Source organism: Oncorhynchus nerka, linkage group LG24, assembly GCF_034236695.1.
Source record: "Oncorhynchus nerka isolate Pitt River linkage group LG24, Oner_Uvic_2.0, whole genome shotgun sequence".
In the NCBI taxonomy this organism is placed as follows: domain Eukaryota; kingdom Metazoa; phylum Chordata; class Actinopteri; order Salmoniformes; family Salmonidae; genus Oncorhynchus; species Oncorhynchus nerka.
This window is the reverse complement of record NC_088419.1, coordinates 24,552,950-24,806,238: the sequence shown is the minus strand read 5'-3', so window position 1 is coordinate 24,806,238 and position 253,289 is coordinate 24,552,950. Positions and strand designations below refer to the sequence as shown.

At 43.0% G+C, this 253,289-nt stretch overlaps 3 protein-coding genes across 11 annotated transcripts; all 3 read left to right on the top strand.

The window, feature by feature from the left end:
* The first annotated feature begins 28,099 nt into the window (after window positions 1-28,099).
* Window positions 28,100-172,228, top strand: LOC115107713 (sodium/potassium-transporting ATPase subunit beta-1-interacting protein 2). Of its 2 annotated transcripts, XM_029631280.2 has the most exons (7): window positions 28,103-29,156; window positions 94,650-94,787; window positions 101,964-102,044; window positions 144,194-144,394; window positions 161,225-161,285; window positions 165,661-165,742; window positions 169,336-172,228. In XM_029631280.2, the coding sequence occupies exons 1-7, from the start codon at window positions 29,103-29,105 to the stop codon at window positions 169,343-169,345; spliced, it is 627 nt and encodes a 208-aa protein (XP_029487140.1). In that variant the 5' UTR covers window positions 28,103-29,102; the 3' UTR covers window positions 169,346-172,228. The 2 variants fall into 2 exon arrangements, with proteins under 2 accessions (XP_064864808.1, XP_029487140.1); XM_065008736.1 differs by lacking the exon at window positions 169,336-172,228 and having other exon boundaries at window positions 28,100-29,156; window positions 165,661-165,746.
* Window positions 172,229-181,065: 8,837 nt separating this feature from the next.
* Window positions 181,066-200,127, top strand: LOC115107712 (E3 ubiquitin-protein ligase RNF217-like). Of its 2 annotated transcripts, none has more exons than XM_029631275.2 (6): window positions 181,066-182,268; window positions 191,953-192,174; window positions 192,439-192,603; window positions 193,432-193,633; window positions 196,060-196,131; window positions 196,685-200,127. In XM_029631275.2, exons 1-6 carry the CDS (start codon window positions 181,330-181,332, stop codon window positions 196,759-196,761), a joined length of 1,677 nt encoding a protein of 558 aa, XP_029487135.1. In that variant the 5' UTR covers window positions 181,066-181,329; the 3' UTR covers window positions 196,762-200,127. The 2 variants fall into 2 exon arrangements, with proteins under 2 accessions (XP_029487135.1, XP_029487139.1); XM_029631279.2 differs by lacking the exon at window positions 181,066-182,268 and adding an exon at window positions 182,383-190,701.
* A 5,289-nt stretch (window positions 200,128-205,416) lies between these two features.
* Window positions 205,417-237,234, top strand: LOC115107711 (tumor protein D53 homolog). 7 transcript variants are annotated; one of them, XM_029631269.2, is made up of 9 exons: window positions 205,417-205,611; window positions 216,851-216,877; window positions 224,552-224,667; window positions 225,036-225,184; window positions 231,602-231,703; window positions 233,014-233,028; window positions 233,913-233,951; window positions 235,539-235,599; window positions 236,248-237,234. In XM_029631269.2, exons 1-9 carry the CDS (start codon window positions 205,593-205,595, stop codon window positions 236,374-236,376), a joined length of 657 nt encoding a protein of 218 aa, XP_029487129.1. In that variant the 5' UTR covers window positions 205,417-205,592; the 3' UTR covers window positions 236,377-237,234. The 7 variants fall into 7 exon arrangements, with proteins under 7 accessions (XP_029487129.1, XP_029487128.1, XP_029487131.1 ...); XM_029631268.2 differs by having other exon boundaries at window positions 236,245-237,234; XM_029631271.2 differs by lacking the exon at window positions 233,014-233,028 and having other exon boundaries at window positions 205,418-205,611.
* The last annotated feature ends 16,055 nt before the right edge of the window (window positions 237,235-253,289 follow it).

The window sequence follows — 253,289 nt, the reverse complement described above, 5'->3', positions numbered from 1 at the left end:
ATGTGTGTGTGATCTACACAGAGATCTGTCTTTTGATTCAAATGTGCAGACATTCAGACTAGAGACAAATAAAAAACAGAATTTTGTCTTAACATGTCGTTATTCCTCCATAACTAGTAACAGTCATTATATTGACAGCATTGCACAGTCAGCTACCACTGTTGAGATAAAACAGAGAGGCCTGCTGATGAAATCGTGTGCAATCAGGGGGAAAAAACCTCTCACCATGCAGAGTGACGCACTGTTGTACTGGGCACACACTGATGTTTCCGACCACTGCCTTTCTTACAGATCTACTATGACACCTTCAGGCACACTTCAGAAACACTTCAAAACCTCAAAAGTGTTTTGAGAACTTTCGAGAACTATAAATCATGTCCTGGCAGTGATAGACCCAAATGTGGGACCACTATAACCACCGCTCAATCAGTCTTACAGCATAATACTCTCAATGCAACTCTATCTCCATTGCTGCCTATGTCATACATTAGTTTTAAAAAAGCTGGGACTTCCACGAAATTGATGAAAGAAATGCAAACATTGCAAACATGTAATGACAGAAGTTAGGCTAAAACTAGAAAAGTATATTTCCTGAAGAAAATAGGGTGTGGATTTATGGTTTTGAAACAAGTTATAGTAGTGGTATTGACTGCAGTAGTAATGGTAGTGACTTGAAAAAGATTGTATTTATCAGTTGTTTAATTGGATAGAATACGGAAGGATAGCCTGAACATATGAAATTTGGTTTGGTGTCTCTAGCTTGAACAGTTCATTAGTTACTACTAGTGTGTTATTTTATGCTAATGTATGCACATTTCTACAGTTATAGTTTATACTTTATAAAGTAAAAAAATAAATCAAGTTAGGATAACCTGAACATTATAAAGTTGAACTTGTAGCCTAAATGGAAAACAATATTGATGGAAATATTGATTGATTGGAGTGATTGATCAATTGGTTGATTGATGAGATGGAATATCCTGAACATGAGAAAGTTGGTCTGGTGTCTCTAGCTTGAAAGGTTCATGAGTTACTTAAGCTTATAAGAAATCCCGCTATGTCCTCCGACGAACCATCAAACAGGCAAAGCGTCAATACAGGAATAAGATTGAATCGTACTACACCGGCTCAGACTCTCGTCGGATGTGGCAGGGCTTGCAAACTATTACAGACTACTACTACAGCTGTCCAGTGACACGAGCCTACCAGACGAGCTAAAGTACTTCTATGCTCACTTCGAGGCAAGTAACACTGAAACATGCATGAGAGCATCAGCTGTTCCGGACAGCTGTGTGATCACGCTCTCCGCAGCCGATGTGAGTAAGACCTTGAAACAGGTCAACATTCACAAGACCACAGGGCCAGACGGATTACCAGGACGTATACTCTCAGCATGCGCTGACCAAGTGGCAAGTGTCTTCACTGACATTTTCAACCTCTCCCTGAGTCTGTAATACCAACATGTTTCAAGCAGACCACCATAGTCCCTGTGCCCAAGAACGCTAAGGTAACCTGCCAAAATTACTACCGACCCGTAGCACTCACATCTGTAGCCATGAAGTGCTTTGAAAGGCTGGTCATGGCTCACATCAACACCATCATCCCAGAAACAGATCCACAGGTGATGCAATCTCTATTGCACTCCATACTGCCCTTTTCCAAAAGGACAAAAGGAATACCTATGTGAGAATGCTATTCATTGACTACAGCTCAGCGTTCATCACCATAGAAAAAAGATCATCACTAAGCTATGGACCCTGGGACTAACACCTCCCTCTGCAATTGGATCCTGGACTTCCTGACGGGCCGCCACCAGGTGGTAAGGGTCGGTAACAACACATGCGACACGCTGCTCCTCAACACGGGGGCCCCTCAGGGGTGCGTGCTCAGTCCACCCCCTGTACTCCCTGTTCACTCATGACTCTAGGGACAGGCACGACTCCAACACCATCATTAAGTATGCCTATGACACAACAGTGATAGGCCTGATCACCGATAACGATGAGACATCTTATAGGGAGGAGGTCAGAGACCTGGCCGTGTAGTGCCAGGACAACAACCTCTCCCTCAACGTGATCAAGACAAAGGAGATGACTGTGGACTACAAGAAAAGGAGGACCAACGGGGATGTAGTGAAGCAGGTTGAGAACTTCAAATTCCTTGGTGTCCACATCACCAAACTAAAATGGTCCAAGCCCACCAAGACAATCGTGAAGAGACCACAACAAAACCTATTCCCCCTCAGGATTGGCATGGGTCCTCAGATCCTCAAAAGGTTCTACAGCTGCACCATTGAGAGCATCCTGACCGGTTGCATCACTGCCTGGTACTACTCGGCCTCCGACTGCAAGGCACTACAGAGATGTAGTGTGTACGGCCCAGTACATCACTGGCGCCAAGCTACCTGCCATTCAGGACCTCTATACCAGGTGGTGTCAGATGAAGGCCCTAAAAATTGTCAAAGCCCCAGCCACCATAGTCTTAGACTGTTCTCTCTGCTACCATATGGCAAGCTGTACCGGAGCGCCAAGTCTAGGTCCAAGAGGCTTCTAAACAGCTTCCACGCCCAATCCATAAGACTCCTGAACATCTAATCAAATGGCTACCCAGACTATTTGCATTGCCCCCCCCCCCCCCCCATTACACTGCTGCTACTCTCTGTTATTATTTATGCATAGTCACTTTAATAACTCTACCTACATGTACATATTACCTCAATTACCTCAACTAACCGGTGCCCCCGCCCACTGAATCTGTACCAGTACCCCCTGTATATAGCCTCACTATTGTTATTTACTGCTGCTCTTGAATTATTTGTTACTTTTATTTCTTATTGGGTTTTTTTTGTATTTTATTTTAACTGCATTGATGGTTAAGGACTTGTAAGTAAGCACTTCACTGTAAGAATACACCTGTTGAATTCGGGCGCATTTGACAAATAACATTTGATTTGATTTGAGATAAGAACTGAGAATTATATTAGCAAACCCATCAATGACTAATGAGTTACATAGAGAAAATATGCTACCTGGACATTTGAGATCAACCAAATACAAGTAGCGAAAGGCATTGAAATGTGTTCCGATCTGGATGGTGCAATAAAGACACTTAATCATTTCCATGTCTTCTTTCAAGACACACAGAATTTACTCTGAGATGCTATCACTAAAGGGCAAAGCAAAGAGCTTGCCATCTTCACATAAGTTTGTAAAAGTTCTTCTGTTGAAAAATGTGTTATTACTAACCTGGCATTGTACGAAGCCCCAGCAATAAGATATTCATGAGTCCTCAATTGAAAGAAAACATGCTATGACAGATAGAGAGACACACTCTCTTCCACGGCTGTTTGAACTCTAAGCACTGTTTACTTCCACACTCATTGGTTTCTCTGAGTTTGTGCGGACGAAGCATAATGTCGGACACCCCTAACTGATCAAGGAATACAGCGTCTGCAGTTCTGCTGCTGATGTAGTCATTAAGACTTACTGGCAGCAGGCCTCAAGTGCATTAACTACTCATGCTAAATGACCATTATAGAGAAAGGGGTCAAGACTTGACGATCAAAAGTAACTGTTGATGTACAATTGACTCCACAATAACATGTCATGATTTTGTTGTGGATTAGCCTAGCAGACACAGTAACAATATTCCAAATGGGGTGGGCCACAGTTTTGCTGTGTCAAGCCAAATCATAAGTTTGTCCTGCCAGCTTTAAGTGGCCATCTGGATTCATGCTGCATCAAGTAACGACCGAGCTCAGCGCTACGGGGAAACATCTGAAAACACAAACTAGCTAACTGAGCTCTCAGACAACACTAAGGCTATATGGATCTAATAGTGTTGCACGGTATACTGAAACTTCTATACTTTCTCAATACTAGAACATGAAATACGTCTCATGGATCAAGTCTGTATTAGCGTAGCCGATGTCCCCCTTAATGCCACGTTCACGTGCAAGTCGGAATTAGGAAACTGACATTTCCGACATGCTAACTGGTTGTAGTTATACACGTTCAACGAAACATCAAGTCAGAAATTTCTGACTTTCCTAGTTCTGACTAGCATTTGAACGCATAAGCCTTGTTCACATTACTCATAAGCACTCAGTCACATGGCACCGGATGTCATGCATTTCGATGAGAACATCCATAGCAGAGTGGAATCGCAACGACCCCTTGTGGTTGAAGGCTCCATTGCGAGAAGGACTCTGCATACTTTGACATTTTCCAAACTTTGTGTCGTCTTCAGTACAGCCAGTGTCCGTCGAAGAACAGGAAGTTACTAAACCACAGAAGAAGATGAAACTTTATGGTTTTTGGTGATGGCTTTGTGGGATAGCTAGCTAACCCAAGAGTGTTCATCTGTGTCATTTACAGAGGGGCAAATGAAGCAGAACAAGCAAGGAGGTGGACAAAGCCAAGCACAAACTAGCAAGATCCTATTGGTGCATTGTAGCAGGTATTTGCAGATTTACGTTAGGGAACACAGCCTATTTGAAGTGTGAGTGTGCACAAACTCAATTCGACCTTGGATTCCTTCTAAACAACACAATTTTTTGCAACTTTGGCAAAGCGTCAAGTCTATAAAACTTAGTGGGAACAGAAAAAGACATTGACATCAGACGTTTCATCGATAAGAACATTTGCAGAATGTAGTTTCACGTAGTTCCATCCTCTCCCTCTACCCATGACTGGACTTCCTCTATTATCATATTTGGTGGTCAGAAAATGTTCTAAATGGATGTTTCAGTTTTATAGCCCCTGCTACACGTTCAGTAGTGGGCAACAGTCTAAAGTACTTAAGTTAAAATACTTTAAAGTACTACTTATGTCGTTTTTTTGGGTATCTGTACTTTACTTTACTTTACTATATATATTTTTGACAACTTTTACTTTTTCGTCACTACATTCCTAAAGAAAATAATGTACTTTTTACTTCATACATTTTCCCTGACACCCAAAAGTACATTTTGAATGCTTAGCTGGACAGGAAAATGGTCAAATTCAAGCACATATTGGCCAGTTCAAGTGCTAGTCCGAACTAGGAAACTGAAATTTCCAACTTACTAACTGTTTGTAGTCATACACGTGCAGCATTCAACGAAACAGCAATTTTCGTGTTTCTTAGTTTCCTAAACTACTTCTATGCAACTGTTCAGTAGAATAAAATAAATCCCAAATGGAAGGGAAACAGATGTTTGTCATCTGTAGCCCCATGAAATCAACCAAAACAAGCTCTATAACTTAATTAATGCATGCTCATATTTTTATTGAATATACATTCACCTGTATTGTGAATAGGCTTAGGCTACATCTTAATTTACCCAGTTTATCAATAGAAATGTACCATTCACATGAATGATTATCATTATGTTGATATATTTGATTAATTGATTATATGATTGTATAATTGATTCATTAATGCATACCTGGATCTCTGAAAAATATACATGTATAGATGTAAAAAAAAATGAAAGTAATGATATTGAACTCAAAAGATGCCCAACGGTTGAAAAGAGCAGTAGCTGAGTTTATCTGTCTGGATCAAGTGGCATTCTGTGACTTTGGCTAATAAGCCTTGTTTTTTTGCAGCGGTATCATTTTGGTATCGTTGATGAATTGAGTATTGTGATTGTATCAAGCATCGTGATACTAAACCTGGTATCGGTATCGAAGTCAAAATTCTGGTATCGTGACAGAGCTAGGATCTAATTATACATCACAAATGGATGTGCATCACACAACACTCTGCAAAGAAGACCAAGGGGGAGTAGGTTTGAAGAGCGAGTTGATTTGGTTTGAAGAGCAAGTTGATTTGATGGAGTTTGTCAGAATGTAAGCACTTTCAACCATCAGAATGAGAGGGTTATAGAATATGGGTTGATGCATTTTATGCTTTATGACCATTTTCCCTATCTCTTCCACCATAAAGGCTTTTGTGAAGACGATTCCTCAGGCTTGAGCTAAACACATGTTAAAGATATTATGTACGCTGCAGGGGGCTTTATCAAGTCATACTGAGAATCATTCAATTGATGTATGCCTGACAGACAGAACACTGTTTCTGAAGGTTTCAAGTAGAAAGCCATAGATAGACTAAGCTACAATCACATTCAAATAGATGTGTGATTATCTATTCTCTGGCTCGATGCTTTCTTGTTCTACAGGTGACACTTACCCGGAATAATTGTATCTCACTCTGCTTGTCTAACTAATGTTGTTACCTCGTTATGCAGGTCTCGTTCGCAGGAGTAATCCATAAAAGCCTGTCCTCCGAGCCAAGGGAATATCAATAGTGACTCAACTGGGATTTCAACGATAGCCCCCTCTGGTGCTGCTGCCTGCTACATCACAGCCACTCCATCACATTAAAGGCTACAATAAAACAGTCCCTGAGAAGGGATATAGCAGAAACTCATAATACAGTACATTTGGCAATAAAATCCCTTTTGAATCCAAGCCATAAAATCTGTAGCTAGATGTATTAATGCGTAATTACCGCTAGCTGACCGCTAGGGCTGTAGTAGAGCGGGTCGAGAGATTCAAGTTTCTTGGTGTCCACATCACCAATGAACTATCATGGTCTTAACACACCAAGACAGTCGTGAAGAGGGCATGACAACACCTTTTCCCGCTCAGGAGACTGAAAAAATTTGGCATGGGTTCCCAGATCCTCAAAAAGTTCTACAGCTGCACCATCGAGAGCATCCTGACCGGTTGCATCACCGCCTGGCAAGCGGTACCGGAGCGCCAAGTCTAGGTCGAAAAGGCTCTTTAACAGCTTCTACCCCCAAATCATAAGACTGCTGAACAATTAATCAAATGGCTATTGACTATTTACATTAACTCTCCCCCTCCCTCCCACACACTGCTGCTACTCACGGTTTATTATCTATGCATACTCACTTCACCCCTACCTACATGTACAAATTACCTTGACTAACCTGTACCCTGGGACATTGACTCGGCACCGGTACCCCCTGTATATAGCCTCGTTATTGTTATTTTATTGTGTTACTTTTTATTATTTTTAACTTCAGTTTTCTTCTTTTCTTAACTCTTCTTGAACTGCACTGTTGGTTAAGAGTTTGTAAGTCAACATTTCACGATAAGGTCTACACTTGTGTTCGGTGCATGTGACAAATCAAGTTTGATTTGATTTGATTTAGCACACCCTCTCCTTCTCCTCCTGAGACAGGTGACCCAGGGCGAGGCTCAATTACAGGGGCATCTCAGAGGACACCTGATTCTAACAACGTTACTTTACAGTAAGACTCCAACCATCTCCACATAATAGTACCTTAGTAGTGGCACCTGTGTTGAGAATGTACACTATCAATGAAGGACTTCTACATTACTGATTAGATGACATTGTGTTCTGGCGCCTGCCCCCTTTTATTTATGATCAAAGCCAGCAGTTCAAAGGAGCCATTCAAAGCGTGCCAGGATGTAAATGCTGCCGGTTTCCACCCGCCTTCCATTTCTTTGGCAGCTTTCAATGGGGAAGGAAGGCCTCACTCAGGGGAGAGAGATGCTACTGCTGCTCAAAACATCCAGTTCCATGAAATACCTTACAGTGTAAATGTAATGTATACAAGGTTGAGCTTCTTGAGATGTGCAGAAGTGAAAACTCCAACGCCTTACCAACATCTCCCTGATGTTCTGTCTGAAGTGGATGAGGCTGATGAATATGGATGAGACACAAGATGCATATAAAAGGTTTGTTTTCACCCCAAATTACATTTATCTTCTAGTGAGATATGAGAACAGCCTTGTCCTATACAAGCCAGTCAGTTTGGTTTTTACTCTGTGGTGCTGTTTCTCTATCTCCTCTCATCATCACCAGCTCGGACCTCATAACACTGATCTCATCTCACACTGCCCTCAATGTTGCTGCTGCAACAGCACACAGGTTGGCCATGTTGTTGGGCTGGATTCCTCAGCCGCCACATTCTGTCTGTGGGCTGCTTCCATTGGCCATCAGCCTGCATGTCCCAAGGGTTTATGGCTTCTGAAAGTGAACCAAACCCAGCTTTCCTGTAGCCAAACACCCGCTAGACTGCTACCATCCAGATTCTCACTGCGTGTGGGTGACAGTCTGTGACTGTCGAGAGTGGTAAAGTAAACAGTAGCACACATTCACACATGTAGACACGCACGCACGTGCGCGCGCTCATAGACAAACACATGGATGCCATTTTTAAATGCAGTCATTCTATGTAGGCCTAATTGGCTATTTAGGTCAATGACTTGGTCCAGGTAGGACACCATTTACTGTAAATGGCACTCCAATTCTATTCATGAGTGCAGCATATGCTTCAACTTCTTTTTGCAGCCAAGTCACCCGTGATACGAGTCAGTATTCAACGTCCATCCATGTTTGAGGACGTTGAGCGGTGACATGTAAACCAGCCACTTGGCGCAACAGTGAGCGCTGTTACCTTTAGTGAGCGCTGTTACCTTTAGATTAGTGATTGTATTATGGTACATTGCCCCAGTTTACATATTTTAAGTAATTTGATTTGTCCCATAGATTGTGGGCCAGTTGGTAGGCTCCAGAAAGTGTGGCCGTGGGCGAGGTCCTATAAATACCTGTGTTGAGGAAGTGATCACCGTTAGGACGCCTCTAATACTCAGCTGATACAGGGGAGAATAGAATCATGGAGAGGCCAGAGATAGCTAGACTTGTAAATTGAGCAAACAAACAGAAGTTGGGTTTTGGAGAAACGCCATCAGTGCGTGCTCTGCAAGCAATTCAGTGGATGAAGGTGTGGCAGCAAGGAAGAAGGAGAAGAACCGAGTGCAGTGGGAAGATGTGTGTTGAGGAAGGAAGAATGGCGCCAAGTACTTCAAAACATATTCTGCTGTCTCTGATGGCTCATAAATGTGGTGATAAATCTGGTGAAGACCTCCAAGTCCGAGTCTCGCCCGATGGTCAAGCAAAGGATGATTCGGGCCCAGTGGGGGAAACATTTCTGGAGAAAGTGGATCCCAGCTTTTTAGCTGATCCATATGTAGTCTCAGGCTGGGTAGAAAAGAAGTTGGTTACTGTTAAATCGGTAAAGATAGCTTGAAGGGTTTCTTCCATCCAGAGGGAGCAGGTGCTTTGCGTCATGTGACTAGGGACAAGACCTGTGACTTGCTTTGCTCTCCGGAGCAGGGCGCCTTTTACTGGGGTGTCATTACGTGTTGAGGTGGAGCAACTGATATGTAAGCTGAAATGCGAGTGTGGTGAAACTGAGAAGATATTGTCTGTCCTTTTGAGTTTTGAAGCAGAGTCTTTACCTGACAAAGCCATGTTAGGATCGGTCAGTTATCCACTGAGAATATCTGTGCCAAACCCACTAAGGAGTTGCAGATGCCAAGGTCATGCTGCAGAAGTGTGTACAATAGGAGGGCGATTACAAGATGTGAGAGGGCATGGGACAAAGGAATGTGTAGCATCGTTGGAAAAAACAGTGTGCCAATTGTTGGGGTGCCCATGTTGCTAGGGATTCGAAGTGTCCAGTGCGAGAGAGAAAGGTTGAGGTTGCCAGGGTCATAGTAGAACTGAAGGTGTAGTAATCTGAGGCAGTGAAGAGAGTAGAGGATGATGGGTCAAGGTAAGGCTAGTGGTCACCAACCGGTCGATCGCGACTGGTCTATCTCCAAGGCATTCCTAGTCGATCACAAAGCATTTCTGGAGAAAAAAAACAAAGACAAAGCCTTGCGTTCCAGATGTTGTTGTTTTTTTTCGCTGTGTTGGCGGTAGGTGCACTTGATTCAGCAGCCCTAGGGCCGGGAAGGCAAAGTATTCACATTTTTAACCATTTCATGTATCTGAATTAGAATTCCTCCTACCCAGCAGGCCAAGAGAGCAAATCAAGTGCACCTATAGGGTCTACCATTGGACAGTGACCACAATACAGAGTAATACGAAGTTGTGCTTCAGTAAGTTTGGCTTCTTAGCATTCATTGCCATGGTTATTAACTGTACCGCGGAAATGAAACATAAATCACAGAAGATATGTTGTAGTATGTGCAGTATAACAAGGTTAGAAGAAGAGTTACAAGGTGTTGAATGAAAGAGTCCCCTCCTCCCAGGCCGTCGGCTTAGTGTAGCATCGTTCAGGGTCAAAGTAGTGTAATGGGGTGGTGTTTTTTATTTTTATGAAATAGTGGTATATAGGTGTAGGGTTAGTGGGTGGTGCAATTATTACTTTTTGTATCACAAAATGTAAAGTGATTGACCACACACTACAGCACAGTAGGTGGCCATCCACTAATGTTACACCCATCGCTGTTGATCCATCCACTAATGTTACACCCATCGCTGTTGATCCATCCACTAATGTTACACCCATCGCTGTTGATCCATCCACTAATGTTACACCCATCGCTGTTGATCCATCCACATGTTACACCCACTGTTGATCCATCCACTAATGTTACACCCATCGCTGTTGATCCATCCACTAATGTTACACCCATCGCTGTTGATCCATCCACTAATGTTACACCCATCGCTGTTGATCCATCCACTAATGTTACACCCATCGCTGTTGATCCATCCACTAATGTTACACCCATCGCTGTTGATCCATCCACTAATGTTACACCCATCGCTGTTGATCCATCCACTAATGTTACACCAATCGCTGTTGATCCATCCACTAATGTTACACCCATCGCTGTTGATCCATCCACTAATGTTACACCCATCGCTGGGAAAAATCCACTTGAACAGCCCTCCAACTGGTAATTACCAGTCGGAAACTCATCTATCATCATGAGCTCCCACCTCAACCACATGGTGACCTCTGACGTCACCTACTAAAGAAATGATCTTGATGAAAGCATTGTCGGCAGTTAAATGCAACAACGAAGCATTATTTATAAAAAACAATCTATTAATATGGTTTTTGAACACTATAATGTGTTGCAAACATGAGAGCTGTACTTAAGTTTATGGATTAAGCAGCTTGTTGATCTTTAGCCAATCAGTGTTTCTCAATGTGTTCAAAGCAATTCATCATTTACAACTTCCCAAAGGGTAAATTCCCACCTCCCACTAGGTTATGAACACAGCATGGGCTCGTTGCTGATGCATACCAGATCTTACAGTGCCTGGATAGGTATTTTACTTATCAGCTAACCACATCATATAGAAATCTGGTGCCCGAAGTCACAGTCGATGACTTAGCACACAACTATTGGCTGATGCAAACAACGTCTCAGCAGAGGAACGTGACCTAGGTAAATCTGGTGAGCAAGTTCAGGGCTACAACGTCTGGGTGTCCCCGAGGAGAGGTTTGAAAACTACTGGCCTATTTCAGTAGGAATGCCTATTTAAGCCTAATCCTTCTAATTTTGGATCCTTTTAGTGTTTTTTATTTGTATGTTTTGTCTTTTTCCAAATTTTCCTAAATATTTTTACCAATCTCTTTGTAGGCTTATCACCTATCATTACTGTGTTATGGACCATGAGACTGATTACCTCAGAGTGGACGCGTTCGAGTGGAGCACTTTTGTCAAGACGTTTTCCACATTTTGTTGTGTTACAGCCTGAATTTAAAATGGATTAAATTGAGATTTTGTGAGCCTCCCGATTGGCGCAGCAGTCTAAGGCACTGCATCGCAGTGCTAAAGGTGTCACTACAGATCCGGGTATGATCCCTGACTGTGTCGCAGCTGGCTGCGACTGGGAGACCCATGAGGCAGCGCACAATTGGCCCAGCATCGTCCGGGTTAGGGGAGGGTCTGGCAGGCCGGGACGTCCTTGTCCCGTTGCGATTTAGCGACTCCTGTGGCGGGCCGGATGCATGCACGCTGACACGATCACCAGTTGGGTGGTGTTTCCTCTGACACATTGGTGCGGCTGACTTCCGGGCTAAGCGAGCACTGTGTCAAGAAGCAGTGTGGCTTGGCAGGGTCGTGTTTCGGGAGGACGCGTGGCTCTCGACCTTCGCCTCTACGGGAGTTGCAGCGATGGGACAAGACTGTAACAACCAATTGGATATGAAAAAGGGGTAAAAAGTAATACAAAAATATGATATTTTGGAGTACCCACAATACCCTGTAACGTCAAAGTGGAGTTATGGTTTTCAAAATGTGTACAAATTAATTAAAAATGTAAATCTGAAATGTCTTGAGAAAGCAAGTATTCAACCCCTTTGTTATGGCAAGCCTAAATAAGTAATAATATATTTAACAAGTCACATAATAAGTTGCATAGACTCACTCCGTGTGCAACAATAGTGTTTAACATGATTTTTGAATGACTACCTCATCTCTGTACCCCACACATACAATTGTCTGGTCCCTCAGTCAAGCAGTGAATTTCAAACATAGATTCAACCATAAAGACCAGGGAGGTATTCCAAATGTGGCAAAGAAATGAACTTTATGTCCTGAATACAAAGTGTTGTGTTTAAGGCAAATCCAACACAACTGATCCCTGAGTACCACTCTTCATATTTTTAAGCATGGTGGTGACTGCGTTATGCTTGTCATTGGCAAGGACTAGGGAGTTTTTTTAGGATATAAAGAAACAAAATACAGCTAAGCAGAGGCAAAATCCCAGTGGTGTAAAGTACTAAAGTAAAAATACTTTAAAGTTCTACTTAAGACGTTTTTTTGTCACGTCCTGACCATAGAGAGTCCTTATTTTCTATGGTAGAGTTGGTCAGGGCGTGGTTGGGGGGTTAGTCTAGTTTATTATTTCTATGTGGGATTCTAGGTTTGTTTTTCTGTTGGTGATTGTGTATGATTCCCAATTAGAGGCAGCTAGTAATCGTTGTCTCTAATTGGGGATCATATTTAAGTAGCTGTTTTTCCCACCTGTGTTTATGGGATATTGTTTTGAGTTAGTGCACTTAGCATTTCTGTTGTCACGGTTCGTTGTTAGTTTATTGTTTATTTTGTTTTTGTTTTTGTCTTTGCTTAGTTTCACTTTCTATTAAATAATGTGGAACTCAACATCCGCTGCCCCTTGGTCCGACAATTATTCTAGCGAGCGTAACATTTCTGTACTTTACTTAACTATTTATATTTTTTGCCAACTTTTACTTTAGAAAATAATGTACTTTTTACTACATTTTCCGTGACACCCAAAAGTACTAGTTACATTTTGACCGGAAAATGGTCCAATTCGCACACTTATCAAGAGAGCATCCCTTGTTATCTACTGCCTCTGATCTGGCGGATCACTAAACACAAATGCTTCATTTGTAAATTATGTCTGGGTGTTGGAGTGTGCCCCATTTTTTATGGGCCATCTGGTTTGCTTCATACAAGTCATTTTAAATGGTTTATAGTTTTACTTTTACTTTTGATTCTTCAGTACATTTGAGCAATTCCATTTAGTTTTGATACTTAAGTATATTTTAAACCAAATACTTTAAGACTTTTACTCAAGTAGTATTTTCACATTTACTTTCGTCATTTTCTATCTTTACTTGTATGACAAAGTATGACAATTAAGTACTTTTCCCACCACTTTTTCCTAGAAGAAAACCTGGTTCAGTCTGCTTTCCAACAGATACTGGGAGACACATTCACCTTCCAGCAGGACATTAACCTAAAACACAAGGCCAAATATACGTTGGAGTTGCTTACCAAGACAACATTGAATGTTCCTGAGTGACCTAGCTACAGTTTTGACATTAAATCGGCTTGAAAATGTATTGCAAGACTTGAAAATTGCTATCGAGCAATGATCAACAACCAACTTCACAGACATTGAAGATTTCTTTTAAAGAATAATGTGCAATATTGTGCAATCCAGGTGTGCAAAGGTCTTACAGCTGTAATCGCTGCCGAAGGTGATTCTAACATGGGGTGTGAATACTTATGTAAATTAGATATTTCTGTATTTCATTTTCAATACATTTGCAAACTTTTCTAAAAACATTTTTTCACTTTCTCATTATGGTGTATTGAGTGTAGATGGGTGAGAGAAAATAAATCTATTTAATCCATTTTGAATTCCGGCTGTAGCACAACAAAAAGTCAAGGGTCATGAATACTAAACGGCATGACCTTTGATCACATCATTTTTGTAAATTTCACGGAGTCGACATGTCGGACAATTTTTATCCCCATAATGCAACACACTTTGAAAGGTGACCGACGATGGTCAAGGTCTTGACAAAAGTGATTTGCTCGAACGCGCCCAATGTCACAACTTCCTCCGAACTTGTTCCCTCTCCTTGTTCGGGTGGTGTTCGGCAGGCCGACCATCTGTACTGGTGTGCGTCGGGTTATGTTACCCATTGATTTGTATTATTATATTATTATTATGTTTTCCGGGATTTAAAAAACAAAATGAACCGAGCCGTCGGAAACACAGTTATTTCTCTCCTGCGTCTGACTTATCTGCCGCCAGTAAACACCCTTACAGAATCACTGACCCAAACTATGGAGTCGGAAACGGTACCCCGGCCATAGGAGTGGAGGAGCGCGTCCAGGAGCATGCAGCAATACTACATCATCTTGGCACGACCATGGACCACGTTGCTCAGACAATGGGCCGCTGGGAGAGACAGGAAGTTCTTCCAGCGCCTCCAACAGCACAACCGGGTCACCCCTGAGCGCCCCTTTCCCGCCTGAACCCAGTGGGATTCGTCTCTCCTTGCCCCAGGAGTACGACGGGAGGGCTGCGAACTGCCGGGGGTTTCTGTTACAATTAGACCTCTACCTGGCCACCGTCCACCCGGCTCCATCGGGTCGTGAGAGGGTGTCCGCCATCGCCTCGTGCCTCACCGGGAAAGCCCTGGAGTGGGCCAACGCTGTGTGGAGAGAGGGAGATGCGGCGTTGGACCAGTTTGAGGAGTTCACCCGGAAACAGTCTTCAACCACCCGCCCGAGGGTAGAGTGGCGGATGAACGCCTCTACCATCTGAGGCAGGAGACGAGGAGCGCCCAGGAGTTTGCCCTGGAGTTTAGGACCCTGGCTGCCGGCGTGAGATGGAACAAAAGGGCCCTGATCGACCATTACCGCTGCATTCTGCGCGAGGACGTCCATCGGGAGCTGGCCTGCAGAGACACCACCCTCACGTTCGACCAGCTGGTGGACCTGTCCATCTGGCTGGACAACCTGCCGGCTACCCACGGACGTCTCCTCTCCGATATCCATGGAGCTGCGAGGGGCGGTGCACAGGGAGACCGGAGGGGGTTCCCGCTCGTGCACCATCTGTGGCCGCAGATGTCACACTGCCGGTCGGTGCCGGGTTGGTTCCTCTGGGAATCGAGGCAGCAGGCAGGGCGCTCTGGCGTCACCCCAGGTGAGCAGGCACCATTCTCACCCAGAGCCCTCTGTTGCACATATGTTTGTGTCTGTCATGTGTCCTGAGTTTTCCCCGCATTCCCAGAATAAGGCGCTCGTCGATTCAGGCGCGGCTGGGAATTTCATTGATAGAGCACTAACTCATAGTTTAGGGATCCCCATTGTTCGCATGGATGTGCCCTTCCCCGTTCATGCCTTAGATAGTCGACCATTAGGGTCAGGGTTGATTAGGGAGGTCACCGCTCCTTTGGGCATAGTGACTCAGGGGAGTCACATGGAGAAAATGTGTCTTTTCCTTATTGACTCTCCTGCATTTCCTGTTGTGCTGGGCCTACCCTGGTTAGCTTGTCATAATCCCACTGTTTCTTGGCCACAGAGGGCTCTCACGGGTTGGTCGCGAGAGTGCTCAGGTAGGTGTTTAGGGGTTTGGTAGAAAGACCAGACCAGGTCTCCACCGTGCGCATTCCCCCTGAATATGCCGATTTGTGATTTTCTGGATTTTTGTTTTAGATTCTGTCTCTCACAGTTGAAGTGTACCTATGATAAAACAATTACAGACCTCTACATGCTTTGTAAGTGGGAAAACCTGCAAAATCGGCAGTGTATCAAATACTTGTTCTCCCCACTGTATGTCTCCGAATCCCTGCATCAGCGGTACATTCGGTCCTCCACTTCACCAGCCTCCTCAAGTTTTTTTTGTGAAGAAAAGGGAGGGAGATCTGCGCCCGTGCATTGACTATCATGTCTGTATCAGATCACTGTGAGGTATAGTTACCCGCTACCGCTCATAGGTACAACGATAGAGTCGATGCACGGGCGCGCTTCTTCACCAAACTAGTTCTCAGGAGCGCTCACAACCTGGTGCGTATCCTAGAGGGAGACGAGGTGAAGACGGCTTTTAATACCACCTCGGGGCACTATGAGAACCTCGTCATGCCGTACGGGTTGATGAATGCGCCATCAGTCTTCCAAGCCTTTGTAGACAGATTTTCAGGGACCTGCACGGGCAGGGTGTAGTGCTGTATATTGATGACATTTTGATATACTCCACTACACGTGCCGAGCCCTGGTAGCTGAGTGCTTGGTCGCCTGTTGTAGCATGACCTGTACGTGAAGGATGCTTGTTCTTCCAACAGTCTGTCTCCTTCCTAGGGTATCGCCTTTCTACCTCAGGGGTGGAGATGGAGAGTGACCGCATTGCAGCCATGCGTAATTGGCCGACTCACACCACGGCAGCAGTTCTTAGGTTTTGCTAACTACTACCGGAAGTTTATCTGGGGTTTTGGTCAGGTAGCGGTTCCCATCACCTCACTGCTGAAGGGGGGCCGATATGCTTGCAGTGGACACCACCGAAGCTCCGCCCCTATGCCTTCTGCTCTATGAAGCTCAGCCCGGCGGAGCGAAACTATGATGTGGGGGACCGGGAGCTGTTAGCTGTCGTCAAGGCCTTGAAGGCGTGGAGACATTGGCTTGAGGGGGCTAGACACCCTTTTCTCATCTGGACTGACCCCCGCAATCTGGAGTACATCCGAGCAGCGAGGAGACTGAACTCTCGCCAGGCAAGATGGGCCATGTTTTTCACCCGTTTTGTGTTTACCCTTTCCTACAGACCAGGCTCCCAGAACGTTAAGGCAAACGCTTTGTCCCGGCTGTATGACACAGAGGAACGGCCCATGGATCACACTCCCATACTCCCCGCCTCCTGCCTGGTGGCACCGGTAGTGTGGGAGCTGGACGTGGACATTGAGCAGACATTACGTTCAGAGCCCGTTCCCCTCCAGTGTCCAGCTGGGCATCGTTACGTTCTGTCTGCTGTCCGCGACCGGCTGATCTATTGGGCCCACACGTCACCCTCCTCTGGTCATCCTGGGATAGGTCGGACGGTGCGCTGTCTTTGTGGGAAGTAGTGGTGGCCCACTTTGGCTAAGGGTTTATGTTTCCTCCTGCTCAGTGTGCGCCCAGTGTAAGGCTCCTAGGCACCTACTCAGAGGTAAGTTACAACCCTTACCCATTCCACAACGGCCGTGGTCGCACCAGTTGGTAGGTTTCCTGACCGATCATCCTCCCTCACAGGGTAAAACCACGATCCTGGTCGGTGTGGATCATTTTTCTAAGTCCTGTCGTCTCCTCCCTTTGCCCGGTCTCCCTACGGCCCTAGAGACTGTGGATGCCTTGTTTCCACACGTCTTCCGGCACTACGGGGTGCCTGAGGATTTAGTGTCTGATCGTTGTCCCCAGTTCACTTCGAGGGTCTGGAGGGCATTCATGGAATGTCTGGGGATCTCGGTCAGCCTGACCTCAGGTTTTCACCCCGAGAGTAACGGGCAGGTGGAGAGAGTTAACCAGGATATGGGTAGGTTTCTGCGGTACTATTGCCAGGAAGGGCCAGGGGAGTGGGCAGCGTTCGTGCCCTGGGCAGAGATGGTCCAGAACTCGCTCCGCCACTCCTCCACAAACCTCTCTCCCTTCCAGTGTGTATTGGGGTATCAGCCGGTTCTGGCTCCTTGGCATCAGAGTCGGACCGAGGCTCCTGCGGTGGATGACTGGTTCCGGCGCGCGGAGGAAACATGGGACACCGCCCATGTCCACCTTCAGCGAGCCGTGCTGCACCAGAAAGTTGGCGCAGACCGTCACCGCAGTGAGCCCCAGTGTTCGCACCGGAGGACCGGGTCTGGTTCTTGACCCGAAACCTGCCCCTCCGCCTGCCCTGTCAGAAGCTGGGTCCGCGGTTTGTGGGGCCATTTAAAGTCCTGAGGAGAGTGAACGAGGTTTGTTACAGGTTACAGCTTCCCCCCGATTACCGCATTAACCCCTCGTTCCATGTGTCTCTCCTCAGGCCGGTAGTGGCTGGCCCGCTTCAGGAGTCTGAGGTGCGGGAAGTTCCTCCACCCCCTCTGGACATTGAGCATACTCCGCTCCATGCTGGATTCGAGACGTCGGGCAAGGGGCCTTCAGTACCTCGTGGACTGGGAGGGGTATGGTCCAGAGGAGAGATGCTGGGTTCCGGTGGAGGACATGTTGGATCCTTATATGCTGCGAGATTTCCACCGTCTCCATCCAGATCGCCCTGCGCCTCACCCTCCGTGTCGTCCCCGAGGTAGGTGGCAACACGCTGCTGGAGCCACGGGTCAGGAGGAGGGGGTACTATCCTTGTTCGGGCGTTGTTCCGCGGTCGACGTCACCAACCCTCTGGCCATCGCTGATCCATTTTTCATTTTCCATTGGTTTTGTCTTGTCTTCCGTCACACCTGGTTCCAATACCATCAATTACATGCTGTGTATTTAACCCTCTGTTCCCCCTCATGTCCTTGTCGGTGATTGTTTATTGTAAGTGTATGTGTACGTCCGTACTGGTGTGCGTCGGGTTATGTTACACATTGATTTTTATTATTATGTTTTCCGGTGGGTTTTTGTGTAAATAAACTGCGCCATTGGAAACACAGTTATTTCTCTCCTGCATCTGACTTCTCTGCCGCCAGTTAACACCCTTACACCCAATGAGATAAGTGAACAATTATTGGAGCCAGTGTCTTAAGTATTTATTATTCCAACCTCATAAAAATGACAAACTGAAAGGTTGACATTTTCGTAAAAATGACTTTAGATTGTAGTATATTGTATATTGTATTGTTTATATTGTAGTGCTTTTGATTTGACGGCCTGCACATGACATCCCTTAAAAGTGTGTTTGGGGATTTCTATTGGGGAAGCAGTTTTTGTCTATCTTCATGTTGTAGGCCAACTGTCTTTGACTTTGCCGTTTCACGACCTCTGCATACCAGCGGTGATGTGGTGGCAGTAGGCTACAAGGTATCCTCATAACAGCAACGGTTCAAAGTGAAAGTGTGAAGAGAGATACGCTACATGGCCAAAAGTATGTGGACACCCGTTCAAATGAGTGAATTTGGCTATTTCAGCCAGACCCGTTGCTGACAGGTGTATAAAATTGAGCACACAGCCACCTTTCCAACAACTCAGTTTCACAAATGTCTGCCCTGCTAGAGCTGCCTGGTCAAGTGCTGTTGTGAAGTGGAAACATCTAGGAGCAACAATGGCTCAGCCGAAAAGTGGTAGGCCACAGAGTACTGAAGCACATAGAGCATAAAAATCATCTATCCTTGGTTGCAACACTCAATACCGAGTTCCAAACTGCCTCTGGAAGCAATGTCAGCACAAGAACTGTTCATCGGGACCTTCATGAAATGGATTTCAGCCCCTGTAATAGGGTTAGAGGCAGAGAATCCCAGTGGAGAGAGGGGAACCGGCCAGGCAGAGACAGCAAGGGCGGTTTGTTGCTCCAGTGCCTTTCCGTTCACCTTCACACTCCTGGGCCAGACTACACTCAATCATAGGACCATAGGAGAAAGCCCTGCCTCCAGCTGTTTGCTTAGAAATTCTAGGGACAATTGGGAGGCCTGCGTCTTGTGACCGTAGAGTACATGTAGGTATGTACGGCAGGACCAAATCGGAAAGATAGGTAAGAGAAAGCCCATGTAATGTTTGTAGGTTAGCAGTAAAACCTTGAAATCAGCCCTTGCCTTAACAGGAAGCCAGTGTAGGGAGGCTAGCACTGGAGTAATATGATCAAATTTTGGGGTTCTAGTCAGGATTCTAGCAGCCGTATTTAGCACTAACTGAAGTTTATTTAGTGCTTTATCTGGGTAGCCGGAAAGTAGAGCATTGCAGTAGTCTAACCTAGAAGTGACAAAAGCATGGATTAATTTTTCTGCATCATTTTTGGACAGAAAATGTCAAATTTTTGCAATGTTACATAGATGGAAAAAAGCTGTCCTTGAAACAGTCTTGATATGTTTGTCAAAAGAGAGATCAGGGTCCAGAGTAACGCCGAGGTCCTCCACGGCAGGTCTGGTTTGGTTTCCATGGCCGAGCAGCCGCACACAAGCCTCAAATCACCATGCGCAATGCCAAGCATCGACTGGAGTTCAAATCAAATCAAATCAAATTTTATTTGTCACATACACATGGTTAGCAGATGTTAATGCGAGTGTAGCGAAATGCTTGTGCTTCTAGTTCCGACAATGCAGTGATAACCAACAAGTAATCTAACTAACAATTCTAAAACTACTGTCTTATACACAGTGTAAGGGGATAAAGAATATGTACATAAGGATATATGAATGAGTGATGGTACAGAGCAGCATACAGTAGATGGTATCGAGTACAGTATATACATATGAGATGAGTATGTAGACAAAGTAAACAAAGTGGCATAGTTAAAGTGGCTAGTGATACATGTATTACATAAGGATGCAGTCGATGATGTAGAGTACAGTATATACGTATGCATATGAGATGAATAATGTAGGGTAAGTAACATTATATAAGGTAGCATTGTTTAAAGTGGCTAGTGATATATTTACATCATTTCCCATCAATTCCCATTATTAAAGTGGCTGGAGTTGGGTCAGTGTCAATGACAGTGTGTTGGCAGCAGCCACTCAATGTTAGTGGTGGCTGTTTAACAGTCTGATGGCCTTGAGATAGAAGCTGTTTTTCAGTCTCTCGGTCCCAGCTTTGATGCACCTGTACTGACCTCGCCTTCTGGATGATAGCGGGGTGAACAGGCAGTGGTTCGGGTGGTTGATGTCCTTGATGATCTTTATGGCCTTCCTGTAACATCGGGTGGTGTAGGTGTCCTGGAGGGCAGGTAGTTTGCCCCCGGTGATGCGTTGTGCAGACCTCACTACCCTCTGGAGAGCCTTACGGTTGAGGGCGGAGCAGTTGCCGTACCAGGCGGTGATACAGCCCGCCAGGATGCTCGATTGTGCATCTGTAGAAGTTTGTGAGTGCTTTTGGTGACAAGCCGAATTTCTTCAGCCTCCTGAGGTTGAAGAGGCGCTGCTGCACCTTCTTCACGACGCTGTCAGTGTGAGTGGACCAATTCAGTTTGTCTGTGATGTGTATGCCGAGGAACTTAAAACTTGCTACCCTCTCCACTACTGTTCCATCGATGTGGATAGGGAGGTGTTCCCTCTGCTGTTTCCTGAAGTCCACAATCATCTCCTTAGTTTTGTTGACGTTGAGTGTGAGGTTATTTTCCTGACACCACACTCCGAGGGCCCTCACCTCCTCCCTGTAGGCCGTCTCGTCGTTGTTGGTAATCAAGCCTACCACTGTTGTGTCGTCCGCAAACTTGATGATTGAGTTGGAGGCGTGCGTGGCCACGCAGTCGTGGGTGAACAGGGAGTACAGGAGAGGGCTCAGAACGCACCCTTGTGGGGCCCCCGTGTTGAGGATCAGCGGGGAGGAGATGTTGTTGCCTACCCTCACCACCTGGGGCGGCCCGTCAGGAAGTCCAGTACCCAGTTGCACAGGGCGGGGTCGAGACCCAGGGTCTCGAGCTTGATGACGAGCTTGAGGGTACTATGGTGTTGAATGCCGAGCTGTAGTCGATGAACAGCATTCACACATAGGTATTCCTCTTGTCCAGGTGGGTTAGGGCAGTGTGCAGTGTGGTTGAGATTGCATCGTCTGTGGACCTATTTGGGCGGTAAGCAAATTGGAGTGGGTCTAGGGTGTCAGGTAGGGTGGAGGTGATATGGTCCTTGACTAGTCTCTCAAAGCACTTCATGATGAAGGAAGTGAGTGCTACGGGGCGGTAGTCGTTTAGCTCAGTTACCTTAGCTTTCTTGGGAACAGGAACAATGGTGGCCCTCTTGAAGCATGTGGGAACAGCAGACTGGTATAGGGATTGATTGAATATGTCCGTAAACACACCGGCCAGCTGGTCTGCGCATGCTCTGAGGGCGCGGCTGGGGATGCCGTCTGGGCCTGCAGCCTTGCGAGGGTTAACACGTTTAAATGTCTTACTCACCTCGGCTGCAGTGAAGGAGAGACTGCATGTTTTCGTTGCAGGCCGTGTCAGTGGCACTGTATTGTCCTCAAAGCGGGCAAAAAAGTTATTTAGTCTGCCTGGGAGCAAGACATCCTGGTCCGTGACGGGGTGGGTTTCTTCTTGTAGTCCGTGATTGACTGTAGACCCTGCCACATGCCTCTTGTGTCTGAGCCGTTGAATTGAGATTCTACTTTGTCTCTGTACTGACGCTTAGCTTGTTTAATAGCCTTGCGGAGGGAATAGCTGCACTGTTTGTATTCGGTCATGTTGCCAGACACCTTGCCCTGATTAAAAGCAGTGGTTCGCGCTTTCAGTTTCACGCGAATGCTGCCATCAATCCACGGTTTCTGGTTAGGGAATGTTTTTATCGTTGCTATGGGAACGACATCTTCAACGCACGTTCTAATGAACTCGCACACCGAATCAGCGTATTTGTCAATATTTTTACCTGACGCAATACGAAACATGTCCCAGTCCACGTGATGGAAGCAGTCTTGGAGTGTGGAGTCAGCTTGGTCTGACCAGCGTTGGACAGACCTCAACGTGGGATCCTCTTGTTTAAGTTTCTGCCTGTAGGCAGGGATCAACAAAATGGAGTCGTGGTCAGCTTTTCCGAAAGGGGGGCGGGGCAGGGCCTTATATGCGTCGCGGAAGTTAGAGTAACAATGATCCAAGGTTTTACCACCCCTGGTTGCGCAATCGATATGCTGATAAAATTTAGGGAGTCTTGTTTTCGGATTAGCTTTGTTAAAATCCCCAGCTACAACGAATGCAGCCTCCGGATAAATGGTTTCCAGTTTGCAAAGAGTTAAATAAAGTTCGTTCAGAGCCATCGATGTGTCTGCTTGGGGGGGGATATATACGGCTGTGATTATAATCGAAGAGAATTCTCTTGGAAGATAATGCGGTCTACATTTGATTGTGAGGAATTCTAAATCAGGTGAACAGAAGGATTTGATATCCTGTATGTTTCCTTCATCACACCAGTTGTGTAAAGCTTGCCGACATTGGACTCTGGAGGATTGGAAATGCATTCTCTGGAGTGATGAATCACACTTCACCATCTGGCAGTTCAACTGGCAAATCTGGGCTTGTCTGATGCCAGGAGAACGCTACCTGCCCGAATGCGTAGTGCCAACTGTACAGTTTGGTGGAGGAGGAATAATGGTCTGGGGCTGTTTTTTATGGTTCGGGCTAGGCCCCTTAGTTACAGTGAAGGGAAATCTTAACGCTACAGCATACAATTACATTCTAGACGATTCTGAGCTTCCAACTTTGCGGAAACAGTTTGGGGAAGGCCTTTTCCTGTTTCAGCATGATAATGCCCCTGTGCACAAAGCGAGGTCCATACAGAAATAGTTTATTAAGATCAGTGTGGAAGAACTTGACTGGCCTTCACAGAGCCCAGACCTGAACTCCATAGAACACCTTTGTGATGAATTTGAACGCCAACTGCGAGCCAGGCTTAATCGCCCAACATCAGTTCCCGACCTTACTAATGCTCTTGTGGCTGAATGGAAGCAAGTCCCAGCAGCAATGTTCCAACTTCTAGTGGAAATCCTTACCAGAAGAGTGGAGGCTGTTGTTGCAGCAAAGGGGGGACCAACTCCATATTAATGCCCATGTTTTTGGAATGAGATGTTCGGCCATCATCCCTATGGAATGCTTTCAACATTTTGTTGAGTCCATGCCCTGATGAACTCAATTTTAGGAAGGTGTTCCTGATGTGAAGTATACAGTGTATATGCCCAAACCACAAGGGGGCACTGGGACACCCGATGCGGCCTGTCTCACGTGCTTCTTATTAAAACATGAATTATTGCCCCGCTCTACCGAAGGCATTGTTAGTGAATTTAATTGGTTCATTATGTGAGCTTCTATAATCAGCCCACAGAGTTGCTCCTAATAGACTCACAGGTAGGCACAGTATAGCATTATTATCCCACTGCTTGACAAATACCAATTCCATGCAAAATAGGTCACCCATATAGCCTCCACAGGAGTTTCCTAAATTGCCCAAGCCCCACGGTTATTATTAAATCTCTTAATCATTTAGTTTTTGGCTTGATGTGTATATAAAAATGGAATTGATCGATGGAAAGAAAATAAAATGTGGGTAGCCCACCACCCTATTCTGGGCTCATAAATTTGGTCCCAACCATTCTCTCTTTCAATCAATCAATCAATCAATCAATCAATCAATCAATCAATCAATCATGTGTATTTATTAAGCCCTTTTTACATCAGCAGATGTCACAAAGTGCTATACAGAAACCCAGCCTAAAACCCCAAACACGAAGCAATGCAGATGTAGAAAAAACTCCCTAGAAAGGCAGGAACCTAGGAAGAAACCTAGTGAGGAACCAGGCTCTGAGGGGTGGCAGGTCCTCTACTGGCTGTGCCAGGTGGAGATTAAAGGGCACATGGCCATTTAAGGCCAGATTGTTCTTCAAGATGTTCAAACGTTCATAGATGACCAGCAGGGATCAAATAATAATCACAGATGTTGTCAGCTCAGTACCTCAGGAGTAAATGTCAGTTGGCTTTTCATAGCTGAGCATTCAGAGGTCGAGACAGCAGGTGCAGTAGAGAGAGCGAGTCGACACAGTAGGTCCGGGACAAGGTAGCACGTCCGGTGAACAGGTCAGGGTTCCCTAGCCACAGGCAGAACAGTTGAAACTAGAGCAGCACGACCAGGTGGACTGGGGACAGCCAAGATGTTGGTATAATTTGGGTTAGTAATCCATGTTTGTTTTACGATAGCGTAATGTTTGCTGGAATATTTTCCCTAGAATATGGGCCCTTATGAAAAATAATAGGCTACTTCCCATAATCAGGTGAATGAAAGTTTTCCTTCAAGTCTACTCTTTCTTAATCATTTTGGCACTCTATCAAAAAGAGCCCAGTGGCAATCTGAAAGAGCCCAATGTTGAAATCATGAACATGTGTTTACATCATGGACATGTGTCATTACATTTTTGAGGCCAATCCTTGTTAATTTCTCATTCTTAAACGGTTTGCACTAGAATACCAAAGCAGAATGCAAATAATTAAGCGATATCTAATACAAACTGCTATTTAAAAATGGAGTGGCTGCAGATCCGACTTTTCTGGACTTTTTTTCCGACAGCGAAAAAAGTTCCCGAAGTGCATGTGCGAGATTCTCTACTTTACGCACAGTCTCTGCTGTTATACTCGTAGAGAACTGGCTACTCGAGCGAATGGTGCTCGTTTAATAAAGTTAGATTAAAGCTGAATCACATAACTGAACCAAATATAATAGCGTATTTTAACGTTACTGTAAGGCAAAACACTTTTCTGGATGATTGGTTACATGTTTTTCTCCTGGCGAGAGCTCGTGCCGCTAGGCAAATATGTGCTTTGACTGAAACAAACACAGGTAGGCTATACTCCAGTTTGTCTGCTATAAAATTCGCTCATTCTGCGTAATTCTTAACAACACAGTAGGCTACTTTGAAACAACACTGTATAGCTCAAAAATATATAAATGTATATCCACATGCAATTAATTGAGATCAAATGGTTGGAATACAGATGCTTCATGGACGTTTTCCCTGTAAAACTTTAAGAATTATAATTCACAATTGACCGTGAGAAATGTGAAGGGAGGGTGACCACAAAAGTTGTTGCGTAAAGTAAAAAAAAGGAAAGCAGAATGTGATTTGGATCTTCAGGTCTGGAGAGGAATCTAGGGGACAGGACAAGGGAAGAGACGTGGTGGATCCACAGCCTCGGCCATTAAAAAAACACAGGAGGAGATTATTCCACAGACCTCAAATAATCACAGTCATAAATAAAAACAGTGTAATAAATAGCATTTTTGCCCATGGTTTAAGATAGATTTTAATGCAATGGATTCAATGGGAAATTGACAATGTAGATTGGTTTAATTTACTGTTTAATTTTTAATTGTATGATACCTTCAGGGCTTTTAAGAGGTGTATCACTCTTTGCAAAGCACGAAACAGAGGACAAAACATACAATACACATACCATAAGCCCATAATGGGCTGTGTACCTTTTCGTGCTTCACATGAGGTTTGTGGGAGGAGCTATAGGAAGTGTCAAATACATCAAATGTATGGAAACCACGTTTGACTCTGTTCCATTGATCCAATTTCTATATCTCCTCCCACCAACCTCCACTGAGGTGATTTATTCTCTCTAAGACACTGAAATAATCAAATCAGTCATTTGACCAGGTGGAGCCTGAATTCCAGCAACACTGCAGCTCATTGTCTAGTAGCCACACATACACCCTGACATCATTCTGAGTGACAGCTGGGGCTGTGCCACTCTCTTTGAATCTCAAGTTCACTGAAGGTGAAAACTCAACGTTTAAAAGGAGATAGCTTTATCGCACCACTAAATTAAGTAAAAGTCCAAAAGTTCAATCAATGCTGTCTGAGCTTAGTGAGCCTTTACAGAGGTGGACATTCACATGCTTTATTGACAGTTAATGTAGCCATTAACAGCTCTGAGTACAGGCACAGGACTACTTCATTAGACTTGCCAAATAAGATACGATGATCCGTTACATAGAAAGGGCATTGAGGATAATGAGATGGTGCATGTTTATTATAAATTTGGATGTAACAGCTAGCTATCTTCAAAAAGGAAATATAGTGAATTACTCATCGCGTACATGTTAAGTCAGATATTATGGGCCGGTTTCTGGGTTATTGAATATCCACAAATAGAGTACACAAAAATGTTTTTTTATAAAACACTATGGGCTGACCAAATAGACTATAGATAAGACATGCCTAGCTCAGCTATCTCCATTGTTATTGCTTTGTATACCCTACACCACCTTCCTATATGTTTGCCTCAAATAGTTTATGACAACCATCCAGCGTAAAGGTTCAAGTATCAAAGCAATTCAGTGACAGATCCCAAGTGTTGCACCAACAGGCACCTGGCCATAAAAACGTTTCATAGTTCATCTAAGGAAACGATTCTGAGATTACAATGGAGGAGCTATGCCAAGAGTCTTCCATTTCTCTCTAAAAAAATAATTCCAAGGAGGATGCATGGATGCCACTAGTCATTACCCCCAGGATATCAGACAGTAAATACATGATACTGTCACTCAAGATTACCACAATAATTAAGCCATGTAATAAACACCACTGCTGTGTGTGTGTGTGTGTGTGTGTGTGTGTGTGTGTGTGTGTGTGTGTGTGTGTGTGAGTGAGTGTGAGATAGAGATAGAGAAGGATAACTGTCCTTGCCGATCAAAGATCAAACGGCGAAAATCAGGCAATTGTACAATGTACCCATTAGTGTATGTTATTTTCTTAGGCCACTTTGGAGTCATATGTGTTTGGCTCATGGGTTGATGGCCGCAGGAAGATGGGGGGGCGAGTATTTTTCTCCACAACTACATGTTTTATTTTATTTAACTAGGCAAGTCAGTTAAAAACAAATCTTATTTACAAGGACGCCTACCCAGGCCAAACCCTAACCCGGACAACGTGTCAATTATGCTCCGCCCTATGGGAGGACAACGTGCCAATTATGCTCCGCCCTATGGGAGTAATAAAGGCCTAATTCACAATTTCAGTTTATCACGGGGTGCTGCAACAACCTTAGCACCCCTACTTCCGGCGGCTATGGTTGGACTTGGAACAGCATGTGCATGTCTTTGGATGAAACTGTCCGCTAAAATGAATTAAATTAAAGGCCTGTTAGTATTGCCCTATTATTATTTGACTACATCAATAAGCTAACCTTTTTTAAAATCTTTCATTTAATTGAGGTGTTGTTTTGGATGACTCTCTGTCATCCTGATTTACAAGTGATAAATCAAAAGTATCATTAGTTCTATATCAAATCAACTCCCACTGGGTTGACACCCAGTGCGAATCGGAACGGAGGGCTAATCCAGTGTATTCAGTGATGGCCAGGTCCTCAGTTGCACTCTATATCTCATCTCCGGCTCAAAGGAACGTAGCCGCTTCCCTGCGGTGTATAACACTGCGTGTGGTTCATTCAATCTGGAGCGTCAGATGGTGGGGCTGGCGACCGCGCAAGGTGAACCGCGTTTCTCTTTTGTCCGTCTTTTTACTGCACTGTCTGTCTTACCGACAATATCTACAGTATATGACCGGGATTCTCTATGTGTAAGTGAACAATGTTACATGTCCAACAAGGGACAATCAGCCGTTATGAAATCCGGGCGAGTGAGGATGCACAGTGCTGCTGAGAAGGATACTAGGACTGTGTTCAGCACCACCGATTTTGGACATAACTGAAATTCTCATATTCGTAGCATGCCTCCTATGAGAAAGCTTTAAGTAGGGAAAATAACGGCGGACTGCTTTGAATTCTACATTGTCCATAGCATTTCTGTGTGAAAAGTAAAGGACGCGCGCTGTTTAGTTCAGTTACAGACTGGGACCCGAACAACCCGACCGTGGAGGGAGGAGCGATGAGAAGAACCCCATCGGCTTAAAGAACACTGGCTTGCTTTGTTTCTCAGCAAAGGACCCTTTCAGAAATAGCCTGACACAGTTCATTTCTTCAAGTGGCCACTGTGTTCAGGATAGGATACTATTCTGCCTAGTGCCCACTGGCACTTTATTCTGGACCATGTTTGATTGGAGTTTTTTTGTAGAGGCTTTAATTGTAGTTTATGGTTTATCCCTGGACTGCTCGAACGTATAATAACCAGATAGTAGGCCTAATTCTGCTAATTAAGAGCTGACCGACTTTCAGAATTTTGAACAGCTGGACCCGTATGACTAATTCAAAGTTCTCCACTATTTGTTGAGACATAATATATATTATCAAATTGTTTGGCCAATCATAATTGTCTTCATCTATTTGTGCCTGAAACGCACGCCGCTGTGCAGTGTGGTCGCGTCATTGGAACTGCCCGGGCGACCTGCGGAGAGATTCGGGGATTTGGGAGTTACAGCGACCCACGTGGAGCGGAGATCCAAAGTGGACAGTACACAATGGGTTGTTGCAGTGGCCGATGCACCCTGGCCTTTATCTGTGGCATTCAATTGGTGAGTTTATGACAATAATTATTACATGCGTAATGGTTTTCCTTATGGGGAGATGCGATGAGGGTGATATATAGCTACTTCCCTGTACAGTAGCCAACTGCGGACATGCACTCCTAAGTCAACTATTCCGCCCTAAATCAATAACTGTATGGTTAAGATGGCCTGTAACACCCTTGCCCAGTAGTACGACCGAATCCACAATTCAGAGAGCGGACCATTCCCTGGGGGAATATGATCATTTGGAGCAAAAGGGACGCTCTCACGCATCTGCTCCTCCCGGTGCTCACTGACTGCACGCATGAGAGGCTTCTTACCAGCTGTACCACATGGGACAGATGCCAGGGAAGCATGGTGATATGGCGGGGATGGGTTGTGTTTGTGAATGGTTCCGCCATACAGTCGGTGAGAAATGTCAAAATAAACCTAACTCCACAATTTACGATTTAGTTCATCAGCGACTAGTGTGGGCGGTGTGAGCTCCGACGTCACATAAAATGTAGTTTATGTCAAAAAAAATATTTAAAAAATATTGATTTCAGCACCCAAATAATAGCCCGCAATTACAAACTACAGTGTTCTTTGTAATTGCGGGCTATTCTTTGGGTGCTGAGATCAGTTGTTTTGTATTAAACAAAAACGTCGGAGCTCCAGTCTGCCCACAGTAGTCGCGGCTCAACCCCATCGTAAATCGTGGAGTCGGCTAAGAGCCATGTAGGATTATTGTGGAATTAGATGGATTGCAACCGATAATGCAATCATCAATGACTCAAATGTACTGGAAGTGATGCTAGTCAACATACTGTATTCTGGGTAACATTATCACATTCAGTGGCTGATGTCAGGTGAGGTGATGGACTATTATTGCAGGTGTTCGGGTCTTTTAGAGAGGCAAGTAGCCTTGTACATGCCTCTTGTTTCACCACTCATGAAGATGTCTCTCTAATCATAAAACATATTACCTTTAGCCTACAGTGACTCACTGTCACTTAACTGATAGTAGGTGGTGGTGACAATCTCAACACTATCCACCAGCTGGTATCTATGATAAATCACCCTAGGGTGATAGGTCACATGACATTACAAGTTTTGTTCAGCTTGCCCCTTAAGCATGTGCAGATGGCTATACATGTCTTATAACATGCCCCTGTTAGAGAGACTCAGCTGAGTCGTGGTGGGCAAGGCCACCCCCCTGGAGTCTTAATGACAGCTCACAGTTCTCCTGGCTAGAGACCTAGCTATGGGTCTGCTCTCCTCACATGGTTAGCAGATTGCTGCACTTTTACAGAAAATGATAAGCCACCTCCTTTCTAAGAGGGTTTTATTCCTCTCTTAGCACTTGAAAAGGAAATGTTTGCAAGTATATTTGGTTGTAGTGAAAATGTCTTCATTTGTGCTACTGTTAGTTTGTTTACTCAAACTTTTTCATATGTTCTGATGACAAATGTCGGTGCTCCACAGACACCGTGTACCTGTTCTGTACAGTGAGTGTTGTTTGATGTGGGAGATTTCAGCAGAGATCACAGGACAGCTGTGTCTGAAAGCCCACTCTGGATTTGTTCTGAAGCACTGATACCTTGGCCACCCTCACCCACAGATATTCCTATGATCAATAAGCTCTCATGCACACAGAGCTGGAGATGACCTTTCCCAATCCTCCTGACAGGCTGGATTTAGCCAAACACGTCTCTGGTCCTGTGTGGCCTACCTACTGCACGCCAGGGTTGCTCACTCCCAACACATCTGTGGTGTCTCAAAGCTGCAGTAGAAATGCATCCTTTTCCACTAGGCCACTTTTAGCAGCAGCAGCAGTTAGTGTTTTGTTAATGCTCTGAAGCAGCAGCTGTATTTTTGGTAACAGACTCCTCTAGTCGGTAGGAAAGTCCTGTTAGGCTTATCTAATCATCTGGGCTTTTCCCTTTAACTCGAGCTGACTGCTTGGCCTTGGCTGATGTCAGAACTTGTAGACTATTTCCAAACCATTTGATGTGTAGTCATATTATAGCATAGCAATTATGCACCAAAAATATAGGCCTCATTATTATTGCAATATATGCATGTGCCTTGATTAGACCATTTGAACTTAACAGTTTATCATGCTGGGTCTTTCAAGCATCGCCTCAGTATATTTGTAAACACAACACTTAAACAACCAAGAACTAATGCTCTCAAAACGACTTCAAAGGGACCATTTGTTGTCCAACCATATGATCCATGCTAAATAAGCATGAGGAAAAGCTTTTAAAATGGTTTAATAACCACAGTTACATTTTTCCTTTGGTTTGTGCTTCAATCCGTGCTTCAGAATGGATCTTAATATGGGAATAATTCACACAATACCGAACAAGGATTAAGAGGAGATTGTGCTGTTCAAGTGTATCTGATTAATTGACCAATTATGAAATGAAATGTTACACAATGTCAGGGTTTATTGACCTGTTTTTATCCTGCTTTTGAACCTCTCAGTTATTATTCAGTTTTCATGAATGACCTCATCACGTGCACGTTGAAATGCTGTGTAGTTTACAGTGTATTTCCTCTATCTCCAGACTATTTTTGTGATAGCTTAACCTACCAAGTAGGCTTCATACTACATACATTTATCATGGTTAATGTCACATTGCTAGTATGTTCTACTGAAAAAAGCTTCACACATTTACATTTGAATACATATGAGTTAATATGTGTTAAACTGTTAAATATGCTAGCTTCTCATTCGACCAAACTGTTGGTGTTTCTGTGGGAGCAGAGATAGCAGATCAATATGAATATGGTTCCTCAGTAGTGTAAATTAGTCAGGTTCCCCAACTCTTATTGTATCTTTGTTATCTGATAGTGAAAGTTAAACACTGCCATCGCTCATCAGCATCTGCTGGAAAGGAAAGGCATTAACCATGGGAGGTCAAGATTCTCTGTTACAGCTGGTTACGACCACCAACGAACTACAACTCATCGCCCTGTGTTGTTATGGGATAGTCTCATTGTTGTAGGATGTTTAAACAGCAGCCGGGTAAGGTGGCTGCTGGGAGGGACAGTAGATAGGAAGCTGTTGACCAGATGGTTGCAGCATTGGACCTTTAAAAGATAATTGGTCCTAAGTTCTTTGATTCCAGCTTTTTACATCAGTGAATGTTAACTGTGTGCGTCACCCCTAGACATGCCTGCAGGCTAAACAAAGACAGCTGGGTAGGCCGTGTGTGTGGCATGAATTAAACCCTATAAAGCAGTCAATACATTTCTAAGGAAAGCTGTTAACTGTCCAGAGCACTTACCCTGTACTATTCTTACATCTGAAATAGTTGGCATGAAAGCTGGGCTATGTTTGAAGATGTAATTTCCTGACTGATGTTGGCTACTGGCAGCTGGTCTCCGTGTGGTTGCTAGGTGTGGGAGGTCTGAACTTCTGCTCTTGATTGAGCTGTGGCCCTCTGAGGAGGGGATGGTGTACAGGAGGCCTACTCATTTACATGTCCTCCAATTACATTCATTCACTGTATGAAGTATTGTACGCTCTGTCTCCACAACACATTAGTGGTGTGGAGAAACATAAAGAGCTATTATAGCTTTCATATCAGTGCATCATTACTAGAGTATTTAGGTATTTTCTGCATTTCCATTAAGGTATTGTGTTCAAGTAAACTGACACTAAAGTCTAAGTCAAATTATGGGAGGGGCAGAATCTCCAATAGACTAATTAAGTCCAAGCAAAAAAGCCTTGAGGTACATAGCAATTACAGCGTTATTGACCAAGTTGGTATTGCATTCCTGAATGAGCTGTAGTTTGTTATTTATGGTCCGTTTGCTGTAGATCATTGAAGCAGGGCAGGTAAACCATTGGGAATATGTGTTTAGACTGATATTGTAAACTAATTGGTCGGGCGAATAGTAAATGGACATGCCTTTATAATTCATCTGGAATCGAGTCTGAAGAAATGTATCCACTTATTTTATGTAGTGAACTCATCATGTTGATGGTCTTTAAGGGTATCACGACTCTATTCACAACTCCAAGCCTACAGGGTGAGATATGAGATGTCACTTACCTCCACATCCTCTACAGTACCTACTCATTAACCATATTCTGTGCTTATCTAGCATAAGACGTTTCTGCTGATGCTCAATTTGACATTTTTGTTAGGATTGGTATGCCTACTTTCAGGTATATCCATGAAACGTTCATCCTGACAACGTGATCCAAAGCAAACATCTGGAGGGATCATAAAAGAGCATAGAGGAGATGCATCTACAAATTGGGCCCTAACAGTCTTGGTGGAGAATTTCATTGAATTTAGGAATCAGAATGCGAATTCACTCCAGAGATGGGGAAAATGAAGGATCAATCCCGGATTGTAGAATGACTGGTATAAATTGTCCAAATTCCTCACCCCAGGGCCCATATTTGTCTTCTGCTCTGCAGTCCCAGACCTGCCATCAGCACACTTATATGATATTATAGGTATTAATGAATATAGCACTACACTGGCTGCAAATGCATAATTGCATTTTGTCTCTGCTATGCTTACCCTGTAATCCATTTCATACATTCATTCTTGTCATGGAGTTAAGCCTAGCAAGTTTCAGTGTTAGGAAGTTTACTTCTCTGCATTTCTGTTTAATGTATTTCATGTTTTTAGGGATAGCATCTGTCTAAATCTATCCACTGGTGCAGTAGGCTGTTGGTTTCGTTTTTTACTGGCTGGTTTTTCTTCCAGTTGTAACATACTAAGCTGGATTTATGCATTTGGCTTCCAACACAACAAGGCTTTGAATTAGGCCCTGACAGCAACACTTTATTGATTCCGGGGAAAAAAGCAGGTTGTGCGACATCATTAGCCTAGAAAAAATCTGTCAACAGCTACAAAGTTGCCATCAGCTGGCTCGGAACATGACTTTAGGTTTTCAGCATTGACAGATGGGGCAGTAAGTTGGTGAGTAAATTCTCTCTCAATATTTACTGCCTGGCTTGCAAAACCCCCTGCGTTTATCCAAATGGAGAGCTAGGTTTTGCCTGGTTTGTTTTTTATTGTTTACCCCTTAAGAAAATGTGAAAATCCTCTTGTTCCAAGTGAACCAGTACAGTATGCTTGTTAGCAGATCAAAGGATAATTTATTTATATAGAAATATATGGGAGTAACTGCAGAGTGGTGCCATGTTTCATTAGGTTTTATTGGCTTATGAGTCTACTAAACTATATCCTGAGGCTATTTGTAGTACCACCACTAACCATATTATAATGTAATAACATCCCTTGATTAGATTCTAACATGGGTTATTACAATGAATGCATTATTTTCCGCCACGCAGTCCTATCAGATCCAGACACATCCCTTCAGCCTTTACACTGATTTTGCTGAGGGAACTAACACACTGCAAACCCATATGCTACTCTCTCAGCTACCTGTTCTAATTTGATTGACTCATCCATCCCTTCTGCACAAATGATAGAGACCACATAATGTTAGAGGAGCGGTGGCTTGCTTCTCAGCATTGTCTGCCAACCTCTGTAGTGACTGAGGCATTGCCAGTCGGTGGTCTATGCAGTCAGAAAGATGAAGGTAAATAGCGTTTGCAGGTTGAGAGATGAGAGGTACATGTCACAGAAAGCTGCCTGTCATGTAAAGAAAGTCCTTGATGTGGAGAAGAGCAAAATCCATCATCTCCTGTACTGCCATTGATATCTAAGAAGGCAGAAATATTTAATGACTCTTCAAAATGTTATAAATCCCTTAAATCTTAGCAAGACCCATAACTATGAGTGCTGTGAATATGTGTGTGTGTGGGGGGGGGGGGGGATCTCGTCACTCTAGAAAGTTTATGCCCAATTGCTTTTAACCCCTAATTTTACCTTAACCTGTCCTCTCATCCCTGTCTATCTTGCTGACAGGAGAGATGCCTTCAGTACATACAGTAGTACAAGGACAATGAGATGAACCTCAGTGCTGCTGTCTGTTTGTTAGGGTAATTCTCCATTGAGCTGAAGTATTTTTTTTAAATGACACTGTATCTTAGCAACAGCAAGTAACAGGCAATAAATGCAGGCAGCACAATGTGTCTAACTGCAGAAGTATTTAAATTGGACTCCCAACTTCTGACAGCTGGACAAGCTACTAAATATTCCAGCTTTGTCTGACAACAGCACTGTGAGTTAGGCGTTAACTTTTGATAACTAAATGCAGTCTGCCAACCAAAGTTGTTATTCTATCCTGCTCAATCTCTTTCCGGCCATTTGACTGTTGTCAGAACGCTGTGAAAATGCAATGAAAGCATGTGGCTCGGTAGAGTGGCTATGAGGCAGCGAGGCATGTGAGAGGTGGTTGTAGAGAGACGAGGGCAGGCCTGAGTGGCCACAGGTCTAAAGGCACATCAGAGGCCTTCTGCAGGGTAATTTTGGAGGACCTTGGGGGATAAACAGAGCTAGCCGCTGGATGGGGATGGGATGACTAGGCTAGTGGATGACTGATTAATGCCAGAGATAAGTAAACATGGCGCTGTGGATGGGCATGTTCACGGCTCTGAGGACAGCTCTCATTACATGGGGTTTGACCTCAGCGATGAGCCTTGAGTGTGGGGATGTAGGGCAGACACCATGTCTCTGTGAGGACCTGCCTGCCTGTTTATTAGAGGGATGGATTGATACGTAAACATTGTAGAAGTGATTGGTTCAGGGATGCTTAGGAACAATGACAACTGACTGTTCAAGAGATGAGGGGCCTGTGCCATGATGACATGTCAAAGAATGTGTTATATTTTAGCAATAAGGCACGGATGTGGTATATGGCCAATATACCACGGCTAAGGGCTATTCTTATGCACGCCGCTAAGCAGAGTGCCTGGCTACAGCCCTTAGACGTGGTATATTGGCCATATACCACAAACCCCTGAGGTGACTTATTGCTATTATAAACTGGTTATCAACGTAGTTAGAGCAGTAAAAATCAATTGTTTGTCATACCGTGGTATACGGTCTGATATACCAGGGCTGTCAACCATTCAGCATTCAGGGCTCGAACCACCCAGTTTATAATGATACTTTTATGATGTGAGGAATTTTTATTCTGACAGAAAGCTGTTATTTTGGGGAAAAAATGTATAGTTATTAGATCAATATATAAATGGACTGTTTCAAGCTCCAGTTGTTACCTACGAATCTTCTCCTAAAAGCAGTGTTCCCAAACTTTACAATCTAATAATAAACAGCCTGTTCTCCATTAAATATGAATACCGGTACCCATAGTGCCTCTGCATAACCTGTCTGCTGTGTTAAATCCCTGGGGATGTTCTCTCTGACTGCAGCGGTGAAACACTGAGTATGTAATCCCATTGAGACCAAAACAAAGATGCTTATATGAAACAAGACATGGCGGGGGAGATGAGGGAGAACCAAACCATGTAACTGTTCTTGTAGCCACTTCTGTGGTGTGTATGTGTATGCATGTGTGTGTTGCGTGTGTGTGTGTACCTTAGAATGAAAGGACTGCATGTGAGAGGGAATATTACTCAGCGGTCTTTGTCGGAGTGAAATCACAAGTATAACTCAAGGCATTGCATGCACGAACTTGGCTTGTGTGAGTTTTCACTTACTACCCAGATATTATAATGAGACAGGGTGATGACCTTCACAAACAACAGCCCCAGACAGCCCGGGGAGGTAGACTTGTTATCCCGCTCGCTCCTCTCACTAAGCTTATAGATAATGCCTGTCTGTCTGTGACAGTACCAAGCTAGATTGGTCTTGCTCTGTGTAGCTCTGTGGTTGTTGAAGACTGATGTATGACATCCAATCTCCTGCTGGAGGAAGCCAAAGGCCCTCTGTGTCTGTGCTGTGCCTCAGGAAATAAGCAGGTCTCTTTTGTCATGTGGCCCTCATAACATCTCCTTTGGAAATGCTGTCAAGGGGGGGGGGGGGGGGGGGGTTGGGTTGATTGATAGTTTGATTGATTGGCTGGTTGACTGATTGATTGATTGGTTGACTGATTGGTTGATTAATTGATTGGTTTTGCCAGTAAAAGAAAACACATACACACAGTACATATATTTTTAAACATGACAGGGATAACGTAAAAAAGGCAGAGACTTATTTCCATTGTGGTCCATAAATTCCATGGTGCAAAAACATTACAACATTAGGCTACACACATTACATAGAGATGTGAAGAGAAAAAACTGATGTGAAGAGAAAAAAATTCTACTGCTTGATCATTAGCCGGAGGTTTGTACTATACTGAAGTCTACCAGTTACAGTGGGGCAAAAAAGTATTTAGTCAGCCACCAATTGTGTGCAAGTTCTCCCACTTAAAAAGATGAGAGAGGCCTGTCATTTTCATCATAGGTACAATTCAACTATGACTATGACATGACTATGACAACTTCAACTATGACAGACAAAATGAGAAAAAACAAATCCAGAAAATCACATTGTAGGATTTTTAATGAATTTATTTGCAAATGATGGTGGAAAATAAGTATTTGGTCAATAACAAAAGTTTATCTCAATACTTTGTTATATACCCTTTGTTGGCAATGACAGAGGTCAAACGTTTTCTGTAAGTCTTCACAAGGTTTTCACACACTGTTGCTGCTATTTTGGCCCATTCCTCCATGCAGATCTCCTCTAGAGCAGTGATCTTTTGGGGCTGTTGCTGGGCAACACGGACTTTCAACTCCCTCCAAAGATTTTCTATGGGGTTGAGATCTGGAGACTGGCTAGGCCACTCCAGGACCTTGAAATGCTTATTACGAAGCCACTCCTTCGTTGCCTGGGCGGTGTGTTTTGGATCATTGTCATGGTTTTCACTCAAAATCTCATGATACATGGCCCCATTCATTCTTTCCTTTACACGGATCAGTCGTCCTGGTCCCTTTGCAGAAAAACAGCCCCAAAGTATGATGTTTCCACCCCCATGCTTCACAGTAGGTATGGTGTTCTTTGGATGCAACTCAGCATTCTTTGTCCTCCAAACAAGTTGAGTTTTTACCAAAAAGTTATATTTTGGTTTCATCTGACCATATGACATTCTCCCAATATTCTTCTGGATCATCCAAATGCTCTCTAGCAAACTTCAGACGGGCCTGGACATGTACTGGCTTAAGCAGGGGGACACGTCTGGCACTTCAGGGTTTGAGTCCCTGGCGGCGTAGTGTGTTACTGATGGTAGGCTTTGTTACTTTGGTCCCAGCTCTCTGCAGGTCATTCACTAGGTCCCCCCGTGTGGTTCTGGGATTTTTGCTCACCGTTCTTGTGATCACTTTGACCCCACGGGGGGAGATCTTGCGTGGAGCCCCAGATCGAGGGAGATTATCAGTGGTCTTGTATGTCTTCCATTTCCTAATAATTGCTCCCACAGTTGATTTCTTCAAACCAAGCTGCTTACCTATTGCAGATTCAGTCTTCCCAGCCTGGTGCAGGTCTACAATTTTGTTTCTGGTGTCTTTTGACAGCTCTTTGGTCTTGGCCATAGTAGAGTTTGGAGTGTGACGGTTTGAAGTTGTGAACAGGTGTCTTTTATACTGATAACAAGTTCAAACAGGTGCCATTAATACAGGTAACGAGTGGAGGACAGAGGAGCCTCTTAAAGAAGAAGTTACAGGTCTGTGAGAGCCAGAAATCTTGCTTGTTTGTAGGTGACCAAATACTTATTTTTCACCATAATTTGCAAATAAATTCATTAAAAATCTCTCATTTTGTCTGTCATAGTTGAAGTGTACCTATGATGAAAATTACAGGCCTCTCTCATCTTTTTAAGTGGGAGAACTTGCACAATTGGTGGCTGACTAAATACTTTTTTTGCCCCACTGTATGTGTGTTCCAGCACATAGGCTTCCTTCCTCTGCATAGTTTTAATGTTTGATGTGTTTTACTGAGCAACAAACATATTATATACTGTATGAATTGAGTTAACCATATTACATTACTCTGTTCCTAGTCCCTCTGTAATCCGATCCTATTGGTTTTCCTGCTGTTGTATTGCTTTAACACTGGGGCTAAACTACACACCACACAGAGTGTACCGTTTCAGCCAGCAACTATCTGGATGTACTCTCTTCATGCTCTGTAATGGAATCTGTAATCTGACTGAACCTAATCAGTTGGACTGCCGTACTTTAACAACGTGAGTGTACAAGTAAACACAGTCATACACAGTCAGACACGTCACTCTCAGAAATGCCCCACATAAAAACCGACAATGACAGTAGCAAACTATAGTTTGATTGATAGAAATGGTGAGAGGCAATATTCGTGAAGCCCGTTATGTCAGGTGTCCAATCCCCATACAATATTTTTTATGAATGATGGAAGCGGCAGTAATGAGTGGGCCGACTGGGCTCTCTCACACCTCTGCAAGGCACTTACGCTGATTGTCTGTGCGGCGCTGGTAACCCGATCATGGCTGCTCATAATGCTGTGCTGATGGTGGCGGTTGAAGGACAGATGAGGATATAATGCCACGCACATGGCTCCAGGTTGCCAGAGCTGTGAAAGCAATTCCAACGTGTGATCTGTCAATGAGCAGGGGCTCAGATGCAGGGCCAGGGTCTGGGATGGGGCCAGTTAGTCAGGGTCAGCGGAGGTCAGCCAGCTTGTCTGCCAGTCACCTGGGTAACACCCTGAGATGGCTTCACTGTAGCCCAGAGGTCCTAGTGCTGGCCAGGTCTGGACCCAATGTCTCCCATATTGATTTGTAGGCTGTTATATGAAAACCTAGTAAATGCCGCTCTGCTTTGAGATTACTAGATGGTCAGACGTTCTTTTTATAAAATCATGAGCTTACCTGCAAAGTGTCCCTTTCAATTGCAAATACTATTAGGTGCTTTCTTCAAGCGTTACAGTATGTGGATGAATTATTATATGGTTTGAGTGCAGGGCTGCTGTAAGGGCCTATATAAAGCCCTGGAATCCTGACTAAATCCTTTGATTCTGCCGAGTCTTTCAAAGGAATCAACAGGGTTCCATCATAGCAGATTTCAGTACCAGGGATTTGGCTATATTTCTGCCCAGAAGCCCACCAAAGCGCTGCAGAGCCAGGCCTAGCTATCGTCATGAGGTGATTTTTATGGAGGGGTTATGGGATTGGAGGACTGGTTACTCAGCGCTCACTCACTCTGATCGAATTGGTCGTTCCATATCATTTCAGCAAGCAATGGCACCCACCATTGTTCTGAAATTGTTTCTGTAGTTAGAAACAGATAAGATTAGCATTTTTGCAACAATATTTTGTTTAAGTACACTGAGTGTACAAAACATTAGGAACACCTGCTCTTCCCATGACATAGTAGACTGACCAGGTGAATCCAGGTGAAAGCTATGATCCTTATTGATGTCACTTGCTAAATCCACTTCAATCAGAGTAGATTAAGGTGGACGAGACAGGTTAAAGGATGATTTTTAAGACAATTGGGCTTAAATGCTTAAATCACTTAAATGTAAATGTAAAAACGTTTTAAAAAAGGAAGAAATTGTGTGTGTATGTGGGTAATGTCTCGTCATTGTGGTAATCAAGCCTACCACTGTAGTGTCGTTAGCAAACTTGGTGATTGAGTTGGAGCATGACCACACAGTCGTGGTTGAACAGGGTGTACAGGAGAGGGCTGAGAACGCACCCTTGTGGGGCCCCAGTGTTGAGGATCAGTGGGGTGGAGATGTTAATTCCTACCTTCGCCACCTGGGGGCCGCCCGTCAGAAAGTCCAGGACCCAGCTGCACAGGGCGGGGTCGAGACCCAGGGTCTCAAGCTTAATGATGAGTTTGGAGGGTACTATCGTGTTGAATGCTGAGCTGTAGTCATAGGTAGTCATAGGTATTTCTCTTGTCCAGATGGGCTAAGGCAGTGTCCAGATGGGCTAAGGCAGTGTGCAGTGTGATGGCAATTGCACCACGGTGGACCTATTGAGGCGGTAAGCAAATTTGAGTTGGTCTTGGGTATCAGGTAGGGTGGAGGTTATATGATCCTTGACTAGTCTCTCAAAGCACTTCATGATGACGGAAGTGAGTGCAATGGGGCGATAGTCATTTAGTTCAATTACCTTAGCTTTCTTGGGAACAGGAACAATGGTGGCCCTCTTGAAGCATGTGGGAACAGCAGACTGGGATAACGGTTGATTGAATATGTCCAGAAACACACCAGCCAGCTGGTCTGCACATGCTCTGAGGGCGCTGCTAGGGATGCCGTCTGGGCCGGCACATCTTGCAAGGGTTAACACGTTTAAATGTTTTACTCACGTTGGCCACGGAGAAGGAGAGCCCACAGTCTTTGGTATTGGGCCGTGTCGGTGGCACTGTATTATCCTCAAAGCGCACAAAGAAGTTGTTTTATTTTTTCTGGGAGCAAGACATTGATGTCCTCGATAGGGCTGGTTTTCTTTTTGTAATCCGTGATTGCCTGTAGACCCTGCCACACACATCTCGGGTTTGAGCCATTGAATTGCGACTCTACTTTGTCTCTATACTGATGCTTTGCTTGTTTGATTGCCTTGCGGAGGGAATAACTACACTGTTTGTATTTGGTCATGCTTCCAGTCGCCTTGCCATGATTAAATACGGAGGTTTACGCTTTCAGTTTTGCTCGAATGCTGCCATCAATCCACGAGTTCTGGTTCGGGAAGGTTTTAATAGTCACAGTGGGTACAACATCTCCAATGCACTTCCTAATAAACTCACTCACCGAGTCGGCGTATTCGTCAATGTTTTTGTCCGAGGCTACCCGGAACATTTCCCAATCTATGTGATCGAAGCAATCTTGAAGCAGGGAATACGGTTGGTCAGACCAGTGTTGTATAGACCTAAGCATGGGCACTTCCTGTTTTAGTTTCTGCCTATAGAAGGGGAGCAAGAAGATGGAGTCATGATCAGATTTGCTGAAGGGAGGGCGGGCGAGGGCCTTGTATGCATCGTGGAAGTTAGAGTAGCAGAGGTCCAGTGTTTTGCTCGAGTAGGTACTACAATCATTGTGCTGGTAGAATTTAGGTAGCCTTGTTCTCAAGTTAGCTTTGTTAAAATCCCCAGCTATAATAAATGCAGCCTCAGGATATATGGTTTACAGATTACAAGGAGTCCAGTGAAGTTCTTTCAGGGCCGACGAGGTATCTGCTTGGGGGGGGGATATACACGGCTGTGACTATAATCGAAGATAATTCTCTTGGGAGATACAAAAGGACTTGAGTTCCTGTATGTTACACCATGAGTTGTTAGTCATGTGGCATACACCCCCGCCCTTCTTCTTACCAGAGAGATGTTTGTTTCTGTCGGCATGACGCATGAAGAGACCCGGTGGCTGTACCGACTCTGATAACATATCTTGAGTGAACCATGTTTCCGTGAAACAGAGAATGCTCCGTCTGCCTCTCCTGCGATGACAACATTGTTTTGGGTCGGCCTCTGGGATTAGATCCCATGTCCAAAGGATCCACTTCGGGAAAGTCGTATTCCTGGTCGTAATGTTGGTAAATTGACGTTGCGCTTATATCCAACAGTTCTTCCCGGCTGTGTGTAATAACACTTGAGATTTTCTGGGCTAACAATGTAAGAAATAATACATAAAAACCGAATTACTGCATAGTTCCCTAAGGACTTAAAGCGAGGCCACCATCTCTGTGCGCTGAATATTATGTGAATCCTATAAATTATAATGAACAATTTGGGTGCAATCAATTAGCTTAATTTCTCAGAGATCAAATTATATTTCAAGAAAATAATATTGCAGGAATGCTAATCTTAACTATTTCAGAATAATCTGAGATGGTGGGTGTCGAAATCCTATTTGTTTTGCTTTTTGAGGTGGAACGATCCATATGCTAAATGCGCTTCGGGCCATTGCCAGGAGGCCTCCTTATCGCAAGGGAGAAAATGTGATTATATTTTAGAGCACAGGAAGGAAATCTTCCTCTGAATATATTAGTGGCATTAGATTGACTTTTTTTGCAAGCAAATTAAATGAATTTTAACTGAGCAACTGTCTTTGGGTTCCAACAGAGGTAAAAGTTACAAATGGATTGTTATTGTTTCGGAGGCGCAGTAATGCGAGGAACAGTGCCAAAACAATTAATAGCAGACTACTAGAGAGTTTTGAATACAAAACAGATGTATAAAGACTGTACCGTACTGTATCATTGGCAGTATTTTGGTTTTGTTCCAACCTCCTTTTTTGTTGTTTTATACTCCCATCAGACTTATATGTATTTGAACCAGTAAAAATAACACTTTCCACACCAACTCACTGCAGCCCCTTGGACCAGAGGCTGTGTTTTCTGCCACATCAGCTAGTGCGGTGTCCTGTGGGCAAAGTGGTAATGTGTTTAGTGTTCTTGTCATGCTCTTACTCAGACCCCCCTCCTGCTGCTGCCCCCTATGGGCTTTTTTTCCACCATGTGTGGCTGGGAGCCTCACCTCACTGTGGCTGTATATCAGCAACACAAATGCACCCGACAAACAAGTAACAGTTCCCTGTTTTCCAGATTGACTGCAGTCTTTTGTGATGGCAATTTTTTGTGGCTGTCAGAAAGGCAAGCCCATTTGTGAAGTGATTGGTGTCCATGATTCATAAATATAATTTCCTGGATGCCTTTGGGCTACTATTTGGTGTACTGTATTTGTGGTGGGCTGGTGACTCTGATTGCATTAGAAGTGAGCGATGCTCTCCGGTCGCCCGCATTGCATGGCTGTCTGGATCACTGTGGTGACCTTGGGTGAATAGGATCTGGCTGGGGAACTGGTCAGGAATTATGGATAGTCTTGATCACACACACACACACACACACACACACACACACACACACACACACACACACACACACACACACACACACACACACACACACATATAGTACACACAAATACTCACAGGCACGTGCATGCATGCTCATACACTCTCTCTCCCTCACTCACTCTCTCTTTCTATTTATCTCTCCATCTCTTTATTTCTCTATCCCCTTCTCCTTCTCCCCAGTGGAAAAGACCCACAGCAGGACTTTGAGAATCAAGCATTCTTTAAAGTGGCCATGGGCATGTCCCATGGTGCGGTCGTCGACCGAACACTTTAAGGGCCCTCCTGTTAACTGTTTTAAAGCAAATTTCCTGCAATTCTACTAGGGCTGACCCCATTTAGTCGACTGGTCAATTGTTTGGTTGAAATGCTGTTGGTCGATCGAGATTTCTTTAGTCGAGCAGCAGCCGTAAAAATATATACTATATATATAGTGCCTTTCGGAAATTATACAGACCGTTTGAATTTTTCCACGTTTTGTTACGTTACAGCCTTACTCTAAAAATGATTACATTGTTTTTCTCCCCTCATCAATCCACACACAATAAGCCCTAATGACAAAGCAAAAACAGGTTTTAAAATGTTTTGCTAATTTGTATTTATTTTTTTTAAAGACGGAAATATTACATTTACATAAGTATTCTGACCCTTTACTCAGTACTTTGTACTGAGTCTTCTTAGGTATGACACTACAAGCTTGGCACACTTATATTTGGGGAGTTTCCCCCATTCTTCTCTACAGATCCTCTCAAGCTCTGTCAGGTTGGATGGGGATCGTTTCTGCACAGCTATTTTCAGGTCTCTCCAGAGATGTTTGATCAGGTTCAAGTCCAGGCCCTGGCTGGGTCACTCAAGGACATTCAGAGACCTGTCCCGAAGCAACTCCTGCGTTATCTTGGCTGTGTGCTTAGGGTCGTTGTCATGATGGAAGGTGAACCTTCGCCCCAGTCTGCGGTCCTGAGCACTCTCGAGCAGGTTTTTATCAAGGATCTCTCTTTACTTTGCTCCGTTCATCTTTCCCTCGATCCTGACCAGTCTCGCAGTCTCTGCTGCTGAAAAACATCCCCACAGAATGTGGAAAAAGTCTAAAGGGGGTCTAAATACTTTCCGAAGGCACTGTATATCATGGTGTAAAAGACACCTGTCTGATTGGCTCCTGTCTGAGCGGACTGATCCATTGTGGAGGCCGTGGGTATGGTACAGTCCATCACATCTGACATGTGACTAAGACGTGCTACTGAAATTGTATATGGTTATGTTACATAAGAACAATGGTGCAACACTAATAAAAATTATATTATTATATAACAAATGCGCTTTGAGAGAGAGACAATGGGTGCTAGTCACAGTCACTCACTGTCATGTTTTTTAACACAGCGCAGCAAGTCTGAGCCCGGCCCGGCACAATCAAATCAATTGCTGGTCGGATTCCCTCTAGTCATTTGTGTGTCTTAATTATTTAATCAAACCGTGTGCTTAAAGCATCAGACAAGCTCAGTGAATATAGTTGATTTGATTAAAACACATAGGATGTGTCTATACAGTGCCTACGGAAAGTATTCAGAGCCCTTGACTTTTTCTACATTTTGTTAAGTTACAGCCTTATTCTAAAATGAATTAAATACAAAAAAATCCTTATCAATCTACACACAATACCCCATAATGACAAAGAAAAAACAGGTGTTTAGACATTTTTGCAAATGTATTAAAAAAACAAAACAACTGAAATACCTTATTTACGTAAGTATTCAGACTCTTTGTTATGCGACTCGGAATTGAGCTCAGGTGCATCCTGTTTTCATTGATCATCCTTGAGATGTTTCTACAACTTGATTGGAGTCCACCTGTGGCAAATCTAATTGATCAGGCATGATTTGGAAAGGCACACACCTGTCTATATAAGGTCCCACAATTGACAGTGCATGTCAGAGCAAAAACCAATCCATGAGGTCAAAGGAATTGTCCGTAGAGCTCCGAGACAGGATCGTGTCGAGGCACAGACCTGGGGAAGGATACAAAAAAATGTCTGCAGCATTGATGTTCCCCAAGAACACAGTGGCCTCCATCATTCTTAAAAGGAAGGCGTTTGGAACCACCAAGACTCTTCCTAGAGCTGGCCGCCTGGCCAAACTCAGCAATCGGGGGAGAAGGACCTTGAAACCAAGATTGAACTCTCTGGCCTGAATGCCAAGCGTCACTTCTGGAGCAAACCTGGCACCATCCCTACGGTGAAGCATGGTGGTGGCAGCATCATGCTTTGGGGATGTTTTTCGGAGTCAGTGACTGTGAGACTAGTCAGGATCGAGGGAAAGATGAACGGAGCAAAGTACAGATGAAAACCTGCTCCAGAGCGCTCAGGACCTCAGACTGGGGTTAAGGTTCACCTTCCAACAGGACAACAACCCTAAGCACACAGCCAATACAATGCAGGAGTGGCTTCAGGACAAGTCTCTGAATACTATATTTCACTTAATTGAATTGATGCTGGATGTAAAACATATTTGCCCATTATTATTTTAATTTTAAATTCTTCAAGCTCTGTCATGCTAATTGTTGATCAATGCCAGACAGGATTCTCAAGTCTTGCCATAGATTTTCATGCCAATTTAAGTAAAAACTGTAACTAGGACACTCAGGCCTAGTTGGTAAGCAACTCCAGATTTGGCCTTGTGTTTTAGGTTATTGTCCTGCTGAAAGTGTCTTTTTGAAAGCTGACTGGACCAGGTTTTCCACTAGGATTTTGCCTGTGCTTATAGCTCTATTCTGTTTCTTTTATCACAAAAAAATGATATAGTCCTTGACAATGACAAGCATACCCATAACATGATGCAACTACCACCATGCTTGAACATATAAAGAGTGATACTCAGTGATGTGTTGTGTTGGATTTGCCCCAAACATAACGCTTTTTATTCAAGTCAAAAAGGTAATTTCTTTGGCATATTTTTTACAGTTTTACAAAGATACAAAGGATGCATGTTTTGGAATAGTTTTTTTCTGTACAGGCTTCATTCTTTTCACTCTGTCATTTAGGTTAGTATTATGGAGTAATTACAATGTTGTTGATCCATCCTAAGTTTTCTCATTTCACAGCCATTAACTGCTTTAAAGTCACCATTGGCCTCATGGTGAAATCCCTGAGTGGTTTCCTTCCTCTCCGGCAACTGAGTTAGGAAGGACGCCTGTATCTTTGTAGTGACTGGGTGTATTGATACACCATCCAAAGTGTAGTTAATAACTTCACCATGCTCAAAGGGATATTCAGCATATGTTTATTTAAAACTTTTTTTTAAAAACATCTACCAATCGATACCGTTCTTTGCTAAGCATTGTAAAACCTCCCTGGTCTTTTTGGTTGAATCTGTGCATGAAACTCACTACTCGATTGAGGGACTTTACAGAAAGTTGTATGTCTGGGCTACAGAGATGGGGTAGTCATTCAAAAGTCATGTCAACCACTATTATTGAACACTGAATGGGTCCATTAAACATATTATGCGGTTTTCCAAGCACATTTTTACTCCTGAACTTATTTAGGCTCGCCATATCAAAGGGGTTGAATACTTGTTCAGATAGTTTATCTTTACATATTTTATTAATTAAGAAAATGTTATACTAAATTCCACTTTGACATTATGGGGCATGTGTGTAGATCAGTGACACAAAATCTCAATTTAATATAATTACATTCAGGCTATTACACAACAAAATGTGGAAAAAGTAAAGGGGTGTGAATACTTTCTGAAGGCCCTGTGTAAAACACACTTCACATGCATATTTATGATGAAGCACACCCAAGAAACTAGGGGGGATTTTATGTTAAGTCTCAGCAACATAATGTCATATGTGACACGCTCCGTAATCAGAGACAAACCTAGATATGATCAATGTCCTCACGTGGCATTGATCATTTTCATAGTCACAATCTGGAAATGTATATTGCAGGTCCCAAAGACATGTCCCAAAGACATGTCCCAAAGACAGGTCTCAAAGGCCTTCTGAATCTGGTGGGGACGCACCAGAACATGCTGTATGTCCATAATTGCCCTGGAGTACAACAGCTGTATCTGTTTAAAGGATGTGTAAGTCCTTCAGTGAACACAAGGGCACCAGGGTGGGAGGATGGCATGGGACAAAATGAATTACACTTGCTACATCTGAAGCATGGAGAGTTGGTGTTACAGCCCCTACACTTAGGATAGGTGTCCTCCTCCAGCAGGATGTGATGAGTCCTGCATAACCACCATGTTACATATCATTCACCTCTCATTTGTGTTAGGTGGCAGTAAATAAGATAGGGTTCTGTCAGATCATAAAAAAAATGTGTTCCTATGCTGTTTTTTTCTAAATGTAGTAGGTTAAAGACTCACTTTTTAATGGATGTTTTTCAGAAATCCATCTTTGAAATATGTCCATCCACTGTGCAGGAAATTGAACTATCCTCATCTGAGAGAGACACCAGTAATTAACTGGAGAGAAAAATGACTCAGAAAGCTGAGAATACAGGGTCAAGGTCTTCACACACAACAATTACAAAAAGTGCTATTACAGGGCTCATCCCAAGCCCAGTTATTACCTGCCTTGGGATTACAATCCCACAGTAGCCTGTGAGCACAGGAGAGGAGCTGCAGCTTTCAGCAGCATGACCTGACCACAGCTCTGATCTCCCTCCCTCAGCTCCCACAGGACGGATGAAGCTTAAGAATGGAGCGCTGGCCCCATTACACCTTCCCCTTCATGTGGATCTCCTGCCCCATCTAACTCCATCCAGATCCACATTCATCCTGGGTGCCTCGTAAGACAGAGTCTTTAAAAACCTGATGCACTGTGTGCTTATCGATCCGCTCCTTATGACTTCTCAGTGGGTAACAATGCCCTTTATGACTCTGACAGTGAGGCATGGGATAAATGTTTGGTGGGCTGGTTCGGGTCCAGGGTTTGTCGCAGCCGGCCACGCCCGGGAGACCCATTGGTCCAGCGTCGTCCGGGTTAGGGGAGGGTTTGGCCGGCCAGGATGTCCTTGTCCCATCGCGCTTGGTGGGCTGGGCTCATGCATGCCGACACTGTCACCAGGTGTACGGTGTTTCCTCCGACACATTGGTGCGGCTGACTTCCGGGTTAAGCGAGCATTGTGTCAAAAACCAGTGCGGCTTGGCTGTTTTGTGTTTCGGAAGATGTACGGCTCTCGACCTTCGCCTCTCCCGAGTCCGTACGGGAGTTGCAGTGATGGGACAAGACTGTAACTACCAATTGGATACCACGAAATTGGGGAGAAAAAGGGGTAAAAAAAATGTTGGTGGGTTTAATAAACCACATGCTAATACTAAGGCTATTAGCATGTTGAGAACACTTTTCCTCTATTCCTGTAGACTTGCAGCAGCTACAGTAGCATGGAGCTAGCACAGGGAACAATAATGCTAGCCGACACCACTCACCTCTCCTATTAAACAGCATGGCTGTTTAATGCGTGTGTGTGCATAGAAGGCCAGCATCCCGAAGTCGCCTCTTCACTGTTGACGTTGAGACTGATGTTTTGTGGGTACTATTTAATGAAGCTGCCAGTTGAGGACTTGTTAGGCGTCTGTTTCTCAAACTAGACAGTCTAATGTACTTGTACTCTTGCTCAGTTGTGCACCGGGGCCTCTCGATCCTCTTACTATTCTGGTTAGAGCCCGTTTGCGCTGTCCTGTGAAGGGAGTAGTACACAGCGTTGTATGAGATTTTCAGTTTCTTGGCAATTTATCTCATGGAATAGACTTCATTTCTCAGAACAAGTAGAGACTAACGATTTTAAGTAGAATGTTATTTGTTTCTGGCCATTTTGAGCCTGTAATCAAACCCACAAATGCTGATGCTCCAGATACTCAACTAATCTAAAGAAGGCCAGTTTTATTGCTTCTTTAATCAGGACAACAGTTTTCAGCTGTGCTAAGATAATTGCAAAAGGGTTTGCTAATGATCAATTAGCCTTTTACAATGATAAACTTGGATTAGCTAGCACAACGTGCCATTGGAACACAGGAGTGATGGTTGCAGATAATTGGCCTCTATAAGCATATGTAGATATTCTATAAAAAATCTGCCGTTTCCAGCTACAATAGTCATATACATTATTAACAATGTACACTACACTGTATTTCTGATCAATTTGATTTTATTTTAATGGACAAAAACAAGGGCATTTCTAAGTGACCACAAACTTTTGAATGGTAGTGTACCTCTTCAGTGTCATTCAATCAATTTCTTCATCCCTTGTTGCAACTCAAATGGACTTCTTCCCTTCTCTCACTTCCTTGGCTGCTCTCTCAGGGACCTGAAGGGGGTCTAGACCCTGCTTGTTTATATGTATGGGGCATGATCTGCTCTGTAACAATAAAAATGCATATGCATGACACATTGAATGACACATTGCAAAAATACTATGCATAGTATGCATAAAACTGACTAAATGTAATCATAATCTGTGTGGGTGTGGTGGCCACCAGCTCAACTTACCCAATGGCCAGATGTGAGAACCTTCCAGAAAGACAACCATCATGCTGTGCGGATGTGTTTTAGCGGCAGGGGCTGTGAGACTAGTTAGGATCGAGGGAAAGATGAACGGAGCAAAATACAGAGAGATCCTTGATGAAAACCTGCTCCAGAGCGCTCAGGATCTCAGACTGGGGCGAAGGTTCACCTTCAACAGGAAAGCGACCCTAAGCACACAGCCAAGACAACGCAGGAGTGTCTTCGGGACAAGTCTCTGAATGTCCTTGAGTGGCCCAACCAGAGCCTGGACTTGAACTCGATCGTACATCTCTGGAGAGACCTGAAAATAGCTGTGAAGCGACACTCCCCATCCAACCTGACAGAGCTTGAGAGTAGAATGGGGGAAACTCCTCAAATACAGGTGTGCGAAGCCATAGGTGCTTCAACAAAGTACTGAGTAAAGGGTCTGAATACTTATGTAAATGTGAAATTTAACTTTATTATTTTTAATACATTTGCTAAAATTTCAACAACAAAAAAACGTGCTTTGTCATTATGGGGTATTGTGTTTAGATTGATGAGGGAAGAAAAACAATTAAATCAATTTTAGAATAAGGCTGTAACGTAACAAAAAATACTTTCCAAATGCACTTGCCCAAACAGATATAATATTTGACTAAAACAAAATCATTTGAAACCTTGCTAACATTTGTATATGGTACGTGTCTCTCTATTTTGCATGGGAATACAATATTTCCAAACTTAAAATCACTAGGAGCTGTTTTTAGTCTTTTATGTCCAACAATATATACAATACCAGTCAAAGTGTAGACAAACCTACTCATTCAAGGATTTTTCTTTATTTTTACTATTTTCTACATTGTAGAATAATAGTGAAGACATCAAACTATGAAATAACACATATCGAATCTTGTAGTAGCCAAAAAGTGTTAAACAAATCCAAATATATTTTATATTTGAGATTCTTCAAAGTAGCCACCCTTTGCATTGAAGACAGTTTTGCACACTCTTGGCATTCTCTCAACCAGCTTCATGAGGTAGTCACCTGGAATGCATTTCAATTTCAAAGGTGTGCCTTGTTTTAAAAGTTAATCTGTGGAATTTCTTTCCTTCTTAATGCATTTGAGCCAATTTTTTATTTTATTTTCAATGACGGCCTAGGAACAGTGGGTTAACTGCCTGTTCAGGGGCAGAACGACAGATTTGTACCTTGTCAGCTCGGGGGTTTGAACTTGCAACACTCTAACCACTAGGCTACCCTGCCGCCAATCAGTTGTGTTGTGACATGGTAGGGGTTGTAAAAGACTACAGTAAGTCCATATTATGGAAAGAACAGCTCAAATAAGCAAAGAGAAACAGTCCATCATTACTTTAAGACATGAAGGTCAGTCAATACGGAAAATTTGAAGAACTTTGAAAGTTTCTTCAAGTACAGTCGCAAACACCATCAAGCACTATGATGAAACTGGCTCTCATGAGGACCGCCAAAGGAAAGGAAGACCCAGAGTTTCCTCTGTTGCAGAGGCACGGGTTGTGGAACCCTGCTGTATTTCATAAATAAGATGAATAGATGCCAACAGCCATATGTATCTATAGTCAGATGGTACTGTACATTCTTAATATATATTAAAATGCTAAGCTACATTGGGTTTTTGCTCTGGTTTTCTGTTCAGGTTAACCCATGTTTACAAGTCAACAGGGAGGAGTAATGATACTGTGTAAATGACCTAAGACCTGACTCCTATAGGACACTGATCATTGTAATACAGAGGAGGTTGAGCTGAGATGTGTGACGTTAGACTTGGACAGATATGCCCTATTATCTACCGAAAGGGCTGAAGAGGAACAAAACTGGTGAGAAATTAAATGGTTGTAATTTGACTTGATTTTAGTCTTTGAGTGGGTGTGTGGACCATGATTTTAGTCTTTGAGTATGTGGGTGTGTGTGGACCATTTGAATTCCTTAGTGATGTGGACACTGAGGAACTTGAAGCTTTTGACTGACTTGATTTCAGTCTTTAAATAGTAGGTTGGCTTTATTTCAGTCTGAATATGCAGATGATGTAATTCCAATGAGACACTAATTTATTAGCGTTGTATTCAGTGGCAGTGGAGCAGACACATTTCATGAAACAATGGCCATTGTGTAGAATGCATATTGCAGATGACACAAGAGCTGGAAAAAAAGATCTTGTCAGAATGATAAATGACTCTCAGGATTGTCATGTTTATTCTGGGTGAGTAAACCTGCAATACCTTCTCATTGTGCAATTTGACTTTTCTCTCTTGTATATAGCTTCAATGCACTGTAAATGAACTCGGCTATAATGATAACATACCTCAAGCAGAGCCCTTGATCTGTTTCAAGGTAATTTACTGCTCCAGTACAGAATTCCCCACATTGACCAAATGGATTGACCAATTAATCAGAAAGGCATATACTGTAGGTTGCCTTTGTTGATAGTGTGGGTAGACATGACTCCCTAGTATCCACCTGTGTTATTATCTTGACCCTTGACCTCTCAAAAGAACGGGCACAGTGCTGTAATTTTACATTAATCCATAGTCCATCTCAGGACCTCAAAGAGCCAGACTGTGATTGGAGGAATCCATTCCAGGATTCACAGTTGCTGGGGAGGTGAATCATCAAACCGCATGGTGCCTGGAAAACAACCTCTCTCTCAACGTCAGCAAGACAAAGGAGCTGATCATGGACTACAGGAAACGGAGGGGCGAGCATGCCCCCATCCACATCAATAGGGCTGTAGTGGAGCGGGTCAAGAGCTTCAAGTTCCTCGGTGTCCACATCACTAAGGAATTAACCATTAATACTCAGCACTCTATTGTCCCTCTAATCACTCAGACATCAGTGAAAAAGTAATCAAAAATCGAATCGAACACTTCATGAGAGCCCATGAGCTCATGTTGCGCAACATTTCTATAGGCTATGGAATTGCGTGAGAAAACAGAGTTTTTATGGCCTCTATTAAAAAGAGGAGGATCCCATCAGCTTTCTATAGGCTAGGCCTCTGTATTTATTTCTCAACTTTCCTAATATTAAGCACATTGCTTCTCTTTACAACAGGAGTATAGCCTACCTGGCTGGCATGAAAATTAACAACGGGAAAAGCGTCCTCCATTCGTTATTTAAGTGCATAGTGCCCCTGTTTTGAGACAGGTGTGTTATAATGGTCCATTCTAAATCAAAACAAATTTCACATATATTATTTAGTATATTTAAAGACAATATTAAATCAAGAATACTCTGATGGGTGATAATATTAGCCTATCACTTTGGAATGATATACTATCACTGGCGAATGATGCCCAGCTTGTGTGCAGTAAGGCAAGAAACAGCTAATTACTTTTTTCAAATCACAGTCACACCCTGATCTGTTTCACCTGTCTTTGTGATTGTCTCCTCCCCCCACCCTGGTGTCGACCATCTTCCCCATTATGCCCAGTGTATTTATACCGGTGTTCTCTGTTTGTCTGTTGCCAGTTTGTCTTGTTTGTCAAGTCAACCAGTGTTTTGTCTCAGCTCCTGCTTCTCCCCAGTCTCTCTTTTTCTCACCCTCCTGGTTTTGACCCTTGCCTGTCCCGTCTCTGAGCCAACCTGCCTGACCACTCTGCCTGCCCCTGACCCTGAGCCTGCCTGCCTTGACCTATCGTTTGCCTGCCCTGTTGCCGTAATAAACATTGTTACGCCGACACAGTCTGCATCTGGGTCTTACCAGATACGTGTAGCCTAGCTAATATGCCTATATGTTTTGATAAGGTTCGTATCACAACTAAAGAGGCCAAATAATTTCTTAAGCACATCAATCTGCTTTACAAACAGTGTAGAGCCTAACTGGCGTACATAGGTGGCGCGTGAGTTTCAAGTTTGGGGAAGATAATTTTCACACATAAAATGCAACTTTATAATAAAGCATTACATGCATAATCGCATTTGCAGTCACTTTTGAGAACAGTGTTTTCACGCTATTTATTGCATGAACTGCTGCGCTTATAATGTGAAGAAGTAGCCTAATAGTTTATCAACATTTCAAGCTAAACCTTCTGATCTGTTGCATCAGCTTCATTGCTTGAAAAAATGTGATGCTGGTGGTTTTATTAATTTGGGCTCTATTGCATCCCACAACTGTACTCCTAGTTTCTCGCACAGAAGGACAATTTGACCAATAGAATAGGTCAACTTTTGATTTTTGATTTGACTGTTTGTTAGGCCTACTCATGTTGGCTGAGAAAAAAGTAAATGCGCCTCAGAAAACGTGCACAGTTGCGCCCCCGATATGTCTGCTTTCACTTCTAGCCTGTGAGAAGGACCTGAGATGCCTGTGACGGGATCACGTGATGGCATTGTCTAACAAGAATTAAGATATCTGAGAGAGCCATGTGAGTGAGAGGTTCTTCGGAGCACGCAGCCGGGATACACAAAGGAAATGGCGCAGGGAAATTCGAGTCATTATCAAGTTGTGAATAAGAGACTGATGAAGTGTGTGCAGCCTGCGCAAAAAAAACAAAGCAGAGCTCATGCCTTTCATGTGACTTTTTTCAAATAATCATTAGAGTCGCATCATGCAGCCTTACAATGTATTAGGAATCCAAACATATAGCCCAACATTTGTATCACAACTAAAGTTGCATAAATATCTCTAAATTAAGCATCTAGGAGGACCTGCTCCTTTGTTAATCGCTCAACACAGAATAGCCACATGTGTGCACTCCCTCAAATCGTTTCGAGAAAATATCCTTTCTATTTTATTCAGCTATGTTCAATTGTATTCTTCATGCTATGAAATAATATAAAATAATGCCACAGATTTCCACAGCCCTAGCTGCTTCTGCCTATTATCTATCCTGTTGCCTTGTCACTTTACCGCAACTATATGTACATAGCTACCTCAATTACCTCGTACCCCTGCACATCGACTCAGTACTGGGACTCCCTGTATATAACCATGTTATTACCTCGTACCCCTGAACAAAGACTCAGTACTGGGACTCCCTGTATATAACCATGACCCTGAACAACGACTCAGTACTGGTACTCCCTGTATATAACCATGTTATTACCTCGTACCCCTGAACAACGACTCAGTACTGGGACTCCCTGTATATAACCATGTTATTACCTCGTACCCCTGAACAACGACTCAGTACTGGGACTCCCTGTATATAACCATGTTATAACCTCGTACCCCTGCACATCGAATCAGTACTGGTACTCCCTGTATATAACCATGTTATTACCTCGTACCCCTGAACAACGACTCAGTACTGGTACTCCCTGTATATAACCATGTTATTACCTCGTACCCCTGCACATCGAATCAGTACTGGTACTCCCTGTATATAACCATGTTATTACCTCGTACCCCTGCACATCGACTCAGTACTGGTACTCCCTGTATATAACCATGTTATTACCTCGTACCCCTGAACAACGACTCAGTACTGGGACTCCCTTTATATAACCATGTTATTACCTCGTACCCCTGAACAACGACTCAGTACTGGTACTCCCTGTATATATCCATGTTATTACCTCGTATCCCTGCACATCAACTCAGTACTGGTACTCCCTGTATATAACCATGTTATAACCTCGTACCCCTGCACATCGAATCAGTACTGGTACTCCCTGTATATAGCCATGTTATTACCTCATACCCCTGCACATCAACTCAGTACTGGTACACCTGGTATATAACCATGTTATTACCTCGTACCGCTGCACATCGACTCAGTACTGGTACTCCCTGTATATAACCATGTTATTACCTCGTACCCCTGCACATCAACTCAGTACTGGTACTCCCTGTATATAACCATGTTATTACCTCATACCCCTGCACATCAACTCAGTACTGATACTCCCTGTATATAACCATGTTATTACCTCGTACCCCTGCACATCAACTCACTACTGGTACTCCCTGTATATAACCATGTTATTACCTCGTACCCCTGCACATCGAATCAGTACTGGTACTCCCTGTATATAACCATGTCATTACCTTGTACCCCTGCACATCAACTCAGTACTGGTACACCTGGTATATAACCATGTTATTACCTCGTACCCCTGCACATCGACTCAGTACTGGTACTCCCTGTATATAACCATGTTATTACCTCGTACCCCTGCACATCGACTCAGTACTGGTACTCCCTGTATCTAACCATGTTATTACCTCATCGACTCAGTACTGGTACTCCCTGTATATAACCATGTTATTACCTCGTACCCCTGCACATCGACTCAGTACTGGTACTCCCTGTATATAACCATGTTATTACCTCGTACCCCTGCACATCAACTCAGTACTGGTATTCCCTGTATATAACCATGTTATTTCCTCGTACCCCTGCACATCGACTCAGTACTGGTACTCCCTGTATATAACCATGTTATAACCTCGTACCCCTGCACATCGAATCAGTACTGGTACTCCCTGTATATAGCCATGTTATTACCTCATACCCCTGCACATCAACTCAGTACTGGTACACCTGGTATATAACCATGTTATTACCTCGTACCCCTGCACATCGACTCAGTACTGGTACTCCCTGTATATAACCATGTTATTACCTCGTACCCCTGCACATCAACTCAGTACTGGTATTCCCTGTATATAACCATGTTACTAGCACTTCCGGGTTGGAGCGAGCGGTCGATCAGCACTGGTCCGCTGTATTACATTTCATTACATTTCATTATAGTACAACGGTTTGATTTGTCTAATCTTAGCAATTTCTTCTTAGGCTACACAGCCGTCTTTGTATCATAGATAATTGCGTAATTATCCTCATTTCGTCACCCTAACGCAGTACACTGCCCTGTATATAGCCAGCTAGCTAACTTCCACCGTTAGCTAGTCCACCGTCTGATTAGCAGCACAACTATTACACTCAACTGGTACTTGATTAGTGTAGTGTTAGCTAGCTACATAGTTGTCTTTGCTGTCTTCGTACCCAAGATAATTGTGTAGTTTAGAGTGTGTAGTTTTATGTCGTAACATAGGAGACCCTGCTAGCTAGCCAACAGCTAGCCAACCTACCAACAGAACTTCTGCACTCAACAATGGTATTTCCCTGGCTCCACATATAACCATTTATTACCTCATTTCACAGTACTGGTAGATATAACACATGTTTTCATTTCATTTCATTACAGTATTACCTCATTGTATCAAAGATAATTGTGTAGTCTAGAGCGATTTCCTAGGTTAGTTAGCCAGCTATTGTGTTATTAACAACGTAACGTAATCAAACACTGCTAGCTAGCCAGCTAGCCCCGTAATAGCAGCACAGTAGAAACTATTACACTCAACGGAACGACTTGATTAGTGTAGTGTCAACAACGCAGCCAATGCCAACTAGCCTACTTAGTCAACAACGCAGCCTCTGCCAGCTAGCCTACTTCAGCAGTACTGTATCATTTTAATCATTTTAGTCAATAAGATTCTTGCTACGTAACTTAACTCTCTGAACACTCGTGACGTGTAGTCCACTTGTCATTCCAATCTCCTTTGCATTAGCGTAGCCTCTGTGTAGCCTGTCAACTATGTGTCTGTCTATCCCTGTTATTCCTCCTCTGCACAGACCATACAAACGCTCCACACCGCGTGGGGACTCCCTGTGGTCCCATAACCACGTGGAGTTCCAGGTCTCCGGTAGCCTCTGAACTGCCGATCTGCGGCCAACAAGGCAGAGTTCATCTCCGCTGTATGTCTCCATCCAGTCCTCGACTTGGCACTGACGGAAACATGGATCACCACAGACAACACTGCTACTCCTACTGTTATCTTCTGGTCTGCCCACGTGTCATTCTCTTTCTCCCCTTCTCGCACCTCCTATCGAGAGCTTCTGGTCAGCGGGGTGGTGGCACCGGGATCCTCATCTCTCCCAAGTGGTCATTCCATTCTCCTCCTTACCCATCTGTCTATCGCCTCCTTTGAATTCCATGCTGTCACAGTTACCAGCCCTTTCAAGCTTAACATCCTTTCATTTATCGCCCTCCAGGTTCCCTCGGGAGAGTTCATCAATGAGCTTGATGCCTTGATAAGCTCCTTTCCTGAGGACGGCTCACCTCTCACAGTTCTGGGCGATTAACCTCCCCACGCCTACCTTTGACTCATTCCTCTCTGCCTCCTTCTTTCCACTCCTCTCCATTTTGACCTCACCCTCTCACCTTCCCCCTACTCACAAGGCAGGAAATACGGGACCTCATCTTTACTAGATGCTGTTCTTCCACTAACCTCGTTGCAACTCCCCTCCAAGTCTCTCACCACTACCTTGTATCCTTTTCCCTCTCGCCTCATCCAACACTTCCCACACTGCCCCTACTGATGGTATCGCCCGTCCCAACCTTCGTTCTCCCCGCTACTCTCTCCTCTTCCATCCTATCATCTCTTCCCTCTGCTCAAACCTTCTCCAACCTATCTCCTGATTCTGCCTCCTCAACCCTCCTCTCCTCCCTTTCTGCATCCTTTGACTCTCTATGTCCCCTATCCTCCAGGCCGGCTCGGTCCTCCTCCCGTTATGGCTCGACTCATTCGAGCTCACAGAACAGAGACCTCCCGCCTCCTGGCACATCGACTCAGCGAGGGCCCGGGCAATCTAACGGAAATGGAGGAAAATTCGCCTCCCATCGGACCTGACATCCTTTCACTCCCTCCTCTCTACATTTTCTCTTCTCTCTCTGCTGCTAAAGCCACTTTCTACCACTCTAAATTCCAAGCATCTGCCTCTAACCCTAGGAAGCTATTTGCAACCTTCTCCTCCCTCCTGAATCCTCCTCCCCCTCCCCCTCCTCCCACTCTCTGCAGATGACAGTCAACCATTTTGAAAAGAAGGTCGACGACATCCGATCCTCGTTTGCTAAGTCAAACGACACCGCTGGTTCTGCTCACACTGCCCTACCCTGTGCTCTGACCTCTTTCTCCCCTCACTCTCCAGATGAAACCGTCTTGTGACGGCCGGCCGCCCTACAACCTGCCCGCTGACCCTATCCCCTCCCTCTTCTCCAGACCATTTCCGGAGACCTCCTCCTTACCTCACTCGCTCATCAACTCATCCCTGACCGCTGGTACTCCCTTCCGTCTTCAAGAAGCGAGAGTTGCATCTGAAAAAAACCTACACTCGATCCCTCCGATGTCAACAACTACAGACCAGTATCCCTTCTTTCTTTTCTCTCCAAAACCTTGAATTCCTTGGCCAGCTCTCCCGCACATCTCTCTCAGAATGACCTTCTTGATCCAAATCAGTCAGGTTTCTGTATATAGACCATGCTCTGTACTCACTGAACTCCAACTCAGTACTCTCTCTCCTCTGCTCTCATCCTTATAGACCATCGGCTGCCTTCGATACTGTGAACCATCAGATCCTCCTCTCCACCCTCTCCTGGGCATATAACCACGTTATTGCGTCCTACCTGACAGGTCGCTCCTACCAGGTGGCTGAGAACTCCACACCACGTGCTCTCACCACTGGTGTCCCCAGGGCTCTGTTCTAGGTCTCCCTCGCTATACACCAAGTCATTGGCTCTGTCATAACCTCACACTGGTATTCCTATCATTGCTATGCAGACCATGTTATTAATCTTCTCCTTTCCCCTTCTGACATGACCAGTACTGGTACTCTGCATGTCTCAACATATGTGGATGACGGATCACCACCTCAAGCTGAACTCGGCAAGATGGGTACTCTTCCTCCCGGGAAGGACTGCCCCGTTCCATGATTCGCCATCACGGTTGACAACTCCATTGTGTCCTCCTCCCAGAGCGCTCAGTACTGGTGATCCTGTATACAAACCATGTTATTAACATCAATCGGTGGCCCAGTACTGGTAGGTTCATGTATACAACATCCCATGATTACACCCTGCCTCACACAGGAAGCGGCGAGGTCCTAATCCAGGCACCAGGTACTGGGACTCCTGTCTCTCCTGTATTACTAACCATGTTGGCTGGGCTCCCTGCCTGTGCCATTAAACCCTACAACTCATCCAGAACGCCTCAGTACTGGTGTTCAACCTTCCCAAGTTCTTATTACCCCCGCTCCTCCGCTCCCTCCACTGGCTTCCAGGTACTCGCATCCTGTATATAACCATGGTTATTGCCTCACGGAGCTGTGAGGGGAACGAATCAGTACCTCCAGGCTCTGATCAGGCCCTACACCCAAACAAGGGCACTGCGTTCATCCACCTCTGGCCATCGACTCCAGTACCACTGAGGGTACTCCCCTCAGCCCAGTCAAAACATGTTGGCCCCCAATTACCTCACGACGCCAGTACTGGTAATCACCACCTTCCGGAGAACCTGAAATTACCTCTTAAGGAATACCTAGGATAGGATAAAGTAATCCCTGGTCACCCCTCTCCCCTGAAAAGATTTAGATGCACTACTGTTCCACTGGAGGTCATAAGGTGAATGCACATTGACTCAGTACTGGATAAGAGCGTCCCTGCTAAATGACTTAAATGTAAATGTAAATGTTATTACCTCGTACCCTGCACATCGACTCAGTACTGGTACACCTGTATCTAACCATGTTATTACCTCATCAACTCAGTACTGGTAGTACCATATAACTGAGTTATTGCAGGGGTACAGTACTGGTATTCCCTGTATATAACCATGTTATTACCTCGTACCCCTGAACAACGACTCAGTACTGGTACTCCCTGTATATGACCATGTTATATCCTCGTACCCCTGAACAACAACTCAGTACTGGTACTCCCTGTATATAACCATGTTATTTATCGACTCAGTACTGGTACCCTGATATAACCACATCGAATCAGTACTGGTACTCCCTGTATATAGCCATGTTATTACCAGTACTGGTACTCCCTGCACATTCATCGACTCAGTACTGGTACTCCCTGTATATAACCATGTTATAACCTCGCACCCTGCACATCGACTCAGTACTGGTACTCCCTGTATATAACATGTTATTTACCTGCACATCGACTCAGTACTGGTACTCCCTGTATATAACCATGTTATTACCTCATACCCCTGCACATCGACTCAGTACTGGTACTCCCTGTATATAACCATGTTATTACCTCATCTGCACATCGAATCAGTACTGGTACTCCCTGTATATAACCATGTTATTACCTCACTGGTATTCCTCGACTCAGTACTGGACTCCAGTACTCCCTGTATATAACCATGTTATTACCACCCCTGAACAACGACTCAGTACTGGTACTCCTGTATATAACCATGTTATTACCTCGCACTCCCTGAACATCAACTCAGTACTGGTATTCCCTTTATATAACCATGTTATTACCTCGCACCCTGCACATCAACTCAGTACTGGTACTCCCTGTATATAACCATGTTATTACCTCGTACCCCTGCACATCAACTCAGTACTGGTATTCCCTTTATATAACCATGTTATTACCTCGTACCCCTGCACATCGACTCAGTACTGGTACTCCCTGTATCTAACCATGTTAATACCTCATCGACTCAGTATGGGTACTCCCTGTATATAACCATGTTATTACCTCGTACCCCTGCACATCGACTCAGTACTGGTACTCCCTGTATCTAACCATGTTATTACCTCATCGACTCAGTATGGGTACTCCCTGTATATAACCATGTTATTACCTCGTACCCCTGCACATCGACTCAGTACTGGTACTCCCTGGATATAACCATGTTATTACCTCATCGACTCAGTACTGGTACTCCCTGGATATAACCATGTTATTACCTCATCGATTCAGTACTGGTACTCCCTGTATATAACCATGTTATTAACTCGTATCCCTGCACATCCACTCAGTACTGGTACTCCCTGTATTTAACCATGTTATTACCTCATCGACTCAATACTGGTACTCCCTGTATATAACCATGTTATTAACTCGTATCCCTGCACATCCACTCAGTACTGGTACTCCCTGTATCTAACCATGTTATTACCTCATCGACTCAGTATTTTTATTTCATTTTTTATCCTTAACTCTGCATTGTTGAAAAAGGACCTGTAAGTAAGCATTTCACTGTTAGGCTACACCTGTTGTTTTACGAAACATCTGACAAATAACATTTGATTTGATATGAAGCAGGCGATGTTAATCTTCAGCCTTATCTCCTCCTGAACAAACTCCTTTCACCTTATGAGTTATTAGCAGGCTGTTCAATAATCGATGCACGTCCTCCTGGCTAACCAGCCTAAAATCTAGGTTCAGAGGAATTCAGCTGATTCCCCTCAGTCATCCATGACTGGTAATTAGGTTTTACAATTTGGAGGTATTCATTATTGAGCAGCACAGGCCATGATGAGAAGCATTTATTTTATAGATGCAGTCTGTCAGACTGTCAGAAATAAAAGTGGATATGAGGAAGTTATTGTGTAAGTCGAATGCATTACTAAAAGAACACAGAGACCCAACAGTGGCAGAATGCAGGTTGCATTTTAAACATATTCAATTGGGTGGTAGTATTTGTCATTTCACAAGCTAGAGAATACCTGTCTGAGTAAAAAAACGCTGCTCCTGGTTAATGTGACTATTGCAATATGCCTTTTGTCTGTGCCTATTTTTCTAGATAAGGGAAATGTACTTACTGTATATTACTGTGGTTTATTCAAATGATTTACAAGTGTTGCTTGAGGCTTGCCGTTCCTATATGGAGGTTATAAGATCCCTTTAGTTAATTGATTGGATAAACATGTTTTTTTCTTAGTGCTCTTGTATGACATAAAGAGTACAGAGATAGAGACCAACAGAATTTGTATAAGTCTCTGCATCTGTTTATGCTCTCGATGAAGACCTCCCTGTTGATCCTGACAGTACATCAGATCATACATCATATCATATTTGAACTTAGCGATGCGTCCAACACACTCCGTGTTATGGATTTCAAAACATATCCATCTCTGATGTCAATCTGTGTGGTACACAGCCTACAGAAAGAAAACATGCTGAACTGTGAACCTTGTGAACTGTGTAGGCCTGAGTCATCAGCTGACTGTCAACCCCCCATCCATCCACCCACCACCATCCTCCATCCTACCACAGTTCAAGCCCGATGGTGCCCAGATAGCTCACTGCTCCCTCAGCCACTGCCGCCAGTTGAGGCTGTCAGGTAAACAAGATGCACTGGAGCTCTGGAAATGAAAGTGTGAGAGGTGACGTGTGGCAGGGGGAATATTGGCTGAGAGAGAGAGAGAGAGAGAGAGAGAGAGAGAAACGTCTGTAAGGGAGGAGATTGAGACAGAAAGGGGGATGGAGGGACATGGAGGTCAGGCATGAGAGAAGGGGGGAATGCACCGGTGGCGGAAAGAGAGAGAAAGAGTGAGGGAGAGGGTTGGTGAGGGAGATAGAGTGACAGAGGGGAGGGGGGTGGAGACTGAGAGGCAGGATAAGCCCAGCACAGCTCGGGTGTTGACGGCACTTGACTGCTTGAGGGTGGCTGGAAATAAGACAAACTGTCCCTCGCTGTCAGGCCCTCAGCCCTGATTGATCTGTTATCTCTTCTTGCAATTTATTTCTCAGCGGGTCTCAGTAAGTGTGTGTGTGTGTGTGTATTCTTCTGAGTATGTGGGGGTCTGACTATCTGTGTTTATTTTTTGGGGCGGTGGGGTCCTTCTTTCCTTAAGTTGTATCTGAAGGCACTATGGTGAATCTCAGCTCCAGCTTGATATATCTGGTTTCATCTGTTACAGAGGAGGGAGACATGTTGGTAAAGATCCCCAATCCCTGTGAAAAATATCAGCCATGTCACAGAAATTATAAATGTCTAGGGCAATGTCTTCTCAACTCTCAAATCCCCCACACAATACACAACACTACATACAGATGGTAAGTGCCCCAAACAGGAGAGGAGTGTGGAATGACCTGACAACAACACCAAGTTTCATCGCTGTATTACAATTCCATACATCTCCCACACAAGAAAAGAAACCACTCCCCAAGGATCTCCAATGTTAGCACAGCTCAGTCTTCCATTAAAATAATCAAATGGGTTAATTGAATTCCTTATTATTTATTTATTTGTTTACATAGGGAGAAGATGGGGAAGTGGCTGATCGGGAGAGGGGTCTGAGTGATTCTGTCTAGCTCTGAAGTCAATGCTGAAGTTACTCTTTTTATGCCGGAGTAATATCTTAAGTAGTGTGAGACTGGATGTGGTCAAGCTTTCTCTCGGAGATAGATAAAGTGGCTCATAAATTTCATTAGTGGAAAAGCATATAGAGGGACTGTGCCAGATGTAATTTTAGCTTAGAGGGTCACATAAGCGCTACTGTCAGCTGTGCCTGGATTTATGCGTATAAACATGCTGGGAAAATCCATTTATTTTCTGAACCAAGTTTCTAGAAGTTTTCTTTATTGTTTCTGGAACTTATCTGTGGGTTATGACTGCCCATGCGTTGAAAACAAGAAAACAGATTTTAAGTTCTCTGAAAAGGTTATGGTAAATGACTAGCTTGATAACTAAACAGAAAGTTACTTGTTTTCCCTTTTTACTCCCTACCTATCTCCTTACAAAACTATTATTAGGCATCGGGCTGAGGAAATAGACGGGCACTGAGGTCACAAATCAACTCAAATGGAAAGCAATAGAAATAGTTTAAAAACATCATTCCATAAAGGAACAGAACACATGACTTTTATTAGCTGCCCTTAGTTTCATCATGGGCATTGTCACTCTGACAATCACCGGGAAATAACACTGATTAGGCAACACATGGAATGAACACCCAATTTCTACGTCAATTTCAGAAGTGATTCAGAGAATAGCTGGCAGATCTGTCAGGGTTAGTGGAGAAGATTGAAATTCATGGACTCAGTACCCTTAGGTCAGCTCTTATTGAGTTAGAAGGAAAAACAACAGGGGGATGGACTTTTTTCTCTCTAGCCTTTTTGTGGTTTTACAGTGATAGGTAGTTTGCATCATCACTCAGTGACCTCTCCTCCATTGTCTCATAATAATGATGGCTTGTTTAAACACAATCATGAACATAACAACTCTCCCCCTTCCACTGCTCAGATATTGGATTGTCTGAAGACAATTCTCTCACAGTAAGAACAGGTGAAACACACAGGAGGGAAGCACACGGTTGTTATAACCAAGTCTTTTGTGCCCACAAATGACCTTAGAGCAGAGAAACAATCAACATCACACGAGTGTCGCAAGACAAACTGGATGACCTTGGAATACAAATTACCTCTGCAACACTTCATTAGGCTGTGTTCTTCTCTCAGTCCTCTGCTCTGGGGTGGCTAGTCTGTCTCTCCGTGACACTGTTGTGGAGACAAGTGTCAACACCATAATTTAAGAAGCAAGTCAGAGTGCTGGCTTTTAGGCTGTAAAAGCCCCAATTAGTTGTAATTACAGAGAAGAAATCTGAGGAGCTGATGTTCTACTCAGGCTAAAACATATGTGGGTTCAACCATTTGGAAATGCAAGTATCAACACATGAGCAATCCAGTGCATAATGGAAATGCAGGTATTAAAACACAATCCTGAAGAGCAGGTGTGGGAGTTTTAAGGTGATTTAAAGAGCCACTGAACACGCCGTAAGGCACATGTGTTTTTCTGTTGCTCATTAGAAATACTATATTTCAGTCTTGGAGGTGTGTTTCCTGACCAATTCCTCGTTTGGTTAATGATGTTTGTCCCCAATGAGACACTAAGCATATGTCACTTCCTCAAAATCCCCCGAATGAATCTAAGATAACTCAAGAAATCTGTAATGAATTTTGAACGTTTTTGCAGAGTATGTTTTAGTTGCACAATTCTACATCTAACTAAGGTGTTTGGTGCAGTACTTCTCAAGTAAAAAAAATGTGTGACGTGTTTTCTTATGTAAATCAAGTCGGCGCTGCTGGGCACGTGTGTCTCACTGTCTATGCTAATAGTTAGAGAGCAACCACCACAGTTGTTCCCCCCATGTTAGTGGGCAAATGGACATCATCAAATCAAAACACAACCATAATTTACTCATTGTGGCGCATGTATAAACCAAACCTCATTTTGGACAAGACTGACTTTATGACCAAAATGATCCTGTTTACACTTTATTGTCAATAGAATTACTGTGTGTGACTTATGTACAGTGTAGATGCCACACAGGCCATTTTCAAAGGGATTCATTGCTTTTTAAAGGCAGTCACTTTAAATGATGTGTTATTAATTCCTCTTCAAACATTCGTTTTTTTATTGTAATAGAGCAGGAGGATCAATTTCTTTGATGTTTAAATTTTGTTAACGATTAAAATGACTTGTGATTGCTACAGCTCTTATAGCAGCCAGTTAGTCTCTCTCTCTCTCTCTCTCTCTCTCCCTCTCTCTCATTCTCTCCCTCTCTCTCATTCTCTCCCTCTCTCTCATTCTCTCTCTCATTCTCTCCCTCTCTCTCATTCTCTCCCTCTCTCTCATTCTCTCCCTCTCTCATTCTCTCCCTCGCTCTCATTCTCTCCCTCTCTCTCATTCTCTCTCTCTCTCATTCTCTCCCTCTCTCTCATTCTCTCTCTCTCATTCTCTCCCTCTCTCTCATTCTCTCCCTCTCTCATTCTCTCCCTCTCTCTCATTCTCTCTCTCTCTCTCTCTCTCTCTCATTCTCTCCCTCTCTCTCATTCTCTCCCTCTCTCTCATTCTCTCCCTCTCTCTCATTCTCTCTCTCTCTCTCATTCTCTCCCTCTCTCTCTCTTCTGCTTTCTTTCTGCCTCTCAAGCAGCATTACTAGGCTGCCAGAGCCTTTTAGAGGGAGAGCTATCTCTGCCACCTCACTCACCACAGATACAAATCAAACATGTGAAGTCAAAAAGTTCAAAACCATCCAGTGACCGCTTTCCCCCCACCGTCAGTTTTTATTAATGCTCCAGATGTAAATGGCGGATAGTTTCAGGTTGCCCCTCAGCCCCTGCTCCTGGAATACACAGCACCCGGGTATCAGCCATTTAATTCTGCTGTGATGCCATGGTTTCTAAAAGGGGGAGATAAGCCAAGAGCGGACAATTTCCTTCCCAGGATGTGAGAGCTTTATTGATGGAGTGGACTGGGCTAATGTTTTTAGCCTTCTGGGTGTCCATCTGCAAGCATTTTTCCAGTATTAACACCACTCTGTTTAAGTAGCTCCATTGGCTTCCTGGGGCAGAGTGAAGATAATACATGCTATTTATCATGAAGAAATTCAATTTCTGCCCCGCGATTGTCCTCATAAAAGAGTTTCCAATCCATATATCAACCATTTAGTTGTCTGTTTTCATGATCAGGAAATCATTTGTGTGCATTTAGTTTATTTATTGGGAGACGTTCCGCCAGTGGGTAGGGGTGAAAAACGGAAACCCATTAACTGACAAAGGAAAGGAAAGAAACCCAGTTAGAGCAGCAGGAGAAGAAGTTTGTCTTGTATTATCCCAGTATTAGCATTCCTTTGTGCTGTGCCTAGCATGGAAAGGGGCATCTGCTCCATGAATCACGTGCTTTAATAATAATCTCTTGATGCTTCATCATTTCAGCCTAAAACCAGACCGCTGTGATTGAACAAAGAAACAGCCAATTACAACAAATGAGACATTTGCTCAATCACGCTATCACTGGTAGCCTGCTGGTCTCTTATCATTCCCCCCCCCCACACCTCTGCAACCACATCAGGATTCACCGTCCTCACACTGCGTAATGATCACCTAATCATTTAAGAGCAATTTAGGAGTATAAGGTATTTTTCATTGCCTCCATGTCTCCGTACGTATTTCCCTGGTTTGTATTTGGCGCTTGTGTTTATAATGAGCAGCGTTAGCATTCCTGCTGAGAGGAGTGACCTCCAGCCCCCGTCACTTACTGTTGCATGATAAATGAGAGAGGAACCCCAAGATCAGACGGAGGTTCACAACATACCTCCCTCCCCCTACCCAATACTATAAGTAACATCCTGCATTTATTTATTTTGGGTGTGGCACTTGCAGACCCAGACTGGTCTAGTAGTGTACACTGAAACTGTGATTCCCCTGCCAACCAGAACTGGGACACACCCATATGTGTTGGGTAGAGTCTGATACTGGGGCTGCATATGTGTTGGGTAGAGTCTGATGCTGGGGCTGCATATGTGTTGGGTAGAGTCTGATGCTGGGGCTGCATATGTGTTGGGTAGAGTCTGATGCAGGGGCTGCATATGTGTTGGGTAGACTCCAGCTGGTGAGGTCTGGTCAAGGTCATCCATTTCAAGTCTGTTTCACGCATGTTTGACAGTAATTAATTGAGCTGGGTTCCATGTTAGTAGCACTACTTCCCCATGCAGTCTCCCTGGTGCTAGTTAATATAGATTTCCTCTGCAACGTCTGACTTTGACAAAGCCACAGATTTGTTAGAATGCCAACAATGTTTATAGTATCTGATAAAGAGTCGTGCCAAAACTAATTGAGCGATGCAGTTTGTCTTAGCTGCATTTTTTACTCCTTATAATAGAGTGAGTGACAGGAGAATTTTAATGGCTGATTTGATTCAGAGGTAATTTCCCCTGACAGATCTGGTGCTTGGCTACAGCAGAGAGGCGGTGAAGGTGCAGCGGAGCTATTTAACATATCCCTCTTCTTTGTCAGGCGGTGAAATCCCAAAATGAGAGAGTCAATCCTTTCCTTATTGCTTGTCTTCTATGGTAATCGTAATGTTGTCAAAGTAGAGCCATTATACGTTTTGAAGTTGTTTTCTGCACTGTCGAGTGTCAGTCTTACTGCTGATTGGTCTGGCACATTCACGGGTATTGGTATTCAGGTGTCTATCCGGATTATAAATGTGTGATGTCAGCGCAGAACTATTTTCTTTAGCTGCAGCAACACAACAAAAGTGGTTGCCACCACTCTTCCGCAGACAGCTAGGTGAGCTCCCCAAACTGTTTTCTTCTCCCTGTGGTTTACTGCCTGGCTACAGCCTGTGAATAGGAAAGCAGCAGCACAATTAGGAAGGTCACTTCACACAAAGTCATTAAAATCAATGTCACTCAAGGTAAACAAAGGTGAGGTTCACTGTTTACTTAGCTCATACATCTCTCCGTGCCATGCTAAGGACCGCTTACAATTTTTTGGTGCAGCTTGTCCAATGTATTTATAACGGGCCTTTTAATGTTGGCATCCTGCCTGTTGCAACAGAGAGTGTGTGTATGTCTTTGATGAGCCTATTCTGTTACCCTACCAGGCTCTGTCTAATCAGTGGGGAAACTAACAGGATTTTATTACAGACTTTTTGTACTTATTTTCGGCACATAGTCATCTCCCTGTCTCCAATCTCATTTGGTTTCTCATTCCCTCAGAAGTCTGATGTCTGGAGTCAAAGTAGCATTCTGAAGTGAGGCAGATACTGTAAGAGGCTACCAAATGTCCTTCCACTGCGAGCAGGATAGAGAAGAGCAATGTAGAGGAGGATAGAGGAAGGAGTGCGAGACAAAAAAGTTTTGATGCTCTTTCTTCCCACTCCATGGCAGTCAGGTATTTTGCTGTTGAGTTGAATGGAAAAAGGAATTTGGCAAAGCACCTTTCATCCTGTAGCGTATCACATGATACACACCTTCTCTGATCATGAGTAGAGTTTTTCTTGAGCATATTCCACTCGTGCTTCGTCATACTCATTTTCCACCTGCTTTGAGAAAACATCCAAATTAGTCATGGTGATCAATGTAAGCTCCCTCCATCGCACTCTTGCCGTACCCCCTCCAGTGACTTCATTACAAACATGACAGAGCTGGCTTCACCTGAAACCCACGACGCCTCGCACACCTGCAGGGCTACAGACTAAAATCTTCCATCGGTGGCACTGGTGTCACATACTTTTTTTCAGTTGTTGGCACCAGCACCACATTATTTTTGCGACATCATGTAATAGAAAGAAAATGTCATCATCTCATAATGTCATTCACAGTGCTTTATTAAAACACGTGTAATAGATTACTGAGATGGTATTCCAGAAATGTGTTGTTTCATCTAACATGTTTAATGGCACAGTGCAGTCAAAAACATGATATCCCTGTGTTTTATATACATGCAGTGGCCACCCTGTTCCCGTAAATTGTTCGCTCCTACAGACAGTGAGTCACGTGGCTGTGGCTTGCTATATAAAACAGGCAGACAGGCATTGAGGCATTCAGTTACTGTTTGATTGAACGTTAGAAGGGGCAGAACGAGTGACCTAAGCGACTTTGAGCGAGGGATAATAGTCGGTGCCACGGCACGGCAGTGTCTAGGGTTTAGCAAGAATGGTGTGACACACAAAAAACATCCAGTCAGCGGCAGTCCTGTGGGCAAAATGAGAGGTTTAAGGAGAATGAGAGGTTGAAGGAGAATGGCAATAATTGTGCAACCTAACAGGCAGGCCACAATCAGGCAAATAACGGTGCAGTACAACAGTGGTGTGCAGAACTGCATCTTGAAACGCACAACTTGTCGGTCCTTGTCACAGATGGGCTATTGCAGCAGACGACCACACTCATATCAGCTAAAAACAAGAAGTGGTTCCAGTGTGCACGCAATCATTAACACTGGACAATTGAGGAGTAGAGAAACATTGCCTTGGTCCGGTGAATTCCCAGTTCCTGTTATGTCAGGATTTGGCGTAAGCAGCATGAGTCCATGGCCCCATCCTGCCTCGTGTCAGCAGTACAGGCTGGTGGCAGTGGTGTAATGGTGTAGGGAATGTTTTCCTGGCACATGATAGGTCCCTTGAAACCAATTGAGCAACATGTCCATGCCCTGGAAAATTCAGGCTGTTCTGAAGGTGGCTAATTCACCACCTGAGTAAGTTGGATACTCAATACACAGTAGCTAAATATAATATCCACTGGTAGGAGCCATGTATTAACAGTGAATGTAAAAAAAACTTTGCAGTCATAGCCTACTACCCAACGAGGCCTCTGCTCTCAAAATGGCTAATGCACATTTTGCGTGCTCCGTATTTCAAAGCCATATAAAATATATTGGTAAACAGTTCACTATAGAGCTGAAAATTGACAGTTGAGAAATAAAAAGTTTATCTATAGAAGGCTAAGAACTTCCTCTCTACAACTGTGAAAACATGTATTACACAGGATAGCCGTGTTTTCCCGCAGTTGGATTTTGAAATGTTATACAATCAGGACACATTTTTTTCTCCTGGAGCGCAGTGAGAGTGGCTCATCACAGCAGCAGTCCCCAGCGAAACCGGCACAGCGTCATACACAGGGCAGACACTTTCATTACAGGAATCATGAGGATAAAAAGGCACTTTACAGTTTGACCAAATCATGTTTTTAAGCCTCCTAAAAATAGGATGTTTTGTGTGAGGTGACTATGTAGAGTTTGCAGCTTGCACCGATGCTACCAATATTTTTTTACTCGCACAGCCAACTAACACAGTCACAAAATGGACCAAATGGCCCAGGCTGCACCTGTCAACTCCATGATAGATAACTTTTACATGCACCATATATGAAGGAATTAAACCGCGATAAGATCAGGCGAAATGCCAGATTATTCTATATTTAAATTACAGGGTTTTTTGGGAAGTGGATTTTTTTTCTTCTGAATATTAAACAATTTGGTTGCAATTAGATGGGGAATGCAGGGAGTTATTTTTTATAGAAGAATGAGGATATATTGTGGGGAAGGCAAGGCACCTTGGTACCAAACAAAGTTTTTAAGCTGATTAGAGGGGATGGATAAGGGCTGAGACGTAAGGGACTAATGGCCTGTCCCTGGTGCTTCATTGGCCCTGATACCCACTCAGCCAAGGAAAATAGAACTACAAGTGGTGTGCTGCTGTTGTTATGACATCGTTCCAGAGAATGTCATGTTCATTTCTCTACCATAAGCCACATCCAACGTCATTTAGAAAATTTGGCAGTACGTCCAACCGGCCTCACAGCCGCAGACCACGTGTACCCACACCAGCCCAGGACCTCCACATCCGGCTTCTTCAGCTGCGGGATTGTCTGAGACCAGCTACCCAGACAGCTGATGAAACTGTGGGTTTGCACAACTGAAGAATTTCTTACAAACTGTCAGAAACCATCTCAGGAAAGCTCATATGCGTCCTCGTCATCCTCACCAGGGTCATGAACTGACTGTAGATGACAGCGTGTATGGTGTGTATGGCGTTGTGTGGGTGAGAGATTTGCTGATGTTAACATTGTGAACAGAGGACCCCATGATGGTGGTGGGATTATGGTATGGGAAGGCATAAACTACGGACAATGAACACATTTGGATTTTATCGATGCCAATTTGAATGCACAGAAATACCGTGATGAGATCCTGAGGCCCATTTTCGTGCCATTCACCTCATTTTTTTGCATGATAATGCACAGCCCCATGTCACAAGGATCTGTACACAATTCCTGGAAGCTGAAAATGGCCTGCATACTCCCAAGATATGTCACCCATTGAGCATGTATGGGATGCTCTGGACCGACGTGTACGACAGCGTGTTCCAGTTCCTGCCAATATCCAGCAACTCCACGGGCCACAATCAAAAGCAGCCTGATAAACTCTATGCGAAGGAGATGTGTCGCACTGCAAGAGGAAAATGGTGGTCACTCCAGATACTGACTGGTATCTGTTTACCAACAGATGAATATCTGTATTCCCAGTCATGTTAATCCATAGATTAGGGCCTAATGAATTTATTTAAATTCACTGATTTCCTTATATGAACTGTAACTCAGTAAAATCTTTGAAATTGTTGCATGTTGCATTTATATTTTTTGTTCAGTGTATATGTTCTCCAGTGCACTTTACATCCTTTGAAAATATCTAAATAAGGATTTAAGTGCTGTACAGCACGGAGCCTTTAGAGAAGCATCATTTCCTAGGTAGGCACTTACAGTACTATTATGACTCCAGTGCATGACTATTATATTAAGGATTACATAGTTCTCATGACTCTTAATGAGTATTGGACACTACATTGATATTTCACGCTCACAGAATCGCCACAGATAGTCTCCAATAAAGTATAGGTAGATGCAAGAGCTCAGTTCAAAACGGAGAAATAAGAGAAATATAATCAAATCAAAGTTTATTTGTCAGGTGCGCCAAATACAACAGCTGTAGACCTTACAGTGAAATGCTTACTTAGAGGCTCTAACCAATAGTGCAAAAAAGGTATTAGGTGAACAATAGGTAGGTAAAGAAATAAAACAACAGTAAAAAGACAGGCTATATACAGTAGCAAGGCCACAAAAGTAGCGTAGCTACATAAAGACACTGGTTAGTCAGGCTGATTGAGGTAGTATGTACATGTAGATATGGTTAAAGTGACTATGCATATATGATGTACAGAGAGTAGCAGTAGCATAAAAGAGGGAGTTGGCGGGTGATGGGTGGGACACAATGCAGATAGATAGCCCGGTTAGCTAATGTGCGGGAGCACTGGTTGGTCGGCCCAATTGAGGTAGTATGTACATGAATGTTAGTTAAAGTGACTGTGCATATATGATAAACAGAGAGTAGCAGCAGCGTAAAAAGAGGGGTTGGGGGGGGCACATAACGCAAATAGTCCGGGTAGCCATTTGATGACCTGTTCAGGAGTCTTATGGCTTGGGTGTAAAAACTGTTGAGAAGCCTTTTTGTCCTAGACTTGGCACTCCGGTACCGCTTGCCATGCGGTAGTAGAGAGAACAGTCTATGACTGGGGTGGTTGGGGCCCTTGACCATTTTTAGGGCCTTCGTCTGACACCGCCTGGTGTAGAACTAGTTTCACATGGGAGATAAAGTAAAACACTTGAACACATCAGTATATAATAATTTCAAACCAAATAATTGGGAAAACAACAACAACAAAACAAGCACTCGGAAATGATTAGCTGTGATTTGCTCTAGCCATTACCTCTGCAATACTTTCCTTCTTTTCCTTTACCCTGCCCTCGAGAGGCTAAAATTGGCTATATACAGATTTAGGATCTTAATTTGATCACTCTGTTGCAGGAGAACTTTCTAGCAATGCAAGACATTTAAAACGTGTAGTGTATTTGAGGTTTAAAAGGCTTCTGAAGTTTGTAATTTCCACATACATTTCAGACTTGATTTGTATCAACCCCTACAACAATAATTCACATTTCCTGTTGGTGCAGGATTATTTTCCTGCTGTAGCAAACTGGCTCAAATTAAGATCTTACATCTGTAGTTGCCGGGGCTTAGTGCTGTATCTGATCGATGACGTGGGCAGATAATTGATTGATGGATCGGGCAATCAGCTGCTCTCTGCTGTGGACTGCAGGACAACGCAGTCGATCAATTCTCCTCCTGGTAGACAGATATCATTAAGGCTCAGGAAGTTTCAATAACAGCCCCTGCTGACCTAGGAATGGCCAGTTAACTTTGCTAAAGTCAAGATATAAAGGCTCTGTTTTATGGGAGCTCAGGGCCAGAGTATTACATTTCACAGCTCTCAGGCCCATCCAACCAAGGTTTTTTTAAAAGGCACACAATTTCAAAGATTTTTATAATTAAAGATGATCGTAACTTTTCTCATCTTTTCTTGTCCCTCAATAATCCATTGTGAAGCAGAATTTGATCACTGGCTTTTAAAAGGTCACACAGAATCATCAGACAATTGCCGTAAATCCCTTTGATTGGCTGTGATGGAAGCTAAACTAACATAATATTCTCTCCTTTACAACAAAGGATGTTGGCTGAATAGATATCAGATAGGTGTTGACCTTTGTTTGTTGCTGTTATCGTCTGTAAATGCTGCTGCTGTCACTTGTAATGGCTTAGCTTCTCTCAGGGGTCTGTTCTCCAAAAACATACTGATCTTTGTAACATTGTCGTTTCTTTTTTATCCTGGACTGGACAACTTTTTAAATAAGAGAACCCTATGGGTCTGGTTAAAACATTTCCAGAGAAGTTCAATCAGACTTTTTCACCCACAATCCATGTCATTGGAAACATCTGTGTGTGTTACAACATGAAAAGGGTCAGAAGAAAGCTTGACTTTAGAATTGGAAGTATTTTAATTCCCACTGCTCTCGGAGTGACTGCCAACGATCTCTGTCATTTTTAAGAGACATGTGAGTGGCACAGCTCTCCTGAGCAATGGACAAATACGCTGCATCCAGTTGTCCTGATGCAATTCCATTAGAATTATTTGAAATAGACTTTCCCTCTCATCAGTAGAGAAACTGCCAGCTCCCTTTCCCAGAAGTGTGTGTCATGACTCATAGCTTTTAAACCTCTGTTTAGGAATGAGTGTCCGAGAGACGCAAACTCTTATGTAAATGTAAATTATAGCTAGCCACAGAGTTGCCCACTGTCTTTGGCCTAGGCCTCTAATGGCCTTGCTCTCCTTATGGCCGATCTGGGTTTGTCTCTTGGTAATGGCCATAGACAGCCAGGAGGTCTGGAACACTGATGCGTAGCCTTCCTCAGTAGGGCCTGTTGTTGCATGGTTGCCTGCACCACCACCACCATGGCTCTCCCTGACTCCCTCAGCCCTGACGGCTGTGTAGTAATTGGGAAGGGACTTTTACCCTCCCACTCGCCCCCCTTCTGCGATTGGAATGAATGGACGATGCCGGCCCGATCAACACATGTTCCTCTCCGGAGGGGGCCTGTCACCGGGGATTGTGACAGGTTGACCTGGGTAATACTGGCTCTGTTTAACATGTTTGGGTTGGAACGGAGGATTTACATAAGATGTAGCAAAGAACCCAATGAATATTCAAGCCTTTGTCCCCGGTGCACTCATCTCACTGACCCAAAATAAATTCATATAGAGTGCTCAGGCTCAGAAGAATTGCATCTCTTTGTATTGACATGGTTACTGGCATGCTGAAGAAGTGTGCTCTTAATGGACGAATCCCGCTGTCTGCCATCTGCCCGGTACAGTTGAAACCGGGATTCGTCCATTAAGAGCACACTTCTTCAGCGTGCCAGTAGCCATCGAAGGTGAGCATTTGCACACTGAAGTTAGTCATGACACCGAACTACAGTCAGGTCTAGACCCTGGTGTGGACAAAAAGCATGCAGATGAGCTGTCTGCCATCTGCCATCTGTCTGCCATCTGCCCGGTACAGTTGAAACCGGGATTCGTCCATTAAGAGCAAACTTCTTCAGCGTGCCAGTAGCCATCAAAAGTGAGCATTTACCCACTGAAGTTGGTCACAACACCGAACTACAGTCAGGTCTAGACCCTGGTGAGGACAACGGCTTATGGTAGAGAAGTTAAGATTAAATTCTCTGGCAACAGCTCTGTTGGATGTTCCTGTAGTCAACATGCCAATTGCATGCTCCCTCAAAACTAGAGACATCTGTGGCAGAAACTGCACATTTTATAATGGCCTTTTTTTGTCAGCAGCACAAGGTGCACCTGTGTAGAGATCATGCTGTTTAATCAGCTTCTTGATATGCCACTTCTGACAGGTGGATGGATTTTCTTGGCAAAGGAGAAATGCTCACTAACAGGGATGTATAAAGAAATGAGTGCGTATGTAACATATTTTATTTCAGCTCATGAAACAACCAAAACTTTACATGTTCGATTTATATTTTTGTTCAGTGAATATGTTTAAACTCTCCCACACATAACATCTACTTTACAATGAAGTGAAACAAATTCATACCGAACAGTGTCAGCACCTAAGGTTAGTGTCAGCACCTTGCCAGTAGCCACACAGCAGGTTGTTTATGAATTACATAACATTTCAGAGGGCTTGGTTGATGCTTGATTTACAAAAGCAATGAGAACAACAACAGACAGCATGCATGAGTTATTTCAGACTGATGGAATTCATTTGAATGCACCGGGCGTGTACAGTGTGGCTTTATTCCTAGGGCTTGGATCAGGTACACGTAGCCTCCCTCCTCCGAGCCTGTGGAAATTAAGAGCAGAACAAATAGGCTAGGTTGTGTGGAATGACTCAGTGCATTTATGCGAGACTTCATCAATGAATTTCATATCTCCAGCTGTTCTAGTCCACTGCACGTTAATCAACAAATCATTCTGGGTTTCCAGAGCTTAAAGAGAATGCCTTGTTGTTTTTTTGTCTTTTCTACACAGTCGCCTTTGAGGCTCCATAGCTTAATATAGGCCTGCTTTCATCCCTGCCCCCCATTGATTTGTATGGTTTTTTTGTGTGAGTCTTTATGCAGTTCAGCATATCTTTCTGTTGTACAGTACATTATATAGCCATGTGTCTCGCAATCACAATTTTAGCCATATTCATGACAGATTTTTGATTCATATAAAATGTAGCAAATTTGCAGCATACAGCCTTTTTTCACATTTCTCCTCTCCTCCGCTCCTGACTGCATGTGGTGCCATAGAAATATAATGAATAGAACAGGGATCCCCATTCAAGTCAATGATGGCATAATGGGTGGACTGGCAGCCATTGGGAGTGTACCCATAGGAGCAAAGCAGGAAGTAAAATTAGTGCTGTGAATTGTTGATTCAACTCAACAGAAAAAAAATACATTCCATTGCATGAGCCACATCAGTTAACTTAATTTGAATGGACATTCTAAATTACCATGGAAAATATTGCATCACAATACCCAGCAGCCATTGTGAGTGTACCCATGAGTTGACCAGACAAATTGCCAGTGTTAGAGGTTCCATGCCTGTTCTATTCATTCTATTTCTATGGGTGCTGCTGCTGCTGCATTGTGGAGGGTGTTGCCTAAGCAACTGAAGATTTGTTTGCTTGTTTCAGCGAGAAGCAACAAAGTTTCATCACAGTGTTAATACGAGCCCATGTTACGAACTCAACTACATGAATGCCCAATTGAAATGCTTTATTTAACCTTTATTTAACTAGGCAAGTCAGTTAAGAACAAATTCTTATTTACAATGACGGCCTACTAAAAGACAAAAAGGCGTCCTGCGGGGCTGGGATTTAAAATTCAAAATAAAATTAAAATTTAGGACAAAACACACATCACGACAAGAGAGACAGCACAACATTACATAAAGAGAGACCTAAGACAACAACATAGCATGGCAGCAACACATGAAAACACAGCATGGTAGCAACATAACATGACAACAACATGGTTGCAGCACAACATGGCAGCAGCACAACATGGTAGCAGCACAACATGGCAGCAGCACAAAACATGGTACAAACATTATTGGGCACAGACAACAGCACAAAGGGCAAGAAAGTAGAGACAACATATACATCACGTGAAGCAGCCACAACTGTAAGTAAGAGTGGCCATGATTGAGTCTTTGAATGAAGAGATTGAGATAAAACGGCCCGGTTTGAGTGTTTTTTGCACCTCGTTCCAGTCGCTAGCTGCAGCGAACTGAAAAGAGGAGCGAACCAGGGATGCGTGTGCTTTCGGGACCTTTAACAGAATGTGACTGGCAGAACAGGTGTTGTATGTGGAGGATGAGGGCTGCAGTAGGTATTTCAGATAGGGGGGAGTGAGGCCTAGGAGGGTTTTATAAATAAACGTCAACCAGTGGGTCTTGCGAAGGGTATGACAGTGATGACCAGTTTACAGAGGAGTATAGAGTGCATTGATGTGTCCTATAAGGAGCATTGGTGGCAAATCTGATGGCCGAATAGTGAAGAACATCTAGCCACTCGAGAGCACACTTACCTGCCGATCTATAAATGATGTCTCCGTAGTCTAGCATGGGTAGGATGGTCATCTGAATCAGGGTTAGTTTGGCAGCTGGGGTGAAAGAGGAGCGATTATGATAGAGGAAACCAAGTCTAGATTTAACGTTAGCCTGCAACTTTCATGTGTGCTGAGAGAAGGACAGTGTACCATCTAGCAATACTCCCAAGTACTTGTATGAGGTGACTACTTCATGCTCTAATCCCCCAGAGGTAGTAAGGTAGTTGTAGAGCGTTTAACACAAAATCCGGGGAGGGGCCAGCTGAGTATAAGACTGTGTCATCTGCATATAAATGGATGCTCCCAAGCTTCCTACTGCTTGAGCTACTGTATGTTGTTTATGTAAATTGAGAAGAGCGTGGGACCTAGGATCGAGCCTTTTGGGACTCCCTTGGTGACATGCAGTGGCTGAGAAAGCAGATGTTCTGACTTTATACACTGTACTCTTTGAGAGAGGTAGTTAGCAAACCAGGCCAAAGACCCCTCAGAGACACCAGTACTCCTTAGCTGGCCCACAAGAATGGAATGGTCTACCGTGTCAAAGTCAATAAAAATAGCAGCACAACATTGCTTAGAATCAAGGGCAATGGTGACATAATTTAGGACCTTTAAGGTTGCAGTGACACATCCATAACCTTAGAGGAAACCAGATTGCGTACCCGAGAGAATACTATATACGTCAAGAAAGCCAGTCAGTTGATTATTGACAAGTTTTTCCAACATTTTTGATGAACAAATATAAATTGGCCTATAACAGTTAGGATCAGATTGATATCCCCTTTTAAATAAAGGATGCACCATGGCTACCTTCCAGAAAAAGGGTCTAAACCATGTGACCCAGATGTTTTTTGGGGGTCAAGTCTAATAAGGAGCTCCTTTAGCATCTTGTACTCAGTGACTGCCTGCAGGGAGAAACTTTGTAGCGGGTCAGGGGAAAAAGAGGATAGGAGCATCGGGGATAGTCGCATTAGAAGGGGTGAGAGATGAGGAAATGTTGGACGGGTGAGGAGGCATGGCAGAGTCCAATAGGAATCCTGACTTAATGAAGTGGTGGTTAAAGTGCTCAGCCATGTGCTCCTTGTCAGTAACCACCACATCTTAGACATTAAGGGACATGGGCAGCTGTGAGGAGGAGGGTTTATTCTCCAGGTCTTTGACCATTTTACTGATATTCTTGGGGTTAGACCCACAGAGAGAGAACTGCTCCTTAAAGTAACTAACTTTGGCCTTCCGGATAGCCTGAGTGCACTTATTTCTAATTTGCCTGAACGAAAATTCAGGCTCATTAAAGTTTTTTAGCAAGCATCTATGACAAATCAGGACAGGTCGTTTCACAGAGCAGCCATTACGAACATAGGCTGTAAAACAGTGATCACTAAGGTCATTACAGAAACCCCAGACTGATACCTAATCAGGATTATTTGTAAGAATAACATCAAGGAGAGTAAACCTTTATTGGTGTTTGGAGTCATATCTTGTGGGATTGGTAATAATCTGAGAAAGATTTAGGGAGTCCCCTTGCTTTAAGACTTGATAAGGTGGTTTAAGCATGTCCCAGTTTAGGTCACTTAGCAGGACAAATTCAGACTTAGTGTAAGGGGCTAGGAGAGAGCTTTGAGCATTTAGGGTACAGGCCGGTGCTGATGGTGGCCAGTAACACCCAGCAACATTCAACAAAGAATTATTTGAAAGTTGAATGCGTAAAACCATTAAATCAAACTGTTTGGGGTTAGACTTGGTGGAGACAACTGGGCATTGAAGGTGTTCCTTGGTAAAGATTGCCACTCCACCACCTTTGGAAGATGTCTTTCCGAAAAAGGTTATAACCAGAAAGGTTCACATCAGTGTTAAAAAAAAACACACTTTCTTAACCACATCTCAGTAACGACCAACACCTCTGGATTGGAGCTGTGAACCCACATTTTCAATTGATAAATTTTAAGTAATAAGCTTCTAGTGTCAACGTGCAGAAAACCCAGGCTTTTACGAAATCAGAAATCAGTGAAGCAGATATCAGAGCACAAATCAGAATTGGGGCTAGCAACAGTATATGGGCCAGGGTGTACATGCACATTCCCAGATATAATCAGCAGCAATACAATCAGGGCACGGCAGAGGACAGGGAGAGCTCTGCAGTGTTGATTTATAACATTTGAATGTACATTAGATGGCAACAAGATCATATTGTACAGCAATTTCATCAGGTAACATGAATACAAAGCTGGCGAGGGGTGGTTAGAATAGGATGGGAGGCCAAGAGTCTGTGTAACCAATAGAGAGTCAGAGTCCAGAGTGTGGGAACAAACATAGTCTGTGCCACGGTTGGTTAAACAAGCAAGTTCATAGTCAACAAAGCATGTAAGAGTCATGAGGCAAATAGCATAAATACCCGACCATTTTCAGTCAGCTGTTCGTTACACAAATTCATTTTAAAAACCGTCTTCATTCATAACTGTCAGTTACACACTTATACAGTAAATGTTCCAGCCCTAGTAATGCAGTCATCAGAGCAGAAGTCCCCCAAAAGCTTTTAATGAGTTTGAGGATACCACGTTCCCCAACAAGCTCTCTAGCCAGATAAATCAATAAAAAACAGGCAATTAATACATCTAAAACCGAGATCACAGTTTAAGCTCATCCAATTACCGTAAAACCCCATTGATATCTTGTTGTGAGGAATATAACTTTAATGCTATTAAAACCGGACCATATTGTTCAGTTTTGCCATCCGGATTGTCATCCAACTAGCGAAACAAAAGTTCACAGCATGGCTGGGGCTGGGTGCTAACATTTAATTTAAATTTAATTTAATTTCACCTTTATTTAACCAGGTAGGCAAGTTGAGAACAAGTTCTCATTTACAATTGCGACCTGGCCAAGATAAAGCAAAGCAGTTCGACAGATACAACGACACAGAGTTACACATGGAGTAAAACAAACATACAGTCAATAATACAGTATAAACAAGTCTATATACAATGTGAGCAAATGAGGTGAGAAGGGAGGTAAAGGCAAAAAAGGCCATACAAACACAGAGCAAAGAACTGAGGAACACTAAGGGTTTAAATACATTCAAGGGAAATGAGGCACAGGTGCAACTAATAACTAGAACAAGGGAAAAACAAAAGGGTCAAAAAAGCACAATGGGGGCATCTAGTGACCGAAACCTGAACGATCCTGGTCAAATCCTGACACGGAGTTTGTCAGATTATTTTGCATTCCGAAGCTTAATTAATCATGAAGCATTTCATAGTAATTGCGGAGGAATTGGCGAATTTGTCGGCCACTTGTTGCTTACAACAGACTGTGTCTGTGGTAGTTCTTAATAGCCGCTTGCTGCATAGTGTCAAGTCACATTTTCCAGCCATGTTGGCAACACAGAGGTCTATTGCTGATTCAGAGCTCATAGGGCTGGTGGCCCTCAGGCAACACTGATACTTCACCAGGGCTCCTTGAAATGCAAACAAATATTGAAATTAATTATCCTCATTAGGCTAACACTTATCCATATCCTGATGAGTTTTATTCAAACTCTGTCCCCTTTCTCCTGAAGCTATCCTCACTCATGTCATTAATGCTCCCCCCATTGGTTCTTAAGAAGCCTAGTGTTGCAAACTAGGGCTAGTCATCAGTTCCTGGGGGCTCCTCAATGGCTGATATTATTAATAACCCACTGGGCACAGGCGTCAGTTCAATGTCTAGTTTTGATTTACAGTACCAGTCAATGGTTTGGACACACCTACTCATTCTTGTTTATTGTTACTATTTTCTACATTGTAGAATAATAGTGAAGACATCAAAACAATGAAATAACACATGTGGAATCATGTAGTAACCAAAAAGTGTTAAACAAATCAAAATATATTTTATATTTCAGATTCTTCAAAGTAGCCAACCTTTGCCTTGATACAGCTTTGCACACTCTTGGCATTCTCTCAACCATCAACCACTCATCAATAAGTGCATTGACGACGTCGTCCCCACAGTGACCGTACGTACGTACATATCCCAACCAGAAGCCATGGATTACAGGCAACATCCACACTGATCTAAAGGCTAGAGCTTTTCAAGGAGCAGGACACTAATCCTGACGCTTTATAAGAAATCTCACTACGACCTCCAACAAAACATCAAGCAGTCAAAACGTAAATACAGAACTAAAATCGAATCCTACCACACCAGCTCTGACTCTCGTCAGATGTGGCATGTCTTGCAAACTATCACGGATTACAAAGAGAAACCTCAAAGCCTCAAAAATGTGTACAGCCACACCACTGAGAGCACTTTGACTGGCTGCATCACCGCTTGGTACCTCAAGGCGCTGCAGAAGGTAAAATCAAGTCAAATCACATTTCATCACTGGGGCTGAGCTCCCTGCCATCCAGGACCTCTATACCAGACGGTGTCAGAAGAAGACCCGAAAAATTGTCAAAGACTCCAGCCACCCAAGTCATAGACTGTTCTTTCTGCTAACCACATGGCAAGCGGTACTAATGCAGCAAGTCTGAAACCAAGAAGACCCTGAATAGCTTCTACCCCCAAGCCATAAGACTGCTAAATAGTTTGTTAAATAGTTAACCAATAGCTACTCGGACTATCTGCATTGACCCTTTTGCCACTAACTATTTTGACTCATCACATACACTGCTTGCTACTGTTTATTATCTATCCTATTGCTTAGTCACTTTATCCCTACCTATATGTACATATCTACCTCAATTACCTCGTACCCCTGCACATCAACTCTGTGCTGGTAACCCATGTAAATAGCCAAGTTATTGTTACTTATTATGTATTTATTCCGTGTTTTATTATTTTTCTATTATCTTTAGCATTGTTGGAGAGGGCCTGTGAGTAAGCATTTCACTGTTAATCTACACCTGTTGTTTACGAAGCATGTGACAATTAAAGTTAGTTTTGATCACATTACATTTTTTGGTTGAAATTATGTGGAAACAATATTGATTGAACCAGCTGTTGCCCAGTGGGAAGGCTCGCAGGCAGGCACGGTTGGGAATAAAATACTCTTGCTGTGATTCTCTGGCCCTGCCAGGTGATTATGGACTCAAAGATCATCGCTACTCCAATCATTTCTATCAGGGACTCAAAGATTAGGGACTCAAGTGATTAGGGATTCTATTAGGGACTCAGGTGATTAGGGACTGAAAGATCATCGCTACTCCAATAATTGCACTTATTTCTAATTTGCCTGAACGAGAGTTCAGGCTCATTAAAGTTTTTTAGCAAGCATCTATGACAAATCAGGACAGGTCATTTCACAGAGCAGCCATTACAAACATAGGCTGTAAAACAGTGATCACTAACCTTACAGAAAACCCCAGACTGATACCTATCAGGATTATTTGTAAGAAAAACATCAAGGAGAGTAGCCTTTTGTGCGTGTTTGGAGTCATATCTTGTGGGATTGGTAATAATCTGGGAGCCCCCTTGCTTTAAGACTTGATCAGGTGGTTTAAGCATGTCCCAGTTTAGGTCACCTAGCAGGACACATTCAGACTTAGTGTAAGGGGCTAGGAGAGAGCTTAGGGCATTTAGGGTACAGGCCGGTGCTGATGGTGGCCGATAACACCCAAAATCATAAAGGGGAAAATATAGTACATTTATACCCAGAGAGCACAATAGAGCACCTGGCATGGGTTATAGAGGTCGTGTAGATATTTTCAGCTGAGAGAAAAACAGTAGTTTAACATTTTGTATGCAGCTTATGATACTCATTATGTTGGTTATTGTTTTTTATCATGGTTATGTCATATAACTGGTGGACTGGTGGAGGAGCCTTACCCTAGAAGTTGTTGATGTGATCTCCATAGGGGCTGCAACAGAAATTGTACTGAGAAAAAAGAGATCTCTCATTTGAAGGCAGAATTTGCCATAGCTTTGGATCTGTGTCATATTGCCCTTTGAATGAGTTAGCAGCCCACATATACACTTATCCCAGTTCTGAAAACAATGTGGTACAGTTTTTCCTGTTGTACATTAGCTGTGTTTGTTTCCTTACTGACAGACAGCACATTCAGTTTGAGATAGCTGTCATGTGTCGCATAAATGCTTATTTCAATCAGCGCAGAAAGCAGTTCGTGTTCATGAAACGGACATTACAGACATAGATTTGACAAGATGTTGATGGAGCTGATGCATTTTGAATGACTTTTATTTGTATAATGTTGCAGAATTAATTTATAATTTGACTCCATTTTGTTTAACTGCTCATTGGTTCAATCACAAGAACACTTTATGTCTGTAATTACATATTCACTGAATGTTCCAGTGTATTTCCAAAAGCACTGGTTTATATTCATAAAAATTCAATGAATCATTATCCATACAGGCTCAAGCAGTGAATGAGACACTTTTGGTACTCAGTTGAACATGTAGGCTAGTTTCACATCGCTGCATCTTTCGCTGTGGTTTGTCCATTCCCTCCTCCCCATCTCGTTGTGGCCTGTCATACACCCAAGGGCCTGCATTTGTCACTTTCATAGCCCCTGTAGGTATGTGTCTTTTATCATTGAAGACTCTACATGTAGCCTACATTCACAGAATCATCTTTAATAGGAACATACCTCACTATAGTACAATGACGGACTCATATACTGTTAGAATGTCCTCTGGGTTCATGGACCACATAGGCTATTGTGTGTCTTGCTCACCCGTTATAAATAGGACTATTGGTTTGGAGGAATACGTATTAATATAACAATATTATACCTTTAAATATGTGTTTGTAGATTTGCATCTTTAATCATCACTACCTGGTAACCCCACCCTGCTGTGCTTTGATGAAGGCATAATTATACATAGGCCAATTGAATGGTAAAGTCATTTTTAAGAACACATTAATTAAATCGTTGCTCTTCACCACTTGACATCCATTTGACTGACAGGTAAAGAGAGATAAAAAGGATGTTCAAAGCCTTTTGTTGGGTACATGAAACTATAACTGTACACATACTCTACCACCATCATCACATTCAATGTACTCACAAGGGTACAGTACATAAAACCACAGCAAAATAAATAAAAATGAAATCAACATGAGCATATTGATTGATTTTCAGATTTGTTCCTCTCAGATGAAGTCTCGTTGTTCCTCTAGTGGAACTGTGTTAGATTGGTAGATCTTGTCCTCAGGTGTAGCAGTGCAGAAAGTGACTACTGCTATGGCAGAACAAAGGTAGCTGTATTATTATGCGCTGAAGGCTTGTCATTGTATTTAGCAGAGAGGGAAGGTGTTCCCCAAGGAGCTCTACTGGATACACCATTATTGTCGGAATGCTTTCATCACACCAAATACGGTGCCTTTGGGAAGTATTAAGACCCCTTGACTTTTTCCACATTTTGTTACGTTATTCTTAGCCTTATTCTCAAAATGGATTAAATTAAACCTTGTCCTCAGAAATCTAAACACAATACCCGAAAAAGAGGTTTTTAGAAAAAACAGAAATACCTTGTTTACATAAGTATTCAGACCCTTTGCTATAAGACTCGATATTGAACTGAGGTGCATCCTGTTTCCATTGATCATCCTTGAGAGGATTCTACAATTTCATTGGAGTCCACCTGTGGTAAATTCAGTTCATTGGACATGATTTGGAAAGGCACACACCTGCCTATATAAGGTCCCACAGTTGACAGTGCATGTCAGAGCAAAAATCAAGCCATGAGGTCGAAGGAATTGTTCGTAGAGCTACGAGACAGGATTGTGTCGAGGCACAGATCTGGGGAAGGGTACCAAATCATTTCTGCAGCATTGCAGGTCCCCAAGAACACAGTGGCCTCCATCATTCTTAAATGGAAGAAGTTTGGAACCACCAAGATTCTTCCTAGAGCTGGCCGTCCGGTCAAACTGAGCAATCGGGGGAAAAGGGCTTTTTTCATGGAGGTGACCAAGAACCTGATGGTCACTCTGACAGAGCTCTAGAGTTCCTCTGTGGAGATGGGAGAACCTTCCAGAAGGATATCCAACTCTGCAGCACTCTACCAACCAGGCCTTTATGGTAGAGTGGCCAGACGGAAGTCACTCCTCAGTAAAAGGCACATGACAGCCTGCTATGAGTTTGCCAAAAGGCACCTAAAGGCTTTCAGACCATGAGAAACAACATTCTCTGGTCTGATGAAACCAAGATGGTACTCTGACAGAGCTTGACAGGATCTGCAGAGAAGAAAAGAAGGAACTCCCCAAATACAGTTGTGCCAAGCTTGTGTAGCGTCATACCCAAGAAGACTTGATGCTGTGTCACGTTCGTTATAAAGATGAGACCAAGGCGCAGCGTGAGTAGAGTTCCACATCTTTTTAATAAAACCGAAACTCAGCAAAACAAAACAAACAAACTAAACGTGAAGCTACAACAACTCTAGACATGCAAAGCCCTAAACATACAACACTAGAGTACCCACCCTAGTCACACCCCGACCTAACCAAAATATAATGATAACAGAGATATCTCAGGTCAGGGCGTGACAGAGGCTCTGGACTGCGGATCTTCGCCGGAGGCCCCGGATTGGGGACCGTTGCTGGAGGTTCCTGACTGTGGACCGTCGGTGGAGGTTCCGGACTGTGGACCGTCGTTGTGGTTCCGGACTGTGGACCGTCGTTGGAGGTTCCGGACTGTGGACCGTCGTTGGAGGTTCCGTACTGTGGACCGTCGTTGGAGGTTCTGGACTGTGGCCCGTCGTTGGAGGTTCCGGACTGTGGCCCGTCGTTGGAGGTTCCGGACTGTGAAACATCGCCGGAAGCTCTGGACTAGGAACTGTCTCCGGAAGCTCTGGACTGGGAACTGTCGCCAGAAGCACGCATCTCAGGGCGAGTGCGGGGAGCAGGCACAGGACGTACTGGACTGTGGAGGCGCACTGGAGATCTGGAGCGTAGAGCTGGCACAATGCGTCCTGACTGGATGCTCACATGAGCCCGGCAAGTGCGGGACGCACTGGGCTGTGCAGACGCACCGGAGACACAGTACGCAGAGCCGGCGCAGGATATCCTGGTCCAAGGAGGTGTACTGGAGACCAGGAGCGCTGAACCGGCACCATCCGACCTGGTTGGATGCCCATTCTAGCCCGGCGCACCGGCCTATGAATGCGAACTGGAGACAACGTGCGCATCACTGCATAACACGGTGTCTGATCAGTCACACGCTCCCCACGGTAAGCACGGGGAGTTGGCTCAGGTCTAACTCCTGACTCTGCCAATCTCCCCGTGTGCCGCCCCCAAAAAATGTTTTGGGAGCTGCCTCTCAGGCTTCCGTGCTAGCCGTGTCCCCTCATATCATCGCCGTTCCTCCTGTGCTATCTCCACCTGCTTCCATGGCAGGGTCTTGTCCCCTGACATTACCTCCTCCCAGGTCCAGGATGTCCTCCACTCATCTTTCTCCCGGGCCCAGGATGTCCACTCCTCTTGAACATGCTGCTTGGTCTTTTTATGGTGGGATCTTCTGTCACGTTCGTTATAAAGATGAGACCAAGGCACAGCGTGAGTAGAGTTCCACATATTTTTTATAAAACCGAAACTCAGAAAAACAAGATCCCACAACAGAAAGTGGGAAACAGGGCTGCCTAAATATGATCCCCAATCAGAGACAACGATAAACAGCTGTTTCTGATTGGGAACCATATCAGGCCAACATAGAAATACAAACCCCCTAGACCTACAACAACCCTAGACATACAAAACCCTAGACATACACTACAGTACCCACCCTAGTCACACCCGGACCTAACCAAAATATAAAGAAAACAGAGATATCTCAGGTCAGGGCGTGACATGCTGACTTAAGTAAATGTAATATTTCAGTATATATATTTTGTTACTCAAAAAAACAGTTTTTGCTTTGTCATTATGGGGTATTGTGTGTAGATTGATGAAAATAAAATACAAATTTATGAAAAAATATGTTAATAATCAATTTTAGAATAAGGTTGTAATGTAACAAAATATAGAAAAAAGGGAAGGTACATTCCAAAGGCACTCTAGATCCCTCTACCATCTCTGGGTGTATCATATTTAGTGATTCCACTTCCACAAAAGCTACTTCATTTATCTCATCCTTCCCTCTGTGGTAACGGACCATTCGATAATTACTGGGGGGGTCCAACTCGAGCTATCCTCAAAAATGTTATACACCCTTCACCAATGTTAGAAAAATGTATATGACCCTTGTTGCACTACCCTCCCCCTTCATTTAATTAACTCACAATAATGATTACGACCAGAGTATATCCCTTTTCACACCAACTCCAATGCCTTTTTCCCCCCAACATTGCCAAAAGATTTGCATAACGTCACAAACGCTGCTGCTGCAGTCATTCTCTTGCATTTGAGAAGGCAGTGGCAATGGCAATATGTTACTACTGAAAATATCACAAGATGATTCAATCATGACAGGAGTGTTTGCTTCAGTTTGCATCTCAGCCTAAGAGAAGAAATGCAAAACTGGCATCTGTTGTCATTCCAGCACATACACAACATGGCCAAAGGTACAGTGGGGCAAAAAAAGTATTTAGTCAGCCACCAATTGTGCAAGTTTTCCCACTTAAAAAGATGAGAGAGGCCTGTAATTTTCATCATAGGTGCACTTCAACTATGTGATTTTCTGGATTTTTTTCTCATTTTGTCTGTCATAGTTGAAGTGTACCTATGATGAAAATTACAGGCCTCTTTCATCTTTTTAAGTGGGAGAACTTGCACAATTGGTGGCTGACTAAATACTTTTTTGCCCCACTGTATATGCTGATCATCATGGCACTTGCCTTCATTTTTGTTATGCTTATGTCAGTTATATCATTCCTCAGTCCAGATAGGCTACTTTCGGAGACTTTCTGAATGGACAATCAAAGCTACCAGCGCATCTCAGACCCAAGAACATATTACATTTCTCCTTTCCTAAAAACGTATTAAAAACCTAGGCCTACCTTCTAATCCTGGCTGTAGGATATGAGAAAGTTGGCAACATTAGGATTATTCCTAAACAATGTAGCCTATCAAATTAATTGACTAGGAAAGACAAGGAAAGGAAAGGGAGAGAGAGAGACATCTATGTAGCCTAAATGTTTGTAAGCAGTTATTGACATGGTCAAACTCCGGACAATATTTTTTTGTCTGTCTCTTACATAGCACACAGGTGGTCACCTACATTTACTGTAGTAGCCTAGCCTAGGCTGGTGGTGATAAATTGCTACATTGCAGCATTGATGCATTATAAACGTAGCCTACGGGACAGACAGAGAGAAATTCATTAATTCATTCAAACAACGAACCTGCCCCTGGCAGTCCGCACGCGGCCTGTCAGTGGCAGAACACTTGTCCCAGAGGGCATTGGTTGAACCAGGGGTTTGGTAGGGAAGCGCATGCAAGCAGGACGGAATGAAAAATATAGGAGCACCTGCAAAACAGCGAATGTAAACTGTGCCCAATAAAATAACACACAACCCTCCCCAAAGCAAAAAAAAGTTACACCCTCTCCCATATCTTGGACCCTCCCCCCAAGCCTCCACCCATACATTTTTCATGACTCATGATTTTACAATTCATCCGTCATCTTACACATGCACATGATGTTGATGAATATTTCATGAAACTTGTGCATATATTATTAGTTGTTTTCTCTCTCTTTTTAAACATCTATACCGCAAAGTCGGGGAGAAAATTATTCAAAATGTGTGTTGCTGTTGTTTAATATTTTATCTGGTAAAACAAAAAAGTTTATTTGACTCATTTACATTGGCATAAAGGTTGTGCTTTATTATTTATCAGATTACATATATCGTTGGGATCATCTCATGAATATCTTGTGAAAGTGATGTTTCTGAGAAATCTAGTATATATTCATTTTGGATCATACATTTTGCATAAATGTTTTCTTTCCATCCAAGAGTATTTTGAGAGACAGTCTTACCCTCTGCAGATGTGAGAGATTTGTTTCAAACCTTTTTAAATGATCTAGCCTGAATATATTTTAAATATATTTGTTTTTCACGTTCACAGTGAATAAATTATGAAACCTCGCCAAGCATGGGATTGGTTTAATATACAGAAGGAAATAATTGATACAGTAGCCAACTGCCTGCAGGGACAGAAATGGACATACACAGAAATGAACATGTATGCTACAGTACAATTTTCCATATCACACTAAAATTATTATTAGAGCCTGTGATTCCTTCTTTCCTTGAAAGCTAAACAACATCCCTTATTATCTGCATAACAACATACCCAGTGTGCCATCCAGTCGATAAGCGTTGATGTGCTATTTGTTTAACAAATCAATTTCTACCTTGGTGTTTTTCTCTCCCCCAGGTTCTGTAGTCTAGCTTAACTGAATGTTTGGAGTACCATTAAAACACCTGAGCGTTTGCAGGTGGATTTGTAGTACTAGTGATGGAAAATGGTGAAGGCCTTATCTGTGATTTTGCATGAGAGGGAACCCACTAGTCCAGGATGCACAATACCTCCTGTTACCTCCCCACACTCTGGGGCTAATGTGCTCTGGTCAGAGCCACTGTGTGTCGTACAGCCTCCCGAGCATTGTCTGAATGTAGCATGAAGCTGCCTTCCTCTCTATTCATTCTGCCACCACTGATTGATTGGCTTTTGTCTCAGTGATTAGAGGCAACTCATGTCTCCTCCACACTTGGAGAAAAAAGAAAACCCCTAAGCTTTGGTGAAGCTCGGAGGATAAACTTCCATTTCAATCAGCAGTTGTAGAGAGCTGAAGTGTGCACTTCTTTTCCTGTAATCAGCCAGGATTCCTTATGTTCTACCTCAGTAATGAGGTTCTTTCCAACTCTTTTCAGGAGGGTAAAATGAAGGTGTTATGCAAAACAGCATGACCAAACAGATTGATCAACTAAATTCACTCTTGTGTATGAAAAACAGAACACCATGACAATATATAATGACAGATGTATGGAGTTTCATGGTTTACTAATTATTATTTTTTTCTTCAAATTTAGTGTAGGGCCTACCAATTGCCCTTGCAGATGTTTTTTGTCAGACAAAGGGTTATAGCCTACTGAGACATTCCTTCTCTTAGGATCTGGCATGTTATTTGGATCCCCTTTCATTTAGTCAATGTTATTTCCCTGGAGAATAAGGCCACTCTTCTGACCGACTCAATAATGGGTTCCCCCCAAATATATGTTTATAATTACTAATGTATGGATAATTACTCTGTGCACAGCTGCTTGGGAGAGCTGTTCCTATTTGTGTTGATGAAAGTGGGCTCAGGGGCCACATTAATGACTAGGGAGACCCTCTGATTCCAACAATAGCCCAAGGTTTGTCTCTCTGTGTCAGGCAGTGAGGAAAGCCCTGAAGCCTCTTTCTTCTCTCAACGTTGTACACGGCCTGTGATACCGAGGCAGACGAGTCTCTGGGTGTCTGGGAGTTCATCCAATAACATCAGGTACTCCCAAGTGTACTCTCAGGCAGCTTTGACATTTAGATATTATCAGGTAACTAATGCTAGGGGTTACAATTCACCAATGGCTGTTATTTGGGTTGAGCCTTATACATGTAAATGTGGTGTGGAAGCGCTGCATGTTTAATTGCAGCAATATAGCATGTTTCCTTGTTGTTTACCTTTCTAATCCAGGCGGCAGGCTGCTTTTGTGCTGCCATATGGGCTCCCATCAGGACTCTCTGGGCTCCCCGCTTTAGTAGCTAATATGGCGAGGTGCATGCAGCTTTTCATGAGTGCTTCTCCTTCTCCAATACCATGGAAATGCTGAGTGCTGCTAATTACCATCATACATTTTTCTTTGTGATTTTGCAGTTCAGCAGAAACAAGTTAACAACGCCTCTAAGAGGAGGACCTGACGGGTGTCATATTAGACAGAAAGGTGCTTTTTATAAGAGGTCTTTGCCGGGTGGTAGGGGGCGTAGAGGAGCTAGCGTTGATCCCTGACTCTGACTCCCTTTTGCTCTGACTATTCAGTATTTTCTGGAAAGAAACAGATGGAAAAACACCAGTTTTCCTTTCATTCCACTGACCCATGAAATGACAGAGGGTCACCATGGAGACTGGCCCAGATAAACAGACAAGATAGGTTTCAGGAACAGCTTAGCATAGATACAATTTACATACCCGTGGCGGAATAGCCTACATCAACTTAGGAAAAAAGACCGTCTAATGTACTAGATCATAATGAAAGCCACTAACTAGAAGCTAATTCACTTTCAATTAGGTTATATTTTCAAAATAACATTTTTTGAATTTCTCAGTTCCTGCTGGATGGATAACAGTTGTGCCGGCACTTTTACAATGGAGATCCTGTAAATGGAGAGAAATCTCATCCCCTGAGCAATAGCTCTCAAAACCAAGCATTAAAAGAGGGTCATTACGTGTCATACAATGAAACAAGGTAAGCTGAGCAATGAAATTGAAAAATGCCAAGCTCAGCCTCTGTATTTCGGAGGAAAGTTCTTTAAAAATACTATCATTAATCTGGGAAAAACTGAGTCATAGAGCTGTGAGTCATTGTGTCTGGAATGACAGTAGGACCCTGTCACATGGACCTAACTGTGCATTCTGATTCATGATATATGAGTTATACAGTATCAGATGTATAGCAGCTAGCTAGGCTGCCATAGACATACAGACAGACAGCATGGGACAGAATCAGCAGAGAGATCTGTGGATCGGCAGGTAGCATAGCTTATTCTTAATCAGAAGCCCAGTGTGAGGGATCTCAGCTGGTCAGCTCTGGACTGGACTGAGACATGGACAGACTGGATTTAATATAGAGAAACTTGATGTTTTGACGAGATGAAATTACATTCATAAAATGTTGCTTAGCGACATGGAGAGGAATGGAGCGCTCAAAGGAGAAGTTCATTTAGTTGTGGCATCTGTTGTGATCGTCAAAGCTCATCAACAGTCAATAGAAGGAACACGAGTGAAGAATTCCCATCACGAATATACATACTTCGAGTTCTCGAATTCAGGCGGCAGTTTGTTAAACTGAGATCTCACAAATATTTCAAGGCCATTTCCTATTCGTTCACATGGAATTTACAGGGAGGGAAATCCAATTATTCTGCCAGGCATTTTTTTCACTCCTCCAACTGTAATAAATGGAGTGCTCTGACATACCTTTATTAGTAAGGACAGTGCCTTTACAGTAAGGAGATTGTTAGTTGCAGATATGAAGTTGAGTTTAAAGCCTCCTGTAGTTGCAGTGCAAGTGGGGATTTGGGAATCATTAGCATCGGAGCTATGAAGTGATATCTGGCTCCGACACCGTTGGGACACACTGTGATCCCTCTCCTTACCGCAGCCGTTTGAAGTGCCATGGCTGGTAGTCATATCAACAACTGGTGTCACGTCCAATCAGACACTGAGATCCAAATGGTCGGTGCAAAGGGGTCTAGCCTTGCCAGCTTCAATTTCCCACAGAGGCCAAGATCGAGGGGGATGGGGACGTGACCCTGAGGATTTCTACACTTCCAGGGCAATTAGAGGCAGTTGTGTGATTGGGAAGAGGAGAGAGAGGAGGCTGAAGTCTCGGCCCCTTGGTGTGGTGTGCAAGCAGAATGCCCTGTCCTCCCTCCCTTTCAGCATAAACTTGGAGATACATCACTCTAACACATATCTCATGGCTCTGGTACTAATGTTAATTTATTTTTCTTGATTTTCCTTACAGATCAGCATATTGGAACGACAAATATTTGACTTCCTTGGGTACCAATGGGCTCCTATCCTCACAAACTTTGTGCACATCATCATAGTCATCTTGGGGCTCTTTGGGACTGTACAATTCAGACCAAGATACGTAACTGGGGTGAGTTATATCTTCTTTAATTTCCTATACATTAATATCTTTGGAAAGTGGAAAGTGCTTTTATGTAAAGTGGTGTTATGAAGCAAATAATATATCTCACCTATCACACATTTGATTTCAGTTGTGTATAATGCTGTTTTTCAAAGGCTTTCCTTAAACTGGGAGAACAGACTGACAAAAGATACTATCACCTGTTAATATTTAATGACTTGAATTGATATTTAAAGTGTCTATACTGAAAAGGAATATAAACTGAGTGTACAAAACACCTGCTCTTTCTGTGACATAGACTGACCAGGTGAATGCAGGTGAAAGCTATGGTGCCTTATTGATGTCACTTGTTAAATCCACTTCAATCAGTGTAGATGAAAGGGAGGAGACAGTTTAGAAAAGGATTTTTAACCCTTTACTGCGTGTACCCCCAGGGGTACGTGCAATGCCGTCGGGGGTACGCCAACTAAAAATGTGATTCCATTTTTTTTCAAACAACACAATGTGAAATACAGGTAGCTTAGTCAAATAATTAACATCTAATCACATTAACCGTTACTCTCTCGCGGGAATTCCACTAGCATGAAAACTAAATACAGCCACAGACTGTGTGTGGAAAATGATTTAAGACTGAGACTCTCTCCAATACAACCCAACATTGCAGAGTTATGTGCATCCTTTCAAGCACACCTTCTCATTAACCTGTGGTGAGTTATTCACAATTATTGATGAACAAATAAGGTTTTAAATGTAAGATTGTTAAATAAAGAGCAAAATGATTGATTATTATTATATTATTATTTGTGCCCTGGTCCTATAAGAGCTCTTTGTCACTTCCCACGAGCTGGGTTGTGACAAAAACTCACACTCATTCTGATGTTTAATAAATGTATCGTATAGTGTGTGTGTGTGTGGCAGGCTTACAATGATGGCACAAAACAACATTTGAGAGTGTGCTGATCCTGGTGCTATAGAGGGAGTACACAGCTGGAGGTTGAATGTTTGAAGGGGTACGGGACTATAAAAAGTTTGGGAACCACTGCTCTATGGGATCGGTGTCACTATACTGGGACGGTTGAGCTAACATGCGCCAATGTGATTAGCATGACGCTGTAAATAACAAGAACATTCCCAGGACATAGACATGTCTTATATGGGTAGAAAGCTTAAATTCGTGTTATTCTAACTGCACTATCCAATTTACTGTAGCTATTACAGCTATTCACAGATCTTCATTGTAAAGTGTTTAAACACTGTTTCCCATGCTTGTTCAATGAGCTATAAACAATTAATGAACATGCACCTGTGGAACGGTCATTAAGACACTAACAGCTTACAGCCGGTAGGAAATGAAGGTCACAGTTATGAAAACTTAGAACACTAAAGAGGCATTTCTACTGACTCTGAAAAAATCCAAAAGGAAGATGCCCAGTGTCCCTGCTCATCTGCGCGAACGTGCCTTAGGCATGCTGCAAGGAGGCATGAGGACTGCAGATGTGGCCAGGGCAATAAATTGCTATGTCCGTACTGTGAGATGCCTAAGACAGCGCTACAGGGAGACAGGATGGACAGCTGATCGTCCTCGCAGTGGCAGACCACGACTTGTAGGCCTGTTGTAAGACAGGTCCTCACCTGACATCACCGGCAACAATGTCGCCTATGGGCACAAACCCACCGTCGCTGGACCAGACAGGACTGGCAAAAAGTGCTCTTCACTGACGAGGTGCGGTTTTGTCTCACCAGGGGTGATGGTCGGATTTGCGTTTATCGGCGAAGGAATGAGTGTTACACCGAGGCCTGTACTTTGGAGCGGGATCAATTTGGAGGTGGAGGGTCCGCCATGGTCTGAAGCGGTGTGTCACAGCATCGTCTGACTTGTTGTCATTGCAGGCAATCTCAATGCTGTGCGTTACAGGGAAGACATCCTCCTCCCTCATGTGGTACCCTTTCTGCAGGCTCATCCTGACATGACCCTCCAGCATGACAATGCCACCAGCCATACTGCTCATTCTGTGCGTGATTTCCTGCAAGACAGAAATGTCAGTGGTCTGCCATGGCCATCGAAGAGTCCGTATCTCAATCCCATTGAGCACGTCTGGGACCTGTTGGATCGGAGGGTGAGGGCTAGGGCCATTCCCCTCCAGAAATGTCTGGGAACTTGCAGGTGCCTTTGGTGGAAGAGTGGGGTACATTTCACTGCAAGAACTGGCAAATCTGGTGCAGTCCATGAGGAGGAGATGCACTGCAGTACTTATTGCAGCTGGTGGCCACACCAGATACTGACTGTTACTTTTGATTTTGACCCCCCTTTGTTCAGGGAAACATTATTCCATTTCTGTTAGTCACACGTCTGTGGAACTTGTTCAGTTTATGTCTCAGTTGTTGAATCTTGTTATGTTCATACAAATGTTCATACAAATATGTACACAAATATTTACACACAGTTTGCTGAAAATAAACGCAGTTGACAGTGAGAAGACATTTCTTTTTTTGATGAGTTTATGTGTGCCATTCAGAGGGTGAATGGGCAAGACAAAATATTTAAGGGGTGTATTCTTAATGTTTGGTACACTCAGTGTATGGTCCTCTAACTGATAAGATGCCAAGGCTAAATCTATGTCCGACACAGAATGGGGATAAAGTGAACAGGAATAAATCTTAATTCAAGATTCTCCTACCAGAAATAAATCCCTTGTTATAAGTGACAGCCTTTCACTAAAACCACATATGCAGATTTAAAACCCAGGCATTTTGACTTGTCTGAGAGCTCAGGAGAGATATCGATGTTATGATGGACTTGGTCATCAAATCAGCCGTCAGAGAGAGCCCCTGTCATGCTGCAGAGATAAAGCTGATCACCTTTACACCCCTCCTCATCCCCTCCTATGCCTGTGAAGATAAATGGCTTACTGTCCAGCATTACTCTTGCTTATATCCGTTTTGGTAATGCTGTCAGAGCAGATACATTTTTATTCTCATTTAAAATTGTGCTTGCCAGTAGCTGGAGAGGGGCCAAATGAGGTTCCACTACACGCACCCATCTTCTGGATCTAATGTCCTGACAACGTGTCAGATTTAGAGATGGTAAAAACCTACTCCGTGGCGGCTCTCCCCCTCTCTCAATGGTCTGGTGAATTCAGCCAGAAACATATATTTTAGAGAGGTGAAGGGGAAAAGTGTACCCTAACACATTCATAACATGTCGATGACATTGCTAAAGTAGACAAATACACTGAACAAGAATATAAATGCAACATGAAATAATGTCTTAGATTTTACTGAGTTACAGTTCATATAAGGAAATCAGTGAATTGAAATGAATTCATTAGGCCCTAATCTATGGATTTCACACGAGTGGGAATACAGATATGCATCTGTTGGTCACAGATACCTTAGATATGGGCGTGAATAAGAAAACCAGTCAGTATTGTGTACAGATCCTTGCAGCACAGGGCCAGGCATTATCATGCTGAAACATGAGGCCAGGCATTATCATGCTGAAACATGAGGCCAGGCATTATCATGCTGAAACATGAGGCCAGGCATTATCATGCTGAAACATGAGGCCAGGCATTATCATGCTGAAACATGAGGCGATGGAGCGGCAATGGGGCCTCAGGATCTTGTCACGGTATCTCTGTCCATTCAAATTGCTATTTATAAAATGCAATTGTGTTTGTTGTCTGTAGTTTATGTCTTCCCATACCATAATCCCACCACCACCTTGGGGCATTCAGTTCACAACGTTGACATCAGCAAACCGCTCGCCTACACGACCACATACATGCTGTCTGCCATCTGTCCAGTACAGTTGAAACTGGGATTCATCCGTGAAGAGCACACTTCTTCAGTGTGCCAGTGGCCATCGAAGGTGAGCATTTGCCCACTGAAGTCAGTTACGACGCCAAACTGCAGTCAGGACAAGACCCTGGTGATGACGAGCATGCATATGAGCTTCCCTGAGACTGTTTCTGACAATTTGTGCAGAAATTATTTGGTTGTGCAAACCCACAGTTTCATCAGCTACCCGGGTGGCTGGTCTCGAACGATCCCGCAGGTGAAGAAGCCGGACGTGGAGGTCCTGGGCTGGCGTGGGTACACAAGGTCTGTGGTTGTGAGGCTGGTTGGACATACTGCCAAATTCTCTAAAATGATGTTGGAGGCGGCTTGTGGTAGAGAAATTAACATTCAATTCTCTGACACGATGTCATAACAACAGCAGCACACCACTTGAAGTTCCATTTTTCTTGGCTGAGTGGGTATCAGGGCCAATGAAGCACCAGGAACAGGCCATTTGTCCCATTAGTCCCTAACAGCTCTGGTGGAATTTCCTGCTGTCAGCATGACAATTACACGTTACCTCAGAACTTAAGACATCTGTGGCATTATGTTGTGTGATAAAACTGCACATTTTAGAGTGGCCTTTTATTGTCCTCAGTACAAGGTGCACCTATGTAATGATCATGCTGTTTATTCAGCTTCTTGATATGCCAGAAATGTAAGGGGAATGGATTATCTTGGCAAAGAATAAATGCTCACTAACAGGGATGTAAATACATTTGTGCACAACATTTGAGAGAAATAAGCGTTTTTTACGTATGGAACATTTCTGGGATGTTTTATTTCAGCTCATGAAACATGGGACAAACACTTTACATGTTGCGTTTATATTTTTGTTCGGTGTAGTTGGTAGGAAGAAACTTTTCCATCATTATCATGTTGTTAAATTTACTTAATACATATGGCAATGTTTTTATTAGTAAGCAAAGTTAATCAAAAATAGCTAGCAATGATAACTTTAGCTAGCTAAAATCTGTTGGTCTAGCTAGCTAACATTTTATTGCATCTACAGTCAATCTGGTTACATCAAAATGATGACAAACGGTATAAATGTATTGTATTTCCAAGCCACTGTAATACACTTTTGATGAAATTTTCATCAGTGCCAATTGAGCAGAATGCTGTTGGGCATCAGTCCTAAAGGAATGTTCAAAACAGAATGTTCATCTTTTCCTCAATCCTGACTATTCTCCCAGTCCCTGCCACTGAAAAACATCCCCACAGCATGATGCTGCCACCACCATGCTTCACCGTAGAGATGGTGCAAGGTTTCCTCCAGGCGTGACGCTTGGCATTCAGGTCAAAGAGTTCAATATTGGTTTCATCAGACCAGAGAATCTTGTTTCTCATGGTCTGAGAGTCTTTCGGTGTTTTTTGACAAGCTCCAAGCAGGCTGTCATGTGCTTTTTACTGAGGAGTGGCATCCGTCTGACCACTGATTGGTGGAGTGCTGCAGAGATGGTTGTCCTTCTGGAAGGTTCTCCCATCTCCACAGATGAACTCTGGAGCTCTGTCAGAGTGACCATCTGGTTCTTGTTCAGCTCTCTGACCAAGGCCCTTCTCACCCGTTTGCTCAGTTTGGCCGGGCGGCCAGCTCTAGGAAGAAACTGGTTGGTTCTAAACTTCAATTTGAGAATGATGGATGCCACTGTTATTGGGGTCCTTCAATGTTGCATGAATGTTTTGGTACCCTTCCCCAGATCTGTGCCTCGACACAATCCTCTCAGAGCTCTACGGACAATTCCTTCGACCTCCTGGCTTAGTTTTTGCTCTGACGTGCTCTGTCAACTGGGGGGCCTTAAATAGACAGGTGTATGCCTTTCCAAGTCATGTCCAATCAACTGAATTTACCACAGGTGTACTCAACCAAGTTGTAGAAACATCTGAAGGATCATCAATGGAAACAGGATTCACCTGAGCTCAATTTCGAGTCTCATAGCAAAGGGTCATTAGGTTTTTTAATGATCAATTAGCCTTTTAAAATGATTAACTTGGATTAGATAACACAACGTGCCATTGGAACACAGGAGTGATGGTGATAATGGCCTCTGTACACCTATGTAGATATTCCATAAAAAATCTGCTTTTTCCAGCTTAAATAGTCATTTACAACATTAACAATGTCTACACTGTATTTCTGTTATTTTAATGGACAAAAAAATTGCTTTTCTTTAAAAAACAAGGACATTTCTAAGTGACCCCAAACTTTTGAACGGTAGTGTATGTAAGTAAGATATTTGTTTTTAATTGTTTTATAAATTTGCCAAATATAACAAAAACAACTGGATTCTCATTATGGGGTATTGTGTGTAGATTCATTTAATCAATTTTAGAATAACACTGTAACGTAACAAAATGTGGAAAAAGTCAAAAGGTCTGAATACTTTTCGAATGCACTGTAAAACAGTATATTTGGCTGAGCTCCCTACATGTAATGCAATTTGATTTCCCATTTCCTATGCCCAGTATCGTATTCTGAATCACCTGTCTGCTTTAAAATGCAATCCGATGATTCAAAATATCCCTCTTGTCACGTGTGCTCCCTCTCCGGCCTCTAGGTCACCAGGCTGCTTGTTATGGCGCACACCTGTCCCCATCGTTACGCGCATAATGACACTCACCTGGACTTCATCACTTCATTGATTACCTGCCCTTTATATGTCACTCCCTTTGGTTCCGTCCCCATTGTTTCTGTTCCCGGGTCCTGTCTGTGCGTTGTTTGTGTTACGTCTTGGTTTCATTTATTTATTAAAACACTCACTCCCTGAACTTGCTTCCCGACTCTCAGCGCACATCGTTACTGCTCCAAAAAAGATCTATGTATGTCTTTAGATGCGCCATGTTTTAGATCAGGGTTGTCAAACTCATTTTGCCCTTGACCTTGTTGTGAGTACACATTTAGACCTTTTGACAGTACAGACATAAAAGTGGACCTTCTGTGCTATAACAACATTGTTGTGTTCTTCACTAACAATTTCATTTTGACACAAGCTGCTTCGGCAAAAGCTAATGGGGATCCGAATAAACCAATAAACACACACACATTAATACTCTGCTTCAATACCGAGAAGGCACTGAATGTTTAACTCTGGCATGTCTCAGATCTGTGTGAAGACATACCCGGAAGATAATTAATTACAAAGAAACACTATGATCTTGGCCCAGATACTAACGAGAATCCAAATATGCATTTGTTTTGGGGGTGTTATTCTGAACTTGACACCACTTGTGGTGTTCTAATACTGTGATACTGTTAGTTCAGTGGTGTGTGCTTCCTCTCCCCCCTCTCTCTCCCCCTCTCTCGATCCCCTCTCTATCTCGCTCCTCTCTCTCTCTCTCCCATAGTATGCAGTGTGGCTGGTGCTCTGGGTGACCTGGAATGTCTTCATCATCTGTTTCTACCTGGAAGTGGGGGACCTCTCCAAGGTAATGTGACCTGCTTAGAGCTGTACAGGACTGGTGAGCTGTTATTATTACCTGCCCGGGAACAGAGACCATGGATAAAATGTCTTTAATGGCCTTCTCATGCAATTTAATCACAGGTTACACATTACTTCCCTGGTTCTGAAAGAGATAGCTAGCTAAGCTAGCAATCTATCTAGCCGCCTCTCTGTTATTTTTCTTCAAAATTCTTTGGAACGAAAAGTGCACAGTTTGTACTTTTACAAGCATGAATACAAAAGGAGTAGTACTATACTGGAGCTGATGTGTCAATAAGCATTGTTGGTTCACTGTTGGTTCAAGGTAATACAGTAATACTGCAATATAGATGCAAATGTGTCGTCTCTCTCTCTCTCTCTCTCTCTCTCTCTCTCTCTCTCTCTCTCTCTCTCTCTCTCTCTCTCTCTCTCTCTTTCTCTACATGTCTCTCTCCCTCCCTCACCCAACTCCCGCTCTTTGCTCCCCATGCTCAATCTCTCTCATTTCAACTAGCAATTTATTCCATAATTTTTCATCTGCTCATGTATGTATGAGAAAATGAGAGAAGATATAATTAAAATGTCAAAATGTCCAATATTGTACCCAATTAAAAGGCAAACCAGCCGTGTAACTTGATTATCCAATTCATCAAGTGCTTTTATCTATTACGTTTTCATTTTCCAAATGAAACTGAAATGACTAATCCCTTTATTTTGATCACTGACTCTGAGCTCTTCTCATGATCCGATAATATTAAAGCTGTGGGGACGAGTCAAATAGACACACGAAGGTTATATTGCTGTAGCTTTTGGTCACAAACATGCCTGCATTACATGAAAATATTATATCTTGAATGATAACTATTATTAGTGTTATTGATCAAGCTTATTCACCGGCATGGTAGTTTTAGTTCAGTGGATCCACATAGAAAGGAAAGAGAACACGTATGGGTGTGTTGTGTTGTGCTTATCGGAGAGGAATGTCTGTTCATTTATTAGTCGATTGTGTTTCCGTGTTGCTTAGTCATTACTGTTTCATCTTATCTGGAATCAGATGGCAACAGATGGCGCTCTCACTTAAGTCTCACAGTCTTCACTCTCCACCAGCCTTTGCCAAAATGGCTTCCTTCCTCCTCAATTGCCTTTGGAGGATTTGGCAGTTTCACCTCAGAGATATCTTAGCACTTTTGAAAAGCATCAGGGGATGGCATCTGTTGCGTTACAGTTTTATTACAGTGCAGTCGATGTCATTAACTGCTGGCAAATCACATGGGTTTGAGGCTATATACACCTTGACAAACTCAATCCTGTTATTTCCGCAAAAATACGGTCTATGCATGGTATATTGCCTTTTAATCAGTGAGTTCTGAGTTTTTTGCCATCTAACTTGCCTGAAAGAAGAGCATCCTTCGAAGAGGATGTTCATTGTCTTGGCACTGAGAACATCTGTTGACCAAATACGAATGCAGTGATCCTCAGTTCAAGACAAGACAGAGGGTTTGTAGGTGGTACACAGTAGGATTTCTGAGGCTCGTGTGATTGGCTTGTTGTGGACTGGCAGGACTGGTGTCATCTTTTGAAGCTGGGCTTCCTCTGGGGCCTGCGGTCTGTCATTACTGCAGCGCCATCACAAACCAAGAGCCCGCTCCTCTGCCGACGCTGAGGCTCCTCAAGAGCTTATTCACTCAGGCCTGAGCTGCTGCTGCTCCCAGCTCAGCACATCTTTTCTCCCCTGCTCCAAGACTTCCTTCACAATTTACCAGAGTCAGTTCCCCAAGTATCCTTGTCACTTGTCTTCCCAGTGAGAAGAGAGGCACTGAGGCATCAACTCATCGCTCCTCCTCGTTTTGCCAGGCTGCTGAAAAAGGGCATCCGGTATTCGACAGTGCTGTAGAGCTGAGGTTCTGTTGTTCTGAGTGTGATTCCGCTGCATGTTCTGCACGGTGGGTCTGCTCAGGCACTTTAATTAGTAACAGTAAAGGGATAGTATGTTAGTTAGTGTGATTTATTTGGCTCACGTTGGTGTGGCTCATGATTTATTAATGTGGGTGTAATGTGTTTAACCAGGAGAGAATCCATCGGGCCCTGCCAAGGCAGCAATGCAATTAGATTTACATCACACACAGAAACAAATAAAGATAAACAAATGGGAAGAATCCCTACGTCTGTCCTTCATTAAATAGCGAGATCCTTCTTACAGGTCTCAATGAGTTCAATCCCTCTGCCGAGAGGGATGTGTCTAGGTGAAAGCCAATAGTCTACCAGGAGAGTGATTGACATTGAAATGGTGAATGACTTGAGAGAGAATAAACAGCTATAGTATTTTCAGTAGATCAGGTTTGGGCTTGTATAGAGAAAATGTCATCATGTTTCTTTGACATTAAAGAGAAATGGTGGCCCTCTGAGTTGCGGATGTCTCAAGCAGCAAACTGTGCACTCTTAACGAGAGCTCCCCTCGGGGTTGTGTTTGTGCTTTAATATGTGAATGGGTTAAAAGCTGCCAACTCTTTGGCCTGTTGTCCATTTCCATTGGCATGCCCAGAGAGATGCTGGGGATTGGATTTGGAGGCCATCAGCAGGGGACTGGTGGCACAGAAAGTGACAATGAAGAGCAGGGAAGAGTGGGTAGAGCAGGCGTAGAGAGCCATGGAGCTCCAGGCTGAGCTCAGGCACAGTAAATAAGACGTGTCCCAGCCATGGCAGCAGCCAGCCTTCTAGCTTCTAGGCAAATAGTCACAGGCTGGCAGAGAGGAGGAGGAGGAGAGAGCTGATGGAATAAGAGCTGCTCACAATCTTCCCTCCCAATCTGGGAAAGACGGAAACATCTGGCTCGTCTCCACACACTAACTTCCAGAAAAACAGCTCACCTCTCCTCACCCAGGAATCTCATCCAGACTGGAACAACCTGACATCTACATAAACAAGTAACTCCATCGGAATGGAGCTTTCTGACATTTTAGTATGGGATTAATGGAAAATATTGTGTGCCAACATTCTCCAACTCCACATTGATCCTGCCCTCTGTATTTGAGCCCTCTAGCTCTAGGCCTTAACAATTGCTGACTGCATTATGAAAGTACTAAGCAGTTGTTCAACGTTCAAATCAAAGCAATGGATTTAGCCTAGAGGAGAATATATGATAGCTTTGATGCAAATATCTTCTCAGTTCAATTGAATTAAAGATACCTGTTTTTGGGCGGTTTGTAAGAAGTTCCTATTTTGTTATGTCATAATGCTGATATATTTACATCCCTGTGAAATATTGATATGGTTGTAAGTGGCATGGCAGAGCCTCAATGAGTAAATCTTAACGTTGGCAGGTTATCTGTGCCCTTTTTCTTGGAGCAATTTTAAATGCATGTGGCAGGCCTTCCTGTCTGCATGCTCTTCATAGTCTTCATATACAGTGAAATGCTGGTATTCTGATAAAGTGTCAGGGCTGGGAGTGATAAAGTGATTTATAGTCAATTTCACTGTAGAGGAGGGAAAAGTCTGGGTCTGTCAGCACCACGAAGGCCCTCAGAATAGATGAGTTACAGTTCATGTGCTAGCTCAAAAAGACTATTATTTCCCATCACCGGCCATCACAGACTTAGCCATCTAGTTTAGGGACAGACAGGCTGGCCGGAGGAGTTTAACAGGGGAATCGGACACTAGAACTCCTGAACTCCTACATGAATCACGGACACTCCCATAGAGTAGCCTAAATCCCTTACTAACTTTGTGAACTTCCCACTAGACATAAGGGAAATATGTTGTCATAAAATAAATGATGCAAAAAAAATCACATTCTGATTCAACTCTGTATTACAGCTGAAGCAATGCAGGCCTAGCACCTGAAGTATGTTTGCTTTAATCATGGATAGGTAATTACTCATGTTATAGCCTTTGGCAGTGCACTAAACCTAAATTGCCTGAGTAGTAATATCCAGTTGTTCAAACTGATCCCATGGAGCAATCAGATCACTCTAGATTCCCTAACAGGCAGACCAGCACACACTAGTCTACTCTGACGTTGTTTACATTTTATAGTTACATGCGGTAGGTTTTTAAGAGCCATGTTTCTGCCTCATAGACCTCTGATATATATAATCAGAGTCTATTTCAAGATCCGAGCTCTGGGTTTTATAACCTTTTAGGGGTACATCTATATATCGGAGTTTGTATTATTTGAATCGATCTGGCCTGGGCTGAATAAGTCATTAAAAGTACCTGAAGCCTAACTTTTATTGAACTATTTATAGCCTGGGTGCCATGTTGGACCTCATGAGTTGTGATCCTGTCATGGTTCAATGTGCTGCTGTTAAGATTTGACGAGCTCAGTGTCATGTCATTTAACAACCTAATAGATTGAATATGTATTCTCCTTGGTGACTAAAGGCCAAACCAACGACATGGACTTCACTTGATTGAATTCAAATGAACTTGATCCACTCCTTGATTTCACTGATTCAACTTGGTGAAACATTTTGAAATATATTTGGACCCATCTATCATGTATGTACGAAAAGGCATAGCAAATGTGAAGATGGCGGAATGTATCAATTGTATTGACCATAACCAGATCAATGCATGAGAAGACAGACTGGGAACTAGCCATTAGGGTAATAACAGGCTAAAGGCAGAGTAAAACGCAAGGCATCCTCAAGAAGCCTCCCTGATGAATGCTGAAGTCTGCAGAGTGCTCTCAGTGACATTAAAGATGACAATAAAAGTTCCCTCTCCAGTGTGCTGTTCAGATTAGAATGACACTAATGCAGTGCACCAACCAAGTTGGTGCTTGGAGAGGCTTGTAGATGCTTCACCACTGTCTCCGCTCTATATGAATGCTTCATTCTCCACCCGCCTCGGTCAATAGTCAATTTACTGTACCAGAGCCATGTACATTTTACATTTGAGTCATTTAGCAGACACTCTTATCCAGAGCGACTTAGATCTATCTAAATATATGGCTCTGTACTGTACTATATATACATTTTAAAGTGTTTGTGGAAAATAAACAGCACTAACGTCCCATAAATCAACATTCACATTTCAATCATGTGACAAAAGTTAATACTTGAGCCTGTGTGGCAAAAGCTATGTGACATCAAACTGTCATTTTGTCAGTACATTGTTTTGTTATAATCCATTTACTTGAGTTAAATTTCCCTTTCAACAAGCCAGAAGTTTCTCCCATCAATCATCTCTCGGTAGGGGGCCTTGTGTGTTTGTCCCACTGCTCCATCTGTGAGGGAATGTGTCATCAGCAATGTCAGTCAGCGGAAACAAACAAACAGGCCCAAAATGCCAAACTACCTCTTTTGATGCCTACGGCTGTACAGCCAAATGATATTATTCCCATTCTGGCATGGATTCATATGACTGTAATAAACGCGCATATGATACATAGTCCAGCATAGCATATTGGGAACTATTGTCAGCTGCCTGTAAAAGGAAACCCATAGAATGAAGAACTATGTGCCAGTGTATAATGGATGCAGGGGCAATCAGAATCAGAATAATTTCTCCATTCACCTGAGAGAAGGAGCCGTTGTCTGGGAACGAGAGGGTAGAGAGATGAATGTGCTGATCAGAGCAGCGTGGTGCCATCAGGGGCGGGGTGATTTGTCCAAAGTGTCGTGATTGGCAGGGCTTGACCAGCATGTCAGGTGGGGAGAAATTAGTCATATCCAACAACATGACAGCACAGCCGGGTAGGAACCAGGAACCAAGAGATTGGCGTCTCAGTGGAGAGAATCCAGAGCAGAAAACATGCCTATGGGCTGAAGAACCACTGTAGCATCCCATAATACATCACTCCACTTACGGGTATGGGACCTCAGTGGATGGTAGGTAGTAGGGAAGCATATAAAGTAGGGCTGTTCTGTTGGTGATGTGGGAGAATACCTAAATGCGCCAAGAAAACCACAAAGACGGCTTATCATTGTCAATATGTTTGCAGTGTTCTAGTCTGATAAAGTGTTAAATATCAACCCAGCCTAAATCAGACTCTTCGTATTCGACCACACATTGAGTGACTGGGGTGAGTATCCAGTGGCAAGAACACTGCTAAAAGCAGTGATGGGGCTCTGAGACAATGGTGCTCTTAAATGTTACATGCTGGGAGAAAGCTGGCTCACCCCAGGTTCATCCTTCAACCGTCCTTTTTGTCTCTGGAAGAAAACGGGGAAAGGATACGCAGTAGCCTGCCACAAGAGAATTAGTGAGGTCAGGCACTGATGTTGGGCGATTAGGCTTGGCTCGCAGTCAGACTTCCAATTCATCTCAAAGGTGTTTGATCGCATTGAAGTCAGGGCTCTGTGAAGGCCAGTCAAGTTCTTCCACACCGATCTCGACAAACCATTTCCGTATGGACCTCGCTTTGTGCATGGGGTATTGTCATGCTGAAACAGGAAAGGGCCTTCCCCAAACTGTTGCCACAAAGTTGGAAGCACACAATCGTCTAGAATGTCATTGTATGCTGTAGCGTTAAGATTTCCCTTTACTGGAACTAAGAACTAGCCCGAACCATGAAAAATAGCCCCAGACCATTTACAGTTGGCACTATTCATTCGGGCAGGTAGCGTTCTCCTGGCATCCGCCAAACCCAGATTCATCAGTCGGACTGCCAGATGGTGAAGCTTGATTCATCACTCAAGAGAACACATTTTCACTTGTCCAGAGTCCAATAGCAGCGAGCTTTACACCACTCCAACCGACGCTTGGCATTGACCATGGTGATCTTAGGCTTGTGTGCCGCTGCTCGGCCATGGAAACCCATTTCATGAAGCTCCCGACAAACAGTTATTGTGCTGACGTTGCTTCCAGAGGCAGTTTGGAACTCGGTAGTGAGTGTTGTGATCGTGGACAGACGATTTGTACACGCTACGAGCTTCAGCACTCGGCGGTCCCATTCTGTGAGCTTGTGTGTCCTACCACTTTGCGGCTGAGCCATTGTTGCTCCTCGAAATGTTCCACTTCACAATAACAGCACTTACAGTTGACTGGGGCAGCTCTAGCAGCGCAGAAATTTGATGAACTGACTTGTTGGAAAGGTGGCATCCTATGACAGTGTTGCTTTGAAAGTCGCTGAGCTCTTCAGTAAAGCCATTTGACTAACAATGCTTGTCTATGGAGATTGCATTGCTGTGTGCGCGATTGTATACACCTGTCAGCAGCGGGTGTGGCTGAAATAGCCAAATCCTCTAATTTGAAGGGCACGTAATACTTTTGGCCACGTAATGTATGAGTTTAGTACTGCCTAAAGCTATAGCCAGTGTCAACAGCTATTTGGACAGTTTGTTGAGAAAATCAGACATCATAAACACGACTGCAGTCCAGAGACAGCCAGTGCAGCCATTTTTAATTCCTTCATATTGATATCTGTCTGATAGTTGTGACCTGAACACTGAAGGGACATTTAAAGCGTTCAAATATAATTAAAAGCAACTGATCTTTTGAGCTCATCAAGAGGAAAAATAAAAAGCCATGCGATGCAGTACAGGATGAATATAAAATAAATATACAACATATGTACTCCCCCCCCCCCCCAATTTCATGGTATCCAATTGTTAGTAGCTACTATCTTGTCTCATCGCTACAACTCCCGTACGGGCTCGGGAGAGACGAAGGTTGAAAGTCATGCGTCCTCCGATACACAACCCAACCAAGCCGAACTGCTTCTTAACACAGCGCGCATTCAACCCGGAAGCCAGCCACACCAATGTGTCGTAGGAAACACAGTGCACCTGGCATCCTTGGTTAGTGCGCACTGCGCCCGGCCCGCCACAGGAGTCGCTAGTGCGCGATGAGACAAGGATATCCCTACCGGCCAAGCCCTCCCTAACCCGGACAACGCTAGGCCAATTGTGCGTGGCCCCACGCTGCAGTACAGCGCCCTTAACCACTGCGCCACCCGGGAGGCCCAGGATGAATATAATTTAACACAAGCATTTAGAATTTAGAATCACAGCTCTTCATTTATGTTGACCCTTCTGTTGGAAGGTCAACAAGTACAGGAGAGTTCCCCCACCCTACTCTCTCTCTCCGTCACAGATTAGCAAAGACAGCCACTGGTACAAACACTTACACAGTCACGGTCCGCTACAACAGTCAACCTCATCAAACACTGTGAGGTTGGTCGTTTGTCACACCTCATCAGTACCTCATGTTGGTCATTATCTCCAAACTGTACTGGAGGTAATAGTGAGAGAATCTGTAGTATCCGTGCTACTGTAGCTAGCATTAAATCACAAATGTATGTCAAAGCCATAGTAATGCTAGCTTGTCACATATTGTATTGTACTGTACCTCAGGAGAACAGATTAGAGTGAATGTCCATTCTCTCAAACAGAAGGACTTGATTTATCAGTATGTGGATCCGAGTAATGGGGTGTCAGAAATAGAGCGAGATAAAGGACTGAAGCACCATTATGGCCTCCCTCTCTCTCTCTCTCTCTCTCTCTCTCTCTCTCTCTCTCTCTCTCTCTCTTTCTCTCGCTCTCTCTCGCTCTCTCTCTCTCAGCATCGTTACACAAAGAGCAATTAGTTCACTGCCTGTTCTCCTATAACATCATTCCAAAGGTCAACCTTTAATGCTAATTGCTCAGAAGAAAATGGCACTTTCTTTCTCACTCACATACCAAAGACACAATAAAACATAAAAATGACTTCAGTCAAAACAAAACCAGTTAGTTGTTTAGCTTAGCATTGGTACTGGTCTTTTTTGGTGTGCTATTTTTGAGCAATAGGGAATATATTGTTGTTATTATGTGAGCCTGTTTGACCATTGGAGCCCAAGAGAGAAGAGGGCGAGTCTGCACCTCAGCTTCTCAAATTCAATAATATATTGAACTATAAAAGCTGTGATCATCTGTATTGCACTGTATGCATAGCATTTCCTATGGTTCAGCTATATCATAATAATGAATAATATCATATTACGATTTCTAAGCTGCCTTGATTAGGATGCATCTATCACTCTCCCGGAATGAATGACATTTACCATGAATAAAAGGATCTGTCCTTTACATTTACATTTACATTTAAGTCATTTAGCAGACGCTCTTATCCAGAGCGACTTACAAATTGGTGCTTTCACCTTATGACATCCAGTGGAACAGCCACTTTACAATAGTGCATCTAGGTCTTTTAAGGGGGGAGGGGGAGAAGGATTACTTTATCCTATCCTAGGTATTCCTTAAAGAGGTGGGGTTTCAGGTGTCTCCGGAAGGTGGTGATTGACTCCGCTGTCCTGGCGTCGTGAGGGAGTTTGTTCCACCATTGGGGGGCCAGAGCAGCGAACAGTTTTGACTGGGCTGAGCGGGAACTGTACTTCCTCAGTGGTAGGGAGGCGAGCAGGCCAGAGGTGGATGAACGCAGTGCCCTTGTTTGGGTGTAGGGCCTGATCAGAGCCTGGAGGTAGTGAGGTGCCGTTCCCCTCACAGCTCCGTAGGCAAGCACCATGGTCTTGTAGCGGATGCGAGCTTCAACTGGAAGCCAGTGGAGAGAGCGGAGGAGCGGGGTGACGTGAGAGAACTTGGGAAGGTTGAACACCAGACGGGCTGCGGCGTTCTGGATGAGTTGTAGGGGTTTAATGGCACAGGCAGGGAGCCCAGCCAACAGCGAGTTGCAGTAATCCAGACGGGAGATGACAAGTGCCTGGATTAGGACCTGCGCCGCTTCCTGTGTGAGGCAGGGTCGTACTCTGCGGATGTTGTAGAGCATGAACCTACAGGAACGGGCCACCGCCTTGATGTTATTTGAGAACGACAGGGTGTTGTCCAGGATCACGCCAAGGTTCTTTAGTGGACACCACATTGTAGACACCCCCTGTTGCTACTGTTACAGAGAATGATCGCACGGGACTACACAAACACATTATCAAACCAAACGGAAACAAAATAAATGAAACCTCCTTCAGCTGTTAATCTTTCTCTCATAAATCTGCGGCAGCCCAGTTTCTGTCAGACAGTTCAGTTCTTAACACTGGGGGCCTACTGGAGAGAAGTGATGAGCAGAGCTACAGAGACCCATTTAAATGTGCTACTTATGCTGTTTTTAAAGATCCTTTCCAGCCTGAGAGAAATTTAACACATGAAATTGAATCTTTTGAAAAATTATTTGGGATATTCTCATTGAAGTGAGAATATGACATTATATCCCCATTTCTTCTTTGTGAGGGGAATGGATTGGTCAAAGAGACAGCAATTTTACAGGGTTGAAGAATGAGTCTTCATTTCCACCTTCCTATTTTACACTTGTCTGTTATGTATTTTACAGCGTTCTGGCTCTCCCCTCAACCGCTATGTCCTCCATCAGTCATCTCAGTCCCCAGGGCCCAGTTTTTCAAAAGTTATCTATCTGGATTTCACCTATCGGATAGGATTAAATACATATAAATAAATAATTAAATAATTGATTAATTAAAAAATTAATAGAACGGTTGAACCATTGATTTGAATGGGGACTCCTGTTCTATTCATTCTATTTTAGGGAGGCAGGTAGCCTAGTGGTTAGTGTTGGGCGAGTAAGTGGAAGGTCGCTGGTTTGAATACCTGAGCCGAAAAGGTAAAAAATCTGTCGATGTGACCTTGAGCAAAAGCACCTTAACCCTAATTTGCAGTGTATGTGACAATAAAACATCATTTTTTTATCCTATCAACTAGGCGATATTCAGATAGGTAACTTTTTAAAAAACTGCGCCCTGGTGGTGTGGGACAACACAGGAATAAATTGTTGTTAAATTCCCCTCATTCGCTGCACATAGACACAGGGATACGGTTTGCATCTATAGACAGTGTGCATGAATATTCCCAGTGCAAGGATATCATTCTTTCACACTGTTGTAGTTATGACGGTTGCCCCACCCATTGTTATGGTTGTGAGAATCCTAGTGACCAGTTAATAATCATGACTGTAAGCAGAGACTGTAAGCCAACATATTTGCAGCATGTTAATTTGATGTCTGTCTGATATTTTATTTTTGAATGATACTTACTCTCTGAAAGTAGGTCACTCAGAAATAGACATTGGTGTGTCTGGCTGGTTCCATCCACTGATCTCTGCGTTTCATTGTGACGTTAGTTGAAAAGTGGGTTTGTGAGAGATTCTGACACAGAGGAGGGGGGGTCCTGTAGGTTAGCACTGTCTGGTGTCATTTACATAAGATGTCTTAACCAGGCTGTGGTTATTGGTTATGGACTTATACATACTCTTAACCATGGTACTGTTGTACCACACACATACATTAGAATGTTATTTAGCTCTCTTCCCTTCTCAAATGTTATTTGTCACATGCGCCGAATACAACAGGTGTAGTAGACCTTACCGTGAAATACTTACTTACAAGAACCTTAACCATCAATGCAGTTTTAAGAAAATAGAATTAAGAAAATATTTACTAAATAAACAAAAGTAAAAAATAGAAAACAATGTTGGTGATGTGGACACCAAGGAACTTGAAACTCTCGACCCGCTCCACTACAGCCCTGTTGATGTGAATGGAGCGTGTTTGGCCCTCCTTTTCCTGTAGTCCACTATCATCTCCTTTGTCTTGCTCACATTGAGGGAGAGGTTGTTGTCTTGGCACCACACTGCCAGGTCGCTGATCTCCTCTCTATAGGATGTCTCATCGTTGCCGGTGATCAGACCTACCGTCAGAAAATTGAATGACGGTGTTGGAGTCCTGCTTGTCCACTCAGTCATGGGCAAACAGAGAGTACAGAAGGGGGCTAAGGACACACCCCTGAGCAACCCCCGTGTTGAGGATCAGTGTGGTAGATGTGTTGTTGCCTACTCTTACCATTAGGGGGCAGCACGTCAGGAAGTCCAGGATCCAGTTGCAGAGGGAGGTGTTTAGTCCCAGGGTCCTTAGCTTAGTGATGAGCTTTGTGGGTACTATGGTGTTGAACGCTGAGCTGTAGTCAATGAACAGCATTCTCACATAGGTGTTCCTTTTGTCCAGGTGGGAAAGGGCAGAGTGAATTGAGATTGCGTCATCTGTGGATCTGTTGGGGCGGTATGCGAAATGGTGTGGGTCTAGGGTTTCTGGGATGATGGTGGTGATGTGAGCCATGACCAGCCTTTCAAAGCACTTCATGCCTACCAACGTGAGTGCTATGGGGCGAGAGTCATTTAGGCAGGTTACCCTCGCTTTCCTGGGCACAGGGACTATGTTGGTCTGTTTAAAACATGGTCAGGGAGAGGTTGAAAATGTCAGTGAAGACATTTGACAGTTGACATCCGACGAGCATTAGAACCGGTGTAGTAGGATTCAACTTTAGTCCTGTATTGACGTTTTGCCTGTTCGATGGTTTGTCTGAGGGCATAGTGTTTTTCTTATAAGCGTCCAGATTAGTGTCCCACTCCTTGAATGCAGCAGCTCTAGCCCTTAGCTCAGTGGGATGTTTTCTGTAATCTATGGCTTCTGGTTGGGATATGTACGTGCGGTCACTGTGGGGACGACGTCATTGATGCACTTATTAATGAAGCCAGGTGGTATACTCCTCAATTTCATTGTATGAATCCAGTCTATGCTAGCAAAATATTAATATTCCAGTCTATGCTAGCAAAACAGTCCTGTAGTGTAGCATCCATGTCATCTGACCACTTGCGTATTGAGCGAGTCACTGATACAGCTTTAGTTTTTGCTTGTAAGCGGGAATCAGGAGGAAATAATTATGGTCAGATTTGCCAAGTGGAGGGCGAGGGAGATCTTTGCATGTGTCTGGGTGTGGAGTAAAGGGGGTCTAGAGTTTTTTCCCTCTGGTTGCACATGTGACATGCTGGTAGAAATGAGGTCAAACGGATTTAAGTTTGCCTGCATTAAAGTCGCTGGCCACTAGGAGTGCCACTTCTGGATGAGCATGTTCTTGTTTGCTTATGATCTCATACAGCTCGTTGAGTGTGGTCTTAGTGTCAGCGTCAGTTTGTGGTGGCAAATAGATGGCTACGAAAAATATAGATGAAAAATCTCTTGGTAGATAGTGTGGTCTACAGCTTATCATGAGGTACTCTAACTCAGGCGAGTAATACCTTGAGACTACTTATTAGACATCGCGCACCAGCTGTTATTGACAAATATACACACACCCCCACCCCCCGTCTTACCAGACATGGCTGTTCTGCATGGAAAATCCAGACAACTGTATATTTTTTGTGCGTCGTTCAGCCACGACTCAATGAAACATAAGATATTACAGTTTTTAATGTCCGATTGGTAGGTTAGTCTCATATGGAGCTAATCCAATTTATTCTCCAGTGATTGCACATTGTCAATATAACGGATGGTAGAGGCGGGTTACCCACTCGCCGCCGAATTCTCACAAGGCACCCTAATCTGCGCCCCCTGTATTTCCTTATTTTTTCATGCGAATGACGGGTTTTGGGCCTTGTCTGGGAGCAACATTATATTCCTCGCGTCAGACTCATTAAAGAAAACAATCTTTGTCCAGTTTGAGGTGATTAATAGCTGTTCTGATATCCAGAAGGTATGTTCGGTCATAAGAGACAGTAGCAGCAACATTATGTACAAAATAAGTTATAAACAATGCGAAAAAACACACAAAATATCACAATTGGTTAGGAGCCCATAAAATGGCAGCCATCCCCTCTGGAAACATTGCTTAATTCTGTGCTGCAACACAGATTCCAAGATATCATGTCATCACATTTTTTATAGCTAGCTGAGTCATTCAAACCATGAAATGCAATCTGATACATAATAAACAAAACATATTTTTCCTTTCACTTCTTACATATGTCAGATCTTAATTTAAGCTAGTTTTCTACAACAGGAAAATCACTTTGCAGCAACAGGAAATGTGAATTATTATATTATATTATAATTAATGGACATTTTTTTGTAGGTGTTGATACATTTTACAAACTTTAGAAGTGCAGCAGAGTTCTCTGTAAAAATAGTTATTTATTTGTTTTGGGTTGTGTAGCGCTCCCTTTTAATCATTGCCTGGGTTTTTATCTACAGTATGTGGATTAAATGAAATACTAAAGACTTAATGACATTGAGCTCAGTGCAGTGTGTCTCAGAACTTTCTCTGATTCCCTGCTCCTGGCATATGTTTATAATTATCTTACAATAGGGAACTCTAAACTTAAAGGATTCAACTTGTGTTGATGAAGGTCAAGGATGAGTGTTCTTTGGGTCTCCACGCACCTTCTGTCTTGTCAAGCTTAATCAGAGTGACGTCAGGGTGCTACTGGGGTCAGAAGCAGGGGCGGGGCGGGGGGGGGGGGTGATTGAGAGATTGCTTATTTCACTGGTCTATCAGAGGCTTTTGTCTGGGAGATGCTCTGTGTGAATACTAACTGTGTTATCCAGGGCTGCCTAAGGCCTGTCTGAGGACCATGCTCCTAGCTGCCTCCTGGCCCAGAACAGCATGGGTAGCATATTTCTGGAGGGGACCTGAGGAGGTGAGGTCATGGGGATGACAGCCATTAAGAATCAGTCATCTGGGTGCCTCCAGCTGAGCCAGGAGATCTAAACCCCTGACCTGCTCTCTCCTGTACATCTAATTGCAGCTAGGACAGAACCCAAAGGGTCTCAACCACTCTGATGAGTATGTAGAAACTGACTCAGGGTCAGTGAGAGATCACATGTCTGTTCCCAGCTACACATAGGGCACAGGGAAGACCATCTCTCATTTATTGTAACAAAGCTTTCATTCCTTATGGTGATCCTACTGTAATAATCAAACTCTGAGGTATTGTATGTATTTCTGAATGATACTGTATCATTCACATGTTTGCTGTTGTCAGTCTTTTTGGCTGTTTTTCCATAGTTACCGTAGAGAGACAGCCAACAATGAAATGGATGTGTCATTCATTAGCATAACACGCTCATTGTGTGTGAACAAGGTATGGCAGTGTGGCTCAGCTGTGGATCCTCTGCATTAAAACACAAGGATGGAAAGTAATCACACTGTAATTCCCAAGGAGGGAGTGGAATACAACCAGCCTTGGAAATGAAGCAGCTAATGATGAGAAACAGTAATTCCGGAGCAAACGGCGTATCATGTGGAAATGATCTGAGGCAACACAGCTCCCTGTTAGGCTTTTCAATACCCGCCATCCATCAAAAACGTATTACGTTTTTAAAAGAAGCGCAGCCACTGCGCTGAATAAGAAATAACATTCAATTGCATTTAATGGTTGATCAGGTTCATGAGGGAAGAGGTCCTGTCTGTGATAAGAACATTTACTGTCAGTCTGAGATTAACACTATCAGTGTATGGGCTTTAAGCTTCATATAAATCAGCTGTACCTTCTAGTTAGTTACTGCGATGGTTCTTAAATATAGACAGGGACTTCATGTCCTAAAATGACAGCTTGGTATGATCAAGCTCAAGTAGCAATGATGTGAGACTACTCTTTACTCTCTCCATAAACCCTACACCCTTGGAGATATGAGTAGTGTTGTTATTTTGATGCTCAGTAACAGGCCGTGTCTGGCTGATTATGGATGAGAATCAATCCGTCATTTGGAGAAGATCAGCTGCTAATGTCTTATTGACACTGAGTCACAGACACAGCAGCACAGTAGAGACTATTTGATTCACCGGGGGCCATTAACCTAGTTTGTTAGGTTAGTTAGATCATTTAGGCCAAAACAGTTGAGCAGTCCTCATTGATATTGTGGTGTATTCCAAGATGGCTGACCATAAAGTTGCTTGTGCAAGCTGTCCACATCTTTTTAAAACAAGAATTAATGAACAGTAGAACAGCTTAACATTTTTGTGAAAAGTAATGAAAATCCCTAATCCCTTTCTTGGAGTAAGGTGATTGTACGTCTTCTTTCTCAGAATCCATCCCCATGCACCAATCCTCCTCACTCTCTTCATTGCTTCAGGAATAAAGCTGGGTAGGCATCGCGGCACTACAGCAGACACACAGTGAGAATCCTAAAAAGCCTGTCAGTTTTTTGCCTATATAATAGGCCTGTGTGTTTTTATTCATACCAGGCTGTTGTGTGGTTTGTTTCAAGGCTCTAACGTTGCTTCTGAATGCCTTCACAAGCTAACAAAGACATATGAAGACAAAATCTGTTGTCAGTGTGATAGGTTTGTTCAGTTTCTCTCTCTACCTCGCTATTGTTTGACTACAATATATCTTCCCTTCCTTCCTCTCTCCTCCCTTCACTCATCCATTCCCCTCATTACGAGGAACAATTAACCTCCTGTGGGGTGTGATAGAACCCTGCTGCCTCCCTCTCGCCTCCTCTCCCTCCATCTCTCCTTTTCTCCACCACTCAGCGCTAGCTGGCTATGTAATTTTGGGGCTGTCCTATAGAGCTCTCTTATAGTCTCCTACATACAGTAATGGCCCTATAGCCCTAGTGCTGGGCATTATGAGAGATAGATCAGTCATGTATCTAATTTCTCCCTCCCCCTGCCTGCAGTGAAATGCCAATCAATACCATCACCTAAATGATTGATTAGCTTTGTGTCATAACAACAGACTTGGATATGTCAGTGGTGCTCCCCAGGGTTGGGTGCGTTGCGTTTTCCTTTTATTTTGTCTCATACGTGAAGATGTTGTTGTAAGTCTCACATAGAAAAAGCCAGATAATCATACACCCACAGCAGAGGCCATCTCATTCACAAACACATGATTATGGACCTTATGAAAATCAATAAGGCTGCTCCAGGCTTTCAGGAGACTTGTGGACAAATACGATTTGATCCTCCTAAATGGAATGTGGCATTATCTGTGTGTGCTATATGCCTGTTAAAGAGCTCTCTGTCCTCATACGTAATTATAACATGTTTCTCCCTGAGCAATTCTCATGATAGCATCTCCATATAGTATATAGAGGGGTCGAACCAGTTAGGAAGGAGATACGTAGATGGTGATTCCATTCCTTCATGACACAAGAGGATCTACAGCAAAGACCTCCGTTGCAATAGGTAGGTCACTGTTAGTCACTTGACTCACACATGCCCAAGATGCAACCATTCACATTTCATTGAATTGATTTTCCATATTTTCCCTGAATGAAAGGGTACAGTATTGAAACTGGCAGATGGAACAGGGAAATATACCCTACTCTTCTCTTTAGGTGGGTTTGAATGCCAGGCTTCTTCTCTTTGTCTGGAAGGAGTACACGCATGCACACACGTATGCATGCACGTGCGCACACACACACACGCACGCACACACACGCACATACACACACACACACACATCCTGGTATAATGACATCTCAAACACGCCTCAGTCTGCTAAGCTAGAGGATTCACAGGGATTTGGTATTCCAATGAAATGTAAATGACCCTGCTGTGAGGAGGAACTGCATGCTGCCTCAGATCACTCTCCATGATCAACTTCCTATTCACCTCCAAATGTGGCCAGTCGGCAGCCTTGGTCAGACCACATCCTGTCATTACTTTTTCTTTATATAACTGTCTTTTGTGTCACTTTAAAGAGAAAAAAACACCTTTAAGCATTATGGAATACAGGGGAGACACATGGGAAATTAAAGAGACACAGCAAAGCGAGACGCTCCACAACTTTCTGATGATGATACAGGTTCGGCAGACCCCTGTGCTGCTCATACACATCCAAAGATCTGGGATATTTGTAACCAGATGTTTACCTTCTTCTGAAATTCATGAAGCTATTAATTAAACTCACATGCTCTGATAAATAATGGTAAATTAACACTTGTCTTGACTTAGATTACAGGGCTCTTGGCGTGTGGACTGGATTTGCTCAATGGACCACATTAGAATTCACCCCGGTAACACACCACTGTTTGAGTGAGATAAATGGATATCAGCTCTATGCAGCTCACAAAAAGAACCTTGCTCATTCATAGAGTACAGGTCATGGTTACACTATTATATGTATATATTTTTTACAACAAACTAAATGGATAAATAAAAAATGCACTCCTGCTTGATATACCCCTGTCACTCTGTATGAGGTGCAAATGGCCCTTTCACACTCCCTTGCCAGGCTCCAGTGTGGGAGCCCATGTGAGCCCCAGAATCACCCCAACAGCACCCCACCATCCGGCACCCGCTTGCCCTTCCACAATACACTTACCCAACAGACATCCAATCCCCTCTCTCACATTTGATCTTGTTCATTCATTTGTGGCCTTGTAGGAAGGGAGGGATGTGGATGGATGGATGAATTTGGAGGTGTGGTGTGGGTGTTGGGCCTGGGGACTGTGCCTTTGGTGTCACGGTTGTTGAAGGAAGCGGACCAAGGTGCGGCGTGGTGAGCGTACATGTTCTTTAATTAAACCGAACAAAACAATACAATACATAAAGAAAGTCAACTTCCCACAAAGACAGGTGGGAAAAAGGGTACCTAAGTATGGTTCCCAATCAGAGACAACAATAGACAGCTGTCCCTGATTGAGAACCATACCCGGCCAAAACATAGAAAATCATAGAAACACAAAACATAGAATGCCCCCCCAACTCACGCCCCCCCCCCCCCCCCCAAAAGGTGCGGACTCCGGCCGCACAACCTAAACCTGTAGGGGAGGGTCTGGGTGGGCATCTATCCGCGGCGGCGGCTCAGGTGCGGGACACAGACCCCGCTCCACTGCTGGCTCACCCCACTTTGGGACTCTCGCCGCCAACCCCGGACTGGGGACCCTCGTTGCGGGCCCCGGACTGGGCACCCTCGTTGCGGGCCCCGGACTGGGCACCATCGCTGCGGGCCCCGGACTGGAGACCGTCTCTGGAGGCTCTGGACTGGAGACCGTCGCTGGAGGCTCCGGACTGAAGGACGTCGCTGGAGGCTCCGGACTGGAGACCGTAGTTGGAGGCTTTGTGCCATGACTACTCACTGGAGGCTTCGTGCCATGTATCATCACTGGAGGCTTCGTGCCATGGATCATCAATGGAGGCTTCTTGCCATGGATCATCACTGGAGGCTTCGTGCCATGGATCATCACTGGAGGCTTCGTGCCATGGATAATCACTGGAGACTTCGTGCCATGGATCATCACTGGAGGCTTTGTGCCATGGATCATCACTGGAGGCTTCATGCCATGGATCATCAGTAGAGGGAGGAGACGTATGGGCAGTCTGGTACGTGGAGCTGCCACAGGGCTCACCAGGCTGGGGAGACATACAGGAGGATTAGTTCTGGGCACAGGCACAGGACTCACCAGGCTGGAGAGACATACAGGAGGCCCTGTCCTTGGCAGAGGCTGGTACAGGATATCCTGGGCCGTAGAGACGTACTAGCGGCCAGATGCGCTGAGCCGGCACCCTCTGACCTGGCTGGATGCGTACCGGCGACACAGTACGTGTAACCGCAAAGCATGGTGCCTGAAGGGTCACATGCTCCTCAAAGCAATGCTCCACACTCCAACCCCTCCAAACTCTTTCGTCCCTCTCCACTGCCAACCACTCCTCGCTCAAACGGTCCAAGAATTCCTCCTCGGTCTCGGACTCAGCCCTCAGCACCGACGCCCACGTCATCTGCCCCCCCCCCCCCCCCCCCACCCTTTGGTGGTGGGAAGTTCTGTCACGGCTGTTGAAGGAAGTGGACCAAGGTGCAGCGTGGTGAACATACATTTTCTTTTATTATAAAAAATGATGCCAACAAAACAACAAACGAGAAAACAACCGTGAAGCTACATGCTATGTGCCATAAACAAAAGTCAACTTCCCACAAAGACAGGTTGCGAAAAGGGCTACCTACGTATGGTTCTCAATCAGAGACAACGATGTCCCTGATTGAGAACCCTACCCGGCCAAAACATAGAAATACAAATAATAGAACATAGAATACCCACCCCAAATCACACCCTGACCAAACCAAATAGAGACATAAAAAGGATATCTAAGGTCAGGACGTGACAAGTGGTTTCTATAAAAATATCACATTTTTATGTTAAGACCTGGCTAAGAATTACTCCTCTATGCCTCCTTTTGCATATCTTTACCCTTTTCACAGGGAACGTTCTACATGCCTTCAGAGTAAATCTATTTTCACTCCACCAATCTGCATCTCAACATTACTTTAAGTAATGTGGCTCCAAACACGCAGTGAGTGGAGCAGATGCCCCCAGACTCATTTCTCTATGAGTTTCATTTCCAACTTAATGAGCTGTGGACCAGGGGCGTCTGTACACACACACCAACACAAACGCACACACAAACGCACACACCGACACAAACACACACATACACACACACACACACAGATTCATCTCTAGAGCTGCCTCTGCTCTGGCCCTGGTTCCTTTCGCTCTGCTCCATTTGAAATGAACATATTCTGCATGCGTCATTTGTATTGCTTCCATATGCTTCATAGAGCTGTTGTTTCTGCATGTGTACTGTACTGTATGTGCATGGCATGTGTGATAGAGAGAAACGCTACAGCACAGTTTGTGCCACACGGTCTTTTTGAAAAATGAATAAAAGGTTGCTATTTTCTCTTAAGGTGGGGCTGTTTTTGCTTTGTGTGCACATCGTGTAACAGAGATGTGAGAGTTCAAATCAGGTTCATAGTCATTCATCAATTCATAATCTCTTTGGAAACACCGCTCATGAATTCCATGGATGGAATGGTCCAAACGGTGAATAGAGAAGCTTTTACCTCAATTGAAATAGGCAGCTTTTAATTTGACAAATTATCATGCATTATGATCAGAAAATCATTGCCAGCATTAGTCAAATTAAGTTTCCTTAATTAATTTACATAAAAACAGTTACAAACCACAGCACAGCATCCTACGCTACATGGTTGACTTGACAGTATACTGTGGACCTGTCACTGGGGAAGTATGAATACATGTTGCTATTGGTCTTCAATCATCTACATGCTGCTCATCTTTTCTTCAGGGATGAATGGTCCCCATTCAATGACATGTTCGTAGTGGCATTGTATGCTCAGTAGCATGATTGGCATTTCAATTATGTGAATGATGTCAATTTATATAAGCAACATTAATATTATTACATTTTCAGTCCTGGGGCATCTTACAGTGTGCTGTTTGTGCTCATGTATAATATATATGTCTGTCATAGATGAAGGTACAGATGTAGGATCTTAATTTGAGCTAATTATAATCCTGCAGCAACAGGAAATGCGAATTATTATGTGGATTATAATTAATGGGCATTTTTGTAGGGGTTGATACATTTTTCAAAAGGGAACATTTTGTCTGAAATTTCAAAGTGGAAAGGACAAACTTCAGAAGCCTTTTTAAAACCCAAATGCACTACAAGTTTTACATTTCCAAAATAAGATCCTACATCTGTATAGGCCTAATGGCTAAAGCAATGACAGTTTGTTCAGTTAGTGGCTATACGAGTAAGCGAGACGAGAGGGTCTGCATAATCAAAGGAATACAGTCGGCAACTATTTCTGATTTGTTTGCTAAAGCTACAAAAAACAACATTGATGTTATTATTATTTTATTTTTTATCACATTCACGCTTACACTAATAAAGCATAATACGCTAAGCAATTCTCCTCCTTCTCTTTGTAAGTCCCATTTAACAACTGCATGCAACTTCCCAATTATGAATGTATTTTTAGATATGGAAAGAGGTGTCTTGGGGTGCTGAAGGCAGTAGCACTGCTTGATTGAGAACATTAAAGAAGCAAATGGAGAACTGGTACAGCGTTAAAATATATATAAATAGATTATAGCTATATGGAACCTTGAGGATGTCATTATACTATCCAATGGAATAAGTGTGTTCTCAACCATTACATGTTGCCAACTAATATCCCATTAAGACAGTGTTGCGTAAAACCAACATTAATCTTTTGAATTGCTTTTATTTGGCTTAAACCTAATCAAGCTAATGAAGTATGCCCTCTAATCGACACTTGTGATTGTCCTGATTAGATGCCTATCTTCCATCATGATCATTTACATAATTTCCCCATCACCATCTCCCGCAGCAGAATTAGACTCAGAATCCTGCCTCAGTCTTCATTCAGTCTGTAGGTGGAGCTTTATGTGTCCCAAAAGGCACCCTATACCCTTTAATGTGCACTAGTTTTGTCCAGGGCCCATAGGGCTATGGATTTAGCCATTGACTGATTGTTGCAAATGTGAGCAGAGCCAACACCAGACAAATACTCTTGCAGACTACACTGAGATTAACACTGAGATATGGATTATTGGAAGTGCTAGTGGCAGAGTGTACTGTGTATTTCTTTAAAATGGCACAGTGTGACTGAAATACCCTCGTTATCCTATCATAATGTCCGGCATTGCTAGTGTGCGTTGTGCCTTTAGTCTTTTGTTCTATTTTTGGGCCAGCATTATGAGATAACAAAGCAGTTAGAAACAAGGTTACATTATCCCTGTGCTTCTGGTCCAATTTGAGCCCAGTCCCTTTGTGTTTGTGCTATTTTTGATAGGTTTGGTTTTCGAGAGGATATTTGGTGATAGCAGCCTCCATCATTGATACACTTCAAAGTCATTTGCAACATCACACACTCATCCCCTCTTTCTGTCATAAGATAGTTTGCATCATTGATACCCACACACCCATGGAGCTGGGAAGCAGGAATCAATAATACATAGCTGTATAATGTATTAGATATTAGGTAGATACGACTGAAGATGACGGTGTGTACAGTCACACTCTTCATTTGTGCCAGGTGAGATCACCAGTTCTGGTTGAGGCTTGGCTGATAATCTGACAATCGTGATAATGTTTCATCATTGACTCTTGTGGGTTTTCATACCCACCATCCCCAGAGCCTCCTTGCAAAATATATGTATTTTATAGTTGTCAATGTACAGCAGCATTAAACATAATCAGACCGCACATCATCATGGTACTTTTTGAGAGCCTTACTCAAATATTGCTTTGATTTGGTTTGTACACTATTAATTGTTTCAGAATCCATTAACATTTACAAAGGCTGGAGAGGAGAGGGTGCTTTCCTTAAGAAAATGCACACCCATGTGCGGTGGGTCTGAATTAATAAGATAGCTAAGCTAATGATTCATTTAGCTAAACTACAAAAAAATGTAAGTAACTGAAACTCTTAAGGATGAATGGCATAGTCTACTGTATCTTCAGACATCACAGAGGTGGGTGATGATGTACAGTTAGGAGATGAATTGTAACGAGAGACCAATCAGCCACAACATTATGGGGTTGAGCTGAAGAGAGAGGGAGTGGGGGAGAGGGGATAACTGCTAGGAAACACAGAGGACCTTTAGGATGAATATGCTCATATTCTAGTAAAAGGATAACGAAGCATCATTATAATGTTGACTTGTGCTTTGAATGGCGATAAGCTCATTATGAGCGCGTGAAAACATTAAAGTGTATGTTTCTCATGGTATCCCTCCACCCACCTATAAAGGATCATTAACTTTCTCTGTTCTTCCTTGCTTCCCCTCCACCCTATCCAGAAAGGCCATCATGTGTAATACCTAATTCTGACACCTAATACCTAATTCTGACACCTAATTCTGACACCAAACCCAGCATGTCGAACAGAACTGTGCATAACTGGAGTCACTCAGGTGAATTGTTCTACTAGTGGCTCTTCCATGCCAGACTGGAGGTTCAAAGTGGGTCTGTGTGTCCCTGATACACTCCTTCTCTCTGGACAGCCAGGCCCTAGGCCCCAAGCTGCCATCCATATGGGTGCCAGTTTCAGCCATGTGGAGTGTGGATGCTTCCCCCTGCCAAGGTGGGCCGTCACACACCAGTGAAACCAGGGCCCAGTTGAGTTGGAGGTCTGCCTTCGTCTAGCCGCCCAGGGGCCTAAATCAGGGAGATGGAATGGGCTTCCTCCTTTCCTCCATGCTCACCTGCACACCAACACCAGTGGAGCGGCAAAGCCTTCAGCACACTGCCGGATCCTCCCGGGACCAATAAAGGAAGGAGAAACGGACGTTTTTCACATGCCCCCCAGAGTTTGAAGTGATATCCACTTGACCCAGTTTCCACGTCTAAGTCTCCTGTCTAGGGAGGAAATCGACTAAGTTAAAAGCTGAAGGCTTCTCCTTGAATTGTATGAGGTTTTTTTTTTACAACTAAACCAGTTATCCCCTTCTCTAATGTGGATGGATAACATTTTCTCCCTCTCTCTTTTTGGATTGTGATTGTTATTTTTTTCTGCGTGGTCTGAGTGGATGGTCTAGAGGTCCTGCAAGTGGTGGTCAGATGTTTGGTGCCAGGCAGACGAGGAGCGGGGGACGAGGGGCCACTGACCCCTGACCCTCACACCCTGTTGGCCCCTGACTCTGGTCCTGGCAGCTGCTGTCACTGGGACAAGTGAAACAAGTGCCTCAAGTCCCCACTGGCTCTCTAGAAGAGATAACCCTTCTGTCTAACACTCCTTCCAGCAAAGCCAACTGTCTCTGTTTGTTGAAGAGGAGATAAAGGACATTGTCTTTCCAAAGGACACTAGGCGATAACATAGTACAGTACACTGCTTATTCTCTCAATTGTGACTGGCCCAGTTGAACACAGGCGAGACAGCACAACATCTTATTCAAAACAGAACGGAATGGGGGAGAAGAAGAAAAGCACTCCCATTGTCTCCCAGAGGTGTCCATGACCATTCATATAGAGCATTGGTTCCTGGTAAATGTATGTGAAATGGAACTGTGTCTCAGAAAATTAGCAGGCTGTTTTATCTCTGTTGGTTTTTCCTCTCCACACGCTGCTCATATCACAATGCTTTTCTCTTCCACCAGTGTAGCAACCATCTGCAGGTGTGAGGCAAATGGAGCATGTCTCCTTGAACAGGTTACTCCGCCACACACACATAGTCAATCAATAAAATTCAATCAAATGTATTTATAAAGCCCTTTTTACATCAGCCGATGTCACAAAGTGCTATACAGAAACCAAGTCTAAAACCCCAAACAGCAAGCAATGCATATGTAGAAGCACATAGTCCCAGTCCCAGTCCCAGCCTTGCCTCCTCCTCCTCCTCCTCCTCCTCCTCCTCCTCCTCCTCCTCCACCTCCTCCTCCTCCTCAGGCAGCCCTCAGGGGGGGTCCTGCAGCCAGCCAACAGAAAGGGTTACTGGACCCTGCAGAGAACCAGAGACTAATGACTAGAGACCTTTACAAAAGGTATTCCAGAGTTCATCCTATGCGAATGGTGTTATGACACTGGGAATCTGGCATTTTCAGGTCAATCTTCTAAAGGTCACTTATAAGATGGAGAAAAGGCATCTTATGATGATTGCCATGTGTCCTATTATGTTAAATGAACAGCCATCCGAAAGCAGGTTTTTTCCCTTGCTATGTGGATAGTGCAGATGGACGCTATGAATTATGCTGTGTAAGCAAAATGGAAGATTGAATTTATCCTTTTGTGTTGATATACTGTACATGTCAAGCTGAACATGATTTGCTTTGTGAAGCAAGCCTAAAGAATAAGCCCCAATAGTTTTTTCCCTCTCCTGTCGAGGGGAATTTGGTTGTCACAGGTATGCATACCGTGGCTTTTCAATGTTTTCCAATCTTCAGCTGTTAGACCAAAAACATTGGCTTTGGCACCTGTTGTTGGTTGGACACTGTTGTCATGCTCTGTCATCTGCTCTGTTACCTGCAATTCTCTCTGCAATCAGCGCTCTCAGGCAAGAAGGAGAACACTACCATTTGGCTTTCGATCGCTGCTTGACTTTGTGTATGACCTACTTTATTGCCAATACAGTGTTATAGCTTGCTGTTTGCACTTTTGGGACTATTCCATTGGTTCCAATTGTACCTGGCAAATTAAATTAAGCAGCTCAAGTGTTTTGACATTTACAGAAGTATGTATTTAACCCAGATCTGCTATTAACTAGAAGAGATAGGAACGGTTTTGCTAGCAGATCTTGTTGTGATGTTCATGTTCTAGGGTCGTTTAACCATAAAGAACTCAGTCTGTGGACCTGATTATACATGACAGGAGGCAGCAGGCCCAGACTGCGTCTGCCTACATCAGTAATGACAGCACCAGGGAAGCATTGCTTAAAGAAATACCCACCGGACTGCCCATTTAACCTGCAGCAGCAATACCATTTCTCTTTCTCTCTCTCTCTCTCTCTCTCTCTCTCTCTCTCTCTCTCTCTCTCTCTCTGCTGGTTTCTTCTGCTGTTTGTTTGATTGCGCTGCCTACTGTCTAAAATGAATTCGTTATTTGTCTCTGTGGAGTTTCTCCACTCATTTTAATGGTTCATCTGCTCCCCATATCCCCCTGAATGCCTGAATCACCAGTCCAAGGAGATGTGACTTTAGACTTCAAAGACAGTCTGTGGAGTAGCTAAGATTTTTATGAGGTGTTTTCCCCATTATTGTGTGCTGTGTCATCATTCCAGTTGACAAGTTATCTGTGAAAAATGATTATACTTCTATTTGTTCCCCTGTTTTTTATCTTCTATTTTTGTAACTATTAGTACAAATTGTGGGGCTGTCGTGCTGAAATGTCTCAGAGACCATAGCAGGGCCTCCCTCTCTCTCTTTTGGCCATATGGGTTGTTAGGGAGAAGTGATGCGTGAATCATTTGATAGAACTGAACAATCTAATTTGTGTGCACAGAAGGTGTTGTCTGCTACTCCTCCATGTGGTGGCTAGTCATATCTGAGACATGCACGCACGCGCCCCACACATGGTATAGCTCATCTGTGTCTAGCTCATCGGTGTCTCGTGTGTGATGACGGCAGTCTTTGATGTCATGGAGCAATCTGTCCCCCGCTTGCCACACCCTCCTCTGGGAGGACACAGATGCCATGCGTCACCAGGGTTACAGTAGCAGCAGAGGAGTATGAGAAACAGACTTTTAACTGAAGAATGACAGCCAGGTTCTTAAACCAGCTCACACCCTCTCCTCCTTCTGTACACTTATCCCCTCCTCATTCTGCACACTGATCCCCTCCTCATTCTGCACACTGATCCCCTCCTCCTTCTGTACACTGATCCTCTCCTACTTCTGCACATTGATCCTCTCCTCCTTCTGCACACTGATCCCCTCCTCCTTCTGTACACTGATCCTCTCCTCCTTCTGCACACTGATCCTCTCCTCCTTCTGCACACTGATCCCCTCCTCCTTCTGCACACTGATCCCCTCCTCCTTCTGCACACTGATCCCCTCCTCCTTCTGCACATTGATCCTCTCCTCCTTCTGCACACTGATCCCCTCCTCCTTCTGCACACTGATCCCCTCCTCCTTCTGTACACTGATCCTCTCCTCCTTCTGAACACTGATCCCCTCCTCCTTCTGTACACTGATCCTCTCCTCCTTCTGCACACTGATCCCCTCCTCCTTCTGCACACTGATCCCCTCCTCCTTCTGCACACTGATCCTCTCCTCCTTCTGCACACTGATCCTCTCCTCCTTCTGAACACTGATCCCCTCCTCCTTCTGCACACTGATCCTCTCCTCCTTCTGCACACTGATCCCCTCCTCCTTCTGCACACTGATCCCCTCCTCCTTCTGTACACTGATCCCCTCCTCCTTCTGCACACTGATCCTCTCCTCCTTCTGCACACTGATCCCCTCCTCCTTCTGCACACTGATCCCCTCCTCCTTCTGCACACTGATCCCCTCCTCCTTCTGCACACTGATTCTCTCCTCCTTCTGCACACTGATCCTCTCCTCCTTCTGCACACTGATCCTCTCCTCCTTCTGCACACTGATCCCCTCCTCCTTCTGCACACTGATCCCCTCCTCCTTCTGCACACTGATCCCCTCCTCCTTCTGCACACTGATCCCCTCCTCCTTCTGCACACTGATCCTCTCCTCCTTCTGCACACTGATCCTCTCCTCCTTTTGCACATTGATCCTCTCCTCCTTCTGCACACTGATTCTCTCCTCCTTCTGCACACTGATCCCCTCCTCCTTCTGCACATTGATCCTCTCCTCCTTCTGCACACTGATCCCCTCCTCCTTCTGCACACTGATCCCCTCCTCCTTCTGTACACTGATCCTCTCCTCCTTCTGAACACTGATCCCCTCCTCCTTCTGTACACTGATCCTCTCCTCCTTCTGCACACTGATCCCCTCCTCCTTCTGCACACTGATCCCCTCCTCCTTCTGCACACTGATCCTCTCCTCCTTCTGCACACTGATCCTCTCCTCCTTCTGAACACTGATCCCCTCCTCCTTCTGCACACTGATCCTCTCCTCCTTCTGTACACTGATCCCCTCCTCCTTCTGCACACTGATCCCCTCCTCCTTCTGTACACTGATCCCCTCCTCCTTCTGCACACTGATCCTCTCCTCCTTCTGCACACTGATCCCCTCCTCCTTCTGCACACTGATCCCCTCCTCCTTCTGCACACTGATCCCCTCCTCCTTCTGCACACTGATCCCCTCCTCCTTCTGCACACTGATCCCCTCCTCCTTCTGCACACTGATCCTCTCCTCCTTCTGCACACTGATCCTCTCCTCCTTCTGCACACTGATTCTCTCCTCCTTCTGAACACTGATCCCCTCCTCCTTCTGCATACTGATCCCTTCCTCCTTCTGTACACGGATCCCCTCCTCCTTCTGCACACTGATTCTCTCCTCCTTCTGAACACTGATCCCCTCCTCCTTCTGCATACTGATCCCTTCCTCCTTCTGTACACTGATCCCCTCCTTCTGTACACTGATCCCCTCCTTCTGTACACTGATCATCTCCTCTTTCTGCACACTTCCCCTGCTCATTGTCTCTCTTACTCATTTTGCTCTTCTCTCCTTTAATCCATCTCTCTCATACTCTATCACTCCTTATTGCTCTGATCTCATTCTTGTCAACCTCACTCTTTTCTTCTTTCTCTTTTTCTCCCATCACCCCCCCCCTCTCTCTCTCTCTTGCTCTCCATCTCTTCCTTTCTCTTTTTCTCCCGCCCCCTCTCTCTCTCTAACTGTAGTGTGTGAGTCACCTCAGTAAAGAGGCATGTAGATGAGAAGTTTTGGTGTATTTTTTCCTGTGAGTGGAAGTGGCTCGCTCCACTGCAGTTTGATTCGCAGCTGCCTATGATTTTCTCCTCTCCTCCATTGTTTGGATCCTGCGTTGACTTTGCTTATTATGGATATAAAGGGAGGGTTTGTGTCACACATAATGTGGCCCTGTCTCGCCAACATGTCATTCAGAAAGGGCATATGATTCATTGCCAAAGTAATTTCTTGTTAGAAGTTTGCATTCAACTTATTTCCTGAATGGGTTACCAATACATTGATTACAGGTCTTGTATAGCCATGGCCGCATGAACCAGCACTTTAATTCTCACTCCAATGTATACAAGAGTTTAACACACAACCCCAGTGTGATGAAATATCGTATCGTTGTGCTACATTTAGAAAATTGCTTTCATAAATCTCCCTCTGTGTTCAGCAAGGAAATCAAATTGTAGGGAAATTATCTGATTCAGACATTCCACACCCTTTCTGGTCCTCATATTGAAATATAGTACTTTATTGTGTAGACGTTGTGCCTGTGAAAATGGGTTGTAATTGGATTTTTTGAATAAAGGGACTCTTGTATAGTGTGGCAATAGATTTTATAATTTTGAGGCGTTCAGTTACAGCATTTTCTAAAATAATAGTATTATTTATATATCAGCACCGAGCTAAAGGCTAGAGCTGCCGCTTTCAAGGAGTGGGACACTATTCCTGACACTCATAAGAAATCCCAAACAGGCAAAGCGTCAATACAAGACTAAGATTGAATCTTACTATACCGGCTCTGATGCTTGTCTGATGTGGCAGGGCTTGCAAACTATTTTGGACTACGAAGGGAAACTCAGCCGCGAGCTGCCCAGTGACACAAGCCTACCAGATGAGCTAAATGCCTTTTATGATCACTTCAAGGTAAGCAACACTGAAGTATGCATGAGAGCCCCAGATGTTCCGGACGACTGTGTGATCATGCTCTCCGTAGTCGATGTGAACACACTGCCCTTTCCCACCTGGACAAAAGGAACACCTATGTGAGAATGCTGTTCATTGGCTACAGCTCAGCGTTCAACACCATAATGCCCACAAAGCTCATCACTAAGCTAATGACCCTGGGACTAAACATCTCCCTCTGCAACTGGATCGTGGACTTCCTGAAAGGCCACCCCAAGGTGGTAAGGGTAGGCAACAACACATCTGCCACATTGATCCTCAACACTGGGGCCCATCAGGGCTGTTTGCTTAGTCCCCTTCTGTACTCCCTGTTCACCCATGACTGCGTAGCCAAGCACGACTCCAACACCATCATAAAGTTTGCTGATGACACAACAGTGTTAGGCCTGATCACCGACAATGATGAGACGGCCTATAGGAAGGAGGTCAGAGACCTGGCAGAGTGGTGCCAGGATAACAACTTCTCCTTCAACCTGAGCAAGACAAAGGAGCTGATCGTGTACTACAGGAAAAGCAGGGCCGAACAGGCCTCTATTAACATCGACAGGGCTGTAGTGGGACGGGTCGAGAGTTTCAAGTTCAATGGTGTCCACATCACCAACGAATCATCATGGTCCAAACCCACCAAGACACTTGTGAAGAGAACACAACAACACATTTTCCCCCTCAGGAGACTGAAAATATTTGGCATGGGTCCCCAGATCCTCAAACAAAAAATTCTACACCTGCACCATCGACAGCATCCTGACCAGTTGCATCACCGCCTGGTATGGCAACTGCTTGATATCTGACCCAGTACATCACTGGGGCCAAGCTTTATGACATCCAGGACCTGGCGGTGTCAGAGGAAGGCCCAAATCATTCTCAAAGACTCCAGTCACCCAAGTCATAGACTGTTCTCTCTGCTATCGCATGGAAAGTGGAACCAGAATGTCAAGTCTAGGACCAAAAGGCTCTTTAACAGCTTCTACCCACAAGCCATAAGACTGCTGAACAATTAATCAAATGGCTATTGACTATTTACATTAACCCCCCCCACTGCTGCTATTCACTGTTTATTATCTATGCATAGCCACTTCACCCCTACCTACATGTACAAATGACCTTGACTAACCTGTACCCTGGGACATTGACTCAGAACTCAGTACCCTGTATATAGCCTCGTTATTGTTATGTAATCTCATCCGCATGCTCACACCCCATCCCTAGTGCCTGCATTATTGTTTGCCACTTAGCCTTAAATTGTTTTTCTCAGTCGCCCATGATGTTCAATATTTCAATAATACGTCATTCGATTTTTCCATTGTGTTAATGATGGCAGATTGATTGATTTACATGTTTTTAGTCACCGTTTTTTCAAGATGAGTGATGAGAAGGGAATCATCCAGCCCGGTTACAGCAACATTTGAATACACTATTCCTTTTGGTATTGAATTTTGAGAGTAATGATTGAAAATGTTCAACTGGAAATTATTGTAAAGAATTAAGAATCATTTGACTAAACTTACATGTGCTTTACATAAAGGGTTAAACCATGAACCATAGATCCGTGCGACGTATATTCTCACAGTCACTTCCTGAAGCATAGTGACAGTGGTTGAAAAGTCCAGGCTTTTTGAACAGGCTTTCAGATGGAAGTAAAAGCAGGCAGGCGAGCTCCAAACTGTCACAGAGAAAACCACGACATCAAGCTCAACCTGCTCAAAAGAATCACGAAGCAGCCTCGATGCCAGAGGATTCTGCCTGGGAATAGCAATGATTTCCCCACTCTGGATAACAAATGGAGGGAACACACCACCCTGATGCGTTATATACAGTACCAGTCAAAAGTTTGGACACACCTACTCATTCAAAGGTTTTCCTTTACTTTTACTATTTTCTACATTGTAGAATAATAGTGAAGACATCAAAACTATGAAATAACACATATGGAATCATGTAGTAACCAAAAAAGTGTTAATACAAATCAAAATATATTTTATATTTGAGATTCTTCAAAGTAGTCACCCTTTGCCTTGATGACAGCTTTGCACACTCTTGGCATTTCTCTTGGCAAATAGTAAAAATAAAGAAAAATAATTGAATGAGTAGGTGTGTCCAAACTTTTGACTGGTACCGTATAAAAAGTGAATTACCACTCTAATATCCAGGCCGGTGAGCGGATCAATAAGATGCCAGAGGAGCTAATAAACAGCTAGCTAGCGCCTGGGCTGGTCCAGAGGCCTCCTCTCCTCTCTCTGCCCTGCTATTCCTCCCTGTGTTATTTAATGTTCACGTGGTGTAGTCGGCCAACCCAGCCGAGCTGCAGTAGATAGCTTCATCTGGAAGAAGGAGCTGCTTGTCCTGACTTTTCTTCCCTCCGTTTTCATTCACATTGATGTCGTAGCTGTAGTAAGAAGGCATGCTAAATATTCAAATACTGTGTTTCCAATTTTCATTGATGTAAACAATCGGCCATCTGTTAATGGAGGCCATGTTTTGCCATTCGGCTTCCATACAAAGGAGGCATTTCACTCCAGCAGATAAATAGGATGGGATAAAGGCCTGATGATTAGCCATGGTTTCTTTGGAACAGTATGGCAGTGTCCGCCATTATTTTAATCGCACCAAATTAATTCAGTTATGCTAAATGAGCTAATTTCATGGTCCAGTGAACAGACAAAACTCCTCAACTGGCAGGAATTGTCTGTTGTGCAGCAGCTGGAAATGGAACACAATAGATCCCGTATAAGGTGGATGCTGTTTACAAGAAAGCTAATATTAAGCTCTGGCCAGTCCGAGCCATGCAGACATTAGAGTGGGTTCATTCAGTTTCAGTACCAGTTTCCCTTTCAGCCAGTGGTTTGTTAACCGCGGCTGGGCTGATGTCACCCTATACTGAAGTCCTACAGCCCAGCTCTGAGGTGACTCTGGCTCCGTCTCTGTCTCACTTAGCAACGGTTCAGACGCACAGTGCTACCGTTACACTCCATGGCACAATGAGCATAATTCTTAGGAACTCCAGGTGTCAGAAATGAACAACACCCATGGCTGTAGCTGTTACTTACAGTTGAAGTCGGAAGTTTACATACACCTTAGCCAAATACAATTGTTTTTCACAATTCCTAACATTTAATCCTAGTAAAACTTCTTAGGTCAGTTAAGATCACCACTTTATTTTATGAATTTGAAATGTCAGAATTATAGTAGAGAAAATTATTTATTTCAGCTTATACTTCTTTCATCACAATCCCAGTGGTTCAGAAGTTTACATACACTCAATTAGTATTTGGTAGCATTGCCTTTAAATAGTTTAACTTGGGTCAAATGTTTCGGGTATCCTTCCACACGCTTCCCACAATAAGTTGGGTGAACTTTGGCCCATTCCTCCTGACAGAGCTGGTGTAACTGAGTCAGGTTTATAGGCCTCCTTGCTCGCACACACTTTTTCAGTTTCAGTTCTGCCCACACATTTTCTATAGGCTTGAGTTCAGGGCTTTGTGATGGCCGCTCCAATACCTTGACTTTGTTGTCCTTAAGCCATTTTGCCACAACTTTGGAAGTATGCTTGGGGTCATTGTCCATTTGGAAGACCCATTTGCGACCAAGCTTTAACTTCCTTACTGATGTCTTGAGATGTTGCTTCAATATATCCACATAATTATCCTGCCTCATGATGCCATCTATTTTGTGAAGTGCACCAGTCCCTTCTACATCAAAGCACCCCCACAACATGATGCTGCCACCCTCGTGCTTCACGGTTGGGATGGTGTTCTTCGCCTTGCAAGCATCCCCTTTTTTCCTCCAAACATAACGATGGTCATTATGGCCAAACAGTTCTATTTTTGTTTCATCAGACCAGAGGAAATTTCTCCAAAAAGTACGATCTTTGTCCTCATGTGCAGTTGCAAACCGTAGTCTGGCTTTTTATGGCGGTTTGGAGCAGTGGCTTCTTCCTTGTTTTCAGGTTATGTCGATATTGGACTCGGTTTACTGTGGATATAGATACTTTTGTAACTGTTTCCTCCAGCATCTTCACAAGGTCCTTTGCTGTTGTTCTGGGATTGATTTGCACTTTTCGTACCAAAGCACGTTCATCTACAGGAGACAGAACACATCTCCATCCTGAGCTGTATGACGGCTGCGTGGTCCCATGGTGTTTATGCTTGCGTACTATTGTTAGTACAGATGAACATGGTACCTTCAGGTGTTTGGATATTGCTCCTAAGGATGAACCAGGCTTGTGGACGTCTACAATTTGTTTTCTGAGGTCTTGGCTGATTTCTTATGATTTTCCCATGATGTCAAGCAAAGAGGCACTGAGTTTGAAGGTAGGCCTTGAAATACATCCACAGGTACACCACCAATGTACTAAAATTATGTCAATTAGCCTATCAGAAGCTTCTAAAGCCATTACATAATTTTCTGGAATTTTCCAAGCTGTTTAAATGTTACTGTTTGTACACTTCTGACCCACTAGAATTGAGATACAGTGAATTATAAGTCAAATAATCTGTCTGTAAACAATTGTTGGAAAAATTACTTGTGTCATGCACAGAGTAGATGTCTTAACCGACTTGCCAAAACTATAGTTTGTTAACAAGAAATTTGTGGAGTGGTTGAAAAACAAGTTAAGTGTATGTAAACTTCCGACTTCAACTGTATATTCCTCTGTCCCTCGGACTGTGCACATCCACAGCCGCTCTTCTATGCCGCACTCTCTTTCATTAATCTGGGGTTGGAGGCAGGACTGCTTTGGAAAGAACCTTTTTTTGTGGCTTTTGTATCTACAATACAAAATCCATGTGTACATGTGTATAGAGTGCATGTGTTAGCATGTTGTATGTGTGTGTCTGTGCATGTGTGTGTCTCTTCACTGTCCCCACTGTTCCAAAGGTAACACTTTATCCATGATCTGTTTCACCTGTCCTTGTGCTTGTCTCCACCCCTCTCCAGGTGTCGCCCATCTTCCCCACTTATCCCTTTGGAATTTATACCTGTGTTTTCTGGCTGTCTGTGCCAGTTCTTCTTGTTTGTTCAAGTCAACAAGCGTTTTGCCTCAGCGCCTGCTTTTCCCCAGTATCTCTTTTTCTTGTCCTCCTGGTTTTGAACCTGTCCTGACTCTGAGCCTGCCTGCCGTCCTGTGACTTTGCCCCTACTCTGGATTACCGACATCTGCCTGACCTGGGCCTGCCTGCCGTACTGTACCTTGGCCCCACTGCTCTGGATTATCGACCCCTGCCTGACCTGGGCCTGCCTGCCATCCTGTACCTTGGCCCCACTGCTCTGGATTATCGACCCCTGCCTGCCATCCTGTACCTTGGCCCCACTGCTCTGGATTATCGACCCCTGCCTGACCTGGGCCTGCCTGCCATCCTGTACCTTGGCCCCACTGCTCTGGATTATCGACCCCTGCCTGCCATCCTGTACCTTGGCCCCACTGCTCTGGATTATCGACCCCTGCCTGACCTGGGCCTGCCTGCCATCCTGTACCTTGGCCCCACTGCTCTGGATTATCGACCCCTGCCTGACCTGGGCCTGCCTGCCATCCTGTACCTTGGCCCCACTGCTCTGGAATATCGACCCCTGCCTGACCTGGGCCTGCCTGCCATCCTGTACCTTGGCCCCACTGCTCTGGATTATCGACCCCTGCCTGCCTTGACCTGTCATTTGCCTGCCTCTGTTGTATTAAACATTGTTACTTCAACACGGTCTGCACTTGGGTCTTACCTGACACCTGAGAGTACAAACTGGCCATGTCTGACCCAGCAGACTTGGACCCGCTCCGCAACGCCATCTCCTCCCATGGGGGCCGTCATTGGTAGACACGAGGAGTTGCTTCGTGGTCTGACTGAAGGGTTCCCGGACATGGATGAATGTCACAACCTAGCATTGAATGCTTTGCGGGGGTTGCTCCGGTGTCTGGGAGAGTGGCTGCCCGGAAGTTACTCCAGCTTCCCTCAGCGTGACAGACGATGCGGTGGATTTCCGCACGCTAGCAGCGGAGGGTGTAACCTGAAATCATTTGCCACTTTTAGAACATTTTCAGTGCTAGAATCAGTTCTTTAAAATCAATTTTCAGCAGTTCTGAGTTAGTCCTCCTAATATCGTTTCACCACACATGACAACAGCGTCAGCTCCCGGCTGCTTTCATAGAACGTTCGGAAGCAGCCTTTTAATGTCCTGTACTCACGCTCCAGGATAGCACAAGGTTTTTGCCGTGAACCGCCAATGACGACAGCTGGTGCAATGGCTGAGAAGGTCCGGACATTCTTTTGCCTCTAGTAGTTTCGAAAACCCCTCGAGGACCGAAGGGCGGTGGGGCCCGATGGACCCGAGCCAGCTGTAGAATCCATTGTGGATGATGAAGGGGCCGGAGTCTCAGACAGCCTCACGGCCCGGTAAGGGGGGGAAGCTCTGAGGATCTGAACCCGAGGTAGAAGCCATCGGAGAGGGAGACAGATTTTCAAGGATCACTCTGCTTTCGTGGATGAGAGTTAGAAAGGGGACATATACAGTCTATGCATTATGCATTGTACTATACTTGGACAGGAGTTGAAAAGTGAAGTCTGAGTGAATGAGGGGAGATGTTGTACTGATGAGTAATACTCAGTGTGTTGAAGTTAATGTTTACTATGTGTAATACATCATTCCAAATTATCCTCAAATAATTCTTCTGAACCAACTCCTCACTACTCACTCATTCAAAACAAGTAGGCCTACACATTCTGGTGAATAGGTTTATCAATTTACACAGACATTCTCACCGATGTTGCAACGGATATCAAAGATTGACACACATGACAATACGGGGACTGTGTAGTACTATAGATAGTTGTTTGGTATAGATGGTTATTGCTGACCCCCTGATGTGTTTGTTCTGACACATCCCTCGACAGGCAATTAGAGACACCAGTCTTTAGACGGGGCCCCAGCTGCCCCTTTCCCCAGCCTCTCCCTGGCCTCTCTCTAGCCTCTGTACCAGTAATTGCTCGACACCACCTGGAATCCCAAACAAAACAAGAGTACAGTTTGGAAGTTGAGGACCGATGTCCAGCTCAACATATGTTATGGCTGAGACAGCCACATGTGGATGATGCCGCTATAATTAGTGTAGACAAATGATATGTCAAGTAATGTAACTGCGTATTTGTGTTGTCTCATTCATTGTGTGTTATGGGAGGTTATTAAAGGATAACTGGATTTCTTGGAATGATATGAGGTGCTTGACAGTGTGTGTAGCCCTGCTGTAAGTGTCTCTGTTGACACAGAACACTCTCCTATTCCATCCTCATTATCAGCTAAGCCTCAGTATTATTATAGTTCACACCGAAATAATGCATTTTTCCATGCTGCAATTAATGTAGCATAAAAGCAATTTGGCACATGCTTAGATTCTTTGTTTTAAATGTAGACTTTCTCTGAATATGAAAAAATGTAATCAATGGGAAACACAGGTATTCTATTGCTAAACAATACAGTTATTTCCCAATCTATTTCAGAGTATTCTGTTGGTTCTCCTTGTAACACAATCAGTCTATTCATTGTTATCAGCCATTGGTTCAGCATGTACTTCTCATCGGACTGCCGTAAATCACATTTTTTCACCTTGTTGGCTGATGATTGTTTTCCATCTTGATCCTTTCTCAAATAGCGTCAGATTGCTTTCTCTCAATGACAATCTCTATTTCTGATTACAGTGAGTCACTCCTAGGTTGTAATATTCCTACAGAGCGGGTACATAAATTCAATTCAAAGACACACACTTGTTTAGTGGTATTTAAAATGGTATGAATGTTTTTTTCCTACCACATACAGTACTTCATGCAGGCTTTGATAGGTATTCAGTTGTAAATCAGCATGTTGTGGGAGGAGAGAGAGGATGCGTATCCTTCCTGTTAGTGTTGTCAGAACAGTCTCAGAACAGTCCTCTAGAGTTTGGATTGATGTCTTAAAAGACAGAAAAGCTGATCTCTTGATCTCTTCCTGCGTTCTACAGGGAATTTTGACCCCTGCTACCATGAAAAGAATGAGAAATGTTCCCTAGTCCTTCTGTCTCTTTCATTTGCCTGACGACTCAAACTGAATTCCTCCCCTGTTTTATGTCTGCTACATACTTCAGTCTGAGACTGCATCATTGAAGTCCTTTGTGGTGACGTCAAAATATGGGTTTTGTACAAAACAAAATAATCAGCGATTGGAACCTCTCTAACAATTCATAGTGTCAAAGCTAATGACACATTTTCAAAACGGTGCTTAACCCACGTGTGTTCTGGCTCTGGCTCAGAGCTGGTTTCTGGGACCAATCAGAACGGTTACAATGTCTTTGTGTAAATGAAATCGTTAGGCAGGTACTCAGATCCAGACTCATTGGGGAGAAGAAACTAACATCCATGGGCGTGAAGTAGCGTTTGGCTGGAGGAAGGAGTTTGGGTAGCCAGGCAACTCGTTCATAGCTGTCTGTCGTACATAGCAGTGTGATTGGCCCCATTTTGTGTTCAGAAAGAAAATCCCCCAGTCCAGGGCTAGCTAAGCATGTTTATAGATCTTGAAAGTACTCCTGCAGGAATGTACTGGTGGTGTCTAAAATATATCAACAACATAACTGCCACTCTCATAGAAGTGTATCCATCCAATTTGTTTTGGCCTTTGTAGTGTCAGTGCTTTTGAAGCTCAATCAATGCCATATTTAAGCAGTTGTAGCCCATTTAAATTGATTGAATTGATTCTGGCTTTCTAAGGATTTTCTGGCTGATGAAACAACAATACAGCACAGAGCTCTACAAATGGAACCCACAGGGATAGAGACAGCAAAGTACATTTCAATGGTATCCATGCATCTTCTTTAATAATTGCCTTTGTTCCTAGAGATCTTAGATACTGCATATGACTGATTTTCAATTATTACACATTTTTGTGTTCTCTGTGGTGACTTCGTTTTTGTTGTACAGTACTTCATTTACTGCAGTGGGCTAAATCAGTGTCACACCGAGTGTTTCTCGGTAGTCTTAAACAATTCTGAAAGACGACAACAACTCCTGTCAAATGTTGATTGCATCAAGAAAAGACCAGACATCAACATCACCTTACTATTTAATAACAACTGGTCCACCCTCAATAACACCCACCTCTCATGCTGTCATTGTACTGGTTCCAAAATGATGCTGAGCCACACCAACAGTCAGTCAAAGGGTAATGGAAAAGTGTTTGTCTGCTAGTAAGGCAGGCATCCCTGTACTACTGCAGCTGTACACTCACCACTCCTTCTCTCCACAATTTGACTGGTGATGGATAGTGTTTGTCCACACGGCTGATGTTCATTACAGCAGATATATAGGCAGGGAGACAGAGAGGTAGACAGCAGCAACCTGGCCCTCCTCTCCGTCTCTCCACATCTAGCACTCTTTATTTTCCACTTGTCTGTCTTCATACGAGGAGGCATGAGAACACACCTGTCACACTGAGCTGGGTCTGTGCTAGGGGACAGGCACGGGTATGCTAGTCCAGCTAGTAGATTTAGGCCAACAGTACCTAATATTTCATATACCATTAGGCCATTGTGGTATAATGGTAGGTAAAGTTATGAGCAGTTGAAAGAGTTTGATACTTATTTACATTTTCTACCCCTTTTTTTCTCCACAATTTCCTGATATCCCATTGGTAGTCCAAAACAGTCTTTGTCCCATCGCTGCAACTTGGGTACGGACTCGGGAGAGGCGATGGTCAAGAGCCATGCGTACTCCAAAACACGACCCTGGCAAGCCGCACTGCTCGCTTAACCCGGAAGCCAGCCGCACCAATGTGTCAGAAGTCGGCCTGCATGCGCCTGGCCCACCACAGGGAGTCGCTAGAGTGCAATGGGACAAAGACATCCCGGCCGGCCAATCCCTCCCCTAACCCGGACGACGCTGGGCCAATTGTGTGCCGCATCATAGGTTTCCTGGTCGTGGCCGGCTGCGACACAGCCTGGGATCGAACCTGGGTCTGTAATGCGATGCAGTGCCTTAGAGCGCTGCGCCACCCTGGAGGCCGGAATAGTTTTAAAATAAAACTGATATCCACGATAGGCGCAACAGCATTTGTTATTGTTTATGTTTTGCACATCCTAATTGCACATCATCATCTGCACATCTATCACTCCAGTTTTAATGCTAAATTGTAATTATTTCGCCTTTATGGCCTATTTATTGCTTACCTCCCTACTCTTCTACATTTGCACACACTGTACATAGATGTTTCTATCGTGTTATTGACTGTACGTTTGTTTGTGTAACTCCGTGTTGTGGTTTTTGTCGCACTGCTTTGTTTTATCTTGGCCAGGTTTCAATTGTAAATGAGAACTTGTTCTCAACTGGCCTACCTGGTTAAATAAAGGTGAAATTAAAATAAAAAAAATACAAATGTTTTGAGGAAATGAGCATCCAGCATCATGATAAAAGAAATGTACAAGGGTGCAAGGATATCAGAGGGAAAAAACTGTGTTTGTTGTTTGAAGTAACATCTTGCTTGTTGTCATTTTGTAAACATACACGACAGTTTTACTGCTATGGATTCCAGCTTTAATTTCAGGCATTTCATGTATTTCTTTGTCCACTTTGTAGGTTTTAATGTAATTACAATCTGGAACATTTGAGAAGTCTGGCACTGAACCTGTGTTGGATGAGACCTTGTGTTTCTGATTGTATTGGGGAGCCTGCTCCATCAATATCCACTCCTCAATGAGACACACAAGCAGACAAAAATGATACTGTGGGTGTGTTGTTTGGCAAGGATCCAACAAAAAATCTCTGCCTGATGTGTATTTAATCGCAACACCCACGTCCTTTGTGGACAAACACGTGCACCATTTCTAGAGGCAGAGGAATGATAGATCTTGATATGCAATAATGCCACTGACCCCAATCCCCTGGATGATTCATTCTGAGAGCAGGAGAAAAGATAAGTGGGAGCTGGTTGATAAGTGTTGTTTAGAAGTAAGATTAGTGGTAGTTGGTTGATAAGTGTTGTTTGGATGAAAGAAAAGTGGGAGCTGGTTGATAAGTGTTGTTTGGAAGAAAGAAAAGTGGGAGCTGGTTGATAAGTGTTGTTTGGACGAAAGAAATGTGGGAGCTGGTTGATAAGTGTTGTTTGGAAGAAAGAACCGTGTGAGCTGGTTGATAAGTGTTGTTTCGATGAAAGAAAAGTGGGAGCTGGTTGATAAGTGTTGTTTGGAAGAAAGACAAGTGGGTGGTGTTACTTGGCTTTGTAAGTGAAAGGGAATGCTTGTCTCTGTACCAAATACCAAGGTTTTATGCTAGAATAACCAATGCACTGCGCAGCAGGCAATGGCAAATGTTGGGCTGGAAGGCACGCTTGTCTGATTTAAGCAGTGCTCAGAATTGTGAGTTGAAATGTGAAAATGCAGGTCTTTAGGGAGTCTATTGAGCAGAGGGTGATAATGCGCGAATCGAATATATTCAGTCATGCGTTCGTAGGCGTAAGAACCGGGTAGAGGTTTGGGAGCTAGAAGTACCATTTATGAGATGGATGGATTTTGTTTTATTCCCTCTTCATTTGTTATAGTTGGATTTAGGATGTGTTCATGCACACTTCTCTCTCAATACCCACTAGAATTATCCTCAGCTTGGATAGCTGGCGTTGACTCAAATGACCTGGGGTGTCATAAGTGCTTTTTGTACGCCAGCAGTTGGATTGCTAGCGCTGGGATTTGAGAATGGGATTTCTTCTGCCAGTTGATTGTAAAATAAATGGCATTCAAAAGCTAAATGTATGTTGGCTTAGTTTTACTCACGGTGTACTCTTGTTCTGCTCAGAATTAATAGCCTTCTGAGATGCCGGTAAAGAGGCAGAATAAATAATTGTGTTGCAAAATGTTAAGCAAAGCTTTTAACTTGACTCGTGATGAAATACTGCCAAAGTAGCAGTAGTACAAAGCTTTTCCCACTTCAGAATGAAAGATGATTCTTAAAAACTAATGTCAGAAATGAGCTCATTGTTGAAAGTAAAATACACATTGAATTAAATAAGAATCTCAATCTCCTCCAAACTATGCACCCTTTTTAAAGAGTAGGAAAAGTGTAGCATAGAGAAGTCACAGAGGGGAGGTTTTTCACCCTTTTAGCCATTGTTCCATACCAATAAACACATTTTATCTTAATTACAATATTGTGGAGTGCTGGGTGATTGACCTACGCAGTTAAATCACTTGAAGACAGATGTGTAATCTTGCATTAGCTTGGGTACATAATTGCACTGACTCCACCGCTGGCTGGTTAAAGCAATCGGGACTTAGCTAAACACCTACAATAGAACATCTACTGTAGCTTTCCTCAATACTTCTATCATTTCTACTCTATATAACATACCTCTCTCTATTGTTTCTGCCTGCAGGACAGTGACCTGATCATGACCTTCAACATGTCCATGCACCGATCCTGGTGGATGGAGAACGGTCCAGGCTGCAGGGTGACCCCGGTCACCCCTCCTCCGTCCTGGGCCCCGGAGGACCACCGCTACATCAGCATCGCAGGCTGTCTGCTGGAGTACCAGTATGTGGAGGTGGCCCACAGCTCCCTGCAGATCCTCCTGGCTGTAAGTATAGTAGGCCTCTGGCTGTTTGTGTCGGGCTGCTACCCACTACCCTCCCTCTCATCTCAGCTCATCTCAGCAAGGGAATGGGATGGACAGCGCTAGGCTTTGGGCATGTGGGACTCTTTTTGTTGAAGTCCTACATGCCCTGTACAGTGACCTTGTTTCACATGAAAAGGCTTTTATATTTGGGCTATGGTGAACCATGGCATTCGGCTCAGAAATGTTCATCTTGGTTTCAGTTTAGTGAGGCTGTCTACCTGTGTTATGATGGATGAAGGAGTTAGTCGTGTGCACGGTCATCAATGCTGAGACATGCCAATGTGATGTGAAACACAACCCTAATAAGGCAGTGCTTAGCGAGCAGGCAAGCAAGACCTGAGCTGCATTATTTTGTCTCGTATTAATAGCTGCCTACTACTTTAGTGACTAATGGTCTTGCGGCAATATTATAACGCAGAAAATAGTCAAGGGGAAAAATAACTCTTGGGCTTGGCGGCAGCTTTTAGTGGCTTGGCAGTGGGCCATCCCAGGGGGATAGCAAGGGAAACACAATTCCCTTATTGATGATTGGTTTTCCCTCCGTTCTCCTCCAGTGCGCGTGTGTGGTTGTGGGTGTGGGTGGGTGGGTGGGTGCATGTGTGTGTGTGTGTGTGTGTGTGTGTGTGTGTGTGTGTGTGTGTGTGTGTGTGTGTGTGTGTGTGTGTGTGTGTGTAGGGAAAACCGTCCCCAGTGTATCTTTATTTTTTTCTCTCTCTCCCGCCATTCGTAATTATAGTCCCCAGGCTCGCAGTGTGAGTGGGAAATTCCCACAATACACCAGTATATTTCATAATGACTTAATGTATGGCGTGTAATTAGGGGAATGTGTTAATGAAAAAGAGTGGGGTGTTGCTGCTGTGTAAATGATCACGGCAAGGTTCCCCATAGATAGATCCCAGGAGAAAATGTTCTCTCCCCCTGTGTGTTAAAGCCTGAGCGTTCTACCCAGCTAACCACCCGATACTTTATCTGCCTGGATTTAGAACTATTCTCAAACTCTATCAGCTCCCAACTGACATTGTGCAACCTACTTTGGATTGGATTTCAGGGCTACTTCTCTGGTTTATAAGTTAGATCTCAATATATTTTACTCTTCACATTGGAATCTTTTTCAGTCATGAACCTAACACTTGATAGGATGAAACAAGCATTTACAGATTTTCCTAACCACTGTTTTTAATGAAAAAACAATGACATTTTATGTTTAGATTGTTTTGGTTAAGAACAATCGGGAGAAGGTGGATAATCATATCCCTTTCGCCAGTCATATGCTTTGTCTACTGTAGTACAATTCCATTACAGTAACATCGAACAAGGTCTGTGCAATGAGTTAACAGTATATTCCACCACCTGTTCCTCCCATCTCTCTTGCGGTACAGTAGAATGGACACATAACACAATTCCAAACACCAGTGAGAAATATGCTTAGAACCTGTCAGATATTATGTAGAAAATGGTTGGAGTTATTGCAAGTTCAATAACGCTTAGTCTCCTAAACACAGGAGCTGTTCCACTGGCATGGTGTCAGGAGAATGTCGGGTGCCAGGATCAATATGACAATGACTGAGTTAAGTTCTCCCTGAAACACCTAAGGAGAAAGACGGGTGTCTGTGTCAGCAGAAACTTTTAGCCGAATGAGCGGAGCCCAATAATACTACAATGGTTTGATACTTCTTTCTGATATATCTTTTACTGCTTCCGACATCACTTTTGTCATTGCTTAACCATCATATTTCAAATACTAAAATGTGCTTGGAGAGAGACCAAATCCATTTAAAAAAAGTTTAATATTAAAACTAATGGCCAAAGTGTGTTATGCACTCTTATATAAACTAAAAGCTAGAGCTGAGAGCTCAGAGCACTAGTCTCTGCAGTGGAGTCATTTGGGAAGTGGTGTGTCATGCTTTGTCAGTATGACTGATAGCAATGAGCAAAAGTCTGCAGACTTGGCCACAGTGTCCAGCATCTACTATAAATAATGCAAATCATATACAAACATTAGCACAGCATTACACATACCGGTATTCCCATAATACCTATCCAATGTTGCCATAATGCATTTTTATTGTTGTTGTTTTTAAGTAGCATTTTATTAGCTTAGTGGAAAGCATTGGGACGAATTTAGAATCTATTTGCCAAATTACCCCCAATACTCTGGAAGCGGCTTTGTGTGGTGGCACTGGAAGTCTTAACGACAGTCTTCAAAATTGGGCTGAGAAAAATTCATAATAGGCATCCAAAACACACTGCTCCTATCTCAGACATTTGACATGGATGGAAGACTGTTTAATTGTGTCTGGCAGCATGAGGCAACAATGTCAATTTTCCTCTGATGGATAATGAATGGCTTTCTTTCCTCACATGAGAATTTTAGGGCTAGAAATGACTGGTTCATTATCTTTCCCCCAAACTGAATGAGTGGCTCTTTGATCTGATAACTGCAGAGACAAGCTTCCTGCCTCTCTTCTCCTGTTCTCCCCTTCTCTCCTTCCCCCTCTACCAGACAAGAACAAAATGGATCTGCAACTTTTGGTTGTCCCTCTTCTTTCATTGAAGTATAGTCATTTGACAGGGTACAAAGTACCCGAGTAATAATTTATTATCTCATATTTATTAATGAAAATAACCTGGTTTAATCTAATTCCGTAATATCTATGAAAATGGTCCACAATGAAAGGGCCTCCCTGTGTGAACCAAAATGATGAACTCATTCTTTTCGTCCTGCTCAGGTCTCATACAGAGATAATTACAAGTATTAGAGAGGAAGCATCACAGAGAGAGTGCTGTCATTTCCTTGTCATGAACGCACCCACCATTTTTTAACATAACGTTGTTCCCTAAGTCTCATTGTTTTTCTATTACTTTCTTTTTTAACATCAGAGCAACAGAGCAGCACCTTGTGCTAATGAGGTTTCCCTCAAAGCGGAGAATTGATGTAGGGGCCTAATCCGTTCATTTACAACCAGCCTAGACATTAGTGTGGCTGTACGCATCATTACGCCATGAGGAAGCCTCCGTCTCAAAGTAATTAAATAGAGTTGTGTCGTAATGAGAAGCCTGCAGTGGATGAGACTGAGAGAGGATTGGAATCAGTGGAGGATCTTTTTATGTTACTACTCCACTGTTCTCTCCTCTCCTACAGTCCTCCTTGTCTTTGTCGGATTGAAACTCTGAAGGACTCTGTTTTGCTATCAACATCAGACAGACAGGCTGGTAGCTACGGTAGATAATTAAGATGTTTATTGGCGCAGTGACCTTTCACCGGAGTAGTGTAAATAAAGCCAGCCCAAGCTGTTTACGGTGGGGTCACTGTGACACTGTCAACATGAGACTGTTGGGTTAGTTGGCCCTATGTTATATGTTATTTTCAGCTCTGGGGTTGTGAGATTCGGTGAAACTGTGGTGTCTCACCGCTCTTTCTCCACATCCCATCTACAATTACACTTTGTTCCCACCAGCCTAGAATGTTATTATCTATGGATCATGTGTTAATGTTCCCGAGGGAATCGGAGGAAAAAGTACAGAGAATCTCATATCAGTAAACATACTCTTGACTGTGTTCTTCAGCTCAGCAGTGGTCCACCATGCTCTGGGAGTGTAATCACACAGCACTGAGTGGGAGTTGAACCACTGATGATGGTTAACACTATGGATGTCCTCCGTCTCACCTTGGCCACCACACTGTGGCGAGGTCCGGCCATTTTGCTATGCACCATCGTCTGCTGCATGAACCTTTTACCGTGATGTAAGCATTGAGGAGAAGATAGCATCATGGTGGAAAAACAAAACTGTTACTGCACAGAAACCGTCACAGTTTACCAGAGAAATGTACAGTACAGTAATACTGTATGCCAACAAATGCAGAAAACTGTAGGTCTCTGAACAACCAACCGCTTTTTCACTAGCTTTGCTACTATGATAATTGTTTTGTCTATAAGAACGGCTGCTTGTCAATCATTATCTGCAGTCAGATGAGGAGTGCAGGAAGTCGTTGCTGTGTTGCCAGGCAGATTTCTCTGTTCTTCCTTCACACTGGGAGGGAGAGAGAGAGAAGCAGAGCGGCAAGGCAGTACACAGAGCCACAGAGAAGGGCTCCAGCAAACGCCACCACACTACTGGGGTCTAGGAGAGAGCCTGAGAGAGAGGGGGGAGAGAGAGAGGGGGGTGGCCAGCTCACATGGCTGGATGAGCGGCTAAATGAGCTGTGTCCGGCATACAGTAGCATGGCTGATGCCTCAAAGGTGCGTGGCCAGTTTCTCTAAGAACAGCCAGTTGTGGACGGTCATGAATCAGAAGAGGATCCACGTTCACTCTAACAAAGCTGTTAGCTGTGGAATGATGAGGCTCTAAAGGTATGACTAAGTATTCTATTTAAAACATGTGCATTGACTGTGTTTGAACAATGACATGGTTTAATGTGAGAGTAACCCTGATAGGAAATAGGAAATGAGTCAATTCCAGACAGTACTGCTGTATAGTGGCTACTAAAAGTTGCACATATACAGTAAAGGCAGAGCTTCATAGAGCCGTAAGGGGACTGGGTCTGTACAGAAGAGCTAACTTGTCATCCACTGGTGCTTCCTATGACAGGAGCCATAAGACTACATTATATGTAGCAGGCTGAACTCCTGGCTAGTACCACTTACTGTCAAATGTTAACTTTACAATTATGCCCATGCTCCCATATCCAGAGTGACATCTCATAGACTCACACAGACTCGCACAGACCCGCACAGACTCGCACAGACACACACACACACACACACACACACACACACACACACACACACACACACACACACACACACACACACACACACACACACACACACACACACTGGAGGAGACAGCTCTCACTGTAGGAGACAGCTGTTGGAGTCCACAGGCCCCTCTACTCCTCCATCACATCCTCTAACCTGTATAGACAGACAACAGGCATTCTGAGCCCACGGCCAGAAGAGACACTTTAATGAATGAGACTATTAAACATAGCTATGGTGATGTGCTTATGAGAATATTTTTAATGACACTTGTAATGAATCACACCTTGTTTAATTACATAGTGCCCTCTGACAGTACTGTTGCAGTGTATTTTGTTAGGTATTCAGAGTGGGTCTTTGAATGTGAGTGTAATTGTTTGTAGAAGAGCTTAGGCCTGGGTCCATTAGCTACAAGATTAAAGGGACGCACGGCATACCCATATGTATAATACATTCACCCATCACTCAGGCACTGTGAAAGACCCCTTGTTTAGTATTTGCCTGGTTAATAGTCGAGCTCTTTGCAATATTATTTACCCTGTTGATTAATTAGCATGACCTCCAAGTGTTTAAACAATGTCATTGCTGCTTTACCGCTGTGATCTATTCACAGAGTAGTGGAAATACCGTGCTTGTTTTATTCTCCATGTGATCCCACCATTTTCATTTTAATTTATTTTCCCGTGGTTTGGCATTTCTGTCATGATGGGATGAGAAATTCTCTCTCTCTCCTTGTCTTTCTGTCTTCAGACATTCATTTCTATTCTGCACCTGAACCTCCCTCTCTCTCACTGCCTCCAATGTTCATTTCAATGGCTATTGTTCAAAGCTGTGTCTGGCGCGGATAACAGAATGGAAAGATGGGTATCTGTAGAGAAATCACTATTGAAGACCTGGCGGCTGGGCTCTGGGTAATATAAAGCAAACACTAAGGCCAATTTGGTCAAGTCATTTTAAGAGGATTGGAGGAGGTATCAGTCATGGTGGAGGAATCTGTTCCTTTGATGCATCGGTGAAGGAAAAACACTTTGCCTTCCAAATCTTCCAAGTCTCTGATTGAATCTCGAAGTATACAAATTAAACAAAAAGCAAAGGCCACAGTGATAGATGAATCCAATTCATTTAGCCAGGATAGGTGCTTTGCTCAAATTGCCACATCTTTTGACAATCTGTTTTTCTTCCCCAAAGACTACACTTGTTTCATGCCTGTGCATGTATAGAAAGCTATTTTTTATGCTGTCAGTTCTGTGAATAGTGAATGCTTTAGCCCCTGGAGTAAAATGAATCAGCTTTGACAGTGGCCAACACCCTGAGGGAAGTGAATCAATTTGCTTCATTACATGTCAGTCCCTGAAGACCCACACAGAGACCATGGCCGCACAGAATTGCAATCTTAGACTAATTGTTGTATTGAAACAGAGTCATGCTCAGCAAATCATTCAGCAGACACCCGTCAGTCTGGCTCACAACGTTGTTATCAGAGAGGCTTCAGTATCAATCTCAGGTCCCTTTCAATCTCTCTCTCTCTGTTCTTATTCAAAGCCTGTTTCTCTGTGTCTCTCTCTCTCCTGGCCCACCCCTGTCCTCTTCCTCGTCCTCTCTCTGTGAGAAGGGCTTGTTGTTGTGGAATAACGGCGTGGACCTGGGCTCAGTGACAGGAGAGCTGATATTGTCAGGATCTCTGACGTGTCAGAGCTTCTCATTTGATAAGCCAGAGAGAGAGCGAGATTGGCGGCGAAAAGGCGGGCGCCTATTTTTCAAATGTCAGAAACAATACGGGACGGTGCTTGATGGGACCCCGCGAGCTGCGAGGGTACAGTGTTTCATTCCACTGCTTTAATGATGAGAGCCCCCCAACGTCCATATCACTGAGCTGGACATGATGAGTCTCCTCCACCCCACTGAGCTGATTATTTCCAGGGCACAAAGTGGATAGATAGCACTGCACTGGTGCTGCTGGGGCTCGGCCGTCATTGGGAAAGCATTGTAGTGACACTGACGCTGTTAGTAGCAGCGTACGGCCTCGGTCACGACACAACATCGTCAGAGTAAAAAGAAATGGCTGTCTATCATTGTGACATGTAGGACATGCCGTGGTGATGTTTAGCTCAGCCGCGTATGTTTTGACACAGGGCCTGTTATTTGTAAGCTCTCCACTGTCACAATAGGGATATACTGTAATGTGTTTGGATAGAATAGCAAACAGCCTTGGTGTGTGAAGTACTGTATGTGTATGATGAAGATACAGTATGGGTTGTATTTTGTGGCGCTCTAGTTACAGGAAGCACATGTTCTCTGGGGATACAGTTAGGGAATAAACATGTTCCTAATGTTTACTGTAGCATTAAGATATGTTAAGATATTCCGCTTTGTGTTAAGAAGGCCTTGGACCCTGCCTATTTGACCCTGCCTATTTGACCCTGCCTATGTTACTTGACGTGTTATAAAATGGCCATGAGGGCTTTGGGAGGTCACAGGAACAATTAGCAAGAAGTCACGCAAGCTAAGCACCAAATGGCTTATTTTTCCCCATGACCCTATTTAGGGGAAAGATGTGAGATAGATTTTTCTGTTGTCAGACAAGCGATCAAGCTTCACATAGGTGCATCACACTTTACAATTAGAAATACACAGATACTCAGGCACATATTGAGGTCAAAACTAGCATTACTGTAGCTTTACCATCTTCTCAGGCCGATATTGTAATGCGGTGCGTGCTGGTGGCAGGGAAGTCAGGCGCAGGAGAATGAACTTGGTAAAAACGGAGCTGTTTAATAAACATTTTTAAAAACTCTGAAAACTAAAGTATACAAAAATAACATAATAGGGTGCAAAACCCGTCACACACCAGAACAAAATAACACACCTACATACAACAAACAATCTCTGACAAGGACATGAGGGGAAACAGAGGGTTAAATACACAACATGTAATGAATGGTATTGGAACCAGGTAGACAAGACAAAACCAATGGAAAATGAAAAGTGGATCAATGATGGCTAGAAGGTCCGTGACGTCGACCGCCGAACACCACCCGAACAAGGAGAGGGACCGACATCGGCGGAAGTCGTGACAGATATTAACTGGCGTGCCATTCATTTGGAAACTTTAGACTCAGTATACAGAGTAAGCATCTACTGAAGGCTCTCAGGGCTCAGTACATTATAGAGGGGCCATATGCCGGCTTGGTATTCAAACAGTATTTTGGCCAAGATCAATGGAGAGATGTCTGAATGTATTATAGTAAACAAAGAGCAATTCTGCTCCAAGCTCAGAGATTTGGCTTTTACATCAAGCAATCAATGCCTGGACAATGGCCACATAATGATTGTCACGTGATGGAAAAGTATCTCTGCAAAGCCAGTAAGGTTAGCCAATAAGACCAGAACCAATTAAGCAGAGTTGTGTATTTCGAGATGCTTTGCCAGAGGTAAAGCACATTATCTAACCCACCTTGGGTCACATCCATCAATTCATTACTGTAGTCATGTGTGGTTGTGGGTGGAAGTAGCATCAATGTAGAAGGATATTATGGAATGTACCTTTAATGGTCTAGATCAGGAATGGGCAACTTTGATGGGGTGGGGGCCACAAAAAAACAGAACTCTAGCTGTCCGCTAGACTACCTTACCAATCCCCCAAAACAATTGCGGGCATGGGATAATTAAGTGACTGCTGATGCACAACCAAATGTCCAATTATTACTCTAACGCTCAACAGTACGTTGAGACCTCGACTGAGTTCTAAAATGTGTTGTTGAAATTGGTCAGTGCGCCTACGAAAGGGGGACGGTGCTCCCAGTTGCCCGTCCCTGTAACCATGACTAGTGAAAATGAGAACAAATAGTCCTCTCCTGTGTGAGTTACCAACCAGTGCAAACCCAATAAAGGTAATTTCACCGCAACCTTCCGTCCGTCAACATACATGCAACAACCATGTCATGTAACCAGCCTATTCCTGTTTCAAGATGGACTCTTTGCCAACAGGAGTGCACAGCATGCTATAAAGGAAGTGATATCTGCATTCAGTCCTATTTGGCCATGGTATGTTTGGCCCGGGCTTGTGAGACTTTTGATGTCTGTCTCAGACGTATAAAGGAGATGGGAAACTGTATGAGGGGAATCATTGTCAAACACTTCACAAACATCTCTGTGTGCTTGAAGAGAGTGGGAGGAAAGCACCAACCATGTGTTTATTGTGCTGTTACACTGCCATGTCAAAAAGCGACTCATTCTCCCCAACAGTTAAGTGCCTTCACAATTGTGAAAGTGGAAAATTGGGACTGATGTGTGTAGTTGGAGAATCACAGTAATCTCAGAGGAAGCAAAGCCTTCTGCTTTATATCTGATCATTTGGTTTGGTACCACTGAGACTGTGCAACAGCTATCCTGAAGTAAAAGAGCTCTCTCCTGGTACAATGCATTGATTGATTGTTATCTCTTTGGATTCTCTAGAAATAGCAGGGCAACCAAACAGGGCATATAACATCATTAAAGATCATTATGAATAATTGCTTTAGGGAATGACTTAATAAATATGACCTTTCAGTAGAGAGGGATGTGTTTAAACCACGTACTATTTCAACATTCAGTGATTCTGCTAAAGATGCATAACCCATTACCTTGTTTGCTCAAGAGATTCAGACTAAATGTTGAATAATCCTTTATATTAATGCATTTTTAACCTAGCGGCTTAATATTGATTGCCTGTTGCTTAGACATATTACTTTAATTTGTGTTATATGCTGTTTTCCAAAGCACACATTTGGCTTGGAATCTGTCTGGGGTACAGGCCAAGATACATGTTTCCCCACATATAGCTTTGAGTAGTGACCATCAGGCTTGGTTGAGAGTAAAAAACGGAATAGTTTAGGGTTTCTTGTACATACCAGTCAGATAAAAATGCACCTCGACAGAATGGTCTGGTTTGGTGGAATCTCTCTTTACTGTGTGTGAGTTATGTTCTTACTTGAAATATTTAATGTTTCAATTTCTCAAAACTCTTTCAGGTGAGTTTATTTTGTATTTATCCTGCCATCCTCTTTCTGGCAAACTGTGGCCATTGATATAAGAGGTAAACTTGTTTGAAAGCATTTATGATTCAGCAAGAAAGTTGGTAGACATTTTATGCATTCTCATTAGAATTTTGACTTGACACATTTTCAGTTAAAAGCATGTGATTAATTAACCAATTGCATTGATTCCAAAATGTATTTCTAATGACACAAATGAGGAAAGGAGTTTATCTGTGTCCCAAATGGAACCCTATTCCCTATATCGTGCGCTACTTTTGATCAGAAGCTGGACAAAAGCAGTACACTATATGGAATAGGGTGTCACGATCGCTGTCTTGAAAAAGACCGGACCAAGGAGCAGCGTGCCGAGCGTACATTTTTTCTTTATTTCTTTAAATGTTGCCAACAAAACAACGACCGCGACGCTCCGTAAGGCTATACCTGCATCAAACGAAGACAACTACCCACAAATACAAAAGGAAAAAATGCTGCCTAATTTGATTCCCAATTAGAGACAACGATAGACAGCTGTCCCTGATTGAGAACCATACCCGGCCAAAACATAGAAACAAAGAACATAGAGTTTCCCACCCGAGTCACACCCTGACCAACCAAACATAGGGAATAAAAAGATCTCTACGGTCAGGGCGTGACAATGTTTTACACTACAACCTACAGTATATACATCTATCATTTGACCTCTTTGCTTTCTCTCCTCTTATAAAAAGATGCCCACCAGCTGAAGGCTCAATAGAGAAGTCAATGAGGTTGGGCCTTGGCCATGATTAAGGAAGTAAAAGGTTAATTTAGCAACCGAACAAGACCAATGCCAATGTGGAACTCGCACAGCACAAGCTCAGGGGGTCTTTGCTGTGGAGCCCCTCCCTCCACCGTAGGGAGACTAATTCAGATGAAGAGCTGGGTGTATGTAGGTCCCCCAAGGAGGGTTAGAATGAAGACAACTGAATTGGTTTCTGTTCTAAGGGTGGCAGATTACTAAAGACACAGAGGTTTATTTGGATTAGACCTAAAGAATGGTCCCAGCTCACAGATGAAAGTCAGCCCTTTGTCTACATTACATGAAAGCTAATGAATTCCTCAATCTCTTATTTTCTAAGGATTTTAACTGTCAAACGATGATTCACTGATGTATCAATGTATAAAAACATACACCAGGGGAAATTCACTTGTAAATACACTAATGAGTATATTCATATATTAGAATAACACAAAGTAGCTTTGGAAAATGTGGGCTAGTAATAATACTGGGTTCATACTGTGTACTGTGCAGATGAAATGTCTTTGATGGTTGTGGATGTGTGGGGTGATGCTTTGCCATCTTTGAATTATCATGAATACATTTGCTCAGAGCCCATTGTCCAAATGTTCTCCAGTCTTTTGTTCTCAGTATGGGGTTAAATACTAGGGAAACATTTCAGCGAGGCTTTCGCTTGTCCTCAATCTTTCTGTGCTGTATTACACAGTGTGTGCAGGGCCTCATTTAGAGTGATGCATCAGTCTGCCATCCACAGCATTTACCCCCAGAATCTCTGATTTGAGGCAAACAGAAAACCTTGTTTTATAGGAACTGCTGAAATGCCACTTGGCTTTATTGTGATGAGTAATAAAACACACATCAGACCCTTAGTATACTCTGTAAATGCCTCACATATACAATCAGCACTTCCCTAAGCCAGGTCTGGTTTTACAAGAGTCTGTATGCCAACAGTTGTCCTATTTAAAAGATTTGATGGAGTCAATGTACTTAGATGTTTAGCCTTGATGACATGTTGTAGCTTGCTTCCATTTCCTGGCGATGCAACCCCAGTAAAAAGCTAAGGTTCCACTAAAAGGTTGTTTGATGGTGAAAGCTGTCAACTGCCAATGACCAGTTGTTGGCATGTTAAGCAGCCCCGGCCCAGTTTATAAACGCGAAAGACCAAGGCTACCCGCAGCGGGCCAGAGAACACAGGAGGATGGAGTCAAGGACATGTGAATTACCTTATGCACAAGCTGAGCCGCACACAGTTTGAAATGGGAGTCTACGCTGAAACAGAAATAGGTTGAGTGATGCCACACAACACCAGGAAATTGATTAAACTATGTGATTTCGCACCACTTTTTATGAGGAGATAGGTTAGCTGGGGAATTCCATCCACATCAATTACTCTATGAGGGACTTTTGAAGTTACATTTTCCCTGCCGAGCTCTAATATTCGAGGGTGAAATAAAAGATCTGAGTATTAATACAATGTGAGGTTTTACTAGGCTAGGTTCCAGGATTTTTACACAAGCAGCGTCATGTTCACAGCACTAGACTTGGCACAGTATCCAAAATGCAATACCCCACTCTATGATTCTGATGTCAAACAATCCATATGAAACCCATTTTTGACAACAAAGAATATATATATATTTTTAATGGTGTTTACTGTAGAGAATGTTTAGTCAATTGTTCTCTGGCTGAATTGGTACATTCTAAATGAATGGGCCCATTCTGAAAACACTCCTCCTCCTCCTCCACTCCTCCTCCATTGTCATGTCAGTTGGATTTCACAAGTGCTGCACAATTGAAAGTGGAGAGTCCTCTGTCTCAGCCCTCAACACTCCTTGACCTTTGGGCCGTGATTTGCATGTGATCCATCCATACAACAGCACCCTCCGACTATAATAAGGCCAACATGTGAACAGTATCCCACCAGTGCAAAACATGTCACTTACTCAGTGTCGTGGAGGACACAGTGTCATGGCTGTCAGCTGCACAACAGAGGAGACTGTGTCTGTTCATTTATAAGGCTCCTGATTCAATCAGTCTTTGAACAGTAACACAATCAGTTATATCCAAAGTCAACTGGACAAAGCTTCCTTTTAAAAGTGACAGTTATGAATGTAGTACAGATGTGTGTCTCACTGACTCTCGCCTAAACAATAGAGAATGGCTGTGTTGTGCGTCTGTTTATAATGCTTGCGTTGAGAGCAGTCATGCTCCCAGAATTATTCTCAATTATGAATGGTTTTCTCAGAAACTCTGCATGTATTATTCAGATTTATAGAGTCACATTTTAACCAACCGTCAATAATCATCTTCACAGTGGAATTTCCTATGGAGTAAAACAGCTTGTGTTTAAAGGAGCCTTTATCATAAGAATACCCAGGTTTATTTACAGGAGACAAATTAGGCTTACACCCTTTGACATGGTTCTAAACGAGATACCTTAGGCTAATCAGAGTAGCTGTGTGTGTGTGTGTGTGTGTGTGTGTGTGTGTGTGTGTGTGTGTGTGTGTGTGTGTGTGTGTGTGTGTGTGTGTGTGTGTGTGTGTGTGTGTGTGTGTGTGTGTGTGTGTGTGTGTGTGTGTGTGTGTGTGTGTGTGTTGTTTTTTTGTCTGGTAATCACACAGCAAACAAAAACAGCAGCTCCTTTGTTTCACCTCCTCAGTGCTCCTGATGGGTAAAGTGTGCAGTGTGTTATGTGTGGCGGGGCCGGCATTGTGTGTGACTAGTGTCTGTGAGTGTTGGCCTGTGCTCCCAGCCTACTGCAGAGACAGAGTGTGGGGCGGGCACATTATTCAGAGTAAATGAGAGCGAGACCTTGAGGTATTCCTATAATCTTACATTTGGGGTTGCTCAGATTTGTAACTGTGTCTGTTTGTGGCCCTTAGACTCCAAACAATGCCTGAATATGAGGACGGCACACCCACTATCTACATGGCTGTCCACAGTACGGTCTCGTGCATGGCCTCCTGTCTGACTGAATCCTCTGTGACATTGAGAATGTCCATTTCTCTCCACACACTGACCACAGTCAAAATCCCAGCTTCCCTATCGCCCAATCCAATCAGAGACCTCCAATCACTGGCCTATGAAATTACAGGCCTAAGGAGGAGCGGGGGAAGAGAGTAATATTGTTGTGTTCTGGGTTTTATTAGTGCCTAGAGCAGGGATATCTAGTATGCTACTGTATTTCTCTCAGGATAAGCCTCCAATTAGATTTCCTATGTTCCTATGTTCCCTTGGCTTTCTATTGTTATACTTAATCCACTAAATCTTCATATTAGGTGACACATTTTAAATACAGTCTCATTAAGAACCGCCAGGCCCACATTATTTGATACCGTCCATTCGATTTTTTTTAGGCTGTGGCTGCGAATACGGAGTTGTCGTCCCCGGACCCTCTGGAAACCTTTTTTCTCAAAGCTACCAATCCGGATCGCGTTCTGCGCATGTGTTAATTTACACACATTTTTTTCTACGTAGCTGCTGTTCACACTGCTACTCACACTCCACCATTCACATTTCTCTCTTTACCCACCCTCTTTTGAACCATTATGATATAGCCAATGTCTCTGCCTCATCTGAAGAGCTGGAATAAAAACCATGAGGCGATTTGAACAAACATTCAAGGCCATTATGAAGGCTACAACCTTCTCTGTCTGTTGTAACAGATATTGCAGTTGCATAAGCACATTGCATTGGAGTAAAAACAATCAACATTTTGTGTGATATAGGATAATCTTTGTAGCTGCTGCCATATCGTAGCCACTAGCCAGAGTTGCTGAAAAATAACACTAATACTTTGACTGCCTGTCTGCCTCCTGCTTAGCCAATGTTTGTATGATTAAAAAATAATATTAAATCACTAATTAGACTGCGTGTCTGTGTCTTGCTTGAATTTGATATGCTGCTTAGATAGCTGCATGCAACTCCCCACTTGAGTTTTGCATTGGGGCAAATGACAATCTGCGAGTTTGTACGAACATGTTGATCATGTCTTTTGTGTAGAACATGTAAATAGCTGCATGAAGACTAACTCCCCTCCTGAAAAAAGAAAATTAAATTGTGCTTATGCCTAATAGCCTACTGAGGCATGGAATGCAGTAGTTGGAACATGTCGACCATGTCCTTTGCGTACAACATACACTTTTGTAGGCTACACCAGACAAAGGCGTTCATCGCCGATCAAGGAAGGAGAAGAGGCAGCGGAGCAGCTAAACACAGCAAAAAAAGAAACGTCCTTATACTGTCAGCGGCGTTTATTTTCAGCAAACTTAACATGTGTAAATATTTGTATGAACATAACAGGATTCAACAACTAAGACATAAACTGAACAAGTTCCACAGACATGTGACTAACAGAAATGGAATAATGTGTCCCTGAACAAAGGGGGGGGTCAAAATCAAAAGTAACAGTCAGTATCTGGTGTGGCCACCAGCTGCATTAAGTCCTGCAGTGCATCTCCTCCTCACCAGATTTTCCAGTTCTTGCTGTGAGATGTTACCCCACTCTTCAAACCAAGGCACCTGCAAGTTCCCGGGCATTTCTGTGGGGAATGGCCCTAGCCCTGACCGTCCAGTCCAACAGGTCCCAGACGTGCGCAATGGGATTGAGATCCGGGCTCTTTGCTGGCCATGACAGAACAAGGACATTCCTGTCTTGAAGGAAATCACACACAGAATGAGCAGTATGGCTGGTGGCATTGTCATGCTGGAGGGTCATGTCAGGATGGGCCTGCAGGAAGGGTACCACATGAGGGAGGAGGATGTCTTCCCTGTAACGCACAGCGTTGAGATTGCCTGCAATGACACCAAGCTCAGTCCGATGATGCTTTGACACACCGCCTCAGACCATGACGGACCCTCCACCTCCAAATTGATCCTGCTCCAGAGTACAGGCCTCGGTGTAACGCTCATTCCTTCGACGATAAACGTGAATCCGACCATCACCCCTGGTGAGACAAAACCGCGACTCGTCAGTGAAGAGCACTTTTAGCAAGTCCTGTCTGGTCCAGCGACGGTGGGTTTGTGCCCATAGGCGACGTTGTTGCCGGTGATGTCTGGTGAGGACCTGCCTTACAACAGGCCTACAAGCCCTCAGTCCAGCCTCTCTCAGCCTATTGTGGACAGTCTGAGCACTGATGGAGGAATTGTGCGTTCCTGGTGTAACTCGGGCAGTTGTTGTTGCCATCCTGTACCTGTCCCGCAGGTGTGATGTTCGGATGTAGCGATCCTGTGCAAGTGTTGTTACACGTGGTCTGCCACTGTGAGGACGATCAGCTGTCCGTCCTGTCTCCCTGTAGTGCTGTCCCAGTACAGACATTGCAATTTATTGCCCTGGCCACATTGCAGTCCTCATGCCTCCTTGCATCATGCCTAAGGCACGTTCACGCAGATGAGCAGGGACCCTGTGCATCTTTCTTTTGGTGTTTTTCAGAGTCTGTAGAAAGGCCTCTTTAGTTTCCTAAGTTTTCATAACTGTGACCTTAATTGCCTACCGTCTGTAGTGTCTTAACAACTGTTCCACAGGTGCATGTTCAATAATTGTTTATGGTTTATTGAACAAGCATAGGAAACCGTGTTAAAACCCATTACAATGAAGATCTGTGAGTTATTTGGACTTACCAATTATCTTTGAAATACAGGGTCCTGAAAAAGGGACGTTTCTTTTTTTGCTGAGTTCATGTAGGCAGCAGCTACAAAAAAATCCCTGAAGATGCGCAGAAACCTCTATATCTTTAGCCACTGCAGATTGGGGTTACAGAAAATCCAGAACCACAGCCTATCTGTTTAAAAAATAAATATGCATATGTATAATCACTATTTGTGAAATGTCTCTTAAACCATGTTTTTTTACCCCATTGACGATGCAGGGCTTCTTTTTTGGAACATTGTTTATGTGCCTCTGTTTTTCAGTGTCTCTTCAACATCTCTATATGACCCATTTCATAGAGCAGTGTGATACACTAGACGCTGTACTAACACCTGTTTCCTCAACACAGAATGTTTTCCACATGGAGATGCTCTTTTGATCTCTCAATCATATTCTACTTTTTCTCAGTGGTGGCTCATGTTTTCCCACCAATAAGTTTGTGTAGCTCTCTTCATCTCTTGAGGGCATGGACACAAACATCTATGTTTCCTTCACTGATTGTGCTATTCTAATTGGTCCCCTTCTCACTGTAAAATGTCACCACTCTCCAGAAAATGTATTTGATTACCTTTCCCCATTTCTCTTTTTCAGCTTGTTGGGTTCATCTATGCCTGTTATGTGGTGAAGCTAATCTCGGAAGAGGAAGACAGCTGTGAGTATTGCCTTTCAATTAATATGGTAGATCTATGAGAAATATGGCTGATTCCTACAGTCACACTTTTTATGGTGAGTCATTTCCCTTTGCTTGTTATAATGATGACTCAGCCAATTTTAAAAGGGCCATCTCACCTCCTGTGCCTTAGTGAAACACACATATTTTATTCATAAGCGTTACCTGACCAATCACATAACAGTAATGAGCCATCTTCCTGGACTCGCTCCATGATATAATAACTAAAGTGTTTATATCCAGCTACACTCTTAGAAAAAAAAGGTGCTATCTAGAACCTAACGGGGTTCATTGGCTGTCCCCATAGGAGAACCCTTTGAAGAACCCTTTTTGGTATCAGGTAGCACCCTTTCCACAGAGGATTCTACAATGACCCAAAAGGGTTCTACCTGGAACCAAAAATGGTTCTACATGGAACACAAATGGGTTCTCAAATGGGGACAGCTGAAGAACCCTTTTGAACCCTTTTTTTTTTACAAGAGTATAGATACAGACTTTGGCTCAAGGTTGACATTTCTGTATTCCTGTGTTTACAGAGTACTTTATTTACTCTAATAACTGAGCATTGGCATGTACATTCCTCATCTGGTCGGATCTTTAAATTTAGCCAAGTTTAATGCTCCAGCAAACATTTGGATTTAGATGTTGCTGGATTTAAACAATTTATTTTATTGATCCCAGGCCCAGCCGCTTGTGGATCCTAGCCTTAAAGGAAAGTGTGGGAAATGTCCCCATTTGTTAAATTCAGAAAACATTGCAGCACAGACCCAGTCAAGTTGCCTTGTTCCAAAATGCATGAATTATTCTCTTTGGCCGCTGCCTCATTTTTTAGAAAAGTTATATTAGGACAGGAATTAGTTTTTGTGTGATTGTCATTTATAATTGATATTGATTGCCGTAATACATGTGCAACTTCTCCTTGTTACCGGTCTTGCTTTGTAAACATAGTATGTGTTGGAAAGAATGCATTTGCCAAGTACTCCGGCATACTAGATCAATACCATTTTTCTTCTAGCGATCTCTCTTGCATTCTCTCCATTTGCAACATTCATCACCAAGCAACAGACATAAAGAGAAAGCAGGAACGAGAGGGGATAGAGAGAAAAGTATAGAGAGGGAGGAGGTCACATGAGGCGACTCTAAATGCCTTCTCTGTCATTTGGGATTTTTTTTTCACTGCATTAATTCAATTTTTATAATTATAGTTATTAAAATTGACTGTATGGTTGGTACAGCAAGCCTTTATTAAGAGTGCTCACATCCCCTAGGTCCCAGACTTATCCAAATGCACTGAAATTATACCTGACTACTGGTTAGTGTGGTCACAACAGAACATTGTATGTGTCACCTTCTAACCTTAGTTCTTTTGTTATGTCTTTGTTTTAGTATGGCCAGGGCGTGAGTTGGGTGGGTTGTCTATGTTCGTTTTTCTATGATTTGCTATTTCTGTGTTTGGCCTGGTATGGTTCTCAATCAGAGGCATCTGTCAATCGTTGTCCCTGATTGAGAACCATATTTAGGTAGCCTGTTTTCTGGGTGATTATTTTCTGTCTTTGTGTATGTCACCAGACAGGACTGTTTCGTGTCATTCTCATTTATCGTTTTTGTTGTTTTGTTCGAGTATTCATTTTCATTAAAAGGCATAATGAATACTTACCACGCTGCACCTTGGTCCTCCTCTCTTTCTCCCAACGACGAACGTTACAGTACGCCCATTACTTGTCAACAATGCAGATTCTTCCTATGGCAAGATTTTAATATAATTGAAGAAGGCTTTGCGTCTGATAACATGGTAATGTTTCCTAATACAGCTTCAATGTACAGACAGTACATTTTATATGGGAGCTATTATGAGAGACATAACTGAGAGATTCATGTGTGGGGTGTGCAGTGAGGTTGCTCCCTCAGGCTATAATTTTTTTTTTTTTTGTGAAATAAGGGATGCAGCGCTTAGTAGACTATTTCCTCTACATTTAGCATGGGAATCTGAGTATAAAAAATGCAGCGCTTCTCCTGGCTGTGCTAGAGCCCCTGTGAGACAGCCAAAAGGCAGGCAAGAGTGCTGAACCATGACCACAACCGAATGTGAGTCTCTCAGCTACCTGAGATTGCCTATCAGACCACAGCGCTCTCTCTCTAAAAGAACATCTCCAGACATAGCTTTCCCGTCTTTAGAGCCCAAATGTATCCTTCCCTGACAAAAAAATGGGGAGTACCTCAATTTGAAATATTAAAGAGCACATCTTGAATAAGTAAAGGATTCCCTCAGGCATTGTTATGATAAAAGTCATCTGGGTCCAAATTAAGAGCAGGTTCTATTTGCCACTCAATAATGGCTGTTAGAAATATGCCCTTCAGGGAAAATGAAGCTTTAATTGGAATTTGCACTTGACAATCTCGTGGATGTATTTGATGTATTCCAGAGTTGAAATTTAAAGTACCTGGAAAAAGCCCATGAAGGATAATACTATATTTGCAACGTGACAGAGGAGGTTTGATGTCCTACATGAAATGATTGCCGAGAGACACTGTTTAATTTGCCCAACACAAAGGAATAATATTATCCAACAGTGTTCATATCCTCCAGTGAATGAGAATGGTATTGATGGTTTGATCCCTGGGACATGAGGAAACACTGATCTGGGAGCTGTATTGGCTATTACAGCTCCAATTAATATAGTACATGAAGCACCTCAGAGAAGGTAATGAACAGCTAAAACCAATCAACACGCTCACTCCATAATTACACTTACTATCAAGGGTAATATCCCAGGGTCCATTTAAAAGAAAGGACAGTATTTAAAATGATTTAGTCTCCAAGAGAGAGAATGAAGAAGAGGGAGGGAATATAGGTGCTAGAAGTACTTTTTTTGCATTTATAACAAGTAAATGAGAATACAGCTTCCTCTGTTGGATTTGCAATCAGGGTCAGTGTACCAGTAAGGTGGAACCTCATGTTGATTGGCCCTCGGCGGCATTTCATTTGCCACTGCTTTGTCATACCAACTTGTTGTGACGGCTTAAGACAAAACCATTTGGAGACATAGACCAAGTCATGCTGACTGCTATTCTAAACACTACTGCCATCAAACCGTCCCCTATATCTTATAAGGCCTACTTAATACAGCACAATCATTATGTGTTTTACGTCACCAAGTCACCAAGAGCTTCTTTTTTCATGTTAGCATGGTAAACATAAGTAGCCGGCAGGCATTTAACCATTAGGGCATTATACACAAACATTATTCCCTCCACCAAAGGAAAATATGAAAATAGCTTTTTTATAAAAAACACATAATGGTTTGCTTGTGGGCAAAATATTAGCATTTACTCTGCAGAACATATACACTTAGGTGCTGAAGCTACATTTACTGAAACTAAATAAACAACCTTGTGATGCGAACCTTGACCTTTATTGTATCCTTCATACAAGACGATTCTGAGATAATTGTCTTTAAAGTTCCGAACCATCATTGGTTTGAATGATGTCAGCAATTTTTTATCTTGTACTCTTTTGAACTTAATAACATGAATTGGGGTATTTAGAATACTATATACCTAGAGAAAATTGAACAGAACAAGGGTTTGTCAATAAGAACATTTTGATAAAAATGCAGATAGAACCTTATAGTCCCAAGCTTTCGAGTTAGCATTTTGTTGAAACTGCCTGATTGAGATGTGGCCAGTCTCCAGATCTTAAATTGTACACTTTCTGTCTTATCGCTGCAGGTCCTCTGATAAGCCTGATCAGAGTACACAGGTTAATGCCTATAATGAGGGCCAACAAGGATTTAGAGCTTTTGGTGAACATTCCCTAAATGTACCATTATAATGATGATAATGCCAAACCTTCCATCACCTCCCATTCAAGGCAGTAGGGAAGGAAGGGGGCACTCATCAGCTAATCAGTCTTATCTCAGTGTTTCGTTTGTCTTAGAGACAGACTCGGATGCATTAAGACATCGGATCTTATCAGAGGCTTTAGTACCTCCGTCTTTTTGTGTTAGGCCCAGATACCCAGATCTGCTGGGGCTTGAAACTGCTGGCAGGCCTCTGTGGAGGGCTGGGCCCTAATCCTGTCCAGTTTGTATTCTGTGTGATCTGCAGCATGACTCCACTGCGGATATCACCAATACCCAGCCTTTAGATGGTCCAGACACTGATTATCTACTGCCTGGGATTATCACAGACACAAGCAGGCACACGCTTACTTAGAGACACAGAAGCACACACACACACACACACACACACACACACACAGAGAGAGAGAGAAGCACACACATACAGAAGCACACACACACACAAGCCTTTGTTTGATCTCACAGTAACCAGATATCCTCTTTTTCTTTGTCTCCAGTTGATTTTATAGGAGGGTTCGACTCCTACGGTTATCAAGGGCCTCAGAAGACATCCCATTTGCAACTACAACCCATGTATATGTAAGTGCAATGTAGCTACATCTCTTCACACCTGCTATTACAGTACTTCTGAAATGTTTTCTCCTGGCACCAAGACTTGTCTTGTCTTGGTGCCAAGTTCACTATGTTTTCACACTTGAGTCTATAAATTGGACGAATAGGACTAGCCTATGTGAGGACATTATAATGTAAGGCAGAGAGAAGTCTCATCTATAAATAATGCTAGTGTCAATACAGATAAAGAAATATCTTGGGTCAACAATGAGGGAGGGAATGTTTGTATCTGGACTAGAGGTCGACCGATTATGATTTTTCAGCGCCGATGCCGATACTGATTATTGGAGGACCAAAAAAGCCGATACCAATTAATCTGACAATTTTTTTATATATTCTTTTATTTGTAATAATGACAATTACAACAATACTGAATGAACACTTATTTTAACTTAATATAAAACATCAATAAAATCAATTTAGCCTCAAATAAATAATGAAACATGTTCAATTTGGTTTAAATAATGCAAAAACAAAGTGTTGGAGAAGAAAGTAATATGTGCCATGTAAAATATGTGCCATGTAAAAAAGCTAACGTTTAAGTTCCTTGCTCAGAACATGAGAACATATGAAAGTTGGTGGTTCCTTTTAACATGAGACTTCAATATTCCAAGGTAAGAGGTTTTAGGTTGTAGTTAATGTAGTATTTATAGGACTATTTCTCTCTATACCATTTGTATTTCATATACTTTTGACTATTGGATGTTCTTATAGGCACTATAGTATTGCCAGTGTAACAGTATAGCTTCCGTCCCCCCCTTTGCACCTACCTGGGCTCGAACCAGGAACACATAGACAACAGCCACACTCAAAGCATCGTTACCCATCGCTCCACAAAAGCCGCGGCCCTTGCAGCGCAAGGGGAATAACTACTCCAAATCTAAAAGCAAGTGACGTTGGAAACAGTATTAGCGTACACCCAGCTAACTAGCTAGCCATTTCACATTGGTTACACCAGCCATTAGGCTGATAGGCTTGAAGTCATAAACAGCGCTGTGTTTGCGAAGAGATGCTGGCAAAACGCACAAAAGTGCTGTTTGAATTAATGATTACGGGCCTGCTGCTGCTCAGTCAGACTGCTCTATCAAATCAGACTTAATTATAACATAATAACACACAGAAATACGAGCCTTTGGTCATTAAAATGATCGAATCCAGAAACTATCATTTCGAAAACAAAACATTTATTATTTCAGTGAAATAAGGAACCGTTCGGTATTTTATCTAACGGGTAGCATCCCTAAATCTAAATATTCTTGTTACATTGCACAACCTTCAATGTATGTCATACTTATGTAAAAGTCTGGCAAATTAGTTCACAATGAGCAAGGCAGCCCAAACTGTTGCATATACCCTGACTCTGCGTGCAATGAATGCAAGAGAAATAACAATTTCACCTGGTTAATATTGCCTGCTAAACTGGATTAGTAGTTATAACTAGTGATTATGATTGATTGTTTTTTACAAGATAAGTTTAATGCTAGCTAGCAATGTACCTTAGCTTCTATTGCATTCGCGTAACAGGCAGGCTACTCGTGGAGTGCAATGCTTCGAGTGTTGGACTAGTTAACTGTGCGATTGCAAGATTGGAACCCCTGAGCTGACATGGTAATAATCTGTCGTTCTGCCCCTGAACAAGGCACACAGTTCCTAGGCAGTCATTGAAAATAAGAATGTGTTCTTAACTGACTTGCCTAGTTAAATAAAAGGTATTAAAAAATATATTTAAAAAAATAAAAAATAATCGGAAATCGGTGCCCAAAAATACAGATTTCCGATTGTTATGAAAACTTGAAATCGGCCCTAATTAATAGGCCATTCCGATTAATCGGTCGACCTCTAATCTGGACTCCTGAAAGGTTAGGATTTGCTTGAGACGAAATGAGGAGAACACAGGAAGAGATGTTCAAACTTGAAAGGATTTCCCTCGTTGACACTGAATGGATCAGAGATATTATTTTATAATCCTGTGTACAGTGCAGGCCAGTCAACATATCATACACTGGGAATAGACAGCAATCCACTCCTACTGTATGAAGAGTTATCCTCAAACGCTAATCTCATAGGTATGTTGAACTGTAGATGCACAGTGGGAAGAAATATAATTTTCACAATGACAGTGATCAAAGTGAGGATGATGCTGTTCATAATGCAACAAACTATTAACTGCACTGGTTAGATATAAAGGTATTACACTACTAATATCTGACAGGATAAAACATCCACCAGCTATACAATGTAGCATCAGCTGCTCATAGGGGAACTACTGTTTCTTTAAATGTCACCCTTTTATCACATGGGGGTCTCACGAGGTGATTGTTTTGGAAATGCATGGCAGGGGTCCAAGCTGTGCTCATGGCCTGGTGTGCCAGATGAGCCCCACCGTGGCAGGAACAGAACAGCCTGGGAATCCCCTGCCTGCCTGCCTGCCTGCCTTGCCTGCCTGCCTGCCTGCCTGTCTGTCTGTCTGTCTGTTTGTCTCTCTCTGTGGAGCACAGGCGTCAGCTGACTGGCCCAGCTAACCCTGTGACTCTAACACTAGGAGGGGGGACAAACTCTGTGAAGTCATGCCAGGATTTGGAGCAGGGTGCTGACATGTCTGCTGTTGGGGAGAGGGAGGGGGGTAACAGCCGCTTGCCCAGCCTAATGCCTGTATTAGGATATTCAGGGTGACTACAGTGAAGTGTGTTTCCTAAATCTTAACCTACTGTCTGTCACTCTCAGCAATGTATGGAAAAACAACAGGGAGGGGACAATGAAGTGCACATAGGGGTGTGTGGACATTTCCCATTGTGTCTAATGTGAATGGAATAGGATGGGTTGTATCTGGTCCATTGTGAGATCAGTATTGTACCGTCTGTTATTAGCTGAGGTCAGCTGAGTTCAGGTGGGAGTCCTCTGTCATTTAAGGGAGTAGGGTTTAGAATTGTACTCAAGGTTATTTACATCTCAGTAGTTTGCCAACATAACTTCTCAATTGTGTCATGTAAAAATCTGCCTATCCAACTCAATAATAGTTGGGCATATAGTTGTCTAATTCCAGGGCATATCACCTTGCTGTCATCACATTATACAATACCTATAATTACATAATAATAATTTCCTGCATTGCTCAGGGGAAAGCGTAATACTTTCAGTAGGTCAGCATATAACACATATGGCAAATGATGGATTTAAGGGACTTGATATTTGTAACACAGGAGACTGAAACAAACAAAAATGCCATTAAGAGCCATTCTGTGGTTTTATGGCACCCAGTAGGGAAGACAATAGAGATTATTAATCATGGACACCAAGACAATGGTGTGGTAGAGGTGCTACACACCATCTTCAATAGCCAATCAGTCTTCACAACTGATACCCATTAACAATAGTTTTTATTGGATGTGACAACTGGGAATTACCAAGATCTTTGGAGAATAGTGGCAGGTGCAATCATTCTCGCTTTGTTTTCATGCAGAGTTTGTTTTAGCATGAGCATACAATATTAGCTTATATTTGAATATATCTGTGGTATTGTGCTTTATTGACATTAATTCCTTTTCCTCTTTCTCTTCCAGGGCAAAGTAACAAAGGACAGCTGCCTGATGTACCAATCAAATAGAGAGCTACCGTTTTAACTTTTTGTTTCATTTCGTAAATGTCTTAAAATAATACAGTGTCTTACAAACTGTGTGGAGGAAGTGAGACTCTACACTTTAACCTCAAAAACACTGGATTTCCTTTGTCTCTCTGCTCAGCCTCTGCTCAGTGGAGTCACAGTCTTGGCCTGGACGAGGGGCCAGGCAGGGGCAAGAACACCCTCCTATGGCTGTGTTGACCTTACAGGATACCTATCTCTCCTCCATACTGGTTCTTGCTCTCTTTCTGACAGCTGAATGACTGAAATATTAAGGGGGAAAAATTGCTTTGATTCCTCTGGACAGTGTTCAAATGGATCAAGATTCCGGACAAAGGGAATGCCAAGTTCTGAGAGCACTAGTTAAGTGACGTCGCAGAGTTTCAATGTGTTCTGATTAACTTGATTAGAAATACACTTCACTTAAACAATGTTCAATAACTGATCGATATGGTTTTAGTCATCAGAAGTAGTCCTATTGCCCATTCTAAAGAGTTGATAAGAAATAAATGTACATGTGAACCATGATGTGTTTACAATACACTTTGGCTGTTGGAATTCCATCTTGAGTTGGGCAATTGCATGGGACAAAACTTTGAAATGGAAAAAGTAACCAGTTGCTTTTTCTTATGATGGATGTATTTGTCTTGAAAGTGCAAAGAACAATAGTTAAAGATGAGTTAGACAAAATATTGGATGCTATCTAGAGATACATATTTTTGGAACTAGTCTCGGGGACATAAGTTCAAAAGTTACTTCGGGGATAACACAATATTTGTTTGCATGAGGTGTCAACATCTGTTGAATATTTAATCTCTGAAAGCACTGGACATTATCCCAGACTAGGTAGAGGTAACAGTTGGCCTTTCTGCAGCTGTCTTTGCGCTGTAAGGTTATGTGAATTTTGTGCTTTTCTAAGACAGAGTGGAGTCTTGAGTCTAATGTTAAAGAGAAAACTAAATGTAACTTCTTTCAATTCTAGGCATTTTTTTAACATGTGTGACAGTGTTTACTCTTTTATAGTTCACTAATAAGTTATTATGTTGTGTATAAGTGGGCCTTTCTTTTACTCCTAACTGTACAAAGTGTCAAGGGAAACCTTGGGAACAATATCTTGCTGATAGTCTGGTGTGAGGACTAGAAGGAGATGTGTGGTAGAGTTTGTGCTGTGGCTGAAACGTTGTGCTTTTGTCTATTGGACAGCGCGGGAACCCCGAACCAATCAGGACCGCCTCAGTTCTGTCATCATCGTCATAGCATCGTCATACTGTAACTCTTCTACTGAATGGTAGCCCTGTGAGCATTTTTTTGTATATCTCCCCGCTAAATCCTTCAGCTTTGTAGACCAGAACTCCATATCATAGGACCTCTCTATGTTTTCTATTTCAGTGGTGTGAATCTGTTGGCTCTTTTGTAAATTAATGTAACACTAACAGGCCTTCCAAGATCTAGAATATTCAAATGGAACCTCGAGATGCATAAAATGCTCTTTCTTCTAAACTCAGGCAAGTTTTCCTTGCAACATTTCTATACACTTACTGATCGTGTTTAAACATCACCATGGTAACAGCACGTAGAACATCTGAAGACATAAAGGGTGCGTTCCGTAAATTCGATCTGAGTTCAGAGCACTCTCGTCTGAGAATGGCAGAGCGCAGAAAAACTGATGACTTTACGAACACTCAGCACCAGTTGAATATGTCCCGTATCAGTGAACTTTGGCAAAAAAAAACGTTATTAAACTGTTGCCAGCAGCACAGTTACAGTCACCAACGCTCTAGATAACATGAAAACAGCATAACCAGCTCTGCTAGGGGGAGTAAAATTGTCAGTGAGGTGTTATCTTATTTGTCTGGAAGTAGCTAGCAAGCTAGCCAACATTAGTCTAGTTCGCTTGGGTGATTGACTGACGTTCTGAGGTCAGAACACTCGGATCAAACCTACTCATCGGCCAGAGCGTCCAGTGTGCGCTCTGAACGCTCCAAGAGCGTACCTCTCTTAATTTACGAACGTACAATCTGACAACGCCCTGAGCGCACTCTGATTCCTAAGAATGATCCTCTTCATAACATTTGTGTCTGGGACAGTATATTGGTATTCAACTGTGTAAAAGCTATATGATCGCTAGTATGCTTCCTTGCATAGTAAATCTAAGATTACACCTATTGAAGAGTCAGTTGTGTTTTATCAGTGAGTTGTTCTAATGTGAGTGGCTGGCAAAGGAGGCTGGTGGGAGGAGCCATAGGAGGACGGGCTCATTGTAGTTGCTGGAATGGAATAAATGGAATGGTATCAAACACATCACACATATGGAAATCATCAGTTCCATTAATTCCATTCCATCCATTACAATGAGCCTGCTGTCCTATAGCTCCTCCCACCAGCATCCTCTGGGGGATAATGGATGTATACACCGGTTACTGTCACCCTGTGCCAGATAACCCAGTCTGAAATGTTGAAGACCAACATAATTTACTGCTGCAATCTTACATGACCCCTTCATTCACAGAGAGGATTCAACGTTGTAAATATAGCATAACATTTTCAACCCAGATAAAGTTTTTGACAATATGTTAATGTAAGATCTGAATTAAAAATAAAATAATTTGATTGTATATGGCATTACAGTATTATAAGTTCCTATACATTCAAAGGGAGCTGTGTATAATACTGTTGCAGGTACTCAATTGCTCATTGTAGTACATTCCTGAATACTCCATTGGTGGTTTTGTTTGGGTTCAGCGCTGACTTCTACTTCTCAATAGATTTAGCAATTTTCTATTTATGTTACTTTTCAAAATGACTGTAAATATAATAAAATCAAAACTGTGGAAAAGGCCAATCCTTTTTCTCATTTGTTTTCTGAGGACTCACTTCCTGCAACGTCTGATGTAATCACTGACATCACACTTTCTAGTCTCTCATCTGAACAGCAATATGTATTGATACGATAATAGTTAGCTATGCCTAGCAACAGCCTTTACCGCCTGAAGGTATCATTCATTACAATTTCCTACGGTATGTGAGGCAAACTGTTGCCAGCCTCACCTGGTCATCCAACCAAGACAGCAGCATGGGGAACAATGTTTGAAACAAATATCAGACATACTGTAACAACTTACAGACATAGACACACCATAAAAAAAAAGTTTTGTTGTAGACACACATTTCAAATGCAGAAACATACAAGCGTCATAGATATATATATATATTTTTAACGTTAAAAGCAAAAGTATGTAGGAGTGAGACTGTAGCTGGTATTTATTTTCTGAACTTATCAAAGAAGAACAGTATACTATGACCGAAATGGTCATAGTATATCACCAATGTTTAAGCCTATGTAGAGTCAACGAAGACCAGCCAATAGCACTATAGAGATCACAGTGGTGTTTCAGACGTGTTTGGTTGGTAATAAACCAAAGAGCTGCATGATACACGGAATCAAGTGCCTTCAGGGTAGTGCTTGAGGTCTGCATATAAATTACATCACTGTAGTCTAAGACGGTACGGTGTGCATTCCTGTCTGTCTCTTTTCTGGCCTCCAAAGAAAAACAAGCCTTATTTCAACATGATCTTCTTTACCAGGTTTTCAACATGATTAGTGAAGTTCAACTTCTCATCCACCCAAACTATAGAACTTCCTTCCAAGCTAGTAATGACATGGTTTTCAGAGTGTTTAGTGTTGGAAAATACAATGTATTTTGTTTTAGAGGAATTCGAACAAGCTTCAAATCGTACAGATTCTGTTGAATGATGAAGCTCTTTGAGCATTTTCAAAAGCCAAAGTCAAACTGCTGCCACTTGAATGGAGAACAGTGTCATCCTCATAAAAATGTACATATGCTGTCTCAATATCTCCCAATGTTGTTGATCTAGATCATAAAAAACGTTCAATGTTGCTGCAATAGTGCTGTGGCTTGACCTGAAACCTGATTGTATACCACTCAAAATATTGTTTTCCTGGAGGTAGGCCTTAAACTGCTTATTGACTAGGGACTCTAATAATTTTGCCAAAACAGACCATTTTGATATGGGCCGATAGTTATTCAGTATAGTGGGATCACCTACTTTCAAAAGAGTGATTTCATTACATTTTAGGGTGAGGTTAAAAATCTATGTTGAAGGGGGAGCACTGATGTCTGCAGCTAATTGTAATATGTGGGGGTTAAGATCATCAGGGCCAGGGGATTTTTTGTTGTTGTACATCAATTGCTTTCAGGGCTCTACACAACTCTGAGACAGAGAAGGGTGAGAAGGAGAACCTGGAGAAGGAGTGGATGGGAATATCAGGTAATTTCACAGGGGGCTCATGTTGACCTTTAACCCTATCAACTAATCCACCTGCTTCAAGAAAATGCTGATAACCTCTATTCTGAATTATTTTTTCTCAGTTACCACCTGTGGGTCTACCAGCAGTTGTTTAGGAAGCTGTGCATCTTTTTTTGCACTCTAAACCTTTCACTACTTGCCAAAATTTGGAAGAATTATTCAGATGGTCAGCAGTAGATTTGAGGTACAGTAGTGGTCTGCCTTCAGCTTTTAGGTCATAGCCACACCCTGATTCCAAAGGTGTTTAAAAGCCATCCAATCATCAGCCAAATCAGACCTTCTTGTTTTAGCCCACATAGCATTCCGTTTCCTTATGACTTCAGCTAGTTTATCTGAGAACCAAGGGTTGTCTCTGCCCTTAATTCTGTATTGGTTGAAAGAGGCATGCTTGTTGCTTACATCCTGGAATGCTTTGTGGAAGTAAGAAAAGGCTAATTCAACATCAGGAATGAATTCAACTCTATTCCAGGCTGTTAAAAACATAATGTAAAAATCCATGAATATCAAAGTGCTTCCAGTTTCTTTTCATGTTGAATTTTACCATCCTTTATACAGGCACAGTGATCACTTGATGAAAAAACACCAGAAGCATTAAAACGATAAGGAGTGTTGGTTAAAATAAGATCAATCAAAGAGGATTTCCTTGTTACACTGTTGACAATCTGAGTAAGATTTTAGGAGTTACAGATATTCTTGAGTTGTTCAGAGTTGGATGTCAACAAGTCTATGTTCAGATCAACCATAAGCACAAATTCAGGTTTGACGTGATAATAATAAAAAATACAATCCAGAGAGCCAGCAATAGCAGATTGGGGTATATAAAACAGGAAACCAGATTCAAGGATGCGCAGAGATTTATATTCAAAGACAGATATTCAAATTGCTCAGGCTTAGTAACAGAAGTCTGAATGGTCGCAGAGAACTTTTATGTATATAGCAACACCACCAAACTTACAGTAGATTTGCGATCTGTCCAAAAAACATTGCAACTATCAATGCCAATGTCTCTGTCAGTGATAGATTTTTTTTGGACCAGGTTTTCGAAAGCATAAACGTGTCTGGCTCTGCGGTTTTTATCCAAATATTCACAAAATCAAGTTTCAGAAGAAGACTACTTACATTTATACAGTAATTTTTGCATGTAAATCTTGATAGGGCAAACTCAACATCTTCTTTTTAGAGGCATGCCAGCAAAGCCACTAAACAACACAACACAATAATACATTAATTGCACTATACCCTGACAAATGGTGACAACAAACTGCTAGGGCCTACATAATGTTGTCCCAACAGCAGAGCTTCCTTTTCTGTACCCTGTACTGAATTCTTACCACAGCCACACCTGGCTATCAGCTGAGCCTTGTCTGGCAGCGAGACAGTTCATTCAGCCTCATTTACTGCCTTTTTTTAAAACACAGCTGATATGGCTGACTTGCTTAAACAAATGTGGTTTCTACTGACAATTGAGATGTACAAACTATGGCATAAGGGAACGATAAGTGAATGAGAGGCAATCCATAATTTTGATTAAGACATTAATGAGTGAGCAAAGATGGACGTAGTCAATACAACAATTTTTTCAGGATTTTTGAACTGTACAGGGACAGAATTCAGAAAATGGGCCGTTCTTACAGTATTCTCCCTGTACACCAAGTCAGAACCTTATAAGCAGACAATGAAAGCTCTTACAATATTCAATGACATTTCTCTAAAACAGGCTAAAGGCTAAATGTGCACCACCAAGTCAGAACAGTAGGCTAAGTTATGAGGGGTAAAGAGACCAAAATATTAGGGTGAGGCACATGTGCTACTAACAGCTTACAACACAACATACACTTAGTATTATTTTCTTAGCTACAGTATACATATCCCATGGCATATTACATCATTTATGCAGAAGCAAACAATATATTTTTGGGGGACTCACTTTGTTGTGCTGTGCTCACTTGAACAGGAAGTTGGTGTGGCGATCGTTCTTGTGGGAAAATGTTGTCATCAAACTTTGTCATCAAAGTCTGGCATTCTCTGGATTTATGGTAATGTCAAGACAACAGGGAACTAGGGGAAAAAACAAGGTCAAATCATGACGTTAGTGATCTTCAGGTCGGAGCGCTAGAAAGAGGGCCGAATTCCCAACTTGGAATTCCAAGTTGGATGGCTGTTCAAAACATATTTTCTCAGTCCAAGCTCATTTTTTTCAGTTTCCAGTTGTCTTGAACTCACTGAAGTCTGAGATTTCACAGTTCTGAGTTTACAGTTGTTTTGAAGGTGGCAGAAGTCATGCTGGATTGACAGCATGGCCAGTGTATTCAACCTTTTCTGGCCCATGGTGTTGCACATGAATGTTTATCCTTTTAAGCTTGGAATTGCTTTGCAATGCTGGCAGTTAGCTACTGATTGCTTCCAAACCACTCATTGTTGAATTTGTCATTTCCAAATGTTTGTGTAATGTCCAATGGCCAATGAGCACTGATACGTTTTGTCTATAATCTCTCTTCATATGACAAGGTTTAAAACAGATTTGCCAGTATATTGTAGACTTGATTTATGATGATGATAACTTCTTGTCTAGATTGCTAGCTAAGATTTTGAAAGTATGATGTTGACATCAGTCCAATCAAAGCTATGGTACATATAACGTGAATTGATGTCATTTTATCTGTGGCTAATGACCTTGAGCCTTCTTGTATGGGCACTTCTAATGTAAATCTATGGCAGCACCCTAGGGGCTGGACCTTTCTAGCTCTCGCTGTAGATTTTGCAGTGACATAGTGTCCCCATGAGTGACAGAACATTGAGCCAATCATGGCAAAACTACAGATTATATATATATATATATATTATTATTATTATTTTAGCTAAACAGGTTGGGCTCAAAACAGGGGGGATAGCCACAGCATTTATGTGTAGAAACTTCAGACCATTTTGACTTTTCAATTCAGATGAGGTAGAAATGTCATGACCTGGGTTAGATTGCACATTTCCTGACAGTAGAAGAAGCAAAAATAATGGCAAGTCAAGATTGTATTTTACAACATTTGCATTCACAGACAGTACTAGAACCATAGTGCAGAGGAACCAGTCTTTAAAACAACGTATTTCAAAAGGTGCTTATAGTCCAAAGACATGGTTAAGTACCGAAAGAACAATCCAGACATGTAAATGCAACCGTGCGGTTTCAAAATGTGTAGAGTTCTACAGTGCAAAAACGGGGAAAGGGTATGGTTTTTCCCAGGATGAAAAATTAGAAAAACACCAAACATTCACCACATTTAAGAGGCAATTGGGCCCCAAATGCATCATCCTCAGTGTAAGATTCTATTAGACCTCAGGATAAGACCCAGATGCAGACAGTTCGAAGTAACAAAAGTTTATTACAAAAACATTGGGCAAGAAAACGAAAGGACAAGGGCAGGCAGAGGTCAGTAATCCAGGGCAGAGTCTGAAAGCTATAGAATGGCAGGCATTCTCAGGGTCAGGACAGGCAGAATGGTCAAAACTAGAAAATAGGGATTAGAGTGAAAACAGGAGTATGGGAAAAACGCTGGTAGGCTTGACAAGACGAACTGGCAACAAACAAACAGAGAACACAGGTATAAATACACAGGGGATAATGGGGCAGATGGGCGACACCTGGAGGGGGTGGAGACAGGCACAAAGACAGGTGAAACAGATCAGGGTGTGACAGATTCAAGGGTAGACAATAGCAAAAATAGCAAAAGCAACATGTTAGTTTGAGAAATAACCATTAAAAGTTTTCTAAGACTCCGATCTAAAATAATAGGCCTGTGAGGTTGCATGCTAATCACAAATAGGCCTAAGCTACAGTACATAAGCTACAATAAAATAACAATAAAGGCCAGGTAATACAAATAAAAGTGTAAAAGTCCACATGCGAGGATGTGAAGCTAACCTGATGCTGTCATATATAATTTTGCCTCTATTTTGCTAAACGCTCCACTCTAGTGTAGGTCGTTTAAAAGACCCATGTACTTGCCCTGTACCAAGTATAATGCTCTGGCAGGAGGCTATTGATTACATCCCTCGCATCAAGCACATGCGGAAACCTGTGGATATAAAGATTTTTATCTCCTATACATATGTCTGCAGGTTTACCTTTCTCTTGCCTGGGTTTTCTATTAAATATTACTTTATGAAAGAAAGCAAGGTGTGAAGCACATTGTTACTTGAGACCCTGAGACATATACAGCTTTCTATAGTAAACGAAGCTTGCCATCTGGTAGAACAGGACATACTCTGCTTCCACACTGGAAACTGGATCATTACCCAATAAGGCATTTGGAAACAGAATCATTTCTTATATAATACTGGAGTTGAGCTGTGCTCAGGGGGGAAGAAATCAATGCTTGACACTTGCTTTTTTTAATCTGATCTTTGCGTGTGTGTCTCTAAATATACACCAATTATGGCGAGGACGCTGTCTTTACTTAGAAACCACAGAGGTAATGTTCACAGAGCAATGGCCCCAACATACAGAGCTGACTGGAAGTTCACTGAATGCTCAATCTCCCTCGAAATTAAATGTCAAGGACTCACCAATATGCACAGCCATCTGTTCAAGAGAATATGCAGAGTATTCTCTTTTAAAAGCTCCAGCAGAGTAAAACTGCAGCCTGGCTCCAAGCTGACCAAAGAGGTGCCATCATGTGACAGATCGTTGTAAGAGAGTCCTGGGAGACCCGTCGGTGTTAGACAATGATGAACAGGAATAAAAGCATATAGGCTCCTATGCTAAATAGTGCTGAGAACATCAGTGACATCTTAGAGCTCCGTATGTGATGACATTTACATTTTAGTCATTTAGCAGACACTCTTATCAGAGCGATTTACAGGAGCAATTATGATTAAGTGCCTTGCTCAAGGGCACATTGACATATTTTTCACATAGTTGGCGGGATTCAAACCAGCAATCTTTTGGAATTCCTAGCCATTAGTGTCTGTCTCCTCTTTACCTCCATCAAACATTCTGTCTGGACCTCCTGCCACAGGAACCACATGTAGTTGAGGTGTACAGTACCAGTCAAAAATTTGGACACACCTACTAATACTAGGGTTTTCCTTTATTTCTTACAGTTTTCTACATTGTAGAATAATAGTGAAGACATCAACACTATGAAATAACACATATCGAATCATGTAGTGACCAAAACAGTGTTAAACAAATCAAAATATATGTTATATTTGAGATTCTTCAAAGTAGCCATCAAGCGCTATGATGAAACTGGCTCTCATGAGGGCTGCCACAAGAAGGAAAGAACACAGAGTTACCTCTGCTGCAGAGGATAAGTTCATTAGAGTTTCCAGCCTCAGAAATTGCAGCCCAAATAAATGTTTCACAGAGTTCCAGTAACAGACACATCTCAACATCAACTGTTCAGAGGAGACTGTGTGAGTCAGGCCTTGATGGTTGCTGCAAAGACACCACTACTAAAGGACACCAATAATAAGAAGAGACTTGCTTGGGCCAAGAAACACGAGCAATGGACGATCTCCCCATGTGTGGTTCCCACCGTGAAGCTTGGAGGAGGAGGTGTTATGGTGCTTTGCTGGTGACACTCTCATTGATTTATTTAAAATTCAAGGCACACTTAACCAGCATGGCTACCACAGCATTCTGCAGCGATACGCCATCCCATCTGGTTTGCACTTAGTGGGACTATCATTTGTTTTTCAAAAGGACAATGACCCAACACACCTCCAGGCAGTGCTCAACAAGTGCCGAGCATATGTGGGAACTCCTTCAAGACTGGTGGAAAAGCATTCCAGGTGAAGCTGGTTGAGAGAATGCCAAGAGTGTGCAAAGCTGTCATCAAGGCAAAGTGTGGCTACTTTGAAGAATCTCAAATATAATGATTTGTTTAACACTTTTTTGGCTACTACATGATTCCATATGTTTTATTTCACAGTTTTGATGTCTTCATTATTATTCTACAATGTAGTAAATAGTAAAATAAAGAAAACCCCTTGCATGAGTAGGTGTGTCCAAACTTTTGACTGGTACTGTATATATGATGTATGATGTTGGGAAGCCTCAGACTGAGGTATGACTGATGAGCCATATCACTGTACTACCTTCAATGCCACTTATTCATATAGTAGCTGCCACTCTCAATGCCAATTTAAAGGAAAATCCACTCAAAAATCTTTTGGTATTTTTTGTTGATACAGTCCCAAAATGTTTTGTATTTCCACATTCAAGTTGTCAAGATGTTGTTCTTTTAAGAAGCAAAGTGTTACTGGCCACAGCATCATGATGATGCAAAATGCTGGATGACTGAGGAATTCAGAGTCTAAGTCAGCATGTCTGCTGTATTTTGAAAGTAAAATAAAAGATGCTTATAAACAGTTTAATACACAATTCACCATTTAAATTGTACATATTCATTATACTACATATCAAGAGGTTATCTTTATGAACCCTGTTTGAATATCATTATGGTATTCGTCATTTTCTCACCTGCCAAACATACCCACATGCAGTTGGCTTCTTAAATACATTATTAGCTTCATCACACAGTGTGTGAAAGTTGCTTGTCTTTGCTGAATTCCTCTCTCTCTGTATGGTAAAGCATGCATATATCACAGAACCCCAAGGGTCCACTTAGCTTGGGAAAAATCAACTAAATCGAGCACAGTGTTGATTCAGCACGTGCCCATTAGCCCTTGGTGGCCTGTTATTAAGGTAGTTTAGCCTGAAAGCCCTCCGAAGAAAACTGCACAGTCAGCGCATATGCTTGTCTTACTTTTTTACGTTTCTTCTTTTGCAGTTCCAAATCCTAAATGCAAATGCCCATGTTGTGTTGTTGTGTTAGACTCTACTACCCTCTACTGTTGACTGTTGTTGTTGCACTGGACCCCAAAAACATTTATGATGATATTTCAGTGTTTTGCTGAGAATACTGTAGATTCATATCTAAACAATTATTGGCTGAAGGTTAAACCCCCATGGCAAATAAATGCATTGAAAAAATATAGTCAGTTGTGAAATTAAATGCCATAACTTTCTGATTTTGAATTGTCATTGTTTTATTGATAATGTCTTTCAGCCAGACTATTGACATTGGAAACTGTAATGGTAGAATTTATTATAATCTCACCAAATATGGATATTATAATTGGTATAGTGTATTTTTTCTTAAATGCTTGACGTAAGGTGTTTGTCACTTTGTGGAATAAAAATGTTACCCCCATGACTTGTATGAGTTGCGTCCATAGATTTGATGCGCCCTTTGTGGGTAATGGACGTAAATTACAGGCCATATAGTCCTAGATTGATTCTACCTTGGTTGGTGGTAGTCTGTTGCTGGGCAGCCAAGCGTCCAAGGATCCCCAGAGACTACACTATTAACGTTGATTAACAGTAATAGATGGATATGCATCTGACTCTTACCTTGCTTTTTTTTAATCAACAAATGCGTTGTTATTTCACAGCCAACGAGCTGGCGCGCGTACAGGTTGCAAATCAAACAGCTACAACGTTACGGATTTATTTTCTCCCACACGCAGCCCCGGAAGCAGAAATACACCTCACTTGGGTTTTGTTTTGTTTGTTAGTATCTGGAGTTGGAGAAGAGGTAGAGCGTGCATGGGGAGTTGCACCTTGGGAATGGAAGATGAACACATTTCTCTGAATGTGTATACGTGTAAAATGCCGAGTTTTGTCAGCAGATATGACGAAGAGACAGTCTGCAATCCTTCAGAAATGCTTGATAAAGTTGAGACATCAGGCACAGATTTTATTCAAGATGTCAGGGAAACAAAGATCCAAACACCAGACGGTGACGGGATTTTGGAGACGCACACACACAGGGTTACGAGAACGGGTAGTAAAGAAAATGTTGAGGGATACAGTTTCAGAAAACCGACTGCAGTGGGTATTTTGAGGAGGAATTTCGGGACGACGAGATCCCCTACGAATTTCAAAAACAATTCAGCAGATGACCAAAAACACCCAGAGGATGCCATGGTAGAAATAGTTTTAAATGAACGAATTGATCATGTGGACCTTGAAAAGTCAAATGGCAGTGAAACGAATGTAAAAGAGCAAATCGCAGATCACACAGAGGGATTAACGTCATCCGATTTGAATGAAGTTGATGTAACATATTCTGACGATATTTGTGAAAGTAGCAGGGCTGACGACGATGTCGTACAGTTAAAGGAACATGTTTACTGTACTGTATACTGTATTGCAAACGATAACTACAGGAAACCAGCTGACAATACCGGAGAACACCAATATAATGGGGCGATAACTCCGTCAACATCAAACGTCATTACAAAGCCATCCACAGATTTGCGGCAGCAGAGCAATCTGGAAATGGGCCACCACACCATTTCCGATCCATATACCCTACCGAACCTGGTTGATCCTAGAACTCTGAGCAACTTTTACAAAGGGGATTACAATGAATCAGTTGTTTTGGCATGTCGCATCTGTCTGGACGACACACACATAAAGCCGTTACTTTGTTGCAAGAAGGCTGTCTGTGAGGAATGCCTGAAAATATACATCATTTCACAGGTAAAGGCCTGGTATCCCAATTGTCTATGTTATCAAGCCTTCTTGGTGGGTGGGTGCGCAATAGACACGCTGACACAAAACAAGATGGGGCCTATATATATATATATATACATATAACATACATTTATGGCACTTGTAGGCCCACCTGTTTTGATACATGTTTGTTTTCACAACACAAATGTACGTTTACACCCATTGGATTGCTTTGTGTTAATTTAAGATCCTCTCCAGCTCATTTGGCATGTTAATAGTGTATCTGGGTGCAGATGTTGTGGTCTGTCGACAGCTGGCTTGCTGTGTCCTTCTGAATGAACCCAATGGGAGCCCTGGTCCATGTGCTCAGTTACCACTAAGAGGAACACCTGCAGGGAGAGCACTGGGATCTAGTATTACACTGTGCACCATGTGCTCAACTACCTGAGGAACACCCAGTCAGATGGTCTGTCTCATGCTACAGCCTGGAGGAGTGCCAAGTAATTGGGATGTAGGCTAGTATAGTGATGAAAAAAACAGGTTGAACACTTTCCCATCTTAGTGTTGGGCCTAAATGTCAGTATTTTGCTGGGCTGCTTGGATGGAAGGGATGGCCCATTGTGTTGTAACGGTACTGCCTCGGCCATTGTTATCCTTGTTTAGGGAAGTCATGTGCTTCCTGCTTTCTGAGCCAACTGACTCATCTCACAAGGAACAATCTGCAACTGTGCTGCGCTGTGGAATTCAACAGGATGACGAGGCCTAACTCGGTGCAACTGAGTGTAAAGTCAAAGGATATGCAAGGCTTTTCCCAGAGAATCTATCAGATAGTGTCTCTGTCTATCCTTTAATTCGGTGTGGAATGACTTAATACAGTTTCTATGGATGTCTAACGCAGATAACCAGTGAGTGGTGTCTGTGGTTGGTTTGCACAGAAAGGGAGTCTGTAAATTATAAAAACAAATGCAGGGTGACAAAAGAAATTGCGACATCAGGGAAGGCACTGACTGCCTGCAGAATGAATTTGTTGGCTGAGGGAGGTGGGTGTGCTGAGCGCTGTCTTTCCTTGCGGCTGATGGCAGCAGCGGAGGGAGGGGTGGGGACAGGTTCTGTGTGGCTTTAATTGATAGCTTAATCACAGAGCTCTGTCTCTGTAGAACCTAGTGAAATCACACTTCTCTACCTCTGGAGGCTGCGTGCTTGTGTTATCTCTGAAGACAACATCAGTTGTCCACCTAGACCAGGGGTCTCCAACATTTTCTAGCATGAGAGCTACTTTTAAATAATGTAACATGTTGCAAGCATATTTTTTTTAGCTCATTCTTTTCTTCTCCACTCTCCTGCAACTCTTCCCGGGATCCTTGGTGCACTACTTTCTCTTGTACAGTATGTTTTCTGTCAATATACCTGGTCAAATAATGGTAATAAACAACTCTAAGGGGGAGCTCTATAAAATCTTTTTATATTTTCCCAAATTATGTTTTCTCTTTTTATTTTCCTGGTTTTGTTATTATTTTTTAAATACTCACAAAATTACAATTGTTCATAGAGAAAAAAGGAAATGGGATGTTCTGAGTCCATGTCTGCTTAAATCACATCAGAAGAAAATTTTTAGATCTGGAAGATTTTTTGGACTGTAATTTTGACTTAAATGCGCATCTAACCCTTTAATTGTGCATCTAGCGAGTGAGGAATGGTTTTGGGAAATGTATTTCTGTCGACCCACAAGACGGTTATCACATCTACTGCCTACGCACGGAATGATATAAAAACCGGGGCAATATTGCTGGAAATTAATTGTGTTAGGTTTGTCTTTTTAAGCCAATATTGGCAGTAGTTGGGAGATTGTGGTGGCTGATACTTGTGAGATTTGTTTGACAGTTTGCTGTGGAAAACATAAATGTTATGTACTTTCTGAATTGTTTGGTGAGCTACTCATACATTATATATTCAAAAGTAAGTGGACACATCTTCAAATTAGTGGATTTGGCTATTTTAGCCACACCCGTTGCTGACAGGTGAATAAAATTGAACATACAACCATACAATCTCCATACACAAACATTTGTAGTAGAATGGTCTTACTGAAGAGCTCAGTGACATTCAATGTGGCACTGTCATAGGATGCCACCTTTCCAATGAGACAATTCATCAAATTTCTGCCCTGCTAGAGTTGCCCCGGTCAACTGTAAGTGCTCTTATTGTGAAGTGGAAACGTCTAGGAATGATCTGTTCTTGGTTGCAACACTCACTACCAAGTTCCAAACTGCCTCTGGAAGCAACGTCAGCACAATAACTGTTAATCGGGAGCTTTGTGAAATAGGTTTCCATGGCCTAGCAGTGGCACACAAGCCTAAGATCGCAATGCCAAGCGTCGGCAGAAGTGGTATAAAATTTGCTGCCATTGGAGTCTGAGCAGTGGAAACACGCACTCTGGAGTAATGAATCGCGCTTCGCAATCTGGCAGTCCAATGGACAAAAATACAGAAATGGTTGTTGAGATCATTGTGGAAGAACTTGACTGGCCTGCACAGAGCCCTGACCTCAACCACATCGAACACCTCTGGGATGAATTGGAACGCAGACTGCGAGGCAGGCCTAATCACCCAACATCAGTGTCCGACCTCACTAATGCTCTTGTGGCTGAATGGAGAAATGTTCCTACATCTAGTGGAAAGCCTTCCTAGAAGAGTGGAGGCTGTTATAGCAGCAAAGGGGGACTTTCTCCATATTAAGGCCCATGATTTTAGAATGAGATGTTCGACGAGCAGGTGTCCACATACTGTTGGTCATGTAGTGTATGTAGCTGCGAGCTACTGGTAGCTCGAGATCGACCTGTTTAAGACCCCTGACCTAGAGGGATCTTGTTATTGTCATCAGGTAGCATCAGATTGCAGACTGTTCCTTGGCTTTCAAATCCAATTGAGTCGCTGACTCATCTGTCTCGGGGTCAGGATAGGGACTGTTACAGCTCCAGTTTCCTCCATGTTCACGTGTCTGTCATGCCTAATGCATTTCAGGTATTAAACCTGTTTTAAAGGATTTGCTCTAACACTTCTGGTGTTCTGGTTTCTAAGCTTTTCCAGTGATCTATATACATTATACAACTCAAGGAGTTGCAGTCCTTCCGTGCTTTATGTTCTAAGGATCTAATGAACACTGAAACAGTGGGAAAATAGGCCTAGTTACTCTACCAAAACCTGTCCAGTTATTGATCTATGTCACGGGTCTTCAACCTTTTCTTGCCCAGGGGCCCCCTGCCAGGCAAACCGGCAACCCATGGACCCACATCATATGTTAGCAAAACATTTCCTGTCTTATCACCAAGTGAATGATAGCTAGAAAGGTAACTCCAAACATATCTTAACTAAGAGCAGCTGTTTAGCTGGTTAAACAAAGGTTAGTTAGCAAAAATGTATGTCCAAGTCAAAAAAGCTTACCTGCTGCCAGCGGCACTTGCCTCGCTGGTAGCCCATTCGCCGGTGCTTAATCAAAGCCTATGTCAGATACTCTAGTGAGTGTAACTGGCTACAATGTGTGTAATTGGCTCAATATTGGGAGTTGAAAAATAAAGTTGACATCATTAGAAAGAAGAGATTCTACTCTTACTGTAGGAACGTATATCATTCAACATTTATTTTTTCGGTTGTTTTTAGTGATAGTCATAAAACCATTGAAATAATAAAACATAAAACATCCATTCTCCCCTTCCCTGCAGTACTTCAGCGGACCCCTAAGGGGCCAGGGACCCCTGGTAGAATACCCCTGGTGTAAGTGTTCTGTCTCAACTGATGTGGGGTTGAAGAATACCTACTAGCTCCTCAGTCCTGTCCTACAGTATCTATTCGTTCCCTCTTTTCTTGAGGACTTCTCATAGCTGGTTTGCCTGTAATGATTCAAACTCATGTTTATAAAGTCTTAATGTCATTATGATTACAAACGCCTGCATGTATTCCAGTCCCATGAATAGGCTGTGTGCTCTTGTCTTCATTGACGTGATGCTGCCTGCAGAGGGATGGAAATATGACTATCACTCCAGTTCAATCCCTCACCATGTCTTGAGTGCAAAAAATACACTGTATTTTAAAAAGCCTAATTTAAATGGCTAATTATTCATGGCTGTCCGTATCATTGCTTTCTGAATGTTTGTGTGTTGTGTCATTTTTTTTTACACATCCATGTGTCTAGTTAGGAACAACACATTGTTTTACTTTGAACACAATCACTGTGTTGGCACATTTAACACAACATGTGTGGTCCCTAACTAGACTGATGAGCACTATCATTGTTGAGCCATGTATTGTCTACTTCAATCAAAATCAAATGTATTTATAAAGCCCTTCTTACATCAGCTGATGTCACAAAGTGCTGTACAGAAACCCAGTCTAAAACCCCAAACAGCAAGCAATGCACATGTAGAAGCACAGTGGCTAGAAAAAAACTCCCTAGAAAGGCCAGAACCTAGGAAGAGACCTAGAGAGGGACCAGGCTATGAGGGGTGGCCAGTTCTCTACTGGCTGTGCCGGGTGGAGATTATAACAGAACATGGCCAAGATGTTCAAATGTTCATAGATGACCAGCAGGGTCAAATAATAATAATCACAGTGGTTGTAGAGGGTGAAACAGGTCAGCACCTCAGGAGTAAATGTCAGTTGGCTTTTCATAGCCAATCATTCAGAGAATCTCTACCGCTCCTGCTGTCTCTAGAGAGTTGATAACAGCAGGTCTGGGACAGGTAGTACGTGCAGTGAACAGGTCAGGGTTCCATAGCCGCAGGCAGAACAGTTGAAACTGGAGCAGCAGCACGACCTAGTGGACTGGGGACAGCAAGGAGTCATCAGGCCAGGTAGTCCTGAGGCATGGTCCTAGGGCTCAGGTCCTCCGGGAGAGAGAAAGAAAAAAAGAGAGAAAATTAGAGAGAGCATACTTAAATTCACACAGGACACCGGATAAGACAGGAGAAATACTCCAGATATAACAGACTGACCCTAGCCTCCTCGACACATCAACTATTGCAGCATAAATTCTGGAGGCTGAGACAGGAAGGGTCGGGAGACACTGTGGCCCTGCCCGACTATACCCCCGGACAGGGGCAAACAGACAGGATATACTTCTAACTCAGGGACATGTTTCCTATTGGTTGATGACAACATATCATTACTTCCTATTTTCTTTGATTAAGGGACTCGTTATATCTGTGTCCCTGTCTTTATGCTGTAGAGGGAACGCCTTAGTCTAACTGTTCAGTAGAGAGGCCTCAATACATCTCAGGAGAGGCTGGTAAGTTGTTGTCTGCCAGTCAGTCTTGGCATGATTGCAATGTTCTGACCCTTTGATAGGCCAGGATTCAGGAAGCATGTTATCCTACATTCTAGATCTGGTGTGATGCATGTCTTTGTCCCTCACACTGACTCATACATGCTTTGTTTGATATGGTCTGACCTGTCCAGAGCTTGATGATGTACCACTGGCTTGTCAGCTCTGTCAGAGAATATAAAGACTTTCCTCTCAGTACATCTCACTGTATTGCAGGTGTTGCCAGGCACATTGTTATTCACTTGGCTTTTTACATTTTTTTATAAAAAAATGTACCCCTTTTTCTCCCCAATTTTGTGGTATCCAATTGTTGTAGTAGCTACTATCTTGTCTCATCGCTACAACTCCCGTACAGGCTCGGGAGAGACGAAGGTTGTAAGTCATGCGTCCTCCGATACACAACCCAACCAGCCGTACTGCTTCTTAACACAGCGCGCATCCAACCCGGAAGCCAGCTGCACCAATGTGTTGGAGGGTACACCGTGCACCTGGCAACCTTGGTTAGCGCGCACTGCGCCCGGCCCGCCACAGGAGTCGCTGGTGCGCGATGAGACAAGGACATCCCTACCGACCAAGCCCTCCCTAACCCAGACGAGGCTAGGCCAATTGTGCGTCGCCCCACGGACCTCCCGGTCGCGGCCGGTTACGACAGAGCGAACCCAGGGACTCTGATGGCACAGCTGGCGCTGCAGTACAGCACCCTTAACCACTGCGCCACCCGGGAGGCCTATTCACTTGGCTTTTGCATGGATACAGAATAGTAATCCCTAAGTCTGTGTTAGTCATAATAGGATGATATGACTATCACACTGACAAACACTGGTAGGACGGGTGCCTGATTTACCCCCAAAAATGTATCAACCCGACACTGATCTTCTGTTGTATCTGTAGCTTCCAGTCAGGATCACAACATTTCATGAGCATAGATCAAGTGTGACATAACATAAGGAGTTGTGGATGGCACCACCACCGGTAGTATCCATTGTGTTACTTCTTGCTGCCCTTCGTGGTGTTACCAGCCTTATCATGTGTAGCTCCTCTACTAAAGTTGGTTCCACCGGCTCAGGCTGAACGCTAAGGGCAGGTGTGTGTGTGTTGGTTCTTCTAACCTTGTGGGCACCTAAAATCCCCAACTGTCCCCATAAGGATAGTAAAACAAAGAAAATGATCATGTGTGGAGACATTTCCCACTTCCCCATGAGGACAAAGGTTATTTTAAGTTTAAGGGTTAGGATTATAGTTAGGGTTACCGGTTAGGGAAAATAGGATTTTAAATATAAATTAATTTTAAGTCCCCATGATGTGTTGGTTCTATCCTTGTGGGGACCTAAAATCCCCAAATGTCCTTAAACTTAGGGGTTACAATTAGGGTAAGGTGTTCAAATATGGGTTTGGATTAGAGTTAGGGGAAATGGGATAATATAACGTAACGTGTGTGTGCATTTGTGCGTCCGCGCACGAAAGAGAGCTCTACCTCAGGACCAACGTTGTAGTCTGAGGACAGAAGCGTTCTGCCTGATGAAGTTAGTCTGCACTTCTGGTCATCAGTGAAATCAGAACTAAAATTAGACCTAATAAAGGGATGAGAACGCACTCCTGGAGAACGCTCATTCATTTCTCTGTGAGGCTGTGGTGGACTACAGTTTCTCCTCTGTTTGGTTATGGCTCTGAAGCAGCAGAACAGTTATACTAGGTGTACACATACACACACCACTTGACCACAGATGTTATGCCCTGGTGTAATCCAGGGGCACTGCTCTTGGAGGGCAGAAGGGAAGGGAGATGTTAGTGTATATCTTTTTCACGTCTTGCCACAGCTCCAGTGTCCCTGCTGTGTTGGCTGTCAGGGCCACTGTCCTTTGGCCTGGTTGATGGGTGTAGAGGTGGGCTCAGGGTTTCCCTATGGGACTCCTTCACACCCTCATCACTGGGCACTACGTTCACAGGTGGCAACTCTCTTACTAACCGTCTCATCAGTGTCACAGCCTAGCTAGTCCTAAGCCTGTGACCTTGTCTGTGCAGCTTTAGAAGATAGACTTCCCAGTGCAAGTCACAACATAAACTGTCCTTACATTCACTTCCTTTTATTTACACACACAGTAGATATATCATGCTGGTGCCCACACACAGTACAATGGACTAGACATATTATTAGAAGAACATGTCCCATGTTTAGTTAATATGGGTTCTTTTGTCTAGTCAATTGGTCTTGTGTGGCTCAGTTGGTAGGGCATGGCGCTTGCAACGGGTTGTGGGTTCGATTCCCACGGGGGACCAGTACAAAAATGTATGTGTTCACTACTGTAAGTTGCTCTGGATAAGAGTGTCTGCTAAATGACTAAAATGTGAAATGGAGGTTGGTAGAGTTGGCTGATGTCATGGTTCTGAGAAAGAACAGTGTGTGTTATTGATATCTCACTTGCACTGGGACTGCACTTTCTAGAAAAGTCTTCAATCAGCTACCTCAAAAAAACATTCTGCTTGTTGTCACTTTAGGTCTACGTACTTCTGATGCGATAACATATGTGAGCTGATTGGACAACAATAGCTGAGCTGCTGTTGAACAACCCCGAGAGCAGAACAGAGTGCACAGCCTGGCCCTGAGGAGAGTACAGGGCCACACTGTAAACCATTTTGTGTTGTTTTTACTGTAACTTACAGGCAGCTAGTTGCCTGTAAGTTACTGTAAAAAAGGTACATTATGTTACCGTATTGTATGGTATCCAATAGTGTTACTGGAATCTTATTTGCCTTTGTTTTTATGGTAACTTACAGGCAACTGGCTGCCCGTAAGTTATTGTAAAACAACTGTAATCTTATTATGGCTATTGTAACAAATGAATTAATTAATGGATAAATTAATACAAAAATTAATTGAAGAGTGATGGGGTTTGTATTGTACAGTATTTTACCGTAATTGCATGGCAGTGGAGCAATCAGGTTGGCTGCTAGTTATTGTGTTTACATATGAATACCACTTTGGGAGCCTTTGTTAAGGCCTCTAGAAGTGAAAGTGATTTAAAATACCTAATGTTGTGTTTCCTATCACTTGCACTTCTAGAGGCCTTAACAAAGGCATCCAAGCTGGAAGTGACTAAAGGGCAAAACAGACTGAAGGACAATGCAGATACTCAACCATTAAAGGTCTGAGACTTGCTACCACTCCAATCTGTTCCCTATACACATTTAATTGTTAGGGCACAACTACCACATATCAGTTAAATTAGTGCAGCATTCTATCTAATGTGTGGCACAAATGTAGCCTCTTAACACGACACACCTCAAATTATGTTAATGAGCCAGAAACAACAGTCCCATGATTTAACATTTACGCCTAAGATCATTCAGACTGCATTGTCATTTACGTCAATTTTCTGTAAATATTTAATATGGTACTTTACTGTTAGTTTTTTTATATTAACTACTATGTTTTATAGTGCAGGAACAGGGTCCATAGGGCCAGGGGCCAGGCTGTCATAGTGAAAAGAGTCTGCTGGGCATTACCCCAGAGCTGTGCTGCATCACTCTCTAGTCTACTTTATGGACATGTACTACAGGCCCAGCCAGGAGGGGATTACTCAGCTCAGATCAGCAGCAATGTGCTAATCCGGGGCCTACCCGTCTGTCTGCACCATGCCCTGTGAGGAGCACCCTGGAGGGAACCCACTGTGCCTGGAGCAAGGGTGTCCTGGAGCTCTACATGGGAGGGGGAGAAGTGATGGTGGGGTGTACTCATGAGGCTAATGCTAAGACTCCCACTGAGGCGTACTGGGCCCTTTTTCCTCTGTAGTTTTCCACTGTTGTAGTAGTGTTATGACTATGGGGTGGCAGATAGCTTAGCGGTTAACAGTGTTGGGCCAGGAACTGAAGTGTCGCTGGTTTGAATCCCCGAGCCGGCTAGGTGAAAAATCTGTTGATGTGCCCTTGAGCAAGGCACTTAACCCTAATAGCTCCTGCAAGTTGCTCTAGATAAGGGCGTCTGCAAAATGACTTAGCGAAGTCACTCGTGGTTCATGGAAGCCTTCCAAGGCACATTCTCTCACACACCACAGTATCTCTTATAGGGGGATTAGGGTAACAACAGATCGTACCGCTCAACTTCTGGTAAATAACTTTTCCTTGTACAGTACCACCCAGGAAATGTATGTTCCGTACTGTATGTACTGTACACTGTAGTATTTGCTTGTGCATTCTGTTTACCCTTCACCTACATAACACACATGCAATCCAGTAGCTAAATGTATCGACAATATTTTATTACCGGATCTAGGGCCAATGGCATTGTGTTTGTATGCAATTTACGACCACTGTCTTATTATTTGTTTATCCTAATTTGTCATAAAGCATTCACATCTCTCTCAATTAATCCCTGTGTTATGTCTATGTGTTCCCCAGGTCAGGGTGGGCAGAGCGGACATCGTGTGCCCCATCACAGAGTGCAGTGGTTACCTGGAGGAGAGCCTGGTGATGTCCCACCTGGGCAGTGAGGAAGTGGCCAAATACAAATACTTCCTGGAGCTGAGCCAGATTGACTCTAGCACCAAACCCTGTCCCCAGTGCAGCCAGTTCACCTCGCTGAAAGGACACACCCCCAGCAGGGCAGAGCACAAATACAAGGTGAGAGAGAGGGCCTGTACTGTTCTGAGATCAGATATTATACAGCATGACTGAGCACAAGTACAAGGTGAGTACAGGGCCTCTGCTGTTTGTAATTCTTGGGAAAATGTTTAGGTTTCTTGAATCATTGGACAAAGTGCTTTTTCATGTATCATTAATGAGGGAGGTTTTAGTCCATGCAGGCACTTCAGTTCTTCTCACCAAATCTATGCCTCTTATACGCCATGCCTCTATCTAGCCAATCACATGTCTATGCCTCTGCAGATCCAGTGCACAAAGTGCCAGTTTGTGTGGTGCTTCAAATGCCACGCCCCCTGGCACGAGGGCCTGAAGTGCCGGGACTACAGGAAAGGGGACAAGCTGCTGCGTCATTGGGCCAGCATCATCGAGCACGGCCAGAGGAACGCCCAGAAGTGCCCCCACTGCAAGGTGGGTGACAGAGCCAGGAGAGTGGAGAAAAATAGCAAACCTTGCTAGTTAACATAGCTACTGGAAGAAGATTGTGGTTGACAGTTCTGCAGCCAAAACAATGATATAGGAGGCCTTCTCACATGGTCCTAAAGGGTGTTCGCTTGATTAGGCAGGTGGAGACAGGGCCGTCTGTTCTCTCCAGCATTGTATGTCAACAACATAAGATGATTAAAGATGTGCTTTTCAGTAGTTCTACAGCCATGACAGTGTCCTCTGTGTGTTTTTCTCTAAGAGGAGAGAGAGAAAGAGAGTGTCAGAGGTCTTTCCCCCCCCTTGTCCACTTGTAACAATGGCTGGAAATGAAGCATTCCATGAAGTCATACGACTGAGTCCTGGGCAGAAAGTCAATACCAAATTAGATTTAGTATGCCACGTCAGGTCTTTGTTTCATACACAGTGAGAGGCCTTTTAGAAAGCAACAGCAACAAGCACAGTGCTGCTAATTCATTTTGGTATTGGAAGGAACTTTCACTGAGGTGTTGGCTGCTGGCTTGCTGTCTGTCCATGGCAGCACTCTCCTCTCAATGCAATGTCAGTCAGCATGAGTCAGGTAGAGGGGTTGAGTGATGCTCAGATATCAGGACAAAATGTTCCATTCTTTTCCCTTGATTTGGAACCAAACCAAAATACTTTCTATTCTGGAAATACCTGCGCTGAGCTGACTGATAATCTAGTAATTGATACATATAGTTAATAATTTGTTCAGAAATTAGGGTCCCACTTTAAATGAACAACGGCTTATAAAATCTTTATAGAGCACCCATGAGGTCATGTCGCTCTCTCCAGATCCACATTCAGAGGACGGAGGGCTGCGATCACATGAACTGCACCCAGTGCAGCACCAACTTCTGCTACCGCTGTGGGGAGAAGTACCGCCACTTGCGATTCTTCGGGGATCACACATCCAACCTCAGCGTGTTCGGCTGCAAGTACCGCTACCTTCCTGAGAAGCCCCACCTCCGCCGGCTGGTCCGGGGGTCCGTGTGTGGTGAGTCTGCCCAGCCTCAGCCCGTGACCCAGAGGCCCTTAAACCCTTTATAGAGGGGACATTTTGGGATTCCCATTACATTTCATGGTTAATATTATTAGACAAGCAAGCAATCAGTACCCTCTGACAATATGACAACTATATTTAGACTAGGCCCTTAAGGCCTGATTTAAAAAGATGCTCTGATTAGCAGCTGTAGTTTTACAGTCCTTCTGCCTCCCTTTTAATTCAGTCGTTACACTGCCCATGACTTTCCTCCTTGGTCTCTGTGGTCAGACTCAGAAAGATACATACGCTGGGACGACGAATAAACTTCAATTACCATGTGGGTGGCCTTTCATCTTCTTAATCAGTTCACACAATAATGAAGATGATCAAAACAGCATATTTACATTTACATTACATTTAAGTCATTTAGCAGACGCTCTTATCCAGAGCGACTTACAAATTGGTGCGTTCACCTTAAGACATCCAGTGGAACAGCCACTTTACAATAGTGCATCTAAATCTTTTATGGGGGGGGGGGGGGGGTGAGAAGGATTACTTTAACCTATCCTAGGTATTCCTGAAAGAGGTGGGGTTTCAGGTGTCTCCGGAAGGTGGTGATTGACTCCGCTGTCCTGGCGTCGTGAGGGAGTTTGTTCCACCATTGGGGGGCCAGAGCAGCGAACAGTTTTGACTGGGCTGCGCAGGAACTGTACTTCCTCAGTGGTAGGGAGGCGAGCAGGCCAGAGGTGGATGAACGCAGTGCCCTTGTTTGGGTGTAGGGCCTGATCAGAGCCTGGAGGTACTGAGGTGCCGTTCCCCTCACAGCTCCGTAGGCAAGCACCATGGTCTTGTAGCGGATGCGAGCTTCAACTGGAAGCCAGTGGAGAGAGCGGAGGAGCGGGGTGACGTGAGAGAACTTGGGAAGGTTGAACACCAGACGGGCTGCGGCGTTCTGGATGAGTTGTAGGGGTTTAATGGCACAGGCAGGGAGCCCAGCCAACAGCGAGTTGCAGTAATCCAGACGGGAGATGACAAGTGCCTGGATTAGGACCTGCGCTGCTTCCTGTGTGAGGCAGGGTCGTACTCTGCGGATGTTGTAGAGCATGAACCTACAAGAACGGGCCACCGCCTTGATGTTAGTTGAGAACGACAGGGTGTTGTCCAGGATCACGCCAAGGTTCTTAGCGCTCTGGGAGGAGGACACAATGGAGTTGTCAACCGTGATGGCGAGATCATTTTATGGGCAGTCCTTCCCCGGGAGGAAGAGCAGCTCCGTCTTGCCGAGGTTCAGCTTGAGGTGGTGATCCGTCATCCACACTGATATGTCTGCCAGACATGCAGAGATGCGATTCGCCACCTGGTCATCAGAAGGGGGAAAGGAGAAGATTAATTGTGTGTCGTCTGCATAGCAATGATAGGAGAGACCATGTGAGGTTATGACAGAGCCAAGTGACTTGGTGTATAGCGAGAATAGGAGAGGGCCTAGAACAGAGCCCTGGGGGACACCAGTGGTGAGAGCGCGTGGTGAGGAGACAGATTCTCGCCACGCCACCTGGTAGGAGCGACCTGTCAGGTAGGACGCAATCCAAGCGTGGGCCGCGCCGGAGATGCCCAACTCGGAGAGGGTGGAGAGGAGGATCTGATGGTTCACAGTATCGAAGGCAGCCGATATACTAGCTTGATGCTGCAGACATGACTCGCTCACAACCCATTTTCACAATACGTCTAGTGCCTATGCTAAAAATTGCATTATGCATTGCAGTGCATTGTAATTTCTCACAGCTCTGAAGTCAGAACAATAACGGTAAACTGTAGCTGCCAACACAGTGGATGATTTGCATGCCCCTTATCAGCAGAACTTCCTTATCTGAGATGACCCATGTCTTTGTGACCCTGCCTGCGGTGTGTGAATATTGAACAGCTCAACTGAGAGATTCAGTAGTTCTCCGATAGGTGCTCTGACTGCAGCTCTGTATCTGTTGTTCCCTCAGGGCCTTGTGTAGTGACATGCAGGGCCTCAGCTGTTGCTCCCTGAGTGGGGTTAGCTAAAGTTAGTCCGATACCAGCATGGTGCCAATGGAAACATCTGACACACACTGACGGTGGGATAATGTGTCCCTCAAAGGGTCTACAAAACCCCCTCTACCTCCCATTAAAACACTCCACTGCCTGCTCCCATTCTCATGTTTTAACAGCCTTGCCAATGAAAACAAACATGGGAATTATCTAAACCGTAGTCCCATAACTCGCTACTGGCTGTTTTGATTTAGGTTGGGTGTACTGTAATTGCGCAGGACCTCTGATAACCTGTTAAAAATGTTAATGTGCCAAGGTGCTATTCCAAACTGCCCTGTCCTCCCCATGCATTTTCATGCATGTATTTGTCCTGACCCCTCATGCATATCTGTGCTGTCTCTTCTGTCTCCCTCCCATTCCAGTGAGTAAAGTGGTGGTGGCCCCTGTTGTCATAGTCCTGGTGGTGGTTGTCGGAGCAGTATCCATGGTCATAGGTAAGCTTTGTTACATCCTTTTTAACATTAAACGACTACTATTACCTACTGTTTTAATCCTGCTCTTTTAATCCCTAGATAACAACATGAAACATTACATAACCGCTGGTGCTTTAGAGAATCTGAAATGTGTTACTTTCCCTTGGTTCAGGTATGTAGTGTGACTCTGCTTGTTCAGTGGCCGTGGTCTGCTGGAGAGGGCTATCTGTGTTTTGGTGTGAATTGATAGAAGCAGCTAAGTGTCTGCTTGTCCACTTCAGATAGCACTGCTACACTGGGCGATGGGAGGATAACACACTGATATAAAGCTGTTGACAAACACTTGTTAATCCCGCTCACAAATTATCTTTACTGTTGTGTGTCCGTATTTCAAAGGTAATGTGTTACTAGTGCGAACAACAGAACAGTATTGAGATTATTAAAGTATTTCCTTGATCGATCACCAATACTGTGAACACTTCCTTGCGAGAGGTGTCACTTCAGTAATTTCCTTGAGCTTAGATCCCATTCCATATTAACCTGCCTGTTCTCTCCTACTCTGCTCTCTCCTCAGGACTCGTGGCTTTTCCTATCTTCTACATCTGTAAGAAGAGACGGCAGCGGACCCAGGGTACTGGCCGTTGGCACTGAGCTGAGCACCATGGCAGTGTGGTCAGGACCCTGCTCCAGATACGAAGCCCAGGGAGGGGACACAGGGATTTGGGGGGAGGGGGGAGGGTTGGTTTCCATCCACAGCCTGAGAAGAGCAATGCTTTCCAGTGGCCTTCTCTCTCTACTGCATGTCTACCACAACACTGTATGTGGCTCCTCCTCCAGCCTGTGGATCTAAAGGCTCACAGAGCAGTCTACTCCTGTTCCGCCCAACTTACCTCCACAGTGTCTGGGCTCCTATAGCATGGCTAGTGAAACAGAAACACATTGGGTAGAATGGGAAAGAGTTACTGAAGACGTGTGGGTGAGTCTATCACCATTCTTTTGCGGACCCTGAGCACCTGCATATTTATGATATTTTCAGGGATTTTATTGTGGTGCGTCCATACAGGTAACTACCAAAATGAAGGAAAAACTTGAGTAAATGAGGGATACAAAGTGCAGTGCATTCAGAAAGTTTTCAGACGCCTTCCCTTTTCCAACGTTTTGTTACGTCACAGCCTTATTGTATTTTTTCCCCATCAATCTACACACAATACCCCATAATGACACAGCAAAATGTTTGCAAATGTATAAATAAATAACAACGTATACGTTATTTACATAAGTATTCAGACCCTTTGCTCTGAGACTCAAAATTGAGCTCAAATGTATCCTGTTTCCATTGATCACCCGATGGTCACTCTGACAGAGCTCCAGTGTTCGTCTGTGGAGATGGGAGAACCTTCTAGAAGAAGAACCTTTAAGAACACAACCTTTATTCAACCATCCTTTATTCACATTACTATAATACAATATTTCAGTTGTTGTGTATAAAGATTCTGGTCATTATAGTTAATTACCATGCTTTCTGCACTTAAATATGATGAATTTTGACCTGTGGAAAACTACACCTGTCTATAATGTCCCACAGTTCATGCTTGATTTGCTCATTGAGCTTGCAGAAAGAAAAAAAAACTAAATGAAATTCAAATAATTGAACTGATTTTCGGTCAATTAGTTGTCTAAAAAACGAAAATAAACAGAAATGTCAGCTAATCGCCCAGAACTAAAACAAGTGTGGTTCCTGAGTTAATTAAGCAATTAACATCCCTTCATGCTTAGGGTAAAAAAAAAAGCCCAGTGCACAATATTTTGGCTACCATGGCTAGAAGAAGAGATCTTTGTGACCTTGAAAGAGGCTCTTTAAGGAGCATAGGGGGTTTAAAGGGTGTGTGTGTGTGTGTGTGTTTGTGTGTCAGTCAGTCACCAGATCTCAACCTTATTGAACACTTATGGGACATTTTGAAGCGATACCTGAGACAGCGTTTTCCACCAAATTATGGAATTTATTGTGGAAAAATGGTGTCTCCCAACGCCCTATTCAGACTCTATGTTGGCGGTTCCTTTATTTTGGCAGTTACCTGTAGATAGTTACACACAACAAGTAGTTACACACATTTTTTATGACCAATCCCAAACTGCCCTGTAAGTGGTGATTGTGTTTTAGTGAGATTCAAGGTTCCATTCCATACACATACACACGTTCAGCCACGTCCATCCCTGCCAACCCCAGAGGGCTGTGCCCATACAGACTGGTATTTGCATCGTCAACCAAATGCATTTGTTTTTTCCATGTTGGAAACAAACCAATGGGGACAGCACTGTTGAAATAACTGCTGTTTCATGCCCAGTAATGATGCCACAATATATGTGTTTGTTTTGAAAATGTACATTTGACAAATTTTCTGCCTCCTTCAATGGTCAATATCAGATGTCTGCTGTGAGAATATATCTAAAAACCCATTCAATTTAAACATGGATATCTATGGAGGACAGACAGAGAGATGTACAGTAAGATCCATGATAGAGAAGTCATGGTTTTGTTATTTACTTTGAGGAGCCTATTTAAGGAACTCACTTTCAAGCTCAACTAGATTGCATGAAACAATCACCTTCCCATAGTCGTCCATTATTTAAATCTAGTTGGAATTGTCATACAGTACATGCTATATGTTTATGAATGTGTCTATGAAGTTCATATTAGTCATGTCAGGGGTTTCTGTTCACATCAAATGTATAAGCCCGGTGTCTTGATATCATTAATAATAAACCATAGTCCATTCTCAATTTGAATTTGAAACACTGATTACAATAGGGCATGTTTAGTTAAGCTTTCTCTCAAATTCAATTTGGGCACAACATTAGTAAAAAAAAATGTGTAATTGTTTGTATCACAGCTGATAATCAAATGTCTCTTAAACTTTTTTCCAGTGGCCTTTGATTTAAGTACCCTTTTGAAAGGCACACAATGGACCTGAATCTGTGCCAGTGGATTCTCTGCAGCTTTAAAGGTTGTAACTTGGCAACAGTGGGCCTGTCCACCTCCCCCTATCTACCCAATCTTCTCACCATGGCCACTGTATTCATCCGACATTCAGACACTGCATTGATTCATGTGTTATTAATAACACATACTATGGTGAGGATGATGATGGAGATGGATGAAAGCTTGGTTACTACTTCACTCTAGTTCCTGTGACGACTTCAGTTACCACAATGTCAAAGGTCATGAACAGAATTTGAAATCTATGAGGCTTTTGTAATTGTTCTCAGGGAGCATTCTGTTCACGTTCTCCACTGCTGTCTTTCCCTGCCCCTTTAGCTCCCAACTGTGCTACATGATCAAAGCCTGACACACAAATGGTTTGTTTTGGTTTTTGAATGATTTTAAAGATAGAGCTTACCAGATACCAGGTATGATATCACCATTGTTCTCATCGAGTAATCACCTGGATATAATATATTAAAATGCCATTGTTTGATGACACTTTTAGTGTATACATGTTACCTTTTAACCTGACACGTTGAATTGACGTCTGGGCAGGTGGGTGATTCAACTCAGATGTCTGAACTTGCCCAGGGGCTTATCGGCTGGCTGAAGTCCCTATTAAAGCCATTGAGGTGTTGTTACCATAAAGATTACCTGGTGCCTTTACAAAGATTGTTGATATATGCTTGATCTCCATGTTATTCCTGACTTTAAAGAGAATCTCATCTCTGCTCCAAAAAAGGTCTGTAGCTTGCACAACTGAAATGGTCAATTTCTCCTGATCTAGATATAAATGATCTAGTAGTTTAAACTAAAGCTACAACAACACAGATAGTAGTATTTCATGTATTGGTTGGTTTATGAAAATCAAATGCACAGATTTGTATTCTACTTTTGTTTGTGGGTCTTCGATGCTGCTGCACCACTATCTTCTCAGTTGTTGTAATTCATGTTTTGTAGAAAACTAATGTATGTTTTTATCAGATGGAATTGTAGAGTTATTAAACAGTGATGGTTGAAATGCCAAAAACATCTCTCTTCTCCCTGTACTATTCAGCCAAGGAAAACCAATTGATGGCTCAACAAAAAACACTGTCTTGCACTTGCCTTGATGTATAGTTTTTCAAAGAACACTGCCCCTTCCCCTCGTGAACCCCATTCCCTCCATCCACGAGGATGTCCTGTTCAGAAGTTGTTTTTACGGAAACGTTATCACCTTCATTTCCATTAGTGCTTGCCCCCTCTGAGAATAGCCCAGGAGGGTGGCCTACACCACATCAGCAGGGCCAAGCTGTTATGTTATCTATCCTGTCCAGTGTCCACTCTATCCTCCCTGGGTGGACAGACACGGGATGTGTCCCAAATGGCACTCTCTTCCCTTTATAGTGCACTACTTTTAACCAGGGCCCATTATGCTCTGGTCAAAATAGTGCACTATATAGGGAATATGAGGGCATTTGGGAAGCAAACACAGCTCACTGCTTCCCAACATCATGTGATCTAACTGGGGCCTGCGCTTACTCCTCTGTACATTGCTCTGAGATCAGCTGACCTTGCGGCTGTGATGGCCACTGAGAAAGTGAGTCCAGCTGGTTATGGACCCACAGGTCCAGTGGAGTCCTCCTGGGGATGGGAAAGTAGTTACAATAGGGCCTTCAAACAACCAAGTACTGTGGACTCAGATACGCTCCTATGAGCCAGCACAGGGAGCGAGCCCCTGAACGCAGATATGCTTGTTTGACCAGAATGCTGTGTGCTCCCAGCTGGTTCCTTCCTTCCTACCAGGATCATCTGATTTATTGTGTGTGATTTAGAAGGCTGTGAACAGCTGTGTAAATACACAGGCTCCATATCAAACAAGTTCAAGAAGACAGCACATGATGCAAAAGGTATCATACCGGCTGTATTTCTGTATTTTAAAAGTTATTTATGTTGAAAACTTGATTGCTGACATGCAAAACATTTCTGATAGTATATCAACAATGGACTAATGAGTTTTTCTTTAACAGGGCCTTATCAAGAGGCTCAGCAGAGCTGACAAAGCTATGAAATATACAACACAATTAATGAGAATTGCCTGTAGTTAGTGGTTATTCATCAGCAGTATTACATAGTAATATAGACTCTTGTTGCTGTTCTGGCCAATGCAAAGGCCTCATACCACAATAAGAAACCAATCTGTACCAGACATATTGTAGCTCTGAGTCTGATCTGAATAATTGTTCATCATAATGAAAATTCCACCCATCAGTTGAATATCCTGCCTCCTCCTGTTTCACTCTGTGAAGTGGAGTTGCTGTCTGTCTGGGGGACTGTTTCCTCCTAGTGTGGGGCCGTGCTCCTCTCTCTTTGTGCCGGCTGAAACAGACATCCTGTTGACAGAGCTCCTCTGCTACTAATGACAGGATAAGGCTTGGCAGAGCTGCAGATTGAGGAACTCGGCTACCAGTACTACCACACTGGTCCCTGGTATAGCATGCCAGCGTGGGATATGGAAAAACACCCAGTGAATTACAGTATTTCATATGGTGTCTTGATAAGACAAAACATACAGAATCTTTCAAATTCATTTGAAATTATATTAATGGAAAGATTACGTCTTAAAAGAGAATTTCACTATTTTACAACTTGATGTTAGATGGTTCTGAAAATAGTCTATGGGCCAGGAGAAACTCTAACTTCAGCTAACTTTAGCCACTGATAGAAAAATATCTATGGAATTGATGGGCATGTGAGCATGTTTTTTTGAATGTTATGGCCAAATCACCTTTAAGTAAAATCAAACCAAATATGTATTACATTTCAGGTGATTTGGACATACATCTTTTTTACATGCTCACATCATGCCCCCATCACTTCCTTATATTTTTAGCTAGTAATGGCTAAAGTTAGCTAATGTTATAATGGCTGTTTAAAGAAAACTGAACCATGGATTCGTTTCTACTGGCCAATATACTATTTTCAGGGTGGGGAACTATCTAACATCAAGTTGTAAAATAGTGAACTTCTCTTTTAAAATGCAAGGTCATTCCAAAACACCTCATGGGTCAAAAGAGCAACTGCTGCATACAAGAAGTGTTGCTGGATGCTTTTTTAAAACCTTTATTTAACTAGGCAAGTCAGTTAAGAACAAATTCTTATTTTCAATGACAGCCTAGGAACAGTCGGTTACTAGTCCAACACTCTAACCACTAGGCTACCTTGCCGCCCCATAAAAGGATGAATGATAAAAGAGTTCAGGTTGAACATGACTTGATTTATTAACCCTCACAGCTATCATCCAATCATTGCATCTGAAAGACTGATGTCTTGAGAGTCTAACTATCTTCTAACAAGTGTTTTGCTTCTTATAAAATGAATACGTTTAGCATACTTTTCAAAAGTAAATCAAATGTATCTGTTTGCCTGGCCATAATTGTAAGCAAATACTGTATATCATGGAGTAAGAGATTGATTGAATCTGTTAAATCAAATGATATAGTATTATTTATTATTATACTGTAACCCAATCATCTGGAGTTAAAGTTACTCAATTTATCTTGTGACAAATGTACTACAAGAGATGTAGTTACCCTACTCTGACAGATGAGGGTGTACTGTACATTGATCAGGGTAGATTCTCAAAGACTAGAATCACAATTTATGAATCAACAGACATGAATGTCACGCTTTCACTCTACCGGAAACAATGTCAATAATATTTAAGTGTACTAAACTAATAGCATTTATATATACAGTGGGGAGTATTTAGTCAGCCACCAATTGTGCAAGTTCTCCCACTTAAAAAGATGAGAGAGGCCTGTAATTTTCATCATAGGTACACTTCAACTATGACAGACAAAATGAGAAAAAAAAATCCAGAAAATCACATTGTAGGATTTTTAATGAATTTATTTTCAAATATTGGTTGAAAATAAGTATTTGGTCACCTACAAACAAGCAAGATTTCTGGCTCTCACAGACCTGTAACTTCTTCAAGAGGCTCCTCTGTCCTCCACTCGTTACCTATATTAATGGCACCTGTTTGAACTTGTTATCAGTATAAAAGACACCTGTCCACAACCTCAAACAGTCACACTCCAAACTCCACTATGGCCAAGACCAAAGAGCTGTCAAAGGACACCAGAAACAAAATTGTAGACCTGCACCAGGCTGGGAAGACTGAATCCGCAATAGGTAAGCAGTTTGGTTTGAAGAAATCAACTATGGGAGCAATTATTAGGAAATGGAAGACATACAAGACCACTGAAAATCTCCCTCGATCTGGGGCTCCACGCAAGCTCTCACCCCGTGGGGTCAAAATTATCACAAGAACGGTGAGCAAAAATCCCAGAACCACACGGGGGGACCTAGTGAATGACCTGCAGAGAGCTGGGACCAAAGTAACAAAGCCTACCATCAGTAACACACTACGCCGCCAGGGACTCAAATCCTGCAGTGCCAGACATGTCCCCCTGCTTAAGCCAGTACATGTCCAGGCCCGTCTGAAGTTTGCTAGAGAGCATTTGGATGATCCAGAAGAAGATTGGGAGAATGTCATATGGTCAGATGAAACCAAAATATAACTTTTTGGTAAAAACTCAACTTGTCGTGTTTGGAGGACAAAGAATGCTGAGTTGCATCCAAAGAACATCATACCTACTGTGAAGCATGGGGGTGGAAACATCATGCTTTGGGGCTGTTCTTCTGCAAAGGGACCAGGTTGACTGATCCGTGTAAAGGAAATAATGAATGGGGTCATGTATCGTGAGATTTTGAGTGAAAACCTCCTTCCATCAGCAAGGGCATTGAAGCTGAAACGTGGCTGGGTCTTTCAGCATGACAATGATCCCAAACACACCGCCCGGGCAACGGAGTGGCTTCGTAAGAAGCATTTCAAGGTCCTGGAGTGGCCTAGCCAGTCTCCAGATCTCAACTCCATAGAAAATCTTTGGAGGGAGTTGAAAGTCTGTGTTGCCCAGCAACAGCCCCAAAACATCACTGCTCTAGAGGAGATCTGCATGGAGGAATGGGACAAAATACCAGCAACAGTGTGTGAAAACATTGTGAAGACTTACAGAAAACGTTTGACCTCTGTCATTGCCAACAAAGGGTATATAACAAAGTATTGAGACAAACTTGTTATTGACCAAATAATTATTTTCCACCATAATTTGCAAATAAATTAATTTAAAATCCTACAATGTGATTTTCAGGATTTTTTGTTCTCATTTTGTCTGTCATAGATGAAGTGTACCTATGATGAAAATTACAGGCCTCTCTCATCTTTTTAAGTGGGAGAACTTGCACAATTGGTGGCTGACTAAATACTTTTTTGCCCCACTGTATATATATATACACAGAGTACCAGTCAAAAGTTTGGACACACCTACTCATTCAAGGGTTTTTCTTTATTTTTTAAACTATTTTCTACATTGTAGAATAATAGTGAAGCCATCAAGACTATGAAATCAAGACTAAATCAAGACTATGAAATAACACATATGGAATCATTTAGTAACCAAATATTCTTCAAAGTAGCTACCCTTTGCCTTGATGACAGCTTTGCACACTCTTGGCATTCTCTCAACCAGCTTCATCTGGAATGCTTTTCCAATAGTCTTAAAGGGGTTCCCACATATGCTGAACACTTGTTGGCTGCTTTTCCTTCACTCTGCTGTCCAACTCATCCTTAACTATCTCAATTGGGTTGAGGTCAGGTGTTTGTGGAGTGTCACCAGCAGAGCACCCCTACACCATCACACCTAAAAAAATATACATTTTTATTTTATTTATTTGTTTAACACTTTTTTGGTTACTACATGATTCCATATGTGTTATTTCATAACATTTTCTCAATTTTCTGACTGTATTAGATCATGGATTGATAAGCATGACACGCATCATTCGTTAGACAGGATAGAGTATTTGGAAAATATCACAACTTTGTTTCAGATTCCTTTGTGAATAAAGGGCAGTCAGTCTAGTTGGATGCAATCCTTGGGTCGTCCCAACTCTAACGTCACCCAATTGAAGTTTAACACATTTTTACATTTTAGCAGACATTGTTATCAAAAGCAATTTACAGGAGCAATTATGGTTACGTGCGTTGAAGGACACATCGACAGAAATTTCTTCTATTCGGCATGGCGATTTGAAACCGGTGACTTTTCTTTTACTAGCTCAATGTTGCTAACCGCCAGGCTACCAGCTGCTCTACACTGGTCAAAGGGTTAGGGTTAACTAAAGATGTGGGTTAAGGTTAGGGTTTAGGGTAAGGACGTCCCAATGAGTCCAGATAGCGCTAACCTTTTTTTTATGAGTCATTGGGTACACAACCATTGGTGCGTGTTGGACGCTCCGCCCATGGAGGCGGTAGCGTAATAACAGAGTGAAGGAAATCGTGTAAAGACTGGCATCTGACAGCGCATCAGTAAACTACTATAGCTACGTCCAAAGTGTTGTTTGCTAGAACTATTTATATTTACTTGAAGTAGCCAACTGCTTCATATTGTTTCGAATGGAGACCAGACAACAGGGTGAGTGAGAATTCCAACTCTCAAAAATTATAGAATAATATGTTCCACATAGTGGATTTTTGTTGTTGCATTTATTCAACTGGGTAACTAGTATTTAGGCAATTGTTTGTTACTTACAATTATCAGAGATGAACGAAAACTATTGTTAGTGTATTCATATTTGATATAGACTTAGTTAACCTTTGCATATATTAGTCACCGTAATAAGCAGTTGACCTTGTATATGGGAGGATGGTCTTGATAGATGCGTCATAACTTTTAACAAATTCTTCCTCAAAAGGCAAACATTTTATCAACAGAGTAGCCAGTTATCACATGACGCATCTAGGCTGGCTAATGGTGCACGTGGTTAATTTGTCAATTTCTGTCCGGTGTGCAACATCATGTTCCAACATGGTAACAAAAGATCAAGTTCATGTGGATGTAATATTGCTCTGTCCCTCTGTTAGGTTAAAATTCATTTTGCAAACCATATGACTGGCTCAAGGGCAAGGCCACTATTTTCCCTCCCCACATGACCATCTGACCAAATAATTGAAACCTTGTGATTGGTATTTGGTTTGGAGAGGGTTTCTTTGTAGTTGGCCCGATCTTCCAAATAGCAAGATGGCTGTCATATCTTGTTCACACTAGATTAGGTTACCAGTTGAATACTGGATATTATAATCAACTTTCTGGTTCAAACAAGGTCTAGGCATTGGTTTTTATCAACCTATGGTTATCAAGTTACAGTCAGCGGTTCGTGGAACATGTATAAAGAAAGAAAAGTGCCCCCCCCAATGTTTTTATTAAAATCACTAGCAACAACAGAATATTATTTTTTTGACTACATACCTACAGTACAGTAGAAAAGAGGAGAATATCTTATTTCTAATGATGTCCATGTTAATTATCAACTCCAAATATTGAGCAAATTACACTAATTGGACCTAATTACACTCACTGGAGTATCTGACACAAGCTTAGAAAAAGCACCCATGAATAGATTACCAGGCTTGTCAAGTGCCAATGGCTGCTAGTAAGCTTTCTTGACTGACTTGGACTCTCATTTTGCCAACCCACGGCTAACCTTTGTTTAATCAGCTGAACAGCTGTTCTTAGAGAAAATAAGCTATATTAGAGTTTACACTTCCTCATCCAATTATAATGTGAGGAGGTCAAAATAATGAAAAACTATTTACCACATATTAATTTTAAAATGTTGTAAGCCAGTATGAGGGTTTGCACTCAGGCTAAAAAGAAAGGTGGCCTGTGCGTAAGATAAAAAAATATATATAAAGTTAGTTCTAAAAGGACTAGCACTCAAACCATGAATAGGAATAACCCAAGGAGGCCGAGATGTAAAAATAATATACTTAATTTAATGAATGCTCAAAAAAATACAAAGGGTGACAGTGCAAGGTGCAAAAAAAAGTTAATAAAGAGCATACCTTTCGGCCTTATACATTCATCACTGCTGTACAAAGCATTGATTACTTGATGACAAGACGTTACATTTTTTGGGGGGGTTAATGTTTGATGGGGGTCCGTGGGTCGCCAGTTTGCCTAGGAGCGGGTTCCTGAGCCAAAAATGTTGAAGACCCCTGCTTTAATGGACACTGTAACCTACATTGTACACCAATGTATGTGTGTGTGTGTGTGTAACCTACTCTTTTGTCTTGCACCCCATTCATTGGCCTATGAACATCAAATGCATCATCATCAGATCTGTACTCGAGTGTACTGAGCGACTTTAATGTACTGAGTGATGGTGCAGGGGTATGGGGTAAGACCTTGTAGTCTGATGAGTGGGTTATGCCCAGCAGGTTTGAGATGCAACCTGAAGGTGACATGCCTTTGTTCAGTCCCTCCTTCCCGGTTATTGGGAGTATTACTGTAGTTACAGTAATTTGAGTGTGTCATCATGGGCCCACTGTTGAACAGTAAACCTGTGCAACATCAATTGCATATGTTGTATAGGCTACTGTGAATTGTAATAGCATGTGGTGATAAATCATTGGATTTAGATCCACTGATCTGTCTTGATGATTCTGCACAATTAAACCAGTTCCTATGCTTCCTGGCTGATGTTTTGGTCACTTTTGAATGCTGGCGGTGCTTTCACTCTAGTGGTAGCATGAGACTGAGTCTACAACCCACACAAGTGGCTCAGGTAGTGCAGCTCATCCAGGATGGCACATCAATGTGAGCTGTGGCAAGAAGGTTTGCTGTGTCTGTCAGCGTAGTGTCCAGAGCATGGAGGCGCTACCAGGAGACAGGCCAGTACATCAGGAGACGTGGAGGAGGCCGTAGGAGGGCAACAACCCAGCAGCAGGACCGCTACTTCCGCCTTTGTGCAAGGAGGAGCAGGAGGAGCACTGCCAGAGCCCTGCAAAATGACCTCCAGCAGGCCACAAATGTGCATGTGTCTGCTCAAACGGTCAGAAACAGACTCCATGAGGGTGGTATGGGGGCCCGACGTCCACAGGTGGGGGTTGTGCTTACAGCCAACAACGTGCAGGAAGTTTGGCATTTGCCAGAGAACACCAAGATTGGCAAATTTGCCACTGGCGCACTGTGCTCTTCACAGATGAAAGCAGGTTCACACTGAGCACGTGACAGAGTCTGGAGACGCCGTGGAGAATGTTCTGCTGCCTGCAACATCCTCCAGCATGACCGGTTTGGCGGTGGGTCAGTCATGGTGTGGGGTGGCATTTCTTTGGGGGGGCCGCACAGCCCTCCATGTGCTCGCCAGAGGTAGCCTGACTGCCATTAGGTACCGAGAGGAGATCCTCAGACCCCTTGTGAGACCATATGCTGGTGCTGTTGGCCCTGGGTTCCTCCTAATGCAAGACAATGCTAAACCTCATGTGGCTGGAGTGTGTCAGCAGTTCCTGCAAGAGGAAGGCATTGATGCTATGGACTGGCCCGCCCGTTCCCCAGACCTGAATCCAATTGAGCACATCTGGGACATCATGTCTCGCTCCATCCACCAATGCCACGTTGCACCACAGACTGTCCAGGAGTCTGTGGTGACCAGGAGACCATCCGCCACTTCATCAGGAGCATGCCCAGGCGTTGTAGGGAGGTCATACAGGCACGTGGAGGCCACACACACTACTGAGCCTCATTTTGACTTGTTTTAAGGACATTACATCAAAGTTGGATCAGCCTGTAGTGTGGTTTTCCACTTAAATTTTGAGTTTGACTCCAAATCCAGACCTCCATGGGTTGATACATTTGATTTCCATTGATAATTTTTGTGTGATTTTGTTGTCAGCACATTCAACTATGTAAAAAAAATATATATATATTTAATAAGAATATTTCATTCATTCAGATTTAGGATGTGTTATTTTAGTGTTCCCTTTATTTTTTTGAGCAGTGTATTTAAACTCCGTTTTTCACCATTTCTGAACTTTAATCCTAGTAAAAATTCCCAGTCTTTGGTCAGTTAGGATCACCACTTTATTTTAAGAATGTGAAATGTCAGAATAATAGTAGAGAGAACTCTTTTATTTTAGCGTTTATTTCTTTCATCACATTCCCAGTGGGTCATAAGTTTACATACACTCAATTAGTATTTGGCAGCATTGCCTTTAAATTGTTTAACTTGGGTCAAATGTTTCAGGTAGCCTTCCACAGGCTTCCCACAATAAGTTGGGTGAATTTTGGCCCATTCATCCTGACAGAGCTGGTGGAACTGGAGTCAGGTTTGTTGGCCTCCTTACTCACACACGCTTTAACAGGTCTGCCCACACATTTTCTATGGGATTGAGGTCATGTTGCTTCAATATATCCACATAATTTTCCTGCCTCACGATGCCATCTATTTTGTGAAGTGCACCAGTCCCTCCTGCAGCAAAGCACCCCCACAAGATGATGCTGCCACCCCCATGCGTCACGGTTGGGATGGTGTTCTTCAGCTTGCAAGCCTCCCCCTTTTTCCTCCAAACATAACGATTGTCATTATGGCCAAACAGTTCTGTTTTTGTTTCATCAGACCAGAGAACATTTCTCCAAAAAGTAGGATTTTTGTCCCCATATGCAGTTGCAAACCGTAGTCTGGCTTTTTTTATGGCGGTTTTGGAGCAGTGGCTTCTTCCTTGCTGAGTGGCCTTTCAGTTTATTTTGATATAGGACTCCTTTTACTGTGGATATAGATACTTTTGTAGCTGTTTCCTCCAGAATCTTCACAAGGTCCTTTGCTGTTGTCCTGTGAATGATTTGCACTTTTCGTACCAAAGTGCGTTTTTCTCTAGGAGACAGAACGCGTCTCCTTCCTGAGTGGTATGATGGCTGTGTGGTCCCATGGTGTTTATACTCACGCACTATTGTTTGTACAGATGAACGTGGTACCTTCAGGCGTTTGGAAATTGCTGCCTAGGATGAACCAGACTCTTGGCTGATTTCTTTTGATTTTCCCATGATGTCAAGCGAAGAGGCACTGAGTTTGAAGGTAGGCCACAGGTACACATCCAATTGACTCATATGATGACAATTACCCTACCAGAAGCTTCTAAAGCCATGACATAATTTTCTGGAATTTTTCAAGCTGTTTAAAGGCAGTCAACTTAGTGTATGTAAACGTCTGACCCACTGGAATTGTGATACAGTGAAATAATCTGTCTGTAAACTATTTTGGGGGAAATTACTTGTCATGCACTAAGTAGATGTCCTAACAGACTTGCCAAAACTTGTTCAACAAGAAATTTGTGGAGTGGTTGAAAAACTAGTTTTATAGTCTATGTAAACATCCAACTTCAACTGTAGATAGCAAGATTTCACTTTTGGAATACTAAAGTTCTCTAGCATGTTATGTTTGAGCTGATTGAAATTTCTAAATGTTCTCTCAGTACGTATACAGCCCTAAAGTATCTGTACATGAATTGCCTAACCAGGGTCAACTTCATCAGGCCAACAATGAAACACCTATGTAATCTATGCATGTGTCACAAATGTTCAGATGTTTGTTATACAGTATTTTTTCTCTGGTTATGAACATGTTATATCCAAAGGCTGTATGTTTAGAACATGTGACCTCCTTGGACAAAGTAGTCTAGGCCTATACACTGAGAGTACAAAACATTAGGAACACTTGACCTTCCTAATATTGACTTGCATTCCCTTTTACCCTCAGAACAGCCTCAATTCGTTCGGGCATGTACTCTGCAAGGTGTGTGTGTGTGTTTGAGTTCCACAGGGACGCTGCTCATGATGACTCCAGTGCTTTCCAAAGTTGTCAAGTTGGCTTGAAGTCCTTTGTGTGGTGGACCATTCTTGATACACACGGGAAACTGTTGAGCGTGAAAAACCCAGCAGTATTGCAGTTCTTGACACACTCAGACTAGAGAACGACCGATATGTTTTTTTTTTTAGGGCCGAAACCAATATTTTAGGCCGATATACAATATCATTAGACAGCCATGTATGCATTAATGCATACATTTTTTTAAAACAAAACAATACATTTGACTTTGTTGATATGTAGTTAAATAGGAAAAATAAATAAAGTTAAATGGAAAAAATCGGAATATATTCAGACCCCTTGATTTTTTTTCCCCCACATTTTGTTACGATACAGCCTTACTCTAAAATTGCTTACATGAAAAATCAATCTACAAACAATACCCCATAAATGCAATGCGAAAACAGGTTTTATACATTTGCACAAATGTATAAAAAAAATACAAAAATGGATGAGACTTGAAATTGAGCTCAGGTGCATTCTGTTTTCATTGATCATCCTTGTGCTAAATTCAATTGAATGGACAGGATTTGGAAAGGCACACACCTGTCTAGATAAGGTTCCACATTTGACAGTGCATGTCAGAGGAAAAACAAAGCCATGAGGTTGAAGGAATTGTCTGTAAAGCTCCAAAGATTGTGTTGAGGCACAGATCTGGGGAAGGGTTCCAAAACATGTCTGCAGCATTGAAGGTCCCCAAGAACACATTGGTCTCCATCATTCTTAAATGGAAGAAGTTTGGGACCACCAAGACTCTTCCTAGAGCTGGCCGCCCGACCAAACTGAGCAGTCGGATAAGAAGGGCCTTGGTCAGGGAGGTGACCAAGAACCCGATGGTCACTCTGACAGAGCTCCAGAGTTCCTCTGTGGACAACCATCTCTGCAGCACTCCACCAATCAGGCCTTTATGGCAGAGTGGCCAGATGGAAACCACTCCTCAGTAAAAGGCACATGACATCCCGCTTGGAGTTCGCACAAAGTTTTTGCTTTTGTAATTATGGGGTATTGTGTGTAAATTGATAAAGGAAAAAATCGATTTAATGAATTTTAGAACAAGGCTGTAACGTAACAAAATGTGGAAATAGTCGAGGGGTCTGAATACTTTCCGAATGCACTGTAATTTGATTTGAATGGTAATTCTCTTGATAAACTGGGTTAAGCTGGCATGACCAGCCTTTCAAAGCACTTCATGGCTGCCAACATTTATTTTCTACAGGTTATTTAAAATATGATGGAGAAAAAAAACATGACTGTAAATAATTAATTATAAAAATAAAGAAATTAAGAAACTAACTTTCAAATGAAAGGAATGTAACGGCGTTCGTCTGTTGTGGAAAGAGAGTCGGACCGAAATGCAGCGTGGTGGTTACTCATGTTACTTTAATGACGGAAAACGGAACGATACATGAAATAACTGTGAAATACAAAACAAACGGAACGTGAAACTTATTACAGCCTATCTGGTGAATACACAAAGACCGGAACAATCACCCACAAGATACAAAGTGAAACTCAGGCTACCTAAATACGGTTCCCAATCCGAGACAACGAGAATCACCTGACTCTGATTGAGAACCGCTTCAGGCAGCCAAGCCTATACAACACCCCTACTCAGCCGCAATCCCAATGCTAATAAAACCCCAATACGAACCCAAACACATAACCCATGTCACACCCTGGCCTGACCAAAATATATAACGAAACCACAAAACATATTGACCAAGGCGTGACAAGGAAACTTCTTTGCAGGGAAAAAACATGTTTGAATAAATGTGGGTTTTGACATTGTCATAACCAGTCATAAAATAACGCAATATATGTTGCGATGTTATGTTGGACTCCCGGACGCACCTCAAAACCATAGGGAGGGTCCGGGTGGGCGTCTGTCCATGGTGGCGGCTCCGGCTCGGGACGTGGACCCCACTTCATTAAAGTCATAGTTCCTCCCCTTCGTGTCCTGGGATAATCCACCTTCGCCGCCGACCATGGCCTAATAGTCCTCACCCAGATCCCCACTGGACAGAGGGGCAGCTCGGGACAGAGGGGCAGCTCGGGACAGAGGGGCAGCTCAGTACTGAGAGGAAGCCCAGTACTGAGAGGAAGCCCAGTACTGAGATGAAGCTCAGGCAGGTAGTAGGCTCCGGTAGATCCTGGCTGGCTGGCGGATCTGGAAGATTCTGGTTGACTAGCAGATCTGGAAGAGACTGGTTGACTGGCAGATCTGGAAGAGACTGGTTGACTGGCAGATCTGGAAGAGACTGGTTGACTGGCAGATCTGGAAGAGACTGGTTGACTGGCAGATCTGGAAGAGACTGGTTGACTGGCAGATCTGGAAGAGACTGGTTGACTGGCAGATCTGGAAGAGACTGGTTGACTGGCAGATCTGGAAGAGACTGGTTGACTGGCAGATCTGGAAGAGACTGGTTGACTGGCGGATCTGGAAGAGACTGGTTGACTGGCGGATCTAGCTGCTCTATGCAGACTGACAGCTCTGACTGCTCCATGCAGGCTGACAGCACCCTGCAGACTGGCAGCTCTTTGCAGACTGGCAGCTCTGGCTACTTCATGCAGGCTGACAGCACCCTGCAGACTGACAGCTCTCTGCAGACTGGCAGCTCAGGCTGCTTCATGCAGACTGACAGCTCCTTGCAGACTGACATCTCTGGCTGCTTCATGCAGACTGACAGCACTTGGCAGACTGACAGCTCTCTGCAGACTGGCAGCTCAGGCTGCTCCGAACAGGCAGGAGGCTCCGGCAGCGCAGGAGAGGAGACAGGCTCTGGCTGCGCTGAACAGGCGGGAGACTCCGACAGCGTAGGAGGAAAGGAAGGCTCTGGCTGTGTTGAACAGGCGAGGTGCACTGGAGGCCTGGTGCGTGGTGCTGGAACTGGTGCTACAGGATCGAGGACACGCACAGGAAGCCTGGTGCGGGGAGCTGCCACCGGAGGACTGCAGTGTGGAGGTGGCACAGGATGGGCTAGACCGTGAAGGCGTATTTGAGATCTTGAGAGCAGTGTTGGCACAGGACATGCAAGGCTAGGGATGTGCACAGGAGGCCTGGTGCGTGAAGCTGGCACCAACTTCACCAGCCGACTAGCACGCACCTCAGGTTGAGTATAGAGCGCTAACTCGGGTGCTATCAAATCCCCGACACGATCCGTCGGACGAATATCATATCTATAGCAGCAAGCTAGCAACTCCCTCATTACTCTCCACTCCACTTTCCCCATTAACTCCTTCACCGTCTCTGCTTCGCTCACCTCTAACACTGGCTCTGGTCTCCTCCTTGGCTCCTCACGATAAACAAGGAGAGTTGGCTCAGGTCTATCTCCTGACTCAGCCACTCTCCCTCTGAGCCGCCCCCCCAATACATTTTTTGGGGTGACTTTCGGGTTTCGCTGTGCGCCGCCGTGTCTGTTTCTCTAACTCCATTCGCCTATAGCCCTCTTCGCACTGCCCTAGCGAATCCCAGGCGGGCTCCGGCACTCTCTCTGGGTCGGCCGCCCACCTGTCGATTTCTTCCCACGTCGTATAATCCATGCCATTGCTGTCCATAACGTCCTCCCTTCGCTGCTCCTGCTGTCGCTGCCTGTAACCACGCCGCTCGGTCCGTGAGTGGTGGGTGATTCTGTAACGGCGTTCGTCTGTTGTGGAAAGAGAGTCGGACCGAAATGCAGCGTGGTGGTTACTCATGATCTTTAATAAAGGAAAATTGAACGATACATGAAATAACTGAAATACAAAACGTGAAACTTATTACAGCCTATCTGGTGAATACACAAAGACAGGAACAATCACCCACAAGATACAAAGTGAAACTCGGGCTACCTAAATACGGTTCCCAATCCGAGACAACGAGAATCACCTGACTCTGATTGAGAACCGCCTCAGGCAGCCAAGCCTAACTAGACACACCCCTAATCATACACAATCCCAATGCTAATAAAACCCCAATACGAACCCAAACACATAACCCATGTCACACCCTGGCCTGACCAAAATATATAACGAAACCACAAAACATATTGACCAAGGCGTGACAAGGAAACTTCTTTGCAGGGAAAAAACATGTTTGAATAAATGTGGGTTTTGACATTGTCATAACCAGTCAAAAAATAACGCAATATATGTTACAACAGGTACATGAGTGTTATGACCATATTATGACAGGTTATGAGAAGTTGTCAGCTGTTGTGACATATGACATGGTTATAACCATGTCATAACGTGTTATTATGATAGGTTAAGTAAAGTGTTACCAAAAATAATGTAAAACTACTCCATACAATTTCCCTGACACCCAAAAGTACTCGTTACATTTTAAATGTTTAGCAGGACAGGAAAATGTTCCAATTCACACACTCAAGAGAACATCCCTGGCCCATCATCCTCTGAGCTGGCAGACTCACCAAACACACATGCTTAGTTTGTCTGTGTTGGCGTGTGCCCCTTGCTATCCTTAAATAAATAAACAAGACAATAGTGCCATCTGATTTGCTTAATATAAGGAATTTGAAGTTATTTATACTTTTACTTTTGATACTTAAGTATATTTAAAAGTAGATTTTGGCTGATCTGTGGCATCTATGGTGCTACAGATGACAAACAGTCCGTTTGCCTTCTATATTGCCCTACTGATCAACAACATTTGCATAAAAGCATCACTCACGCATGTGACACCTGTATGGAAGGACAATAATATAGGCACTGCTGTTAGTTTGAGAATATAAAAGAACATCTGTTCAATGCAAATGGGTCCAACGTAACGTCATGATTTATGACCACGGATGCTTATGAAACTTTTTTTTTTTTTTTGTGTGTCATTTTCCTTTTATATGGATTTTTTTTTTAAATTTAGCTGCCAGGATGCATCTCTTAACAATTTAGCTGCCAGGATGCATCTCTAAACAACTTAGCTGCCAGGACGCATCTCTAAACAACTTAGCTGCCAGGACGCATCTCTAAACAACTTAGCTGCCAGGATGCATCTCTAAACAACTTAGCTGCCAGGATGCATCTCTAAACAACTTAGCTGCCAGGACGCATCTCTAAACAACTTAGCTGCCAGGATGCATCTCTAAACAACTTAGCTGCCAGGATGCATCTCTAATCAACTTAGCTGCCAGGATGCATCTCTAATCAACTTAGCTGCCAGGATGCATCGCTAATCAACTTAGCTGCCAGGATGCATCTCTAAACAACTTAGCTGCCAGGACGCATCTCTAAACAACTTAGCTGCCAGGATGCATCTCTAATCAACTTAGCTGCCAGGATGCATCTCTAATCAACTTAGCTGCCAGGATGCATCTCTAATCAACTTAGCTGCCAGGATGCATCGCTAATCAACTTAGCTGCCAGGATGCATCGCTAAACAACTCAATTGACTAATGCAGCTATCGGTCAATAAATGGGCGAACTTGATCCTACTGCTACGGTTGGATAGAGCGATGGCTGTAACTCCGCACCCTTTCACATCTCGTCATCGCTCATATCACTTGCTGCTGTTTCCTGCTACTATGAGAACTATCTCAATGGCGATGACATTTGCTACCAAGCAATAAATGTGAATAATATCTAACAAGGAGAGCGTGGGTAGGAAAAAGATGAAACGAGGATACACGTTAGACTAGAAAAGGCCAATATCGGACAGCTATATCGGCCTGGCTGATTATCAGTCGTTCTCTAACTCAAACTGGTGCGCCTGGCACCTACTATCATACCCTGTTCAAAGGTACTTCAATCTTTTGTTTTGCTCATTCACCCTCTGAATGGCACACCATAACCAATCCTTGTGTCAATGTTTAAAAATCATTCTTTAACCTGTCTCATCTACACTGATTGAAGTGGATTTAACAAGTGGCATCGATACGGGATCATAGCTTTCACCTGGTCAGTCTATATCATGGAAAGAGGTGATCCTAATGTTTTGTACACTTAGTGTATATCTGATCAACAATGACTAATTTCATAAAATGAACAATCTTTCCCCCTCGTTTCTGCTACCAAATGAAGAAAGAGGACAAGGACATATCAGGACAGGTATGCTGCTTCTCTGATTATCTGACTGCCCTTCACAGGAATGTTCATGTGATGTGTCCCTTCTGACTGCCCTTCACAGGAATGTTCATGTGATGTGTCCCTTCTGACTGCCCTTCACAGGAATGTGTCCCTTCTGACTGGAGTAATGCAGTATTACTGATTCATGTTTTAAGTCTCACTGTCGTGAGTGACTGAGGGACTGCACTCACTCTCACCTCCCTCCACCAATTGGATAAAAACACCCCTGACAGTGTTAATTCACCTAATGAGTTTGAGAGCAACCATTTGATGAAGTTGCAGTCAGAGGACTATCTGAAATGGCATCTTCGACTTGAGCTAGCTATCACCACTGCTTAATTGGCTGAGGCGAAGGACTGTGGTAAATCTAGTTTGATAATCCCTGAGGAAAACCCCACTACTATAGCTAGGTCAGAAATGATGTAACCGGTCGAGATGGTCTAAAACGGAAGCAAAAAGTGGAACCAATTTCCAGATAACCTCTGTTTATTTACTAACTGATCCATTTTTATTTACCGTGGTTAAGAGCTATCTCATTGGTAAGGGGATTGGGGATTTACAGTAACACTTACGGTTATGTTGGCTCCGTGTTCCGTCTGACACAGGTTAAGTTTACAGGATTTGTTTCTTCTGTCAATACGTAATGGGTAAACTCGTTGAACATCAATGAGCTAGCGGTGATAATAGGAGATGACAGTGCTGTCGCTATCATTGTGCAAAGGTCGAGATGAGGGTATCAGTACATTTTCCATGTCGTCAAAATGGATCGCAACCTGTTTGTCTGCTTTGAGAGAGAGAGACAACCATTGTGATACCCACTGTGATACCATCACTAATAGACAGATATTTCACCTTGGATGACAGACTTTAGCATGGCCAGAGCAGCCACAGTGTGAGAGATATGCCTTTCAGTTTGCCTATAGGTTCATATCAGGTTGATTGATTCTGTGTGAACAACACTGGGGTAGCTGTCAATACTACAGAATATTTGGTGTGGAGAAGGTTGTACAGCAAAACAATGATGACTTTGAGAACCTAGCATGTGAAAAGGAGACGGTGTATTTCTACAGCTCTGGCCTCTGTGCTGCTGAATATGATTAGTGTGAGTTAATTGAGGATGAGTTGTCAAGCCACAGACTACCCAGACCTGCTGACCTGAACTGAGAATGTGACAATGATGTGTTCAGATGCGAAACATCCGAAATAGACTCCAAAATCAGGAGGAGTACACAAGGGCAGATACTGCAACCTTTTAAAGTTTATGTAGTATTACAGAACCCTGACTGATTGTGGTTGGACATATCCCAACCAGAAGTCATGGATTAAAGGCAACATCCACACTAATCTAAAAGCTAGAGCTGCCGCTTTCAAGGACTGTGAGACTAATCTGGACGCTTATAAGAAATCCCACTACGACCTCTGATGAGCCATCAAACAATCAAAACATTAATACTAATAACATTAATAATAAGATCTACTACTCCTATGTCAGCTGTGATGCTTGTCGGATGTGGCAGGGCTTGAAACTATCATGGAATGCAAAGGGAAAACTGTCCAGTGATGTGAGCCTACCAGAAGACCCAAATGCCTTCTATGCTAATTTCGAGGCAAGTAACACTGAACCATGCATGAGAGCACCAGCTGTTACGGACGACTGTGTGATCTCGCTCTCCGGAGCCGATGTGGGTAAGACCTTTAAACAGGTACACGTTCACAAGGTCGCAGGACCAGAAGAATTACCTGGATGTGTACTCGGAGCATGCGCTGACCAGCTGGCAAGTATTTTCACTGACATTTTTAACCTCTCCCTGACCCAGTCTGTAATACCTAAATGTTTCAAGAAGACCACCATAGTGCCTGTGCCCAAGAATGCCAAGGTAACCTGTCTAAATAACTATTGCCCCGTAGCACTCACATCTGTGGCCATGAAATGCTTTGAAAAGGTGTTGATGTGAGTCATGACCAGCATCATCCAAAATAGACTACTATTTACTAATTAACAAAAAATAATGTGTGTCATATAAAATATATTCACCCCACCCAGTATTGTAATCAAAACTTACCAGAAAATATGTGGTCCTTGGCTCAGACTTTGTAGTAGTGTGTGCTGAATAGCATCTCATTAGTGTGCAAGATCTTGAGAATCAGCTGTACATGTGATGGAAGAGTGCTCTGCACATGGGATGGAAGAATACACTGCGTGCAGAGGGTTGCAATTACATTGAATTGGGGATAGTTTAATCAAAATGTACCACAAGACCTAGAATTTACTTGTGTATCCCACAAAAAAGGTACACTGTTATAAGCTAACTTTCTTTGCTGAATTTAAGCAAAATTCAGAAAATTCCCGGGCTTAACATCCCATGGAAAATTCTGGACATTTACCCGGAAAGTTTGACTCTTTGCAACCCTATCCCTACCTATATGTACATATCTACCTCAATTACCTTGTACCCCAGCATATCGAATTGGTACTGGTACTCTGTGTATATAGCCAAGTTATCATTACTCATTGTGTATTTATTCCTAATGGTTTTTTTTTTAATAAATTGAATCTCTTCATTATTGGGAAGTAAGTAAGCATTTCACTGTTAGTCTAACTTGTTGTTTACAAAGTATGTGACAGATAACATTTGAGTCTCCGGACTTGAACCCAATTGAAAACTTGTGGTTTGAGTTGAATAGGGCAGTCCATTAGTGCAGACAAATGATATCAAAGGATCTGGAAAGATTCTGTATGGAGGAATGGTCTAATGGTCTATTCCTCAAATGTGTTTTCCAATCTCAGTGCCATTGTCCTAGTAAGGGGAGGGTGCACAAAGTATTGAAAACAAGGGTGCCAATAATTTGACAAACATTCTTAAATGATTGCTTGATAAACAAAATCTCTTTCTCTGAGTAATTGTATAAGAGACAAATTTTTCTTCATACAATGTAGCTGAGTATTTGAATTATTTATTTTATAGTCTTTGTTCATCGCTATCAAGGGTGCCAATAATTTTGGCAGTGACTGTGGTGCTCTGTTAAATCAGACTGAGGCAGGGATGGAGTGAGGTTTAGGGCTGTGTGGTGAAACAGCAATGTGATTTTCAGATGACAGGCTGCCAGGGAGTTAAGAGGAAAGTCAGAGTCCATCGACTCCAATGACATTCCGGCTGCATGGTTTCCTGTTGTTTTTGTGCTTTTTCATATTTATTTCCATATGGATTATTTAAGGAACATGAGAAAATGTTAATGTATCTACAGCAGGGACCTCATTCAGGGCCTCAGGAACACTGCTAATGGACGCAGAACCTCACACTGGCAACACAAACACAAGACCTCTAAATTGTCAGATTTAAATTGAATGAGCCTATTGTTGACAGATTGACATGTCTTAATGACAACAAAATGATTCAATGAATATGATTAGGTTTGCACGTCTATGTGGCAAGTTGCTAAGCAACATATCCCTACCGGGGGCCTACCCTTTCACAGTGAAAAGATTAGAAACCGCTGTTCAAAGTAAACTGAATCCTTTCCCATTTGAGATGAGCAAAGTGTCAGTAGAAAACGAATGAGGTAAATCGAATGACCATACAATGCTGAGTTTGGTTATATTGTGCTCTGAAATATATTGACTATTACAAGCACTGAAGCAAGGCAAAATGACAGAGCTGTAGAGTGATTCACAAGGAGAGCTGCAGTTCATAATGTGGAAGTCTACATGAAAAGGCTCCAAATAAAGGGAACGGCTCCAAAGGCTTCTGATGAGGAAGTATTGGACTCCGTTCCCCAGCACAGCCTTCCTTTCTGTTATTGGGTTATGTGGCCAAACTGCATCACGAGCTCTGTGCCATGCCACCATTCATCTGCAGATGTAATGAGAAGCCAGGCCTCAGACGTGACGCATGTTTGTTAGTTGTCGTCTTTGTCTGGACAAAAACATCCGCTAGCTAGCTTGTCGCAGCTCAATAACATCCCTTAAGTTTAGATGTCGTAGTTATGTCCTGGCTCAGAGCTTTTCAACCTTGGGATTAGTGTAGGTTGGGATTTCTATTCAGTTTACATTGTCAGGTGTATTACTGTAGGCTTGTATAGAATGTACAGCCACAGTCTCTTTACTGTACTTCTTATGCAGTTATAAGAGACTTGGTAGTCGGGACAATTAATGACTGATCTAATCTGCAGAGGGAACACCATGTCAGGGCTTTGGCCATTACTTCATCGGTCTGTGCGTCAGTCGTTTAGAGCAGGGCTGCAGATATTGACCAGACACTCAGTACTTCACGTACCAGGAAGTGTTATGATGTTTGTCTGGTTTTGCTTATATTGTGACTGTAAACACATGCATGCGCACACACACACACACACACACTTATTATCATGTAATTAGATCACTATTAAACAATAGATTTGTGCTCCTATTTAATTAGACACTGTTAGTCAGACCTATTGACGTTTTTGTTTTGTTTTAGTGGAACTAGATAAGAAACAACATCTAAGACGGTTAATTAAGTGATAATGCCAGAGATACTGGTGTTGGGAGGATATATTACTGTTCGTATAAGGCCGGCAAACTGCTAATATATCCTCAACACCGGCTTCAATGGCATTATCACTTTTATACAACAGGTTACCAACATATTCAAATAATGATTGACATATTTTCATTAAAAAAACATTATTTTGATGAATTTATTCATACTATTTCATCCTTTCACGAGATATAGTCCCGACACAAATCTAGGTTGCTACCCAAGCCAGCTGGTTGTTTCTTCTAGCGGTTCGGTTGCCAGAGACGTGCCCCAGTCGTTAAGTCTTTTTGTTCCATATCTATGGACGCGACCCAGTCGTTCGTTCTAAATACTAGCCACATACGGCTAACTTACAGTCACATCAAACAGTGCAGCCAAAAGGACAACAAAGTAGCTGCATTTGCGTTTTAAGCAGTTTTCTAGTGCCATTTATTTGGATGCATCCATAACAATGAGTTAATGATACGCGATTTTGCCTGTCTTGTCTCATCTTGACTCACGTTCATTACTATGGGACAGCTGGAGATCAAATTTCAATATTGAAAACCAATGATCTCCACTGTTAACCAAATGCTAGTCTAAAATAAATGGGAGATAATGTCTATGTCACGCCCTGACCTTAGTTTTCTATGTTTTATGTATTATTTTGGTCAGGTCAGGGTGTGATGAGGGTGGGTATGTGTTTTTTTTGTCTATGTGTAATTGCATGTCAGCACTCGTTTATATATATATATATATATATATATATATATATATATATATATATATACTCGTTGTGCAAGTTCTCTCACTTAAAAAGATGAGGCCTGTAATTTTCATCATAGGTACACTTAAACTTTGACAGACAAAATGAGAAGGAAAAAAAATCCAGAAAATCACATTTTGTAGGATTTTTTTTAATGAATTTATTTGCAAATTATGGTGGGAACGCGAAGCGATGGTGGTGGAAAATAAGTATTTGGTCAAAAACAAAAGTTTGTCTCAATACTTTGTCATTGCCAACAAAGGGTATATAACAGAGGTAAAATGTTTTCTGTAAGTCTTCACAAGGTTTTCACACACTGTTGCTGGTATTTTGGCCCATTCCTCCATGCAGATCTCCTCTAGAGCAGTGATGTTTTGGGGCTGTTGCTGGGCAACACGGACTTTCAACTCCCTCCAAAGATTTTCTATGGGGTTGAGATCTGGAGACTGGCTAGGCCACTCCAGGACCTTGAAATGCTTCTTACGAAGCCACTCCTTCGTTGCCCGGGCGGTGTGTTTGGGATCATTGTCATGCTGAAAGACCCAGCCACGTTTCAGCTTCAATGCCCTTGCTGATGGAATGAGGTTTTCACTCAAAATCTCACGATACATGGCCCCATTCATTCTTTCCTTTACACGGATCAGTCGTCCTGGTCCCTTTGCAGAAAAACAGCCCCAAAGCATGATGTTTCCACCCCCATGCTTCACAGTAGGTATGGTGTTCTTTGGATGCAACTCAGCATTCTTTGTCCTCCAAACATGACGAGTTGAGTTTTTACCAAAATATTTTGGTTTCATCTGACCATATGACATTCTCCCAATCTTCTGGATCATCCAAATGCTCTCTAGCAAACTTCAGATGGGCCTGGACATATACTGGCTTAAGCAGGGGGACATGTCTGGCACTGCAGGATTTGAGTCCCTGGCGGCGTAGTGTGTTACTGATGGTAGGCTTTGTTACTTTGGTCCCAGCTCTCTGCAGGTCATTCACTAGGTCCCCCCGTGTGGTTCTGGGATTTATGCTCACCGTTCTTGTGATAATTTTGACCCCACGGGGTGAGATCTTGCGTGGAGCCCCAGATCGAGGGAGATTTTCAGTGGTCTTGTATGTCTTCCATTTCCTAATAATTGCTCCGACAGTTGATTTCTTCAAACCAAGCTGCTTACCTATTGCAGATTCAGTCTTCCCAGCCTGGTGCAGGTCTACAATTTTGTTTCTGGTGTCCTTTGACAGCTCTTTGGTCTTGGCCATAGTGGAGTTTGGAGTGTGACTGTTTGAGGTTGTGGACAGGTGTCTTTTATACTGATAACAAGTTCAAACAGGGGCCATTAATATAGGTAACGAGTGGAGGACAGAGGAGCCCCTTGAAGAAGAAGTTACAGGTCTGTGAGAGACAAATCTTGTTTGTTTGTAGGTGACCAAATACTTATTTTCCACCATAATTTGCAAATAAATTCATAAAAAATCCTACAATGTGATTTTCTGGATTTTTTTTTTCTTCTCATCTTGTCTGTCATAGTTGAAGTGTACCTATGATGAAAATTACAGGCCTCATCTTTTTAAGTGGGAGAACTTGCACAATTTGTGGCTGACTAAATAATTTTTTGCCCCACTGTATAGCTTCACTGTCGTTTTGTTAGTTTGTTTTGTGTTCTTTCTTTATTAAAAGAGGAATGTATTCATATCACGCTGCGCCTTGGTCTCATCGGTACGACGAATGTGACAGTCTAGATGCTTTTTATAAATTGTTTATATAAAAAGTTTATAAATTGCCTGGCTGGGCTGATGAGACAGTGGATCGCGCAGTGAGATGGAACAGAGTAAATGGGCATTTCAACATCATAGCTTTAGCCGGTGATAACTTTTGGAATAGACACCAGCTGGAATGCAGTTTTAACCAATCAGCATCCAGGATTAGACCCACCTAGTTGTATATGCTCTTATAGACAACTGGTGGCCTTCTGGAACGGGTTAGCATTACTTTTCCCTAAACTACCCAGAAGATACTGTATCTTAGCTTTAAATGCATAAAAATATAAATGGGCTTGGAAATAGAAGCTCTAGTGTAGAGCATTACGGTCACTGGATCAAACAGTGGTTGTTAAACTATTTTGGGGTCATGCTGGGTATATTGACATTGTCTCGGTGATGCAGAGCAGTGATCTAGTTCATTCTGTCTGAACTGTGGCCGTGTTACCATGGCAACAGATATGTGAATCTGCCTTGCTGTAGCCTACTCAGATCTTCTAGTTAGACCATTTGACAGCAGGGTGCCTGAGTTACTAGCCATGACTTACTGTATGTGGTTGTTAATGTCCACCATATGCAAATTTGTAGTTTCCTAACCTTTGGCGAGTTGGTTTAGTTTAAGCCTCCATCCTTGTCTATCCCCAGGTCTGTTGGACCCAGAGCCTGTAACAGAAGTAGATGAAGAGATTGTGTCAGATGTGGACCTCAACAACACTCTGACTGATGAAGAGAGGGAGGAAATATTGAGTGAACTCACAAAGGTAGTCCCTCTCATCAGCACTTTTCACTGATCTGTTTTTCAATGTTTAGCCTGGTATGTTGATCGAAGTTGGATTCAAGAAAGCTCTACCTTCATTCTGTCCATCCAAATAAGCTAAAGTCTGCTAAAAGCCATTGTTCTGTACTTCAGTTCCCTCAGTTTATTACAGCTCTATAACCAACATCTATGTAGCGTATTAGGCTTCATCCCAAAACAATATTACACTTTTTGAGCATTCAAAATGAATGCTCTATAAAGCAAACAAGGTCACATATGGATACTTGAGCCCAAGGGGAAATTAGTATCCCTCTCTTACTCCATTTCTCTAATTCTCTTTTTTTTCTCTGTTTTCTTTGTTTATCCCTCTAGTTAGAGGAAGACATCTCCACCCTGAGGCAAGTGTTGGCCTCCAAAGAAAAACACCACTCAGAGCTCAAAGCCAAACTGGGTATAACACCACTCATTGAGTTCAAACAGAACTTCAACAGGAGCTGGTATGACATGCAGACTTCCACTGCGTAAGTACCCAACATATTTCAATGTGTGTATTATGCTTCATGTGTCAAATATGATGTTACAATACATTCCAATGTGCATGGAGCCAGAGGGATGGGGAGGGGGGGTCTAAATTAGACTCCTACAGTTGCCATTTAAAGACCGTCTCAGAGTAAGTGCATAAGCTTAGCATTTGGAGAAGAAAATAGGAAAATGGCACTCGGGCCCTTAAGGTGTTTTGCTCCTGACACCAGAGATTGCCTTTATAGGCATCACAAACTCTGAAAGATATGTTAAGTGGACCGCTGATTTGTTTTGTAGAGCTCATATACACTGAGGGGATAAAACATTAGGAACACCTTCCTAATATTGCGTTGCACCCTCTTTTGCCCTCAGAACAGCCTCCATTCGTCGGGGAATAGACTCTACAAGGTGTTGAAAGTGTTCCACAGGGATGCTGGCGCATGTTTACTCAAATGCTTCCCACAGATGTGTCAAGTTGGCTGAATGTCCTTTGGGTGGTGGACCATTCTGGGGAAAACCCAGCAGCGTTGCAGTTTTTGACACACTCAAACCAGTGTGCCTGGCACCTACTAACATAACCCATTCAAAGACACTTAAATATTTTGTCTTGTCCATTCACCCTCTGAATGGCACACATACACAATCCATGTCACAACTGTCTCAAGGCTTGAAAATCCGTATTTAACCTGGCTCCTTCCCTTAATCTACACAGATTGAAGTCGATTTAACAGAAGACATCAATAAGGGATCATAGCTTTCACCTGGATTCACCTGGTTAGTCTATATCATGGAAAGACCAAGTGTTCACTCAGTGTAGGTCAGTTCTGTATTTATAGCCATTTTGTGTGAACAGCCATACAGTCGGCCTAGATCTCCTGTCTCCCTGGTTATTCAGTTACCAGAGTCACACTTTAACTAGGTGCGCAAATGAGCAGTGCCCCTCTCCAATCACTGTTACCATGGTGAGGGTGAACCGCAAGTCGCCAGGGCCAAGCAGATCCGTGGTGCTGAGGGATCGTTGGCTGGACGGGAGAGGAGAGGAGATTAGGGGGCCTCCACTGTGTAAATGCCACAACATATCTCCTTAATCTCCAGTCTCAAAACCAACGCAAAACGGACAAGTGTGAAGGTCAACAACTCCAACGCCTGAGCTGCATCTATTGTCAGTGTGGTTTGTTGTTGGCGTCCGTTGTTTACTAGATAGCTACAGTAGTTACCCTGGTAACCAAACAGACTTGCTAGTTTAGCTAACCAAACCATCAGTCCTAGCTTGCTATTATGAAAATCGAATTCCACAATGCCAATAATGTTTTCAATTTAACCTTTGCTTTCAAAAGCAGCTAAAACATAGAACATGTAAGAATTAACTATAGCCATTGAATTCTACCGTGCTGATATGCCGTGCACTATAGGGAAATAATGGACGCTCTAGAATGCTCTTCAAGCCTATTAGAAATTGGTATTCAACAATGCCGCAGTTTAATTAAGCAATAAGGCACGAGGCAGTGCTGTATCATTAATACAGTCACAGGTGAATGGCGTTGTTGGTCAACCCATTTACCTGTGACAGTATTCATGGTATATCACTGCTTCGCATGCATTATTGCTTTATAAAACGCTTACTATCATATTACAATAACAATGAATTACATGTTTTCATTTAAACAGTTATTTTGAGTTCATTCATACAATTTAATTCTTCCACCAGAAGATATTGTCCGGACAAAAGTCTTGGTCATGTTGCTCCAGTCGTTTAATTATTTTTGTGTAGTTGCTATGCAAAAGGCTCGTTGTCCGTTCTAAAGAAAATGGTTGCTATGCAGCCTTTAACTTATTGTCACTTGCTAGCTAACTTCAGCTAATTCAGTCACATCAAATATTGAACCTGGAATGGCACTACACTAGCTGCATTTTCGTTTTTTAAACTTTTTTCGATTGGCATTTAAATGGATATGTCCATGATAATGGGGTTGGTGCATGATTTCGACTGGCTCAGAAAAGTTGTCTCGTCTACATGGAAACCATGTGATTGAGTTAGATTTCATTCCATTCCAGCCATTACTATGAGCCCGTCCTCCCCATTTAAGGTGCCACCAACCTCCTGTGTTATAAAAGCACATTGCACAATCCATGGGGCAGATGCAGACCATAGAGCGAATGGTGTCCAGACTTACAGTCTATGGTACTACAGAGATCAAAATTCAAAAGGGAAACTTTGTTGTTTCCGAGGTCGGACAGACAGACTGCAAGGCTTATATTAACCCCCACTGTACCAAACTAAATTTTAGGCTGGAAGCAAGGACCAGTAATGTGCGAGTTGCGATAAATGCAAGAGACTATTCGGAGAGCAACATGAACATGATATTCTTATGGAGGCGTAGTGATCATTTTCAGATGGAACCGTTAGCAGGCATAGGTGTGTATGTGACGGCCAGATGCGGACCTCAGATTTCCATGCAGTCTGTGTCTAATGCACTGAGCGATAATCAGGCTCTAGGGCCTGGGGCTCTGAGAGGTTGGAAGCCAGGCAGGCAGCATCCTGGTCTCATAGAATAGACGTAACATAGTAAATCCGGGACACTCAAATTAGTATGACATGTTACTTTTGGTATGGTTATATAAGACATATGGTTACTTATGGCAAAAATGAAAGTAAGGGAAAGGGGGGGATACCTAATGCATTCAACTGAAATGTATCTTCCACATTTAACCCAACCCCTCTGAATCAGAGAGGTGTGGGGGGCTGCCTTAATCGACATCCACGTCTTCGGTGCCTGGGGAAGGGTGGTTGGTCGGTTGATGGGTAGGCGTATAACCCGACTGTCTAGCAACCCAAAGGTTGCGAGTTTGAATCTCATCACGGACAATTTTAGCTAATTAGCAACTTTTCAACTACTTACTACTTTTGAGATAATTTGCAACTACTTAGCATGTTGGCTAACCCTTCCCTAACATTAACCCTTCCCCTAATCCCTTTAGCTAATCCTTGCCCTAACTCTAACCCTTTAACCTAACACCTAAACTTAACCGCTAACGTTAGCCAGTTAGCTACAGTTGCCACCTAGCTAGAATTAGTAACATGTCATACATTTAGCAAATTTGTAACATAGTACATTTTGCAAATTCGTAACATACACTGCTCAAAAAAATAAAGGGAACACTTAAACAACACAATGTAACTCCAAGTCAATCACACTTCTGTGAAATCAAACTGTCCACTTAGGAAGCAACACTGATTGACAATAAATTTCACATGCTGTTGTGCAAATGGAATAGACAACAGGTGGAAATTATAGGCAATTAGCAAGACACCCTCAATAAAGGAGTGGTTCTACAGGTGATGACCACAGACCACTTCTCAGTTTCTATGCTTCCTGGCTGATGTTTTGGTCACTTTTGAATGCTGGCGGTGCTTTCACTCTAGTGGTAGCATGAGACGGAGTCTACAACCCCCACAAGTGGCTCAGGTAGTGCAGCTCATCCAGGATGGCACATCAATGCGAGCTGTGGCAAGGTTTGCTGTGTCTGTCAGCGCAGTGTCCAGTGCATGGAGGCGCTACCAGGAGACAGGCCAGTACATCAGGAGATGTGGAGGAGGCCGTAGGAGGGCAACAACCCAGCAGCAGGACCGCTACCTCCGCCTTTGTGCAAGGAGGAGCAGGAGGAGCACTGCCAGAGCCCTGCAAAATGTCCTCCAGCAGGCCACAAATGTGCATGTGTCTGCTCAAACGGTCAGAAACAGACTCCATGAGGGTGGTATGGGGGCCCGACGTCCACAGGTGGGGGTTGTGCTTACAGCCCAACACCATGCAGGACGTTTGGCATTTGCCAGAGAACACTAAGCTTGGCCAATTCGTCACTGGCGCCCTGTGCTCTTCACAGATAAAGCAAGTTCACACTGAGCATGTGACAGACGTGACAGAGTCTGGAGACGCCGTGGAGAACGTTCTGCTGCCTGCAACATCCTCCAGCATGACCGGTTTGGCGGTGGGTCAGTCATGGTGTGGGGTGGCATTTCTTTAGGGGGCCGCACAGCTCTCCATGTGCTCGCCAGAGGTAGCCTGACTGCCATTAGGTACCGAGATGAGATGCTCAGACCCCTTGTGAGTGCGGTTGGCCCTGGGTTCCTCCTAATGCAAGACAATGCTAAACCTCATGTGGCTGGAGTGTGTCAGCAGTTCCTGCAAGAGGAAGGCATTGATGCTATGGACTGGCCCGCCCGTTCCCCAGACCTGAATCCAATTGAGCACATCTGGGACATCATGTCTCGCTCCATCCACCAATGCCACGTTGCACCACAGACTGTCCAGGAGTCTTCATCAGGAGCATGCCCAGGCGTTGTAGGGAGGTCATACAGGCACGTGGAGGCCACACACACTACTGAGCCTCATTTTGACTTGTTTTAAGGACATTACATCAAAGTTGGATCAGCCTGTAGTGTGGTGTGACTCCAAATCCAGACCTCCATGGGTTGATAAATTTGATTTCCATTGATCATTTTTGTGTGATTTTTGTTGTCAGCACATCCAACTATGTAAAGAAAAAAGTATTTAATAAGAATATTTCATTCATTCAGATGTAGGATGTGTTATTTTAGTGTTCCCTTTATTTATTTTTAGCAGTGTATAATACAAAGTTGGGTGATGGACATCCACAAATGATTACATACCATACGAAACGTAACTAAATGTAGTGTCTCGGAATTTACATATAGAAAAATACGAAATGCTCTGAGACCAGGTTTGGCATCAGACTAGCAGGCTGTTAGACCTAGAAAACAAAGAGGAAAATCAATGGCTTCCCTTTATAGGCCAGAGCCCTAACAGTGGTATTTAAGCTGTACAAATGATCAAAGTGATGCTCTCCTGTGTGTCCCATCGATTCTGCAGCATCAATAGGGAAAAGTCTTTCTCACCTAAGCCTTGCTCAGGGTGCATTGCCTTCGGAAAGTATTCAGACCCCTTGACTTTTTCCACATTTTGTTATGTTACAGCCTTATTCTAAAATTGATTAAATAGTTTTTTCCCCTTATCAATATCCAATAATGACAAAGCAAAAACAGGTTTTTAGAATTTCTTGCTAATTTATTACCTGAAATATCACATTTACACAAATATTCAGACCCTTTAGTCAGTACTTTGTTGAAGCACCTTGGGCAGCGATAACAGCATTGAGTCTTCTTGGGTATGACGCTACAAGCTTGGCACACCTGTATTTGGAGTTTCTCCCATTCTTCTCTGCAGATCCTCTCAAGCTCTGGCATGTTGGATGGGGAATGTTGCCGCACATCTATTTTCAGGTCTCTCCAGAGATGTTTGATGGGGTTCAAGTCCGGGCTCTGGCTGGGCCATTCAAAGACATGTCTCGAAGCCATTCCTGTGTTGTCTTGGCATTGTGCTTAGGGTCGGTGTCCCGTTGGAAGGTGAATCTTCGCCCCCAGTCTGAGGTACTGAGTGTTCTGGAGCAGGTTTTCATCAATGATTTCTCTGTACTTTTCTCTGTTAATCTTTGCCTCGATCCTGCCTAGTCTCCCATCCCCACAGCATAATGCTTCCACCACCATGTTTCACCGTAGGGATGGTGCCAGGTTTCCTCCCAACTTGACGCTTGGAATTGGTAGTTCCTAACTTTTTCCATTTAAGAATGATGGAGGCCATTGTGTTCTTGGGGACCTTCAATAGTGCAGAAATGTTTTGGTACCCTTCCCCAGATCTATGCTTGGACACAGTCCTGTCTCGGCGCTCTATGGACAATTCCTTCAACGTCATGGCTTGGTTTTTGCGCTGACATGCATTGTCAACTGTGGGACCTGATAGATAGGTGTGTGAATTCCAAATCATGTCCAATCAATTGAATTTACTACAGGTGGTCTCCAATCAAGTTGTAGAAACATCTCAAGAATGATCAATGGAAACAGGATGCACCTGAGCTCAATTTTGAGTCTCGTAGCAAAGGGTCTGAATACTTATGTAAATAAGGTATTTCTGTTTTTTTATTAGCTAAAATGTAATACAACCTATTTTAACTTTGTCATTATGGCGTATTGTGTGTAGATTGCTGTGGAAAATGTTGCATTTAATCGATTTTAGAATAAGGCTTTATCGTAACAAAATGTGGTAAAAGTCCAGGATTGTGAATACTTTCCAAAGGCACTGTATGTAAACTATATGCAGTGAATAAAAATGAATCAAATCTGCTGTCCACAGGTAAAGGATATTCCCATCGGGCATATTTGTATAGATATGATGCTGTGCTGGAGAATCAGTTACACCCTGGCTCCAACTCTGACTATGAAACTAATCTGTGTGTGTAGTGAATAGTGTTCTGTACAGGGATGGGAAGAGCACAGGAGTGGCTGTCCTAAGGTATCCTGTTCTTTGTCTGTTTTGATCATCACCGTCTTTTCATTTGGCCAGGTACAAAAAGACATCGGAGACGTTGAGCACGGCAGGTCAGAAAACGTCAGCAGCGTTCACCACACTGGGAACAGCCATCAGCAGGAAGTTTGGGGATATGAGGTACAGTGTCACTGGTGCCTATGGCAACCATGCATCAAAATATTGAATATCCTATCAACTAAATCCTTATGCTACATCTTTAAGCCTACAGCTATTGAAACAGAATACAGGGTCCCTCCAGTCAGAATGACCACGCTCCCCCCTCGTCTCTGCTTCTCTACACCCAGTCTGCCTTGTCATGTGCCCAATCCTCACTGTTGCTGGGGTTGACCCAGACAGGGGGACATGTTTGCATTGCGTAAACCCAGAGTAAGCGGCTTTCTGCAGGCCAGATTGGATGCAGGCCGGGGTGGGTTTGGATCAGAGCTTGGAGAGCTGTGATCAGGGCTGGGAGAGCTGTGAGCTAGCCCGCAGTGACTGACCACGATCAGCCCTGAAGGACTGGAGCTCTGACAAGGCATGGTGGCACAATAGAGCTCCATGGCTGGCCAGTATTCTGGCTCTACACTCTGCCACTGGGGAGCTATCGTATCATAGACAGCTGTCACTGGTAATGCAATACTCAGACGAGTCATGACAAAGGAAAACTGTGATTTAGTGTTATACCTGTCCATGTAGTGTGTATTGGCGAGGTGTCAGTCTTTGTTTTGTTCTTTTAATATTGTTGTCATTATTGCATGATAATGACATGTAACAAAATACTTGGAATAGTGTATTTATCAACCAATTTTGTTTGAAATCATGTTTAACATTAATCTAGAGACGAATGGACATTCTTTCATGTATTCCAGCATGTTTGGCCTTGAGTTAATGTATCTCAGAAGGTATGCCCCCTAGTTTGTGTGTTTGTGTGTGCATGCAAATGAGTTCCTATGGATTTTTCGTGTGAATTATATATACAGTACAACACTATTTTCACTATGTTGCCCAGTGAAATGAAAAAGTGCCCTGGCCCACTTGCATTGGGTTTGAAATATGCTCAAAGTATTATTTAGCTAGGAGGTACCAGACAAAGCAAGGTATGTTGCCTGTGGTGATACTTGCTGCTGGCTTTACTCGGCACTACAGACTGCAGATTTCTATTTAAATAGTTGCAACCCAAACATTTGCATTCTATTTCATAATGTCGGCCTACAGTACAGCATAGAGTATGGCATTGCCATAGCTTGGATGATTGCTTGGTTAACTGTGTGTTTGAAGTGTGTGTGGACTGGATCTTTGTGTGGCTTTTCTTGAAAAGAAGATTAATTCAACTCTGCTGTATTTCTGAAATTAAGTCACAATGTACAGTATAAGTGGGGCACTTGATACTGTCATTCAAATGTCTTGAAATATGTTTGTTTTTTTCATCTCTTTCTACGCATCAAAAGATCAAATTCACTTGGGTAAGATATTGTGTTTGTGTTATCTCAGTAGTCTACTTGTGATTTGGAGTCTGATATTCTGTGTGTCTTTGCTATGACTGCACTGAAACTAGTCAAAATACCAACTAAGATGGTGGCCATTTACTTACTTAAATATGAGCGTAATTAGGATGATGACTACCAACTGAATGGGATCATTTCCAGGATTTGATTGAGACAATTCCGGTGCAGTCACATGATAGTGAATACGCCAGCTCCTCAGATCTGTAGCAAACTGAACACTAGGTATGCATGACTTAGTGTTGTTGACCATAGCATGTTTTATTTGAGGGTAGACCAATATGGTTACAGTTGAGTTTTAGTTTTATTTCTCTTTTGTACAATTACCATTACTAGTTCTCTAGAAGTTGTTAGTCACATAAATGTGTATAAGTCGTCACTTTAGATGATACTGCATGACTAAGTCGTCTAAGAACAATGTTGAATAGGGAACTACATGTAGTTCAACTAGTCATTTAACTACAAATGTTTTGCAGTAGGTTTGTGGTAGTTTAACTGAATTCAAATAGTGTTTTCAGTAGTAAACGTTTTTACCATGTAGCGGTGTAAGTAACTACTGGAACTACACTACTTTTTTGGCTAAAATCTGGGTGAAGTAGGCAATACTTGGCTTTCCCAACACTGTCTAAGAACATGTATCATATTACACTATAAGCTATTATATTCCTCTATAATACTTGAATCTAAAAACTGTATGTTTCTTTTGGGCAATCGGATGATGGGTAAATCTCTATTATAGAAAAGTTTCCATACTGACTAGTGTGTGCTCTGTGATTTCTGCTTTCTGTAAATCCATGTTAATGATTGAACTCCTCTCTTATCTGGGCCATGCTCTCTGGGGACAGCTGCTCTATCCGCCACTCAATGAGCATGCCCGCTATGAGGTAATTGTGTGTAGTGATAGGGTTAGTACTCCGTTAGATCCCCATCCTTAGCCACCCAGTCATTCTTGTTGTCTTAAGGCTGAATGTTTGGAAGCATTATTATGAGGGGAATTGGTATTATTTCAGAATTTACAGGTATAACGTAATCTAGGTCTATTTACTGCAGCAGTCATCAGGACAAGATAGCTAGAAATGTATTTATCTGACCTGTTTATTAAAAGATAAATGTGTGAAAATACAGCAATCATAGAAATCCTAACACTAGAAAAAGCAACCTTTCAATTACACTGAGCATACAGGTCTTCTTACAGTGTTGTGTTGATAGAGGACTGTAAGTGCAGGCAGCTTTAGTATAGAGAGGACTGTAAGTGCAGGCAGCTTTAGTATAGAGAGGACTGTAAGTACAGGCAGCTTTAGTATAGAGAGGACTGTAAGTACAGGCAGCTTTAGTATAGAGAGGACTAAGTACAGGCAGCTTTAGTATAGAGAGGACTGTAAGTGCAGGCAGCTTTAGTATAGAGAGGACTGTAAGTACAGGCAGCTTTAGTATAGAGAGGACTAAGTGCAGGCAGCTTTAGTAAAGAGAACTAAGTGCAGGCAGCTTTAGTATAGAGAGGACTGTAAGTACAGGCAGCTTTAGTATAGAGAGGACTAAGTGCAGGCAGCTTTAGTATAGAGAGGACTGTAAGTACAGGCAGCTTTAGTATAGAGAGGACTGTAAGTGCAGGCAGCTTTAGTATAGAGAGGACTGTAAGTGCAGGCAGCTTTAGTATAGAGAGGACTGTAAGTACAGGCAGCTTTAGTATAGAGAGGACTGTAAGTGCAGGCAGCTTTAGTATAGAGAGTACTGTAAGTACAGGCAGCTTTAGTATAGAGAGGACTAAGTGCAGGCAGCTTTAGTATAGAGAGGACTAAGTGCAGGCAGCTTTAGTATAGAGAGGACTGTAAGTGCAGGCAGCTTTAGTATAGAGAGGACTGTAAGTGCAGGCAGCTTTAGTATAGAGAGTACTGTAAGTACAGGCAGCTTTAGTATAGAGAGTACTGTAAGTACAGGCAGCTTTAGTATAGAGAGGACTAAGTGCAGGCAGCTTTAGTATAGAGAGGACTAAGTGCAGGCAGCTTTAGTATAGAGAGGACTGTAAGTACAGGCAGCTTTAGTATAGAGAGAACTAAGTGCAGGCAGCTTTAGTATAGAGAGGACTGTAAGTACAGGCAGCTTTAGTATAGAGAGGACTGTAAGTACAGGCAGCTTTAGTATAGAGAGGACTAAGTGCAGGCAGCTTTAGTATAGAGAGGACTAAGTGCAGGCAGCATTAGTATAGAGAGAACTAAGTGCAGGCAGCTTTAGTATAGAGAGGACTAAGTGCAGGCAGCTTTAGTATAGAGAGGACTGTAAGTACAGGCAGCTTTAGTATAGAGAGGACTGTAAGTACAGGCAGCTTTAGTTAAACTGTACACAACAGTAAAGGTACAGTATGGTGGCTGGCTTCAACCGTTGTGCAGTTCTGCTTCATGGTGACTCCGATACATGTTGTATAGTAAAATGATAGTATTGTGGAAAACTGATCTGACTAATCATCCCATTAGGAACTCGCCCAGTTTCAAGTCCTTTGAGGAGAAGGTTGAATGCACCGTTTCCAACATAAAGGTAATGTGAAACATTACACATGTTGCTGTCAGAGCAATGACTGAGAGCTATGAGAGTTATTTATTTACGTAATGTTGAAGTAAGTAAGTGCGGATTTGGACAATGGCCCATTTTAAAGGTAATTTTTCGATTTGAGATGTGCAGCGTTTTTTAAGAATGTGTCCCTTCCAATGCGGGAACATTGCCTTTAAAATGTGCATTGCGAACAAAGCACGATCGGATTGAATCCCGGCCTAAGTAAAGTCAACATTGTGTCTCAACAGTATTCGGGTCTTTCTTGTTGACTCCTTTCTTTCAAAGCTTCACTTCCTCTAGTTTAGGTATTCCATAGGGCGGCGCACAATTGGTCCAGGTTTGGCCGGTGTAGACCAGCATTGTAAATAAGAATTTGTTCTTAACTGACTTGCCTAATTAAATAAACGTTTTTTAATTTTTTAAATCCAGTCTATTTTTACAGCTCAACTAATTGAAGTTAAACACTACTCTCTGGAGAACAATCGCTCCACTTTGAATGTGAGCATTTAGAGCCAAATGTTGTCATCAGCAGGGTTGTTAGAACACCAAAGAAATGTCACAGATTCTTATTGGTTTTAACATTGTTGTTTGCTCTTGTGTGTGTGTGCCTCTGCATTTTTGTTTTTGGAGCAGACCAAGGTGGGAAGCCAAGGGGGTGGAGGGAGTTTTGAGGAGGTGTTGTCTTCAGCCGCACACGCCAGTGCCCAAGAAACCCCCAGCAACAACATCTCCGAGAGCAGTGATCATGAGAGGACCTGCTAGACCAGTCTGAACCACTCAACTACCTCCCCAGACCAGGATTAGCACTCTACTGCCACTCACTGGCCCAGAGGCCACATTACCTGATGTGGAGTGCATGACATAGGCCTATCTAACCAAAGCCCCATCAGTACCAACACAAATGTATCTTATCTACCTGCTACTTAGCTTTATATGCGTTTCCATACAACATCAAAAAGAAAGATTGTGATACTGTAAAGTACTCCTGTCCTTTATTTCCTATGATTCCAACTATTCGCTTTTTGTATTAAAATGAATGTCGCGTTTATATCAAATGTATTTGAAAAACAAAAAATAGTGACACATTTCTTCCCAATACTAAAATGACTGACTTTTTAAAAATGTTATTATCATTAGGGCTCTATTCAATCCATATTGTGGAAGTTTTAAAGGCAATGTTCCTGCATTCACGGTAAATGCTGCATATGTTAGCTCAATCGGAAATGTACCTTTTCTATTTTGCAATCTGTACGGCTTCAGCAATACACATTGAATAGAGCCCCTACTTCCAAGAGTGGACAGTCATATAACACTGTTGGGGGGAGGGAGTTGTATTTGATACTTGAAATTGCATGTGCTGGGTTTGTAGGCCAATACTGTTCATGGGGACCAAGATAAGGCCTTGTGCTGGAATCTACTGAATACACTGTCACACCTTTCGAATCCTATTAATCTCTCCTTTATTCCAACTGTGCACCGTTTGCACATGAGCCTTGATCGGGGACAGAATGACCATCCAGTGTATGTATATGATACACAATTTATGCTTATTATAGATCACATCTGTCAAGCAGTGTAGATGCTTTGACAACCCTGTGGGATTAAACGTTTATTTTTAAATGTGTTTATTTCTGGTTATTACTGCTAATCTACAATAATGAACCATACAGCTGTTTTTTCTCTCTATTTACATAATTAGCACATTATCTCCTTGTTCAAATTGTTTTTAACATAACTGTGACGTTTATCAGACATTCAGGTGATAGATGTTTTCATACATTTACCGATTTTAGGCCTAGATTCAATCAGTGTTACCCTGCGATAGCTGACACCCGCATAGACTGATGTTTTGGTGGTGTCACAAAGCCAAATCTGTCCCACTCGCGTTTGAATTGTAGAATTAGAAAGTGTAGGCTATATAGAAATACAAAATAGAGGACTTTTATCAACCTAATTGAGATGTACTGTAGATAACATCTCACATTCCAGTGTTTGAATTTGTAAACAAGGCTGCATGGGTTCTCTCTTAAAGCGACGCCATGCATGGCCACTGTAGGTATAATGCCAGGAGTCGCCTGTGGATTTGACCGCTCTAACACAGTTCCACATCAAACACTGCCGAAAAAACTGCTATGTGAATATACTGTGTTTACTGCAGTATCATTATTAAATATTTTTTTGCAAACCAACCTAAAGGTCCAGTGTCTTAAAACATGGTATTACATTGAAATATATACTATATGTTAAATGATGTGGTACTACTCGAATAAAACACTCAAGCACACATACATTGTATTAAAACAGCCCAAACACATTTTTAAATGTGCTGTAATTGACAAACAGCTTCCCATTCCCACGTCACGTGAATCATACAGGTGAAATATGTGCACATTCAGAAACGTTCATTTTTTAAAAATGACTCAAAATCTTTCCCAACTTCTATGTAGAATAAAATAAGCACTTTAGGAGTAAAACAGGGCGCACGTTTTGTTTTCAACGATAGCCCAGCTTTTGCTTCATTATTCCACAACTCCCGAACCAGAAATCCTGCATTTTCCTGTGAGGAACAGTGGCTACAACAACATTATGGACACATGCTGAGTGTAGCATCATTCAGTGAAAATGTTGAAGTCACAAGGAGGAGCCTGTTCTTGGTCTCTGATCTAGACAACCCATCACCTCCAGCTTCCACGTGGCCAGCTCTCTTCGTTCAGACTCTTCATAAACCGGACAATCTCCGGGTGGTGGAATCAGCCCGTGGAGGGATAGAGTGAAATAAACAAACATTTTACACCACCTTAACATAGTCCATAGAACCGATTATCAGCCCTCATTACCAAGTTAAAGTAGAAATAGTACCTACCTTGTCTGAAATCAAAGAATTATTGTAGCCTGCCTGGTTTCTCCTCCAGCACCTTGTACTCATGGGCCGGCAGAATCCTCTCTAGCAGGTCAAACTCTCACAAGTTTAGCCTCAGCGCTCGACTGGCTCTCGTACTCCTGGGGACACAGTGGGAGGAGTGTGAGCCGTGATTCAATTAAGCTGGAGCTTATTTAAAAAAAAATAATAATAAACTTTCAGTTGACCAATGCGTTTAATACATTTAAACATGTTTTTAAATGCCTCTGAGTTTATGTGGGCAGACATTGGTGTTTAGGCGAACTGGTAGTAAATAAAAGCCTGGCCAGAAATGTGTGTAACGATCAAATAGAGCCAATAGATGGCAGCATAAACAAGGCAATGCACAAACCATAAGCTCAGCACTGTCAGAACAGTTGTTTTAGGCCTACTACTCTTCGGCTGTGTTTAGACAGCCAGCTCAAATCTGTGTTTTTTTTTCTTCACAAATTGGTATTTTGAATAATCAGATCAGTTCTGGAAAATATTTGATGTTATTGCCCGAAAATACCAATTAGTGGAAGAATGCAGCCAACTAGTTGACAATGTATGTACAGATTGTTTCTTTGAAATTGTATTTCAATTCTAACACATAAAATATATAATAACATGTTTTTTTTTAATGAGCAATATAATTTTTATGAGCAATAGAATGCCGCCCAAAATGATACACATTACAATTGGACTCCCTTTGAAGCTGTCTGGTAAATTAAGTTTGGCCTAATGCCCAGGAAATTAGTCTCCTAATCATTATACCAGGAATCTCTCTCATATTCGAAAAATGCCTTTAACTTGGCATTATGACGTCCGACCTATTCACTGATTGTGTGTTCCTAATCTCCAAATATTTACAAAGTGAGTATTTAGAACCCTTTCTCATTCTGTTGCTGTTAAATCTGTTTCCTCTGTGTCTTTAGAAGTAGTGGCCTTGGCACGTCTGACAAGGCATACAATGTGTCTGTTACAGGAACATTAGGATTCCACTCACATTACATCACTGACATCTTACTCCAAATCTAATCTCAGTTAACCCAACTCAAGTCTGGCGTAATTGTTCAGATTTATGTTTACGTAGTCTGTCCACGAGAGATGACTCTAAAACCAAACATCAACACATTACATGTCAAAGAGCTTATAAACCCTCCTGTTGTATTCGTTTCATGTTAATTAATTCTCTTCCCGGTCCAAAATGACCGACCCATTATAACTGATTACAAATCCATAATAATACATATATTATCACCTAAGGTTGTGTTAGATCTTTTAATCAACTTGTGTTCTTGTGAACATTACACATTTTGAACATCTATTTGCTATTTATGGCCTGTGGGCCTCATTGACCTGAATTCATACAACTCGTTTTTGAGTAACAAAAAGCATAATGTATGGATTATTTTGACTATAACAAATACTCAGATGAAACATATTGTGCTATTTATCACAGAGTACTTTCTCCTCTAATGCATATTCACAGTCAGTTTCCTGGCCTCTATCCTCCTCACCAGTGTCATGATCAAAGATATGATCAAGAGCCTCACAGATAGTATATCTTTTGGTCATCCTGCTCCCACAGAACGAATTGTGAGCAAGGCCTCAAAAAAGCTTTACATACCAGAGCTGCGAGAAAAGTTCTATATATTATTGAAACAATGTTGCGATTGTTTGTGAGAATGTCAACAGGTGTGTGTGTGTGTGTGTGTGTGTGTGTGTGTGTGTGTGTGTGTGTGTGTGTGTGTGTGTGTGTGTGTGTGTGTGTGTGTGTGTGTGTGTGTGTGTGTGTGTGTGTGTGTGTGTGTGTGTGTGTGTGTGTGTGTGTGTGTGTGTGTGTGTTCAAACACACATGCATGTGGGGGTCTGGGAGAGGAAGTGTGTCTATCTGATGAATGGGCATGTACCTGAACTCAATTTTATACACTAATTGTAGTCTCACCCATTTATTTCTAATGACCGGTCATTATTTCTAATGACCGGGAACACCACAGGTGTACAAGAGTTAAATAAAACACTTAACATTTTATGAAAATCATCAACATTTATTTTGTGTGTTCAGATCCCCTGTGTGGACAAAGTCATGGAACCATATGACAATCAGATTCAATTAACTATATTTTTCAGAGATAAAACTTGTAAATCGGTCCAATTTGACAAGAACACAGCAGGAGGGTTAAGAGAGATAGGGGGTGAGGTAGCTGAGATATCTGGTGAAATATTGTGACTTTTGCAGTGGAGTGTATTGATTGATGTTTCCCAAAACAATGTACCAAAAAAAATCTAATAATTGATCTTTCGTCTATCTGTGTTTCATCATTTTTCTTCAATTCCCTAGAGGCTGAGTGTATCTCACCGGAGAAAGCATCAGAGCGAGCGAAACAGCGCCCATCTGTCTCAGTATGGGCAGGCCATCTATCTGATGCTGTCTGGTCAAAAAAAAGCATTGAATGCAAGGGAAGCCATCGAGCATTTGGCTTCCCTTTATCATTTTTTAAAGTTAAATAATAGCCAATCAGTGTTGAGTGAGTTCAACTGTGAATGGTCCTGGCACACCAAAAAAGACGGTTTGGATATGGCATCACACCAATCACAAGCCAAACGTTATTTACAGATTTTTTTTTTTTGTTGCATCTCGTTGTGTCGTCGTCCTCCAGTGGCTAGCTAACTAGCTAAAATGTTTTAGTTCCTAAGCTAGCCATGGATGGAGCTAGGGACTTGGCCTTGTGGTATTACTTAATTCTCCGCACTGGCCAATGATTATAAAGACGATTCTGATCTAACCATAAATTCATACATTGTGCCCGCGGCCTGAGAGGATGGAAGTTCAATATGTAGCTAGATGTAGTAGGCTAATGTTAACTAGCTGGCCTGCTGCATTGTTTCCAATGAAAGGAAAGGATAGCGAGCAAGCGTTTTAGCCAGGTAGACTAAGACGACAAAACACGAAAAGCGTGTACTGTATGATAGAGTCATGAAAGAAAGGAGGATGGCATTGGTGTTTCTGGGTGATTCAACATGTTTTTTTTTTTCTACTTTCCACACACACACGCACACACACACACACACACACACACACACACACACACACACACACACACACACACACACACACACAATCAGTACAATGGACAGCAATATCATATTTAGCTTATGTTGATTGCACTAAATAGTTCTCGGTGATTTGATGATGTTGAAATATTGAAGTTGAAATGGTGCTGGAATAGTGGAGGCAACTCCTGTGTTCTTTGCGACTTGCGGTAACTCTCTGTGGTTCTAAATCAATAGTTGTTTAGTATTCTGTAAATATCGAGAACATTATCTGGCTTGACCATGCTGAAGCCATGTAACTGTTTGTTACATGCAATATGTTTTGTGGACCTCAGTCTTATGATGAAACAAAGGTGTGGTTGAATTTATTCTGCCACTGTGTCGGCTTATTGTCTCAGCCTTATACCTATATATCACGGTCACAAGGCATATGAACAAACAGGTTATAAAGCAAATAATGCAATTATCACAACACATAGGTTGTAATATGGCATTTCTTTTTCTTGGATTGGCTTCCCCGGGGATTTTACCCACACACCGCTACTGGACTTTTGTGTTCTAAATTGTTGCTAAATTTTCCACCCATGATACTTGGAAATAGAATATCCTCCAACATGTTTATTTCTAGAAATAGGCCTATCCCCAACTGAGTTGTGTCGTCTTTGTCTCTCGGTGTCTTTACACCCAAGCAGCTATGAGCCCATATTTCGTCATGATGATGGCAAAGGATATGGGTCTCTTCCTCCCTCTTGGGTTGTAATGCTATACCCAGGGTCTGTGTCCTGTCAGGGAGACAGGGACAGTCTCGTTGGAGGATGTCAGCCTCATCCACCTGTGCCACCACACTTCCTGCCTACACTGTTTCCTCCAGACAGACACTCTATTTAGGGGCATGGTAGGCAAAAATACCCAGCCTGGAAGAGCTCTCTCTGGGGCACGACTTGGGGGTTAAATGGGTTTAATGGATGATATGACCGACCAAAGTGCGCTTTGATATGGATTGTAGAGCATTAGTAATTGAAGTATCAGTAAACTCTGTAGTGTTGTGGTACTGTATGGTAATGTCTTTGTTTGAAATGATAGACTATAGTCAGCTTATACTATATCTGTAATTTTTCCCAACTTTGGAATGGGTTGGTGAGCCTGAGAAATAATGCTTGAATAGTTTCCATCGTCATTAGCCCCTAAGTAGACTATTATTATTCACCTTTCTGAGTCACGACTATTGGCTTTCTAAACTGCTGACAGAGTGACATGTTTTCTTTCTGAGTATGGTTTCATCTTCAAGATGGAACAAGTTCCCAGTTCAGACAAAACCCTGCCCTTTGACATCATTCAAACATCGCCTGCATTCCTGTTAGTCAAGATGCCGTTCATCTGCCTGAAGTTCTGCTAAGAATCTCATATCAAATCAATGGGTGGATGTTTCCAATTGACCCCAGGGCAATGTGACGACTGTCAGACAACAACATCCACGCTGTTCAGGTTGTCAAAACAATGATAGCTGCTGCTCTCCTCCCTCTATTTACAGTTCCTTCCTCCCATCCATCCTCTGCTCTGTGGGGTAGAAAATAGACCCAGCCAGTTGACCGACCAGAGGGACAGCTAGGATAGCTAGCTGGTGACTGCTCATCTCTCAGGGGCTGATTACGACCTGAGTCGAGCAAGCGTAAATGGAATATCATTCTGTTTTTAGGCCCTATTCTCACTAAGTGTATTCTGACCTTGAATGTAAGCATGAGAATAGCCTGCTATTCGTTGGGGGTGGAGATCAAAGAGATTAAGGTGTGACAGAGGTGTTCGACAGATATGCCGTATTCTGACCTTGACTTAATTCCGTAATAATTCCACCAACTTTACACACGATGAAACGATAAATAAATCTACTTTCTTTTTTCTATAGAAATATCACCATTCTCCATGCACTGTAATTTACAAATTGATAAGAGCTATTGATAAGAGCTAGGTAAATGAGTAAGCTGTTTGGAAAAGGGGATTCTAAATATAAATTACAATTGTTTTAGATCTATTTTACCGTATAATCGCTGGAGAAAATGTGAAACCAGTCATATGGCAGCAAAGTGAAGCATATAAACATAAGCTTTTCCACATGGCAGTTTATGAAATGCCAGCCTTATAACCTGGGATTAAGTTTGGAGACCCAAGCTATAGGCTTCTGTAGCCATGCACAAATGACAGTATAGCGCCACACTTACTGAGTTGATTCATGATTTCTCGAATCTTTTAATTATATGCCCAGACGTTTCATAGTGTTTTTTACACTTTGTATTGTTTTAAATATTTGCCACTATCAGTAGCCACCCATATACATTTATAACTGCCATTGATGGTAATGATGTGTTAACTTCCTTACATTTTGCATCATTACATTACATGGTAGGTCTTTCCTCTGTCATGTTTGTGTGTGTGTAACGATTGTCGTTGGGAGAAGAGGACCAAAGTGCAGCGTGGTACAAATCCATAATACTTTTAATCCAGAATGAATACACAAACAAAACCAACAAACACATAACCAAACAGTTCTGACAGGTGCAACAAACACTAACCAGAAAATAACTACCCACACCTCATAGTGGGAAAACAGGCTACCTAAGTATGGTTCTCAATCAGAGACAACAATCGACAGCTGCCTCTGATTGGGACCATACCAGGCCAAACACAGAAATACAAAACCTAGAACAAAAACATAGAATGCCCACCCCAACTCACGCCCTGACCAAACTAAAACAGAGACATAAAAAGGGAACTACGGTCAGGACGTGACAGTGTGGTTGTTCCTGATGATCGCTAGCAATAGTGGATCATATTAGGCTAATGTATTACAAGTTGTGCAATAATTTGGGACATGGAGTCTATTCGAATCATTATGGAACACAGACCATACATAGCAGTTTAAACCTGGAGGCTGGCTCACGGTTCACAATGACTGGACCGTTGGAACTGTGATGACATGATTAGTGAGGATTATTAGGGTAGATTTATAGGGCTACTCTTCAACCCTTATTTTACACTTTTCTCACCTTCCAATATTTGATGGATTGAACAATTTAATATAGCAACTTTCAGGATGAATCAAACCAATGTATTTTTGATTCACCAATATATTTAGCGGGTAAAGGTGCTCCAAACCTGTTGTTTTATTATTCATAGATATTATAGAATTTTTTTATTGACCAATTGATGCTGAAAAGGAGATGAATATGCATGTATTTACATGCCTTTCTTTCATTAAGACCTAATATTCTGAAACATTTTCTCCATATATTGTAATCTTTCAAGAAAATTCAAATTAAATGTACACCAAATTTAAAGGGATGGCTTTAAGAAATGTACTGAAAACCCTATTGAATGAAAACTCCATGAGAAAATCTTTTGGCCAGTAAGTGGGAGGCGTTTCAGCGGTTGAATTATATTTATTCAGCCTGCACAAGGGAACCACGCTTGCAAAGCCCATTACGCACATACATAATGTAAGTCTGAATACCAACTACTGAGAAAAAAAATCAATTTAAACTGTATTTGTCACATGCGCTGAATACAACAAGTCTAGCCTTTGCGGTGAAATGCTTACTTTCAGAAGTGCGTACGAAAGGCGTGCGTAGGTAAGGCGTACATTTCCTAAATCTGAATCGCTCCCATCCTCCATTTTTATGTTTTGCAGTTTATTTTTTTTAAGAGATCCTCCTAACCTTTGACTCCTCAGTTTGAGTCTAGTCGCTCTAAAATTAGGGCCTGGCACTAAAAATGGCCTGGGAAATCTTTAGGGGGATTTTGCAGCTATCCGGCCATCCTGAAAATCCTCTCGGCAAGAGTGGTGGTGATTGTGAGGCTGGCTGAACGTGGGGACACAGCAAAGAAGTTTCTCATGAGAATGCCGTACCGCCTTGCGTTGGGCTTGCGGGGGATGTTTACGGAGAGCGCCGGCGCAGGGTCTTCCGAGCGAGCATCACTCAGACGTCCATGTTGAAGACCACAGAGGTCTTGCTCTCTGCACCAGACTGTTATTGTAACTCCCATGACCTCCTCCCTGGCTGGCTACTCTGCTATATATCACTGCCTAGTGTTTTAGCGACTGTTGTTGAGTGACGTTATAAAGACTAAGAGCGGGCCCCTACACTGAGGGAAAAGGCACAATTAGTAGCACACTTCAGAGTTTCACATATGTGATTTAGCTTGTGATTGTAGCATTTTATTCATTTTGTTTAGTGGTGAATTTCATTAACAACTGGAAAAACTTATATTTTACATTTTAGTTCATAATTATTATTTTTTAATTCTCAAATCCTAAAGGTGATATAAGAAGGTTGATTAAACCAGAAAATGTCAGAAATGCCGTTTGTGTCTGGTCTTGGTCTATTGATGTGATATTTAGAATGTTAGACATACTTAGACATGCCTGACTAACAGGCTATAGACAAGACTTCTGGCCAGAATGGTCTCAAGAAGAAGTAAATAAAGTAGTGCACATCCTTTTTGCCTGGGTTTCCTCGGCAACAGGTAATAGATCCCAGGCCCTGGAATCCCTCAGCTGCTCTCTCTGGGTGTTGCCAGAGCGCAGCTTCCTTCCAGTCAGCGACCAGCAACAACAACGCTGCTGTGGAAAACCATGGTGGCAAACAAATAGCATCACTTGCGCTGCCTTGTGCAGAGTCTGTCAGACAGAGGAGGGCTATGTCCCTGCAGGCCTTGTGAATGGGGAGAGGTTAGGGCCAGGGCCGGTGGAACATGAGCCCCAGCAACACTGCTCACTGCACCAAAAAAGAGCAGAGCACTACCTTGAAGTGAGCGACCTCACCCCGGTCATAAACATGGTTTACAGGGGAAGACGGGAAAATCTGTGTTTTTCTGGGATAGGAGAAGAGGAGAACAGGACTGACTGGGGCCTCAATCACAATTCTGTTTTCTTCTATTCTCTGTGGAGTGGGAAGAAAGGGATATTGTAATTCATGACTACTCACCTAGGACTAAGAGACTTTGAGAGGCCATGTACACGTCGTCAGGGCATTAACTCTACAAGGTGTCTAAAGCGTTCCACGGGGATGCTGGCCCATGTTGACTCCAAGACCTCCCACAGTTGTGTCAAGTTGGAGGGATGTCCTTTCGGATGGTGACCATTCTTGATTGGAAACTGTTGAGCGTGAAAAACCAATCAGCATTACCACCTTTTATATCCCGTTCAAATGCACTTCAATCTTTTGTCTTGTCCATTTACCCTCTGAATGGCACCCACACAATCCATGTCTCAATTGTCTCAAGGCTTAAAAATACTGCTTTAACCTGTCTCCTCCCCTTCATCTACACTGATTGAAGAGGATTTAACAAGTAACATCAATAAGGGATCATAGCTTTCACCTGCATTCACCTGGTCAGTCTATGTCATGGAAAGAGCAGGTGTTCTTAGTGTATGTTAGGCTCATTCAGGAGGACCAAAGCACAGCTTAGCTCACCTACGAAAAGAGGAGGTGGAACTTGCCATATCCATAACATTTATAATTTATCCATTTGAATACACTGGTTTATCATCAACAAGTTATGATAACAGATATGTATATCTTTTTTAACCCTGTATTTTCCAAGAGTGATCTATAATCACTCATTTTGAAAATGAAAATCAGTTGTTTCTATGGAGAATAGTCTTTTTCCTCAGGCGTGGTTAGGGCTTTTTGTTCACTGTTAGTTGAATGGGGAGAGTGATTTTTTTTCTTCAGATTTATTGGCAGTGTGACAAGACATTTAACCCTGCGTTTGGCATTACGAGGGAGCCCTTTCAGCTGCTCTATGGGGTGCGATGATTCCCAGTGTGCTGTGCCTGTGCCACTATATACCTCAGAGGGAGCAACGCCACAGCCCAACACCATCACACCAATGGGCTTCAGAACAGAAGAACTAAACAGATTGAACAAGATTTTAAGCACCTACAAATTCGTAACATTTTTTACGAATTGGATTTCATAACATATCATGCAAAGTTCTGGGGGAAATGGTGGGGGACATAACATAAAATACAAAATAGATGAAATTGTACACAATTGTGCACAATTTTCAGGGACCCATTTTGGCTTGTAAGTGATACTTTCAAAACTTCTGGCTGGATTTATACAAAACCTTTTTACCATCACTTTAACAGAGTCTGTTTGTGGCATTCTAGTACACTGTGATGGATGCTCGTGTTTACAGCCATTTCAAAATGACTGTCACTTTGTGTTGTTGATGTGTTAAATTTAAACTTTCTGATTCTGATTTCCAATATTCTCATGTTTTTCTAAGCATATCCAGTCCTCTTGAATTTCAGAGGATGTATCAATTTTGAATTGATGCTAAATTTAAATTCAGTTGATGTTGTGTACTGTATAAAACCTTCCACCTAAATGTTGATGTACAACTCTGAGGGCCAACAAAAAACCCACAAAGGGAATAAACTAGGGAGTCAGCTCCCAGTGGGCTGTCAGTAACTGTAACTCTACCTCTGTTGGCCGTGGGTGACCCACTTCTCAGCCCTGCGTCTCAGATAAAGGGAGAGAGAGGGAGCTAAGCAGAGTGTCGCGCCAGGAGACTTGCCTCCCAGTGTCTGCTCCCACGGCTCCAGCCCCACCAGATCACCCTGTTCCCAGCACAGTGCCAGCCCCCTGGGTCGCTGAGAGAGAGCTCTCGCCAACCCTCGCCACCCTGCCTCCTCCCAGGCTGCACACACAGAGTGCCACTGTCTGCCATATGTACCCAGAGCCTGCCTGGCTGGTTGGCTGACTGGCTACTGCCACTGGCCACGTTGCGTAACAGGCGATCTGCTTGTACTGTTTTCTCTTGCACTTTTTGGCATGTTGACAGGGCCACAGTCATGTTTTCCCAAAAGAACAAGGCTGGTTGGGTAACATTCGAGCAGGGGGGACAAAGTGCGGGGATTTTGGGTGCTAGAGCTGGGCTAGACTGTCAGTCAGTCAGAGTAGCCTGGGAAAGGGAGCTGGAAGTCAGGGTGGGTGAAATCCCAGGTCATGACGATTTAGCCTGGGAGCATGTGATGATGCGAGCCCAAAGAGCCGCTGCTGCCGGTGATGTCAACCTTTGAATCAGACGACGTCTGAAATCTCCTTCTCACGTTTGAACAGCAGCCTCCGATAACGAAGTGTGGAACATCACCCGAGCCCCCTGTGCAGACAAACTGAATGGGTATTCAGGGGGTATTAAAGGGTCGCAGGAACACCTTTCATCTTTTTAAACTGTTGTTGGGTTCCATCTGTCACCATCAAAAGGAGCTCCTGCCGTGAGCCAAAATCCACAACAACTAGCGTTACCATTTCAGGATCACTGCTCAGGAGTTATGGCAGAGGGAGTCATAACATGTCCACCATAAACAGGATTAAAGATCACAAGTCATGGGCTTGTTATTTTATGACCGTGTTAAATATAGAGGGGTCTGGAAATATTGGACCCCCTTGATAAAGATGAACAAAAAAGACTGTATAAAATAAATAATATTTATACTGAGCTATATTGTATGCAAAAAATATATAATTATATATCTATACAGTTTATACAGTGCTAAGCATTCAGACCCCTTGACTTTTCCCACAATTTGTTAAGTTACAGCCTTATTCCAAAATGAATTAAACTTTTTTTCTCTCACTTTTTCCCCTTATCAATCTGCACATAATAATGAAGCGAAAACAGGTTTTTACAAATTTTGGCAAATGGTTATTTAAAAATAAAAATAGAAATATCTTATATAAGTATTCAGACCCTTTGGTATGAGACTCGAAATTGAGCTCAAGTGCATCCTGTTTCCATTGATCATCCTTGAGATGTTTCTACAACTTGATTGGAGTCCACCTGTGGTAAATTCAATTGATTATATATAAGGTCCCACAGTTGACAGTGCATGTCAGAGCAAAAATCACGAAATTAGGTCGAAGTCCCTGAGCAATTGGGGGAGAAGGACCGTGATCAGGGAGGTGACCAAGAACCCAATGGTCACTCTGTGAGAGCTCTAGGGTTCTCCTGTAAAGATGGGAGAACCTTTCAGAAGGAAAGCACTGAACCAATCAGCGCTCAACCAATCAGGCCTTTCTGGTAGGGTGGCTACTTTGAAGAATCTTAAATATAAAACATATTTTGATTTGTTTCTCTTTGGTTACTATGTGATTCCATATGTGTTATTTCATAGATTTGATGTCTTCACTATCATTCTACAATGGTACAAATAAATAAAACCCCTGGAATGAGTAGGTATGTCCAAACTTTTGACTGGTGTTCCCACATATGCTGAACATTTGATGGCTGCTTTTCCTTCACTCTGCGGTCCAACTCATCCCAAACCATCTCAATTGGGTTGAGGTCATGTGATTGTAGAGGCCAGGTCATCTGATGCAGTACTCCATCACTATGCTTATTGGTCAAACAGCCCTAACACAGCCTGGAGGTGTGGTGTCATTGTCCTGTTGAAAAACAAATCGTAGTCCCACTCAAACCAGATGGGATAGCCTATCACTGCAGAAGGCTGTGGTAGACATGCTGGTTAAGTGTGCCTTGAATTCTAAATAAATCACAGTCAGTGTCACTAGCAAAGCACCATCACACCACCTTCTCCTCCATGCTTCACAGTGGAAACCACACATGCAGAGATCATCCTTTCAACAACTCTGCGTCTCACATAGACACAGCAGTTGGAACAAAAACCTCAAATTGGGAGTCATTAGACCAAAGGACAGATTTTCACCAGTCTAATGTCCATTGAACGTGTTTCTTGGTCCAGGAAAGTTTCATCTAGTAGTGTCCTTTAGTAGTGGATTCTTTGCAGCAATTAGACCATGAAAGCATGATTCACGCAGTTTCCTCTGAACAGTTGATGTTGAGATGCGTCTGTTACTTGTACTTTGTGAAGCATTTATTTGGTCTGCAGTCTGAGGTGCAGATAATTGATGATTTCTGAGGCTGGTAACTCTAATGAACTTGTCCTCTGCAGCAGGGGTACAGTAACTCTGGGTATTCCTTTCCTGTGGTAGTCCCCATGAGAGCCAGTTTCATCATAGCACTTGATGATTTTTGCGACTGCACTTGAAGAAACTTTCAAAGTTCTTGAAATGTTCCAGTTTGACTGTCCTTCATGTCTTAACGTATTGATGGACTGTCATTTCTCTTTGCTTATTTGAGCTGTTCTTGCCATATTATGGACTTGGTCTTTTACCAAATAGGACTATCTTCTGTATACCACCCTTTCCTTGTCACAACACAACTGATTGGCTCAAACACATTATAAAGGAAATAAATTCCACAAATTAACTCTTAACAAGGCACACCTGGTAATTGAAATGCATTCCAGGTGGATGAGAGAATCTGGTTGAGAGAATCCCAAGAGTGTGCAAAGCTGTCATCAGCTTTGCACACTTGTAGAAAATCGTACAAAATAAAGAAAAACCCTGGAATGAGTAGGTGTGTCCAAACTTTTGACTGGTATTGTATATATATCAGTATATACACTACATGACTAAAAGTATGTGGTCACCTGCTTGTTGAACATCTCATTCCAAAATCATATGCATTAATGTGGATTTAGTCCCCCCCTTTGCTGGTATAACAGCCTTCACTCTTCTGAAAAGGCTTGACCTTGGGTGATTAGGCCTAGCTCGCGGTTGCAATTAATCCCAAAAGTTTTTGATGGGGTTTAGGTCAGGGCTCTGTGCAGGCCAGTCAAGTTCTTCCACACCGATCTCCACAAACCATTTCTGTATGGACCTCACTTTGTGCAAAGGGGCATTGTCATGCTGAAACAGGAAAGGGCCTTCCCCAAACTGTTGCCACAAAGTTGGAAGCACAGAATCGTCTAGAATGTCATTGTATGCTGTAGCGTTAAGATTTCCTTTCACTGGAAATAAAGGGCCTAGCCAGAACAATGAAAACCAGCCCCAGACCATTATTCCTCCTCTCCCAAACTTTACAGTTGGCACTATACATTTGGGCAGGTAGCGTTCTCCTGGCATCCGCCAAACCCAGATTCGTCTGAAGCGTGATTCATCACTCCAGAGAATGCGTTGCCACTGCTCCATAGTCCAATGGCAACAAGTTTTACATCACTCCAGCTGATGCTTGGCAAGGCGCATAGTGATCTTAGGCTTTTGTGCGGCTGCTCGTCAATGTATACCCATTTCATGAAGCTCCAGACTAACAGTTATTGTGCTGACGTTGCTTCCAGAGGCAGGTTGGAACTTGGTAACGAGTGTTGCAGCTGAGTACAGATGGTTTTTACACACTACACACTACACACTTCAGCACTCGGCGGTCCCGTTCTATGAGCTGTTGTTGCACCTAGACCTTTTCACTTCACAATAACAGCATAAATGTATGTACAGAATAATGAACATATTGAAAGACTGATGACTTGCAATAGTCATTTCCTGCACTAATTCTTTCACTATCGACCACAACTGTTGAATAATCTAGTTTGGTAAAACAACCAACTCCTGCTTCCAACTGCACTTACAGTTGACCAGGGCAGCTGTAGCAGGGAAATAATTTGACAGACTGACTTGTTGGAAAGATGGCATCCTATGACGGTGCCATGTTGAAAGTCTCTGAGCTCTTCAGTAAGGCCAACCGACTACCAATGTTTGTCTATGGAGATTGCATGGCTGTGTGATCAATTTTACACATCTGTCAGCAACGGGTGTGGCTGAAATAGCTGAATCCACTAATTTGACGAGGTGTCAACATACTTTTGGATAAATAACCAGACAGATGTTGCTCTCCGGTTTTGTGATCAAACAAATGTGTGGTTGAATTTATTCTATCACTGTGTCTTATTATTGTCTCGGCTTTAGGCCTATATATCATGATAGCAAGGCATATGAACTAACAGGTTATAGCTCAAACAACACAATTATCACAACACACTTTTTTTTATTGGATTGGCTTCCCCGGTGATTTTACCCATGCACCGCTACTGCAAAGAATATCAAAAGATCTGGAAAGATGCTGTATGGTTGAATGGTCTAAGATATCTCCCAGTGAGTTCTCCAATCTCCTAAAACATTTTTGAAAAAGGCTCAGTGTCGTTGTCCTCGCAAAGGGAGGGTGCTAGTGTATTGAAAACAGGGGATCCAATAATGCCATCCTCTTCTTTCATGTTGCCTAAACGGTCTAGAACTCTGCCATACAGTACACGCTTTTAGTTTTTGCTGTTCTGGGCTACCTGGCTAAAATACTTGCTCTATAGCCTATATTCCTTTCATGGGCAATGATACGTCATGTCAGCTAGTACATTCTTTGCATAAGTCTGTCTTCCCTTGACTCCATGAATACACGTCACTGATCCTTTGTCTGCGCTTCTGGACTGCCCTCTTCATTTCAAATAACAGGTTTTCAATGGGGTTCAAGTCCGGAGGCTGAGATGGCCATTGCCGGCTCCAATCCAAGTGCCAATGCCGTTTAGAAAACTTCAGGCGGTGCTATGGTCTAATGACATTAAAATAGACCTTTGTATCTTTGGCTCCAATAATTCCGGACCCCTAGATGACAACAGTTTTGGAAGCAGGAGTTGGTTGTTTTACCAAACTGGATTATTCAACAGTTGTGGTCGATAGTGAAATAATTAGTACAAGAAATGACTATTGCAAGTCATCAGTCTTTTCAGTATGTTCATTATTCTGTACATACAGCAGCCATACATGCTATTTAAAAAGTCAGGATGAAGTCATGAGAAAGTCTTCCAGATAAGCATCTCTCGGTC

Coding starts and splice junctions, on each gene's coding strand:
- LOC115107713 (XM_029631280.2), top strand. CDS start 29,103: ATGGGTTGTTGCAGTGGCCGATGCACCCTGGCCTTTATCTGTGGCATT. Junction 102,045..144,193: donor AAGTGGGGGACCTCTCCAAG/GTAATGTGACCT, acceptor TTCTGCCTGCAG/GACAGTGACCTGATCATGAC. Junction 161,286..165,660: donor CTCGGAAGAGGAAGACAGCT/GTGAGTATTGCC, acceptor CTTTGTCTCCAG/TTGATTTTATAGGAGGGTTC.
- LOC115107712 (XM_029631275.2), top strand. CDS start 181,330: ATGGGGAGTTGCACCTTGGGAATGGAAGATGAACACATTTCTCTGAAT. Junction 192,604..193,431: donor AGAAGTGCCCCCACTGCAAG/GTGGGTGACAGA, acceptor CGCTCTCTCCAG/ATCCACATTCAGAGGACGGA. Junction 196,132..196,684: donor AGCAGTATCCATGGTCATAG/GTAAGCTTTGTT, acceptor CTCTCTCCTCAG/GACTCGTGGCTTTTCCTATC.
- LOC115107711 (XM_029631268.2), top strand. Junction 224,668..225,035: donor TATTGAGTGAACTCACAAAG/GTAGTCCCTCTC, acceptor TTATCCCTCTAG/TTAGAGGAAGACATCTCCAC. Junction 233,952..235,538: donor ATGAGCATGCCCGCTATGAG/GTAATTGTGTGT, acceptor TCATCCCATTAG/GAACTCGCCCAGTTTCAAGT.